At 44.6% G+C, this 238284-nt stretch overlaps 4 protein-coding genes across 19 annotated transcripts; 2 read left to right on the top strand and 2 right to left on the bottom strand.

Moving 5' to 3' along the window:
• Nucleotides 1–16745: 16745 nt before the first annotated feature.
• RIOK3 (RIO kinase 3) lies at nt 16746–47535 on the top strand. Of its 3 annotated transcripts, XM_033178133.1 has the most exons (14): nt 16752–17417; nt 24927–25021; nt 26969–27084; nt 27975–28120; nt 28214–28321; nt 28829–28938; nt 30431–30574; nt 31689–31816; nt 38219–38416; nt 39734–39893; nt 42119–42199; nt 42292–42381; nt 43894–44001; nt 45735–47535. In XM_033178133.1, the coding sequence occupies exons 2-14, from the start codon at nt 25019–25021 to the stop codon at nt 45840–45842; spliced, it is 1500 nt and encodes a 499-aa protein (XP_033034024.1). In that variant the 5' UTR covers nt 16752–17417; nt 24927–25018; the 3' UTR covers nt 45843–47535. The 3 variants fall into 3 exon arrangements, with proteins under 3 accessions (XP_033034023.1, XP_033034024.1, XP_033034026.1); XM_033178132.1 differs by lacking the exon at nt 24927–25021 and having other exon boundaries at nt 16746–17417; XM_033178135.1 differs by lacking the exons at nt 24927–25021; nt 38219–38416.
• An 18794-nt stretch (nt 47536–66329) lies between these two features.
• On the top strand, nt 66330–101082 carry RMC1 (regulator of MON1-CCZ1). Of its 8 annotated transcripts, none has more exons than XM_033178121.1 (20): nt 66330–66543; nt 67205–67281; nt 69774–69858; nt 70790–70846; nt 72000–72086; nt 80830–80970; nt 81292–81395; nt 83772–83861; nt 83951–84056; nt 85087–85198; nt 89871–89915; nt 90172–90225; nt 92069–92197; nt 93235–93341; nt 95137–95256; nt 95573–95650; nt 95969–96073; nt 96170–96238; nt 96328–96553; nt 100156–101082. In XM_033178121.1, the coding sequence occupies exons 1-20, from the start codon at nt 66442–66444 to the stop codon at nt 100221–100223; spliced, it is 1962 nt and encodes a 653-aa protein (XP_033034012.1). In that variant the 5' UTR covers nt 66330–66441; the 3' UTR covers nt 100224–101082. The 8 variants fall into 8 exon arrangements, with proteins under 8 accessions (XP_033034012.1, XP_033034011.1, XP_033034013.1 ...); XM_033178120.1 differs by lacking the exon at nt 100156–101082 and adding an exon at nt 97569–97727; XM_033178122.1 differs by lacking the exons at nt 72000–72086; nt 100156–101082 and adding an exon at nt 97569–97727.
• Nucleotides 93042–154141, bottom strand: NPC1 (NPC intracellular cholesterol transporter 1). 4 transcript variants are annotated; one of them, XM_033178117.1, is made up of 25 exons: nt 153486–154141; nt 141811–141933; nt 140111–140217; nt 136563–136738; nt 129068–129235; nt 127942–128191; nt 125108–125181; nt 124234–124655; nt 122438–122664; nt 119320–119420; nt 115056–115158; nt 111686–111875; nt 111072–111254; nt 110190–110304; nt 107742–107869; nt 107504–107644; nt 106875–106964; nt 106250–106440; nt 105473–105588; nt 104663–104792; nt 102538–102738; nt 101329–101560; nt 100316–100429; nt 99275–99437; nt 93042–93871 (listed from the first exon to the last, which is right to left on the bottom strand). In XM_033178117.1, the coding sequence occupies exons 1-25, from the start codon at nt 153540–153542 to the stop codon at nt 93852–93854; spliced, it is 3822 nt and encodes a 1273-aa protein (XP_033034008.1). In that variant the 5' UTR covers nt 153543–154141; the 3' UTR covers nt 93042–93851. The 4 variants fall into 4 exon arrangements, with proteins under 4 accessions (XP_033034008.1, XP_033034006.1, XP_033034007.1 ...); XM_033178115.1 differs by lacking the exon at nt 93042–93871 and adding an exon at nt 97443–98226; XM_033178116.1 differs by lacking the exon at nt 93042–93871 and adding an exon at nt 97443–98226 and having other exon boundaries at nt 124234–124604.
• Nucleotides 154142–154575: 434 nt separating this feature from the next.
• ANKRD29 (ankyrin repeat domain 29) lies at nt 154576–232648 on the bottom strand. 4 transcript variants are annotated; one of them, XM_033178129.1, is made up of 10 exons: nt 232447–232624; nt 216876–216986; nt 213977–214075; nt 206279–206377; nt 201077–201175; nt 196922–197020; nt 186971–187069; nt 185218–185313; nt 179954–180052; nt 154576–154941 (listed from the first exon to the last, which is right to left on the bottom strand). In XM_033178129.1, exons 1-10 carry the CDS (start codon nt 232465–232467, stop codon nt 154897–154899), a joined length of 867 nt encoding a protein of 288 aa, XP_033034020.1. In that variant the 5' UTR covers nt 232468–232624; the 3' UTR covers nt 154576–154896. The 4 variants fall into 4 exon arrangements, with proteins under 4 accessions (XP_033034020.1, XP_033034019.1, XP_033034021.1 ...); XM_033178128.1 differs by lacking the exon at nt 154576–154941 and adding an exon at nt 166151–168523 and having other exon boundaries at nt 232447–232648; XM_033178130.1 differs by lacking the exons at nt 154576–154941; nt 179954–180052 and adding an exon at nt 166151–168523 and having other exon boundaries at nt 232447–232648.
• Nucleotides 232649–238284: the final 5636 nt, after the last annotated feature.

Here is a 238284-nt window from a genome sequence, read left to right as displayed (position 1 = left end):
TATACCATAAGACCAAAATATTACCCGTGCTTCACTGAATTTTCCCAATTTTCTCCACTGAGTCTGTAGCGCTTTGGCAAATGACACAAAAAAGGTAACAACAACAAATGTTCATTTAAAAGAGGGAAGGTGAAGGAGGAAAGAACTGAAATTTAGTATAGGTTTTTAAAGTTTTGTTTGTAGTTAAGTCATTCCATTCCGTTGACATTTCTAGAAAATAAGAATCCTTTCCCAAAGTAGAGTTTCAAGCATAGCTCCTGTTGCTATTCCTATTCCTATTCCTAGTCTCTAGTGTGGAAAATTGGACTCATGAGGCTTCCGGCAAATATTAGTAAACCATGCAAGAAAATCTATTGATGGACTTAGACAATAGCAAGAAGTGCCACTGTTCTCTGCCTGTAGAAACACACAGATTTTCAGAAACACCCACACACAGAGAAACCATCACCTTAAGCCACAGCAAAAGTCCTCCTGGCCCTTGGTGCTGGAGCAGTGAATGGGAAAGGACACACCAACCTTGATGTAATTTTTCTGTTTTTCCGAGGCATGCCTTTTTTCTCTCTGCTCCCTCCAGCGTTGAGGGAGGGCTGACCTCGGCGTGTCCCCTTGAAGCCACTCCCCAGCCACCACTGTCTCATCGCAGTCCTTTGCCTCTGCTCACTTTTCCACAGGTCTCTTCCTGGGCCTACTGGTTGGTCTGCAGAGGGGATCAGCATATAGAGATGGAGGTGGACTGGTCACCCCTTCCCTCCCTTTGCTCCCACAGTCTCCTTCAAACCACTTGTACCGATGGATATAGCTTTCTCTACTGAGACTGGATGATATGGTTTGTCTGTACCCCCAAATCTCATCTTGAATTGTAGCTTCCATAATTCCCACATGTTATAGGAAGGACCTGGTGGCAGATAATTGAATCATGAGGGCAGTTTCCCCCTTACTCTTCTCGTGGTAGTGAATAAGTTTCACGAGATCTGATGGTTTTATAAGGGGAAACCTCTTTTGCTTGGCTTCCATTTTTTCTCTCTTGCTGCTGCCATGTAAGACGTGCCTTTTGCCTTCCACCATGATTACGAAGCCTCCCCAGCCCTGTGGAACTGTGAGTCCATTAAACCTCTTTTTCTTTATAAATTACCAAGTCTTGGGTAAGTCTTTATCAGCAGCGTGAAAACAGACTAGTACACGGGGTTATTAAAAAGGAAAAATAGCCGGGTGCGGTGGCTCACGCCTGTAATCCCAGCACTTTGGGAGGCCGAGACGGGCGGATCACGAGGTCAGGAGATCGAGACCATCCTGGCTAACACGGTGAAACCCCGTCTCTACTAAAAAATACAAAAAAACTAGCCGGGCATGGTGGTGGGCGCCTGTAGTCCCAGCTACTCGGGAGGCTGAGGCAGGAGAATGGCGTAAACTCCGGAGGCGGAGCTTGCAGTGAGCTGAGATCCGGCCACTTGCACTCCAGCCCGGGCGACAGAGCGAGACTCCGTCTCAAAAAAAAAAAAAGGAAAAATACAGAACAGGAAGAGAGGAGATGAAGCTTCAAAGGCACTAAATTTTCCTCTCCATAGAAATAAAATCATGTACGAAGTTAACACTTCACAAGGAGGCCCCTTCACAAGACTACACTCAGTTCTCACCCATCACTCTTGCCCCAGCGTTTGTGTCTCCTTCTCCAAAACACCAGTCTTTAATGACAATTTAAAAAGATCTGTGTGGCCGGGCTCGGTGGCTCATGCCTGTAATCCCAGCACTTTGGGAGGCCGAGACGGGCGGATCACGAGGTCAGGAGATCGAGACCATCCTGGCTAACACGGTGAAACCCCGTCTCTACTAAAAATACAAAAAAAAAAAAACTAGCCAGGCGTGGTGGCGGGCGCCTGTAGTCCCAGGTACTAGGGAGGCTGAGGCAGGAGAATGGCGTGAGCCCAGGAGGCGGAGCTTGCAGTGAGCCAAGATCACACCACTCACTGCACTCCTGCCTGGGAGACAGAGTGAGACTCCGTCTCAAAAAAAAAAAAAAAAAATCATTGTAACAAGACCAGTAGAGATTTATAAAAGAAAAATTAGCAAACGATTACCACACTCTTCACCACCACTACCCACATAACCAGTATTAACAGGTTGGTGTATCCTTCTACACTTTCCTCAGTATTCATAGATCAACATATACCCATTTATAAGTCGTTGCCTCACAAAAATGGATCTAGCTATTCACATTGCTAAACAACTTACTTTTACAACTACAGGTCAACACATAGAGATTTAATATTTTTAAAAAGCTGCAGGCATTCCATAGTATGGATATACCATAATGTATTCAAACATTCTGCTGTTGACATAATTATGTTGTTTCTAGTCATTTGCTACAACAAACAAGGCTATAATAAACATCTTTGGACATATGTCTTTACCTCCTGCTGGTTTAATTTCTGTACCATAAGACCAAAATATTACCCGTGCTTCACTGAATTTTCCCAATTTTCTCCACTGAGTCTGTAGTGCTTTGGCAAATGACTCAAAAAAGGTAACAACAACAAATGTTCTTTTAAAAGAGGGAAGGTGAAGGAGGAAAGAACTAGAATTTAGTATAGGTTTTTAGAATAGATTCCCAACAGGAGGATTGCAGAATCACAGCATGTGTGTATTTTCTTAAATCATTACTTTCCACTTCCCTTTACTTTCTGCCTGTAGGAATCCTACTTAGGTCTAGCTCTTCTCAAGCACTTCAGGCATAACTTATTCTCCTCTCTTTTCCAGTACTACTTTTTAATATGTGTTACAGTAATCAGCACCTTACATTTTTTCCATATTGTGGTTCATGAAGAAAATGATAGTATTTGTTCAGAGCCCCAGGCTAAATTGCTGACACTGCTTAGAGTCTGAAATGCTGTCCAGGCCTCCCTGAAGATGAGGAGGAACTCCTGTAACTCTTGCCCAGCCACACCAGTTAAGAAGCTGTATTAGGCCGAGGGTGGTGGCTCACACCTATAATCCCAGCACTTTGGGAGGCTGGGGTGGGTGGATCACCTGAGGTCAGGAGTCCGAGACCAATCTGGCCAACATGGTGAAACCCCATCTCTACTAAAAATACAAAAAATTAGCTGGGCATGGTGGTGTGTGCCTGTAATCCCAGCACTTTGGGATGCCAAGTTGGGCAGATCACCTGTGGTCAGGAGTTCAAGACCAGCCTGGCCAACATGGCAAAACCCCATCTCTATTAAAAATACAAAAGATGCCCGGTGCGGTGGCTCATGCCTGTAATCCCAACACTTTGGAAGTCCAAAGTGGGTAGATCACGAGATCAGGAGATCGAGACCATCCTGGCTAACATGGTGAAACCCTGTCTCTACTAAAAATACAAAAAATTAGCCAGGCGTGGTGACGGGCACCTGTAGTCCCAGCTACTCGGGAGGCTGAGGCAGGAAAATGGCATGAACCCAGGAGGCGGAGCTGGCAGTGAGCCGAGATCGCGCCACTGCACTCTAGCCTGGGTGACAGAGCGAGACTCCGTCTCAAAAAAAAAAAAAAGAAGAGCTGGGCATGGTCAGCAATCCCAGCTACTTGAGAGGCTGAAGCATGAGAATCACTTGAACCCGGGAGGTGGAGGTTGCAGTGAGCCAAGATCACACCACTGCACTCCAGGCTGGGTGACAGAGCAAGACCCTGTCCCCCCCAAAATTAAAACAATAGAAAGAAGCTGTATTAGAGTCAGGGTATTGCATACCCTCTCTCCTCTGCCACATGGCAGCTCTTGGAGAGCATAGGCGCCCCTCTGCTTAGCTCGGTGTCTTACACAAACTAGGTACACTGATAAATGCATGATGAAGGAATCTGTCAGCTGAATGACCGCAACAACGAAGTGATGTAGGAATGGGATTTTAAAATGGTAAACAACATGTAACACATGTAATACCAAAAAGGCCTGGAGTCCATAACCCAAAAGACACCTACAGTCACCAATTTGCCGCATGAGCATCAAACAACCTCACAGGAGATTGCCTTTAAAGGGATATTGCTATTAAGAGGATAACAACTACAGCAAATGAGTAACTTAAATTGCATTGGCAGAAACACTTTTGTTGGTAAACTTTTTTTTTTTTTTGAGACGGAGTCTGGCTCTGTCACCCAGGCTGGAGTGCAGTGGCTGGATCTCAGCTCACTGCAAGTTCCGCCTCCGGAGTTTATGCCATTCTCCTGCCTCAGCCTCCCGAGTAGCTGGGACTACAGGCGCCCGCCACCTCGCCCGGCTAGTTCTTTGTATTTTTTAGTAGAGACGGGGTTTCACCGTGTTAGCCAGGATGGTCTCGATCTCCTGACCTCGTGATCCGCCCGTCTCGGCCTCCCAAAGTGCTGGGATTACAGGCTTGAGCCACCGCGCCCGGCCTGTTGGTAAACTTCTTTGATAGTTGTTATTGCTTTGTTCCACTATTGTGCAGGCTTTGTACGGTGTTGCCTAAAAAGTAATGAGTATGCCAATTCAGTTCCTAATTAAAGTATTCATACTATATTAAGTTTAATCTCACTTCTGTTGTATAGTATTACCAAAGAAATCTAATCATTCTTTTTTTCTCTCTCTCATTTGAGGTGAGGTCTTGCTCTGTCACCCAGGCTGGAGTGCAGTGGTATAATCTTGGCTCACTGCAGTCTCTGCCTCCCGGGCTCAAGCTATCCTCCCATCTCAGCCTCCTGAGTAGCTGGACTACAGGTGCGTGCTGCCATGCCCAACTAATTTTTGTATTTTTTGTAGAGATGAAGTTTTGCCATGTTGCTTAGGCTGGTATCAAACTCCTGGACTCAAGCAGTCTGCCTGCCTTCGCCTCCCAAAGTGCTGCGATTACAGGCATAAGCCACTGTGCCCAGCTGAAATCTAATAGTTCTAATATAAGATTGTAATATTTTGTTATTTAATTTTATTTTAAAGTGTCAAAAAATAGGCAGAATGTGAAATTGGTTTCCAATCAAATGCAGAAATGCCAGTCGAGGGGTATGTATAAACGTATGTGATGGAAGATTATTAACATTGTTTCCAGACATGTCTGGAAATTCCAATGGTTTCAAAACAGAGAAGAAATTGGAAAGAAGTTGAGAGACTATATTAATTAGGATATTTTATAGTGTAAGTCAGAGAACTTCAAACACATATTGGCTTAAATAATAAGAATACATTGGTTTATGTAACTGAAAAGTCCAGATAGATAAGGTTTCAAGTATAGTTTGGTCCAGGTATTCAACAATACATGGGGTATCACCAAGAACTTGGGTGACTATGGATCCTGATTTGCCTAAAACACTTCTGATTTATGCTTTTGTCCTAGCATAATTATTAACAGCACCCCTTTCATTCCTACAAGGGTCTTGGTTTGGATGATAAATGGTCACCAACCAAGAACCTAGTTTCTTCCTACTCTTGGCTCTGCTTTCCAGGGCGCCTGGGTTCTCACATGATTACTGCTGCCAGAGTAACCAGGGTTACTTGTGACTCATTCAGCTTTAGAATAAGAGTGAATTTCTCTTACCTCATTCAACAAACAACAAGCCTGTGGTTCCTTAAAACTAGACTAGGCCGGGCGCGGTGGCTCAAGCCTGTAATCCCAGCACTTTGGGAGGCCGAGACGAGCGGATCACGAGGTCAAGAGATCAAGACCATCTTGGTTAACCCGGTGAAACCCCGTCTCTACTAAAAAATACAAAAAACTAGCCGGGCGAGGTGGCGGGCGCCTGTAGTCCCAGCTGCTCGGGAGGCTGAGGCAGGAGAATGGCGTAAACCCGGGAGGCGGAGCTTGCAGTGAGCTGAGATCCGGCCACTGCACTCCAGCCTGGGCGACAGAGCGAGACTCCGTCTCAAAAAAAAACAAAAACAAAAACAACAACAACAAAAAAAACTAGACCATCCCAGGACAAATGCCTACCCAGAAACAATCATGTGATACCCTACCTTGTTTTAATCTGAGTGACTCTCTCCTAGCAGAGAGAGAGCCGGACAGACTCCATTTTTAGTTTCTTCACTTGCAGCCCCTTTCACCTCCCTCCCTTAAGGCATACCTAGTGTAAAACTGACTCAAAGCACGTTCAGGAATGCATCTACTGATAAGATATTGAGGCAAGCTGCACCAGCAGCTCCTGGGGACGCGTTCGGTGGATGGCACCCAAAACCCCTGCATTTATCTCTTTGTGATAGTTTAAGCCCCTGCACCTGGAACTGTTTATTTTTTGTAACTGCATTTGTAACCAATTAGTTTTTTAACTTTTTGCCAGTTCTGCTTCTGTAAAAATTGCTTCAGCTAAAATCCCCTCTCCCCTATTTAGACCACGGTATGAAAACAAAACTAGCCCCTTCCTCGGGGCTGAGAGAATTTTGGGCATTAGCTGCCTTTCGGTCGCTGGCTAATAAAGGACTCTTTAATTTGTCTCAAAGTGTGGCATTTCTCTATAACTCGCTTGGTTATAGCAATCACTGTGTCTCAGATAATTTAGACTTTTTTAGTTACAGGATTAAAGTTTACAAAATTATTTAGAGATTGTATAGCCAGCAAATAAAGAACTAATTATTTGTTTTCCCTAAGTAAACTGCTTATCAAACTGTATTATCCAAGCAAACACCGGATGTATAGTCTCTACATCAAAGGTAAATAAACTTTTGGAAAAGATAAATACAGCTTAAATCAGATAAATAGCATAAAGCATAAATCAGATAAATAAAGAGTTATTTTTCCTTGAAGTTACTTTAGGAAACTTATTTCATAGCTAAATAGTCCTTAAAAAGAAAACTTTTGCCCAGTAGGATTTGCTTGAAATCAATGGTTGGTATTTACCTGAGATTTCTCTGAGCTCTTTCAGCAGAAGAGCAAAATTCAATTCAGGCCTTATTATTTCCTAATCATTGCTTAACTTGTTTTCTTTTACAAATTTTGCGTACCAAACGGGAACAGCCAGAACAGTGAGTCATGAAAATTGATATTGACATTAGCAGTAAAAGTGCTAAAAGATATTGCCAGAGGTATTGATTTTTCCAAAGCTGTATTATTCTGTTCCACAGAGACTGAGTTAAAACAAAATCAGCAGATTTTACATTGACAAACCATAGCTGTTAATGTAAGATTGAAGTAAACTTTCTATGCACATGAAAATATGTACTTGTATTATTAATTGAGATGTTTGAGACCAAAGGGGCATTATCTTTAATTAATTAATTAATTAATTAATTTTTTGAGACAAAGTCTCACTCTATCACCAGGCTGGAGTACAATGGCACGATCTTGGCTCACTGAAACCTCCATCTCCCTGGTTCAAGCGATTCTCCCGCCTCAGCCTCCCGAGTAGCTGGGACTACAGGCGCCTGCCACCACACCCAGCTAAATTTTTTTTGTATTTTTTGGGAGACGGGGTTTCACCATGTTGGCCAGGATGGTCTCCATCTCTTTTTTTTTTTTTTTTTTTTGAGATGGAGTCTCGCTCTGTGCCCAGGCTGGAGTGCAGTGGCGCGATCTCGGCTCACTGCAAGCTCCGCCTCCCGAGTTCATGCCATTCTCCTGCATCAGCCTCCCGAGTAGCTGGGACTACAGGCGCCCGCCATCAAGTCCAGCTAATTCTTTTGTATTTTTTTTAGTAGAGATGGGGTTTCACCGTGTTAGCCAGGATGGTCTCGATCTCCTAACCTCGTGATCCACCCGCCTTGGCCTCCCAAAGTGCTGGGATTACAGGCGTGAGCCACCGTGCCCCAGCCATTAATTTATTTTTTGATAATATATTCATAAATGCTCAATAAATGTTTATTGAATGAAAAAAGAGGGAAGCTTGGATGAAACAATGACTTGTGGGATTTTTCCCCCACAAATCTTTTTTTAATAATACATTTTTACAATAGCACACATGCAGAATTCTCAAAAGATGGCAGAAGCAATAGCATACATTTTGAAAGTCCTTAAATCACCCTTAAAAAACAGAGCAACTATAAATATCTCCTATGAATATAGATGCAAAAATCCCCAACCAAACACTAGCAGAAGGAATTCAGCAACATGGAAAAGAAATATACAGCTTGGCCAAATGGGACTTATCCCAGGAATGCAACGTTTGTTTAACCTACAAAAACCAATTAATACAATACACAATACCTAATAAAGGATAATTTATTATATTGATACCTAGACACAGATAAGACATTTGACAAAACTCAACACCCCTTTACAATAAAAACATTCAGAAGCTAGAAATAGGAGGTAACTTCCTCAATATCATACAAGGCTTCTATAAAAACCCACAGCTTAACATCATAGCTAATGATGAAAGACGGTTTTCCTCCCTCAGATCAGAAGCCAGACTAGAAATAACCACCTTGTCACTTCTATTCAACATTGTGTTGGAGGCTTTAGCCAGGACAATAAGGCAAGAAAAAATAAATAAAAGGCATCCAGATTCCAAAAGAAGAAATAAAACTATCTCTAATACAGAAGACAAAATTTCATGTATAGAAAACCATAAAGAATACACTAAAACACTGTTAGGACTAGTAGATGAATCCAGCAAGGTGTAGAATGCAAGATCAATATACAAAAATCGATTATATTTCTATACACTTGCAATGCACAATCTGAAAATAAAACTAAGGAATCAGTTTCATTTAAAATATGATACAAAACAATACTTAGGAAAAATTGGCAGAATGAATGCAAAATTTATTATCTGACAACTATTAAATATTTTCGAAGGGCATTAAAGAAGACCAATTGAATTAACTAATACATAAATAAAATTAAACAGAAAAATATCCCATGCTTATGGATTGGAAGACTGGATATTATTAAGATGACAATAATCCCCAAGTTGATCTACAGATTCAATACAGTCCCAATCAGAATTCTAGCTGGTTTATCTTTCTCTGCAGAAATTAACTGATCCTAAAATTCATACAGAAATTAAAGAGACCCTTTATAGCTAAAAATCTTGAAAGAGAAGAACAAAGTTAAGGGATTCACAATTCTTAATTTCAGAGATTATTACAAAGCTACACTCAAGACAGTATGGTGCTGGCAAAAGGATACACATATAGACCAACGGAATAGAATTGAAATCCCTCACATTTATGGTCAACTGATTTTTGACAAGACAATCCAATGGACAAAGAACAGCACTTTTAAGCAAATGATTCTAGAAGCCGGGCACAGTGCTTCACACCTGTAATCTCAGGACTTTGGGAGGCCAAGGCAGGAGGATCACTTGAGCCTAGGAGTTTGAGACCAGCCTTGGCAACATGGTGAAACCCCATTTCTACAAAATATAAAAATAAAAAAGTAGCCAGGTGTGGTGGCGCACACCTCCCAGTTACTCAGGAGGCTGAGGCAAGAGAATTGCTTGAGCCTAGGAGGTCAAGGCTCTTGTGAGCCATGATTGTGCCACTGCACTCCAACCTGGATGACACAAGCGAGACTCTGTCTTAAATAAATAAAAATGAATTCCCTTTTGTTTATCCCTTATAGTCAGATCATTATATATCAATTTTAAAAGATACTATGCAGTAAAGGGAGTAAAACAAAATCTTTGTTATTAAAAATGGCAATGGGTTAGATAGGCTTAAGAACTGCTGAGTCCCAGCTGACCCTAACTGACCCATATCTGTAACATTTCATCTAGTAATCTTATGAAACTACTCAGTAGTCACTAAATATACTATGGGCTTTCCTGCCCCTGTGCCTAGTCTTAGGCTGTTCTTCCACCCAAACTAGTGTTAAACAGCTTCTCCCCAACCTTCATGACCTACTTTGGTGCCATGCTGCCTTTCCAGATCTCACTACCCCACAATGAATCCTGAAATGTTTGTGTCTATAGCTGTCATTTGGAAATAAATCATGCACTCTTTGAGGCAGAAGTGTTGTATTGTGATTTAATGTTATTGTGTGACTATTGTTCTGTCTCCAAGTGCAATCTCACAGTTCTTTGTTTTTCCCAAAGGACTTTGGGGGCTCCTAGGTAGTTAATAGATAGTTGTTAATTGCCTAAAACAGCTATTTGCAGAATAGACTTATTTCAATATTAAAAACTAAAGAGCCTTATTTCTATTCTCTTTAGAGACCAAAGAATCTGCTGGTTCATATGTTTGGGCAGGGCAGATTCTCGAATAGTTTCATTCCTGCTGAGAACCAGTGAGTTTGGCCGGGCGCAGAGGCTCACGCCTATAATCCTGCACTTTGGGAGGCCAAGGTGGGTGGACCACGAGGTCAGGAGATTGGGACCATCCTGGCTAAACAGGGTTTAGTGAAACCCTGTCTGTACTAAAAAAAAATACACACAAAAAAAATTAGCCGGGCGTGGTGGTGGGTGCCTGTAGTCCCAGCTACTCCGGAGGCTGAGGCGCGAGAATGGCGTGAACCCGGGAGGCAGAGCTTGCAGTGAGCCGAGATCGTGCCACCACACTCCAGCCTGGGCTACAGAGCAAGACTCCATCTCAAAAAAAAAAAAAAAAAAAAAAAAGAGAGAACCAGTGAGTTCATCAGCAGAGAAGACAGGGAGTAGGAGCTGGAGCCAAAGCCTCTAAACATTGTGCTTACTCTGCCTGACAGCAAAATGGCCATTTCCCCATTGAAAGACTCACTATTAAATCACATAGGACTAAATGCTGTTATTGGTAAACCACATTTTTCCTGTTAGCAACATTTGTAAATGTAGAATTTGTAAATATTGTGCATGTCCTTCTACCTTTTTAAGGAGTACATAGTTGGTGGCATTAGGTATGTACCTTAACGGTCAACAAGCAACCATTAAAATTGTTAAACCACAAGACCCATGGGAACCCATTCCATAACAAGGGATTAATCAACTTCCCTTGTCGTTACAGCCTGCCCTCCCTACGTCCTTGCCTCATTTAAAACCTAAGTGTCAGGGCCGGGCGCGGTGGCTCAAGCCTGTAATCCCAGCACTTTGGGAGGCCGAGACGGGCGGATCACAAGGTCAGGAGATCGAGACCATCCTGGCTAACACGGTGAAACCCCGTCTCTACTAAAAACTACAAAAAACTAGCCGGGCGAGGTGGCGGCGCCTGTAGTCCCAGCTACTCGGGAGGCTGAGGCAGGAGAATGGCGTGAACCCGGGAGGCGGAGCTTGCAGTGAGCTGAGATCTGGCCACTGCACTCCAGCCTGGGTGACAGAGCGAGACTCCGTCTCAAAAAAAAAAAAAAACCTAAGTGTCTTCTGGAACCACTCATTTCCCTCCAGGGCAGGGCAGCATTCCTTACTCTCCCCATCGCAGCTCCCAAAATGTTATTCCTGGCCCCTCGGTTGTCAAGTCTCTCAAGTCTCTAACCATTCCATTATCATGACCTCTAAGTTTCCTTAACAGCATCATCTACCAATCTCTTGGGTACAATCTACACATTGTCTGAAGACTGTGGCACTGGTACATTCTCTTCCACTGTACCTCAAGTCCTGCCATCTTGCTGGGTAGTTTTAGGGTCCGCACATATCACCTGTCCAATACACTGACATGTTTATCCTGATCCGTTAAGCTTCCCAACCTTAACCTCACCACCTCTTCATTATGGCTTCCTCTGACCTCGGAATTGCCTGCATCTCCTCTACCTCTAAAATCCTTCAATAGCTCACTATCTCTGTCACTTTTTTAAAAAATTGAGGTGAAATTCACATAACATAAAATTAACATTTTAAAGTGTGAAATTCAGCATTTAGCAGATTCACAATGGTGTGCTGACACCACCTATATCACCCCTAAAGAAAACCCCATTACGCTTACCCTTGAAGCAGTCACTCCCCATTATCTCCTTCCCACTCATTCCCTAGCAACCCTCAGTCTGCTTTCTGTCATTATAAATTCACCTATTCTGGATTTTTCATATAAATGAGTTCATAGAATATGTGGCCTTTATGTCTGACTTCTTTCACTCAGCATCATGTTTTTTTCAATGCTCATCCACATTGTAGCACATATCAGTACTTCAGTCCTGTATTAGCTTGCTAGCACTGCCTTGACACAATACCGTAGACAGGGTGACTTATATAACAAGCATCTATTTTCTCATAGTTCTGGAGGTTGGAAGTTCAAGATCAAGGTACTGGCAGGGTTGGGTTCCTCTGAGGCCTCTCTTCTTGGCCCACACATGGTTGCCCTCTGGTTGCCTCTTCCCATGGTCATCTCTGTGTGTATGAGTATGGTGCTAGGGTTTCTTCCTCTTTTTATAAGGCCACTAATCATACTAGGTTAGGGTCCCATCCTGATGGCCTTATTTTAACATAATCACCTGTTCAAAGACCTTATCTCCAAGTACGGTTACATTCTGAGGTACTGGGAGTTAGGACTTCAAATATGAATTTTGTGGGGACACAAACTCAATCCATAACTTTTCCTTTTTATGACTGAATAATATTCCATTGTTTGTATATATCATATTTTGTCCATTTATCCACTAATGGACATTTGGTTTGTTTCTACCTTTTGGCTACCATGAATAATGGTTTTGTAAACATTCACATACAAGTGTTTGGTTATCTGTTTTCAGTTCTTTGGGGGTATATACCTATGAATAGGATTTCTCGGTTATATGATAATTCTATGTTTAACTTTTCGAGGAACTGCCAAACTGTTTTCCACAGCAGAGCACCATTTCACATTCCTACAAGCCATGTCTGAGGGTTCCCATTTCTCCATATCCACACCAACTTAATTCTTTAGCTCCATGTGTCCGTTCTCCCACTGAATTTCTTTACTCCAATGCATCAAAATCTCCTGTCCCTAACTCCCTACATTCCTCCTAATAACCAGCTCCTTTTAAAATTATGCCCAGCTGGGTGCAGTGGCTCACACCTGTAATCCCAGAATTTTGAGAGGCTGAGGCTGGCAGATCACCTGAGGTCAGGAGTTCAAGACAAGCCTGGCCAACATGGTGAAATCTCGCCTCTACTAAAAATACAAAAATTTGCAGGGCGTGGTGGCACGCACCTGTAATCCCAGCTACTCAGGAGGCTGAGGCAGATGAATCACATGAACCTGGGAGGCGGAGGTTGCAGTGAGCCAAGACTGCGCCATTGCACTCCAGCATGGGTGACAGAGTAAGACTCTCTCAAAAACAAACAAACAAACAACAGAAAAAATTACGTCCACAGCCATTATAAACCACATAATTCATTCTGTGTTACATCAGGCTCTCCAACTTTCAGCTATCTAATATAGGAATAACAATATCCACCATAATTGTTTTAAGAATTGGCCAAGAGTGGTGGCTCATACCTGTAATCCCAACACTTTGGAAGACCAAGATAGGAGGATCACTTCAGCCCAGGAGTTCAAGACCAGCCTGAGCAATGTAGCGAGACCCCATCTCTACCAAAAATTTAAAAGTCAGCCAGGCGTGGTGGCATGTGCCTTTACTTCCAGCTATTCAGGAGGCTGAGGTGGGACATAAGCCCATGAGTTCCAGGTTGCAGTGAGCTGTCACTCAGCTTGGGTGACAGATGGAGACCCTATCATGAAAACAAAGCAAAACAAAAAGTAGAACCTAATGAGCTAATGTATTTGAAATGTTTAAACACATACTAAGCATTTAATAAATGGTAGTTATGATGATGGCTACTAAGTTTTTGTTTTCAGCGCCTATTTTGTCTCATAAACTCTAGACTGACTATTGGCCACTTTCAAACAGCATCCATACAGTTTGTTCATTTGCAAATGTGTATTGAGTGCCTACTATATGCCAGCCACCATATGAGGCACTGGTTTACAATAGTGAACACAATTCCTCCTCTCCTGGGAGGGGGAAAAAAAACAGATAGGCAAATAAATGTGCATTTACAGTTTTTGATAGCTGCTGTGTTCCATAAACAACCTAATTGTGACATGTATAATACAAAATTAATTCTATCATCTTCCCTTCAAACCAGATCTCCAGGCACCGCCTTCCACCTAGTCAACCACTCAAAAAACGGAAGTTATCTCAGACTTCTTGACCTCCATTGAGATGCCTGCCTCCCATCCTGCCCTGCCCCCATCTGGCACTGCCAACATCGGCACCAAAACCCAACAATCAAATCTTGGAAATAAGAGGAATTGGATCAAAGTTGGAATAAAGAAAGAAAAGGTTTCTGAGACTTGAAATTAGACTGAAGGTATTAACACATTTAAAGACTGTGTCGGCCGGCGCGATGGCTCACATCTGTAATCCCAGAACTTTGAGAGGCCGAGGCAGGCGGGTCACCTAGGTCGCGAATTCGAGACTAGCCTGGTCAATGTGGCAAAACTCCGTCTCTCTTTTTTTTTTTCTTTTTTTTTTTTGAGGCGGAGTCTCGCTCTGTCGCCCGGACTGGAGTGCAGTGGCCAGATCTCAGCTCACTGCAAGCTCCGCCTCCTGGGTTTATGCCATTCTCCTGCCTCAGCCTTCCGAGTAGCTGGGACTACAGGCGCCCACCACCTCGCCCGGCTAGTTTTTGTGTGTGTGTGTGTGTGTGTGTATTTTTAGTAGAGACGGGGTTTCACCGTGTTAGCCAGGATGGTCTCGATCTCCTGACCTCGTGATCCGCTCGTCTCGGCCTCCCAAAGTGCTGGGATTACAGGCTTGAGCCACCGCGCCCGGCCAAAACTCCGTCTCTTAAAAAAAAAAAAAAAAATTAGCCGGGTGTGGTGGCGGGCACCTGTAATCCCAGCTACTCGGGAGGCTGAGGCCAGAGAATCGCTTGAACTTGGGAGTCGGAGGTTGCAGTGAGTCGAGATTGTGCCACTGCACTCCAACCTGGGCTACAGAGTGACACTCTGTGTCAAAAAAAAAAAAAAATTACTAGCTGGGTGTGGTGGCACATGTCTGTAGTCCCAGTTACTCAGAAGGCTGAGGCAGGAGAATTGCTGCTTGAACCTGGGAGGCGGATGTTGCAGTGAGCCGAGATTGTGCCACTGCACTCCAGCCTGGGTGACAGAGCAAGACTCTGTGTCAAAAACAAAACCAAAAGAGTCTTGGACCTGGACCTTTCCTGCATTCTCCAACCCATTCTTTCACTTTGTCCCTGTTGAGCCCTGCATCTGACCATGCCAAATCACCTGGTCTTTTCTGAGGTACCCTGAAGACTGCTCCCCTTGTACAGAAGGTCCCGCTCCACCTTACAGCCTGGTCATCTTGTGAGGCTGAGATCAAGTGTCATCTATTCTAAGGAATCCTTCCTGACATCTGCGCGGTGGCTCACGCCTGTAACCCCAGCACTTTGGGAGGCCAATGTGGGCGGATCAGGAGGTCAGAGCTGGAAACCAGTCTGTCCAACACGGTGAAACATCGTCTCTACTAAAAATACAACAATTAGCCAGGCTCAGTGGCACGCGCCTATAGTCCCAGCTACTTGAAAGGTTGAGGCGGAAGAATCGCTTGAACCCAGGAGGCGGAGGTTGCAGTGAGCCTAGATCACGCCACTGCACTCCAGCCTGACGACAGAGCGAGACTCCGTTTCAAAAAGAAAAGAAAAGAAAAAAGTTAAAAAAAAATCTGACCTCTTTCTCCTTTACATTCAAAACAAAACAAAATTCAGATTCCTAGTTTTATTTTCGACTTCCTGTCCTTTTCTGATATATCCCCCAAATAGTCTCTCACTGGTACATTTTTGTCATACACTGCATCTCAGCTTTTCTTTCCGGTCTGCTCTTTTCCTTTTAATCTTTTTTTTCTTTTCTTTTCTTTTTTTTTTTTTTTTGAGATGGAGTCTCGCTCTGTTGCTCAGGTTGGAGTGCAGTGGCACGGTCTCAGCTAATTGCAACCTTCACTTCCCAGGGTCAAGTGATTCTCCTGCCTCAGCCTTCTGAGTAGCTGGCATTACAAGTGTGTGCCACCACACCCGGCTGATTTTTGTATTTTTAGTAGAGACGGGGTTTCACCATGTTGGCCAGGCTGGTCTCAAACTCCTGACCTCAGGTGATCCACCCGCCTTGGTCTCCCAAAGTGCTGGGATTACAGGCATGAGCCACCACGCCCAGGCCTCTCCTATTTTTTCCTAACCAGAATTGAGAAGTCCATTTCTATTAATAGTTACACCTTTTTTCTTCAACTACTTATCCTCCAATTACAATCCTTTAAACACTAAGAAGGAACACAATTTCCACACACATTCACATATATAGGCAACACTTGCCAAGCACACGTCTGTACCCTATCATATGGCTAAAGTTTGCCTTACTGCAATAGGAGTGTTTGGAGGATTCAGAACGTTTTCACCTGGAATGGAAAGGAGGCAAAGATTGCATGCTAATGGAAATCATTAAGATCAGTAACCTAGAGCTCTCAAGTATGGACAGAGATACTGACTTGGAACTGAGATTTAGGGAAAAGAGTTATTCAGTACCTATTTCTAGTATGTTTGAACATACAACATATAGACAGTGTATTGTTCATAGTCGAAATATAATGTACAACTAGTCCAGTTCCCAAACCGATTGTCTGGGTTCACCCCTTATTAGCTTTGCCACTTGTTATCTGTGTGACGTCAACTAAATTACTTTACCTCTCTGTGCCTCAGTTTCAATATCAGTAAAATAGAGATAATGACAGAATTTAGCTCTCAGGGTAATTTTGAGGACTAAAAAGTTCATGAAAGATTTGAAGAGTGCATTGATATACCAAGTGAAATGCAATGCTTAGTTATCTTTTAAATGGTCATTTTATTAGAATCTCTGTACAAAATACAGAATCAAAACTTTCATTATGCAGTCTTATTTTTGTTCACTGTTACATAACACATTTTACACATTTTCCGCATTCCACGCCCCGCCCCCCAACAACCACCACCACAAACTCCGACCGTCCTCTCCAGGCCTTTTCCCTCTATAAACCTGCCATTTTCTGTCTCCCAAGTCATCCCAGTTTAGAACTGCTCCAGGAAATAATGAATGAACAGAGAAAGCCTAGTTTATTTATTTACAATCCACCAGTCTAATCTAGTTTAGATCCAGCTGCAGTCTCGGGGTGCCAAGGAGGAAAGGAGATGGCAGTGCGGGGACAGGGCAGAGCCTGGGCCAAAGGAAGCCACACCCAGTTCTTGCCATGCCCTGCCCGACATGGGCAACGTGACCCCAAGCGACAGCCAGCTGATCCTTGCTTCCCCGAGCCTGGCGGTCAGCGGCCGGAAGTAGCCCTCCCGGGGGCGGGGAAAGAAGCCTTAAGGAGGAGCTAGGGGCGTGTGGCCAATTGCAAGCGACTGTCCTAGCGAAGAGGGCGGAAGAGGAGAGATTCAGTTCCGGACGCGGCCGCCGCCGTCGCCGCCATCTGTCACCTCCTCTCCGGCATCAGCAGCCAGTTGTCCCTGCCCCGCCTGTCTCCTCGGCGGAGCCTGCTTCCCATCTTGCCACCTCTCTGCTCTGTTCTTGTCTCTGCCTTCATCCCCGAATGGATCTGGTAGGAGTGGCATCGCCTGAGCCCGGGCCGGCAGCGGCTTGGGGACCCAGCAAGGTAAGTGGCAGAGGAGGCTGGAGTACTTGCCTTGGTCACACGGGCTGGTTCTCTCGGAAGGCTCGGAAAGGGCGGCTTCGTGGGCGACTCGGGAAGTTCTGGGGCGGGAACCCGCCGACCTTGGCAAGGGGGCACTGGCCGCGGGGGTGCCGGGGTGGGGATGGAGGGAGCGGAAAGAGGGGCGGAGGGCGGCTGAATCTCCCAAATGCCACCTTGAGTGGTTAAGGCTCTCTATTTCTTCAGCGTACTTTCTGTGTCACCGTAGCATGTATTTGAGCAGTACTGGCTTACACACGCTGATAGTGGAGGGGAAACAAGCACGATCTTGTTTTTCACGGGCCAAGTGAGTCAGCCGAATACACAGCTAGCCAGACAGAAAGTTGGTTTAGGGAGCTGTTTACTTAATTTGTCAAGTGTGGTTATTCCAGTTCGGAAATTTCTTGTTTTTGAAGTAGTAAAAGATAAAACCCAGGCGCACCCTCCTCCCTCGACGCTAATATTCATGTGCACGCCACGGACTGTAAAGTGGTTATGAATTTCATGATATGCGTAAGTTTTGACGTTTAAACTTTTTCATAGAATGGCAAACTAAAGACCTTTATTTCACATTTGCTTTCTGGTTTCCAGGCAGGTCTTTTTCATGATACTTTGATTATATGGATGAAAATACTTTTCTGCCACTTTATGGAGGGTCTGCTTGAGAGCGGAGTGCTTCCATTGGGATTTTTTGTTCCACAAATTAAGGTCGTGAAGGAGTCTAGCTTTTTTAGCTTCATAATTGTTCTTTACATGCTAACACAAATATTTGTTCCCATTTAAAAGGTCACCTGTGAAACTTATTAGATCTTCAGGCTAGGTCTTAACAGGAAAAGGGGTCAATAATTAGCTGTTAAGTAAAGGAAAGTTAATTTTATAAAAGTTCTCATACAACTGTTGGAAGAATCTGAGATACTGCATTGACAAATGTGGTTACCATCTGCATGTTATTTTGTGTATTTTTCCTTAAAGCCTTGTTTACAAGGTCAAGATTAGTAGACATAAAAGGATGAAATCAGTAGATAGACTAGTATTGTAAATATATACTTTGTATGTTAAAGTCCTTCAGTTAAGCATTGGTAAAGGCTGATAAAAATGTCAAATGAGACAAACTGTATTCAGAATACATCCTAATCTCAGAACAAATTTCACTTACAAAACTAATTCAGTAATAAAATATTTAACAGTCATATTTTTATTTAAGTGTACATCGTCAGAACTATACAATTCCATTTTCATTGTGCAACAAAAATGCTTCTGGGATTTCTAGATGCTGTCTATTGGGAGGACAGTGTTTTGAAAGGCAAAACAATTAGAAACAGGCTGAAAGTACTATCATTAATCCTTTTTTTCTCTAACCTTTTGGAAAACCAAAGTGACAGAAGCCTACATGGAGGAGGTGAAGATTTGAGGAGGGTTTTGAAAAATGGAAGGATTCTCAAAACTTTTTAGTCAGTACTTTTTTCTTTCTTTCCTTCCTCCTTCTTTCCTTTCCTTCCTTTCTTTTTCTCTCCCCTCCTCTTCCCCCTCCCCGTTCCTCTCCCCTCCCCCCTCCCCTCCCCTCTCATTTGAGATGGAGAGGTGCTCTATCGCCCAGGCTGGAGTACTGTGGTTTGCTCCCAGCTCACTGCAACCTCTGCCTCCCGGGTTCAAGCAATTCTTGTGACTCAGCCTCCTGAGTAGGTGGAATTACAGGCACCCACCACCACGCCCAGCTAATTTTTGTATTTTTAGTAGAGACGGGATTTCACCGTATTGGCAAAGCTGGTCTCGAACTCCTGACCTCAAGTGATCCATGCGCCTCGGCCTCACAAACTGCTAGGATTACAGGCGTGAGCCACCGTGCCCAGCCTCTTCCTTTTTCTTTTCTTTTGTTTTTTTTTTTTGAGACAGAGTCTTACTCTGTCACCCAGGCTGGAGTGCAGTGTTGCAATCTTGGCTCACTGCAAGCTCCACCTCCCAAGTTCAAGCTATTCTCCTGCCTCAGCCTCCCGAGTAGCTGAGATTACAGGCGCCCGCCACCACGCCTAGCTAATTTTTTGTATTTTTAGTAGAGACGGGTTTCACTGTGTTAGCCAGGATGGTCTCGATCTCCTAACCTTGTGATATGCCTGCCTCGGCCTCTTTCTTTTTAAATTGAGACAGGGTCTCACTCTGTCACCCAGGCTGGAGTGCAGTGGCATAATCACAGTTCACACTGCACCTTGACCTGGCAGCCTCAAACAATCCTCCCACCTCGGCCTCCTGATTAGCTGGGACTACAGGCCAGTGCCACCACACTTAGCTAATTTTTGTTTTTTGTTTTTTTTGAGACAGAGTCTCGCTCTGTCACCAGGCTGGAGAGCAGTGGTGCGATCTTGGCTCACTGCAACCTCCATCTCCTGGGTTCAAGCGATTCTTCTGCCTCAGCCTCCCGAGTAGCTGGAACTACAGGTGCGTGCCACCATGCCCAATTAATTTTTGTATTTTTAGTAGAGATGGAGTTTCACCATGTTGGCCAGGATGGTCTCGATCTCTTGATCTTGTGATCTTCCTGCCTTGGCCTCCCAAAGTGCTGGGATTACAGGTGTGAGCCATTGTGCCCGGCCAATTTTTGTGTTTTTTTGTAGAGATCGGATTTCACCATGTTGCCTAGGCTGGTCTTGAACTCCTGGGCTCAAGTAGTACCCCACCCCCTTCCACCTGGCCTCTCAAAATGTTAGGATTACAGGTGTGAGCCACCATGCCTGGCCCGGGCTTCTTTATACTCTTAAAAATTGAGGACCCCAAATGTCTTTTGTTTACATTGATTATATCAATTGATATTTATCATATCTGAAATTAAAACTGAGAAATAGAAAAATTTTAAGTCATTTAAAAGTCATGCTAGTCTGATGGTAGTGGGTTATCAGAACTTATTCACTTTAGTGTCACTAAAGTTGATATACAACCTCCCCACTGCTAAATTTAGCTGGCTTAAAAAAAAAAAGTCATATGTTAACATAAATAACATTTTTATATTTAAAGAAAACTTAGAAAAATAGATTAGAACATATGAGAAAAGTAGAAAAAGAAAACAAACAAAAAAATAGAGTTGAGATCTTACTGTGTTGCTCAGGCTGGTCTGGAACTTGTGACCTCAAGCAATCTTCCCACTTTGGCTTCCCAAAGTGCTAGCATTACAGGTGTGAACCACCACACCTGGCCAAAAGAAAACTATATCTGAAAACAAAAATTAGTGAACAGTATTTTATATGTTTGCAAATCTCTAACATCTGACTTATTAGAAGACATCTGGATTCTTCTGTCTTCTTTTATCATTCAACCTGTTGTGAGGTTGAAGTATTTGAAGAAAATCCATCCTCACAGCTAAGTAGATTGTAGCAGATATAAGTGAAGAGGGGTAATAAGAGCATAGTAGAAATACTGAGAACAAACTGGGTTAATCTCTAAAAATGCATTTGTATCTTAAATCTACTCTTTAGAAAATTTTAGAAAACACCAGAATACCAAGCACACATTCCATTAGCCATCAGTGATGATGTCATCACATCTGATGTAGACTCTGGAAAACTCCGCACTCTTGGGGGAATGAGAGTTAAAAAGACAAATAATGTATTATTACTATTATGAAAATGTTGACATCATAGACCCTCTGAATGGGTCTTGGGGATCCTTCTCTCAGAGTACCAGGGTGCAAGTTACAAAATGCCTAACTACTATTGTGGACAAAGAATTTTAGGGGATATTCCAAGAAGGGAGGATTGGCAAACTGTAAGCAAAAGTGAGGAAGTGTGTAGCTCTGTTGATAGAGAGTTGTAAAAAAAAAAAAAAAAAAAAAAAAAATCGCAGTACACCTCAAAACTGTCAAAGTTATCAAAAACAAGGGAACTCTGAGAAACTCAACAGCCTAAGAGGCGCTTAAGGAGACGTGGCAACTAAATGTAATGTGGTATTCTGAATGGGATCCTGGAACAGAAAAAGGATGTTAGAGAAAAACTAAGGAAATCTGAGTAGAGTATGGACTTAGTTAATAATAAAATGTATCAATATTGGTTCACGAATTGTGACAAATGTAGAATACTAATAAGGTGTTAATAAGATAAACTACTGAGTATAGTATTTGGGAACTCTGTACTATCTTGGCAGTTTTTTTCTGTAAAAGTAAGACTGTTCTAAAACCAAAAAATTTTTTAAAAATGGATTAGTGTTGTTATGTAGTCCCACATTATTTTTTTCAAAGACACTTGTCTTGAGTTGAAAAATTACTTACTTAAATATTCTACTTAGATTATGTCTTCTGGCTGTATGATTAGAAAGGGCACCTTCCTGTAGGTTACATTTCTCTTGACTTGCTTCCAGTAGAGGACTGAATTTTTGTTACTGTGTGCCTGTTTCATGTTTGCTGGTTTTCTTTTATGTATTTATTTATTTTGGAGACAGAGTCTCACTCTGCCGCCCAGGCTGGAGTGCAGTGGCGCAATCTTGGCTCACTGCAACCTCCGCCCCTGGGCTCAGGCAATTCTCGTGCCTCGGTCTCCAGAGTAGCTGAGACTACAAGTGTGCATCACCATGCCTGGCTAATTTTTTTTTTTTTTGTATTTTAGTAGAAACGGGGTTTCACTATGTTGCCCAGGCTAGTCTCGGACTCCTGAGCTCAAGCAATCGGCCCGCCTCAGCCTCCCAAAGTTTTGTATTACAGGCGTGAACCACTGCGCCCAGCTGCCATTTTTAATTTTACTTGATTCTTTACCCATAATTGTCTGCAGGAAACCTTTAAAAAAAAAAAATGATACAAGCAGCGAAGGTCATATCTTTAGGAAGTGGAAAGAAAGAGAGATGATTCCCCACTAATGTGCAGCCAGCCAGGTGGGGGAGCATGTGGTAGTAGTGAAGAAGCCCAAGGAACAGAGTTCAGTGGTGGCGGTTTTGCAAAGGAGAGGAAAACAGGGTGGGTCTTAGGGTTATTTAGCAATAGGAAAAAGGAACCAAGAGGCTGGTGAAAAGCTTGATGGATGTCCTTTGAAGAAGAATTGCTGACTGGAAAGGATTGTATGAGGCATCCCATCAGATTGTGACACTATAGGGAGTTTGTGTTGATGAGTGGAAAAGTAGGAAATGACTTTGGATGGCTAGGACGGAGCAAGATTATGGAGGGCATTTCCCCCATCTCGTTAGCTTTTTTACAAAGAGCGGTTTACTGAAGAGTCACAGATGACAGAGGATTCCCTTACATACCACCTATGGTATCTGTTCATAGGAGGAGCCTGCAGTAAATTTTCTGAGCACTTGGGATAGCAAACTTCTTGTGCCTATAGGGAAAACCCAGGGGGTCTTCTCCCGACCCCAGAAGCTGTCCCTCTCACAGCCTGGAAAAAGTGGATGGAGGGCTTTTAATTGTTGGCTTGAAGAGTTTGGGTTTGATTTCAAAGTATGGGAGTGGCAGCCTTTCTGAAATCTTTACTTATTTACCTCACCCAAGGAAGTTGCCTCAGTGTGAGGTGGACCACTTGAGCTGGTACAGGGTAGTATAGTCTCTAGAGTCTAGGGTCAGTAGGAGTGGACAGCGAGGATGCTTTGGTGCAGTTTGAGGTCCCTACATGTTTCCCTTTCTGATTCAGTGTATCTGTGAGTAGGTCGATCTCTGCCTCAAAATAACAAAATTCCTGCCTGTCATTTTTGCCTCTTCTGACAGATTGTCAGCTAATACTTTAATACCTTAGCAGAATTAATTAACAGATGGCAACAGACTTGAAGCCTCTGAAGTGGGCAGGCAAAAGGGCAGCCTTTCCAAGATGGGGGAAAGGACATTAGATTAGTAAGGATGTAGAAAGACATCAGACTTCTGCAGCCAATCACTCCAGTGTTTTCTTTTGGCACATACTGCTCAGGAAATACTGGAGTGTCTCTTTATATCCAAAGCTCTATGCTGGGCTCTGAGGGTGGATAAGAAGTGTCTACCCTTCAAGACACTCATGCTCCATTGTGGCTAATGCATGAGCTCTAATACAGTGATGAGTTCTGCATTAACAGTGTTTGCAGACTGCTATGGGAACACAAAGGAAAGGGTCCAACTCTGGTAACACTGAGACAGCCTTATAGAGGAGGCGACATTTAATTGGTGTAAATAAAGAAGGAAGAAAAACCAATGGTAGAGAAAGGAATGTGTGAAGGCATGCAGTGGGGAAAGTATGCCATCTTTTTTGTTTGTTTTTGAGACAGGCTCGCTCTGTCGTCCAGGATGGAGTGAAGTGGCGGGATCTCAGCTTGCTGCAACCTCTGCCTCCTGGGTTCAAGCGATTTTCCTGCCTCAGCCTCCTGAGTAACTGGAACTATGGGCACCCGCCACCATGCCTGTAGTGTAAATTAGGATAAAAAATACTAATTTTTATATTTTTAGTAGAGACGGGATTTCTCCATGTTGACCAGACTTGTCTCGAACGCCTGACCTCAGGTGATTCGCCTGCCATGGCCTCTCAAAGTGCTGGGATTACAGGGGTGAGCCACTGCGCATGGCCTAAGTATGCCATCTTTGGCATACAATTAGTGTCACTAGAGTGTAGGATAGAAGAGGGTTGAGATTGGACAGATAAACCAGGGCAAGTTGGGCATCCCTTGCTGAGGAATTTGGATTTTATTTATTTAGAGACGGGGTCTTACTCTGTCACCCAGGCTGGAGTGCAGTGGCACAATCATAGGACTCAAATGATCCTCCTCCTACTTCAGCCTCCTGAGTAGCTGGGACTGCAGGCGTTTGCCACTGTGCCCGGCAGTTTGTACATTTGTTTGTAGAGGTGATATCTTGCCATGTTGCCTAGGGTGGGGAATTTGGATTGTGTATTGCAGACAGTAGGGCACTTTGCTTCACACATTCCAGGGTGCAGGGATAGGGAAGCTGTATAGCAAAATGCTAAGAGTGCAGCCTGGCATCGCCTTGGTTCAGAGCTTGGTACTTCCATGTATGATGTCATCTTGGGTTAAAAGAAAAGCCTTTATGTATCTCAGTTTTAAAATCCATAAAATGGGGATGGATTGAAGAGTTTGGGTTTGAGTTCAAAGTATGGGAGTGGCAGCCTTTCTGAAATCTTGACTTATTTACCTCACCCAAGGAAGTTGCCTCAGTGTGAGGTGGACATTGTTGTCCACTCAATTGTTGTGTGATTTAAGTAATCTATGTAAGTTATGTGTATTTAACCAAATTACTTAAATATAGTGAATATTCAGATATTGTCTGTTATGCAACTGTTAGTCATTGCCAAATGTGATTGAAAATTCTGAGTTAGACAGTCACCTGCCTTTTGGAGCCTGGACTTTGAAACTGATCAGATGAAACATTTCTAGGCTAAACAGCATTGTATCTTCTACCTAGAGGATACAGAAGGAACTCAGCAGAGTCATGAGGCCAAAAAATTAGCTATGTTCTCCAGATGATAGAAAGCTTCAAGATTCTAGACCTTAAAATCCTTACCAAGAGAGTTCTCCACTCAATTACAGAGTGAATGAAAGTCACACCAGACCTTCAGGAAGCCTCTTCTTCTCTCCCGAGTCTGGCCTTACGGAAGGCTGGAACAGTTCTGCGATAGTGTATGGTAGGTATGTGCTAGGTGCCAGGTGTATTTCCTCAATCTCAGGGTGAGACTAGATAAAACTTGATTCTCATTCACTCAGGCATAAATATAGTTATCATTTGTCACCCTTAGGTGCTCCACCCAAATAGCCTGAGCTAAGTAAATTCCTGAATGTCAGTACTGTGGAACCTGAACAAAGGTCACTTGCCCAGTTGTCTCTGAGTGTCATGCAGCAGGCCTTTAGACCAACTAGAGGGCCTATACTGGCTGAACTTGATCAAATAATTTTGTGGCTAAAACAGATATCATTTTATGCTATATTCTAAATTAGATACTCAGTAGTAGTTAAGGAATGGGTTTGGACTTTATCCTAAAAGCAATGGGAAATAATAAAAGAGATTTTGAGTGAGGAGATGGAACCCATCACATCTGCATTTTAGAACAATTACTGTATTACAGTATGGAGAATGGAAACTACCAAGACTGAGAGCAGAAAGATTCGTCAGGATGCTCTGAAAGTAACCCAGCGAATGGGATACCTTGGAGTAGAGTTATAGAAGAGGGATGGAAAGAGCTGGGCAAGTTCAGGAGATGCTTAGGCATCTTACTCAATATTGAAGGTCTTAATCAGTAGGCTATAAAATGTAATCATTTGCTGCTGCTAAGTAAAGCATCTTGCCCCCTCAAAAATTATGAATTTGAAATAAAACCTGCAGTTTGATTTCAAGAAGGCTGAGGCAGGAGTGTGTCACTGAGGAAGGTCAACTGGATCTGACAGAATATTACTGTGTGTATTGGTATTGTTTTAAGAGCCTGTTTCTCAGCTTCTAAAGTTCAGAAATAAAATTTTGGGGCTAGGCTTGGTGGCTCACACCTATAATCTCAGCACTTTGGGAGGCTGAGGCAGGCAGATCACCTGAGGTTAGGAGTTCGAGACCAGCCTGGACAACATGGCAAAACCCTATCTCTACTAAAAATACAAAAGTTAGCTGGGCATGGTAGCTCACGCCTATAAACCCAGCTACTCAGAAGGCTGAGGCAGGAGAATCGCTTGAACCCGGGGAGGTGGAGGTTGCAGTGAGCTGAGATCCTGCCACTGCACTCCAGCCTGGGCGACAGAGGAAACTGTCTCCAAAAAAAAAAAAAGAAATAAAATAAAAAATAAAATTTTTGTTGTTTGTTCTTGCTTTTTGTGTGTGTGTGTGTGGCAGGGGGTCTCATTCTGTTGCCCAGGATAGAGTGCAGTGGCATCATCTCTACTCACTACAACCTCAACCTCCCAGGTTCAAGTGATTCTCCTGCCTCAGCCTCCTGAATAGCTGGGACTACAGGCACGCACCACTACACCCACTAATTGTTCGTCTTTTTGGTAGAGATGGGGTTTCACCATGTTGGCCAGGCTGGTCTCAAACTCCTGACCTCAGGTTATCCACCCACACTTGGCCTGTTCTTGTTTTTGTCTTAGTATATCCTAAGATGTTTTGAGAGGGGCTGACTAATTTGTACACTTAGATGACTCAATGCTTAAATTAGAATGAGATATAACTTTCCATTAGGCTTCAAATTGTGCTAGTTGGTATAGTCTATTCCTATAGGAAAATCTACTTGAGAAATCAGATTATAAGCAGAAAGTAGCTTGGTGAGCAAGGATTGGAACAAGAGGAATTACATGAACTCATGAGCTAGTGGGGGGATGCCAGTGGGCCTGATGCTTCCCCTCAGCTTTAAGGATATACCTACTTAGCAGGCTAAAAAGTGCTTTTGGCTATTTTAGTTTACATATATCCTTGACTAAATTTGACTTGGGAGATATTTTTACTTTTGAGATGATATCTGCAAATAGCTAGTTATTCATTTCTGGTTTTTAACTGACATAGTTTAATTCTCAAAATATAACATTATTTGTAAAATGAGAGGTGCTTTATTTCATTATGATGAGTTGAGCTGTTCTTTTTTCTTTTTTGGTAGTGTCCATGGGCTGTCCCTCAGAATACGATATCTTGTTCGTTGGCTGATGTAATGAGTGAACAGCTGGCCAAAGAATTACAGTTAGAAGAGGAAGCTGCCGTTTTTCCTGAAGTTGCGTAAGTAAAATTCACAAAGTACTTTATCTAGCAACTTACAGCAGAGTTTTAGGATTTGATGAGTAATTGTCATGACAAGTGGTTTGGAAAAAGCAGGGCAGAAGAAAGCACCATGTTGAGAGTCCACTGATACTTGAATTTTAGTCCTGATGTTGCCTTGGTTTTCATTAGTATCTTGGACAAACCACTGGGTCTGTGAGTTTGAGTTATATCATGTGAATGCCGCAGTTGAACTAGATGAGGTACGGTTTTGATCAAGTGTTTTTAGTTTATCTTTTCATGAATATTTACCTGTTCTTTCATTATGGATGAATGAAACATCCAGACTTTCTTTTTTTTTTTTGGAGATGGAGTTTCGCTCTTGTTGCCCAGGCTGGAGTGCAGTGTCACAATCTTGGCTCACCGCAACCTCTGTCTCCCGGGTTCAAGCAATTCTCCTGCCTCTCGAGTAACTGGGATTACAGGCATGTGCCACCATGCCTGGCTAATTTTATATTTTTAGTAGAGACAGGGTTTCTCCATGTTGGTCAGGCTGGTCTCGAACTCCCAACCTCAGGTGATCCACCAGCCTCAGCCTCCCAAACTGCTGGGATTACAGGCATGAGCCACTGCTCCCGGCCTCAGATTTTCATTCAGAACAAATGAATTCTAGGTCTCAGTGTGGATTTTGTTATAGAACCTTTAGCTTTCTCTCCTAGCTCTCTTAACCCTAGTTGGTACTACCACAGGTGCATGCCATTGGTCTTAAGGCTAGCTGTGCAGGAGAAGGTGAATGGTTTGATAGAGTTCTTTGAATTTTAACATGGAAAAGGCACCTCCTACTCTGATAATTGGCAACCTCTGTTTACTTAAGCACATTATATTAGTTTATATTGCCTTATTTTGAATAGCGTTGCTGAAGGACCATTTATTACTGGAGAAAACATTGATACTTCCAGTGACCTTATGCTGGCTCAGATGCTACAGATGGAATATGACAGAGAATATGATGCACAGCTTAGGCGTGAAGAAAAAAAATTCAATGGAGATAGCAAAGGTACTATAACCTTATTGTGACAGCTCCATTGAGTGGTAGAAAACACTCATAATGTGCTCCTAAGTAAATCTTCAACTATTTTTGCTTTTTAAGTTTCCATTTCCTTTGAAAATTATCGAAAAGTGCATCCTTATGAAGACAGCGATAGCTCTGAAGATGAAGTTGACTGGCAGGATACTCGTGATGATCCCTACAGACCAGGTACCAAAGCTTTTACTTTCTGGAGGCAGCAGAATAGGGGTATAGGAAGACTAATCTTTTCTTTTTTTTTTTTTTGAGGCGGAGTCTCGCTCTGTCGACCTGGAGTGCAGTGGCCAGATCTCAGCTCACTGCAAACTCCGCCTCCCGGATTTACGCCATTCTCCTGCCTCAGCCTCCCGAGTAGCTGGGACTATAGGCGCCCGCCACCTCGCCCGGCTAGTTTTTGTATTTTTAGTAGAGACGGGGTTTCACCGTGTTAGCCAGGATGGTCTCCATCTCCTGACCTCGTGATCCGCCCATCTCGGCCTCCCAAAGTGCTGGGATTACAGGCTTGAGCCACCGCGCCCGGCCAGACTAATCTTTTCAATTAACTCTTACTTTTATATTTTTCTTTGAATTTCATTTGGTAATTTACTCTTAGATTCAAATGTCTTTTCAGACAATGGTGAATGCAGCAATGTAGTCTTTGCTATTTTTATATACCTGGCTTGTTTCAATTGCCTTTAGCAAAACCGGTTCCCACTCCTAAAAAGGGCTTTATTGGAAAAGGAAAAGATATCACCACCAAACATGATGAAGTAGTATGTGGGAGAAAGAACACAGCAAGAATGGAAAATGTAAGTTACAGAAAGTATCTATCTCTGAATTTAGAGTTTTGCTTGAATACCTTTTAAAATATAGTATCTTAGACTTCTAAAAATATCTTTCTTTCTAAAGATGTTTTTAGATAACAATATAGCAATATCATGAAAACTGAGACATTAATGAAAATATAAAGTACCTCAGAATAAAATTCCATAACAGTGTTGAAAAACTATTTTGACTCACATTGATTCTAAAATTAATAAGTAGTTATTAGGAAAATAACATTTATTCTTCATCATATTTGTATAAAATAGCATCCCTACCCAAAAAACAGATAATGGTGGTGATTGGGGAATATGAATGGGAGGGAGAAATACTTTTCATCATATACTTTTTTGTGCATTTTGAATTTGTTATCTTGTGCCTGAACTACCTGTGTAAAATCAGAAGTAAAGTGTAATTTTAAAAAATAGCATTCTAGGCTGGGCATGGAGGCTCACACCTGTAAGCCCAGCACTTTGGGATGCTGAGGTGGGCAGATCACCTAAGGTCGGGAGTTCGAGACCAGCCAGACCAACATGGAAAAACTCCATCTCTACTAAAAATACAAAATTAGCCGGGTGTGGTGGCACATACATGTAATCCTAGTTACTCGGGAGGCTGAGGCAGGAGAATCGCTTGAACCTGGGAGGCAGAGGTTGCAGTGAGCCGAGATCATGCCACTTCACTCCAGCTTGGGCAACAAGAGTGAAACTCCATCTCAAAAAAAAAAAAAAGACATTCTAAATCCTTCATAAATATTGTAGTTAATATAATATATTAAACATTTAGATTTTAAAGCACAAATGCTTGTTAAGTAAACATATTCAATTATATCATTTCTAGAAATAGTCCAGATCTGATTCTAGAAGAGTTCTGTCCAATAGAACTTTCTATGGTAATGAAAATGTTCTATATGTGTGCTGTTCAATATGGTAGCCACATTTGCTATTGAGCACTTGAAATTTGGGTGCCATAATAGAGGAACTGAATTTTTAATTTAATTTTAATTAACTTAAATATCCAAGTGTGGCTAGTGGTAACCTAACTGAATTGCACAGTTCTAGAGCATAATTGTCATGGTGTGATCATAGTCTGCTATAACAACCCACTCTCCACAAATAATTACAAAATTGTATTTCTTTGGTAAGATTTGGTGTAGCCTTCACAGTTCAATATTGTGTCCTTTGGCTAAAAGCAAAGTACAACGCACATGCTGAAAGACCTTAGTTTTGGATGTGATGAGATGTTTTCTATGCCTGGAATAAATGCCTTCCTTTGGGTTGTAATTTCTTAAATAGTATTGCTCCTCTTTCTGTGAGTTATTTAATTTTTTTCTCTATAGTAGCTATGAGTTCTGGTTTTCTAGTGTGATCATCTATTGAGTAAGACATTAAAGATTAATCTTCTTGTTGGTTTTTTTTGTTTGTTTTTTTAGCTGTCCCTATTTTAAAATATTTAGATGCTAATTCTTCTTTTTGGCAGTTTGCACCTGAATTTCAGGTAGGAGATGGAATTGGAATGGATTTAAAACTATCAAACCATGTTTTCAATGCTTTAAAACAACATGCCTACTCAGAAGAACGTCGAAGTGCCCGCCTGCATGAGAAGAAGGAACATTCTACAGCAGTAAGGATTTATAGAGTTTTTTTTCTTTTTTACTGGAAAGATTCATATTAGAAAACTTTGGGTGAATAAAAAAACTTCATGTTTGATATTTTTTCATGAGATTGGCTTTTCAAATCAAAGATGTAAATAGATCTAGCCACTGTGGTGCCCGCCTGTAATCCCACTACTTTGGGACAGGAGGATTACTTGACCTTAGGAGTGCAAGAACAGCCCGGGCAACATCATGACCCCCAGCTCTACAAAAATAATTAGCTGGACACTGTGGCACATGCCTGTGGTCCCATCTACCCCGGGGGGCTGAGGTGGGAGGATTGGTTGAGCCCAAGAAGTTGAGGCTGCAGTGAACCATGATTGCGCCACTGTACTGCAGCCTGGGTGACAGATTGAGACCCTGCCTTAAAAAAAAAAAAAAAAAGAGAGAGAGAGATGTAAATAAGCCAGGTGGGGTGGCTCCCAGCACCTTGGGAGGTCAAGGTGGAAGGATCGCTTGAGCCCAGGAGTTCGAGACCAGCCTAGGCAACATAGGGAGACCCTGTCTCAGTAAAAAGTTTTTAAAAATTAGCCGGACATGTTGGTGTGCACCTTTAGTTGCAGCTGCTCAGGAGGCTGAGGTGGAAGGATCACTTGAGCCCAGGAATTCGAGGCTGTAGTGAGCCATAATCATGTCATTGCATTCCAGCCTGGACAACAGAGTGAGACCCTGTCTCTCTGTCTCTCTCTGTCTCTCTAAAAAAAAAGATATTAGGCCAGGTGTGGTGGCTCAAGCCTATAATCCCAGCACTTTGGGAGGCCAAGGCGGGCGGATCATGAGGTCAGGAGTTTGAGACCAGCCTGGCCAACATGGTGAAACCCCATCTCTAGTAAAAATGCAAAAATTAGTTAGGTGTGGTGGCGGGCACCTGTAATCCCAACTACTCGGGAGGCTGAGGCAGGAGAATCACTTGAACCTGGGAGGTGGAGGTTGCAGTGATCAGAGATGGTGCCATTGCACTCTAGCCTGGGTGACAAAAGCAAGACTCCGTCTCAAAGAAAAAAAAAAAAGTTATTAGAAGTGGCTCAGAAAATATTTTATGATTAGCAGTCATTTTCACTTACAGTGCTTTATCTCTTGCAGGAAAAAGCAGTTGATCCTAAGACACGTTTACTTATGTATAAAATGGTCAACTCTGGAATGTTGGAGACAATCACTGGCTGTATTAGTACAGGAAAGGAATCTGTTGTCTTTCATGCATATGGAGGGAGGTAAATGAGCAAAATATGATACCATCATGTGAAAACTTAGTCTCTTCTCCCCAAGATTAATGGATTTACACAGAATGAAAGATAATGCTGCATGGCAAGCAGCGTAATTTTTTTTTTTTTTTTTTTTTTTTGAGACAGAGTCTCGCTCTGTCGCCCAGGCTGGAGTGCAGTGGCTGGATCTCAGCTCACTGCCAGCTCCGCCTCCTGGGTTTACGCCATTCTCCTGCCTCAGCCTCCCGAGTAGCTGGGATTACAGGCGCCCGCCACCTCACCCGGCTAGTTTTTTGTATTTTTTTAGTAGAGACGGGGTTTCACCGCGTTCGCCAGGATGGTCTCGATCTCCTGACCTCGTGATCCGCCCATCTCGGCCTCCCAAAGTGCTGGGATTACAGGCTTGAGCCACCGCGCCCGGCCGCAGCGTAATTTTTAAAGTGTTACTATAGAAAGTCCAGGCAGTATAGGAATGTATAAAAAACACAGTCATCCTAATACCACCACCCAGAGATAATCATTAATAATTTTGGGTAGACTCCTCCAGTTTTTTTCAGTGTGTATATTATTTTATTTTTTTTGAGATGGAGTTTCACTGTTGTTGCCCAGGTTGGAGTACAGTGGCGTGATCTCGGCTCACTGCAATCTCTGCCTCCTGGGTTCAAGTGGTTCTCCTGTCCCAGACTCCAGAGTAGCTGGGATTACGGGTGCATGCCACCACGCCTGGCTAATTTTTGTATTTTTAGTAGAGACTTTGTTTTGCCATATTGGCCAGGCTGGTCTTGAACTCCTGACCTCAGGTGATCCACCCGTCTCGGCCTCCCAAAATGCTGGAATTATAGGCGTGAGCCACTACTTCCGGCCTTCCTCGTCTTTATCAATGTTTAGTACTGTCAAATCTAATGTTTTTTTTGTCAGTGTGAAAGATGAAAAGTAGTATCTTGGTATTTTGGTGTGCATTTATTTAATTATGATTAAGTTGTACATTTTTTTCAAGTGCTTTACTGGCCATTTGTATTTCTTTTTCTTGTCTTCTCTCTTGTTTATCCTTTGTCCATTTTCTGCTATACTTAATATACTCTTTTTTTTTTTTTTTGAGATGGAGTTTTGCTCTTGTTGCCCAGGGTGGTGTACAATGGCACAATCTCCGCTCACTGCAACCTCCATCTCCTGGGTTCAAGCGATTTTCCTGTCTCAGCCTCCCAAGTAGCTGGAACTACAGGCACACACCACCACACCTGGCTAATTTGTGTGTTTTTAGTAGAGATGGGGTTTCACCATGTTGGCCAGGCTGGTCTCAAACTCCTGACATCAGGTGATCCACCCATCTTGGCCTCCCAAAGTGCCAAGATTACAGGCATGAGCCCCTGTGCCTGGCCTGTAATACTTAATATACTCTAATAAAATAAATGATCAGTCTTTCTGGTGGAATTGGTATCATAGTCTGTACTTTAACGTTTCTAAGTTAGCAAAACTAGAGAACATTCAGTTTTCTACAGCTAAAAATAAATGCTTTTAAAAGTTTGTTAGTTTTCTGTGGTACATAACAAATTGCCACAGACTTAGCAGCCTAAAACAGCATCCATTTATTGTCTCGTAGTTTGTGTTGACAGAATCCAGGCACGGCTTAACTAGGTTCTCTGTTCAGGGTTTCACAAGCTTGCAGTCTAGGTGTTGGCCAGGCTGTGTTCCTTTCTGGAGCTTGGTGTCCTCTTCCCTTGGCCACCTTTCAGTTCCTTGCAGCTGTAGGACTGAGGTCCCACTTTCTTGTTGGCTGTCAGCAGTGGGCCGCTGTCAACTCCTCGAGGCCCCTGCAGCCATGGGGCCGTCTCACGGGCCCCTTCACACACTAGCTCACACCTTCAAAGCCAGCAGGAGAATCTCTCCAGTCTGCTAAGACTGAGGCTTAGTGGGATGTTATCATGGGAATGACTAGACCATCACCTTTGCCACATGACCTAACCAGGGAGTGGCTATCCCACACATGCTCAAGGGAAGGAGATACTATACAGGGTGTGCACACCAAGGGGGCTGGGAGTTTTTGGAGTCATCTTAGAATTCTGCTTTCCACAAAGCTCTGGTTGATTGGTTTCTTCCCTCCCTCCCTCCCTCCCTCCCTCCCTTCCTTCCTTCCTTCCTTCCTTTTTTTTTTTTTTTGATGGAGTCTTGCTCTGTCACCCAGGCTGGAGTGCAGTGGCACAATCTTAGCTCACAGCAACCTCTACCTCCCGGGTTCAAGTGATTGTCCTGCTTCAGCCTCCCCAGTAGCTGGGATTACAGGTGCACACCACCACGCCAGGCTAATTTTTGTATTTTTAAGTAGAGATGGGGTTTCACCATGTTGGCCAGGCTGGTGTCAAATACCTGACCTTGTGATCCACCCACCTCAGCCTCCCAAAGTGTTGGGATTACAGGTGTGAGCCACTGTGCCTGGGTCAAAGCTCTGGTTTCTGTCACTCTCAGGTTGGTCAGGCAATCAACAATTATTCAAGCAGTAATTTGTCCTAGATTACTCAGGGAATAAAATATAAGACATATTTTTTACTCTCAAAGAGCTTAAGCTTTAGCTAAAAAGAGAACATTACAGTAAGAACCATTATGGTCAATGAAAGATAATTACATAATAGAGTACCCAGTTATGCAAATGAGACCTTATATGGGATAGGAATAGCAAATAGAACAAGATCATTGCCAGGCACATTCAGGGAAGATATAATGAAGTTGGATCTCAATCTGGATTTTAAAAATAGGTTAAAGAAAAATCCATTGGGAGGCTGAGGCAGGCAGATCATGAGGTCAGGAGATCGAGACCATCCTGGCTAACACAGTGAAACTCCGTCTCTACTAAAAAATACAAAAATGTTAGCCGGGCATGGTGGTGGGTGTCTGTACTCCCAGCTACTCGGGAGGCTGAGGCAGGAGAATGGTGTGAACCTGGGAGCGGAGCTTGCAGTGAGCCGAGATCACGCCACTGCACTCCAGCCTGGGCGACTGAGCGAGACTTCGTCTCAAAAAAAAAAAAAAAAAAAATCCAATGTTGAGTATAAAAGGTAGTTGCAGAATATATATACAGTATATCATCTATTTAAATTTTTTAAGTCATACAGAAAATTACAGAGATATTTATAGATGCTTGTGGATACTTATATATTATCTTTTAAAAGAGACTAGAAATACAGCATTTATGATAGTTATTGCCTCTGGTGAGTTAAGATGGGGAATAGTAATCAGAGGGCACTTAAGCATCATCTGTGATGTTTAATTCTTTAAGATAAAGGCTAAGGGTGGGAGGGTTGAAGTTTAGGTACTGAGAAGATTAGGAAGGTATGTGCTCAGAGGTAGTAGGAAGTAAAGTGGTGTAAGCAAATTGGAAATTGGTAAGGAGGACCTTAAAAGCTAGGCAGACGGATGTGTCATTTGCTAAGAAACAGAATCTTTTTGTAGTAGGACAATGACAAGGCAAATCTTATAAATTGGACTCGATCCTAGAGACCTTCCAAGTAAGGGATCTCTTGTATGGCATTTTTGCTAGGGCCTCACCTAGTGTGTGGTTAAACTAGTCCAATGAAAGGAGCTTCTTATCTCAAAATCTAGCCTATTCTGTCATAATGTCTTTTAAGTTATTAGAGATTTCTTCTCTGAATAGAGTCTCTAATCTGTCTCCCTGAAAATTGTGTCATCTGTTTACCAAATAGTTGAGCAGCTGTCATGTACTCTTCCAGGTACTAGGGATACGGCAATGAATGGTACAAGAAAGGTCTCTGATCTAATGGAATGTGCTTCCCCCGTCCTCAACCCCTCTCCATGACAATAATAAACAAAAAATATCAGATACGTGCTATGTGGATACTTAAAGTAGGATGATGTCATAGTGACAAGCTGACTAGCTTTATTAGTAGGACAGGGAACGCTTCTCCAGTGAAGTGACATGTGAGTGACACATCTAGGATATATCAAAGATCAGATGGATGGGCATTCTGGACTAGAGAATAGCTAGTGCTAATGCCTTAGGATAAGTACAAAGTTAGTATCTTTGAGGGAGCATAAGAAACCCAGAGTCCCTGGAGCATAGGATGTGAATGGGAGAGGGGGCTAGAGGAGTAAGCAGGGGCTGGACCAGGTAGGATTTTGTAGGCCAGGGTAAGGAGTCTGCTCTTTAGCTGCTCTGGGAACCAAAGCTATGACTTGATTCTTATTTTCAAAAGATTGCTGTGTGGAAAATGAATTATAGGAGGAGAAGAGAAGAGGCAGTAAGATCAGTTAAAAACATTGTAGTAGTTGAAGTGAGAAATGGTGAAGGGTTGGACTAAGGAGGGCAGTAGTGGAAGTGAAGAGTAGGAGAGTGTTGGCGTGTGTTTTGGAGGTAGAGTGAACAGCACATGCTATTGGATTGGATGTGGGTGTGGGAGGACAGATTCTGGGCTAGAGCAGCTGATGGTGGTGCCATTTGATGAGGTGAGAGCCTGGGGAAGGGTAGGGTGAGGACTCAGTTAGCATGAGTTTTGTTTTGGGCATGTTAAATTTGAGATGCCTGTTAGACTTCTAAGTGATGTGAGGTAGGAGTTGGATAAATGGGCCTGAAGTTCTAGGGAAAGTCAGGACTGGGATAGAAATGTGGGAGTTATCGGCCAGGCACGGTGGCTCACGCCTGTAATCTAGCACTTTCAGAGGCTGGGTTGGGTGGATCATCTGAGGTCAGGAGTTCGAGACCAGCCTGGCCAACATGGCGAAACCCCATCTCTACTAAAAATACAAAAATTAGCCGGGCGTGGTGGTGCGTGCCTTTAATCCCAGCTACTCAGGAGGCTGAGGCAGGAGAATAGCTTGAACCTGGGAGACGGAGGTTGCAGTGAGCCAGGATCATACCACTGTACTCCAGCCTGGGTGACAGAGTGAGACTATCTCAAAAAAAAAAAAAAAAAAAGAAATGTGGGAGTTATCTATATAGAGATGATATTTAGAGCCATGGGGCTAAGTGAAATTGCCCGGGAAGAGAAGGGAGGTTTCTTAGAACCAGGTGAAGGACTTTAACCTTTTGAGACTAGATGGAAGAGGAGTCAGCCGGGAAAATATGGTGCAGAAGGAGGTTTGATTCAGATTCTGTCCTTTGGAAATACAGTTCCTTTCTGTCCCAGATTAACATCCTATCAGATATTTAAAGGTAAATATTAATATTGTTTCTCATTCCATCCACCTTTTCAATCCCACTGCCACCATCATGACTGAAGCTCACTACTGGGGGACTATTGCAGTAGCATCCTGAGTCGCCTCACACCTCTAGCCTGTCCCTGTGCCCTCTCATGCTGATGGTATCGTTCACTAGATCTTCATGAAGGACGCATATGAGAGTGGCATACACAGAAACCCTCGCAGCTCCCCATCACCTCTAGGAATTTGTCCAGGCTCTTCACAGATGTGCCTCTGTCCTGTCCTTTAGCTTCAGTTTATTTTCATTATCTCTCCAGCCAAGTCTTAACTCTAGTGTTTGTTGTTCCTCAGACATGTCCTGTGGTTTCCTGCCTCTGCTTTTGTTCATGCTGTTCAAATCCTACCCATTGTCCTGTTTCTGTTTCAGATGGCGCTTGTGCCATTGAAGTCTTGCCTGATCTTTCCAACGAAAAGAGGCCTTTCCTATTCATGTACTTTTACTCTCTGCTACCACTTCTCGCAGACTTGCGGGGCAGGAACCATTTCATTCACCTTTATGTCTGCTGGGAGTGAAAGAGTTATGTTTTAGGCCGGGCGCGGTGGCTCAAGCCTGTAATCCTAGCACTTTGGGAGGCCGAGACGGGCGGATCACGAGGTCAGGAGATCGAGACCATCCTGGCTAACACGGTGAAACCCCGTCTCTACTAAAAAATACAAAAAACTAGCCGGGCGAGGTGGCGGGCGCCTGTAGTCCCAGCTACTCAGGAGGCTGAGGCAGGAGAATGGCAGGAACCCGGGAGGCGGAGCTTGCAGTGAGCTGAGATCCGGCCACTGCACTCCAGTCTGGGTGACAGAGCGAGACTCCGTCTCAAAAAAAAAAAAAAAGAGTTATGTTTTAAAAAGCTGTTTTATTTGTTGCTTTTATTGAATTTTGCTCCTGAACCATATCGGGAAGACTGTAGCCTATTTTCAAGTGCATATGTCTTCATTGTATTTCAAGCTTGATTCCATAGTCATTAAGTGAAGAACATTATGTGATGGATGGTTGAAAATTGGTTGACAATTTATTTGAAAGTATGTTTTATTTAAAAAATCAAACCAAAACCTAAGGCTTTATTAAGATCCAAAACCTAAAGGCTTAAAAAACAAGACTTGACACTGAGAGAGGGCAGATCTAATTTAGTGTTATAGAATCGTTGTGTTGAAATTGTTGTACTTGTGAGCCGGCAACTTGTACTGACTTGATTTTTTTCTTCCACTTAGCATGGAGGATGAAAAGGAAGATAGTAAAGTTATACCTACAGAATGTGCCATCAAGGTATTTAAAACAACCCTTAATGAGTTTAAGAATCGTGACAAATATATTAAAGATGATTTCAGGTTTAAAGATCGCTTCAGTAAACTAAATCCACGTAAGATCATCCGCATGTGGGCAGAAAAAGAAATGCACAATCTCGCAAGGTAAAGAAAATATTGTGCTAGATGTAATCTTGGGTAAATATCTTTTTGCGTTAGGATAAAAAAATCCATGCTTTCTTTTACATTCATTTATAGAAATAATGAAAGGCCAGGTGTATAACCTCAATTCATACTTTTAGGATGAAAAAGCCATTTTGTTTTTTCTTTCCTCAATGAAACTTGAGGGAAATCTGGTCTTTTTCTGCCTTGGACACTTTATCATATATCTAAATGCCATTTTTAAATTGCTTTTATCAAGAAGTAAAACTTCCAGCATCCAATTAGGCTTAGCATAAAAAAATGGTTTCTTTTTTGTTTCAGAAAATGTTTGTTACATTTAGTTTGTTAATTTTGTGGGAGTAAGTTCTTACCAATCAAATTACATTTTGTTTAAATTTTTATACTTGTATCTGAATTTTCTAAGCAATTTATTTTCTCTCAAGGAATTTGTTTTATCAACCAAGGAATTCAGTAATAATCCTTCTCATTAAAAACCTTTCCATTACCTTAATCTATTAAAAGCTTAATTTTAGTTTGTTATTTTCTAAAGATGTTTGCTTTCAGAAGTAATTATTCATATATCTCAGTTACAAAATTCTTCTACTGAGAGTTCCCCACCAAAATAAGCCGGGCATGGTGTGCACGTCTACTCCCAGCTACTTGGGAGGCTGAGATGGGAGGATTGCTTGAACCTAGGAGTTCAAAACCAACCCGGAAACATTAGACTCCCGAGACCTTGTCTCCAAAAAAAAAAATTTTTTTTCAATTAATTAATTCCAGGTAGAATAATTTTCTAGAAGGCCTTGCTGTCCTCCAGTCTCTTTTCTATACTCCTGAAATTCCTGCCTTTCTTATAAAACAGTGTTCAATAGTGGAGCTTGCCTGTCTCTGCAGCCTCAGCCCAAATTGCTCTTCCTCCTACTCACAGATCCAGCTATGTTGATTGATACACATTCCCCAAATGGACTGTGCTCTTGAACACCTCCCTGCATTCCCTTGCACTGTCTTCATCTGGCTAATTCCTGTTCCCTACCTCTTCTTCTAATAAGCCATCCTTGGTGCTGTGTGTTCCTATAGCTCCTACCCGTAACTCTGCCAGTGTGTACGTCATGCTGCATTGTAATTGTCTCTTGTCTGTCATTTCCATCGGTCCCTGAGCTCCCTACGAGTAGAGGCGGTGTTTTATTGTCTTTGTATTCCCACGTCACCAGGGTAGAACATAGTGCCAGCTCATTGTAGGCCCTTATTAATATTTATTGAATAAATGACATTTTTTTCTCCTTCTGATCTGTATATTCTGAATCATTTCTTTCTGTATAGAATGCAGAGAGCTGGAATTCCTTGTCCAACAGTTGTACTACTGAAGAAACACATTTTAGTTATGTCTTTTATTGGTCATGATCAAGTTCCAGCCCCTAAATTAAAAGAAGTAAAGCTCAATAGTGAAGAAATGAAAGAAGCCTACTATCAAACTCTTCATGTAAGTTGTGCTTTTAAAAGCATTCACATAATGCCTTTAAAATATATTTCCGGCCAGGTGCGGTGGCTCAAGCCTGTAATCCCAGCACTTTGGGAGGCCGAGATGGGCGGATCACGAGGTCAGGAGATCAAGACCATCCTGGCTAACACGGTGAAATCCTGTCTCTACTAAAAAAATACAAAAATCCAGCCAGGCGAGGTGGCGGGCGCCTGTAGTCCCAGCTACTCGGGAGGCTGAGGCAGGAGAATGGCATAAACCCGGGAGGCGGAGCTTGCAGTGAGCTGAGATCCGGCCACTGCACTCCAGCCTGGGTGACAGAGCGAGACTCCGTCTCAAAAAAAAAAAAAAAACAACATATTTCCTCTAAACTTTAAAAAAATGTCCTTAAAGAAGCCAGGCATGGTGGCTCACACTTAAACAATCTAGAGCTTTGGGAGGCTGAGGCAGGAGGATCACTTGAGCCCAGGAGTTTGAGACTAGCCTGGGCAGCATGGTGAAACCCTGTCTCTACTAAAAATACAAAAAAATTAGCTGGGCATGTGCCTGTAATCCCAGCTGCTCGGGAGGCTGAGGCAGGGGAATTGCTTGAACCAGGGAGGTGGAGGTTGCAGTGAACCGAGATTGCGCCACTGCACTCCAGCCTGGGTGACAGAGCGAGACTCTGTCTCAAATAAAAAATAAAAAAAATTAAAAATTAGCTGGCCATGGTGGCATACACCTGTAGTCTAGCTACTCAGGAGTCTAAGGTGGGAGGATCACTGGTGCCCAGGAACTTAAGGCAGCAGTGAGCTATGATTGTGCCACTGCACTCCAGCCTGGGCAAGAGATAGAGCAAGACCCTATCTCTTAAAAAACAAACACACAAAAAAAACCCAAGTTCCTTAAATAGTGCTATTTGAAGGTGCTAGAATAAAGACAAGTTGAAGTTTGTGAAAGAATGTTAACACGGAAGAGTTGTTTTTCTATCAATATGTGTGTGTCTTAAATAGTTTTAGAAAACTTACAGACTTAACCAGGGAAGTCTTCATTGCTAGGATTAGTGACGTATTACATGAAGCTATTTTTCACAAAACTTCATTAAATAAAATTTGCTGTTACTACATTTAGCAGATAAAGTGCCTCATTAGTTTGTGTGCTTTATTGAATGTTAGTTTTTGGGGGCTTTTTTTTTTTTTTTTTCCAAATAAGAGATGGGGTCTCACTATGTTGCCCAGGCTGGTCTTGAACTCCTGGGCTCAAGTGATCCTCTTGCCTCAGCGTCCCAAAGTGCTGGGATTACTGGTGTGAGCCACCACACCCAGCCATTGAATGTTACAACTTTAACAGTGAAGGAAAGGAAGCAGGTTTGGTCTCATCATAAGAGAGTGATGATGAAAATTGAAAATAGTAGGGAGTGCAGGTGTTAAGTTGGAAGGCACATGTCGGGAATCTCAAGGAAACTACGTGCTTTGAAATAGCAACTGAATTCAATCTAAGGGCCTTCTAGGTTGAGAAAATGCTCCTAATACTGCCATTATCCCTCTGTAGTTTTAATTGAACACTGGAGAAACATAATGTGCTACTTGATGCAATCTCTGCATGAAGCTGTCATGTAGTGCAGCCGTTGATCTAAATATGGAAATGTTAGTCCGAATTAATTTTTAAAGATACAGCTAGAAAGGTGATGCACCTTTCTCTGCTTCCAAAGGAAAACATTGAAAGGAAAATCAAATATGTTTTTCTGGCATCTTTGGGAGGTGGGGTGCCTAGGGAAGAGATTAAATAGTGATGAAACTTTTCTATTTAATTATATTAGGGCTGGCAAACAAATGCATTAATGTTGATTTCTACTATAAGACTTTAGGGGGGCTGGGCGCGGTGGCTCACGCCCGTAATCCCAGCACTTTGGGAGTCTGAGGCGAGCGGACCACGAGGTCAGGAGATCGAGACCATCCTGGCTGACACAGTGAAACCCCGTCTCTACTAAGAAAATACAATAAATTAGCCAGGCGTGGTGGCGGGTGCCTATAGTCTCAGCTACTCAGGAGGCTGAGGCAGGAGAATGGCGTGAACCCAGGACCGGAGTGAGCTGAGATCACACCACTGCATTCCAACCTGGGCAACAGAGCGAGACTCCGTCTCAAAAAAAAAAAAAAAAGACTTGGGGGGGTGTCATCATCAATAATACAACTATATAATCCCACTTAATTTATTCATTTCCTAATGTGTGCCTTCCCTCTTCACAGTTGATGCGGCAGTTATATCATGAATGTAGGCTTGTCCATGCTGACCTCAGTGAGTATAACATGCTGTGGCATGCTGGAAAGGTGAGGAGAACATTTTGTTAACATTCAGATTTAATTACTTTAAGTAAAATTTAAAATGTAAATACATCAGTCTGTGTTCTGTATTGAAATAGGTCTGGCTGATCGATGTCAGTCAGTCAGTAGAACCCACCCACCCTCATGGCCTGGAGTTCTTGTTCCGGGACTGCAGGAACGTCTCCCAGGTAGGCGTGTAAACCCATATACCTTTTTTGTTGGATGTAACAGCTGTAGGTATTTTTCTCACTCCCAAGTAAGAGGACCATATTCTTAGAAATTGAAGGAAGGGATACTGGCTGCTTTCAGGACAAGGATATAAAGATCAATTTGTCATATTTCATTTTGCAAGAATTTGATTCCATGTCTCATAGTTGGGTAAAATGTTCAAGGGGGTGCCAGGCGCGGTGGCTCACGCCTGTAATCCCAGCACTTTGGGAGGCCGAGGTGGGTGGATCACTTGATGTCAGAGGTTCAAGACCAGCCTGGCCAACAGGGTGAAACCCCATCTCTACTAAAAATACAAAATTAGCCGGGTGTGGTGGCAGGTGCCTGTAATCCCAGCTACTCAGGAGGCTGAGGCAGGAGACTCACTTGAACCTGGGAGGCAGAGGTTGCAGTGAGCCAAGAACGTGCCACTGAAATCCACCCAGCCTGGGCAACAGAGCGAGGCTCCATCTCAAAAAAAAAAAAAAAAGTTCAAGGGAATGAGTGTTTTGGCTCCTTGTATATAAGCAATTAAGTAGACATTTAATGTGTGCATAGTGCTTAAACAGAAGCTGGCATATGGTGTGCCTGCATGCTTGCTGCAATTATTACCATTAAAAGAGAGACAGTCTCCATTGTGGGACAGTGTCTGATCACTGTCACTGTGAAGCAGGGAAAAAAGATTAGGTGGCTGGGCATGGTGGTTCATGCCTATAATCTCAAAACTTTGGGAAGCCAGGGAGGGAGGATTGCTTGAACCCAGGAGTTTGAGACCAGCCCGGGCAATATAGTGAGACTCCTGTCTCTCCAAAAAAATTTAAAAAGTAGCTGGGTGTGGTGGAACATGTCTGTAGTCCTAGCTGCTTTAACTGGGAGGCTGTTTTACTAGGGAGGCTGAGGCAAGAGGATTGTTTGAGTCCAGAAGTTCAAGATTATAGTGAGCTGTGATTGTGCCACTGCACTCCAGCCTGGGTGACAGTGCTAGGCCTTGTCTCTTAAAAAAACAAAACATATATGTACATAAGGTAAAATTCAGTAAGCACAGGGTTGGGTCATACTTGTTTGGCATTTCTAAGGGAAATGAATTGTTGGCACTAGATTCAGATAGGAATGATGTTTCTAAAGGATAGAGTAACTTCATATTGGAAATAACCTCTGAGTCTGCTTGAAATTTTTAATTTCTGGGGTTTAGTGAAAGTATTTCCTTTACATATTCAAAGCAATGCCAAGTGGTTTTATATATAGCACTCATTTTTATAGCTATAGGAGGTGCAGTGGGATGAGCTAAATCCAGAAGGCAGAATGGATATGTGAGAGGATGAAAAGCAACTAGAACCTGAGCATAGTCCAGCTTGGAAGTAGGAAAATCGATGCTTGAGAAATGAGGGAAGGAATGTAGTGGTGTCTTTTTATAAATGTGCTGCTCCCTGTTCTTAGTTTATTAGAGAACCTTGCTAATTCTTCTTACTGACTTTCTTGTATTTCCTTTCTAGTTTTTCCAGAAAGGAGGAGTCAAGGAAGCCCTTAGTGAACGAGAACTCTTCAGTGCTGTTTCAGGCTTAAACATCTCAGCAGATAATGAAGCTGATTTTTTAGCTGAGGTATGTGATAAACAGCTGTTTTTCACCTTACTGGTCATGCAGAACTGCATAGAGGAGATAACTGAAACCCAGAGCTAGTTTTATCCTCCCTTTCCCCCAAAAACAAAATTAATTTGAGATTTTTCTTTTCTTCAGATGTTTTTGGTTTTTTCTTTTTCATTTCTTTTTTTTTTTTGAGATGGAGTCTTGGTTTGTCACTCAGCCTGCAATGCAGTGGCTTGATCTCGGCTCACTGCAACCTCTGCCTCTTGGGTTCAAGCGATTCTCCTGCCTCAGCCTCTCAAGTAGCTGGGATTACAGGTGTGTGCCACTATGCTTGTAATTTTTGTATTTTTGGTAGAGACGATATTTCGCCATGTTGGCCAGGCTGGTCTTGAACTCCTGGCCTCAAGTGATCCGCCCACCTTGGCCTCACCAAAGTGCTGAGATTACAAGCATGAGCCACTGTGCTTGGCCTGTTTTTTTCTATGCTTGAAATTCAGAATACACACACAGCAAAACATTTCTTCACGGAGGGCACCATTTGGTTAAGATGGGCAAACTGCACATTTTCAGTAGACTCATATTTCCCCTATTTAATGAATGCAGAAGTTGATGAACACTCTGAGTGATATAAAAAGCAGTAACGTGGTCCCTGCCCTTTACTAAACATAGAAAGTTAGAAGTGCCCATCTTTGGAAATACCCAGTTATTATAATATCAGATCTAGAGAACCATGAAAAAGCTTCCTCCAGAGAAAGTCTCTTACAATTGAACAAAATCTAAAAGGTGAAATAGCAGTTAATTATTCCCAATATTATACCAAAGCAGAGAGTGATTACTGAGTGTTCCAGAACTCCCCAGGATGACTTGAGTTTGGGTAAGCTGTGCCTAGCCTAAGGCTAGAGAGAAATAACAGAAAGAGTAAATTCAGCTTCCAGCACAATACAGTTGCTCAGTAAGTAAGTGATACTATTGTTTGATGAATGGTAGAATTCTCTTTTTCCTGTTTCTGGAATGTTTTATAGAATACATTTCAAAACATAGATGATTCCAATTGCTAGCTGGATAAAGTTAGTAAATATTGACCCTTGTAATCAAGTTAAAAAAAATACATGTATGTATGACTATCTGTGTACACTTGGATGCATGCACGCTGCACACACACACACACACACATAGTAATTTCAACTCAAAGGCAGAATCATTAGGAATAACGTAGTTTTTAAGAGAGTAAAAATTACTGACTCAGCCAGGCATGGCAGCTCACTCCTGTTATTCCTGTAATCCCAGCACTTTGGGAGGCCAAGGAGGGAGGATCTCTTGAGCGCAGGAGTTTGAGACCAGCCTGAGCAACATAAACTCCATTAAAAAATAAAAAAATTGGCCGGTCATGGTGGCTCACGCCTGTAATCCTAGCACTCTGAGAGGCCAAGGCGGGTGGAACACCTGAGGTCAGGAGTTCAAGACCAGCCTGGACAACATAGTGAAACCCCATCTTTACTAAAAATACAAAAATTAGCTGGGTGTGGTGGCACATGTGTCCCAGCTACTAGGGAGGCTAAGGCAGGAGAATTGCTTGAACCCAGGAGGCGGAGGTTGCAGTGAGCCGAGATTGCACCACTGTATTCCAGCCTGGGTGACAGAGTGAGACTCCATTTCAAAAAAAGAAAAAAATTACTAGCACAATCTAAAATATGGTTTCTGTGAAAAGTAGGATTTTGACAAATGGATTCAATGTATTATTTTTGTAGATAGAAGCTTTGGAGAAAATGAATGAAGATCACGTTCAGAAGAACGGAAGGAAAGCTGCTTCCTTTTTGAAAGATGATGGAGACCCACCAGCACTATATGATGAATAGCACTAATACCCACTGCTTCAGTGTTAACACAGCAGTGAGTGTCAGCTGCCAATAGCAAATGAAGTTATGGGCGACTTGAAATACCAGAACACGAGGAGTGGGCAATGGTGCTTCTCTGCTTTCCCCCCTTGTAACCCATGTGCCAGATGTGTGGAATTTTTAGCTCAGCATTGAGAGAATAAAATGTCACTACCTCTCATAATATAATTCTTTAACAGCTATAGGTTATCTGGCTGAAGTAGACCTAATTTTACATGACTTGTGGTGTAAAATGTCTTGATGATAATTTTTAAAACTTAGGCAACATTTCCAAATATGGGAGGAAAGGACAGATGTGTTTACAAGGGAGGGTTTCATTACGACATATTTGCTTTATTCACCTCCCTGTTTTGTGTTGCATCTTTCCTTGAATATTTTATTGGCCCAGAGTTAGCCTTTCTCCATTATGTTTCCAGACTGTGGCCGTGATTCTAAAGGAAAATGTGTGCTCTTTAATGGGTAGAACAAATGGAAATTTGGTTTCAGAACGGCTGACAGAAATAGATATAAGCCATGTAATTTTTGTTGATATATCATGTAAATGAACAGAATTCTTTTTCCATACTTATATCTAAGAAAAGGCATCATAGGTTTCTGAAAGAGAGAAATATATAACAGCTTTTTAACTATCCAGTCAACTTTCAGCTTTTCTACATTTAGGTAAAATGGTTAGGATATAACTCATAGTGTGGCTAATCTACATTTATCAATAAAATGTAAATTATCTGAGAGAACAGAATATAAGATTGAACCATGTTTGACGTATTTTAGTTTAGTTAATGAAGCAAAATTCCATTTACATTTCACTAAAACTGTGTACTTGATTGATTTTCAGAGAAATATCACAAATTAGAAATATTAAATCAAAGGATGAAAGGTATATATAAAACAATTTGGGGGCCAGGCGCGGTTCAAGCAATTCAAACAGGAGAATCGCTTGAACCCGGGAGGCGGAGGTTGCAGTGAGCTGAGATCATGCCACTGCACTCCAGCCTGGGCGACAGAGTGAGACTCTGTCTCCAGGAAAAAAAAAAAAAAAACAGCCCAATTTGGATACCAAATTAATCAACTAATTTGAGCTATCTGGCCTTACTCGTAGTAGTTTTTAGTACGTGCTGGACACCACTTTGAAAAAGCAATCACTGTGCTAGAAAAGTATATTGGCTTTGTTAGGATTGAAGTTCATTAACTTCAACGTAATCATTCCTCCTATTACTGAAGTCAGATTGGAACCACTAAGATCCAAACCTTCTGTCTGGTAATAGAAAGTAAAAATCTGGACATCATTTACATTTGAGAAAGCTGTTTTTAACATTATTTAAAAATGCCAAATATGTTCTTTCTAGAAAAATATTTATTTTTGTTTTTGTTGGATAGCTTTTAATTGCATTTCAGAGAAGTGTGATTTTGGGTAGATGCTCATTACGTTTTTGAAAGATTTACTGTTCCAAAGTAAAGATTTAGATGACTGGTGATACTGGCTTTACAGAAATTTCAGAGAACTAATTTTTAAAACATTTAGCATTTAAAACTTTTTTTGTTTTGTTTTCTGACATAGTCTGACAAAGAGCAGCAAACCGATGCTGTGTGGCATTCTTGGAGTGTGCTGTGAATGTGCTTTTTAAGAAATTAAAAAGAGATCATTTTAAAATTGGTTCTTTGTGTGGTATCTTCCAGTGCCTTATATTAACTTATGTCCAGGTACCAAGTTGCCATTTCTGTATAAAGTTAAGCGATACTGTTTTAAGTAGATTATTCCCCCTCAACTTCTCATTGTTAGATTTCAATCTCAAATGGCCTACTTCACATTACAAATAGGTTTTCACCCCCCACCCCTCCTTGTAGATTATAGATTTTTTCCTATAGTAGAAAAAAAAAGTGAAAAATACTGGTTTGCTACGTCAATAAAAAATCAAATACAGGCTGGGCGTGGTGGCTCACACCTGTAATCCCAATACTTTGGGATGCTGAGGCAGGGTGATCACTTGAGCCTAGGAGTTTGAGATCTGCCTGAGCAGCGGAGCAGACCTCATCTCTACAAAACATTAGGTGGGTGGCACGCATCTCTGGTCCCAGCTACTTGGGAAGCTGAGGCAGGAGGATTCTTTGAGCTCAGGAGATCAAGCCTGCAGTGAGCTATGATCACACGACTACACTCCAGCCTGGGTGACAGATAAATACTTGGTCTCAAAATAAATAAATTAATAAAATGAAAATATATAAAATATGGAAATAGGGATATTTTATCTCACATTAAGTTATCAAAATAAGGATGCTTAGATAACTTTTATTTCAATACGATAATTACCAGTTTCCTTTTCATAAAAATTAGTTTTTCTTGCTTACAAAAGTAAGTCATTTATTTGAATGTAAATATTGTAGGAATTTAGAAATGTTCAAGTAAAAGTCCCTCGGCCAGGCGCAGTGGCTCAGGCCTGTAATCCCAGCACTTTCGGAGGCTGAGGTGGGCAGCTCACCTGAGGTCAGGAGTTTGAGACCAGCCGGCCAACATGGTGAATCTCTGTCTCTACTAAAAATACAAAAATTAGCTGGGCGTGATGGCACATGCCTGTAATCCCAGCTACCTGGGAGGCTGAGGCAGGAGAATCACTTGAGCCCAGGAGGCAGAGGTTGCAGGGAGCTGAGATGGTGCCGCTGCACTCCAGCCTGGGCAACAGAGCGAGACTCTGTCTCAAAAAAAAAGTAAAAGTCCTTCATATTCCAGAGACCATTGTTTATAGTGTGGCATGCATCCCTGCAACTTTTCCCCTCAGCATGTGGTATTTTCTTTTTTAAAAAACCTTTGAACAAAAAGCAGGATGAAGTGAGGCAGCTGATGGGGAGATGTTGAGCATGGGAGACTAAGGAAGATGAAGACAGTAGACCCTAAGGTGTGTTAGGAGTACATTTGTTACTGCTCATGTGGGCTCTGGGCATCAGAAGAGATTGTTTTCTGCACCTTTTGAAATTCCAAGAACTATAGGGACAGAGAAAAGCTCATCTGATTATATTTTCAAACCTTGATCCTTAGGTTTTTGAAGATAATATTTTTCTATTTTTGTCAGGATTACATAAAAATAAGTTATCAAAGTGTGTGTTTTATACTTGGAGACATCAGTTTACTAATTTGAAAGCCTCTTGTTTTTATTCTTTTCCAATTTGTTTCCAGTATAAAAATAATACAAGGTTGCATTTGGAACAGCATTCCTTTTACCATCCTAAGCTTTCCAGCTTTCTCCCAGACTTGGCTAGCTTTTTGAGGAGTTAAGATCAAATTCGGTAGATAAGAAAGTGGCAGATGGAGGGGTGGGGAATGTGGGGTATTCATTACAGAATACATGAGTGAGCTACTACGGATAGCTCTATAAACTTGAGGGAAAAAAGTCTGCGCCACAGGTCTCGGCAGCTTGGGTGGTGGGAGGAGGAGCAGCAGCCGGTGAGCCCAGCTTCCAGAAGGCTCTGGTTTCGCCATTGCCCATAGGCACCCGGCAGGCCCCCTCTCCACCACCAACATGCCCAAGACAAAGGTCAGCTCAGCCAGGGGGGCCGTGAAGGAAAAGCCCAGGAGGAGATTGGCACAGTTGTCCACTAACCCTGCTCCTGCAAAAGCAGAAACGAAGCCAAAAAAAAAAAAAGGCAGCAGGAAAGGACAAACCTTCAGACCTAAAAGTGCACACAAAAGGGAAAGGGGGAGCAAAGGGAAAACAGGCTGAAGCTTGAGTCCCTGCCCACCTCCATTCCTATCTGGTCTAGAACGTTTAACTGGCAATGTTTTTTTGACTCAGTCTCTTGGCCATAGGGGCCCCACTAGTGTAAGACCCAGGGCCTGTAGCATGCCACCCTGGCCTCAATATGGGCCAGAATGAAAGCTTGGCCATCAACACTGCCTCTGGGATATATTGACAAAAAAAGAGAGAGAGAAAAAAAGAATAGAAGCCCCCATCAGAATGGATCTCCCTCTTGGCCAAAGGGAATTGAAACAACAATACCAGCCACAACAGCCTGAAAACCTAGGTCAGGCCATGACAGGAAGCTGGGAGTCAGCCACGCCTCACCACACCCTCCCTCGCTTTGGAATCCAGGCACAACTGACCAAGCAAAAGGGCTTCACACCTTTGGAAAGGAAAACCTTTTGGCTGATTCCGTAGGGAATGCGTTAAGGCTGCTCTACTTTCTATTACCTGGTTTTACCACTTTTAGGCCCATCAATGGGGATCTTATTGTTAGTATTTGATCCGTTGGGCCGAGCACAGTGGCTCATGTCTGTAATCCCAGCACGTTGGGAGGCCAAGGTGGGCAGATCATGAGGTTAAGAGATTGAGACCATCCTGGCCAACATGGTGAAACCCTGTCTCCACTAAAAATACAAAAATTGACTGGGGGTGGTGGCGCACGCCTGTAGTCCCAGGTACTCAGGAGGCTGAGGCAGGAGAATTGCTTGAGCCTGAGAGGCAGAGGTTGCGGTGAGCCGACATCACGCCACTGAACTCCAGCCTGGTGACACAGCGAGACTCTGTCTCAAAAAATAAATACAATAACAATAATAAAAATATTTGGCCCACACATATTCAACTTCCTTGTAAAGTTTGTATCTTCTAGGTTATAGCAGCTCCATGTAAAGATGATGGTGATGCAAGGATTCCAGCCAATTCCTGTCTCAACTTGGGACTCTCCTGCTAATGCACCCTGGGGACCCTTAGACCAGGCAGTCAGAGATTTCCAATCTTTTGGTAGGCAGGGCCAGCGCCCTGAAATCAGCAAGAAGACACAGAAGACTGGCCTCCTCCCTCATCAACCCTTAAGAATAAGAGATGGAAATCTCTGAAGGGGGAATGAGATAGGAAGATCAGTGGGTGCTCGCAGGAGGATGGAAGAATCCAAACAAGAACTAAAACAAGAGCTAGGCAAAGAAACTGTGGGATAACAGAAAACCCAAAATAAGGAGGAGAAGGCTGGGTTTGGTGGCTCACGACTGCAATCCCAGCACTGTGGGAGGCTGAGGAGGGCAGATCACCTGAGGTCAGGAGTTTGAGACCAGCCTGTGCAATATGGTGAAACCCCTTCTCTACCAAAAATATACACAAAAAAATAGCTGGGCAGGGTGGCATACGCCTGTAGTCCAGCTACTCGGGAGGATCATTTGAACCCAGGAGACAGAGGTTGCAGTGAGCCCAGATCACACCACTGCACCCCAGCCTGGGCAACAGAGACAGGCTGACATGTCCATGACTCTTCAGGGCAAACCCAAATCAGGGAGAAAGGGGGTGGTACCTGGGGGTACGGGACAGAGGGGGGGTCCCTGAAATCCCCCCTCTTCCAGAATACCTAATGATTATTTCACTCCCTAATTAAAGAAACACCCGTACAATGAGAAACCCAAACTCCCTGTGTGTCACTTATTCTTACAAACATGCCTGCACTTCTCTCTTCAGTGCATACTGTCACTTTGCAATAAAAGCTTTTTGCCTTTCCCTGCATTCTGACTTGACCCTGAATTCTTTCTCGAAAAGGTGTCAAGAACCTGGAAACCAACTGGGGCGGGGGTCTCACCAGCATCTGGAGACCCTCCGGAACCTTCTGGCAACAGTAGGGGAAAAAAAGCAGAAATGACCCACAGTACAAGGCAACCACCATATACATTACTCCTGACACTTGTTATATACATATGTACACGCAAATGTAGAGAGAAACATGCATTCAGGTCTGACACAGTGGCTCACGCCTGTAATCCCAGCACTTTGGGAGGCCAAGATGTGTGGATCGCCTGAGGTCAAAAGTTCAAGCCCCGCCTGGCCAACATGGCGAAACTCTGTCTCTACTAAAAATACAAAAATTAGCCGGGTGTGGTGGCAGGCTCCTGTAATCCCAGCTACTCGGGAGGCTGAGGCAGGTGAATCGCTTGAACCCGGGGGCCAGAGGTTGCAGTGAGCCGAGATCACGCCATGGCACCCCAGCCTGGGCCACAGAATGAAGTTCCGTCAAAAAAAAAAAAAAAGAAAGAGAGAAAGAGAGAGAGGAAGGAAGGAAGGAAAAGAAAGAAGAAAGAAAGAAAGAAGAAAGAAAAAGAAAGAAGAAAGTGAAGAAAGAAAGAGAAAGAAAAGAAAGAAAGAAAGAGAAAGAAAGAAAGAAAAGGGAGGAAAGGAGGGAGGGAGGGAGGGAGGAAGGAAGGAAGGAAGGAAGGAAGGAAGGGAGGAAGATACATTCAAATATAAAATACTTCTGAAATGAAAAAGCAGGTTCCAAACCAGTGATATACAGTCAAGATTTGCCAGCAAATACATACTTTAGAAATAGCTCCTGTTCGTAAATATTATTCACCCTCATTTTTAAACAAAAAGGACTTTAGAAAGTTTAAAGACAAAGGCAAAGACTTTGTTAAAGACAAAGTAAAAGTCACCTGAAAACATGCCAAGCAGTGAGAACCACTATACAAATTTTTCTACATGTGCCTTCAGACATCTGCCATAGAGTCTAACAAAGACTATAAAACAAAAATTCAAGCAAACAAAACTCAGCAAAACAGAAAAGCAGAACTTAAAATAAAAATGAGAATAAAAATAAACAGAAAAGCCTATGTGTTGTTTTAGGTTTTGGAAACTGTCAGACGCACATTTTAAGCTGCTATAAAAGGAAAACAAGCACGTCAAGTACTTATCTTAAACACCCGGAGTTCTATTGAGCTTTTGGTGGCTCCAGAAACAGTGGTTCATAGTAAACTAAGAAAGGAGAAGAAAAACAAACTAGTGAACTCAGTGCTGATTCAGTAACCCCAGCGGTGGGCAGGGCAGCCAAGCATCCATCAAGGGTAGAGCTGGCTCCGGGCTGTACTTCATTTTTACCCCTATTTTAGTTGATCTGTTCCTAGGTAGGAGTCCCCTCCAGGGCCCCAGGACTGCCCCAGCAGGCTCTGCACCCCAGATTTTACTGTCCCAGTCCTGAATGTGCCTTAAAAAAAGTTTTATCAGCTTTTCAGCTTCTTAGCTTTCCTTTTCTGCTCAGCATCTCAACCTCTCAGTCACCACTTTCAAAGCAGCAAGTTCATTGTGGAACAAAGTGGCAGCAAATGTCAGCCTCTGGCTGGCTGAAGTGGCTCACGCCTGTAATCCTAGCACTGTGGAAGGCCGAAGCAGGTGGATCACGAGGTCAGGAGTTCAAGACCAGCCTGGCCAACATGGTAAAACGCCAGCTCCACTGAAGATACAAAAAGTTAGCCGGGTGTGGTGTTACGCCCCTGTAATCCCAGCTACTTGGGAGGTTGAGTGAGGCAGGAGAATCGCTTGAACCCGGGAGGCGGTGGTTGCAGTGAGTCAAGACGGCACCATTGTACTCCAGCCTGGGCGACGGGGCGAGACACCGTCTCAAAAAAAAAAAAAAAAAAAAAGTGAGCCTCGCTTCTCCAGGCTTCCCTCTCTCTCAAGAATCACATTTCTCAGGTTCTAGCTGCCTTGTTCTCCAATGTCTTCACAAAAGGTAAAAGAACTGCCTTCACAATTAATGAAAACGAAGATCCTAATTAATTTGCCAATTGTTGTTTCATATTCTAATGTTTTCAGGTTCCACCTGAGCCAAAACGTGAGGATTCATGAGAAAATCTTTTGTTTTGATTTTATTTTGATTTAGTTTATTTATTTATTTATTTATTTATTATTTTTTGAGACGGAGTCTCGCTCTGTCGCCCAGACAGGAGTGCAGTGGCGCGATCTCGGCTCACTGCAACCTCCACTTTCCGGGTTCAAGCGATTCTCCTGCCTCAGCCTCCTGAGTAGCTGGGACTACAGGCACCCACCACCACACCTGGCTAATTTTTGTATTTTTAATAGAGACGGGGTTTTTCCATGTTGGCCAGGATGGTCTCAATCTCTTGACCACAGGTGATCCGCCCGTGTCGGCCTCTCAAAGTGCTGGGATTACAGGCGTGAGCCACCGCGCCTGGCCTTGATTTAGTTTATTAACAGTTCATATTCAGGTTTGAATTTCATAACTAACTAGTGGTCCCCATGCGTTTGTCTGTGAGTAGGTGTCAATTTGGCCGAAAATCATCGCTTGAGGGATTTGCTAAAAGCATACATTCCCAAGCAAGGATGTCACACTAGGACCCAGAAAGCTGAATTTTAAGAAATAGCACTTTTTTTTTCGTTTTTTTTTTTGAGATGGAGTCTTGCTCTCTTACCCAGGCTGGAGTGCAGTGGCGTGATCTCGGCTCACTGCAACTTCTGCCTCCTGAGTTCAAGTGATTCTCCTGCCCCAGCCTCCTGAGTAGCTGGGACTACGGGTGTATGCCACTACACCAGGCTAATTTTTGTATTTTTAGTAGAGATGGGGCTTCATATGTTGAACAGGCTGGTCTCAAACTCCTGACTGAAGGGGTGGCCTGCCCCTCCACACCTGTGAGTATATCTCGTCAGGTGGGATGAGAGACTGAGAAAAGAAATAAGACACGGAGACATAGTATAGAGAAACAACAGTGGGCCCAGGAGACCGGCACTCAGCAGACCAAGGACCTGCACCGGCACTGGTCTCCGAGTTTCTTCAGTTTTTATTGATTATTATTGTCAGTATCTCAGCAAGAGGAATGCATCAGAAGAGCAGGGTGATAGTGGGGAGAAGGTCAGCAAGAAAACATGTGAGCAAAAGAATCTGTGTCATAATTCAGTTCAAGGGGAGGTACTATGCCTGGATGTGCACGTAGGCCAGATTTATGTTGCTCTCCAGCTAAACATCTCAGTGGAGTAAAGAATAACAAAGCAGCATCACTGCCAACGTGTCTCGCCTTCCGCCATAGGGCGGTTTTTCTCCTATCTCAGAATTGAACAAATGTACAATTGGGTTGAATACCGAGACATTCAGTATTCTCCCTCATCAACCCTTAAGAAAGCAAACAAAACAAAACAAAACAAAACAAAACTGGGGGAATCACATTATCTGACTTCAAATTATACCACGGAGCTATAGTAACCAAAATGGCATGGTACTGGCATAAAAACAGACACACAGCCCAATGGAACAGAATAAGAGAGACAGGCAGGAGACAGTGGCCTTCCTCTATCTCAACTGCAAGAGGCTTTCCTCTTTTACTAATCCACCTCAGCACAGACCCTTACGGGTGTCAGGCTGGGGGACAGTCAGGTCTTTCTCATTCCACGAGGCCATATTTTAGACTATCACATGGCGAGAAACCTTGGACAATACCCAGCTTTCCAAGGCAGAGGTCCCTGCGGCTTTTCGCAGTGCATTGTGGTTTACTGAGACTAGAGAATGGCGATGACTTTTACCAAGCATACTGCTTGTAAACATTTTGTTAACAAGGCACATCCTGCACAGCCCTAGATCCCCTAAACCTTGATTTCATACAACAGATGTTTTTGTGAGCTCAAAGTTGGAGCAAAGTGGTTGGGGCAAAGTTACAAATTAACAACATCTCAACAAAGCAATTGTTCAAGGTACAGGTCAAAATGAAATTTCTTATGTCTTCCCTTTCTACATAGACACAGTAACCGTCTGGTCTCTCTTTCTTTTCCCTACACCTGACCTCAAGTGACGCACCCATCTTGGCCTCCCAAAGTGCTGGGATTACAGGCGTGAACCACCACGCCCAGCCAGAAATAACACTTCTGATGCTCACTGAAGTCTGAGGGGGGAAAAAAAAGGCATGACTAACACTGAAACGCAATGAAAAAAAAAAAAAAAAGGCCGAGTGCGGTGGCTCACGCCTGTAATCCCAGCACTTTGGGAGGCCGAGGTGGATGGATCACAAGGTCAGGAGATCAAGACTATCCTGGCTAACATGATGAAACTCCATCTCCACTAAAAATACAAAAAATTAGCCAGGTGTGGTGGTGGGTGCCTGTAGTCCCAGCTACTCGGGAGGCTGAGGTGGTTGGATCACGAGGTCGGGAGATCAAGACTATCCTGGCTAACGTGATGAAACCCCGTCTCTACTAAAAATACAAAAAATTAGCCAGGTGTGGTGGCAGGCACCTGTAATCCCAGCTACTCGGGAGGCTGAGGCAGCAGAATGGCATGAACCTGGGAGGCGGAGCTTGCAGTGAGCCAAGATAGCACCACTGCACTCCAGCCTGGGTGACAGAGTGAGACTCCATCTCTAAAAAACCAACAAACAAACAACAACAAAAAAAGCCCATTGCTAGTTGTTAACCCAATGTTCATTTCTACCCTCTTCCCTACTAAAACCTCCAGTTTTCTACAGGGCATGATATATTCAGCTACAAACTTCATTTCCCAAACTCCCTTGCAGCTAGGGTGGCTACTAGACACAATTTTGGCCAATAAGATGAAACAGAAGTCACTGAGTGAGAACCTCTTAGAAAGTTATTTTGCCCTTCACTGTTCCCCTTCTTCCTACCTGGGGACTGTGGGCCCCATCGGAGAAGCAAACATCCATTTTGCAATTATGATGTGATGAGCGTGAATGGAAGTCACACTATAGGGATGGATGGGTAAGCGGAGCGAAAGAATGAGTGTGAATCCCTGAGGCATCATGGAACCTCAGTAACAGGCCTGGATGGATTACCCACAGACTTCTTATTCCTAGAGAAAAAATAAAGTCCTGTTTGGTTGTTACTGTGAGCTGGCGTTTCTTGCGGTTACTTTCAGTGAATGTAATTCTAGCTGATACAATAGCTGGACAATCAAGACATGGAATAAGATAGAACCATAAAAGACCCAGAATAGCCAATGCCAGCCTAAGCAAACAAAACAAAACAAAACAAAACAAAACTGGGGGAATCACATTATCTGACTTCAAATTATACCACGGAGCTATAGTAACCAAAATGGCATGGTACTGGCATAAAAACAGACACACAGCCCAATGGAACAGAATAAGAACCCAGAAACAAATCCACACACCTCATTTGACCTTTGTCAAAAATGACTAGTGAACTCATTTTTTACAAAGGTGCCAAGAACATACACTGGGGAAAGAACAATCTCTTCAATAAATGTAATGGCAGGTAGGGAGGAGGGAGGAGAGAAGGGGAGGGCAGTATAAGTACCCACATCTCCCCATTTTATACAGTGGGGAGACACTAGAACTTCCTAACCCTGATGGATTAAAAAATGTAATTCAATGGATATTATAAAAAGTTACACAAGTAAATACTAGAAGAATGAAAAACATAACAAAAATTGAGAAGTATAGAGGAAAAGGAAGTGAGAGGCAGATCAATGCAATAAATTCCTCATCTTCCGCCGGGCGCGGTGGCTCAAGCCTGTAATCCCAGCACTTTGGGAGGCCGAGACGGGCGGATCACGAGGTCAGGAGATTGAGACCATCCTGGCTAACACCGTGAAACCCCGTCTCTACTAAAAATACAAAAAATTAGCCAGGTGTGGTGGCAGGCACCTGTAATCCCAGCTACTCGGGAGGCTGAGGCAGCAGAATGGCATGAACCTGGGAGGCGGAGCTTGCAGTGAGCCAAGATAGCACCACTGCACTCCAGCCTGGGTGACAGAGTGAGACTCCATCTCTAAAAAACCAACAAACAAACAACAACAAAAAAAGCCCATTGCTAGTTGTTAACCCAATGTTCATTTCTACCCTCTTCCCTACTAAAACCTCCAGTTTTCTACAGGGCATGATATATTCAGCTACAAACTTCATTTCCCAAACTCCCTTGCAGCTAGGGTGGCTACTAGACACAATTTTGGCCAATAAGATGAAACAGAAGTCACTGAGTGAGAACCTCTTAGAAAGTTATTTTGCCCTTCACTGTTCCCCTTCTTCCTACCTGGGGACTGTGGGCCCCATCGGAGAAGCAAACATCCATTTTGCAATTATGATGTGATGAGCGTGAATGGAAGTCACACTATAGGGATGGATGGGTAAGCGGAGCGAAAGAATGAGTGTGAATCCCTGAGGCATCATGGAACCTCAGTAACAGGCCTGGATGGATTACCCACAGACTTCTTATTCCTAGAGAAAAAATAAAGTCCTGTTTGGTTGTTACTGTGAGCTGGCGTTTCTTGCGGTTACTTTCAGTGAATGTAATTCTAGCTGATACAATAGCTGGACAATCAAGACATGGAATAAGATAGAACCATAAAAGACCCAGAATAGCCAATGCCAGCCTAAGCAAACAAAACAAAACAAAACAAAACAAAACTGGGGGAATCACATTATCTGACTTCAAATTATACCACGGAGCTATAGTAACCAAAATGGCATGGTACTGGCATAAAAACAGACACACAGCCCAATGGAACAGAATAAGAACCCAGAAACAAATCCACACACCTCATTTGACCTTTGTCAAAAATGACTAGTGAACTCATTTTTTACAAAGGTGCCAAGAACATACACTGGGGAAAGAACAATCTCTTCAATAAATGTAATGGCAGGTAGGGAGGAGGGAGGAGAGAAGGGGAGGGCAGTATAAGTACCCACATCTCCCCATTTTATACAGTGGGGAGACACTAGAACTTCCTAACCCTGATGGATTAAAAAATGTAATTCAATGGATATTATAAAAAGTTACACAAGTAAATACTAGAAGAATGAAAAACATAACAAAAATTGAGAAGTATAGAGGAAAAGGAAGTGAGAGGCAGATCAATGCAATAAATTCCTCATCTTCCGCCGGGCGCGGTGGCTCAAGCCTGTAATCCCAGCACTTTGGGAGGCCGAGACGGGCGGATCACGAGGTCAGGAGATTGAGACCATCCTGGCTAACACCGTGAAACCCCGTCTCTACTAAAAATACAAAAAACTAGCCGGGCGAGGTGGTGGCGCCTGTAGTCCCAGCTACTCGGGAGGCTGAGGCAGGAGAATGGTGTGAACCCAGGAGGCAGAGCTTGCAGTGAGCTGAGATCTGGCCACTGCACTCCAGCCTGGGTGACAGAGCAAGACTCCGTCTCAAAAAAATAAAATAAAATAAAATAAAATTCCTCACCTTCTTCTTCTTATTTTTATTATTTTTGAGACAGAGTCTTACTATGTCACCCAGGCTGGAATGCAGTGGCACGATGTTTACTCACTGCAATCTCCGCCTCCCGGGTTCAAGCAATTCTCCTGCATCAGCCTCCTGGGTAGCTGGGATTACAGGCGTGCACCACCACACCCAGATAATTTTTGTATTTTTAGTAGAGATGGGGTTTCACCATGTTGGCCAGGTTGGGCTTGAACTCCTGACCTCAGGTGATCCACCCACCTCAGCCTCCCAAATTGCTGGGCATACAGGCGTGAGCCACTGCGCCTGGCCATTTTTTTATAGCAGGTGTGTTAGTCCATTCTTGTGCTGCTATAAAGAAATCCCTGAGGCTGGATGATTTATAAATAAAAGAGGTTTAATAGGCTCGCAGTTCTGCAGGCTGTACAGGAAGCGTGGTGCCAGTGAAGGGGAGCTGATGTCTCACTCAGCAAGAGTTGGAGCAAAAAAGAGAGTGGGGAGGAGGTGCCACAAGCAGATCTCAGGAGAGCTCACTCACTACTGGGAGGACAGCACTCAGGGAATGGCTCTAAACCATTCATGAGAAATTTGCCTCCATGATCCACTCACCTCCAACCAGGCCCCACCTCCAGTATTGGGGATTACAAATCAGCATGAGATTTGGAGGGGATAACATCCAAACTACATCCTCAGGAAATAACAGATACTCCTGAAGCCGATGAAACAAGATAAGTATATGAGTTATGCCGTGACCATCAGGGCTAAAACCAAAAATTGGTAACAATGGTTTCTTCTGGGTCGTTCCACTGAGGATTGTTGGGGAAGAAGGAGAGATATTTTTTCACTTGCTATTTTTCCATACTATTGAAATTCTTTAACATGCATGCATTTCTTTCATAATTACAATATAGTGTGATTTCATTTTGTAATTTTGACTCAGAGCCTGATAACTAGTTGGTCTGGGGAGCCACTGAGCTAGACAGTTTCTGGAAATGTCTTGGAGTTTAAAACTCCTGTGACGCCAGCAGAGTCACAGGCAGGGGCGAAGTGCCTACTGGTAATTCCATGGGTTTTCATGTAAAAACAGGTCTTTAGGTTTTTATTTTTATTTTTGCTTCAGCGTTTGCTTAAATGGTCTTCCAAGACAGCTACATGCAATTAAAAGAACAACGTTGTGAGATTGTTTAATGAGTTTTTAAAAATACAATTTTGACTGGGCACAGTGGCTCATGCCTGTAATCCCAGCACTTTGGGAGGCTGAGGCGGGTGGATCACCTGAGATCGGGAGTTGGAGACCAGCCTGACCAACATGGTGAAACCTCATCTCTACTAAAAATACAAAATTAGCCAGGCGTGGTGGCGCCCGCCTGTAATCCCAGTTACTCAGGAGGCTGTGGCAGGAGAAATCACTTGAACCGGGGAGGCGGAGGTTGCAGTGAGCCGAGATGGTGCCATTGCACTCCAGCCTGGGCAACAAGAGCGAAACTCCATCTCAAAAACAACAACAACAACAACAAAAACAATACACACACAAAAACAAGTTTTTATTTCCAATAAAAGTGATTTTAACTTATTTAATTTTATTTACAAATTATTCCCAGGTCTAGCTTTGACTTTAAAAAGTGAATTTTAAAGGTTAAACATGTGAATTATTCTAATTTATATTACGAACTTTAATTGTCCTCTGAAAATCAAATCAAGAGCAGGGAACAGCATGCCGGTAATGAAAAGAAACCAAAACAGAGGTACAGCTTTGCATCCTTTCTTCAATTTAATGTTTAAAGATGTAACTGCCCAATGGGTTCACCTTGCCGCTACCTAGACAGAACCGATTTATCAAGACAGGGGAATTGCAATGGAGAAAGAGTAATTTCACACAGAGCTGGCTGTGAGGGAGACAGGAGTTTTATTATTACTTAAATCAGTCTCCTCAAGCATTTGGGGATCAGTTTTTAAAGATAATTTGATGCTGGACGTGGTTGCTCACGCCTGTAATCCCAGCACTTTGGGAGGCTGAGGCAGTGGGAGGCTGAGGCAGGCGGATCACCTGAGGTCAGGAGTTCAAGACCAGCCTGGCCAACATGGGCTCTATTAAACATACAAAAAATTAGCCGGGCGTGGTGGCACGTGCCTGTAATCCCAGCTACTTGGGAGACTGAGGCTGGAGAATCCCTTGAACCCGGGAGGCAGAGGTTGCAGTGAGCCGAGATTGTGCCACCGCACTCCGGCCTGGGCAAAAGAGTGAGACGCCATCTCAAACAAACAAACAAACAAACAAACAAAATTATTTGGCAGGTAGGGGCTCGGGAAGTGGAGAGTGCTGATTGGAGATGGAATCCTAGGGGGGTCAAAATGAGGTTTTCTTGCTGTTTTCTACTCCTAGATGGGATGGCAGAACTGATTGGGCCAGATTACTGGTCCAGATGGTGTCAGCTGATCCATTCAGTGTAGGGTCTACAAAATATCTCACGCACTGATCTGAGGTGTTACAATAGTGATGCTATCCCCAGAAGCAATTTGGGGAGGTTCAGACTCTTGGAGCCAGAGGCTGCATGACCCCTAAACCATAATTTCTAATCTTGTAGCTAACTTGTCTGCAAAGGCAGACTGGCCCCCAGGCAAGAAGGGAGTCTTTTTGGGAAAAGGCTATTATTAATTTTGTTTCAGAGTCAAACTATGAACTGAATTCTTTCCCAAATGCCCAGGAATGAACAAGGGCAGCTTAAAGGTTAGAAGCAAGATGGAATCGGTTAGGTCTGATCTCTTTCACTGTTATAATTTCCTCAGTTATAACTTTTGCAAAGGCAGTTTCAAAGACACAGCAGAAACATCTGTTACACAAACAACAGAAATGAGGAAGAAAGTATCTGACTCAGTAGCAAAGGAAATCCACAGAAAGAATGTTCTGAGACAGGAAGCAATGATCAGGCCAGGTAGGGATATGATAGAAAGAAAATTCTCATTTAATTCAAATTCTGGCCAGTCCTTTCGGTGATTTCCATACTGATACTAGACACTTTAATATGTGAGTTCTGGTAACATACGGAACCTCAAAGTAGAAATGTCTGTTGTCCAGTTTTAAAAGACTATTTGCAGAGTTTTGATGTTTATCAATGAAAAGGTAAGGTTTGTTTTTTTTTAATTTATGAAGAATAGGGAATCCTATATGGGCATGGGACAAATAATCGAACTGTTTTAATGCAGAAGAAATTTGCAACAGAAAGAGATAGCTCATGGAGGCATAAAGACTTTATTCAAGCCTGGCTCTTAGGACAAAAACATGTGCCGGAGTCAACTGCACCGAATTCTCTGGGGAGGACGAGATGCCCGGTGTCACAAAAAGACCATGGTCTTATTCTAAGTGTGAAGCATGCACACACAGGCACACATACACACACACACACACTGGATGGCTGCTCTGTCCTTGGCAAACATTCCTGTGGTGTCATGTTCGAAATACGCACTTCTGTGGAGTAGCTTTGGGTTTTCTTAGAAGTCTCTTTCTCTAAATTTCTACCTAAGCTGATGGCCTGTCCCTGCTTGGGCATGAAGGCTATGAGTGGGGATAGGCCAAGACTGACTCCTGTTCACCGTGAAGTAGAGGAAGGCAGTGATAGCCAGACAGGGACGTGTGTTTTAGGGAAGTCCTCTGTGTTTTCAGTTCTGTTTTTGTTTTGTTTTTATGATGGGAGAAATGAGCGAATATAAAGGCTGCTTCTAGGAGCAGGATTTGAGGAGAGGTTGCCTGTATGAGAGAAACACGGCATGGTCAATACCGTAGGCTTTTTTGAGAAGGTGAAAGATGGAATTCATTTTTTAAAATATTTTACTTTTTTTTTTTTTTTTTGAGACAGAGTCTTGCTCTGTTGCCCAGGTTGGAGCGCGGTGGTGCGATCTCTGCTCTTGCAACTTCTGCCTCCTGTTTATATAAACAGGCCAAATCCTGTATTTCTTTATTTATTATTTAATTTTGAGATGGAGTTTTGCTCTTGTTCCTCTTGTTGGCCAGGCTGGAATGCAATGGCATGATCCTGGCTCACTGCAACCTCCACCTCCCAGGTTCAAGCGATTCTCCTGCCTCAGCCTCTTGAGTAGCTGGGATTACAGGTACTTGCCACCACTCCTGGCTACTTTTTCTGTATTTTTAGTAGAGACGGGGTTTCACTATGTTGGCCAGGCTGGTCTCGAACTCTTGACCTCAGGTGATCCACCTGCCTCGGCTTCCCAAAGCGCTAGGATTACAGGGGTGAGCCACTGCACCAGGCCGAAAGATGGAATTCAAAGAAGTGCTGGTAAGTCACTGTGGTATTTGCGAAAATATAAAAACAAAGAGGGTTTGGGCTAGGCACGGTGGCTCACGCCTGTAATCCCAGCACTTTGGGAGGCCGAGGCGGGCGGATCACTTGAGGTCGGGAGTTCGAGACCAACCTGACCAACATGGAGAAACCCCGTCTCTACTGAAAATACAAAATTAGCTGGGCGTGGTGGTGCATGCCTGTAATCCCAGCTACTCGGGAGGCTGAGGCAGGAGAATCACTTGAACCTGGGATGTGGAGGTTGCAGTGAGCCAAGATCGTGCCATTGCACTCCAGCCTGAGCAACAAGAGGAACAAGAGCAAAACTCCATCTCAAAAGTAAATAAATAAACAACAAATAAATAAATAAACAGGGTTTGGCCTTGGGCAAGATGGACCGTTTTCTAGAGGGGCAGCCATGGTGGGCTGCGCAACTGGTATGAAACCCAGTTTCCATCTGAAGGCCTCGATGTTCATGGAAATAGGGGTTAGACAGTCTGAAGAGTGTGGAGAAGGCCTGAAAATGTCCTTGCAGAGAACAGGAGAGACAGTGACGGGGATAGCCAGGCAGGGCTGAAGACTCATTTGAATTTCCAGCAGTGCCCTCTGTCCTGTTGTGTGGCCCCTCCAGTAGTGGGTACTGGGAAAACAGGTGGCTGAGTTCATCCAGGGCGGAGGCTCTGCCAGATAAGTGTGACAAGAACAGCACAGCAAGGATGTTAAAGGCAATGGCAAAAACTGGCAAAAAAATGGCAAAAAACTGGAATGCAGAGAAATGAAACCAAAGCTGATGAAGAGGGAAGGGAAGAGAGGAGAGGGCGGATAGACTGGGGTAGAGAGGACAGAACAACGACAGGGCATCCTGATGATGTTGAGGAAAAGTCATAGGAAACAGCTAAACAAGCCAGCTGCACGGATGGCACAGTGTGGCTGGAGAGCAGGGTTCTGGAGTTATTGGGTTTTCTATGTGTGGCATGGGCCTGGGTGGGTGACGCTGAGTGGAGGAGTCTTACATTTCCAGTCTTGTCACTTCTCTGATGAGTTTCAGACCAACATATCCATCTGCCTAGATGTCATTTCTCCTTGGATTCACATGCTCCAAACCGAACTCTTGGACTCAGACTTCAAAACCACTCAAAAATGGCTCTCTGAGAAATAGAACTACCATATGATCCAGTAATCCAACTTTTGGGTATAGACCCAAAAGAATTAAAAACAGAATATTGAACATATATTTGCATAGCTTTATTTACAACAGCCAAAGGTGGAAACAACTCACATGCCCATGAACAGATGAATGGATAAACAAAATGTGCTATACACACAAAATGGAATATTATTCAGCCTTAATGAAGGAAGGAAATCCTGACACGTGCTACCTGGATGAACCTTGAGGATATTTTGCTAAGCAAAAGAAGCCAGACACTAATGGACAAATACTATAAAATCCACTTATATGAGATACTTAGATTAGTCAAATTTAGGGACAGAAATCAGATTTGCAAGATAAAAAATTTCTGGAAATGTATTTCACAATAATGTCAATATGCCTGATACTACTGAACACCTCAGAAAGGATTAACATGGGGCCGGACGCGGTGGCTCATGCCTGTGATCTCATCACTTTGGGAGGCCAAGGTGCGCAGATCACCTGAGGTTAGGAGTTGGAGACTGGCCTGGCCAACATGGTGAAACCTGGTCTATGCTAAAAATACACACAAAAAAATTAGCTGGGCATGGTGGCAGGTGCCTGTAATCCCAGCTACTTGGGAGGCTGAGGCAGGGGAATTGCTTGAACCTGGGAGGTGGAGGTTGCGGTGAACCGAGACAGGGCCATTGCACTCCAGCCTGGGCAACAAGAACGAAACTCTATCTCAAAATAAAAAAATAAAAAAAATAAAAAATAAAAAATAAAGGGTTAACATGGGGGCTGAGCACTGTCAGTGGCAGAATCACTTGAGGCCAGTAGTTTGAGACCAGCCTGGGCAACAGAGAACTCCGTCTCTACAAAACATAATAATAAAAAAACGAGCCAAGTGTGGTGGCATGCACCTGCGGTCCCAGCTACTTGGAAGGCTGAGATGGGAGACTGACGTTGCAGTGAGCTGTGATCGCAGCACTGCACTCCAACCTGGGCAGAGAGAGACTCTGCGTCTGAAACAAAAAAAGAGGGGCTAACGTGGTAAATTTCATGTTTCTTATCAAGGAAAAAGGCTTGCTGAGCCACAATCTAAATTAGGTTTCCCTGTTACTAGGAAGCAGTAAGGATGTGCTATCCTAAAATATGTCCAAAAATTGGTATATTATTTTGAGCTAAAAACACTGGAGAAATTGCAGTTTCAGAAAGGGCTAGATGACCTGTCATTTCCTACAGGCAACAAGCAGTAAAGATTCCTCTGGGAGTGGTACCCTCTCTGTACCCGGGCCAGAAAATAGCCCTTATCACTAGCGACTGGGAGTTGGGGGCTGCAATGGACCTGAATAAACGAATTTCCCAAGTAGTACTTATCTTTCACTAGTTTTACACCCCCCCAAAATTTTTCCTAGTGACTCCCTTAGAAATGTACCGCCCCTAACCAGATGCCTTTTGTGCTTTCTTCTCAAATGCATCATTCTTTGTCTAAAAAGTATAAAAGCATCTTGCTTTGGCCACTTCTTCAGACCTCACTCTCCTTTGAAGGTCCCCATGAAAAACTTAAAAAGTGTGTATGCTTTTCTTTTGTTTATCTGTCTCTTGTCAATTCGGTTTCTGGCTCCAGCGGAAGAGCCCGCAGAAGCGGTGAGGCGGTTGGAGACGGTCTCTGGCGCCCCTGCACCTGCTCAGCGAGTCTTCAGCCCCTTCTCCCTGACGAAGCTCCCAGAGGCTGGAACTCAGGCGCAGGAGGCGCTTGGGAAATCCTCCCAAAAGCAAGGAGGAGCCTTTCGTAGACCGGGAACGGTCCCACGCCGGGGGACAGGCCGGGGCAGGGCGACCGAGCCGCGCGCAGGAACCCACAGTGGGGTAGGGTTGGCGGCCCCGCCGCCCTCGGTTCGCGGGGAACCGCGCGGGCTTCCGGGTCATGCCGCCGCGTTCCTCCTGCCCCCGGGGAGAAGGGAGGAGCCTCCAGCACCGGGGTGGGGCGTGGTTACGGCCGGTGGGCCCCACCGCAGCCAGACGCTGCCCGCTTAAGCGCAGAGGACCGCGGGTCACGTGGTGGGCGGGGTGGGGGCGTGGCACCAGGAAGCGGCGTCCGCGCCGGGCCCAGAGCGGCAGCCGCAGCCGCAGCCACAGTCACAGTCCGGGCCGGGCTCGACCACCAGCCCCGCTCCACGCTGGCTGCCGCCCTCGGAGCCCCCACCGCGGTAGCGGCGCCCGCCATGGGCGAGGAGGACTACTACCTGGAGCTGTGCGAGCGGCCGGTGCAGTTCGAGAAGGCGAACCCTGTCAACTGCGTCTTCTTCGATGAGGCCAACAAGCAGGTCCGGCGGCCCGCGCCTTCCTCCCCCGCGCGGCCCTGCCGGAGTCGTGGGCGCACCAAGGCTGGTCCCGCGCGACCAGGCCCGAGCGTCCCCTCCTGTCCGGTCCTGTCCCGTCCCAGCGCGGGAGGTGGCGCACGCTCCTTCCCTGTTGGGTGGGCTCAGCCGCGGCCAGGTGTCCTCGCAGGTGACCCCGGGGCTGGACCCCCGAACCTGCTGCGCGGACGCCGTGGCCTCGTGCCTGGTATCTCAACTGTTGGCGCGCCCATCTTTTCTAGGCTTCTTTTGTTGTCTTTGTCATTAGTTAACACTCGCAGTCAAGGTTTTAGACGTCGAGATTTTCATTTTCCTTGGAATTTTGTAAAGGGGGAAGAGACTACTTCAAGCGCATCAGCGGCGCCGATGCGCGAACCGGCCTTAGAACTTGGAGCCTGGGGACCCGACCCGGTGTGGCACAGTGGGCCACACTTGGAGTGGCATCCTTTTCGCTCTCTGCTCTTGGTTTTTAAAATTCACATGAGCAGCCAAACATCTGTACCTTGATATGTGTTACTTTAGTTGAACCCAGGGTGGTGTATAACAGAGATAATCGCTTGCGGGTCGGCTTTTGAGTTTAGATCCTTTCAGAGTTCAGGCTATTAACTTTGCTGCTTTTGCCTCTCAGGTTTTTGCTGTTCGATCTGGTGGAGCTACTGGTGTGGTAGTTAAAGGCCCAGATGATAGGAATCCCATCTCATTTAGGTAATGGCATAGACACTTTAAGATCATTTTATCATGTAAACAGAATGGTGTTTTTCTAATTCAAAAGGTTTTTTTATAATTTTGTCATTTGGCCCGCCCTGGGGCCTGCAGTGTGTGTGGGTACATGGAAGCCCTGTCTGTAGGGAGGGTCTTAGTGGCACTTACTAGCACCTCTTGTCAGAGTGGAATATCTGGAGCATTTCATTTGGGAGCCAAATACTTCAAAAGTGGGGCACCCACTTCCTGGCACTGGAAATTAACAAGTCAGCGTGATGATGTGCCCATTTCCGGTTTGTTGACCGAGGAGGGCCTTCATTTCTTTAGCCCAGGTCTTTCCAGAGTGGCAGGTGAAGGAGATTCATTGTTTCTCATGTAATAATATAAGAAAATCATGACTGCCAGTTAAGGTGACTGCATGGTCACAGTTTGCACTGTTGAACAGGTGTAATGATCAATAGCAGCCCCTTTCACTTTCAGAAGTGGCTCGATTTGGATGATAAGCTATCTGGCCACGTTAACACTGGTGCTTACAGAAGGTGAAAGTTTAATGTAGGCCCTCAGTTCAGTAGTGACTTAATTTTACTGTTGGCCTGTGTTAATGAGAAACGGTCTTTTGTTTTGAGAGCGGGAGCCTCCCTCTGTGCCCAGCTGGAGTGCATTGGTGCGATCTTGGCTGACTGCAACCTCCATCTCCCAGGTTCAGGCGATTCTCCTGCTTCAGCCTCCCAAGTAGCTGGGATTACAGGCACCTGCCACTACGCCTGGCTAATTTTTTTGTATTTTTAGTAGAGATGGGGTTTCACCACGTTGGCCAGGCTGGTTTCAAACTCCTGACCTCAGGCGATCCATCTTGGCCTCCCACAGTGCTAGGATTACAGGCATGAGCTACTGCACCCGGCCTAAGCAAAGTTTTTTAAAGTATGGATGGGTTTTAAAGTGTGGATGGGGTTCGAGCATGGTGTTTTGGGGGAACTCCGGGTCTGTGTAACTGAAGGTTACACAGGGTGTGTCTACAGGTAAGGAAAATGGTGGTGGTGTGGCCACTGGCAGGGGTCAGCTTGAAACTTAGATATTCTCCTATGGAATTAGAGCTTTATCTTATTGAAACATGTCAGGTGGGGTGTGGCATGATCGTGTCAGTGTTTGGAAAGATCATGCTGTTCACAGCACGAGGCTGGCTTAGTTGGGAGCCTGTCAGAGTTAGGGATGCTGTGGAGAGTAGCAGTCAGCCGAGCCAGGTGTGGTGAAGAGCAGAGCTCTGGCAATGTAGAGTGGCACTGCATAGGCAGTCAAGGGATACTTAGGAAGATGGGTCTCTGGTAAGACTCAGGGGGTTGGTTGGGTGTGGAAAACAAGAGTGAGCCCATGATAATCTAGATTGGGGACTCTGAGACGTTTGTGGGGAGGAAGGTACTGAATTTAACTTAAAAAGAGTTTTTAGACTGGGCGCGGTGGCTCACATCTGTAATGCCAGCACTTTGGGAGGCCGAGGTGGGTGGATCACTTGAGATCAGGAGTTCGAGACCAGCCTGGCCAACATGGTGACACTCCATCTCTACTAAAAATACAAAAATTAGCCGGGTGTGGTGGTGCGAACCTGAAATCCCGGCTACTCAGGACGCTGAGGTAGGAGAATCACGTTAATCTGAGAGGCAGAGGTTGCAGTGAGCCGAGATCGCGCCACTGCATTGTAGCCTGGGTGACAGAGCAAGACTCCATCGCAAAAAAAAAAAAAAAAAGATATTTTAAAAGCAGCTTTATTGAGGCATAGTTGGCACACAATAAACTGTAAACACTTAATATTATACAATATGTGAGTTTTGACATGTATATACCCATGAAACCATCACCACAGTCAAGGCAATGAACATATTTAGACCCCGAAAAGTTTCCTTGAGCCCCTCTGTAATCCATCCCTTGAGTTTGCTTTTTTAAAATGAATTTTTAATTTAAAAAAGTATGTATTTGAATAGAGGCAGGTCTTGAACTCATGTGATCCTCCTCCATCCTCTCACAGTGCTGGGGTTACAGGTGTAGGCCACTGTGCCCAGCTGAGTTCACTTTTTAACTTCTGTCTGAGGCGGTCGTGAGACACTGTGGTGGAGCCATCTGGTGCATCGCAGGTTTGCATAATGAATGCGCTGTGTGATGCACAAGTAGATAGTTCTTTCCAGAAGCTTTGCTGTGAGAGAGAAACAGCAGTCATGGAGAAGGCTCCTGTGCGGGTCTACAGTTATTTATGTTGCGAACAATTCTCAGGTGATATGTGCGTGTGATCTCAATTCTTCAATCACTTGTTTTCCCAGCAAGTTGTTTCCAGTTAGATTTGGTAGTTTGAAAAGAGGTCCTCCCGATGGCTTCGGAAACATAACTTTAATTTTAGACTAGAGTTTGCTGCCTCCTGAATACAGGTTGTGTCTTTTGCCTTTTCAATAAATGATAGTAGCTAGAATTCGATTATTTAACTACTAACACATTCTTTCTTCTTAAAGAATGGATGACAAAGGAGAAGTGAAGTGCATTAAGTTTTCCTTAGAAAATAAGATATTGGCTGTTCAGAGGACGTCAAAGACTGTGGTAAGACTTATCTTTAAAATATAGCATTAAAGGGCATTAGAAATGCATTTGGAAGAGAAGGAATTGCAAATTTTCAGTGTTAAAGGAAACTTATTATCTTACTATTGTGAAAGGTATAGTTATGTTGCATTGTATTAGAGCCTTCAAAAACAAAAAAGACATTTGACCTTAGTTTGATTTTTAAATTAAATTAAAAAAATTTTTTTGAGCCAGTCTTCCTTTGTTGCCCAGGCTGGAGTGCAGTGATGTGATTTCGGCTCACTGCAGCCTCGATCTCTCAGGCTCAAGTGATTCTCCCACCTCAACCTCCCTTAAAAATTGTTAAAAAGTAATTTGGAACTTTGTGTGTCTTTTGTATTGCTTGATAGCTAGCAGCATAGACTGTGTGAGGTATCATTTTTGGCTACTTTATGAATTAGCCTTCTCATCTCTCATTTCTGAGTGCTAGATCTGATAGGAGCAGATATTCCAAGTCGAAACAGCCTGCAAGCACTTTAGCCCTTGTAAATGTTCACCATTGCCGTTTGTAGAGTAGAGGGAAGGCTGTTCCAAACAGGCAGGATCCTCTTGTGGTTTCTTCCATCAGTTTTAAGTGTTAAAGTCTTGGGGAAGCCTCTTAGTAAGTGCAGCAACACATTTCTCTGACATCAGCTGCTTGAGGAATGAATTTTGAAAGGAGTTACTAAACTGTAACTGAATATTTGTATTAACTTAAAAAAAATGGAATCGTAAGCCTGCTGCTGTTGAGACAGATGATCCGAATTGGTCTTTTTATCTTTCCTGTGTTTGGGTTGTCTTCAGTTATTTTCTGGTCACTTTTTAAGTTAATATTTATCTTTTTCTTGTAGTATGCCAACGTAGGCATACTACTACCCATTTAGCAGTATGCTGCCTAATCCAAATGTGTGTGTGTGTGTGTTTTTCCTTTCAGGATTTTTGTAATTTTATCCCTGATAATTCCCAGCTGGAATACACACAGGAGTGCAAGGTATGACCCCAGGCCCTTTCTCAGCTGCTGGCATCAGTGGTGTTGAGCTGGGTTATGTTGTGGAGAGCGGGGCATCAGGGTCACAGGGAGCACAGACTTGAAGTCAGACCGTCCCTCATGTTGATTCCAAAACTGGAGTCGGGCAGGGTGTTTGCTTTGTGACGTTGAACAGTTTTCTAAGCTTGAAAACTTGTTCCTTTGGAGCGGGGAGGGTTCAGTGGATGACGTGTGGTGAACACCCAGTGGTGCTAGCCCTTGGGGGCTGTCATCTGTCCTGCCCTTTTTCTCCTCACTGGGCCGACAGCACATCTGGGTCTGGGCCCTGCGATCCCTCACAGCCACATGGAGTGGGGGTTTCTGGTGAGGAGTTTCTTTTTCTCTTTCCTGAAGTTTCCTTTCCTCAATTTGTTGTCTTTGTCTTGTCCTTCCTTTCTTTCTTGCTTCCCCCAGGTGTTGATTCTAATCCACATTAATGAGATTTGCTGGGTGTCGTAAACTAGGCTAGAGGGAGCTGAGCTAAAAGTGGCAGTGTGGCACCCTGGGCGCTGACAGAGGCTGCTAGTGGTTGGGGTAGGGCTTTCTGCATCTTTGTGGCTGTTTTGCTCAGTGGAGTTCAGGGTGGACTATTCAATGAGGAGAGGTGCATCCCCACCACTGTCCCCCTGCCCTGCGGTGGCCCCGTGTGAGGAGGCCCTCAGCCCAGCCCTGCTCAGCCCTGTCTGCCCTCAAGCGAGTAGGGTGTGTGTCTCAGGGTCCTCAACCCATTTTGGTCAACACTCGCTAAAGACCCTTAGACCTTTGTACATTTGTAATAACAGTTTTTGTAATGTGGGTGACTGAGAATGTCGGCAGTACGGTGAATCCCGCAGGTAGAAGCTGTGTCTGTGAGCTCTGGTTGGTTACCTTTCTACAAAACATAGACTTCCCCCGTTCTGTTCAGTAGAAGGAATTAGGATTCAGGTTCTTGAATGAAGAGTTATGGGCAAAAATCAGGGAACATAGTATTTAACATAAAATTTGTTTTGTTAATTAGTAAACATTCTGGGGAACTTTCATTAAAGAATGACAAACTGCAGAGATTGTTAAGCTTTTGAAAAGAGTTATATATATTGTTTCTTATTAATTAAAAATATTTTTAAAAAATTTTTCTTAGACTAAGAATGCCAACATTCTAGGATTCTGCTGGACTAGTTCTACTGAAATTGTCTTCATAACAGATCAAGGAATCGAATTTTACCAGGTATTATGTTTATCATTTATGTTTGTTGGTAAAAGTTCAGTGATAGCATTCTGACAGCCTTTTGAATTCAGTACTGAAGAGAATTTTTTTTTTTTTTAACATTTTTTAGAGATGGAATCTTGCTCTGTTGCCCAGGCTGCAGTGCAGTGGCGACATCGTGGCTCACTGTAATGTCAAACTCCTGGGCTCAAGCAATCCTCCTGCCTCAGCCTCCTGAGTAGGTAGGACTACAGGCATGTACCATCATGCCTGGCTAATTTTTATTTATTTTATTTTATTTTTTTTATTTTTTTGAGATGGAGTTTTGCTCTTACTGCCCAGGCTGGAGTGTGATGGCATGATCTCAGCTCACCACAACCTCCACCTCCCAGGTTCAAGTGATTCTCCTGCCTCAGCCTCGTGAGTAGCTGGGATTACAGGCATGCATCACCATGCCTGGCTAATTTTGTATTTTTAGTAGAGACGGGGTTTCACCATGTTGAGGCTGGTCTCAAACTCCTGACCTCAGGTGATCCGCCCGCCTCGGCCTCCCAAAGTGCTGGGATTACAGGTGTGAGCCATCGCGCCCAACCCTGGCTAATTTTTAAATTTTTTTATAGAGACGGAAGTCTCGCTGTGTCGCCCAGGCTGGTGTCAAGCTCCTAACCTCGACTCCTGCCTTGGCCTCCCAAAGTGCCAGGATTACAGGAATGAGCCGCAGCACTCAGCTTTAGTCTCTTGCTGGGGATTTTATTCTTTTTTTTTTTCCTAATTGCAAGTAATACCTTTAAAAAAAAAAAAAAAGCGGGGGTGGGGGGCCTTGGTGTCCCATGCCTGTAATTCCAGCTCTTTGGAAGGCCAAGGTGGGCAGATGGCTTGAGTCCAGGAGTTTGAGACCAGCCAGGCCAACATGATGAAATCCCATCTCTATAAAAAATACAAATTGTTAATCAGGTGTGGTGGGGTGCGCCTGTAGTCCCAGCTACTTGGGAGGCTGAAGTGGGAGGACTGCTTGAGCCCAGGAGGCGGGAGGTTGCAGTGAGCCAAGATCACACCACTGCACTCCAGCCTGGATGATAGTGAGACCCCATCTCAAAAAAACAAACAAAAAAACTTCATTAAAAAGTGGGCAAAGGCCAGGCGCAGTGGCTCACACTTGTAATCCCAGCACTTTGGGAGGCCGAGGTGTGCAGATCACCCGAGGTCAGCAGTTCAAGACCAGCATGGCCAACATGATGAAACCCCATCTCTATTAAAAATACAAAAATTAGCCAGGTGTGGTGGCAGGTACCTGTAATCCCAGCTGCTAGGGAGGCTGAGGCTGGAGAATTGCTTGAACCTGGGAGGCGGAGGTTGCAGTGAGCTGAGATGGTGCCACTGCACTCCAGCCTGGGCAACAGGGCAAGACTATCTCAAAAAAAAGTGGGCAAAGGACATGAGCAGACACTTTTTTTTTTTTTTTTTTTTTTTTTTGAGGCGGAGTCTCGCTCTGTCGCCCGGACTGGAGTGCAGTGGCCAGATCTCAGCTCACTGCAAGCTCCGCCTCCCGGGTTTACGCCATTCTCCTGCCTCAGCCTCCCGAGTAGCTGGGACTACAGGCGCCCGCCACCTCGCCCGGCTAGTTTTTGTATTTTTAGTAGAGACGGGGTTTCACCGTGTTAGCCAGGATGGTCTTGATCTCCTGACCTCGTGATCCGCCCATCTCGGCCTCCCAAAGTGCTGGGATTACAGGCTTGAGCCACCGCGCCCGGCCCAGACACTTTTTATTTTATTTTATTTTATTTTATTATTATTTTTTTTTTTATTATACTTTAAGTTCTAGGGTACATGTGCATGACGTTTATATCATGTATAACTCCCCAATGCAATCCCTCCCTCCTCCCCCCTCCCCATGATAGGCCCCAGTGTGTGATGTTCCCCTTCCCGAGTCCAAGTGATCTCATTGTTCAGTTCCCACCTATGAGTGAGAACATGCGGTGTTTGGTTTTCTCTTCTTGTGATAGTTTGCTAAGAATGATGGTTTCCAGCTGCATCCATGTCCCTACAAAGGACGCAAACTCATCCTTTTTGATGGCTGCATAGTATTCCATGGTGTATATGTGCCACATTTTCTTAATCCAGTCTGTCACAGATGGACATTTGGGTTGATTCCAAGTCTTTGCTATTGTGAATAGTGCCGCAATAAACAAACGTGTGCATGTGTCTTTGTAGTAGAGTAATTTATAATCCTTTGGGTATATACCCAGTAGTGGGATGGCTGGGTCATATGGTACATCTAGTTCTAGATCCTTGAGGAATCGCCATACTGTTTTCCATAATGGTTGAACTAGTTTACAATCCCACCAACAGTGTAAAAGTGTTCCTATTTCTCCACATCCTCTCCAACACCTGTTGTTTCCTGACTTCTTAATGATTGCCATTCTAACTGGTGTGAGATGGTATCTCATTGTGGTTTTGATTTGCATTTCTCTGATGGCCAGTGATGATGAGCATTTTTTCATGTGTCTGTTGGCTGTATGGATGTCTTCTTTTGAGAAATGTCTGTTCATATCCTTTCCCCACTTTTTGATGGGGTTGTTTGCTTTTTTCTTGTATATTTGTTTGAGTTCTTGGTAGATTCTGGATATTAGCCCTTGTCAGATGAGTAGGTTGCAAAAATTTTTTCCCATTCTGTAGGTTGCCTGTTCACTCTGATGGTAGTTTCTTTGGCTGTGCAAAAGCTCTTTAGTTAATTAGATCCCATGTGTCAATTTTTGCTTTTGCTGCCGTTGCTTTTGGTGTTTTAGACATGAAGTCCTTGCCCATGCCTATGTCCTGAATGGTACTACCTAGATTTTCTTCTAGGGTTTTTATGGTATTAGGTCTAACATTTAAGTCTCTAATCCATCTTGAATTAATTTTCGTATAAGGGGTAAGGAAAGGATCCAGTTTCAGCTTTCTACTTATGGCTAGCCAATTTTCCCAGCACCATTTATTAAATAGGGAATCCTTACCCCATTTCTTGTTTCTCTCAGGTTTGTCAAAGATCAGATGGCTGTAGATGTGTGGTATTATTTCTGAGGACTCTGTTCTGTTCCATTGGTCTATATCTCTGTTGTGGTACCAGTACCATGCTGTTTTGGTTACTGTAGCCTTGTAGTATAGTTTGAAGTCAGGTAGCGTGACGCCTCCAGCTTTGTCCTTTTGACTTAGGATTGCCCAGACACTTTTTAAAAGAAGACATACATGTGACCAACAAACATAAAAAAGCTCAACATCACTGATCATTAGAGAAATGCAAATCAAAACCACAATGAGATACTATCTCACACTAGTCAGCATAGATATTATAAAAAAGTCAAAGAATAGCAGATGTTGGCAAGGTTGTGGAGAAAAGGGAACCCTTACGCACTGTTGCTGGGAGTGTAAATTAGTTGAACCTTTGTGGAAAACAGTATGGCGATTCCTCAAAGAACTAAAAGCAGAACTGCCATTGGGCCTAGCAGCCCCATTACTGGGTGTATATGCAGAGGAATGTAAATTCTACCGTAAAGGCACATGCACATGAATGTTCACTGAAGCACTGTTCACAATAGCAAACACATGGAATCAACCTAAATGCCCATCAGTGACAGACTGGATAAAGAAAATGTGGTACATATATACCATGGAATACTATGCAGCCATAAAAATGAACGAGATCATGTCTTTTGTGGGAACATGGGTGGAGATGGAGGCCATCATCCTTAGCAAATTAACACAGGAACAGAAAACCAAATACCACATGTTCTCACTTCTAAGTGGGAGCTAAATGATAAGTTATGAATGCAAAGAAAGAAACGGCAAACACAGGGATCTACTTGAGCGGGGGAGGGTGGGAGGAGGGAGAGGAACAGAAAAGATAACTATTGGGGACTGGACTTAATACCTCGGTGGTGAAATAATGTGTACCACAAACCCTCGTGACATGAATTTACCTGTGTAACAAACCTTCACATCTATCCCCGAACCTAAAAGTTAAAACAACATTCAAACAGTGCAAGATACATAATATGGAAAGCAAATGTTCCCTATAATCCCAATAAATCATTATTATGAACAGTTTGGTGCATATTCCTCCATTTTTTTTTTCTTTTTTTCTTTTTTTTTTTTTTTTTTGAGACGGAGTCTCGCTCTGTTGCCCAAGCTGGAGTGCAGTGGCCGGATCTCAGCTCACTGCAAGCTCCGCCTCCCGGGTTCACGCCATTCTCCTGCCTCAGCCTCCCGAGTAGCTGGGACTACAGGCGCCCGCCACCTCGCCCGGCTAGTTTTTTGTACTTTTTAGTAGAGACGGGGTTTCACTGTGTTAGCCAGGATGGTCTCTATCTCCTGACCTTGTGATCCGCCCGCCTCGGCCTCCCAAAGTGCTGGGATTACAGGCTTGAGCCACCGCGCCCGGCCCATTTTTTAAAATAAATACATACAAACTTCTTTTTAACAAAAAGGGGAATGTTATATATAAACTTTTGCAGCTAGCTTTTTTTTTTTTTTTTTCCCCAAAGTGTATGTATCTTGGACATCATTCTATATTTTATTCTGACTGGGTAGTATTCCACTGTATGGATGGACTGCAGCTTAACCAATTTTTTGTTATTGGACATTGGCTGGTTTTCCATTTTTTTGTGATTACAAATAACCCTTCAGTAACATTCTTGTACACACTTCTTTATGTTAGAGGGAGAGTTGCAGTATAGGTATGAACATCTGAAAAGCTGAACCGGTATCACCAAATCTCTTTTAGGCATTTTCACTAGCAATATAGGAACTTCTGCTTTTCATACCTTTAGGAGAACTGGATATTATCAGTCCATAGACATTTGTCAACCTGAGAGGCAGAAAGACTTTTCTTTTTTCTTTTCTCTTTTTTTGAGACAGTCTCACTCTGTCGCCCAGGCTGGAATGCAGTGGCACTATCTCGGCTCCTCCACCTCTTGGGTTCAAGCAAGTCTCCTGTCTCAGCCTCCCAAGTAGCTGGGTCTACAGGTGCCCACCACGCCTGGCTAATTTTTGTATTTTTAGTAGGGGTGGGGTTTCACCACGTTGGCCAGGCTGTTCTTGAACCCCTGGCCTTAAATAATCCACCTATCTTGGCCCCCTAAAGTGCTGGGATTATAGGCATGAGCCACCACGCCTGGCTGAAAGACATTTTAATTTGCATTTTACATTACTACGGAAGTAAGCATCTTTGTATATTGTCCATTTGTATTTTGCTAACTGCTTCTTAAAGTTTTTTTATTTTGTGATAATTATTTTGAGACAGGATCTCTGTCACCCAGGCTGGAGTACAGTGGCACAATCACGGCTCACTGCAGCCTTGAACTCCTAGCCTCACGTAGTCCTCCCACCTCAGCTTCCTGAGTAGCTGGAACTACAGGTGTGTGCCAGCACGCCCAACTAATTTTTTTTCCTTTTTTTTTTTTTTTTTTTGTAGAGATGAGGCCTTGCCATGTTGCCTAGACTGGTCTTGAACTCCTAGGCTCAAGCCTTTATCCTGCCTTGGCGTCCCAGGTGCTGGGATTTATGGGCACGAGCCACTGTGTATGGCCAAAAAAATTTTTTTTTACTGTGGTAAAAAACATATAACATTTATCATCTTAACTGTTTTTAAGTGTTCAGTTCAGTAGTGTTAAGTATATTCATTCACATTGTTATGAAATAGCTCCAGAACATTTTTCATCTTGTGAAACCAAAACTGTATCCAGTAAATAACTCCCCTTATCCCTTCCTTGCAGCCCCAACATTCTCTATTTTACTTTCTGTTTCTATGAATTTGACTCCTTTTTTTTTTTTTGAGATGGAGTCTCACTCTGTCGCCCAGGCTGGAGTGCAGTGGCGTGATCTCAGCTCACTGCAACTTCTGGCTCCTGGGTTCAGGCGATTCTCCCATCTCAGCCTCCCGAATAGCTGGGATTACAGGTGTGTGCTACCACGCTTGGCTAATTTTTGTATTTTTGGTAGAGATGGGATTTCACCCTGTTGGCCAAGCTGGTCTTGAACTCCTGACTTCAGGTGATCCACTCACCTCAGCCTTCCAAAGTGCTGGGATTACAGGCATGAGCCACTGTGTCCGGCCGAATTTGATTACCTTCTATGCTTCATATAAGTGAAATTATACAGTATTTGTCCCTTTGTGACTGGCTTATTTCATCTACCATAATGTCCTAAAGGTTCCCCCATGCTATAGCACATGATAGGGTTTCCTTTTTAAGACTGATAGTATCGCATTGAGTGTATACACCACATTTTGCTTATCCGTTCATCTGTTGAGGGACATTTGGGTTGCGTCCACCTCTTGGCCATTGTGAATAGTGCTGCTGTCAGTACAGGTATGCAGATACCTCTTCAAGATCCTGTTTTCAGTTCTTTTAGATTTATACCCAGAGTGAGATTGCTGGAGCAGATGGTAGTTCTGTTTCTTAATGTTTTAGGGAACTTGTATACTGTTTTCCATAGCAGTTACACCATTTTGCAATCCCTCCAAGTGTACAGGGGTCCCAATTTCTCCATATCCTCACCAACGCTTGCTGTTTTTTTTTTTTGATAAGAGCCATCTTTTTTTTTTTTTTTGGGGGGGGGAACGGAGATCTCGCTCTATCGCCCAGGCTGGAGTGCAGTGGCATGATGTCAGCTCACTGCAAACTCCGCCTCCCGGGTTCACGCCATTCTCCTGGCTCAATTTTTTGTATTTTTGGTGGAGACGGGGTTTCACCGTGTTAGCCAGGATGGTCTCGATCTCCCGACCTTGTGATCCGCCTGCCTCGGCCTCCCAAAGTGTTGGGATTACAGGCGTGAGCCACCGCGCCCGGCCGATAAGAGCCATCTTAATTGTGGTTTTGATTTGTGCTCTTTGTTGATTAGTGATGTTGAGCACTTGTGTGTGTGTTGGCCACTTTGTGTACCATCTTTGGAGAGATGACTAATTCGGGTCATTGTGCCTATTTTAAAAATCAAATTATTGTTATTTGTTGAATTGTAGTTCTTTATATATTCTGATATTAACACCTTCTTAGAGATACAACTTGCAAGTATTTTCTCTGAATCTGGAGGTTGCCTTTCCACTCTGGATCGTGTCCTTTGATGTACCTGCCTGTTTCTTTTCATCTGTTCCAGCTTCCTGACCTATTGAGCATGCTTCTGAGATCTCTAAGTGGAACTAATTCAGAGGGTGTTAAGAGTTCTTTCAGGTTTTGATTTTATTGACCTAATGAAAGCAATATAATTTGGAATGTATGGATAGAGAAAATACACCTGTGCTAAAGTTAATGCCATGGTGCTTTGCTGTAAGGCCGTCATCGAAATCTTAGTAATGACTGGCTGGGCGCGGTGGCTCATGCCTGTAATCCTAGCACTTTGGGAGGCCGGTCATGAGTTCGAGACCAGCCTGGCCACCATGGTGAAGCCCCGTCTCTATTAAACCCCATTTCTACTAAGCGTTGTCTCTACTGTCTCAAAATAAAAATACAAAAATTAGCTGGGTGTGGTGGCGGGCGCCTGTAATCCCAGGTACTTGGGAGGCTGAGGCAGGAGAATCCCTTGAACGTGGGAGGCGGAGGTTGCACTGAGCCAAGACTTTGCCATTGCACTCCAGCCTGGGCAGCAAGAACTAAACTCCATCCCCCCTGCCCCCCCCCCAAAAAAATTGCAATGACCAATAGGAGAACTTTAAACAAACTTTAGACAAATTCCATACACACAGAAATAGAATTTTGTACATGTGATTGCATGGGAAGGGTGGCTTGCTTTATGGAGGAGTTCCCTATGGTAATCATTTAAAAGTCTTTCTGTTCTCTGCAGTGGGAAAGTATACCTTAAGGTTACCTAGATGGCTTCAGATCTTCAAGAAAAAAGTTAAAAAGAAAGAAGACTCTAGCACATCCTAGTTATTACAGTTATTAAGAAGCTTCTGGCTCCTGCCTCTGACTTGCACAGCAGTTCTTCAGTGCAGTGTATCATGAGCATTTATGTCTTGGGGGCTCTATACAGTGTTCCGTAATAGCAGAATATTTACGGTACATTTAAAATGTGCCTGGATTATAAGGTATCGCATTTGTATGCAGTCTTATGAACACATCTGCTAGAAGAAGGGAGCTCCTCCCAGGCCCAGTGTAGACTGGAGTCGAGATGGAGGCCAAGTAGAAGGCAGATCTGCCATGGCCTGGGAGGTGGCTGAGTTAATACATGGGGCCCTGGAGGTGTCAGTTTCTTTTGGTCATTTCCTGGATGAGGAGAATTTTGTTGTAAATTGCTGTTAGGTGTATCCACGTGCTCCACCTGCCCAAGCATATAAAGCACCAAGCACAGGGCTGGTTAAGTAGTAGCTGTAATAAGCACAGGTAAGAATGTTCATTTCACTTAGTGGGTTTCTTCTGCTTTTTATTCTCAGAGTGCACTGTAAGAATCTTCTGACAGTTTGCTGTTATTGATGTATTTATTTATTGAGACTGAGTCTCGCTCTGTCATTCACGTTGGAGTGTGATGGTGTAATCTTGACTCACTGCAACCTCCGCCTCCCAGGTTCATTCAAGCAATTCTTGTGCCTCCGCCTCCCGAGTAGCTGGGATTACAGGCATGTGCCACCACATCCAGCTGATTTTTGTATTTTTAGTAGAGACGGGGTTTCACCATTTTGTCCAGGCTGGTCTCGAACTCCTGACCTCAGGTGATCTGCCCACCTCGGCCTCCCAAAGTGCTGGGATTAGTTTGCTGTTTTTTAAATGAAGATCCTGTTTCTTAAACTCTGCTTCAGGTATTACCAGAGAAACGGAGCCTGAAACTCTTGAAGAGCCACAATCTCAATGTGAATTGGTACATGTACTGCCCCGAGAGCGCCGTGATCTTGCTGTCTACCACGGTCCTGGAGAACGTCCTGCAGCCTTTTCACTTTAGGGTGAGAGGAAGCCTCCCCTGAAAACACAACATTTCCCCAGTTATCCCCTGTTGCTGTAGCATCCTAATGTGTCAGGCATGTTAGGGACAGGTTCCTTCAGCCGTAATGTCACCACTCTGACCACTAGAGGGCACTCTGTGTCCCCGTCAGCTTCATCCCGTCAGCTTCATTCTAGGCTGGGCAGACAGGCCGTGAGGGGACACGGGGGGCGGTGGAAAGGATCCAAAGTCTATGTTTATCCTTGTTGGTTTTACATAGGGAATGGTGAAACATCAAAAGGGTTTAATACGTTTTTCCTAAAACTTTTTTCCCCCTAAACAGGCTGGCACTATGTCAAAGCTGCCCAAGTTTGAGATTGAATTACCAGCTGCACCTAAGTCAACTAAACCCAGCCTTTCTGAAAGAGACATCGCAATGGCTACCGTGTATGTCTGTGTCAGAGAGAACTCCGTCCTGCGATTGCTTTCAGTAATATAAATAATAGAAGGAGTGTGGTACGAGCACCACATGATGCCCTGACCCCTAGAACACATGAGGAGGACTCCCCTTGTCCTGGGTATTCAGTGTCTAGATCCTCTGAACATAGAAAACCTGCCGTGTTTTTGGCATTCCTTTTTGATCTTTATCAGCTTTGTGATGCTAAGGAATTCCTTTACCTTTCTAGCCTGATAAGACAAGAACTTTGAACTAATTTATTTCTTAGTGTTTTTGTTTTATAATTTCTTCTTTTTTTTTCAAGATAGAATCTTGTTCTGTCACCCGGGCTGGAGTGCAGTGGTGCAGTGTCGGCTCGCTGCAGCCTCCGCCTCCCAGGCTCAAGTGATTCTTCTGCTTCAGCCTCCCAAGTAACTGGGATTACAAGTATGTGTCACCTCGCCTGGCTAATCTCTGTATTTTTGGTAGAGACAGGGTTTTCGCCATGTTGGCCAGGCTGGTCTTGAACTCCTGACCTCAAGTGATCCACCTGCCTTGGCCTCCCAAAGTGCTGGGATTACAGGTGTGAGCCACTGTGCCTGGCCAAGTTTTTTTTTTTTTTTTTTTTTAAAGCTAAGTTAATAATTGTTCTAAATAAGAAAATAGATGAAGATTTTTATGTAACAAACATGGAACTCAATTACTTATATATGGAGGTATATTTTCTTTTTCTTTTCTTTTTTTTTTAAGATGGAGTCTTGCTCTGTTGCCAGGCTGGAGTGCACTGGTACGATCTTGGCTCACTGCAACCTCTGCCTCCCAGGTTCAAGCAATTCTCCTGCTTCAGCCTCCCGAGTAGCTGGGATTACAGCCACGTGCCACCATGCCCAACTAATTTTTGTATTTTTAGTAGAGACAGGGTTTCACCATGTTGGCCAGGATGGTCTCAGTCTCTTGACCTTGTGATCTGCCTGCCTCGGCCTCCCAAAGTGTTGGGATTACAGGCGTGAGCCACCGTGCCCGGCAGTACAAAGGTATATTTTCATTTGAAAAAGTGGATATCTCAGTTTTTAAATTTGTAATGAAAATTTTAAACACAATAGAGATTAATAAAAAAGAACCCCAAACTTTCAAACTTTTGGGTAGTTAGTATAATGTTCTTTTCTTTATGTCTTCTTCCTTTTTTTTTTTTTTTTTGTTTTTTTGGTACTCTTCTGTGGCTTTCCTGTTTGTTTTTAAATTTTTTTTGGAGAGTATCGCTCTGTTGCCCAGGTTGGAGTGCAGTGTTACGATCTCGGCTCACTGCAACCTCCGCCTCCTAGGTTCAAGTGATTGTCCTGCCCCAGTCTCCTGAGTAGCTGGGACTACAGGTGCATGCCACCACATCTGGATAATTTTTATATTTTCTGAAGAGATGGAGTTTCACCATGTTGCCCAGGCTGACCTTGAACTCCTGGGCTCAGGTGATCCTCCCGCCTTGGCCTCCCAAAGTGCTGGGTTTATAGGCATGAGCCACCGTGCCCAACCAGCATTCCTGTTTGGACAATAGATAAAGCGAGAGCAGTCCTGGCTGAAGTGGAGGTGGGGACCTGTTCCCTCCCACTTCGGTCTCCTTGTCCCTGGGCAGGCCCAGCACAGAGTTTACCACTGGACTAGAGTATGCATTCAGGAACTGTTCACAGCAACACTTATTAGATGGCACTTAAATAGAAGAGGCTGAGCATGGTGGCATACGCCTGTAATACCAGTGACTGGGTGACTGGGGAGGCCAAGGCAGGAGGAGCGCCTTGAGGCCAGGAGTTCAAGACCAGCCTGGGCAACATAGTGAGACCCTGTTTCTACAAAAATATTTAAAAATTAGCCAGGCACGGTGGCATGTGCATGTAGTCCTAGCTACTGGGGAGGCTGAGGTGAGGGAAGATCACCGAAGCCTAGAAGTTGGAGGTTGCAGTGAGCTGTGGTTGCACGTGACAGAGGGAGACCCTGTCTCTGAAAAATGAAAAAAAAAAAAGTGATTATATTTTCTTGTTATGAAGGAATATACATTCATTATACAAAACTTGGAAAACAGAGAAGAAAATGAACTTAGCATATCACTCAAGTGTAACTATTAACATGTGTTTCTTTCTAAACATTTTAGACTCTATGCTTAGGTTTGGGGTTTTCTTTTAAAAGATTATGATCAAGCTGTATTTAGTGTGTGTTCTCTTTTCCACTTAACTTTATAATAGGCTTTGAGTAACTGCATGTTTCTTTGTAAACATTTTTGTTGGCAGCAGAATATCCATTAAATGAATATCTCATAATTTACTTAACGGTGATGCCATTTAGAACAAAGGAATTTTGAATGGCCAGATGTGATTTATGACTCTTTGTTCCCTAATTAGATACGGGCAGCTGTATGTTCTGTTCTTGAGACATCATTCTCGGACCTCCAACAGCACAGGAGCGGAGGTGGTCCTCTATCATCTGCCACGGTAGATCTCATGCTTTGTTTCCCCTCTTTCTGTGATTTTAAAATGTGAGCTGCAGCTTGTTGATCTATTTTTTGCTTTCTATCCTACAGAGAAGGTGCCTGTAAAAAGATGCACATATTGAAGTTAAATAGGACGGGAAAGTTTGCCCTGAACGTGGTGGACAACCTGGTAGTCGTGCATCATCAGGATACAGAGGTACAAGCTGTCTGCGTTTCTACCAAAGTTAAGGTTGCTTAAAAGCCTTGTGAAAATTGGCGGCTGGGTGCAGTGGATCACGCCTGTAATCCCAGCACTTTGGGAGGTCAAGGCAGACAGACTGGTTGAGCCCAGGAACTTGAGACCAGCCTGGGCAACATGGCAAAACCCCACCTATATAAAAAATAAAAAAATTAGCCGGGTGTGGTAGTGCACGCCTATAGTCCCAGCTACTTGTGGGGCTAAGGCTGGAGGATAGCTTGAGCCCGGGAGGTCGGGGCTTCAGTGAGTTGAGATTGTGCCACTGCACCCAGCCTGGGTGATGGAGCAAGATCCTGTCTCTGGGGGGGAAAAATAAAAAAGAAAAAGAAAATTGGCAAAATGTCTGAGTAAGATTAGAAAGTGCATTTTTATTTTTTATGCTAAGAGTTTTCATCTTCCAGATGGAAATGGGTTAAGTAGTTTAGAAAACAGTGATTGTGTCAGTTGATTAAAGATAATTGAAAACTGTTTCAGAAAGTAACACTTGAGATTTGACCTTGGAAGGAGGTTGGGATTCTGCTCCATTCCAGGAGTACATGAACCCTCTATTGCAATTGTGAGCATGGATGATAGTGCTAGGGGATAATGGTTTTGAGGCCGTGTGGACCAGGACAACTAGAATGGGTCCTGTGGGCTGGGCCTCTGGTATAAAGAAGCCACTTCCCTCCTCTACCCTCGCAGAGGGTGGTGACGCTGACTCTCTGACACGTGAAGATGTTTCCATTGGAAATGACAGAGATCTGCTTAGGTCACTTTGAGCTTGTCAAAGGAAGCATGTCATAAATGCAGGAAATACTTGTGAGAGGAGATAAAAATATTAAAAGAGAGTTGTAATGTTAATGACAAATTCCTCCTCAAGAACTAGCCTGTAGGGAAGAGATGCAAACACAGGCTTTTAAACTGATTTAAACAGCAAGATGGGATGGAATGAAAGGGACTAGGAAACTGTGATTCATTTTGGCCTCAGTCTTGTTTTCTCCCCCCGTAGACGTCGGTAATATTTGATATCAAGTTACGGGGAGAGTTTGATGGCTCCGTTACCTTCCACCACCCAGTGCTTCCTGCGCGATCGATCCAGCCCTATCAGATCCCCATCGCAGGTAACGGGTTCTGTAGAGGAGTCTGTGCTGCCGTTTTACCATGTGGCTGTGTTCTCACCATGATCTTTGGGACTCACATTAAAAGTGGAGTGAGGAGTAAACAGAGATTCCCAGATCTCTCTGATTTTGCCAGGGGCCATTTGTTCCAGTTTTGTTGTTTTAAGAGGGAGTCTCACTCAGTTGCTCAGGCTGGTATGTAGTGGCGTGATCTTGGCTCCCTACAACCTCCACCCGCTGGGTTCAAGTGATTATCCTGCCTCAGCCTCCCAGGTAGCTGGGATTACAGGTGTGCACCACCGTGCCCAGCTAATTTTTATATTTTTTTAAATTTATGTTTTTGACAGAGCCTCAATCTATTGCCCAGGCTGGAGTGCAGTGGCATGATCTTGGCTCACTGCAACCTCCGCCTCTTAGAAGATTCAAGGTTGTGAGGTATTCGAGCAATCGAACCAAGTATTCAGTTGCTTAAATACTTGTGAGAGGAGATAAGGTTCAAGTGATTCTCCTGCCTCAGCCTCCCAAGTAGCTGGGATTGTAGGCATGCGCCACCACGCCCAGCTAATTTTTTTGTATTTTTAGTAGAGATGGGGTTTCACCATGTTGGCCAGGCTGGTCTTGAACTTCTGGTCTCAAGTGATCTGCCCGCCTTGGCCTCTCAAAGTGCTGGGATTACAGGCATGAGCCACCACGCCCGGCCCAAATTTTTTTATTTTTGAGATAGATGGAGTTTCACCATGTTCTAGACTAGTTCTGAACTCCTGACCTCAGATGATCCGCCTGCCTCAGTCTCCCAAAGTGCTAGGATTACAAGTGTGAGCCACCGTGACCAGCCTGTTGTAGTTTTTTAAAAAATGCAACTAATGGCTGGGCGCGGTGGCTCAAGCCTGTAATCCCAGCACTTTGGGAGGCCGAGACGGGCGGATCACAAGGTCAGGAGATCGAGACCATCCTGGCTAACATGGTGAAACCCCGTCTCTACTAAAAAATACAAAAAAATAGCCGGGCGAGGTGGCGGGCGCCTGTAGTCCCAGCTACTCGGGAGGCTGAGGCAGGAGAATGGCCTGAATTCGGGAGGCGGAGCTTGCAGTGAGCTGAGATCCGGCCACTGCACTCCGGCCTGGGCGACAGAGCGAGACTCCGTCTCAAAAAAAAAAAAAAAAAAAAAACAAAAATGCAACTACTACTGTTATGTTGTGAAATACGTTGTGAAAAAAGCATTTTCTAAGATAGATGAATCTCCCATGGGAGGAAATAATTTATCTTACCTGAGCTGTAGAATGGATAGTTTTGATTACTCATTGATGGTGAAAGATGTTTTAATACTGAATACGTCCATGACGTTTTCTGTTTGCCTGAGCTCTGTAACGCTGAAATTAACTTTGGCTGTATGCTTGTTACTTTAACCTGGGATCACTTTTCTCTTCCTCACATTCCGTGTGACAGTGATGATGAATATTGCATTCTTTGGGACTGACAGTCACAGTAAGTGCTTTGGCTGTGACTCTTAGGCTTACCCAAATCAGTCCTCCTCCTGCCTGGAGAGGTGGGGTTGGGAAATCAGAAGAGTGGAGGCCAGGAATTCAGGAAAAAGGAAAGTCATTTGTTTGCTTCATTTTGCCTTTTCCCAGTGTAATTGATTTTAACATAGAACTGAAAGAATATTCAACACTCTCTCTTTTTTTTCCTTAAATAGAACTTTATTTTCTCACAGTTCTGGTGGCTAGAAGTTCAAGATTAAGATGTCTGCAGGTTTGCTTTCTTCTGGGGCCTCCCTGCTTGCAGGCCTCCTTGCAGATGGCCGCCTTCTCACTGTGTTCACACAGGGTCTGTCTGTCTTCTGTGCCTGTCCCTCCCAGCAGTCTCTCCCGGCTCTCTTTTGAAGGAGAGTGGAGTGCAGAGTTGGCTAGTCTGAGGTTTCAGTGTACAAGACATAGTCAGATGGCTCACACTTGGAACCCTGGTACTCATATTTTATTCTTTGTCAGGTAGCATTGGGCGGTTGACCCAGCCTGCAGTCAGGATTTCCTTGTACCTTTCACCCAGGAGATTCAGAGTCGGGCTCTGGCTGAAAGTTTAGCAAGAGCAGCATCGTCAGCCCGACTGCCCTGTCTTGCTGGACCAGCCAAAAGCTTAGTTACTTTCTGGCACAGTTGGAGGAAGGAGCTGGTTCTTAACAGACATTTGATTAGGTCTTTTGGTCTCCTGTGTTCTCTCGAGCTTCTTCCTTTTCCTTTGTAAATAATGTTAGCATTGAAATAATAGATTTTGCCAAGTGATTGTCTTGTGTCTGCTGCCCACTTGGCATGAACGTAACTGCTGGTGAATTGGGGGAAAAAAACTCAACATTTAGAACAAGCCTGTCCAACCCACGGCCTGTGGGCCACATGCGGCCCAGGACAGCTTTGAATGCAGCCCAACACAAATTCTTAAACTTTCTTAAAACATTATGAAGTTTTTTAAATGATTTTCTTTTAAGTTCATCAGCTATATTATGTTAGTGTATTTTATGTGTGGCCCAAGACCATTCTTCTTCTTCCTAATGTGGCCCAGGGAAGCCAAAACATTGGACACCCCTGGCTTAGAACCTTCAGCTCTGTTCCAGTGGTGCAGGACCAGTTAGGAGGCATCAGGTTCTAACCATCTGGTTATAATGGAACAGATGTGAGGCTGTCACAGTAGTAGCCAGTGCAGAGATCAATAGGAGGAAGTAAGGAATCCACCGAGGGTCTGGGGAGCTAGGTGGTTTGGGCTGCAAAGCATTTTCGGAGGTTAGTGACTTTCATTTCCTGCTGGGCTGTGAGCCCTGGCAGGTTGAAGCATCCATGTGTCTTGCCCACTGTGCTGCCACTGGGTGGGCGTGCTCAGGAATTGAATGGGCCTGTTTAGAAAGATATAACCAGCACTTTTGGGAAGAATCAGCCACCCTTTTTCTTTTTGTTTTGGGCCTGTTAGAACAGTGGGTCTCAATCTGACTACATATTAGGATCCTCTAGGGGGCCTGGAAAATGAAAGCTCTCACCTGACAGCGTGCAGGTCAGCCACACAAAGATGAGGGCTGTGCACTCGGTGCAGACCTTGACCCTTAGGTCCAAAGTGCGAGCGTTTTTCGCCAAAGCTTGTCTGCCTGGGCTCTTTCCTGGCTTTGGGCGGTCTGTTCACAATGACCCTTTCTCTGACCAGCTGATTGAAACCTGCCTTGATTGCACCTGGGTAATTGGAACAGAACCAGGAGTCATGGTTAGCTTGTGGGGCTGCCTAACTGGTTGCTAAGGGTCCCCGCCATGTGAGGTTTTGGGGGTCTGCTTCCCAGACGAGCTCACTGTGCCTGGACCTACTCTAAGCAATGGATAATCAAGCTAATTATTTAGATAATTAAGTGGCTGGGCGCAGTGGCTCATGCCTATAATCCCAGCACATTGGGAGGCTGAGGTGGCCAGATCACTTAAGCCCAGGACTTTGAGACCAGCCTGGGCAACATAGAGAGACCTTGTCTTTCCGAAAAAGAAAAAAGTTAGCAGCTCTGTTCCAGTGGTCACGTGCCTGTAGTCCTAGCTACTCTGAAGGCTGAGGCAGGAGGATCACTTGAGCCAAGGAGTTCGAGGTTATAGTGGGCTATGATCAACTACTGCACTCAAGCCTGGACAGCAGAGCAACACCCTGTCTGTCTTTAAAAAAAAAGGCCGGGCCCGGTGGCTCATGCCTATAATCCCAGGACTTTGGGAGGCCAAGGTGAATGGATCACTTGAGGTCAGGAATTCAAGACCAGCCTGGCCAACATGGTGAAACCCCATCTCTACTAAGAACACAAAAAAGTTAGCTGGGTGTGGTGGCACATGCCTGTAATCTCAGCTACTTGGGAGGCTGAGGAAGGAGAATCTCTTGAACCTGGGAGGTGGAGGTTGCAGTGAGCCAAGATCGCACCAGTACACTCCAACCTGGGCGATAGAACGAGTCTCCACCTCAAAAAAAAAGATAATTAAGCTGCGGTAAGCTACAAGCCACATTTATTTGAAACATTCTCTGGATGATCTGGGTATTTGATTTTGAATCCTCCAAGTAAATTTCTCAGTTCCTTAATGTGCATCTGTAAATGATCATGAGTCATCTTTGGTTATTTAAAAAAAAACCCAAACCACAGTGATTGAAGCCTTGACGTGCTTTCTTTTTCTTGGTGAGATTTTCCTGGATTGTTTTCAATTTCTTCCCCCTTCCTCCCCGTATGTGCTATCAGTGAGATGAACAGTTCATTTCTTCCTTAACTACAGCTGAATGAACATTTTGTCACGACATTAAAAAGTACTGGCCGGGCGTGGTGGCTCAAGCCTGTAATCCCAGCACTTTGGGAGGCCGAGACGGGTGGATCACGAGGTCGGGAGATCGAGACCATCCTGGCTAACACGGTGAAACCCCGTCTCTACTAAAAAATACAAAAAACGAGCCGGGTGAGGTGGCGGGCGCCTGTAGTCCCAGCTGCTCGGGAGGCTGAGGCAGGAGAATGGCGTGAAACCGCGAGGCGGAGATTGCAGTGAGCTGAGATCCGGCCACTGCACTCCAGCCTGGGCGACAGAGCGAGACTCCGTCTCAAAAAAAAAAAGTACTGACTTTTGCGTCGTACCAGCATTCGCAGTGTTTTCTGGCTGCAGCGTCGCACTTATGTTTTCTCAATTTGTAGGTCCTGCTGCCGTGACCAGCCAGTCTCCTGTTCCGTGTAAACTCTGTATCCTTTACTAAGGCGTTGGCACCGTGCACAGCAGGGCAAATGGTCACCCTTACAGAGTGGTCCTGAAGCCCTCCTCTGGGCAGCTGTGAATAACGCTCTGAGAGCCACCCCGCAGCCAGCTTCCCTGACCGTCCAAGGGGCCCTGTGTTTAGTGTGGACTCAGCACATGGGGGGCAGGGGCGTGTGCTAATGGAAACTGGTTTTGCCTTTTGTTTTCATCTTTTCCTGGTTTAGAATTTCCTATAACATGTGGATTCTTCATCCTGGATTGTCTTTCAACCTGACATCATTATCAGTGCAAGCCAAGGTAGGTCAGCGGGACAGTTGTCGTGTTAGAACATGGGGCTTGTTGACTTTGGATCCCAGTTGTAGCCAGGGACATTTTCAAGGTGAATCTCTGAGCAGTGACCCCTCCTTTCAACCTTGGGAATGGGATTTTTTTTTCACTTTATACTGTTTTCTACTGTATGTGCATTTTATCAAGAACATATACTACTTTTAATAAAGCAACAACTAAGAGTGCCGTTCTCCTGTAAGAACGCTGTTCTCCTGTAAGAGTGCCGTTCTCCTGTAAGAGTGCCGTTCTCCTGTAAGAGTGTCGTTCTCCTGTAAGAACGCCGTTCTCCTGTAAGAGTGCCGTTCTCCTGTAAGAACGCCGTTCTCCTGCTTAAGCCCATCCTGGAAAGCCAGACTCCAGCCCAGCCCGTCTCCCTTCGTTTCTCCCATCCACCTTCCCTCCGGTGTCCGTGCCCTTTTCTGTTCCACACGAGCCCAGGAGGTGTGCTCCTCTTTCTGGTCTTGCTGATGAAGCCTCCTCAGCCTATTAGTTGTCTCTTCCTGGGTAATCTGTTTATTAGAGAAATCTTATTTTTTTAAGGCAGGGTCTTGCTCTGTCACCCAGCCTGGGGCGCAGTAGTGCTATCTCAGATTACTGCAGCCTTGAGCTCCTGGGCTCAGGCGATCTTCCTACTTTAGCCTTCCGAGTAGCTGGGTCTACAGGCGCACACCACCACGCCCAGTTATTTTATTATAATAATAATTATTTTGAGACGGAAGCTCGCTTTGTCGCCAGGCTGGAGTGCAGTGGCACCGTCTTGGCTCACTGCAACCTCTGACTCCTGGGTTCAAGCGATTCTCCTGCTTCAGCCTCCCCAGTAGCTGGGACTACAGGCATGCACCACCACACCCAGCCAATTTTTGTATTTTTAGTAGGTACAGGGTTTCACCATGTTGGCTAGGATGGTATCAATCTCCTCAACTCGTGATCTGCCCACCTTGGCTTCCCAAAGTGCTGGGATTACAGGTGTGAGCCACTACGGCCGGCCTATAATTTTTTTTTTTTTTTTTTAGAGATAGGATCTTGCCGTGTTGCCCTAACCTGTCTAATACCTTGCCAGGCTGGTATTAGAGAATTTCCTATGTTACTCTTTAATCCTCTGTGTATTTTCCTGCCTTTCCTTTGGAATTCCTAAGAATTCTTGAGGAGAGAATTAGCCCTGATGCTGTAAGCATCCACTGTATGTAATGAAGTCATTTCTCTCCTGTGCATCTTGCTGGTGTTTTCCTGTACAGCTGCTCTGCACCTGCCTTGGGACAACTGAAAAAGGGATCACCCAGATGAGTTTTTATGTAGCACTTCATTCTGCAGAACTCCAACTGGGAAAGGCCACACCAGATGCTGGCAGTGTGGGTGATCAGTACATTTATGGGTTGATGAATGGATGAGTTATGATGTTCCATTGAGAGCCTCTGGAGTTACCTTTTAAACTAATGAGCCATTGTAGGAGAAACCAAAGCACAGGACTGAAGTTGATGCCACATGTTGACATCTTTTTCTATTTTAAACGTTAAAAGAGGGACTAGGTCTAGGGAAGGCCCCGTTTGGAATTAAGGACTAGGGAGCTACACCATTGTTGTGCCCCTGAATGCAGAGGTTACTTGGAAGGAGTCAGCCAAGTGTGCAGTAGTTCGGCCATCAGTCCTTCTGCTGTAGACATGTTGTTGAATGGCTTGGCTCTGCTTTGGTTAGGAAGAAAAAGCTACATTTATCACCACCCCCCACCCACCCTGCAGATGTTTAGGGGAACCACTTTTGGGCTTTTGTTATGGTTTGCATCATACTGTTATATTTGCTGCCTCTTAAAATCCAGGTTACCTCTGGAACCTCCAAGTGAAACTTGAGCCCATAGTAAATCTCTTACCAGACAAAGGAAGATTGATGGACTTTCTCCTCCAGAGAAAAGAATGCAAGATGGTCATCCTGTCTGTCTGTTCACAGAGTAAGTTGAATCCTTCCCCCTTGGTCTGGTTCCAGTATGAGGCCTGTACTGCCCAACACTTTTTATCGGGATGTGGGCCAGATTGTTGTGCCTTGTCTGTAATCCATAGCCTCATTCTTTGTGTGAGGGGTGGCTATGTGACCCCCTAGGAAAGGCTGCTAAATGGAAAGATGACTTGTAGAGATACTTGTAGAGAAAAGAACAATAAATGGGATGGTTCTGAATGAAAGTGGGCGCACAGGAGGGGAGTGGGCCACCGCCCCTGGCCTTCAACACACACACCTTTTTCAAAATCCAAGCCACTTCACGGCCTATGTGTCTTCTTTAAGAATCCCCTACTGAGGCCAGGCATGGTGGCTCATGCTTTTAATCCCAGCACTCTGGAAGCATGAGGCAGAAGGATTGCCTGAGCCTAGGAGTTCGAGACCAGCCTGGACAACATGGCAAAACCCTGTCTCTATAAAAAAAAAAAAAAAAAAATTAGCTGAATTTGGTGGTATACACCCGTGGCCCCAGCTACTCCAGAGGCTGCAGAGGGAGGATTGCTTGAGCCCGGGAGGACAAGGCTGCAGTGAGCCATTTGTGCCAGTATACCTCCAGCCTGGGCAACAGAGCAAGACCCTGTCTCAAAAAAAAAAAAAAAACTAAAGAAAAAAAGAAACCCCTACCAGTGTGTGCTATTGGTGTTTGTTTTGTTTGTTTTGGTAGAGATGGGGTCTTGCCTTGTTGCCCAGGCTGGTCTCAAACCCCCAGCATTAAGTGATCCTTCTGCCTCGGCCTCCCCAAAGTGCTGGGATTAGAGGCATGAGCCACTGAGCCTGGCCTGCTATAGCTTTTTTTTTTCAACTGTAACCAGAAAGGGGTTGCGAATGACGTCTAGGTATCAGGTCTTTAAAGTAATGCATTTCTTGGAGTGTCCTTTAAAGGTATTTTTGCGTTGGTAACCTTTTGAGATCAGTTTTTGTCATAGCAACGTGTGGAAATTCTGAGGCTGACATGAAGTTGGTTTGATCCGTGTGAACTTTGTGCCTTTCCAGTGTTAAGTGAGTCAGACAGAGCATCGCTGCCCGTGATAGCCACTGTTTTTGATAAACTCAACCATGAGTATAAAAAGTACTTGGATGCCGAGCAGAGTTATGCGATGGTGAGTTACATGGAGTATGACAAAGGGTCCCCCTCCCCCACCCCTCCCTGGTATTTTCTAAGTCATTATGGTGCAAAATTGTTTCCTATATATTAGAATAACGTCACTGAGATTTGCTGCCTGCCATAGGGCAGGGTGGTGATAGTGGGGGATAGTGGGGGAGTAGTAAATTCAGGGGCCCTGCATCCCATGAGCTGGAGGTACATCTCACTTCATACTTCACTGTTTTTGTTTTTCCCCATCTGTGTTGGATCTTGCCTGTAGATCCTTGGCCTGCTGTTATATAATTAGATGAGAAAAAGTCTCTGCTTTGCTATATTTTGTATATTTTTCTGTTTTGCCAGAGTGAGGACTTAGTAAATGAAATTCGAAATCTTTCTGTTTGCCACACCTTTCTTTCCTGTTGAGAGAGCGTCCTGTTGAGATAGTGATGATTCAGTGTTAGCACTTAGCAGGCATGTTTGTAGTGAAGGTAGTAAGCATGGCTTATCGCCACCAATTTCCACTGTATTACTCGTACATCGTATCTCCTGAAGCCAGAAAGAAGAAAAGTTTAGGACAAGGAGAATTAATTACTTCGCTTCCAGGGTATCATTAGTCCTAGGCTGAACATGGTGTTAAACCAACAAAAGCCCCAGAACTCCAGTCCCCTTGAGCTGTTCGTGGAAGGGTAAGAGGTCTGAGACAGGCACTGAAGAGGGCCGGTTGCCTGGACAGTGTCCATTTCCACCCTGTCAGATATGAGGAATGGCGGAGTCCTTTTGAACCCTATTGCTGTGGGTGTTCTGGGCTGTGGGAATCAGCAGGTCTGATCCCAAATGGCAGTTTCTGTGCTGTCCCGCACTGTCTACTGGGCTCCATAAACATCATGACTCAGCAGTGGGGGCCAATGACCAGCCATGTGAGCAGCATCTGAAGTTTCTTGGAAATGCAGGTTCTCAGGCTACACCCCACCGCATGGATCTGAACTGCTTTTTTTTTTTTTTTGAGATGGAGTTTTGCTCCTGTTGCCCAGGCTGGAGTGCAATGGCGAGATCTTGGCTCACCACCACCTCTGCCTCCTGGGTTCAAGCGATTCTTCTGCCTCAGCCTCCCCCGAGTAGCTGGGATTACAGGCATGTGCCACCACGCCCGGCTAATTTTGAATTTTTTTTTTTTTAAGTAGAGACAGGGTTTCTCCATATTAGGCTGGTCTGGAACTCCTGACCTCAGGTGATCCACCCGCCTTGGCCTCCCAAAGTGCAGGGATTACAGGCATGAGCCACCGTGCCCAGCCGGAACTGCTTTCACACGTCAGATGAGGTTGTCAAGGTCTCACAGAGCTTTCCTATTCAGAAGGACTTGTGGTGCTCTGGCTTCCCACTTCAAAATCCCTGGAGACTCTATGCAGGAGCTGCTCATTTATTGTAGGATCAGGACTTCGTAAAGCAGGGATGCAGCAGGCCATTTCATTTTTGCCAGATAACAAATACCCGTGGTCCAGGATTAAGAAGCTTAGACAGGAAGTTAAAAAATTGCAAGAGGCTAAGTATGATATATCTTACGAGAAAACTCTGACACATGCTTTTTCAGTTTCATCTACCATGAACATTGGAGTGTTTTCCAGATGACCAATTCTGACTTCCTAGACCCTCCCCAAGCCAGCACAGGAGAAATGTTATCTAAGTAGAGAAAGAAGCGTTTTCCGCTCATATCCTGGGGCCCACATGGAAGAATTCAGTCCTTGTGGGTGAACTGTGGACAGCACCCTTCCTCTAAGATGCTGAAGGTCATAGTTCGTGGCTTCTTCTTTCAGGCGGTGGAAGCAGGGCAGAGCCGAAGCAGCCCGCTCCTCAAGAGGCCGGTGCGGACCCAGGCGGTGCTGGACCAGTCGGATGTGTACACCCATGTCCTGTCAGCCTTCGTGGAAAAGAAGGTGGGCTGCAGCTTTCCGCCTCTTCTGGACTGAGAATGCTCAAAACAAGGCAGTTGAGGAAAACAGGAGACTTCATGTGATTAGAATCACTGGAGTTTCCTTGGGTGAGGACCTAGAGCTGGTAGTTTGGCTTCTAATACTCAGGCCTAAAGCATCATCAGTGACAAGTGGTTCTGGAGCGATTTATGCAAAACCAGTGAAAGATGAACAGTGGGCCATTTTAAGATGGAAACAAGGCGGGTGTTGGATAAAGTGTTATATGCAGCCCCTTCTGCACCTCGTTGGTATTTATAAAACCACATTTTTTTCTCCCTAGGAGATGCCTCATAAATTTGTGATAGCTGTGCTGATGGAATACATTCGTTCTCTTAACCAGTTTCAGATTGCAGTACAGGTACCTTCAAATCAGCTGGTCCCAAGTTAAAACAACAGGAATTAAAAAAAAAAAAGACACAGTCCCTCTTAGAAGATGACTCATATGCTAAGACAGGTCTGCCTCCCTGACTCAGAATGCCGAGTGACTCTCCCAACATTCTTATTAGTTGGAATGCAAGTGTAATGTCAAGTTGGGGTCTTTACCTGCATGATGAAACCACTTCTTGTAGTGACACTTTTGCCATGTTGGTTGGAACAGCCAGTCCTCGGGGAGCCTCTAGTCTGTTGTGGCTGAATGATTTGGAAGTGTTCTTTCACTTTTTACTTTTGTCCTCAGCATTACCTACATGAACTTGTTATCAAAACCCTTGTCCAGCACAACCTCTTTTACATGCTGCATCAGTTCCTGCAGTACCACGTCCTCAGTGACTCCAAACCTTTGGTATGCATTGCCAGATTTTTACTTCCATTGTGGTTAAAAACAGAAAATTTTCACTGTTAACCTTCCAACTGAAGCAGGTCTAAAAACGTCTTTCAGGCTTGTCTGCTGTTATCTCTAGAGAGTTTCTATCCTCCTGCTCATCAGCTGTCTCTGGACATGCTGAAGGTAAGTCTGCTGTGTGAGGTTTTAGACTATGGAAACTCACTCTGTTCCTGTTGTTTGCACTGACCTGGGCTTCTCTCCCTTATTCCTAGCGACTTTCAACAGCAAATGATGAAATAGTAGAAGTTCTTCTTTCCAAACACCAAGTGTTAGCTGCCTTAAGGTTTATCCGGGGCATTGGTGGCCATGACAACATTTCTGCACGGAAATTTTTAGATGCTGCAAAGCAGACTGAAGACAACATGCTTTTCTATACAATATTCCGGTTTTTTGAACAGCGAAACCAGCGTTTGCGAGGGAGCCCCAATTTCACACCAGGTGAGAATGCAATGAAAAGACTTGGGGTAACCATAGCCTCAAAGAGTAGCAGAGAGCACTGGCAGCTGGTGGGCGAGGACTCTTGGGTTAGCGTTTTTGTAAACAACACAGTTTGGTAACAGCCCACCTAGCCCTCGGCCCATTATTTGTAGCAGAGTGAATTCAGTCTGCTGACAGAATCTGAGTTATCCTCTGCAGCTCACCAAGGAAGGTGTGTTTTGAGTCAAGACACATTGAGGACCTATTAGGCACAGCCCATCTCTTATAGCAGACCTTGGAATATCTCCTGAAGCCAGGAATAAGACGGCAAATGGTGGCCAAGTGTTTTAAAGGGCCTGGGGCTTGTTAAGGTTTCAGTTTTATGAAGTATACATTGGTTGATCATTCTCATTTATTTTTTTCGTTGAGACGGAGTCTCGCTCTGTTGCCTAGGCTGGAGTGCAGTGGTGCAATCTCGGTTCACTGCAACCTCCGCCAGGTTCAAGCGATTCTTCTGCCTCAGCCTCCTGAGTAGCTGGGACTACAGGTGTGTGCCACCACACCTGGCTAATTTTTGTATTTTTAGTAGAGATGGGGTTTTACTATATTGTCCAGGCTGGTCTCGAACTCCTGACCTCGTGATCCACTTGCCTCGGCCTTCCAAAGTGCTGAGATTACAGGCATGAGCCACTGCACCTGGCCCTGGTTGATCATTCTCATCTCCAAATAGTTATACAACCTAAGACATCTTCTTTAGGATAGGGAAGGATCAGGACTCTAATGAAACATGTAGGTCTAACTCTTTCTAGCTCAATATAAGACGGCATTTAGTTACCGTAAGGACAGGATAGAATCTCTTCCATTTAACTTTTCTACTTGTCTCTCAAAGCAGATAGGGCAACCCCAAAACTTAGGAAAACAATGTATTTTATTAAAGAAAAATAAGTTAAAACCCAGTAGACACACCTACGAGATGCTTTCTTTGTACCTCATTTCATGCCACATCTAACTGGCGATTAAATCTCTTCCTTTCTAGGGGAACACTGTGAAGAACATGTTGCTTTTTTCAAACAGATTTTTGGAGACCAAGCTCTAATGAGGCCTACAACATTCTGAAATCACTTGCTGTTTTTTTTATATAAAAATGTGTACAAAGTTAATTTATTGCATTAATAAAGCTCTTTAAACTATAAAATGTTATAAAGTCTATCTACAACCTCAAATATCACTAAAAATGTGGTACAGAACTTGTGGGATGGCTTACTCCTAAAAGGAGAGACAGTGCATTGATTGGCCTTTACCGAGTGTCAGTGAGTGGATCACATTCACAGCCATCTAGTGTCACCTCCTGCTTGCTAAAGAATGAGGTTTCTTTCCTGAAGAAGCTGGGAGAAGTTTAGTGTCCTGTGGTTGCCTCCAGATTTAGTAATACTGCTTCCCAAGTCAACTGTGCATTCCTGAGTTCACGGGCACTATGTTCAAAGCTGCTGCCAAACAGCCTGATGGTTGGCACCATCCGGTGTTCAACTTGGCCTGGCCGATGCAGCACCCGTCCAGTGGTAAACCGACCGACCCTTAGACACAGTTCAGTCAGGATGCCCTGCAAGGGGGCTAGAAATTTAGAAGCCGTTCACGCTCTGTCCCTTTGTATCGCTCTTCAGTGGCACAACTTTTGGCTTTATTTACCGAAGGCCCTATGAGAGAGAAAAATAATTTTTCTTATTTCTGCAGGAGAAAGGGAACTGGTTGGCTGGGCATAGTGGCTCACGCCTGTAATTTCACTTTGGGAGACTGAGGCAGGAGAATTGCTTGAGACCAGCCTGGATGACAGAGTGAGACCACATCTCTCTCTCTCTCTCATTTGGAGAGGGGCTCTTTGCTTTCTTCCTCAGGCTGGAGTGCAGTGGTATGAACACGACTCACTGCATCCTGAGCCCATCCTTCTGGGCTCAAGCAAGCTTCCTGCCTTAGCCTAACAAGTAGGTGGGACTGCAGACGCACACCACTTCACCTGGCCAATTGTAGTTTTGTAGAGAGGGAGGCCTCGCTATGTTGCCTAGGCTGGTCTCAAATGATTCTCCCCTCTCAGCCTTCCAAAGTGCTCATCTCTCTCTTTTTTTTTTTTTGTCTTAAAGAAAAGGAGCTAGTATATTAGATTGTAATGGAACTACTTTCTGTCCCCCGGAGATGATAAAAAGCCCCTCATTTTCTTAATCTTTTACTTCAGTGCTCCAATTTAGTGACAAAGCTTCAAGTCAAGCAAATCAGTACTGTTCTTTCAGCCGTGGGTCATTTTTGTGCAAGGTGAAGTGGCCATAGAAGTAAAAGGATCAAGAATAGTCTCGAGATGAACAGAGGCAGCACGTTGCTGAGAACGGGAAATCCGTGAGGGACATAAAAGGCTGTTCTGCAGCGCTGCTGGTGTGAGAGCCGGCTGCCGGACGGACTCCTCCATCTCAGTGGCAGGGAGGAGCTGCCCCACCTGCTGACACTCATACCCATTCAAGGGCTGGCTCCAGGCCTCCAGAAAAAACATCAGCAACTTACTAATGAAACAGTCTGCACCATCATGAAGCCCCTGGATGGGTTTTTTTCTCTTAGAAGAATTTTTTTTTACTCAGTATCATTTATCAAATGACCATTAGTATGAGTTCAAATACTTGAAAAGAATGCCTCAGGACAGAATTCCCTTTCATTAATGTGCTTCCTCTTGTGCCACCCTTTTAAGACAAGAACTCTTACCTATGTAACTGAGTAAGACAGGGAGAAATATTAATCCGTGAGTGGCGCCCAGTAAGACCATAGCCAAATACATCCTGAAGTAGAATATCTGGAAAATTTGAGATTTGGCAAAAGCCAACACCACAATCCCTCCAAATTTTGTAAGCGTGATTCCACTGAACACCTAAAAGAAGAGATACTGTGTTAGAAACCACTTTTACCAACCTGTAATTGAAACACTTCCTTACAAGGATTTCTCCCAGGTTCAAGTGATTCTCCTGCCCCAGCCTCCCAAGTAGCTGGGATTATAGGTGTGCGCCACCATGCCCGGCTAATTTTTGTATTTTTAGTAGAGATGGGGTTTCACCATGTTGGCCAGCCTAGTCTCGAACCCCTGGCCTCAAGTGGTCTGCCCGCACTGGCCTCCCAAAGTGCTGGGATTACAGGCATGAGCCACCGTGCCCAGCCCTTATGAGGATTTCTTAATATTCAAGGTCCAAAGCAATGGGAACTGAACCCAGGTAGCATCATCTACTACCTAACACTATTTTATTTGCTGCCTTATGATCCCGGGGGAGAGGTATGACCAAGGTAAAAGCTGTGTATTCTGCATAAACGCAGCACTGTGTCTCTAAATTGAGTATCTTTATGTTCTCAAGTGAAAACTTAAATATTTAAAAGTGTTATGAAACAAAGTTTTAGTTTTTACTCTTTACCAAGTATTTTCTACAGTGGTAAAGAGATAGGCTAAGCCTGGGTGTAGAGCTGAACCAGGAAGACTCTCCAGGCACCAGCCGCACATCACACGCTGGGTTCTGGCCCGGGCTCCCCTGCCTGCATTTTAAATGGAAAAGACTGGCAGCTGTCTCACGTTTAACTTTTCTGTTATTTTCCTGCTTCAGCACACTGCCACCTAAAAAGGAACCGCACTGACAGGTACAGTGCTACAGAACATCTGTTCTGTTCATGATGTGGCAGCTAACAGGATCCAGACTCTTCAGTCACTAAGCAAGACACTTCATGGTGCAGTTCTGCTGGCGTGGCCCTGCTCAGGGTACTCACGGAGCTGCCCATGTGGGCGAGTGCCTCTTCTGCACGCTCCACGCGGCTGCCTTTCGTGCTCACCGTGAACGCTCTGGTTATGTGGCTGCAGAACTCCACGGAGATGCCACAGCTCTGAAATAAAGCACTTCCTTTAGGATGATGGCTCTCTTCCTGTTGAAGACCCTAGGCAGCCACCCCGTTCCCAGGATGGGGGCTAATTACCAGGGCACCCTGGGTGCTAGAGGAGGCCAAGCATCCCATTGGACTTACAAGGCCTCCATCACACCAATCTATACTGTACCAGGAACTTTTTGGGGCCCTCTCCACACACAGCCAAAAGCCTGGTTTTATGTGGCATGTTTGTTTTGATCAGGAGAAACTGCTGGAACCCCTTAAGGTCATCCCACGTGCACCGAGCTGGCACATTGTCACAACTTCTTTTCTTGGACCTCGCTGCTCCCCTGTCTGAAGCAGGGTTCCCATCTGAGAGTACAGATACCCTGTTCTATTTTCCATAAATACCTTCTCCAGTGCTCTCATCTTTAATGATGAAAAGCACGTGACAACCACATGGGAGGCAGAAGGCACTGGTCAGAGAGCTCCTGGGGCGGGGTGCCATTTTCTAAGCAAAAAGTGAACATGCTGCTGTCATTAGGCTATAGGTTTGTGCAATCTCTAAAGAACAACAAATGACAGGTGGAATAGCCCAGAACAAGGCCAGGAAATCACATTTCCATGGTCAGAGGCACCATCAGGTATACTAGTAACAGCCGCAAGGAATGGGACAAAAGAAAAAACTCAACAGAATTCCCTGTAATGTGCTTATGCTCCCAGATGTTCAACTCAGTGCTCGCTCCCTCTACGCCCTGTCCCACCACCATCCAGCCCTCATCCGGCCCCTCCACGTGCGCCAAGAGTGAGCACCAGACTTGGTATCTTCTTCCGTCTTCGGGTCTACATGGAATCCAAGACAGCAATCCCCCTAAGTGAAACGGGAGCTAGGGACAAATTGAGAGTGCACGAGGACTCACCATCACCAGGTTGACCAAGGACACAGCATTCAGACTGATGCCCCAGAGCCACATAACTCCAAACATGTTGACCAAGACCATGGCGATGGTGGCGCACATGATGACTGCAGACCACAGCTCACAGCCCAGGAGGACCATGGTCACCAGAAATATCGCGCCCAGGGACACACCGAGGTTGAAGATAGTGTCGTCAATGATGGTCAGGTACTGTTCGTAGAAGACATAAAACACACTGGAGGGGAGGGGGAGGCCTCGTTAAAGCTCGCTCTCGCTCCCAAACACTGCATGTTCATCCTGTCACCACTGCCAAGTAGTCAGACTCCTTCAGGAAACATCCCTTGCAGAAAACCTTGCTGGCTGTCTACAAGACTCATGTAAAGCAACTCACTTGACCTCTCATGGCCACTGACCACCCAGAGAAGGGCCCGGCAGTGATGCAAAATGTGTATTTTTGATACAGTTTTTGTTTATAAGCCCAATCTATGCTATTTTATAGATATTTACAGAGAGCCTTCCACAGCATTCTGGGGGACAAAAAAAAAAACCAGAACGAATCCTGGTCTATCCTGAGACACTCCCGCAGGCTCAGCGGGGTCCGTGCAAGGCCTGAGGAAAAAATGCTTTCATGTATTTTCTTGTGGAGCTAATCGGCTCTTAACTTCTTCCAAACAAATCCAGGCCTTCTTGCTTTAAGCGAGATCATGGGCAGGCAGGAAAAAGAAATCACTTGTTTCTCCTACCTTTCTACAGTTTTCAAATTCAGCATTTCATACATAATACTTTTCTTGCTGGGAAAAAAAAAACCCTAACAATATAAAAAGTCTACAAACAGGCAACATCCCAAATAACCAGCAGCTGGGGATTCTGGTCCATTGCTGGCCAAGGATGTGGGCCTGGCCCCGCTCTAAGCCACCTGCTCTCCAAACGCCCCCTTGCCTTGAGCCATTTTCCAGTGTGTGTCTCTTGCAGCTGTGTGGTAGCGCAGAGATCAAGTTCTGTGTCTCTAGCCCTCAGGCCTTCATAGAAGCTTTAGATTCTGAACCCCCCTGCCCAGCACTCATTTCCTTTGATATATTGCCCTGTGCTTGGAACGGGGCGGGGGCCAGAACCCAACCTGAAAATCAGCATCTTGCCAAGAGAACCCTCCCCATTCCCACCCAGTGTAGGCCCTTTGCTGGGCAAACCCCACTGAAAAAGGGCAGGCTTTACCTGTAGGGAAATACCCGGTAGGCACTGCCATTAATGCCCATGGTTTCGGTGACATTACTGGCTATAAGTCGGGCTTTCTTCAGAGCGTCAATAAAGTCAGCAGAGGTCTGCAGCACGGTGTGGTAGGTCATGAAGTACGTGGCTCCGACCCTGGTGCCATTGCCGAGGATGTTAACTGCGGAACTATAGGCAGCATGTCCCCTGAGGAAAGAGTCCTGGGTGTCAGAGAGTCCAGGTCTTGCAAAATATCAGCAGAATCTGAGCACTCGAGGCTAAGCAAAATCACCTGACCCTGGGTTCAGAGGTCAGACCCAGCTGTACATTACAGGGATGAGGAAGGCCCCCGAATAAGGGAACACCAAAGGTTTACCTTGTTCTCTCTCAGACTGGCTTTTTTTTTTTTTTTTCTTTTTTTTTGAGACAGAGTCTTGCTCTGTAGCCCAGGCTGGATTACAGTGGCATAATCTCGGCTCACTGCAACCTCCGCCTTCTGGTTCAAACAATTCTCCCTGCCTCAGCCTCCTAAACAGCTGGGATTACAGGCACCTGCCGCCATGCCCAACTAATTTTGTATTTTTTTTTGGTAGAGACAGGGTTTTGCCATGTTGGCCAGGCTAGTCTTGAACTCCTGACCTCAGGTGATCCGCCCACCTCAGCCTCCCAAAATGCTGGGATTACAGGCATAAGCTACTGTGCCCAGCCAGATGGGCTTTTCTTGATTGCTCTGGGTTCTCTGGTACATAGCTGCTGTTTCTCCACCTGGTTTCATGTATAATCAAATATACAGAGTTTACTCAGTCCTGTTGCGTAACAGGAGGCAGGAAAGGGCGAGGGCCCCGGGAACAACTTTGGCCCTGCCACTTACTGGTCATGTAACCCTGAGCAAAATGACCTCCTCTGAGCCCCAGTCTCCTCTTCTGTAAATGGGTATACCACCGCCTACGCAAGGCTGTGTGGTGATACATGGGATAATGTCAGGGAGTGCCTGGCATGACGCTGGCACCCTGGAGGCTCCCCAGGAACGCTGGCTACTGCCTTCAGAAAACGGAATCTACTTCAGCTTATTTTATGTAGGCCAAAGCATCAGTCAGTGAGTAAATCAATACGCAAGATTCATTTCTACTTTACTTCTAGGGGGAGTCATCCCATGGTACCTAGAATAGGTCTCAAAGCACATGCATGATAGAAATGATTCGCTGATGTGACTCTGGTCAGATGTATGTTCTTATGAAAAACCTATGTTCAGGGTTTACCTAACATACATGGGGATACTCATCTTCTGCTTCCCAAAGCTTCCAAACCCCAGAGACTTCTGGGCCATATATCTGGCTTCCATGGGTAACTGGCTGCCTGGCTGGATGGGGGAGTGAGATAGCACATAACCCCATACACGGATGGGCTGGCAAGGACCATGACAGGGCTACAAGAATCGCAACCTTAATGTGGGATAACGTTACCAAAGCTAAGATGACGCTGCAGCTGCCATCAGCACAAATGAACAGGCTGAGTTCCTCCAGGCCTGGATTACCAGCAGGCCGTCCTCCCCATCACCCCCGCTCGGAATGTGCACAGGGATCTGCGTTCATTCTCATGCCCGCGTGGGGGTAGGACGCAGAGAGAGCATGAGATGTGAGTGCCCATGCTAAGATATAATCAGTTGAACACTATGAGGCATTTTCTTTTTTTTTTTTTGAGATGGAGTCTTGTTCTGTCGCCCAGGCTGGAGTGCAGTGGTGCCACCTCTGCTCACTGCAAGCTCCGCCTCCCGGGTTCACGCCATTCTCCTGCCTCAGCGTCCCGAGTAGCTGGGACTACAGGCACCCGCCACCACGCCAGGCTGGTTTTTTGTATTTTTTTAATAGAGATGGGGTTTCACCATGTTAGCCAGGATGGTCTCGATCTCCTGACCTTGTGATCCGCCCGCCTCAGTGAGCCACCGTGCCCAGCCTGAGGCATTTTCTTAAAAAGGTGTTTTCGGTTTCCCTGCTTCCACCAAAGGACCAGGACAGGGTGGGGCAGAGAAGAGGACGTTCCCATGCAACTGTTTTAGCCCAGTCCTCTCCTAGTTTTCTATTGCAAATTGAAGTTGCAGTGGATGCTTATCTGCAATGGCAGTGGCACTTACCCTTTGCCACACTTGGGGTTAGGGTTATCCGAAAGGAACATGGGCAGGAATCTCATGAAGTCTCCACCCTGAGGCCTCTGTTTGCCCTCCGGAGTCAGAGGCCTGCAGCGGACGCAGGCAGGGTCAACCACTGGTGGAGACATGCAGGGAGGACTGTTAGAAGAATAGGTCTCCAGATTTTTTGTAACACATTTGAAAATACTGACAGTGAGGGGCATTACTTTCTCAACTACCCATTATTTTCCTTACTAGTGAGGGATAATCTTTCCCCTTATCTAAAAGCTTCAGCCATGTCAATTTCATAGTTTAATGATCCGAAATGCCATTTTCATCTTAGGCATACTTTGCATCGTTTTTTGCCCTGAAGTAGGTCTCCTCCTTCAAGAATGGCCTTGACTGGTCAGAGCCCAGGGCGTCCATGTTTTTATTAAGAAAATTCCAGGGCAACCTCGATGCTCCTATAAAACCATAGGGCAAAGTGATAAAGAAAAGCCCTCCTCTGAGAAGCTAAGGCCAGGTACCAATCCTGAGACACAATCGCTGGAGTCAGGACAGGATGAGAAACCTTATCTGGAAACCACACTCCCAAGATGTGGGCCTTGTTCAGCCCCGAGGGCGGCTGCCTGAGCCAGGAATGACGTGACAATTTCAGAATGAATGACTGAGGAAAGGAACGATGACACAGGGAGGGAGACCCAGCTTTGATATACAAATAGGCATAAATTGAGGCACGATGCAAATGATTTTTAAATGATAATTTGAAAATTTTTCAGCAAAAAAGGAAAGATTTGGTAAAGGAGATGAAAGTACCTGAAGCATTGCAGAACTGGTCAGTGATATTGTCCACTCGACAGCAAGACGACTGCGGCTTCACCCAGTCGAAATAATCGTCGATCCAGGATGAGGGGGCGAAGCCTATTCGGGTACTAGAGAGAGAGACAGGGTTGCTGACCTGCCCCATAGGGAGGAAGTCTTTAGTTTCAGTACTTTTCTTCAAACCTAACTTCCTTTTCTACACTTTATGCTGCTAACAGTCAAAAGAAAAACTACACGAGCACTTAATGAAAACAACCTTCCAAGTATTAGGTGGTAAATTAGTCCTTTCAAAGGTTTTGTTAAGGTAAAGCCAGATTTAACATACATTTTGCGTAAAAACAACTTTTCCAAGAAAGTCTATTTTCGGCCGGGCGCGGTGGCTCAAGCCTGTAATCCCAGCACTTTGGGAGGCCGAGACGGGCGGATCACGAGGTCAGGAGATCGAGACCATCCTGGCTAATACGGTGAAACCCCGTCTCTACTAAAAATACAAAAACTAGCCGGGCGAGGTGGCGGGCGCCTGTAGTCCCAGCTACTCGGGAGGCTGAGGCAGGAGAATGGCGGAAACCCGGGAGGCGGAGCTTGCAGTGAGCTGAGATCTGGCCACTGCACTCCAGTCCGGGCGACAGAGCGAGACTCCGCCTCAAAAAAAAAAAAAAAAAAAAAAAAAAAAAAGAAAGTCTATTTCAGTGAGGCATTTCAGGCCTGAGCTGATGGCCTGGCTGAGAGCCCCCCCACTGCTTCTGAAGCACAAGACGAGGCAGTACTGACTAGTTGTCCAGCTGCGCCGCATTAAATATCTGCTGCACCAGGGAATCGTTGTTGCAGCCCATGCCACCGCACACCATGTTCTGCCCCTTGGGAGAAGTGTAGTCGTGCCCTTCCTCCAGGACAAAGTACACAGGCGGACCCGCATGCAGGTACTGACTGATGGATTTGAAATAGTCCACTACATAGGAGTCCTGAAAGACAAAGAATAGGAGAGAGTGACAATACTCTGATAGTAACCAAGCAAGGTGAGGATCACGGAGAACAGGAGGGTGCCAGGAGGCTGCTGGCTGAGATGCCTCCAGCTGGACTCATGATTCCTAACACTGCCAGTCCTGCCCCCAGGGCCGCAGGCTGCCCCTCCTGCTAGCCCCACAGTCAGGAGAGCACCTCCTAAAGTAACCTCATAAGACTGGTTGTTCGTGTTCTGCAGCTGTGCCCAGAGGGGCTCAGTGAGAATGCCAAGCAGCCCACACCGGCAGTGCACTGGGCAGTTTTCCTAACCCTGGAAACCCTGTCACCATTTGCAGTTAGAAGCAGGCACTTGCTTGAAACACCCACATGCATGTTTTGAAAAATGTATTCATCATCAGCTAAAGAAGTTAAAAAAAAAAGGAAGTCATCTTACATCTGGCATCGAAAGAAACTGATCCAATCCAATATCTACTTTGTTCAGGACTGCGATGCTGAATGACAGAACACCCACAAATATTGCTATCTGGAACAACAAATGAATCACAAGACAGAGACTGCTTAGTATAATAAGCTTACGACCAGAAATAAAATCTTAAGCACACACAAAAAACAGGATTTTTTTAAAATGGAAAAGCTTAAATGACAGGTTAGTAGGGAGTACAGGTGGGTGAGACCACAGCACCCACAGTCCAAGTTCTCGGGTGCAAATCCTGACTCTGCCACTTATGGGCTTAGTGACTTGGGGCAAACCACTTCACCTGTCTTGGCTTCTATTTCCTCATCATTAAAGGAAAAATAAAAGTTTCTTTGCAACTTTCTGTGAATCTGAAACTATTTCAAAATAAAAAACTTAAAGAAAACTCTTGTTTATATGGACTGATAAAAGCTCATGGGCAAAACATTTTATCTACTGTTCCATATTTGCTTTGCTTTTTTTTTTTTTTTTTTAAGATATATTTAACAGCTGTAAGAATCTCCTTCCCAGGCTGTCTGACTTCTTAGAAGGCATGTGATAATCTGTTTCAGTGAGAGGAAAGAGAAAAGCCACAGAGAAGCACATACCACAATTGGTCTCATCCAGTCCCTTAGCAGAAGTGGAGCATAGGAGTTTTTGAAGAAGTGAAACAAACAGCTCTCTGAGGCCTGGACGCTCGTTCCATCTTCAGCACCTCTGACACAGCAGAAGATGTCTAGCCGATTTTTCTGAGGGCACAGAGGGGAACAGAGGTTACACCTGCTAGCTGCTTCCTCTAGATTGTAGACTCAAATTAAATAGACTATGATCCTGGCACCAACTTACCTCTTGACGATTAATGTCTAACCCCAAGAGACTCACGAAACAGGTAATCTGCAGAAGAAAGTCAATGAAGACTGCCAATCCCGCAAAGAGAGAGAAGGTGTGCACGGCTGGCATCACAGACATTGCTCCTGTCGGGAGAGAAGGGCTCTGCGTCACTTCTGTTTACAGCAGGGGCTCTCTGCAGGCCTTATGTTCATGTGCGTGTACAGACACAAGGAGCCAGCACAGGCCAAATGCATAAGAAGGCATGCTGTGGCTGGACATTACACCAGAACTGGGACAGGAGGCAATAAGCCAGTGCTTTGCAAAACGCACTCAGCACCAGACCATTTGGGGAGCCCCATCCTAGTTAAGTTATGACAGGAATTCAACCCCAATTCTACTATACTCAGGTTCACGGCAAATTCATGCACACTGAAATTTGAGAACCATTAATACAGGTCATTTCTTATAGTACCTTCTAGGCTTCACTGCACAAAAGGGACAGTATTTTCCATGTATTACATCAACACTATTAGCCTCCCAGTTTAGTTAAGAGGTAATCGACAATCGAGTGAGGATCAAAGGCATGAGGGTAAGACATGGAAAGTGCAAACTGGCAGCCCATGAATCAGATGGTTCCTGTTTAGTCCACACTGTATCAACCCATCTTAAGATTTAAAAACTTTTTTAAGTTGCCAATATTTAACAATGACATTTGACATAAAAATCTAGATTCACAGCTTTTCTTGGAAGAAAAACAACAACAACAACAACAACACAGACCTTGTAGCACTGGGTTGGCCACACAGAACTGTCTTTTCAGACAGGACACATGCACTTGGGCTGCCACAATCCCTACTCACTCCTACTGTCCCAAGGTCACTCCAACCTTGTGGCACAGTTTCTGCTGCTATTATCATCATACTTGCACTGGTTTTCTTATAATAGAAGTGAAAAAAAGAAAGTTTTTTTTTTTTTTTTTTTGAGGCGGAGTCTCGCTCTGTCACCCAGACTGGAGTGCAGTGGCGCAATCTCTGCTCACTGCAAGCTCCGCCTCCCGGGTTCACGCCATTCTCCTGCCTCAGCCTCCCGAGTAGCTGGGACTACAGGCGCCCGCCACCTCGCCCGGCTAGTTTTTTTTTTTTGTATTTTTAGTAGAGATGGGGTTTCACCATGTTAGCCAGGATGGTCTCGATCTCCTGACCTCGTGATCCGCCCATCTCGGCCTCCCAAAGTGCTGGGATTACAGGCTTGAGCCACCGCGCCCGGCCAGAAAGTTTTTTTTTTTTTCCCCTGCACCTGTTTGTCAAAAGGAACTACAGGGCTACAGGTTTCAAAAGCACATGGCTTTGTGGAAATGAAGAACAACAAGCTAGCATTGTATGTGTGTTGAGACTACCACCTACGATGACCTTACAATGGCCCTGATTAAGCTGACCTTGCAGCCACATAGGCACTGCAGTTTGTGGCCTGTGGATGGTCTTCTTTGGACTGAGTGCTTCCAGTCCAGCCTCCTCTATAGTGGACTTTGCTCTTACTACACTTCAGAGACGGGGCAGGCAGCCCCACTAGTGAGTCTATTTGATGATTCTCTATGTGAAAGAAACACAGAAGTGCTGACTTTGTTCCAGCTTATTCTGGCTCCTTGTAATGTGGTGAGTCAAGAGCTCCTGGTCATTAACAAGGCTGCTTCCCCAATGAGTTGTGTGCACAGAAGAGAAAGACTGCCTTCGAAAACAATGGCAAACATCTTGTAAGCGAGTGCCTGTGGATTTGGGAGCTGCTGCTTAGAGTGTCATGTGGAGAAGGATTCGGTGGCTACTCAAGGATGCTATTTTCAACTATCAACATTCCCAGTGGCTACCAAAAGGGGAAAGTGGCAAGATGAACTCTAGGTCTCTTTCACCCTGAACCCCAACATCAGTGCTGCCCTGACAGTTAAATGAGAAGGAAGCCACCTGCAAAATCACATCTAAGATACTGCTGCCAATTGTTCTGTGGTCCATTCAGTGACACTTTCCTAGTGCAGAACAAAGCTTTAAAAAGGAGACAACACAGGCTGAGCACAGGCACTCACGCCTATAATCTCAGCACTTTGGGAGGCCGAGGCACGTGGATCACCTGAGGTCAGGAGTTTGAGACCAGCCTGGCCAACAGGGGAAACCCTGTCTCTACTAAAAAATGCAAAAAATTAACTGGGTGTGGTGGTGCGTGCCTTTAATCTCAGCTATTTGGGAGGCTGAGGCAGGAAAATTACTTGAACCCGGGAGGCGGAAGCTGCAGTGAACCGAAATTGTACCACTGCACTCCAGCCTGGGTGGCAGAGTGAGACTCCATCTCGGAGAAGAGAAAAAAGGAAAAAAAAAAAAAAAGGAGGCAACACAAAGGGACATGTTCAGATACCCAGCTCCTTCTTTCTCCAGGCTCAGCAAACTACAGGACTGGTAGGATTGAAAGCATAATTACCTAAGAAAAATGCTACAGTCTCAGAAAAGGATGACAGGAACATACTGGGAGCCACTTCTCCTAGGACCCTGCCCAGTTGCTGATCCAGGGTTTCCCCTTGAAGACGTTCATCTCTCTTAAAAAAAAAAAAAAAATGCAACATTAAAATTTCTCAATAACAACGCCACTTCTTGCTGCTTTGTGTTAACTCAAGGGTAAAGATAAATGATTAGCAGATGGTTAGCAGTGTCTTCTAAGCATATAAACTTCGGTGGGGGACTCCAATGTTCTCATGTTAATTCACTCAGAGTATTTCTACACTACGCAGCTAGGTACCACGTGAGAAACTAAAGGGAAAGCTGAGCCACACTATCAGGAAAATACACAGGCCGCAGGGGACTGGACCGCTGACCATCACTCTCACGTGCACTGAGTCTCCGCCCAGGTCAGACCTACAGGATGACTGAGACCACCTTCTACAGCAGCGGGACATGTGTTGACCTTCTGCCTTTTTAGTGGCACCTTTGAGCAAAATGAATCTAACATTCTATACTATGCTGAAAATCATTTCAATAGCAGTCGTACCCAAAATACTTTCCAAAAGTGCGTTAGCCCTTCTTGTACACGATACTATTTAAAATGAAAAGATACTATTAAAAGACACTATTTAAAGATACAATTTAAAACAAAATTCTTACTTTATTTCTACTATTTCATCAACCAAAAAGGGGGTGAAATTCTTGGTCCTCAGATGTCCACAGCAAGTCAAGAAGAGCGATGAGCCACACAAGGAAAGGAAAGAAAACACCCTCACAGGCCACATTCACGAATGCGGAGCCCAGCAGCCATTCAGACCCTGAAACCTGGACAGATGCTGAGCCCCGTGAGAATACGGAAGGATACCTGGTAGGCCTGCACCAGAATGAAGATGTTGTCCACACCAACAGCCAGCACCAGGAACGGGATGACTTCAATCACAATGAGGGTCAAGGGCAACCCAATGTAGCTGAAGATGCCCAAGGAGCAAGCCACCGAGCTCAGCACGATCAGGATGCCCGCGATGCCCAATGAGATCTTCGAATCCACCTGAGAGGGGCGACAAAGACACAATCACCAGTTGGTTACAGGGCTGTCTGTCCCACTTGTTACTAAAAGGTCCTCCTTTTTACTTTACAGGGCTGTATCAAACCTAGAGTTAAAACTACAATTCTGTGTTTCAGAGAGGACTTGTAAACATTTCTAGGTTTGCCCAGGTAACACATGTTATGAGTTTGCATTCTTAGGTGATGGACTGGACAAATAAGAAAAAACTGGATTATGCGAAATAAACTTTAAGATAAACCAAAAAGCTGGAACTGAAGAAAACAGATGTAGGCAACAGAAATGTTACATACAATTAAAACAGGGGGGAATTTACGGCAGTTTTAAACACAATGGATTAAGAATAAAGAGGCAAAAATACGACGTTACACTGTGCACTGCTGTTAACCTCTAACATATACATATCCCCCGCTTACCAGAAGCCTGCGACAGCTTTTGATGTGCCCCAAGGCTAGGGAAATATATAGGAACATGATGGCATAACTAATTACAATGGTGAAGATATCACTGTCACTTTCACGATTTAGTTCATCTTCAATACTTCGTTCAGCACTGAAGGAAATGGTCAGATTGGGATTCTTGTAGTTTCTCACCAAATTAATAAACCTAAAAGGTAAGCAAAATGCTATATTTTTAGTTAAAACTTAGTGACAGCTAAGTAAGAAAAAACTTCTTCCCAACTTTCATGATACAAAGGCCACGTTTTCTCTTTTTTGTTTTGAGACCGAGTCTCGCTCTGTCGCCCAGGCTGAAGTGCAATGGTGCGATCTCGGCTCACTGCAAGCTCCACCTCCCGTGTTCCAGTGCTTCTCCTGCCTCAGCCTCCTGAGTAGCTGGGACTACAGGCGTGCGCCACTAGGCCCGGCTAATTTTTGTAGTTTTAGTAGAGACAGGGTTTCACCATGTTGGCCAGGCTGGTCTCAAACTCCTGACCTTAAGTGATCCACCTGCCTCAGCCTCCCCTAGTGATGGGATTACAGACGTGAGCCACTGTGCCCAGTTCAAAGGCCATGTTTTCTTAACCTTTAACCTGCATTAGGATCCTTCATTTGCTTTTGTTCTTGTTTTGAAATAGAGTTTCACTCTGTTGCCTCAGCTGGAGTACAGTGGCACAATTATAGCTCACTGCAGTCTCAAACTCCTGGGCTTAAGGGATCCTCCTGCCTCAGCCTCTTGAGTAGCTGGCACTATAGAGATGTATCCCCGTGCCTGGCTAATTTTAAAAATTTGTTGTGGCCGGGCGCGGTGGTTCAAGCCTGTAATCCCAGCACTTTGGGAGGCCGAGACGGGCGGATCACTGGGTCAGGAGATTGAGACTATCCTGGCTAACACGGTGAAACCCCATCTTTACTAAAAAATACAAAAAACTAGCCGGGCGAGGTGGCGGGCACCTATAGCTCCAGCTACTCGGGAGGTTGAGGCAGAAGAATGGCGTGAACCCGGGAGGCAGAGCTTGCAGTGAGCTGAGATCCAGCCACTGCACTCAGCCTGGGGGACAGAGCGAGACTCCGTCTCAAAAAAAAATTTTTTTTGTAGAGATGAGGTCTTTGTCATGTTGTGCAGGCTGGTCTCAAACTCTTGGCCTCAAGGCACTCCTCCTGCCTCCACCTCCCTAAGTGCTGGGATTACAGGCACCATGCCCAGCCACTGCATTAGGATCTTCTATACTGGAGACTATCAGATTACAGTTAAGGTTCCATACATGCTGAATTTAAGTTTAGGGTTGGGCACGGTGGCTCATGCCTGTAATTCCAGTACTTTGGGAGGCTGAGGCTGGCAGATCACCTGAGGTCAAGAGTTAGAGACTAGCCTGGCCAACATGGTGACTAGCCTGGCCAACCCGTCTCTACTAAAAAATCCAAAAATTAGCCGGGTGTGGTGGCAGGTGCCTGTAATCCCAGCTACTTGGGAGGCTGAGGCACAAGAATCACTTGAACCTGGGAGGCAGAGGCTGCAGTGAGCTGAGATCATGCCACTGCACTCCAGCCTGGGTGACAGAGCGAGACGCTATCTCAAAAAAAAAAAAAAAGCATTCAGTCTACTAAATCAAAACCACAATGAGATAGCACTTCACACCCAGGAAGACAGCTAGAATCACAAAGTCAGATAATAAAAAGTGTTGGCGAGGATGTGAAGAAACTGGAAGTTTCATGGACTGCTGGTGGTGATATAAAGCACTATAGCCACTTTGGAAAATGGTCTGGCAGTTCTTCAAACCATTCAAAGTGGACTTACCCTATGACTCAGCAATTCTACTACTAGGTATGTACCCAAAAGAAATGAAAACTCACATCCACAAGAACTTGTACTCAAGTGTTCATAGCAGCGTTATTCATGATAGCCAAATTGGAAACAGCCCAAATGTGCATCAGTTGATAAATGCACAAAATGTGGTATATCCATACAATGGAATGAAAAGGAATGGAGTACTGATACATGCTACAACATGAATGAACTTTGTGAATATTATGTCCACAACATGAATGAACCTTGAGAATTTTATGCTCAACAAAAGCCAGACAAAAAAGTCCACATATTATTCTATGCGCATAAAAGTCCAGAATAGGAAAATCTCCAGAGACAGACAGTATTTTAGTGGTTGCCTAGGGCTGTGGATAGGAGGATGAAAAGATGGAGGGTGTTAGTTAAAGGGTGCAGAGTTTTATTGTGGAGTAATGAAAACGTTCCTAAAATTGACTGTGGTGATGGTCGCACATATATGTGAATATAGTAAAGCTATTGAATTGAACGCTTCTTTTCTTTTTAAATTTTTCTTTTTACTCTTTTTTTTTTTTAGAGACATGCCTCACTACATTGCCTAGGCTGGTCTTGAACTCCTGGCCTCAAGTGAGCCTCCCAAAGTGCTGGGACTACAAGTGTGAGCCACCATTCCCAGCCTGAACTGTATATTTTAAGTGGGTGAACTGTATGATGCATGTACCATATCTCAGTAAAACATTTTTTAAAAAGTACTGGAGGGTATAAAGTGCAACCTGGTCTCCTAAGTCCTCTCTTCCCATTCTCCAGAGGTTACAAACACAGTTCATTTCTCAGGTCATTTGCTTGATATTTTTTTCTAAGCATGGACAGCAGCGTAAACAATATATATTTATATAAATATACATTGTGAATCATTTATTTACTTCACTGTCTTTTATGACAGCACAATATTCTATTGTATTCATTCCTTATTAAGTACATTCAACATGGTCCCAAGTTTTGCTGATAGAGAACAATGCAGGTGGCTGGGTGCAGTGGCTCACACCTGTAATCCCAGCACTATGGGAGGCCGAGGAGGTTGAATCACTTGAGGTTAGGAGGTCAAGACCAGCCTGGGCAACATGGCAAAACCCTGTTTCTACAAACAAATACAAAAATTAGCTGGGTGTGATGGCACGCACATGTAGTCTCAGCTACTTGGGAGGCTGACGTGGGAGGACCACTTGAGCTTAGGAGGTTGAGGCTGCAGTAAGCTGAGATTAGAGTCACCGCACCCCAGCTTGGGCAAGAGTGAACCCAGTCTCAAAAAATAAATAACTAAAAACAATACAAGGAACCTTTTTTTGCACACTTTTGCATTCCTGTGGAGGGAGAGATGTTTAAAGCGTCTGCTCAAAGGTAAACGTATTTACAGTTTCTACTTAGCATCATTAGCACCAAGTGAACAAAATTACATAACTCAGACCTGCCATTGGTTAATTTAGAAAATGAAGTTTAAGTGCTTGCTGCAAGTGTCTAGCTTCCCACAAAGCAAGGACAGTCTGCTCACACCCATGAGTGACTCACTCTTTTTCCCAGGCCTGGGCCCTCTGGAGCTTCTCTGTATCATTATAGTAGTTATTGACAGGGAAGGTAATCACAAGGGCAGTGGCGTTATTGTAGTTTTGATCTAGAAAGGAAAAATGTGACATCAAAAAGCAGATTACAAGCATGCAGAAAATTACACACATACCAGGGGAAAAAATCACAACACAGATTTCTCAGTGGAGCTATGGACTGTATCTCTGTGCTCTAAGGATTAAACAAGAGAGCTGAAGGCCGGGCGTGGTGGCTCACGCCTGTAATCCCAGCACTTTGAGGGGCCGAGACGGGCGGATCACGAGGTCAGGAGATCGAGACCATCCTGGCTAACACGGTGAAACCCCATCTCTACTAAAATACAAAAAAATTAGCCGGGCGTGGTGGCGGGCACCTGTAGTCCCAGCTACTTGGGAGGCTGAGGCAGGAGAATGGTGTGAACCCAGGAGGCGGAGCTTGCAGTGAGCCGAGATCGTGCCACTGCACTCCAGCCTGGGCGACAGAGTGAGACTCCGTCTCAAAAAAAAAAAAAAAAAAAAAGCGTTTGCTGAATAGTTTTTATGTACTTCAGTTAATGAATAAAAAGGATTTTTTTTTATCTGAGGTAGGCATGGTTATCATTCAGGAAGAGTAACTCTTTTTTTAAATTATTTTTAAAGGCTACAGTACATGCATGTTAACAATCTCACACAGAACAGAAAGGTGTTTACTGAAAATTCTCTCTCCTTCTCCAACATCTATTTCATTGTCTTAGTTCTCCTCCCCATACCATCTGCGAATCTTTCCAGAGCCACTCCACACACACAAGCAAACACACAGATTCTTCCCCTTTCCCTCTTAACCACACAAACAGTAAAATACTATTCTGCATATTACATTTTAAAATTCTGTATCTTGGAGACTGCTCCATAAAGAGTTTCCTTATTCTTTTCCCACAATATTTTATAGTATACTTTAGCCAATCCTCCCACTGATGAGTAGTTTTGCAATTTTTTTATATTACAAATGAAGTTACTATAAATAGCCTATAAATATTTTAATGTGTAAAACACATACTTGTAGAATCAATTCTTTTTTTAGGGGGGCAGGGGGCAGGAGAGGGGGACAGTGTCTTGTTCCGTTGCCCAGGCTGAAGCACAGTGGAGTGATCACGGCTTTCTGCGGCCTTGACCACCCCAACTCAATCAGTCCTCCTGCCTCAGCCTCCTAGTAGCTGGGACTAAAGGTGTGCACCACCATCGCTGGCTAATTTTTGTATTTTAGGTAGAGATGGGATTTTGTCAAGTTGCCCAGGCTGGACTTGAACTACTGGGCTCAAGCGATCCTCCTGCCTTGGCCTCCCAAAGTGCTGGGATTAGAGGCATGAGCCACTGCACCTGGCTAGAATCAATTCTTAAAGCATCATCACTGAATCAAAAACTATGTACATTTCTAATTTTGATAAATTCTCCCAAACTGCCTTCCAAAGAAGCTGAACTATTTTTCATTTCTTTTTTTTCTTCTTTTTTAGAGACAGGGTCTCACTCTGTTGCCCTGGCTGGAGTGCAGTGGCACAATCACGGTTTACTGAAGCCTTGACTTCCCGGCTCAAGCAATCCTCCTGCCTCAGCCTCCCTTTTCATTAGTCAAGAAAATATTGGCCGGGCGCGGTGGCTCAAGCCTGTAATCCCAGCACTCTGGGAGGCCGAGACGGGTGGATCACGAGGTCAGGAGATCGAGACCATCCTGGCTAACACGGTGAAACCCCGTTTCTACAAAAAATACAAAAAACTAGCCGGGCGAGGTGGCGGGCGCCTGTAGTCCCAGCTACTCCGGAGGCTGAGGCGGGAGAATGGCGTGAACCCGGGAGGCAGAGCTTGCAGTGAGCTGAGATCCGGCCACTGCACTCCAGCCTGGGTGACAGAGCAAGACTCCGTCTCAAAAAAAAAAAAAAAAAAAAAAAAGAAAATATTTACTGAGGCTGGGCGTGGTGGCTTATGCCTATGATCCCAGCACTTTGGGAGGCCAAGGTAGGTGGATCACCTTCGGTCAGGAGTTCAAGACCAGTCTGGGCAACAAGGCAAAACCCTGTCTCCACTAAAAATACAAAAAATTAGCTGGGTCTGGTGGTACATGCCTGTAATCCCATCTACTTAGGAGGTGGAGGCAGGAGAATTACTTGAACCCAGGAGGCAGGGGTTGTAGTGAGCCGAGATCACGCCACTGCACTCACCAGCCTAGGCAAGACAGCAAGATTCTGTCTCTGAAAAATAAAATAAAAACCATTCTTTTTTTTTGTATTTCTTGTTTTGTTAAATTTCACACGGCCTCACCCACTCTTCTTTCAGGTTATTGATCATTTTCATGAGGTTTTTTTTTTTTTTTTTCCTTTTAAGACAGAGTCTTGCTCTTGTCTCCCAGGCTGCAGTGCGATGGCATGATCTCGGCTCACTGCAAACTCCGCCTCCAGGATTCAAGCGATTCTTCTGCCTCGGCCTCCCGAGTAGCTGGGACTACAGGCACACACCACCACGTGTGGCTAATTTTTATGTATTTTTAGTAGAGATAGGGTTTCACATTTTGGCCAGGCTGGGATGAGATCTTTATTTATTATGAAAATGCCGTCTGCTATGCATACTAATATTTTTGTCCAGTTTTTTTTTTTTTTTTTTTTTTTTGGTAAGGTCTCCCTCTGTCACCCAGGCTGGAATGTAGTGCAATCTCAGCTTACTGGAGCCTCAACCTCCTGGGTTCAAGTGATCCTCCCACCTCAGCCTCCCAAGTAACTGGGAATACAAGCACGCACCACCACGCCCAGCTAATTTTTCTATTTTTTGCAGAGACAGGGTTTCTCCATGTTGCTCAGGCTGGTCTCAAACTCCTAGCTCAAGTGATCTGCCCGCCTCTGCCTCCCAAAGTGCTGGGATTACAGGCGTGAATAACTCTCGGCCCAATTTTGTTTTTTTAACTGTATGTTTATTCTCCACAAATGAAAATTCATGTACTCAAATTCATCAGTCTTTCCTTTTGGGGTTTCTGAGTTTTGTGTCTTGCTTAGAAATATCTTTTCTACTTAAAAATTATTTTTAAAAATGCCTCCTGTATTTTCTTCCAGTTCTTACCTTTTTTTTTTTTTTTTTTTGAGACGGAGTCTTGCTCTATTGCCCAGGCTGGAGTGTAGTGACTTGATTTTGGCTCACTGCAAGCTCCACCCCCTGGGTTCACACCATTCTCCTGCCTTAGCCTCCCCGAGTAGCTGGAACCAAAGGTGCCCACCACCACACCAGCTTAATTTTTAAAAATATTTTTAGTAGAGATAGGGTTTCACCATGTTAGCCAGGATGGTCTCGATCTCCTGACCTCATGATCTGCCCGCCTTGGCCTCCCAAAGTGCTGGGATTACAAGTGTGAGCCATCGCGCCCAGCCCAGTTCTTAACATTTCAATTTTTTTTCCATCTGGAATTTATTTTGGTGAAATGAACAAGGCAGAGATCAAAGTCAATTGTTTTCCCTATGGCTAGCCAGTTGCTGACACCACCCCTTTTCCACCAATTAGAAATGGCATTTTCCTCTATGACGCAGAGTAAACTTTAAATACAGATTGCAACTTCTCCCCTGCCACTGAGTGAGGAGAAGAAAACCTATCTGGGTTCTTCACTGGCTGGGCAAAACCTGTTGAGCCTGTAATTTGGCTTCAGATGCCAAAGGTGTCACATGAATCATCACCTCATTTTATCAAGTACAATTGGTTCTAAAGTGCTACAGGAACCAGCAAAGAGCAAACCACCTGCTCTTCACACTGTAAGATGTCCAAATACTCAACTGACGGTTTAGAAGGAAAAAAATCCATCAGCTTTGTTTCTTCTTCCACATACCTCACATACTAGCTTTTCTCCGTCATAGGGGTTCTTGTCTGAGGTCCGTGAGCTCCCTAGAGGGTCCATAAATGAGCTTCGAGGGCCCATGACCTCCTTGAAGCTGAACAACAATGCAGAGGTTTGCAATTGCATTACTCTGGGGAAAGGTACTTAGCCTTCGACAGCTTCTCAAAGGCATGTGTGATCTAAAGATGGCTAACACAATCCACTTCTTTTAAATCTGGAATGAAACCCAAACCCAAAGCCAAAGCCAAAGGAGATACTATTTTGGGATTCAAGAGGTAGGAAAATAAAACTGCCCAATTTATGAAATCTTCATAATTACCCCTTGACGCTAATGACAAAACCGAGACGACTTTACCTAAAAGGAAAAGTCAAAGCTTCTCTTACTTACCATCATAGCCTCCCAACACAAGCCATGGGAACACTGGTCCACCGAACGTACCCAGACAAGGATCATGGAGCAAACTTGTGTCATTCAGAGAGGCAGGAGCCCTGCCAAAAAGTTTAGAAAACACTTCCCAGTTAGAAGGGCCTCAAGACGTCCGAGACCTAAACATTTACACAATGAACATTTGATGAGGTTGGTGTATTCTAAGGACAACATGGGCCCCGAGGTTTCTCAGTTGAATAATACAGCTCAGCACTCACCTTTGGGAGCTCAGAATCACTGGGCAAGAGGCAGGCAAATACAGCCCAGTGCCATCAATGGCACATAGTGCATGCTACGCAGGCACAGAGAAGGGAGCAAACACTAAAAGGTGAAACTGCAGCCAACAGGAAGAGACTGGATAGACCCAGACCTCCGAGGATGAGGGGATTTCACCAAAGAGGAAGGACAAAAGGGTGTCTCACAATTACAACTGTGGGAGGAAAAAGGGAGGGAGAGAGAACAGTGAGAGGGAATGAGAGCAAGATGGTGGTTTAACAAGTCCTGTATGCCAGGTATGGCGGGACACCTAATCCCAGCTACTCAGGAAGCTGAGGCAGAAGGATGGCTATAACCCAGGAGTTTGAGTCCAGCCTGGACAACATAGCAAGACCCCATCTCTTAAAAAAAAAAAAAGAAAGAAAATAATTCAAAGAAAAGATGTCCTGTCCTAGAGCACGGGATGCCCACCAAGGGGGCTCCTGAAGGAGGGGGTCAGTCTGGGAAGAGTAATGGACAGACAAATGCAAAATAAAAGGACTCAGTGCCAGTTAAGTAGTTTGGATTTTTATTCTGGAGGCACCAGGGAACAATGAGAGATTTCTGGAAAAGAAATGTCATGAGCTGCTTTACAAAGCTAGCTCGTGTGGTCAAGTGGAAGAAGGTCTGGAAATGGCAAAGAAACAGGAAGCAGGTGGAACAGTAAGTGGAGATCTTAGTGCAATGGCCCAGGCGACGGGCAACTGGCAGTGCAGTGCAGACAGACAGTGGGCCAGTGGAGAGGGAGCCAGCATTTCCAGACAGACCATCAGCTAGAACTTGGCCAGGTGCTGAGAAGCTTCTGCATATGACCCACCCGTCAGAGCAGATGGGTGACGGCATAAGGGAGGTCAGGTGACCTGCAGCGAGCAGTTGAGTCCCTTCATCCACAGCAGAAATCTGAGAGACCATCCAGAGGCTCAGACCCGCAAGAACCCCATGAGGAAGGTGAGGGCGAGACAGTATTCAGGGATAAAGCCTCAAGTCTGAGTAACTGGTAACTGTCACTGCCTTTCAACGAAATGGGGAAAATAAGCAGGTCAGCGTATGGTTCTGGGCAGGCCACCTGCCATTCCTGCAGGACCCTCAGGTGAAAAAGTCCAGGAAAAGCTGGAGGGAGAGGAAAGGGGACAGCGCTAGAGGCGGGCCTGGGGTTATGAGGATGCGCACAAGCGTATTAATTAACTACAAACCAGTTCAGGTCCCTGCTGCCAGGAGCCTGCCACTCCCTGCACTGCTTCCACACTGGAGGGAACCACGCCCGCTTTGAGGAAGCACAAGGCTCATGCACCTCTGCCCCCCTCATTTTTGTTGACTTTTATCTGTGCAACTGAGAGTAAACTATAAAATTTACGTAACATTAAATGGTCGTCCAACTATCAATGTTGTTGTTGTTGTTTTTCAGGTAGCCTGTACCGTCTACCCTGTGGAGAACGCCGGTTTAGGGCATGGAGCATAAGCTATTGCGTTTTCACGAGTATAACTCATGTTGTTAGTGGTGATATTCTTGAAACAGTAAATATAGCCCAACTACATAAAAAGTCTTACTCTAGTAACAAACAAACAGAACTTAAGGTCAAAGTTCTTTAGAACCAGAAGTGAGAGTCCTTAGCTCTTGAGAAGTAGTTGGCTGAGCAGCGTCCTTAAAGGCGACAAGGAATAATTTCTCTGTTCTCATGCTGAAGAAATAGCCCCTGTGGTTTCTCAACTGGCTGAACAAATGTCCCTAGGCCAGGTCCCGAGCATTCAGGCAGAGTAGGCCCATCCGGCATCGTGCTGCTCTTCCTCTACCGGAAGAAGCCTTAAGATTCCCCTACAGGTCACCCAAGCACAGGTCCTGGAGTGACAATTCCCAATTATAAACGCCCCCTGCCCAGCTAGACACGCCTCCTAAGGGAATCAGCTGCAGGGCCCTCCAATCTAAAACTGTGGGCCTATCCTGCCCCAACTCCTCACAGGCAGGCTGCCTCCCAAACAGCTGGGGCACTACAGGGGACCGGGCTATATATCTGAGAGAGACGAAAAGGCATCAAAGGCTCTTCTATAAATCTTGGGGGGGGTGTGATACAGGACACTGTGTTAGCGACCCAGGCACGAGGTAAAGGGTAAGGGGCAGCTGCACTCACGTGCACCGCGAGGGTGCCCTGCCGGGGCTCTGCACTTGCTGTTGGTTCTGCCGGGAACGCGCATCCCTGTGATGTGCCCAGCTGTCCTCCTTTCCTCTCCCTTTGTGCACATCTCCATGTTGAAGCAGTACACCCCCACTCTGGCCAGCCTTAATTTTCTCCTCACAGCACTAATCTCTAGCTGGCATGATAGCATATGTTATGTGTTCATCATCCGTCTCCCTCCATTAAGATGTACGCTTCCGGCTAGGTGTGGCAGCTCACGCCTGTAATCCCAGCACTTTGGGAGGCCGAGGTGGGGGGATCACTTGAAGTCAGGCGTTCAAGACCAGCCTGGCCAACATGGCAAAACCCCATCTCTACTGAAAATACAAAAATTAGCTGGGCGTGGTGGCTCACACCTGTAGTCCTAGCTACTACTCAGGAGGCTGAGGTATGAGAATCGCTTGAACTCTGGAGGCGGAGGTTGCAGTGAGCCAAGACTGCGCCACTGCACTCCAGCCTGGGTGACACAGCAAGACCCTGTCTCAAAAAAAAAAAAAAAAAAGGAAAAAAGAAAAAAATATGTAAGCTTCACAGGGCAAGGACTTGCTCTGTTTGCTCACCTCTGGGTTATGCTCATAAAACAAGCTTATGCCCATATACCCTAAGTCAGACCCAAGAATGGTGTCTACCAATGACTGTCTCTTGCCACTTACCGTACGCAGTATAGAAAGTGCGTGTGGTAATCGGCATACACAAAGAAGTCGTCCCCTTTCTTGTGGTCCAGCACGGAATGGCTGTTCTGGAAGTAATTTAACACACTCAAAATGGTGCAGTTCGTGTTATATGGTGAGAGAGGGGCCAAGCAGATGTCTTGAAGTGTCACAGTCTCATTGTTATAAGAGGCAGTAATGTTTTCGATGGCTATTTGTAAGTCAAGAACCTGAAAGAAGATTTCAAAAATAAGCAAACCCAGAAACACATCACATTTGTCTCAGATCTTGACTAGTCAGTATTGCCCTGAGGGGTCAGAAGACAAAGAGTATTTGGGGAAAATACTTCCTAAGACGAAGGAGAGCATTAAGGCACAATACATTAAGAAAACGGGTCAGGCCACAGGCCCACTCTAACAGCAAACCGGTTAGAGGCGTCCACAGAGGCGGCAGGGGGTAGGGGGACACCATGACCAGAACAGCTATCAACATAGGACACACAACCATCTCCCTCCACCTTTCTCCAGAGGTGGCCAGCAGGCCAGAGGGGAGAGTGGAGGGGTCTCCTGGTCTCCCTGACCCTCCCCTCAATAATAACACAAAACCTCCTGCCTTGCTCTGCACTACAGCCATTTACATATGTCCCCTTATTTCCTAACATAGAAGATGATCTTGGAGGTAAATGACTATGCTGTTCACCTTCAGCAACAAGCTGGAAAAAGCAACAGACACTCACCGGGTAGAGAAAAGATTCTATCCAAGTCTTAGGACCATTTTAATGCTTTTCAAGATTTCAGATTTTCTTGTAGACATGAGCAATGTTTAAAGGAAAAACCATATGATTACACATTCATGAAAAAAGAAGTGGGGCCGGGCGCGGTGGCTCAAGCCTGTAATCCCAGCACTTTGGGAGGCCGAGACATGCAGATCACGAGGTCAGGAGATCGAGACCATCCTGGCTAACACAGTGAACCCCCGTATCTACTAAAAAATACAAAAAACTAGCCGGGCAAGGTGGCAGGTGCCTGTAGTTCCAGCTACTTGGGAGGCTGGGGCAGGAGAATGGCATAAACCCCGGAGGTGGAGCTTGCAGTGAGCTGAGATCCGGCCACTGCACTCCAGCCTGGGCGACAGAGCAAGACTCCATCTCAAAAAAAAAAAAAAAAAAAAAAAAAGAAGCGGGTACAGTTTATGCACAGGTACAGTTCTCCAAGGCAAGTGTGACAGGGACAATGGAAAGGTTTACACGCCTTTCTAGGAGCAACGGGATGGATCTTGCCCCAAATGTACCTCTCACCAAAAACAGGCTGGGTGCCCATGTTCAGGCAGTGATAAGTTCATTCTTACAGGCTGGATCGGGATGGTGATCTGGCAGCTCCTTCCTCGGCCCCCAGGACAGCAGTAAGGGCTTCATGCCTCTGGGTCCTTGCATATTACTTTCAGTTACCACCAGAAAACATTCGCAAATTCCTAAGGTGACTTCCTAATAAATACATCCTGCCTCAATAGACAAATGCCACTGAAGTCTTCTTTCTCTGCTCATCTCAATTTCAAGAAAAAGGCAAGATCTACTATCTGAAGTAAATACAAAAGTGAGCAACAATAAATATTTCATTAAGTTCTACATCATTCACTTTCTTTTAACCTAACTTAAAGGCAGCTTTGCCATTATATGCTAAGATTTTCAAGATATACCATGACATTCAGCCCCAAATCCCCATCCAGCAGTAGTCAACATGTAAAAGCTAGCAAACCACAAGGTCCTCTGGAATGACTTATTTCTTCAAACAGCAGGTTACCTGGTGCAATATCTGTATGTCAAGCGGAGGTCCAAAGGGTACATCAGCTCCCGAAGGGTACGGCTGGTAAGTGTGTTTGTCAGTGAGAGGGGCCCGGATGATGAGCTGCTCCGTCCGAAAGAAAGGCCCAAAGTGCTGGTCAAAGTACTCTTTCTCCCGGCGAGCCTGGCTGCTGGGGGCTGACCAGAGGTCAACTGGATTGGTTGTGACCCGGACAAACACCAGGCCCGACGAACTCACAGCAATGAAGACCAGCGAGAAGAAAATGACACAGCCAGGGTTTCGGACGCAGAAAGACCCCCAGCGTGTGAACAGCCGCCTCAAGCAGCCCTCAAATGCTGCACTGACAGGGTCGCAGCAGGACACCTCTCCTGGAAGAGCGGGAGAGGAAGGGAGGGTGGAGGTTAAGAGCCAAGCCATTCCTGAAAGTCGGAACAGGGAAAGCATTAGCTGCTGTCTCATGGCAGGAATCAAGCCCACCTGGGGACACTTATGAGACCCCTGCCCTCCGCTATCTATCTGCTCAGCAAAGCCACCTTTGTTGGCTGCCCTCAATGGGCGCTGTTCCCACCCCACAGAAGAGACACTGACACAGGAGCCTCTGAAGGGTGAGGTTCAACCCTGCCCTGCTATGCCCACTCTTGTCCTGCTGCTTTCGGGCCTCCCCAGCTATGATTAATCACTCGGTTCTGCTGTGCCACCCTGACTAGATGGTAGGGCCACAAAGGCAAGGACTACATCTGCCTTGGTCGCAGCCGTGTCCTCGGCACTAGCACTCCGCCTCACCCACTGCCGCAACCCTGCTGAGCAAACGGATACTCTCAGGACAGACAGCATCATCTGAACCCTTTCATTCATGGACAAATATGCCTACCTTTGTCACTTGCATTAACAGAAAAAGCTATATTGCTATCAATAGGAGTGTACTCGGAGACAAAGTACCGTTTTCTGAAAAACAGAAGCGAGGAAATAGTATTAGTGGACTTCATCACAATGAGGCTGTTGTTGGGACATTCCTGTAATCCCATGAAATGCTTTCTTCCTCCTCCTGGCCTCCTCCTCCCTAATTACTGCCTTCTTTCCCCCAAGTTCCCTTGCTCTGGGTGCCTCTGCTCACCAGTCTCAGGAGAAAATTTAGGAAGATATTAAAAGAACAGTTAATAAAGGATAATTTCACCTTGTGGCCCTCATTTTATTTAAAACTTTTAGGTCTTTTAAGAACACGCTACTGGGCCGGGCGCAGCGGCTCACGCCTGTAATCCCAGCACTTTGGGAGGCCAAGGTGGGCGGATCACGAGGTCAAGAGATCGAGACCAATCTGGCCAACAAGGTGAAGCCCTGTCTCTCCTAAAAATACAAAAAAGTTAGCTGGGTGTGGTGGTGTGTGCCTTGGGAGGCTGAGGCAGGAGAACTGCTTGAACCTGGGAGGCGGTGGTTGCAGTGAGCTGAGATGGCGCCACTGCATTCCAGCCTGGTGACAAAGACTCCATCCCAATAAAACAAACAGACAAACAAAAACCACGCTACCCTTTCCAGTAGCAATGAGCACACCTAGTGCCCAGATCTTCGTTTCTACATACCACTCTCGAACTAAAGGAACCAGAGCTCCTTGCAAGGCAGGGACAGGGAAAATATAAGATAAAGCTGGGGATGGGAGGTGTATGTAAGAAGAACACAGAAGGCCGGGCGCGGTGGCTCACGCCTGTAATCCCAGCACTTTGGGAGGCCGAGGCGGGCAGATCACGAGGTCAGGAGATCGAGACCATCCTGGCTAACACGGTGAAACCCCGTCTCTCTACTAAAAATACAAAAAACTAGCCGAGCAAGGTGGCGGGCGCCTGTGGTCCCAGCTACTTGGGAGGCTGAGGCAGGAGAATGGCGTGAACCCAGGAGGCGGAGCTTGCAGTGAGCTGAGATCGCGCCACTGCACTCCAGCCTGGGTGAGAGCGACACTCTGTCTCAAGAAGAAGAACACAGAAGTCAGCCAGGAGGCACTCCCAGTGGCCCAAACTGGAAAACTTTGAGTAACAAGATAAATGACAGAGTTGGATACAACCAACAAAATTAAAAGTCCATGATGTAAATAACTGAGTAAATAAAATGAGGGAGAGGGATAGCTTTCTGTACAGAAGTCCAGTTAGTAAATGCAGAGGAAGAGAGGGAAAGAGAAAAAATATCACTATTAGGTAAACACCTTAGTTATAATTGTTGCAGACAAGACCCAACAATGAATGCTAAAATCAGGGGTTGACAGTTTGAGGAGGAACAACGTATTAGCATAGTCTCAAACATCTTCCTCCAAGATATTTATCAATTACGAAGGGAAAAGCAGTAACTTCACAATGGAGATATACAGCAGACATCACCTTGAGCAAGTGTTCAAGGTTAACATCACCAGGAAAGAGACACATCAACATTAGTGACCCCGACATGATGCACCGAGAAAGACATGACGTGACTTCTGTGATGTACTTGTCAAAACACCTCATTTCAATCTCATCATGAGGAAATACCAGATAAAGCCAAACGGAAGGACATGCTACAAAATACCTGACCAGTATCATCAAGAGTGTCAAGGCCAGAAAAGGAAAGACTGAGGAACTTTCTGTCACAGATTGAGGGGACTCATAAAACACAAAAATGTAATACGGGACCCTGAAACAGGAAAGGGAATTGGAGGAAAAGCTGGTGAAATTGGATTAAGATCTGCGGTTTAGCTAATAATAATGTAATAATAATGGCATGTTCATGGTTTTGATCATTGTACTAGGAATTATGTAAGTTGTATCATCGGGGAAACTGGGTAAAGGATACACACAGATTCTACCATTTTCACAACTTTTTGGTTAAGTCTAAAATTATTTCAAAATAAAAAGTAAAAAAAGTACTGTCCTAAATTAAGATGCAAATATCTAAAAGGACTATAGTACTGCATTTAATTAGATTTGAATCTGATTTCCCTCATTTGACTCTGACATCTTTTTTTTTTTTTTTTTGAGACAGAGTCTTGCACTGTCACCAGGGCTGGAGTGCAATGGACTCCTGACCTCGTGATCCTCCTGCCTCAGCCTCCTAAAATGCTGGGATTACAGGCGTGAGCCCCCGCGCCCAGCCTTTACTCTGACTTTCTAAAGAATGAGTGGCTGGCTGGGTGCAGAGGCCCATGCCTGTAATCCCATCACTTTGGGAGGCTGAGGCGGGCAGATCACCTGAGGTCAGGGGTTGGAGATCAGCCTGGCCAACATGGTGAAACCCAGTCTCTACTAAAAATACAAAAATTAGCCAGGCATGGTGGTGGGTGCCTATAATCCCAGCTATCTCAGGAGGCTGAGGCAGAAGAATCGCTTGAACCTGGGAGGTGGTGGTTGCAGTGAGCTGAGATCGCGCCACTGCACTTCAGCCTGGGTGACAAGAGTGAGACTCAGTGTCCAAAAAAAAAAAAAAAAAAGAATGAGTGGCTAATGCACGGTGCTTTAAATCACACATCATTTTGAATAAATCAGTAAAATTCACTTCTGCTGTTGCAGTGTTAAACAGGACTTTGATGGTTTACTATATGATAGCTGTAGAACACAGTAATCCACGCAGTGGTATTCATGTAGGTATTTGATTCTTGTCCTAAGTAACCAAGGTCTGACAAGTGAAAACTCAAAGTGCCAGTGGGCAATTTTGTTCTTCTTGCCCTGGATGATAAACAAAACTGCTTACCTGTAGCACCACACTGCAAAAAATGCTCCAAAAAACACAAGCAAAAATGCCATGTAGGTGATCCACATGATGACATACATGGCGTCCAAGCCGAGGATTGTCCAGGGAGCAGGAGGAGGCGGGGGCTGGGGCTTGGGGCCACAGACAATAGAGCAGTCTTGGCAGCTACACGGTGCTGTGACCTCATCCACAGACTCATCACAGCCTTTGGTAGCATTATTCATGGGCTCCATCCCATGGACTGGAAAATCTACAGGAAGGAATTGTGTTGAGTACAAATCTCAATTAAAAACATCTAAAATTTTGTATTATACTTAAACCCAACGAAAAGCCCACTGAAATACATAAAACAACTGAAAGAATAAAAAGAATTGGAGGTTTTAGTTTAATTCAATTATGTTTTGCTGCTTTGTCCTGTAGAATTTTAAGTTGCCTCAATGAACTTGTGCATAGGGGTTTGTCACTGATAGAGCAATCCTCCAAGTGCACCACATACCAAGGTAATCCTCAGTCATGTCCTATCTCCATTCTCAGAAGCTAATACTACAGCAGAGCTCTGGAAAAGCTGCCTCCCACTCCCTTTTTAACTGCTTATTCTTTCAATTACCACAGCAATGCCTGAAGGCAATTCATTTCCTCCTCCATTCCCACTCCCAGCACCCACTAAATTAGCCAGAGCAGGATAAATGTACCAGTTACCTCTCTTACTGGGAGAAACTATGAACTAGTTACCTGAATGTGTTTATATTCCTATTGCAAATTATGATTCCTCAACTGAGATTCATTCATCCATTCATGGAGAGATAGGGCTTTGCCCTCACCAAGGCTGGAGTACCATGGGATGATCACAACTCACTGCAGCCTTGAATTCCTGGACCCAAGCAATCCTGCCTCAGCCTCCCAAGTATCTGGGACTACAGGTGCATGCCACCACACCTGGCTAATGTTTAATTCTTCTGTAGAGATGGGGCCTCACTACATTGCCCAGGCTAGGTCTGGAACTCTTGGTCTTAAGCAATTCTCTTGCCTCAGTCTCCCCAAGCACTGGTGAGCCACTGTGCCCAGCCAGTTCCTTGGCTTTAAAACAATATCATAAACACACCAAACTTGGAATCTTTATCCCTACCTGAAAACACAGGAGTGATGGTAAAAGGTGCCTGTCCGTTGTCCTTATTGAACATGTATTCAATCCAGTTGGTGGCATTACAGGCATCAGTGTCCTTCCCACACAGGAGTCCCAGGGCCTTGTCATTGCTTGAGGGGGCCTCCACGTCCCGGCAGGCATTGTACATTGCTAGAAGAGGAAACCAAAGGAAAAAGGAGAAAAGATGCTTGCTGTAATTCATGAGGAAAGATCTTACAAAGGCCTCTTGAAGGGAAACACGAACTTCATACGCACCACGCTGGAACGCTGGACAGCAAACACTAAGGGCACGAACAGAGATTCCCTTTAAATTGGCTTATCACCCTGCAAATAATATGGAGGCCCGATTCCGAGTAACTTAAAAGTAAAAACAGGAAAGGGAAAGGCACACAACAGCTTGGAGTTGCATCCCCACTGTATAGAAGAGCATACCAAGGCCCAGGAAGACGCAGCTAAGAGCCTTAGTACTTCTTCAGTTAACGAAGCTGATTCCAGAAAACCTCTGCCGCAGGAAGCTACACAGCCAGAGAATTATGGAACTTACTTGGAAAACTGGTTTCAGAGCAGAGGTCATATGTCAATAAACCTAATACTGTTGGCTGGGTGCAGGGGATCGTGCCCGTAATCCCAGCACTTTGGGAAGCCGAGGAGGGCGGATCACGCGGTCAGGAGATCGAGACCATCCTGGCTAACACAGTGAAACCCCATCTCTACTAAAAATACAAAAAAATTAGCAGGTGTGGTGGCGGGCGCCTGTAGTCCCAGCTACTCGGGAGGCTGGCATGAATCCGGGAGGCAGAGCTTGGAGTGAGCTGAAATTGCGCCACTGCACTCCAGCCTGGGCCCTGGGCGACAGAGCAAGACTCCATCTCAAAAAAATAAATTAAAAAAACCCCCCAAAACCTAATACTGTTATCTTTTTGGATTATATTTATTATACATAAAGACAACACATCATATAAGGATAGTATCAGTGTCTTACACCTAAGAAAATAGCTGGAATGGGTCTGTCGATTCTCATTTACCCATCCCTGCTTGCTAGAAACTTCCCAGGATCTTCTTTCCCTAATCTTCAAGGAGATGCTTACACATTCATTTTGTTTTACCCTTGCTCTGGAAAGACAGGTTAACTAGGGTGACAGTCACCTCCCTCAGAATTCTCAATCGATTATTCCATTGCCTTCTGTGCTGTATCACGGCTGGTAAGAAAATCTCCAATTATCATTGTCTCAAGGTGATTTGTGTCTTGTCTCTATTTGCTTTTAAGACATTTGTCTTTGGGCTGGGGGTGGTCATGCACACCTGTAATCCCAGTAATTTGGGAGGCCCTGGTGGGTGGACTGCCTGAGTTCAGGAGGTCCAGACCAGCCTGGGTAATATGGCAAAACCCCGTCTCTACAAAAAATTAAAAAAAAAAAAATTAGCCAGGTGTGGTGGTGCAATATAATTTACAATATAATTTCATGTAATTTACAATTTACCCCCTTAAACTATATAATTTAATGGAGTTTAGCGTATTCATAGATATATGCAACCATAACCATAGTCAATTTTAGAACATTTTCATCACCTCAAAAGAAATCCTGTATTCTAGCTATGCTCAACTACCTCCCCACCTCCCTAAGCCCTAAGCGACCACTGAACTGTCTCTATTTATTTGACTATTTCAGACATTTCACGTAAATCCAATCATATAATATGTGGTCTTTTATGACCGGCTTCTTTCATTTAGCATAATGATCTCAAGGTTCATGCATACTGTGGCATGTATCAATACTTCATTTCTTTTTATGGCCAAAATACATTTCATTGTATAGATACATGTTTTGTTTATACATATATCAGCTGATAAATATCTGAGTTGTTCCCACATTTTGGCTATTATCAGTAATGCTGCTAGAAGCATTTGTGTATAAGTTTCTGTGTTGACCTATGTTTTCATTCATCTTGTGAGTGGAACTGACGCATCATATGGTAATTCTATGTTTGTTTCAGGAACTGCCAAACTGTTTTCCAAAGTGGCTATACCACTTTACATCATCACCAGCAATGCTTTTTCTTTTTGAGATGGGGTCTCACTCTGTCACACAGATTGGAGTGCAGTGGTGTTATCTCAGCTCATTGGCAACCTCCGCCCCTCAGGCTCAAGTGATCCTCCCACCTCAGCCTCTCAAGTAGCTGGGACTATAGATGTGCACCACCATACTCAGCTAAGTTTTTGTAGAGATAGGGTTTCACCATGTTGCCCAGGCTGGTCTCAAACTCCTGACCTCAGGTGATCCACCTGCCTTGGCCTTCCAAAGTGCTAGATTATAGGCATGAGCCACTGTGTCCAGCTAATGTTTTTGGTTTTTGGATTTCTTTTTAATAAAGGTTCCTATTTCTCCACAGCCTTGTCAACACTTCTTGTTATCTGACTTTGATTCTAGCCATCCTGGTGGGTGTGAAGTGGTATCTCATTGTGGTTTTGATTCGTATTTCCCTGATGACTCATAGTGTTGAACATCTCTCATGTGCTTGTTGGCCATTTGTATATCTTCCCTGAAGAAATGTCTGCTCTATTCAGATCTTTTGCCATTTTAAATTGGGTTATTTATCTATTCATCATTGGGTAGTAAGAGTTTTTTTTGTTTTTTGAGATGAAGTCTAGCTCTATCACCCAGGCTGGAGGGCAATGGCGTGATCTCAGCTCACTGCAACCTCCACTTCCCAGGCTGATGCAATTCTCCTGCATCAGCCTCCCGAGTAGCTGGGATTACAGGCACATACCACCATGCCTGGCTAATTTTTCTATTTTAGTAGAGACAGGGTTTCACCATGTTGGCCAGGCTGGTCTTGAACTCCTGACCTCAGGTGATCCACCCGCCTCGGCCTCCCAAAGTGCTGGGATTACAGGCATGAGCCACCGCACCCGGCCAAGAGTTATTTATGTATTCTAGATACAAGTCCCTTTACCAAATACATAATTTGCAAATATTTTCTTGTCCTTTTGGTTTTTTGACTCAGGGTCTCACTCTGTCACCCAGGCTGGAGTGCGAGGTACTTAGTGCAGCCTCCTCCGGCTCAAGCAATCTTCCTGCCTCAGATACCCATGTGGCTGGGACCACAGGCACATGCCACCATGCCTGGCTAATTATTTTTTGTAGACACAGGGTCTCACTTTGTCACCCACGCTGGTCTTGAACTCGCAGGCTCAAGCAATCCTCCTGCCTCAGCCTCCCAAAATGCTGGGATAATAGGTGTGAGTCACTGTGCCTGGCCTTCTTGTCTTTTCTTGATGGCATCCTCTGAAATACAAACTTTTTTATTTTAATGAAGTCCAATTAATCTTTTTTGTTGTTGTTGCTCTTGTTTTTGGTGTCATATTTAAGAATCAAGTGCCAAATATGAGGCCATGCAAATTAATCCCTATGTTTTACTCTGTTTTATAGTTTTTAGCTCTTACATTTAGGTCTTTGATCCACTTTGAGTTAATTTCTTTAACATATGGTGTGAGGTAGGGCCCAATTTCATTATTATTTATTTTTTTGAATGTGTGTATCCAGTTATTGCAGCACCATTTGATGAAGAGTATTCTTTTCTCATTGAATGGCCCTGGCACCCTTGTCAAAAATCAGTTGATCATAGATATATTATTTATTCTCAGTTATATTCCATTGATCTACATGTCTATCTTTATTCTAGTACCACACTGTCTTGATTCCCATTGCTTAGTTTTGAAAATGAGAAGCGTGAGTCTTCCTATTTTTTTCAAGGTTGTTTTACTATTCTAAGTCCCTCAAACTACTATGTGAATTTCAGAATCAGCTTGACAATCAAAGAAGTCAGTTGGGATTACAACAGAGATTGCCCTGAATCTCAAAACAACTTGGAGAATACTGATATCTAAACAATATTAAGTCTTTTGATAGATAAACATGGAATGTCTTTCCATTTATTTAGATCCTCTTTAATTTCTCTGAATAATGTTCTTTAGCTTTAGTGGTTTGTTTTTTTTTTTGAGATGGAGTCTCACTCTGTCAGCTAGGCTGGAGTGCAGTGGCATGATTTCGGCTCCTGCAATCACCGCCTCCCAGGTTCAAGTGATTCTCATGCCTCAGCCTCCCAAGTAGCTGGGATTACAAGCGAGCATCACCATGCCCAGCTAATTTTTGTATTTTAGTAGAGATGGGGTTTCACCATGTTGGCCAGCATGGTCTCAATCTCTTGACCTTGTGATCTGCCCACCTCAGCCTTCCAAAGTGCTGGGATTACAGGTGTGAGCCCCCGCATCTGGCTGTTCTTTAGTTTTAAAGTGTTTTGCCTTCTGTTACAGTTACTACTAAGTATTTCCCATACTATAGTAAATGGAATTGTTTTATTTTCACTTTGAGATTGTCCACTGCAGTATTTCTGTACACTTGTACTGATTTTTGTATACTGAATTTTCTCAAAGTCTCAGGGTTCATCCCTTATCCATTCTGGAAAATCCTCATTATCCCTTTGATTGTCTCTCCCCAACTCTCTGGAGCTTCTCATGTTATCCTATATGTCATTTCTTTAATGATTTATAGATCTATCTCTATGCTGTTTTCTGGGTAATTCCCTCATATCTTCCAGCTCACCATTTGGTTTTCAGGTTTTATTTTATATTTCAAGCATACAAAAAAACACGGAGAATACTACAGTTCTCATTTCCTCATTACCCAGTTAATTATCAATCTTATCATTTTACAACATTTGCCTCAACATTAAAAAAAAATGGACTTGGCCAGGTGCAGTGACTCACACCTGTAATTCCAGCATTTTGGGAGGCTGAGTGGGAGGATCGCTTGAGGCCAAGAGTTTGAGGCCAGCCTGGGCAAAAAAGCAAGACCCTATCTCTACAAAAAAAATTTTTTTTAATTAGCCAGGTGTGGTAGCATATGCCTGTGGTTCCAACTACTCAGGAGGACTGCTTGAACCCAGGAGGTTGAGGCTGCAGTGAGCCACAATTGCGTCACTGTATTCCAGCCTAGGTGACAGCATGAAACCTTGACTCTGTTTTATAATAACGCACTATTCAGAACAACTGGCTATGGCATAATTTAAAAAATAAATACAAATAATAATGCACTATAGACCAGGTGTGGTGGCTCACACCTACAGTCCCAACACTTTGGGAGGCCGAGGTAGGAGGATCACTTAAGGCTAGGAGTTCCAAGATCAGCCTCAGCAACACAGTGAGGCCCGTCTCTTCAAAAAAATAAATACTTCAACACACACATACACTCTATAGATTCAGTTGAAGCTCCCCAATTGCCCCTCCCTGACAGTAGTCCCTTCCCTAAGGTAAAACAATCCTGAATTTGATGTTTATCCTTCCCATGCATGTTGTGTACTTGTAAGTTTTAAGTAGGTAGTACTTTTGTTTTAAAATGTCATATAAACATGTAACCACCATTATAGTATCATACAGTGTATTTTCACCATCTAAAAATCTTCTGCGCTCTACTTATGCCTTCCTCTTTCCTAACCCATGGCAATCACTGACTTTTTACTGTCTCCACGGTTTTGCCTTTTCTAGAATGTCATACAGTAAGTAGCCTTTTCAGATTGGCTTTCCTTAGTAATAGGATTTAAGGTTTGTCCATGTACTTTCATAGCTTGATAGCACCGAATTTTCATGGCTTTTTAGCACTGAATAATATTCCATTGTGTGGATGTGGCAGTTTATTTACCCATTCACCTACTGAGGGAAATCTTGGTGGCTTCCAAGTTTTGGCACTTACGGACAAAGTTGCTATAAACATCCATGTGCAGGTTTTGGGGTAGGCATATTTTAAACTCATTTGAGTAAATACCAAGGAGCATCATTAGTTTTGTAAGAAACTGCTAAACTATCTTCCAAGGTGGCCGTACCATTTTGTACTCCCACCATCAGTGAATGAGAGTTCACTGACAGCATTTGGTGTTACAAGTGTTTTGAATTTTGGCCATTCTAATAGATGTGTAGTGGTATCTGTTGTTTTGATTTGTAGTTCTCTAATGACGTCATGTTGGGCACCTCTTCTCATGTACTTATTTACCGCGTGGATGAGTTCTTCGGTGAGGTATCTGTCAGGTTGTTTTGTCCATCTTTCAGTTGGGCTGTCTGCTTTCTTCTTGTTGAGTTTTAGAAGTTATTTGTATAGTTTGAATAGTAGTCCTTACTAATATATGTCTTTTGCAAATACTTTCTTCCAGTCTGTGTCATGTCTTCTCTTTCTCTTGAGGTCTTCAATTTTTCACAATCACAATAATGTTACAGTGGGTGTTTTTATGTGGGTCTCCAGGTTTACATGCATTTAGAGTTTCTCTAAGGCAGGCATCTACACATGTAATTTCTGGGAGGAGGGTTATCTTCAACTTTACTACGTACCACAGTTGTTTTCCAAATAGTTTTCAAACAATTATACCAAATTATGGTTATAAGTGGCGGAGTATATTAGTATTCGTATTGCATCACATTTTCATCCATAGTTGAAATTGACCAACTTTTAAATTTGTGCCAAGCTGATGAGGTGTGAAATTGTAGTTTACTGTTTAAATTTGCATTTCGCTGACTGCTCCAGATAACAGTTGTTTATATTCATAAATATTTTCCTTATGGTTTCTGCTTTTCCTCTCCTGTCTAGAAATCTTTCCTTTATCTTAAAGTCATAAAGATATTCTATATTTACTTCTAAAACTTTCCAATTGGGATTTTTAATCTATATAATTGATTTTTTATCTGTAAAAATTAAAATTGGATAAATGTAATGTATTTTCTCATCCCATTTATCAACTAGTCCACCTTTTCTCTCAATGATTTGTAATGACACGTGTGTTACATATCCATTTTCCATACATGCAGGGTTCTGTTTCCGGACAAAATGACCTCTCTCCATTCAGTCAGGTTGCCTTGTATGTCACATCTTTTGGATTCCTAAGTGCCTTATTTTTTGCTGCTTTTGTGAATGAGACCTTTTTTCTAAGGAATTTTTTGTTACCTTTTTAACTGTCATTATAATTAAATGTTGTATGTTGGTCAATGCTGGAGGATCATTTCTGCTATCTGTTAGACCTGCTGACTTTCCTTTATGGTGATCTGATTCTTCCGAGTCATGACCTCTTCTCTGCCAACTATTAATAGTTCTATCTTCTCAGTCTTGCAGTAATTTATGACATTACACAACTCACGTCTGTTAGAATCAAAGGTCCAATGGTTACTGAAGTGTATGGATGCAAACTTGCACATACTAAAATTTTCCATGTGGGAAGTTCAAGTTAGGGGGAGTTAGAGCAAGCGCTTTAAGGAGATTGTTATATTCGTTGTAGTTCAAGTCCTAGGATACAAGTAAAGCAACAACTTTATTTCCTGGCCAATGGAACTGAAAATTGTGATTTTCCACAGAGCTGACAGGACAACTAAAAGGAACAATTTGCTCTGCTGTCCTGATGCCAGCTGTAAAAGAGGAATAATTAAAAGTTTACTTACCATTGGCAAAACTCTGTCCGACAAAGTACTGTAACTCTTTCACATTTGTTTTCGTCTGGTTTGTAACAGGATCAACATAATCTTCAGTTGCTGTAACATTCAAAAACTGACTCTGTCGAGGGCTACATGTCAACTCACAAAACAGGTTCAGTAGGTTATAAAAACAGGATGGACATCTAAAGGAAAAGTAAATTATATTCTGCATGATCTCACACGTAATAGGGCCAGCGAGAACGATTTTAAATAGACAAAGAATATTTTAAACTTACTGTAAAGTGACAAATTACCAAGAGAACATACTAAAAATCAGCAATACTAAACTTAAAACCTCATGTTAAAATAAAGACACACCTTTAAAAAATGCCCTAATTACTTTCTGCATTTATTGTGTCCAATTATAATTTCAAAAAGAGAGAGATGCTTCTCTGAATTCTGTACTTTATAATTTAGAGACATACATTCTCTGACCTAGAGTAAAGGGACTTTGGAGCATCAGGAATTATTATTATTATTATTTTTTGAGAAAGGGTCTTGCTTTGTCACCCAGGCTGAGTGCAGTGGCGTGATCACAGCTCACTGTAACCTTGAGCTCCCAGGCTCAAGCAATCCTCCCACCTCAGCCTCCCAAGTAGCTAGGACTACAGGTGTACGCCACCACACCTGGCTACTTTTTAAAGTTTTTTTGGGCCGGGCGCAGTGGCTCAAGCCTGTAATCCCAGCACTTTGGGAGGCCGAGATGGGCGGATCACGAGGTCAGGAGATCGAGACCATCCTGGCTAACACAGTGAAACCCGGTCTCTACTAAAAAATACAAAAACTAGCCGGGTGAGGTGGCGGGCGCCTGTAGTCCCAGCTACCGGGAGGCTGAGGCAGGAGAATGGCGTAAACCCGGGAGGCAGAGCTTGCAGTGAGCTGAGATCCGGCCACTGCACTCCAGTCCGGGCGACAGAGCGAGACTCCGTCTCAAAAAAAAAAAAAAAAAAAAAAAAAATTTTTTTTGTAGAGATGTGGGTCTCACTGTGTTGCCCAGGATGGTCTCAAACTCCTAAACTCAAGCAACCCTCCTGCCTTGGCCTCCCAAAGTGCTGGGATTATCGACATGAGCCACCGCACCAGCTGACAGTTTTGATTAAGAAGAAAAGAAAAGAAAAGAATGAGAATTATCATGAGAATCTTCATCTTACAACCTATTGAAGGTTTTCTTTCAAGCTCCAGAAAATCACGAGGCCCTCCTGAAACACAAGGAGAAATCCCCATGGTTTGTAAAGACTGAGAACAGCAATGTTGTTCTCTGGTTGCATGTGCTTCAGGAGCACACAACTGCACAAGAACCGTAAGCTGCCTGAGCTCTCTTTTCCCTTTGGTCCACTGTTACTTGCAAAAGCTGTTGTTTCATTAGACTTGCATTCTTGCAATCAAGATTACTTTATACTCTGATCCAGTCCCAGTGACCATGCAAGACCAAGAATGAAAAAAGTGTATCCTGGCCTTCAAGAGCCTCTGTTTTAGTGAAGGAGATAGGGAAACACAGAGTCTCTTTCTTTCAGGAGCCCCACTACTTTACTGCAACAAAGCCAGAAACCACAATTACATTATTCTAATAGGAATCACTCTCGGGGTACACAGTTTTCAAACTTTTTCCATGTTACCACATTTAATGCCCACAATCACTAATTTTGACAGCTGTATATTTTTCCAAATATCAGGTTGTTTCTCCTATTGTTATTATAAATAAAGCTTTGGTGCCTCTCATAATATGGAGAAAGGTTGGCTATCTTTTTATGTTTATGTCCCTATGTCCATAATGTCTCACCTAGGGTGGATCCTAAATAAATGTGTTTTGACTGACTGTACAAGGCTCCAATTTGGTTCCATCAATGTCCACAAGCCTTTCATAGGATATGCTGGCCCAACTATAGTCTCAACTTTTGTTGTTCTGAAAAAACAATTTAGTGGTGGTTTTCCATTCTCTATTGTCAACTTTTGGTAAGAAGCAGAACTTCTTCACTGGAAGCCAACCTGTGCCCTATCACCACCTGCAGTGATATTTGCACAGAGAAGCATTTTCCCTTTTTAATATTTGCTTCCCAAACATCTTTACCAGTGTGCTGAAGTCTGAAAAATTGAGAAAGATACCACAATCTGCTGTTCTAAAGACCACCACCAGCTTGCTCTTTTGCATATTTGAGAATTGCTGGCTAGGCCTAGAGAAGAACATCTATTACCAAGCCCCTTTTCACTGCTCAGGGCCATAGCCAACAGATCAGATGGAAAACTAAGTTTGACAAAACCAGCCAGCTACACCAGAACAAGCTTGTTAACAGTTCCCCAAGGCCAGTTCTACTGAGGCCCTGACTCTATCACATCCCTTCACCAGAGGGAGAGACAAGAATGATGTGCAAAGCAAGGCATGGGGGGAGAGGAAGGACTGCATGATGGGAGTCTCAGGCCAGGCACCTGAGCAGGACCCCTAGGAACCTCTCTTCCCCACAGTGCACAGCTCAAGTTTGAAAAGAGCCTGGCTGCAGTGCAGACATCCTGCAGAGTGAGAACATCACAGAGGAAACCAAGCATCAACTCTGAAAGCAACTGGGAAGTGAACCAAGTCTGATAATTATTGTTTTTCTCTTTATTTCTGACAAATTGTAAGAGTGCTTTCTTAAAACAAAACAAACACTGACTTAAAAAAAAAACAAACTGGCTGGCCACTGTGGTTCACACCTATAATCCAGCACTCTGGGAGGCTAAGGTGGGAGGATCATTTGAGACCAGGCCTGGCCAACATAGTGAGACACTCATCTCTAGAAAAAGAATAAAAATTAGGCTAGGTGCAGTGGCTCATGCCTGTAATCCCAGCACTCTGGGAGGCTGAGGTGGGTGGATGACTTAAGGTCAGGAGTTTGAGACCAGCCTGGCCAACATGGTGAAACCCCGCCTCTACTAAAAATATAAAACTTAGCTGGGTGTAGTGGCATGTGCCTGTAGTCCCAGCTACTCGGGAGGCTGAGGCAGGAGAATCACTTGAACCCAGGAGGAGGAGGTTGCAGCAAGCTGAGATCATGCCACTGTACTCCAGCCTCGGTGACAGAGCAAGAGTCTGTCTCAAGAAAAAAAAAAAAAATTAATAAAGAAAAATATAAAAAAAATTAGCTGGACAGGGTAGTGCATGCCTATAGTCCTAGCTACATAGGAGGCTAAGGCAGAACAATCACTGGAGCCTAGGAGGTTTAAGCTGCAGTGAGCTGTGATCACACCACAAACCACTGCACTCTAGCCTGGGCAGCACAGTGAGACTCTGTCTCTATTATACACACACGCGCGCATACATATTATACATATATGTATTTTTATATAAATATACATTTAAATATATATCCACCTATTTTAAATGTATACATACATGTATAAATGTATAATATATTCATATAACAGATGTTATTATAAATACAAATATGTAAACAAACAAACAAAGAATAAATGGGAAGTTGAGTATCACCAGTTCACAAGTATCTACAGCCCAGTTGTTCTGTTTCCCCAGCAGAACCTACCTGGACAAAAACTGTAGAGGCAGCTGCAAATTGTCTTTTAGTGTCTGAAGCTGCTGAACATCACAACAGAGACTGACATTGCCAAAGAAGAATCCCGGACAGAGTTCCTTTCAGGTGAAAGAGCACAGGCACAGGAGTGGGCAGTAGTTAAAATAAGGTCAACATTCCTTCATGCAATCCTTTTGAAGTACAAAAGGGTAAGACACATCCTATATTTGCAAAGTTCTTATAGAAATATTTTTTTTTTTTTTTTTTTTTTTTTGAGACGGAGTCTTGCTGTGCCGCCCAGGCTGGAGTGCAGTGGCCGGCTCTCAGCTCACTGCAAGCTCCGCCTCCCGGGTTCACGCCATTCTCCTGTCTCAGCCTCCCGAGTAGCTGGGACTACAGGCGCCCGCCTCGTCGCCCGGCTAGTTTTTTATATTTTTTAGTAGAGACGGGGTTTCACCGTATTAGCCAGGATCGTCTCGATCTCCTGATCTCGTGATCCGCCCGTCTCGGCCTCCCAAAGTGCTGGGATTACAGGCTTGAGCCACTGCGCCCGGCCTTATAGAAATATTTTAAAAGGCTACACATTTACTACTTATTCACAAGTAGAGGTAGTAGAGATGTTTCTAATTTTCTTTTTATTTGGAAGCTTTCTCTCCTCTCCTGACAATCATTTTATGTCTTCTTAGGGTTTTTTGTTTGTTTGATTCAATTCAACCAGAGTGCTACTTACTATTTCTATTAGTTGTTTCAGGGGAAGTTGAAACCTTTAATAATGATGATGAAAGCAGCAAGTGAGGACAGGTGCTGTGGCTCATGCCTGTAATCCCAGCACTTAGGAAGGCTGAGGAGGAAGGATTGCTTGAGCCTAGGAGTTCAAGACCAGCCTAGGCAACATGGTAAAATTCCATCACCACAAAAAAATTTTTAAAAATTAGCCAGGGGTTGTGGCACGTGCCTGTAGTCCCAGCTAGTTGGGACCCTGAGGTGAGAGATTGCTTGAGCTCAGGAGGTCAAGACTACGGTGAGCCGTGATTGCACCAATGCACTCTAGTCTCCAGCCAGGACAAAAGAGCAAGGCTCCTTCTGTCTCAAAAACAGAAAAGAAATGAACAAGTGAGCCTAGGAGCTCTGTTATCATGTCAACTTGACTTTTGATTACTTTAAGCCTCTAAAACCAGGCTTTTCACATGATTTTTCTAGTTCTAATATCCCTGTGTATCACAGCATGGTAAAAAAAAAAAAAAAAGAACAGAAATCAGAATCCTGGCAGCAGCCAAAATTCACAGGCTCTCAGTGGAACACAGAGAAAACACTAAGATGAACAGGGAACAAGGATGTCAAAGCCACTTAGCAACAGAGTCCATTCGAGTCCTGAAATCTAGGAATCAAAAACAGCTAACTTCTAATATTTTGTGAAGATGCTGCAAGGGCAACGTATGAAGTACCAAGGACAGTCTCTAAATAGTAACCTGCTATTGGGAAACTTTGTAAGAGGTATAAAGTCATCCCCTGAAAAATTAAGCCTTTGGAGTTATGGTGCTCGTTCTCTGCCACTGTATGCTACAGGTTACAGTTTCAGAGTTTGGGGTAAGACTTAAGCCTATTGGTCTCGCCTCTACCTCCATCCTGCAATAACATTTAAGGAATAATTAATTACAGAGAATCTTGTGATCAGCATTTTGTGTTCCCAATACCTAAGATAATGAACTTACCTGCACTAAGTCATATCCATCCTTTGGCAATGGTTTTGGTGGGCCAAAATATTCACAATTGTACCTCTTGTCCCCATATGCAATTCCACACTCTCCATACCAAACACAGGACTGTGAAAACACCTACAGAAAGTCAACACAAATTTCAGTGTTACTAGGGTCTCAATGGTAAATTTCAACAAAAAGTGCCCACTTGAGTACGATCACAGAAACTTCCAATGCTACCTGCAAAATGAAGTAACAGCAACAGGCACCTTAACATTTTGAAAAATATTAATTAAAGTAGACCAAATGCCTATTTGTCAAGTCAGTGAAGTAGGTAATGGTAATCGCTTATTTACGTAATTTCTATTTCCTGTTTATTTGTTGATAAGAGGAAGCTATAGTTCCATGTAAGAAACACCCAGAATCACAGTAAAGAGAAAAGCAAGATAGTGACTTAGCAATTACTAAAGCACCATTTTTGCACATCTGCACCAGGAACTATATAAGCTTGAAGTAATGAAAGAATATTTCCATATGTATTTAGGTTAATTAATATCAATAGATCATGAGTAACATGAAGAACAAAACAACAAAACCACAAACATCAGCCCCCCAATGTAAAGAACAAGAATGAACTTCCTGTCCTTGAGATTGAAGTAGAAAGCAAAGAATGTGCTAACTTTAAGGAAAAACACCAAAGCAATCTCAAAAGAAATTTTAAAATCTCTTATGTAAAGGTTTCTCAAAAGCCACTCACATTTCCCATGTGAGAGTCACAAGGTTGTCAGAAAATTCAGCAGAGGGGAGGAGTCAGTATGAATCATCAGGTCAGTGCCTTGCTCTGAAGGCTGCTGCCCAAAACACACCCGATCCTCTGCCTCACGATGGACTCAGAAAGCCACAGAGGGCCCAGCTCGCCAGGGCCCCGGGCTTGCAATCGTCTGTTCTACAGGGAAACAGAAGGTATCAAGCAGCAGCTACGGCTCCCAAAAACCCTGATGGAAAAGCCATTAAAAAAAAAAAAAAATCTGAGCAGAAGTCACAATATGAAATTCTCTTCAGTGACAGTGGCACATGACAGTGGCACAGGCAAGAAGCTAAGTCAGTCTGTGTTGGTTCCTCAGAATCAAAATACAAATCCCACGACAGTCCCTGAAGCCCTAAAACACGAGAGAAAAAGTCAGCAGGAGATTGGGATTTGTATGAGTGGGGAAATCCAAGGCATCAATATCACTTTTCTTTGAATTCACTTTTCAGATGTTCTAAAATAAAAATTACGACTTAACTCCTCTTGACTCTTTGAAAGTCGTGTTTAGGCCACAAAGGAGGGAAATTATACAAATGAGGAAGTGACAAGCCTTCAACAAAGCCACATATGAACCCGGTGCCAAGATTCCACCACTATTTTTATATAAAGAGAATCCCAATTGTTATTCCCATAAACCTGGCGATTCTAAGGAAAAAAGAAACAGTATTGCAACTCTGGGTTTCCAACTAATGGAAAAAAGTCCTAATGAGTAAAAGTCATTACCTATCTAGCTGAAGTTTGAAAAGGCAAAAGCTGACTACAGAGGCACAGGAAACTGCTGAGGTTTATATGAAAGTTCAAATACAAAGAACTCCTCCCTAGACCTCGCAGAACTCTCCAGGGATTGGCCTGTCTCTGCCTCAGGGGCACTCTGGCTGGTTACCCACAGGAGCAGGGGTGACAGACACAGACCTGCGGTCAACACACTGCAGCTCTGGCCTGACAAAAAGGACGGGTGTCTGGAGTCTAAGATCCCCTTACTCAGCACTTGGTACTATAGATGTGAATAAAGAGGACCCATTGCTGTTTAGGTTCCTTTTCACAAAGATCATTCTTTATTTATTTCAAAGCAAGTGCTATTTCCACCCACTTGGTGGAAGAGGGGTGGGTGAGAAGGCGGCACGGAGTGGGATCAGGAGTCCTGGGTTCTGATCCCAAGAGCTCATGAGGCTCTCAGTGTGCTTGTTGAGCTGGATCGCACCTGGGATCACACCTGGAGCAGGCTACCTAATCACGTAGGAGTCTTCCTACCTGGGAAATGAAGCTCATAAGCTCTGCCTACCTCACAGGTTCCTGTGAAGATCAAATAAGGGCCTATCTGTACATACACAGTAAGTACTCAGTCAACTACAGAGCACTGTGCAATCAAATATAAGGAATTATTATTAACGTCTTCTGCCTGCTTGGGACCTCGACAAAGAGGTTCCAAAGACCTAAAAAAATAACACATGAGCCAAGGAAATTTGGGCTTGAATCAACACTCAGGTTTGCTTCTCAAAAAGTTATCTTCTAGAGACACAGCAGGGAAGACCAAAAAAAAAAAGTCATCCTGGCCGGGAGTGGTGGCTCACGCCTATAATCCCAGCACTTTGGAAGGCCAAGGAAGGTGGGTCGCTTGAGCCCAGGAGTTTGAGACCAGCCTGGGCAACATGGTGAAACCCTGTCTCTTAACAATAACAAGCTAAGTGCAGTGGCTCACACCTGTAATCCCAGGACTTTGGGAGGCTGAGGCGGGCAGATCACCTGAGGTCAGGAGTTCGAGACCAGCCTGACCGACATGGAAAAACCCTATCTCTACTAAAAATACAAAATTAGCCAGGTGTGGGGGGTGCACGCCTGTAATCCCAGCTACTTGGGAGGCTGAGGCAGGAGAATTGCTTGAACCTGAGAAGCAGGGGTTGCGGTGAGCCAAGATTGTGCCATTGCACTCCAGCCTGGGCAACAAGAGCGGCTGTCTGAAAAAACAAAAACAAAACAAACAAAAACAACAGCCGAAAATTAGTGGAGCCTAGTGGCACATGCCCATAGTCCCAGCTACTCAGGAGGCTAAGATGGGAAGATCACCTGAACCAGGAGGTTGAGGCTGCAGTGGGCCGAAGAGATAGCACCACTGCACTCCAGCCTGGACAACAAAGTGAAACCCTGTCTCAAAAAAAAAAAGTCATCCTGCCTAAAGAAGCAACCTAAGCCGGCAGGACCCAGAGACTTACAAAGCACTGGCGGTGTCCTAGGCTTAGGCACTGTTTTAAACACTCTTCATAGGTTAACCCAATTAATCCTACAACAGTTTGATGAGGCAGGTGTTATTATACTCCTTTTACAGATGCAGAAACGAAGGCACTGAGGCTAAATAACTTGTCCAAGGTCATAGTGCAAAGCCAGGATTCAAAACAGAGCAGTTGACTCCAGAAAACAGGTTCTCAATAAAAGAGAATCAGCTGCATCATGAAAAGTCCTCCCTGCAGCATCACACCCTCCCAAAACCCCACTGTGTGCAAGAGCATGAGCACTGTGCACCCACTCAACAGCTGCATGATGGGAGAAGCTCGGCCGTCACTCCCTTCTCACCAACAGCTGAAAGTGGAGAGCCAGCTTCCTGGCCCCCAGGCCTGCCTCTGCAGCTGCTCCACCTCAGGGGCCTCCACATCTCCATCTCTCTTCTGTGTTTGTAACCTCACCTCTCTCTCGGTCCCTTCACCTGCACTTCCCTATAAACACTGCTCTAATTATATCCATAAACCCCTCTCTCAGCTTCAGTGATCTCCAGCTTCTCTCCAGCAGCACTTTCCACCAGCTGCCCGACAGCCTCAGTGCTTAAGAGGAAACCAATCTTTCCTCTATTTGTATTTCCTCTTCAACAGAGTTTCAAATGAAAACCTCAGGCACCTTTCGAACCCACCGCGTGTCCCATAGTGAACCTACGGCTCACTCCCAGGGAGGCTCCCTCGTGCAGCCTTCTGCTCTCAACCTGGACCCGGCAGTGTCTCCTGTGCACAGATGCCTGCCGCTTGCCTCTTCCAGAACAGCGCTCAAAGTTTTCTGGTGCTCAGAAACCTACAACCCACCCTTCCCACTGCCTGTGCGACAAGCTCCAGACACCTCACTCCGGCTCTACCCACTCTCCTTTCTACAGTATTCCAAACCTATCACTCTAATCGCCAACCCTTCCTTCCCTCTCTCCCACATGAAGTAGGACCTGCTTGCCTCTGCCTTGGTCATGCCCTAGGATCAAGCAAAATTTATAAGAATTGCAAAGTTGTGATGTTGGGAGAAGTTGCAAGAGTTATTTTCTTGCTTTTGTCTCAACTCCCTTGTAAGACGGTAAAATCCTAGAGGGCAGAGCCTAGGTGTGTAATCCTTCCTTTGAAATTCCCTACCGTATCACATCTGGTGTTCATGGATGCAGAACACGTCAAAACTCACCATAAGCTGAGGGAGTACAACTGGATTATCTAAATTCAGAAATAAGAAGTGCTGATTGTTTTGGCTTCTACCCAGAATTTTGTAGTTACACAGCTACAGAGTTTCTATTTTTAAAGGTTAGATCATATGGGTATTTCACAACATGCTCTAGAGTTTAATTATTATGAAAATGACTGCATATGGAAGCTTCTTTCAACAATGATAGGAACAGTTCAGGAAAGGTTAAAAAATGTCCCTTCTAGGCCGGGGGCGGTGGTTCACGCCTGTAATCCCAGCACTCTGGGAGGCCGAGGCGGGTGGATCACAAGGTCAAGAGATCGAGACCATCCTGCCTAACACGGTGAAACCCCGTCTCTACTAAAAATACAAAAATTAAGCTGGGTGTGGTGGCCGGTGCCTGTAGTCCCAGCTACTCAGGAGGCTGAGGCATGAGAACGGCGTGAACCCGGGAGGTGGAGCTTGCAGTGAGCTGAGATTGCGCCACTGCACTCCAGCCTGGGCAACAGAGACTCCGTGTCAAAAAAAAAAAAAAAAAATGCCCTTGTGTTATATGTCAGCAACTTTGGCAACTGCTAAACTGGACCCCATTCAGGAGCTCCACAAGCACACATTATCATACAGAAAAGCTCTGAACTCAGTGAGAATTCTATTCTGCTGCCTTCAGGAAATCCTAAAGCATTAACTAACATATTCAAATACTTACTGAACATCTACTGTTCTCTAGGCATGGTGGTAAAATAAATAAATAAAACAAAAATACTTACTGAACATCAACTGCATGCCTCATTTTCTCAGATACTCTATGCAGTAGCACGGCAGAATTTTACAGGTAAGTGAAGCAGGTTCAAAGATACTCTGCGGTCGCATGGCTCATAAGTAACATGATTTCGAACACCAAGTTAAGCATTCTCCACCCATCCACCTTGTCCTCCTGCCTCCCCCACACCCAGCTTCTGTACCATTTAAACTCTAGCACAGTTTGTGCAGTGATGTCTCCTCAGAATTGGAGAATGCACTGGAGATGAACTGTCCCATCCACGATGATCCTATACAAGTGCTCCTTCCATGTAAACTTGATCACTTGTAGAAATAATGCCTACCATTTCCTATCTTTTAAAGTATCTCTCTAGGCAGTTGTCAAGTAATGACTCACTTAGTACCACTGACAGTCCTCAACCCCAGGGTAGGACTTGCCCATCTACCAGAGCTGAGAGTGCAGGGCTTGGCACCAACATTTGTGCCCCTGTCCTGGATGGGTAAAGCTAATGGCAAAACATGGAGCGATACCCAGCTCAAGCTCCAGCGAGGGGATGGAGGAGAGGGGCTTGCTGGTTAACTTCCTTACCTCATTGCTTCTCCAGAGAGCAGAGGCTGGCCTGGCCAGACAGGACAACACAGGCTAGAGTGGAGGGAGTGGCATGGAGAATCCTGTTGAGATTAAGCTGCCTGCTATTTCTTTGGAGTCAGGGAGGCAGACCAAACAAATATGGCAGGACATTTAGGGTGGAGGCTGCTGGGCTGGTCTGACTTCTATTGACGGAAATCTCTGCAAGTGTTTTATAGCCAACCTGGCACGAACAAATCTACATAACAAAGGATAATTTGTGTGTGCACCAGGCCTGCCTGCATGTGGGTGTTTAAGTCAAATATTTTGAGCGTTAAGTGTGCTCAGCTAGTCCAACTCTTCGTTCTACAGATAACCCCTTTGGCTTCTGGTTTTTTATGTGACTCACCCAAGGTCATATTACTAGTCTTAGACATTTAGGAGCCACAAAACTAAAACAAAACTATGAAAGTGGGTGCCGGTATACACTGTCTGCAGTTTTTTCCTTATGGAATGTTCAGTGTGGTGACTGAACCACAGGTCAGGCCGGCAGGCTAAACCCATTCCTGATCTATTACAGACTACTAGAAGAGCCACACTGGGGATGGAACCAGGCCTTGAATCAGACTGCTCTACTAAACAAGTGGAATATCTGCTGAACACCCATTCAATTAAGCTTGCTAAACACCAATAATCTAGCCTTGAATTTCAAAAAACTAGGGCACAGAAGTCAGAAGATGGCAGTTCAAACACCCAATCTGCCATCTACTAGCTACGTGGCCTTGGGACAAATTTGACCCTTGATGTCTGCATCTATAAAACAGGAAAAACAGGCCGGGTGCGGTGGTTCAAGCCTCTAATCCCAGCACTTTGGGAGGCCGAGACGGGCGGATCACGAGGTCAGGAGATCGAGACCATCCTGGCAAACACGGTGAAACCCCGTCTCTACTAAAAAATACAAAAAACTAGCCGGGCAAGGTGGCGGGCACCTGTAGTCCCAGCTACTCGGGAGGCTGAGGCAGGAGAATGGCGTAAACCCTGGAGGTGGAGCTTGCAGTGAGCTGAGATCCAGCCACTGTACTTCAGCCTGGGCCACAGAGCGAGACTCTGTCTCAAAAAAAAAAAAAAAAAAAAAAAAAAAAACAGGAAAAACAGCATTACAGCCTCCTTAAAGGGGCTCTGTGAGGATAAAACAAGATCGGATGTGACAGCAATGGAGTACTATGCAAAATTTGGGTCGCTTTTGTCTCTAGTCTTATGTAATCTAGTATACAGCACCCTGCAAATTTTTTTAAGAGCTTTACTGATGTAATTTACATACCATAAAATCCATCCTTTTCAAGTGAACAGTTCAATAGTTTTGGGCAACCATTAGGCACCTCTCCCGGCTATTTTCTCTGTTTTCGTCTTCTCCACCTGATACATTCATTTGTCCTCCAAAGCTCAGCTCAAAAACGGACCCTCCATTAACACTTTATCTTCATTCTTACCTGAGCCCTTCTTACTGTATTACCATTTTTTTATGTATCCAGCCTTCCCCCCATCAACTATGAAGACAGCGATAGTAATTACGAACATTTACACAGCACTTTACAGTGTACAGATGGCCTTTTCTTCTTTACTATTTACTTATTGTTTTGGACTAGTCAAGTGCAGTAGTGAGAAGGGGGAAAGAGTAGAACAAGGAGTTCAATCTGTAACTGACTTTGATCAATTGATAACGCACTACCTAAGGACCAGCCTAGACTGATTTTTTTCATGGGTTCTTTTGATCTTGTCCTTTGTTGTGTCGAGGGCAGCCAATTCATATTTATGAAATTATTTTGAGTTCCTCTTGTGACCTAAGCAAGAACAGTAACAAGAAGTTAGTTTTAAAGCTCCTCTCAAATCCTCCAACAGAACATCTGCACCAGAGAGAGTTGGTTTTTAAAAAGTTTTGTTGCCAAAGCAAATATTCCAAAAAATTGAAAGTGAGAAGCATAGTCCAGATGAAGAAAAACCTGGCTGGCTGCGGCTGATCATTGCCATCACCTAGAAACCAACTGCAAACCCAATTTTGATTGCCACTAGTTTCTAAGTCTCTCCCCAAAAATCCATTTCAAGGCCCAAATATCTTATGATTGAAGAGTCCCACTGGGCCAGGCATGATGGCTCACACCTGTAATCCCAGCATTTTGGGAAGCTGAGGCAGATGGTATCACTTGAGCTCAGGAGTTCAAGACCAGCCTGGGCAACCTGACAAAACCCCTTCTCTACTAAAAATACAAAAAATTAGCTGGGCATGATGGCGCACACTTATAGTCCCAGCTACTCGGGAGGCTGATGTGGGAGAATCACCTGAGCTCAGGTGGTCAAGGCTGCAGTGAGCTGAGATTATGCCACTGCGCTCCAGCCTGGGCAACCAGAGTAAGACCTGGTCTCGGAAAAAAAAGAAGATTCCCGGGCCAGCATGGTGGCTCATGCTTGTAATCTCAGTACTTTGGGAGGCCAAGGTAGGAGGATCTCCAGCCCAGGAATTCAAGACCACCTTGGGCAACATAGCAAGACCCTGTGTCTACAAAAAATTTAAAAAGTAGGTGGGCATGGTGGCGTGCACCTGCAGTCCCAGCTACTTGGGAGGCTGAGGTAGAAGGATAGCTCCAGCCCAGGGTCGATGCTGCAGTGAGCCACAATCACACCACTGCACTTCAGCCTGGGTGACAGTGCAAGACCCCATTTCAAAAAAAAAAAAAAAAGAGTCCCAACTCAAGTGTCCTGGCCACATTTGTAGATGATACTGGAGAGCAATAGTTATTGTTCTTAAGAAGCCTGCAATTTGGTAGTTCAATTAGAAAATATTTGTCTTTCACAAGCATAGCTGGCATAGTTAATCCAATTTTACAGAGGAGGAAACTGAGGCTCCAGAGGATAACTGGCTTACCCAAGATCACTCTCGGGAACAGAGAAGAGTCGAGACCCACACCAAAGTCTTTTAACGAGGCAGCCAATGCTGCTGCAGCAGTTTAAACAAAGGTCCAGAACTTCAGAGGGAAGGGATTCTAGTTAGGGGAACAGGACAAGAATGTCATAGATAATGTAGCATGTGAAACGTAGATAATGAAGACAGCAGGATTTTGCTAGCAAGCAGTTCAATTTGACTGGAGAGCTGATGCCCTTCACAGAGCTGGAGGTCAAAGGGCAGAAAGAGGCACCCGAGATCAGAGACGACTGATCCAGGCTTCCGCTGTAGGTAATTTGCCATGCTTAGAATACTGCATCCCTTTTAGGAGTGGAGAGTGAGGGTTACCCAGGAAAGAGAGAGCACACTGTCTTCATGACCAGAGTGATTCTTTGTTCTGGGTAATATAACAAACACTGAAGGAATACAAAGGCCTATTCAGCAAGTCCTTTTCCCTCTGCCCACTGGCTCGAAAAAAAAAAAAAAAAAAAATCTCATTTTCCCCTTGATTACTTATGTTAGTAAAATTTCTGATCACAGCATCAGTCAAGGAGTAGGAAAGATGGGGAAAGATTTCCCATTGTCATTCCAATTTCAGATGGTTGTTCTCAACCACTCCCAGTCTTCTTAGGAAAAGCCATTTTAATGCTTAATTTCTACCCAGGCTTCTCTATGTTCCAAGTCCCTCAAGATAAAGCTTATCAAAATTACAGCCAGGAGAAATAAACGCTATGTCTCAAAACTGCATACTTTTTTTGAATGACTACAGGATTTAAAAACAAGGCAGTTTAGTAATGTTATTTCATCATCTGTACATACTGAACATTAAGAAAAAGCAACAATCCCCCCAACATGTATTTCAGACCTTACGCAGGACAACTAGTCTATAATTGCATGATAGAACTCTACTAGCGCTCAGACTGAAGCTAGATGAGCTGCTATCATTGGTGTGAATTCTAAAAGCAGACACTCTCTCCCAATCTGTTTGGCTTCAAGGCTCCACCCCAAACTGTTCAGGTGCACTGAAAGCTTTTAGACACGAGGAATTTCTAAAATAATAATAGGATTATTTCCAGTTGAGGTTTACAGACCTTGAAAAGGCTGCCAGGCATTTTTGCAAGAGACTTACAACAAACCTCTGACCTATCCCAAATGTCACAGAAGAAGCCCTCATTGGCCATCAGCCTTGGATACTTGAGATATAAAAAATATTTGAGAGAGAAAGCTACTTAATAATGTGAAGCCTGGCTGGGCAAGGTAGCTCACACCTGTAATCACCACACGAGGCGGGCAGATCGCTAGGTCAGGATTTCGAGACCAGCCTGGCCAACATGGCAGAACCCCATCTCTACGGAAAATACAAAAATTAGCTGGGCGTGGTGGTGGGCACCTGTAATCCTAGCTACTCAGGATTCACCAGAATTGCTTGAATCCAGGAGGCAGAGGTTGCAGTGAGCTGAGATTGTGCCACTACACTCCAGCCTGGGCAACAGAGACTCTGTCTCCAAAAAAAAAGGAATCTTGCCAATTTAAGGTCCTGATCTAAAACTCTAGGTGGCGCCAGGAGTGGTGCTCACAATAATCCCAGTGCTTTGGGAGGCCAAGGTGGAAGGACTGCTTGAGGCCAGGAGTTCAAGGCTGCAGTGAGCTATGATGGCAACACTGCCCCCACGCCTGGGCAACAGAGCAAGAACCTGTCTCTAAAATAAATAAATTTAAAAAAAAACATTTAAAAAAACTCCAGGGAAACAGAATAGCTATATTTTCTCTAAGGCACACAATTGCTATTATTTATTTCTCTCTCTCTTTTATTTTTTTTTTGTTTTGAGACAGAGTCTTGCTCTGTTACCCAGGCTGGAGTACACCGGTGTGATCACAGCTCACAGCAGCCTCAACCTCAACAATTAAAAGAAAAACAAAATGTTTTTAAGACAGGGTTTCACCCCCAGGGCGCAGTGGCTCATGCCTGTAATCCCAGAACTTTGGGAGGCTGAGGCGGGCGGATCACCTGAGGTCAGGAGTTCGAGACCAGCCTCAACAAGGAGAAACCCCCATCTCTACTAAAAATACAAAAATCAGCCGGACGTGGTGGTGCATGCCTGTAATCCCAGCTACTCGGGAGGCTGAAGCAGGAGAATTGCTTGAACCTGGGAGGCGGAGGTTGCAGTGAGTCGAGATGGCGCCACTGCACTCCAGCCTCGGCAACAAAAGCGAAACTCCGTCACAAAAATAAAAAATAAAAAAAAAGCTCTTAGCCCAACACTGGATCAACATCACCTATTCCCTTCTGAGAACTAAATAGAAGTCGAAGGAGAGTTTTTTCCTAGTCCACGGAACTCCCTCTCCCGATTCACTACTACCTATTGATGCCACACCTCTGTGAGGGGCGTTAACATGCACAAGGACACAATTCCCCGGAGGCACTCTCATCCTGATTTGGTTTAAGGAGAGCCGCAGCGTGACACTGCCCCCCTCCAGTTTCAAAAGAGGAAACTACAAGACACACAAATAGTGAGGTGCTCTTTCCCAAAGCTATTAAACGAAGCAGAAGGCCCCCCCCAGCCCCCGAAGGAGTCAGCAGGACACCGAGTTAGGCCCCACCCTGTCGCTGGCTAATAGTGACAAGGGGAAATTCAATACCGTCCTGTGAGCCTCAGTGTCCTGAGGTGTAAACAGGAGTTGATGAAAAGTAACCTGCCCTCTTTAGAAGACCAAGCTGACTTATGTCAAGTACTCAAGGCAGTTTCACTGGGTGCTTGAGGAAGTTTGTGTCTCTTCTCTACCTCTGCTTCCACCTCCATCCTCAGGTGATGAAAAGAGAAAAAAAGTGGTTAGAGCTCCTAAATTTTGGAGTTCGTGCGCATGTAGCAGAATTTTTAAAAAAACAAGTAGTGTCCCTAGCCCACTCTACCTACCCACTTTCCTCCCTTCTTCTGGTGCCACGTCCTACACAGAGAAATCAGGTGACCACAGATGGAACAGGCTCACAACAGGTCAACCAGCCCCCACTGCCATCTTCTTCCAGACCACAGGAAAGACAGCACGGCCGGAGACAGAAACAGGACAAGGGAGAGACCTCTGAGCTAGACCAACTTCCCCAGGACCCGGGCCTGAGCCGCCGCTGGGCCCGTCGCCCTCGCCGGCTCTCGGCCCCGCCACCTCCCCACAGGGCGTCCCGGTGGCCGGCGACCGCTCACCTGCGCCGGACACAGTAGCAGCAGGAGGAGGCCAAGGGCCAGGCCGCGAGCGCTCATGCTGTGGCCGCGCGAGGCTGCGGACACCGGCGGCCGCTCTACTTCCCCGGGCTGTTTCAGCACCCCGCGCAAGAAGAGCGGAGGAGCAGGAGCAGGCGCGGACGCCAGCAGCAGGCTGCGCGCGCAGGTCAGGAAGGAAGAAGGCGTCGTCGGCTCCGCCCCTTCTGGGAGGTGCCGTTGCCGGCGCTCCCTGGCCAGGACTGGGGCGGGGCCAGGGCCCCCGCGCCCTCGCTTCAAGGTTCCCTGCTTTGCCCTTCTCCTCAGCCCTTGCAATCCTCGGGGGCCAGGCGCGGGACTTATGGAGTCTGGCTGGGCCCAAGAGAGTTATCTGTATAGCTGTGCAAACAGTTTCTGGCCGTGATGTTTCCCCTTTTTGTCTCTGGGTTGGAGGGGGCGGACGAGGTTTCAGCGAAGGGTAGAGCTGTTCTGGGCGACTTCCGGGTAAGGTCCCGCCCGGCCGCGGAGTCTCTGTTTATTTCGGCTCCGACAATTACGATGAGCGACTTCTCCTCCCAACCCAGTCACCCGAAAGGAATCTTGGCCCTGGCGCTTTCTAGCAGAGCCAGGGGCGGTGACGCGCTGTGGCCTGACCTTGTGATGATCCGCGAGCGCGGCGGGCGGGGGGCGGACCGCGCAGTGGGCGGCGGCCCTGCGGTCAGTCCCGGGAAAAAAAAGTGCGGGAGCCGCGCCACCTGCTGGCCCAGCCGCGCTGCGTAAGCCCGTGGGCGCGAGGAAAACCAGAGGTGGGGACCAAGGTCTATTTTAAGTTCTCCTTGAAGGCAGATAAAGAAGACGCATTGTCATTTTTGAGCCATGCATTTAATATATGTATTTATCTTTAACTCCAGTTGTATGTGTTTCTGGCAACATTTTCCCTCAAATTTCAAGTATTCAGACCACTCAAAAGCATCTGTCATTTCCATTTTGAAGTTAAGAAAATGGAGGTAAAGATGTCTTTCCCAACAGTGGAAGCAAATTTACAATAAAAAGACTAAACCTTCATCTGGAGCAATGACCCAACCCCGCACCAAGGAGTCCCATGATACAGATGACCTTCCCATCCCTACTCTATAAAGTGCTGTTTCACTTTCTGTCTTGCCTCCTCACCTCCTCATCCCTGAGATGTCCACCTGGCTGGCCTGGCAGTGAAACTATGGAGATTTCTTCAGGACCTTCAGCCTAGGTCCTCCACGATAACCTCGTGGTCCTCATTCAGTTGTGTGCTGTCGCTTCCCACTCCCCAGGCTCCAGCTCCTGGTGCCCCCACTGAGGATCAAGTCGCGTGTATGCCTTCATGCAGGGAGCTTCAAACGGCCATCCCTAGACCAGCAGAGGAGCATCTCCTTGGAATTTATTAGAAATGTAAATTCTCAGCCCGGGCAATGTAGCAAGACTCCCTCTATTAAAAAAAAAAAAAAAATTTAAAGTTAGTTGGGCTTGGTGGCACACACCTGTAGTCTCAACTACTAGGGAGGCTGAGGCAGGAGGATTGCTTGAGCCCAGGAGGCTATGGTGAGCTATGATCATGCTGCTGCACTCCAGCCTGGGTGATAGAACAAGACCCTGTCTCAAAGAAAGAGAGACAGAGAAAGAGAGAAGAAAAAGAGTAATTATTTCCAAGTTTATGAATTACTTTGAAGGTTCTAAGTTTCCATAACCCTGCTTGGGGAAGAAGAATTCTGGTTCCTGTGACTTACTTCGGGGTGCAAGCGGGCTGGAGACAGGAGGGCAGGAGAAGGTCATGGGTAGACTTTGTTTCTGAGGCTGCTTCTGAGACCTTCCAGTCTCCTTTAGTTCAAAGTACTTAGCATGCCAAAGCCTCCTACTTTGGGGTATTGTTTTCTGAGCTCCAGTGGTTGAGATCTGGAGACTTTTTTGTTTGTTGAAAGAATATTAAATACCATCTTCATAAGGACTATTCAATGTTGACCTCAGAGCAATAAAGTAGAAAACAGGGAAAAATGAAATTATTAGACATGTACATCTTTATAAATGTGCAGAAATAGCTTCCAGAAGACTTCTATGTGGTGGAATACATACATATGTGAATACAATAGATAAACTTTTTAAACAAGTAGGAATATACAGTACACAGTTCTCATCTGGCTTCTTTACTTTTAGCAGTATGCTTTCCTACCTCACTCATTTTAATAGCTGTAAAGGATTTTATTATGCATATGTAACACTTCTGAAGCCATACTCAGAGCAGCGTGTAAATCAATGAAATATAAATCAGCAACCAACAAATATTTCAAAATAACTCAATTCCTCTACTTGCATTCCTGGTACATATGAAGGGTTTGTGTGGTCCCAGCAATACATGATAAATTTACTTTTCTTTTTTTTTTTTTTTTGAGACAGAGTCTTGCTCTGTCGCCCAGGCTGGAGTGCGGTGACATGATCTCAGCTCACTGCAACCTCCATATCCCACGCTCCAGCGATTCTCATGCCTCAGCTTCCCGAGTAGCTGGGATTGCAGATGTGTGATACCACGCCCAGCTAATTTTTTTGGATTTCATTAGAGATGGGGTTTCACCATGTTGACCAGGTGAAACTTGAACTTTTGGCCTCAAGCAATCCACCAGCCTCAGACTCGAAGCGCTGGGATTACAGGCGTGAGCCACTGCTCCCAGCCCCCCTTTCCGTTTCCGTATACTTTGTCACATTCCTGAGCTTGCCTGGAGACCACAAAGCCTGGCATCTTTCTGTGCCCTCTGCTTTCCCAATCATGCTGCATCACCAAAGTCTAAACCCTTGAACATTTCCCTTATAGAGGAAAAGGAGAAAGTTGACCCAAGACTGAATTACCTGTAACTGGCAGATGGTAGGGGAAGGCTGGAAATACTTCTTGATCCGCTACGTTAACTTATTTAATCTCTTCTTGGGCATTTAGTTTGTCACTTGTTATTGGAAATGATGCAATGAACATCCTTGTATCTTTTTTAAAAAATTATTTTTTTTTCTGAGACAGAGTCTCACTCTGTCCCCAAGTCTGGACTGCAGTGGTGTGATCATGGCTCGCTGCAGCCTCTACCTCCTGGTCTCAAGCGGTCCTCCCATCTGTGCACCACCACTCCTGGCTAATTTTTGTATTTTTTGTAGACAGGTTTTTGCCATGTTGCCCAGACTGGTCTTGAACTGCTGGGCTCAAGCAATCCGCCTGCCTCAGCCTCCTAAAGTGCTGGGATTACAAGCATGAGCCACCACTCCTGGCCCATTCTTGGATCTAAATCTTTGCAATCATGTACAAATAGAACTGTTGGAAGTACTTTTATATTGTTGGATCAAAGGAAATGCGCATTTAAGTTTTGATTGTTGTCAAATTGCCCTACAAAGAAATTGCAGCCAGCAATGTATGGAAGTGCCTAAATGGAATCTGTGATTTTATTTATTTTGTTTCTTATTTTAAAAAATATTGGGGCCGGGCACAGTGGCTCACACCTATAATTTCAGCAGTTTGGGAAGCCGAGGCGGGTGGATCACCTGAGGTCAGGAGTTCGAGACCAGCCTGGCCAACATGTTGAAACTCCATCTCAATTAAAGATACAAAAATTGGCCGGGCGCAGTGGTTCATGCCTGTAATTCCAGCACTCTGGGAGGCTGAGGCAGGTGGATCACCTGAGGTCAGGAGTTCAAGACCAGCCTGGCCAACATGGTGAAACACCATCTCTACTAAAAATAGAAAAAATTAGCCAGGCATGGTGGTGGATGCTTGTAATTCCAGCTATTCAGGAGGCTGAGGCAGGATAATCTCTTGAACCTGGGAGGTGGAGGTTGCAGGGAGCCGAGATTGCGCCATTGCACTCCAGTCTGGGCAACGAGAAATTAGGCCGGGCATGGTGGCTCATGCCTGTAATCTCAGTACTTTGGGAGGCTGAGGCGGGTGGATCATGAGAGATCGAGACCATCCTAGCCAACATGGTGAAACCCGTCTACTAAAAATACAAAAATTAGCCAGGCGTGGTGGTGCATGCCTGTAATCCCAGCTAGTCAGGAGGCTGAGGCGAGATAATCGTTTGAACCAGGGAGTTGGAGGTTGCAGTGAGCTGAGATCGCCCCACTGCACTGTAGTCTGGCTACAGAGCGAGGCGAGGTCTAAAAAAAAAAAAAAAAAAAAAAATTAGCTGGGCGTGGTAGCACACACCTGTAATCCCAGCTACTCAGGAGGCTGAGGCAGGAGAATTGTTTGAACCCAGGAGGTGGAGGTTGCAGTGGCTGAGATCACGCCATTGCACTCCAGCCTGGGTGACAGAGAAAGACTCCATCTAAAAAAAAATAAAAAATAAAAAATAAAAAATTGGGATGCTTTGATTTATATTTCTTTAATTATGTGAGATTAAGAATCTTTTCACACATTTGTAAGTAATTTTATTTCTTTTTCTGTGCTTTTTTCTTTTGAGACAGAGTCTCACTCTGTCACCCAGGTTGTAATCTAGTGGCATGACCACAGCTCACTGCAGCCTTGACCTCCCTGGCTGAAGTGATCCTCCTGCCTCAGCCTCCAAAGTGCTGGGATAATAGGTATGAACCACTGTGCCAAGCCAATAAAATTTTATTACAAAAAAAAAAAACAACAAACTTTGATTTCTTCTAAAATTAAAAAAAAAAGCTTTTTAAAATTGTTTTTCTGCTGCTGATCTGCAACTGTCAAAGTAGGTAGTGCTTCAAATAGGCAGAGGAAAAAAAGAATGCCTACCTACCTAACAAACTGCAAGCTTGCCTAGTTCCCAGCCTGAAGCCTAAAGTTCAATAACAGAAAATGAAGATAGAACTAGGGTTTTGGGGTAATAGAATGTAATCAATGTCATTTAGTGACGTCTGAGGCCATTGCACAAAATACCAAAGACTGATGTGACTTAAACGATAGGAATTTATCTGTTACAGTTCTAGAGGTTAGAGAGTTCAAGATCAGCATGGGGAGCTTATTTGGTTCCTGGTGAGGGCTCTCTTCCTGGCTTGCAGACAATGCCTTCTCCCTGTGTCCCCAAATGGTGTTGCCTTCAAGTGTGTGCTTTCAGGGAGAAAGATTTCTCTTTCTCTTCCTCTTCTTCCAACAATCCTATTGAATTAATGCCCCTCCCTTATGACTTTATTTAACCTTAATTACCTCCTAAAAGCCTTATCTTCAAATACAGTCACCTTGGGGGGTTAGGGCTTCAGCACGAGAAATTTGGGGGAGCATAATTCAGTCCCTAGCACCCCTCCTTTTACTCAGGGCTGCATGGCACCTTTGCCTCTGAAGACCCCTTTTTCCTTCAAAAAAAAAAATTTTTAATTAGAGTTTCCAATTGCATTGATGTAATGACACATATAACCCTGGCTGAATTCATTATGATATGCTCATTATTACAATGTTTTTATTTTTCTTCTGATTTCAAAAGAAATTAAAATTAAAACATTTTCATGGGACAGTAAAAGTATCACTGTGTCTACTGTGCCTAATAAGTTGATCCTGTTTTTGCAGCCGGTATCGTAGACCTATTCCCTGTAGTAGTCAAGGACATTGTAAATTTTTCTGATTGCCTTCCCCAAAAAACCTCCAGGACCAGCAGTGGAGCTGGCTCTAAAAGAAGCACCTATAGAGAGTGGGAGGCTGTCCAGTTGAACACAGGGAACAGCTCACACCTCCCTTCCTCCAGCAGGCTACGAATTGCCAATACATTTTGGTGAAATATAGGAGAGCTTTAGTTAATGCTTCTGCCATCCCCCTAAGGAGGTTCAGGTTGAGCATTTTTGAGAACTCTTTTTGTTAATAGGCTTTTCCTTTTAATTAAGATATAATATTCATGTATGAGGTGTACAGAACTTACATGTACAGCTTGATGAGTTTTCTACTTTTTTTTTTGTGACTGAGTCTCACTCTGTCACCCAGGGTAAAGTACAGTGGCGTGATCTTGGCTCACTGTAAACTCTGCCTCCCAGATTCAAGCAATTCTTGTGCTTCAGCATCCCAAGTAGCTGGGATTACAGGTGCACTCCACCATGCCTGGCTAATTTGTGTATTTTTAGTAAAGACGGGGTTTCGCCATGTTTCCCAGGGTGGTCTCAAACTCCTGGACTCAAGTGATCCACCTGCCTCAGCCTCCCAAAGATCTGGGGTTACAGGAATGAGCCACTGCGCCCAGCCAAGTTTCTTTTATGTATTAAACACTTTTATTAGTTGTCTATTACTGAATAACAAACTACCCCAAAACAGTATATTAAATGAACAAACATTTATTTTATCCCAGTTTCTGCCAGTCAGGGATTTGGGTGGTTCTAGGTGGTTCTGGCTCAGGGTCTCTCCTGATGTTATGGTCAAGAAGTTGGCCCAGGCTACCATCATCTGAAGGCTTGACTGGGGCTGGAGGATCTGCTGTTGAAGATGCTGTGGGAGGCTGTACTCAGTGGCTCACACCTGTAATCCCAGCACTTTGGGAGGCCAAGGTTGGTGGATCACTTGAGGTCAGGAGTTCGAGACCAGCCTGGCCAACATGGTGAAACTCTGTCTCCACTAAGAATACAAAAATTAGTCGGACATGGTTGCACATGCCTGTAATCTCAGCTACTCGGGAGGCTGAGGCAGGTGAATTGCTTGAACCCAGGAGGCAGAGGTTTCAGTGAGCTGAGATCATGCCACTGCACTCCAGACTGGGTGACTGAGCAAGACTCTGTCTCAAAAAAAAAAAAAAAAAAAAAAAGATGTTGTGGGAAGGAGGCCTCAGTTCCTCCTTTCTCTCCGCAGGCTGCTGAGTGTCCTCAGGACTTGGCAGCTGGCTTCCTCTAGAAGGAGTGATCCAAAAGGGATTGAGAGCAAGGCAGAGCCATAATGTCTGTTTTGAGTTAGCCTCAAAAGTGATAGGCCATCACTTCTGCCATGTAATACTGGGCATGCAGACCAGTCCTGATGCAGTGTGGGAAAGGGACTAGACAGGGGCAAGAGGAGGGGAGCACTGGGGCCATCTTGGAGGCTGGCAACCACAACATCCATGTAGCCAACACCCAGAGGAAGGATATGGAAACTTTAGCACTTCAGAAGGCTCCTTTGTGCCCCCTTCCCAGTCAATATCATCACCCCTCCTTTATCCAGGAGGCAACCACTCTTCAGATTTCTCTCACTGTAAGTTGGTTTTGCCTGTCCTTGAACTTCATATAAAGGGAATCATACTCCTCTGCGTCTGGTTTCTTTCACTGAACACTATGTGTGGGGCTTATTCACATTACTTGTGGTGGTAGCATCTTTTAAAAGAATTACTGTGTGGTATTCCATGGCTTAAACATATCATGGCAGACATCTGGGTTGTTTCTTCTTCCAGTTTGGGCTGTTACAAATAAAGGTGCTGTGAACACTCTTGTACGTATCATATGTTCAATATACACACTCAATTACTTTGGGTTCTGTGATAGACTTTTTAAACTCCGTACTTACGCAAGCCAAATTTTATAGACATCTTCATTTAAAATAACTTACAGCTACAACTCATGACTTTAGTGTCAATGGTTATGACCGACTCGGAAATGGGGCATTGTTGCTCAGAATTCTGGTAAAATGTTATTCATCCCAGTGAGGATGTTTGAGTTGGTGATTAATCCAGTCATGGGTTGTGGTGTAACTTCCACTCAGCTAGGATGCTACCAGACGGGAATGACTTGCGGTTTAGCAGTCAGGGTTTCAAACTGGCGTTGCCTTCCCTGCAGAATTTGGTCACAGGACATAGTTTCCTTTGTCTGGGGTGGTTTTTGATCAAATCTATCCTAAAATGGAGAGTCCAACTCCTGTAAACTGAAGACTTTCTCTGTAACACTATTCTTAAAACTCGAAATGTAGGAATAACAACAGCATTTCACTCATTAAAGATTGGAGGATTCAATCCTAGTGAGGGAGGGAAGAAGAACCAAAAATAGGGGAAGGAATTTTTTCTGTTGACAGAGACAAAGCTGACACATCACCTAAGAACTGAAGATCTTTAATTAACTTCCTTTTTATTTTTATTTTACTTTATTTTATTTTGTTTTTATTTTTTGATATGGAGTCGCACTGTGTCACCCAGACTGGAGTGCAGTGGTGCGATCTCGGCTCACTGCAACCTCCACCTCCTGGGTTCAAGTGATTCTCCTGCCTCAACCTACTGAGTAGCTGGGATTACGGGCGCCCGCCACCACACCTGGCTAATTTTTAAATTTTCAGTAGGGACAGCTGCCTTAGTTTTGGTACAGTGCAGAGGCAACGCGTACTGATAGTTCCCATGTTGGCCAGGCTGGTCTCGACCTCCTGGCCTCAAGTGATCTGCCCTCCTTGGCCTCCCAAAGTGCTGGGATTATAGATGTGAGCCACTGTGCCTAGCTGAATTCCTTTAATTGTTGAAACATAAGCTCATTCATATTAATAAATTAATAATTTTTTTTTTTTTTTGAGAGAGGGAATTGCTCTGTTATCCAGGCTGGAGTGCAGTCGTGAGATCACAGCTCACTGTAGCCTCGACCTCCCAAGGCTCAAGTGATCCTCCCACCTTAGCCTCCTGAGTAGCTGGGACTACTGGCACACACCACCATGCCAGGCTAATTTTTTGTATATTTTTGTAGAGACGGGGTCTAACTTTGTTGCCCAGACTAGTCTCGAACTCTTGGGCTCAAGTGCTTTTCCCACCCCAGACTCCCAAAGTGCTGGGATTAGAAGCATGAGCCACCATGCCCAGCCTCACTCGTATTTTAAAATTATCTGAAAGTGTTGCTAAAAATAAGGATTAGGTCACCAGGAAAACAATAGAAGACTTTCCAGACCTACTGATACATGGGTTATTTAACTCAGGGCTAAGTATAGTCAGAGGCCCAGCGAAAACACCTCTGTGTGACTGGTTTACCCTCTGTGTTCATTACGTTAAGCAGAAGAATTATTTTCACATTCCTCGACTAGAATGTCTAATGCTAATTTTGCCTGTCATTTTTTGTTTTTGTTTTTCTCCATGCTTTGAAGTGCAAGTCCTAGGGTGTGAGCTGCTATGGCTCAATGGCATGAAATATAACCCAGCGTGGCTTTGTTCACAGCCAGGCATGTTCTAAACACTTTAGCATCTTTTTACAGTGAGATAAAATTCACCAATTTGGCTGGGTGAGGTGGCTCATGCCTGTAATCCCAACACTTTGAGAGACCAAGGCAGGCAGATCGCTTGTGTCCAAGATTTTGAGACCAGCCTGGGCATCATGGCAAAACCCCAGCTCTACCAAAATACAAAAGTTAGCCAGGCATGGCGGTGCATGCTTGTAGTCCCAACTACTTGGTACGCTGAAGCAGGAGGATCGTTCGAGTCCAGGATGTGGAGATTGCAGTGAGTTGAGATCGTGCCATTGCACTCCAGCTTGGGTGACAGACCAGGACCCTGTATCAAAAAAAAAAAAAAAAAAAATCACCATTAAAACCAATCAGCCATCATAGGTATAGGTACGCAGCCATAAATCATCTCATTTGACCAGGCCTGTTTGCTGCACCACACCTATGTGCATCTCTATAGGCTGGTACCAAGGCTGTTGTTTTCATGCTGCCTTAGTTTTGGTACAGTGCAGAGGCAATGCGTACTGATAGTTGCCAGTGATCCCTAGAAAGCATCAGGAGTATCTTCACAAATACAATTCTATCCAGTGAGGAGTAGAATCATTTCGAGGGAATAATTTTATTTAATTTAACGTTAGCTCCAGGTCCACTCACCAATCCTTATCCATAATCTCCATTACAAGGCCAGAATTTTTTTTTTTTTTTTTTGAGATGGAATCTCACTCTGTAGCCCAGGCTGGAGTGCAGTGGCACAATCTCGGCTCACGGCAACCTCTGCCTCCCGGGTTCAAGTGATTCTCCTGCCTCAGCCTCCTTAGTAGCTGGGATTACAGGCACCTGCCCCTGCGCCCAGCTAATTTTTGTAGTTTTAGTAGGGATGGGGTATCACCATCTTGACCAGGTTAGTCTTGAACTCCTGACCTCGTGATCCACCCCCCCCGCTCAGCCGCCCAAAGTGCTGGGATTACAGGCATGAGCCACCATGCCCAGCCACAAGGCCAGAATTCTTTGGTGACTGAACAAGTTAATCAAAGACAGAGCTGCAAAAGCAGCCTCGAGTTTCCCAGCCTTTGTGTCATATGGCCACACTTCTTCACGTGGTTCGCTGCCTGCTCTCCTCTCCTGGAGACCTTCTCCTTCCTCATTGTGTTTCACTTCCTGCTCTTGTTCATTGTTTCATTCTCTTTACTGAGTTCCCTTCTTTCAAAGTTTATTTTCAGTTTGCCATCTGTTTAAAAAAAACAATGTATTGAATTTAGAGGCAGGGTCTTGCTATGTTGCCCAGGCTGGTCTTTAATTCCTGGGCTCAAGCAATCCTCCTGCCTCAGCCTCCCTTCAGACAGGAGCCACTATGCCCAGCCATTTTGCCATCTCTTTTACTCTCAGTAGACTCCCCGTGGGGACCTCATTCATCCCATGACTTTGTCCATCATCTCTATGCAGATGATGCCTAAATCAGTAACAACAGCCTTGTCCTAAACATTAATTTGTTATTTCCAACTGCCTTCTAGAATCTATTTCACAGATCCTTCGAAGTGAACATATCCAAACTCTCTCTCTCTCTTTACCCCAAATCTGCTGTTCTTCCCTATTTCCTAAAAAAGTTACTGGCTCATCCACCTTGTAAACTTTGTGGGCCAAGAAGAATTAACAAAGCCAGCCCAAGACTTCCTATCCTTAGGGAGTCCTGCTTATGAGGTTGGCCCTCAGCTGGCAAACAGTTCCCTACGCTGATATCAAACTTTCCCTAAATGATAAGAAGTGTTCACTTTGCCTAAACTGCTGTGCAAACAATGTGGTTTATACTGAATGCTTGTTTTCCTTCTGGAGGTCTTGATTTTTGGTAAACGCTAGGCAGAAGGGACCTATGTGACCAGCTCCCAGTTGAAACTCTGAGCCCTAAGTCTTCAATGAGTTTCCTTGGTAGACAGCACTTGCTGCCACAACTTGGTTGCTGGAGGAATTAAGCTCATCCTGCGGGAGAGGTTTCTCAGAAGCTTGCACCTGGTGTCTTCTATCTTTGCTCTATTTTCCTTCTCTCTTTGCTGATTTTGCTATGTGTCTTTTTGCTGTAATCTTAACCATCTATATGAATATACATGTATATGTAACCACGTATACGAGTATATATATGAGTAAACTAGATATGTGAGTCCTATGTCTTCCTAGCAAGTCACTAAACCTGGGGATGATCTTGGGAATGCCTAACGCACTTTAGCATAATTCTTAGCTCTGTTTTCTTTTCTTCATCCTCTATATTTAATTGTCAGTTATCATTAATTCTACCTGCAAGTTATTTTCAAAAACATGTCCCATATTCTCCACCTTCACTGCTCTGATGCTACAATTGTGACTCTATCTGGGCACCACTGCCTCCTCCACCTTCCCTCAAAAAGCAAAAGTAAAATGCCCAAGATTGGAGGACAGCACCAAGACACCACTACAAGGTAAACTGCCTTTCAAAGCCAGTTCCCTCAGCTGTACGATGGAGATGGTAATACTGTTTATTTCATAAGGTTGTTGTGAGGTGTAAATGAAAAAAATGTGTAACACTTTACAAGATTCTCTATCTAAAGTGCTTAGCACATAACAATCCCTTAACAAATGTTAGTTGTTGCTTTTATTTTTATTTATTTATTTATTTATTTTGAGACAGGGTCTCACTCTATCACCCAGGCTGGAGTGTAGTGGTGCCATTGCAGCCTCGACCTCCTGGCCTCAAACCATCCTCCCACCTCAGTCTCCCAAGTAGCTGGGACTGTAGGTGTGAATCACCACCACGTCTGGCTTTTTTATCTTTAGAGAGATGGAGTCTCACTATGTTGCCCAGGCTGGTCTTGATCTCCTGAACTCAAGTGATCCACCCCGCCTTGGCCTCCGAAAGTGCTGGGTTTACAGGCGTGAGCCACCAGGACTGCTCACCTGGTCACTACCTCTGAAACATCCAGTTCTAGCACCAAAAGCACTTTGTTAGGAAATAGGAACTCAGCTTCTCACCCCTATAATCTGTAACCCCCCACCAAAACACAGGCATCTCTGTCTGGTTCTAAGTAGCCTAGGATTTGGGGGCACTTTTTTCCTCTGCGTAGGTGTCTCACTATGGGATTTATGAAGAGATGTAGCTTTCTTGTGGTGGTAGAGGGTGGATGGAGCAGATGGAAGCCAGGATGTCCCTGTAAATTTCCATATTCCTGATGTTACTGCTGCAAATTATTGTCTCCTACACCAGTAGTTCTGCAAAACCACCAGCTACTTCACAAGAGAAAGTTATTGCAAAGGACTGAAGAGCCAGGAGCACCATAAATAATACAAATCAGAAAATTTTCTATTTTCAGTGTCTTCAATAACTGTGCCAAAAATTCTTTTCTGAATGAAAACTTTTTGGAATCATTACATTCTCTACAGCAGAAATAATGAAATCATAGGTCTATTACTAAAATAAAGTTTAAATATCTATTTAGGGTCCCAAATATCAATGTATTTGCAGAGTTGAATTATTCACCCTAAAATTCCATGCTACTAAAAATCACATAGCGATAACTTGTGATTAAAAACAAAAAGAAAAAAGCAGCAAGGCAAATGGGGTAGTATACTAACTTTATTTTGAATTATTATATAACATGGAATATGTCATCAGAGAAATGAATTAATGAAAAACATTTGTAGTTCAGTTAAGCAGACGATTTGCATAGGAGTTGCTAGTTTTAAGTCTTAGGATGCGGAGCTAACTGAATTATCAATTAGATTAACATAGAATAATCATTTACACGTGTGCAAATTTTTAAACTAAAAGACCTTTCCGTACAGTCTTTGGCAGGTGATTAATCATCTTCCCTGCTATGAGTAATCTCATCTAGATCAAATGTGATCCTTTTAAGCTAGACACCTCTTACTTACAGTAAGCAGGTCTCCATATTGTTAAAGCTACTGGGTTCAGTTTTATGGCTCTAATATTGTTCAAGAACATTTCCCACTTAAAACTATTGAAGTAATAGGCCAATGACATGTTTCAGTGAGAAGCAGTAAGTTTGTGATGCATCCCATTTTGTCTTTTGGAACTCTGTGACCAGTACCATAATGTTTTGCTTTGTATCAGTGATTAGCAACTATTTTTTGCCATAAGGGCTAACTAAGGGGAAAATATAAAGCATTTAAGGCCATCTTATTTTCCTCTTCAAAATGAATATAGCTTTTTGAAATTCCCACAGGAGAAAATGTATATTTGTACAAATTTGCTGAATGAAAGAATGTCAGTGAGGAAATTAGCACTGCTTTTCAGCCATCAAAATGTTTATACCTGGGTGTTTTAGCAACAGAGAGCTTTCTAATATTTTATCCTAGAATCAGGCTGCAGGCTTTTTGTATAGCTGGTCAGGCTGTAGGCACCTCTGGGGCCTGTGAGTTGCTCATTTGCTTGAGACATTTATCAAAATATGCTGATTGTTGTTGCATTAATTGTAACAAATTTTAAGAGAATACCTTCTAATTTTGAAGATTATATTCTATTATTTACTGAATTAAAGATAATCCTTTTGGTAACACTGAAAGTTGGTTAAACAAAAATTCTTTTGGGATTAGAACATTTTCCTCTAAACATGTCTTTACACAGACACTGACTGAAAACCAGAGCAGAACATGAAGAAATAAACTAAACATGTGTTTAAATAGCAGAAATACCATTGTGTTTATTTTGGTAAATTACAGAAAGAAGGTTTTATTTTCGTATGTGCAGTTAGGCACTGACTGAGGCATTTAGACACCATTAATTATAAAGTGCATTATTCAATAAGTTTTGATCCTCTTCAAAGGAATAATTCAATAAAACTCAGATTTCATTCTTGCAATCAGTCAACTCAAAAACATGCATAGATGAAGACTTAGTAAGTGCTAATAACAGTCTTTTATTATTTATACTCCTGCAACAGTAATAGCAACATATTGTACTTGCATATATCACATTTTATCCAAGGACCTCAAAGTCATTCTATGAAGCAACACGGTGTTGGAAACTGAAGATTCCACAGCATGTTAGGTATACTTACTTATGGCATAGGAAATAGATTCCCAACAATAAAGCCAAAATAAAAGACCAAAGAGACAAGCCTATATATTTCTCGTGGTTTATAATTTTCTGAATTTCCAAATTTGCCACTGGTATCGTAACCTACCTACAATGTTGACTCTATGTAAAATTGATTTTTACACATCAGGAATAAGATGAGGATCAACGAACAAATGCACAGGCTGTCTTTTCTATAGTTCAATAGTCCATCTTTGAATAGCACACAATGGAATGTCAGAAGTGGTTTTTTAATAACATATGTTGACACCTCATTGATTTGTAACAGTCATGGCTATGGTTCTTGGGTAGAGGAGAACATTTTATACTGGAATGACATATATATGTAGGTAAAATATGATAGCTCTATATATTTTAGCACACCTACATTTAACACAAAAGCAAAAGTGCATCAATCCATTGAAGGTCAGCTTTTCAGTCTTTTAAAGGAACAAAGCATTCTGTCTCCTTGCTTAGTACTGAGAACCCTGTCCACCTTAGAGTTTAACTGAGAGGCCCAAGTTAGCATCGTTGAAAATGAGTTTCTGTGGAATCTGCGAACACGCCAGGCAGCCCCAGAGCTGAGTTACAGGACACCGCGAGAAGCCCATGGGGAGGGGGCAAGAGGGCCCCTGAGCCGTTTGGTTCTTGACTTGGCGCACAGAGTGTAGCTCTTCTTTGTCAGGGACCCACAGGGTGGGCATTCTGGGCATTTTTTTCATAAAAGAATTTCCAACACTGCTTGAAATGCAATTTCTTTTTGGACGATGTGGTTAAACTTTCTATCTTTCTGTCAGATATGGAGCTAAGTTAGCTCTTCCTAGGACCTTCTTTACTTCTCAGGAGACGCAGTATGCGTTCATTTTTGGTTAGTTCTGCCGGAAGTTCATTGGCCTGAACGAAGAGAAGATGGGCATTAGCGAATCCCCGCGGCTGGCGTGGTTTTAGGGACTCCAGGGAGGGGCATTTGACCCACTCTTTCTCCTCCACTAATGAAAAAAATCCACACTGGACTCACGCTTTTATATAAAGGTATTAAAAAATCTTTAAATGTATAAATATTACTTTTATTTCCTTATCTCATTTTTAGAGACATTTTCCAGCCAGATCCCTTACTAGACTGTAATCTCTTAGGGAAAGGGTCCAGAGCGAATTAATCATTGTATCCTTATCTCCACCACAATGCCAGCACATCTAGAATGTGCTAAGTACCGGTCAAATCAAATTTTATACCTTATATGTATTTTATTATTTTATTATTATTTTTTGAGACAGGGTCTTGCTCTGTCACCCAGACTGGAGTGCAGTGGTGCAATCATGGCTCACTGCAGCCTTGACCTCCCCAGCTCAAATGATCCTCCCTCCTCAGCCTCCCAAGTAGCTGGGACCACAGATGTGCACCACCATGCTCGGCTAATTTCCAGAGATGAGGTTTGCCATGTTGCCCCAGCTGGTCTTGAACTCCTTGGTTCAAGTGATCCTTCTGCCTCAGCTTCCCAAAGCGTTTGGATTACAGGCATCAGCCGCTGTGCCCAGCCTACCTTATATTTATTAATGTATGACATGAGGTAGTCTGTCCACCAAGGACTTGGGACTGAGTCAGGACTCAGCACAGGTATCTTTTTTTTTTGTTTTTTGAGATGGAGTCTTGATTTGTCACCTAGGCTGGAGTGCAGTTGTGTGATCTCGCCTCACTGCAACCTCTGCCTCCTGGGTTCGAGCAATTCTCCTGCCTCAGCCTTCCGAGTAGCTGGGACTACAGGCATGCGCCACCATGCCCGGCTAATGTTTCTGTATTTTTAGTAGAGATGGGGTTTCGCCATTTAGCCAGGCTGGTCTTGAACTCCTGACCTCAAGTGATCTGCCTGCCGCAGCCTCCCAAAATGCTGGGATTACAGGTGTGAGCCACTGCACTGGGCCAGGTATGTTTTGATGAGAAGGCAGAGTGAGGAATCCTCCAGAGCATAAGAGACACCTGGGAAAGAACAGCATTGGTGGCTAACACCTTCAACCTGACCCAGTATCACTCGAAGTCCTTTCTTTTCACATTGCTGCTGAGATACATCCATTAGGCATCTAGTGAACCAGTCCCTACCATTGACAACAGGTGTGATGTGGAAGTGGTTCTCAAACCTGTTGGTTTCAGGACCCTTTATACTCTCAAAAATTATTGAAGAGTCTAACAAATTTTGTTTTGAACTTATTAAAAATGAAACCCAAGGGCTATGTGCAGTGGCTCACACCTGTAATGCTAGCACTTTGGGAGGCCGAGGTGAGAGGACCACTTGAGCTCAGGAATTGGAGACCAGCCTGGGCAACATAGTGAAACCTCATCTCTATTATTTAAAAAGAAAATATTTTCAAAAAGAAAAAAAAAATTAAAACTGAGAAAAATTAAAAAATATATTAATTCACTAAAAATAAATCCAATACAAGTTAATATATTTATGAAAAATTAAATTTTCAAAAACAAATAAAAATTCTGAGAAGAGTAGCACTGCTTAACAGCTTTACATATTTCTTTCATGTGTAGCTTAACAGAATACAATTGGATTCTCATATCTGCATCTGTATCCTGTTGTGATATGTTGTTTTGGTAGAAGGATATAAAGAAAATTAAGCTCCACACAGGTATGTAGTTGGAAAAGGAAGGAGTATTTTAACAGTCTTTTCAGATCGTTGTAGATACTATTCTCTGATGCCACATCAATATTCAACAAGTGGCAGTTTCTTAAAGGTTAAATGCAATGTGGGATTTGAAACCATATCAGTGAACTTTAAAACCCACAGGTTTAGGCCGGGCGCGGTGGCTCAAGCCTGTAATCCCAGCACTTTGGGAGGCCGAGACGGGCGGATCACGAGGTCAGGAGATCGAGACCATCCTGGCTAACATGGTGAAACCCCGTCTCTACTAAAAAAAATACAAAAAACTAGCTGGGCGAGGTGGCGGGCGCCTGTAGTCCCAGCTACTCGGGAGGCTGAGGCAGGAGAATGGCGTAAACCCGGGAGGCGGAGCTTGCAGTGAGCTGAGATCCGGCCACTGCACTCCAGCCTGGGCAACAGAGCGAGACTCCGTCTCAAAAAAAAAAAAAAAACAAAACCCCACAGGTTTATCTATTTATAGTTGGATCTTTTGCCTATGCATGGTTTGTAACGTGCACTGCTCATTTGGAAAATATCAGTTCACTGAGTTTGCAGAATGTTGGCACATTTCATTGTGCAATATCAAAAACTCACATTCTGGCTGGGTGTGGTGGCTCACGCCTATAATCCCAGCACTTTGGTAGGCAGAGGCAAGTGGATCACGTGGGGTCATGAGTTTAAGACCAGCCTGGCTAATATGGCGAAAACCTGTCTCTACTTAAAATACAAAAATTAGCTGGGCGTGGTGGCGCATGCCTGTAATTCCAGCTGAGGCAGAATTCCTTGAACCTGGGAGGCGGAGGTTGCAGTGAGCTGAGATCGTGCCACTGCACTCCAGCCCGAGTGATAGTGAGACTCCATCTCACAAACAAACAAACAAACAAACAAACAAAACTGATCCATCAGAAAAGCTTTTAAGTTTTGGGAAGCTGTTAAAATCATAGTGGTAGACACCTTGTTCTTTCAAGTAAAACTAGTGTTCTATGAAAAAAGTGGCAGGTTCACTTTGCAGTTCAAACAACTGCACAGGGGCCAATGCAGCTCCATCTTGGATGCTAATCTACCATGTTTACTTCTTTTTTTTTCTTTTTTAGACGGAGTCTCGCTCTGTCACCCAGGCTGGAGTGCAGTGGTGCCATATCGGCTCACTGCAACCTCTACCTCCCGGGTTCAAGCAATTCTCCTGCCTCAGCCTCCCCAGTAGCTGGGATTATAGGCGTGCACTACCGTGCCCAGCTAATTTTTGTATTTTAGTAGAGATGAAGTTTCATCATGTTGACCAGGTTGGTCTCAAACTCCTGACCTCAAGTGATGCGCCTGCCTCGGCCTCCCAAAGGGCTGGGATTACAGGCATGAGCCACCACACTCAGCCTGCCATGGGATTAACCCTAGTTTGGGGAATGCCTCTAAGATTTCTATTTTATCTACTTTTTTGTTGTGGTTCCTACTGAAAATCCTGCCCATAGGTCAAAATGACCTTGCCCATAAGTCCTGCCCTTAGGCAGTCACATAGTGTTCTTGCCTTTCCCTGAGAGGTTGACTTCACTTGTCCTATATATTCCTTCCCTTAGGCCCTGGGTCTTGGGGGTGATGTCCCAAGACTGTGACTCCTGTCCCTGTTACTTTCTGAGAAACTGGACATGTTAGCCTCTTTTTATTTTTTTCTTCTTATCTGCTGTGATCATCTGGATGTCAGCTGCTTTCTTGGCTTCTCAGCTTCCTCAGATTTTTGGGGGCAGGTTTGCCTGCTCACTGCCCAACAGGTGCGCTTTTTTTTTTTTTCTTTTGGAGATGGAGTCTCATTCTGTTGCCATGTTGGAGTGCAGTGGCACAGTCTCGGCTCACTGCAACCTCTGCCTCCTGGGTTCAAGCCATTCTCTTGCCTCAGCCTCCCGAGTAGCTGGGACTACAGGCGCATGCCACCAGGCCTGGCTAATTTTTGTATTTTTAGTAGAGATGGGGTTTCACCACGTTGGCCAGGATGGTCTTGATCTCTTGACCTCATGATCCACCCGCCTTAGCCTCCCAAAGTGTTGGGATTACAGGCGTGAGCCACCATTCCTGGCCAGGTGCTTTTTCTTGAGGTAATCATCATACTTCAGTACACAGCAGAAGCGCCGTAGGCATGCTTTCCATTTCGCCATACAGAATTTTATTTTATTTATTTATTTATTTTGAAACAGAGTCTTATTCTGTCGCCCAGGCTGGAGTGCAATGGCACAATCTCTGCTCACTGCAGCCTCCATCTCCCGAGTTCAAGTGATTCTCCTGCCTCAGCCTCCTGAGTAGCTGGGATTACAGGTGCCCACCACTGCTCCTGGCTAATTTTTATATTTTTAGTAGAGATGGGGTTTCGCCATGTTGGCCAGTCTGGTTCTGAACTCCTGACCTCAAAGTGCTGGGATTACAGGTGTGAGCCACCATGCCCAAAGTGCTGGGATTACAGGTGTGAGCCACCATGCCTAGCCCAGAATTTTATTTATTTTTTTCGACAGATGGTCTCACTGTGTCATCCAGGCTGGCATGTACCGGTGCAATCATAGCTCACAACAGCCTCAAACTCCTTCGGCTCAAGCTGGGACTATAGGTGTGTGCCACTATCCCTGGCTTTTTTTTTTTTTTTTTTTTCAGTAGAGATGGGGTCTTGCTATGTTACCCTGGCTGGTCTTGAATTCCTGGTCTCAAGCAATCTTCCCACCTAGGTCTCCTGAAGTGCTGAGATTATAGGTGCTGGCCACTTTGCCCCACCATCACACAGAATTTTATTATTATTATTATTATTATTGTCATTATTATTTTTTGAGACAGCGTCTTGTTCCTTTGCTCAGGCTGGAGTGCAGCAGTGCGATCTTGGCTCACTGCAACCTCTACCTCCCAAGATCAAGCAATTCTCCTGCCTCACTCTCCTGAGTAGCTGGGATTACAGGCATGTGCGACCACGCCTGGCTAATTTTTGTATTTTTAGTAGAGACAGGGTTTCACCATGTTGGCCAGGCTGGTCTCGAACTGCTGACCTCACGTGGTCTGCCTGCCTTGGCCTCCCAAAGTGCTGAGACTACAGGTGTGAGCCACTACACCCAGCCAATCACACAGAATTTTGAAAAGATGTATAGGAAGAGTCAAAATTTAATAAAATTGACATTTTTTAAAAACTGCTTTATCAGAGACATTCTTAAATACAACTGGTATTTTTGTAAAATAATTTACAAAATTTATAAAATAATTTATAAAGGTTTGTCAAATATTTTGCCAGTACAGTTTAGTGTTCCTTCTTTGGTGTGTACTAAGGCCCCAATAGCTTCTCCCACCATTGCTTTTGCTTCTGTACCATTAGAGCAAATGTCAGCACAGTGAAAAAGGCACATAACATCTTGTTTGTTTTTCTAGGAGACAGGTTTTCTCTCTCTAAGACTGGAGTGCAATGGCACAATCATGTAGCTCACTGCAGCCTTGAACTCCTGGCTGGGCTCAAGCGATCTTTCTATCTCTGCCACCCTAGTAGTTAGGACTACAGGCACACACCACCATGCCCAGCTATGTTTTTTGTTTTTTTAATTTCTTAAAGAGATGAGGTCTTGCTATATTGCCCATGGTGGTCTTGAACTTCTGGCTTCAAGCGATCCTGCTGTCTCAACCTCCCAAATTGCTGGGATTACAGGCACAAACCACCTAAACTACCATCTTTTTATTATTAAGAATATGGTTTTGAATTCTTTTTTAAAATTGTAAATAGATTTTTCTTTAATAGAGATGGGGTCTTGCTATATTGCCCAGGTTGGTCTTGAACTTTCAGGCTCAAGTGATCCTTGCACCTCTGCCTCCCAAAGTACTGGGATTACAGGCATGAGCCACTACACCCAACCTTGTTTTGACTCCTTAGACCTCCTGTATGGGTCATTAAGATCTTCAAGGGTCCAAGGATCCCACTTTGAGAACTGTTTGTATAGAGGAATCAGAAGGATGTTCTCGTGGCCGGGCATAGTGGCTTATGCTTATAGTTCAGCTACTCGGGAGGCTGTGGCAGGAGTATCACTTAAGCACAGGAGTTCGAGGTTACAGTTAGCTTTGATGGCACCACTGCACTCCAGCCTGGGTGACAGAGTGAGACTCTGTCTCTAAAAAGTAAGAAGGATGTTCTGGGAATTTCAGGGGAGGCCATTAAAGGGTAAGTGGCATGCAGAATGAGGGAGGGAGGCCTGGTTGTAGATGTTACCTGTCTCACCATATTTTTTTCTCCTGCAGCCAACCCTGGAACCCCAGTTGCTTTATCTGGAAACTTGATCCTAGGTGAAGCTTCTGCAGTCCCCATCTTCTAGCTGGATCCTGCTCCCTGACCCCTGTCTGCTGGCTGGGACCTCACTTGTTAGGAAATGTAAGTTTGCCACAAGTAGTCTGCTGTGCAGCTGTCCTGTGGCTGCACCCCTTCCCACCACACGGGACCCTTGACACCAACGCTGGATTCAATCACAGAGGAAATTATTATGCTCTGCTACTACAGACCAGAGGCTTCTCTATGGGGTCAAGTTCTGTTAGCTTAGTTCCTGCAGGAACAGACATTGTACAGGCCTAACACCTGGGCCTGCAGAGAAATGCTCCTGGTAAACAGACCTAAGCTTCATCCAGTCTCAGAGCAAATACTCAGGAATAACTGAGCTGTCTACATCAGTGGCTGGTCCATGGTGAGCAGACTGGTGGGTAGTTAGAGGAACCTCTACAGTCAAGGAGAAGGGAACTTAAGAAGCTCTACCTCTGTCTACCAGCCTGCCAGCGTGTTGCCTTGTGTGACCATCTCCATGAATGTCCATATCCTCTGCCATTAAAAAAAGCTTTATACTTTCAAATCGTGTTGTCAAGTTTTGGTCATTCACATCACCATTCTGTCTTCCATGTCGTTCTAAAATCCTGGTTTAGTTCCTCTTCTCTCCCAGTTAGTCCCCACTAGATTCTCAGGTTGCTCAGACTGTACAGATTGATGTGATGGCGAGTGCCCCAGGCTAGCCCCTAAAGGCTATCTCGTTCATTATGGAGCAGGACCATCGGCCCATATTCATGATACTACAGTATCAAACCACTAAATCTCCCCACTGCTCCTGGGAGAAGATGTGCTCAGTCAAGGGTGTTGGGAACATAAGACCCCTGCACCCAGGGGTATGGTTTTAGTGTGAGGAATGGCTATAGCGTGAGGAGTGGCTATAGCGTGAGGAATGGCTATAACGTGAGGAATGGCTATTGGGGCCACTGGTTGGCCTTCTCCTCACGCATCTGTCTCGAAGGCCCAGAGCAGAAGTCTTGGAACGCCTGGAGCAGAAGAGTGTTCTATACTAGCCGAGAAGTCACTTTCTCCCGGAAGCCTCCAAACCATTCTTTCCTTCCCTGCTTACAGCTCTTGTCCCGCCGTATTGCAATTGCTTTGTTTAGTTGTCTTTATTCCCCACTAAACTCTGAGCTTCATGAAAGCAGCAACTGTGAATCTTTTTCACTACTGCATTCCCAGCACTTAGCACAGTGCATGGTATCTAGTGTTTGTTGAACGAATGAATGAGAGCCAAGAATGCTCCTTCTGCAGGAATCCCAACACCCTTGCCTACGGAGCTGCTATTAACAAGACTGGCTTCTATGGAGTGGCTGGGAGGAAGCTGGGGGCTTCCCTCGCAGCTCCTCCCAGGTGTCTAAGGGCTTCTGCAGTGTGAGGCTCCAACAGGAGTGACCCCACATGTTTTCAAGTCATTTTTAAGGGAGGGTCCAAAGTCTAGCATTTTGCCCACTGGAAAATACTTATAACCATTATTGCTGGTGATTATTCCATTATTCTAGGAGATGCACAAGGAATTGCATTTTTCAGTTTCTATATACAGGTACTAATATTTCCTCCCTGTGAAACCGCCTTTGCAAAGTTATAACTGAGGAAATTATGACAGTGAAATCAGACCTAACCACCTCCATCTTGCTTCTAACCTTTAAGCTGTGCTTGTTCATTCCCGGGCATAGGTCAGACTAACTGTGGGAAGGAATTCAGCCTGTGGTTTGACCGTGAAACAAAATTGATAACAGCCCTTTCCCGAAAAGACCCCCTTCCTGCCTGGGGACCAGTCTGCCTTTGTAGGACTAACAAACTAGCTACAAGATTACAAATTACAATTTAGGGCCAGGCACAGTGGCTCATGCCTGTAATCACTTTTGGGAAACGTTTCCCAAAGTGAAAGTTGGTGAAACCCCATTTCTACTAAAAATACAAAAAATTAGCCTGGCATAGTGGCGCGCACCTGTAATCCCAGCTACTCAGAAGGCTGAGGCAGGAGAGTCCCTTGAACCCGGGAGGCGGAGGTTGCAGTGAGCTGAGATGGCGCCATTGCACTCCAGCTTGGGTAACAAGAGAGAAACTCTGTCTCAAAAAAAAAAAAAAAAAAAATTACAATTTAGGGGTCATGCAACTTCTGGCTCCAAGAGTCTGAACCTCCCCGATTTGCTCCCAGGGGTGATGTCACTACAGTGAGACCTAAGGTCAGTGCTTGAGATATTTTGCAGACCTTGCACTTGATGGATCAGCTGACACCACCCAGACCAGTAATCTGGCCCAATCAGTTCTGCCATCACACCTAGAAACAGAAAACATTAAGAAAACCTAACTTTGACCCCCTATGATTCCCTCTCCAGTCTGACCAATCAGCACTCCCTACTTCCCAAGCCCCTACCCGCCAAATTATCTTTAAAAACTCTAATCCCTGAATGCTCGGAGATACTGATTTGAGTAATAATAAAACTCCTGTGTCCTGCACAGCTGGCTCTGCGTGAATTACTCGTTCTCCATTGCAAGTCTCCTGTCTTGATAAATCGGTTCTGTCTAGGCAGCAGGCAAGGTGAACCCACTGGGCGGTTACACTTGCTTGGATTCAGGAGGGTCCAAAGTCCAGCATTTTGCCCACTTGAAATTACTCATAATCATTATTGTTGGTAGTTATTCCATTATTCTAGGAGACACACAAGGAATTGCATTTTTCAGTTTCTATCTAACGGGTCTTATGTTTCCTCCTTGCCTTAATTCAGTACTGGATAGCTCACCAATCAAGACTGGTCTCTTTAGGAAGTTTGTGCACAAGGTCTAAAGATAAGATCTAAAGAAAGGCAATTGTGATTTCAACTGGCTTATCACACAGCCAGGCCAGCTAATGGAAAACAAATCCAAGTATCTAAGGAGAGATAAGCAGAAATGCCACAGACAAGCAATTCAATGGGAACGGGAAAGTAAATACTTCTACATGCTGAGTCAGATGAAAAAAGTGATCCTTGGCATGTTGTTTAACTGGCACTTTTTAAGGTTTCTTTTCAAAATGTCATGAAACGTTACATGTTTTTGTTTTTATTATAAAAAAACTTTAACACAGTAATATATGCTTAGAAAAATTCAGAGTATGTTAAGTATAAAGTATAAAGTGAAGGTTGCTTTTCATATCCTCCTCTATTCGTAAACACCAATACCACCTCCTCCTTCAAAAGTCTGTAGTTATGGCTCACGCCTGTAATCCCAGCACTTCGGGAGGCCAAGGCAGGCAGATCACAAGGTCAAGAGATGGAGACCATCCTGGTCAACATGGCAAAACCTTGTCTCTACGAAAAATACAAAAAAATTAGCTAGGCGTGATGGTGCGCACCTGGAGTCCCAGCTACTCGGGAGGCTGATTGCTTGAACCTGGAGGTGGAGGCTGCCACTGCATTCCAGCCTGGCTACAGAGCGAGACTCAAAACAAAACAACAACAAACAAACAAACAACAGTTTGTAGTTTAGGCCAGGTGTTGTCGTTCATGCCTATAATACTAGTACTTTGGTAGGCCAAGGTGGGAGGATTGCTTGAATCCAGGAGTTCAAGACCAGCCTGGGCAACATAGTAAAAACACATCTCTATAAAAAGAAAAAAATTTACATTTAAATAATAAATAAATCAATAAATAAAGTTTGCAGTTTAGTGCATTTTCTCTCCACTCTGTCAGTCAGGGTGGAGTGCAGTGGTGTGACCATGGCTCACTGCAGCCTTGACCACCTTGGCTAGGTTCAGGTAATCCTCCCACCTCAGCCTCTCCAATAGCTGGGACTATAGGCACACACCACCACACCTGGCTAATTTTTGTATTTTTTGTGGAGACAGGGTTTCGCCATATTGCCCAGGACGGTCTTGAACTCCTGGGCTCAAGCGATCCACCTGCCTCAGCCTGCCAAAGTGCTGGGTTTACAGGAGTGAGCCTCTGCGCCTTGCCCATGCATTCTCTCAAGACCTTTCCTAGGCTACTCTCCTCTGCTGCAATCTATACATGTGCCAGCTTAAGCAGATGTTGAAGAGGGGGAAGCAAAATGACAATCATTTAAAAAAATTCTTATTGTGTACCCTCCCACTTCAAAGTTTGGCCTAATTGTATTTTTTATTTTATTTTTTGAGACGGAGTCTTGCTCTGCCGCCCAGGCTGGAGTGCAGTGGCCGGCTCTCAGCTCACTGCAAGCTCCGCCTCCTGGGTTCAAGCCATTCTCCTGCCTCAGCCTCCCGAGTAGCTGGGACTACAGGCGCCCGCCTCGTCGCCCGGCTAGTTTTTTGTATTTTTTTGTAGAGACGGGGTTTCACCATATTAGCCAGGATGGTCTCGATCTCCTGACCTCGTGATCCGCCCGTCTCGGCCTCCCAAAGTGCTGGGATTACAGGCTTGAGCCACCGCGCCCGGCCAAAGTTTGGCCTAATTGTAAATGAACAATTTAGGACTAGAAAAAAGTGGGTTTGTTTTGTATCAGTGGCATGTACTCCTGTTAACAATACAAAAGCAACCAAATATAGCACAAGCAATTCTCAAGATATGAACATCGAACTTATGGGAATGGTGATAAACTACCAGAATTTTGGCATTTTTAGGGCACATCTTGGATGACAGAACAATACTTACTCCTATAGTAACCGCTCTACCTTTCTTCCTCACCTCCACCAGGAGGGTGCACCACTGTTAACTGAAAACCACTGGCCAGGTGCAGTGCCTCGTGTATAATCCCAGCACTTTGGGAAGTGGAGGCGGGTGGATCACTTGAGGTCAGGAGTTCAAGACCAGCCTGGCCAACATGGTGAAACCCCATCTCTACTAAAATACAAAAATTAGCTGGGCATGGTGGCACACACCTGTAATCCCAGCTACTCGGGAGGCTGAGGCAGGAGAATTGCTTGAACCTGGGAGGTGGAGGTTGCAGTGAGGCGAGATCGCGCCACTGTACTCCAGCCTGGGTGACAGAGCGAGACTCTGTCTCAAAAAAAAAGAAAACCATTGCTAGCCCCTCACCCATCACACAATGCACGTCTATGGGGAGCCTGGCGCTAAACCATCTGGAGATGACCTGCTTCTGGGTCAGGGTTTAGGACACAGCAGAGAGCTCCCTCGCTGTGATCTATTGAAAGTCAGCCCTCAACACAAGGGTTTGTTAAAAAAAAAAAGAAAGAAAGAAAATCATTGCTATGAGTCAGGGTTTTTATTAATAGTAGAATTTCCTGGGTCCAACTGTACTGCTCACTAATCACCTACTAATAGCAACCTGGAATGCCCTTACTATGCAAAGAATGAAGATGGTGACTGGAGCCAGGGAGATGTTTATCCTTCCTGGCCTAGGAGGACACTTCAAGGGGTCCAATGGAGTTAAAAGATTGCTTAAGTGGGTACCTTGTTTCTCAGGGATGGGTCTGCCCCTGCTTCTAGGAGCAGCGCAACTGTTTTAATGTTCCCGCTGAGCACTGCTGCATGGAGCGCTGATGTCCCGTTCTAAGAGAAAATGACAGTGTGTGTCAGGAGTGAGCTCACAGCCATTGGCATTCAGCATGTCTTTCATCATAAACCATCTGGGTGATAAGACTGTAACCTCATACCCTTAAGCTTCCTTATCTTGCCTTGTACTTTTCAAAGTCCCATCAGCCTCTAGTATAGTGTCCTTGGATACACAACTGATGGTCGGTACAAATACTGCTAATGTTCTTACACGTGAACTAAGGAATCGGGCTGAGGGGCACATGACTTCATGGTCACTCAGTCTGTTTTACACACTTTGGAACTTGTTGCCAAAGAAACAACAATGCCGTGCCCAACATTTTTGTTCTTCAAGGACAATACATACAGTCTTTGTAGTTTTGCTGAGCCACTTCCAGCAAGGCTAGAGGAGCAACTGTTTAGCCAACGAGCTGACCTGTCAGCCCAGCTACAGATACTCTGAGCACTCAGGTGGGCAGGACTGTGATTGTGGAGCTACAGGGCTTAAGAGGAAGAGTATGTGGGGTGAGGCAATGCCCCAGAGCTTTGAGTTGGAGCATTTTTGAGCACAGAAGGGCCTCACAGATGAGCTGTTAATGTTTTATGACATTTATTGCAAATATTTATCAAAATAAGAAACCAGCTAAATGCAGCATGTAGCTGGACCAGGGAGAGGAGGGGAGGAGACTATAACAAAACTAATAACGGTGGGCAGCCATAGGACATGGTTCTAGAGGGTACATATGTCTATAAATAGCACCTAAATGCAAACTTAGTTTCCTAATTAATTACTCATAATAGAAACCACTCTGATTTTGTAAAAAAGTAAAATCTCATACCCAGAGAAAAATTCCAGCAAAGCATTTTTCTATGGTTGCTTTTAAATACCTATGATAATTCACTACTCTTGTAACAATGTACTTGTCTAAATTTTAGCCAATCTATCAGCTTCACCTGTGTGCAACATGGGTCAGAATTTTTTTTTTTTTTTTTTTTTTGGAGACAGGGTCTCACTCTGTCTCCCAGGCTGGAGTGCAATGGTGCAATCTCAGCTTCCTGCAACCTCCGTCTCCAGGGCTCAAACGATTCTCATGCCTCAGCCTCCTGAGTAGCTGGGACTACAAGTGCGTAACAGCCGCCCTGCTAATTTTTGTATTTTTTGTAGAGACAGGGTTTCCCATGTTGCCTGGGCTGGTCTCCGACTCCTGAGCTCAGGTGTTCTGCCTGCCTTGGCCTCCCAAAGTGCTGGGATTACAGGTGTGAGCCACCATGCCTGACCAGGAGTTTTTAAAAAGCCAAAGAAGAGCTATTTGAAACAAGACTAGATTTTGCAAAGTTCAAGCTTTCTAAAGCTTGTTCCTTGTATTCATAGAATTCACTTTCATAGATGGTTTATTCTTACTTTACAAGGTTTTTTTTTTTTTTGAGATGGAGTCTCGCTTTGTTACCCATGCTGGAGTGCAGTGGCGTGATCGCAACTCACTGCAAGCTCCGCCTCCCAGGTTCGTGGCATTCTCCTGCCTCAGCCTCCCAAGTAACTGGGACTACAGGTGCCCGCCACTACGCCTGGCTAATTTTTTGTATTTTTAGTAGAGACGGGGTTTCACTGTGTTAGCCAGGATGGTCTCGATCTCCTGACCTTGTGATCCACCCACCTCGGCCTCCTAAAGTGCTGGGATTACAGGCGCGAGCTACCGTGCCCAGCTAATTTTTGTGTTTTTGTAGAGACGGGGGTTTCACCATGTTGGCCAGGCTGGTCTTGAACTCCTGACCTCAGGTGATCTACCCACCTTGGCCTCCCAAAGTGCTGGGATTACAAGCGTGAGCCACCGCGCCCGGCCTTTACAAACAATTTTAACAAGTGCAGCTTTCTGGCTTCTGCTTTTTTTTTTTTTCTCCTAGCGATGGAGTTTCACTCTTGCCACCTGGGCTGGAGTGCAGCAGCACGATCTCGGCTCACTGCAACCTCTGCCTTCCGGGTTCAAGCAATTCTCCTGCCTCAAACTCCTGAGTAGCTGGGATTACAGGTGCACACCACCACTCCTGGGTTATTTTTGTATTTTCAGTAGAGACGAGGTTTCACCACATTGGCCAGCTGGTCTTGAACTCCTGACCCCAGGTGATTCACCCCCCTCGGCCTCCCAAGGAGCTAGGATTACAGGTGTGAGCCACCATACCAGACCAGGAGTTTTTTAAAAGCCAAAAAAGAGCTGTTTGAAACAAGACTAGATTTTGCAAAGTCCAAGGTTTCTAAAGCTTGTTCCTTTTGGTCATAGAATTCATTTTCATAGATGGTTTATTCTTACTTGACAAACAATTTTAACAAGCGCAGCTTTCTAGCTTCTAAAGCTCATGGCAGGCCAGGTGCAGTGGCTCACACCTGTAATCCCAGCACTTTAGGAGGCTGAGGCAGGACGATGAGAGACTCACTTGAGCCCAGGAGTTCAAAGGTCAAGACCAGCCTGGGCAACATAGTGAGACCCTGTCTCCAAAAAAAAAAAAAAAAAAAAGCTCGTGGCAGATGAAGTAGCGCTTGAGCCCATTAGCATAGGGGAGAGAGGCCAACACACTGACAACAGCAGTTCTGTATTAACTGTCAGCAAGAGTGGAATCTAAAAATATAAAGAGCAGACACAAAATATCCAAAAAGCGTCTGGGGTCATTCAAGGGCAAGTAGATTTTATATACATTGATAGACCCTGAAAGGACAGCCCCAAAGCTAAGCCACTGTGTCAATTTAGAACAGATTTGGTGTCCTGTATTTAATAAAACAGGAGCATTATATCTCAGGGGTCAGCAAACCACAGCCTGCAAATCAAATCCTGCAAGCTGAGAACTGTTTCTACTTTTACAAATTTTTGCAGAGGCAGGGTTTCACTCTGTTGCCCTGGCAGAAGTGCAATGATACAATCATAGCTCACAGTAACCTTGAACTCCTGGGCTCAAGCAATCCTCCTGCCTCAGCTGGGACTACAGCCACACACCTCTGCATCCATCTAATTTTTAAATGTGTTGTAGAGATAGGGTCTCACTATATTGTCCAGGCTGGTCTCTAACTCCTGGCCTCAAGCAGTCCTCCTGCCTCAGCCTCCCAAAGTGCTGGATTATAGGGATAAATCACTGCGCCCAGCCTGTTTTTACATTTTTAAATGATTTTAAAAAGAAGAAAAAATATTTCATAATACGTGAAAATATGAAATTCCATAAATACAATGTTCAAAAATAAATAAAGTTTTATAGGAATTTTTTTTTTTGAGACAGGGTCTCCTCTGTCCCCTAGGCTGGAGTGCAGTGGCTCGATCACAGCTTCATTTCCCAGGCTCAAGCCATCCTCCCACCTCAGCCTCCCAAGTAGCTGCGACTACAGGTGCATGCCATCATGACCAGTTAATTTTAAAAACTTTTTTCGTGGAGAGGGAGTCTAGCTATGTTGCCAAGGCTGGTTTGGAACTCTTGGATTCAAGTGATGCACCCGCCTCAGCCTTCCAAAGTGCTGGGATTACAGGTATGAGCCACCGCACTGGGCCTTTTTGTTGTATTTTCTATGGTTACTTTTGGATTACCACAGCAGAGCTGGGGCAGTTGGGAGAGATTTGTATGGCCTGCAAAGCCGAAAATATTTGCTATCTGGTGACAGTAATATTTACTAATATTTCAGTAAATATTACTAGACATAAATATTTACTCTATAGTATATACAGCATATATTTATATTATATAGTATGTATTTACAGTATATAGTATATATTGTATAGTACATACTATATATAATAAATATATGCCATATACTAATATGACTCCTGGCTGAGGCAGGAGGATTGCTTAAGACCAGGAGTTTGAGACCAGCCTGGATAATATAGTGAGACCCTATCTCTACAACACATTTAAAAATTAGATGGGTGCAGTGGTGTGTGGCTGTAGGCCCAGCTGAGGCGGAAGGATTACTTGAGGCAGGAATTCAAGGTTACTGTGAGCTATGATTGCATCATTGTACTCAAGCTTGGGCAACAGAGTGAAACCCTATCTCTGAAAAAATTTAAATGTATACTATATATATACTATATATAGTGTATAGTAAATACATTCTGTAGTATATATTTGCTATAGTAATATTTATATATTAATATAGCTTTACTGTAGTAAATATATTAGTAATTAGTAATATTTATTACCATTTACTATTTAGTAATATTTGCTAAAATATTAGTAAGCATTACTATTAATATAATGAATAACATAATAATTAATAATAAAATTAATATAACCAATACTATAATTAATATTATATTAGTAAATAGAAATACTAATATTTATTAAGCCTTTATAGAAAGTTTGCTGACTCCTTATATATACTATAGGTTATAAATATTTTAATCAAAAACGATCAAAATTTAGGCCAGGTGGGATGGCTCACGCCAGTAATCCCAGCACTTCGGGAGGCTGAGGCAAGCGGATCACTTGAGGTCAGGAGTTCGAGACCAGCCTGGTCAATATGGTGGAACTCCATCTCTACTAAAAATACAGAAAGCTGGGCGTGGTGGTGGCACGCCTGCAATCCCAGCTACTTGGGAGGCTGCAGCAGGCGAAGCACTTGAACCTGGGAGGCAGAGGTTTCAGTACGCCGAGATCGCACCATTGCACTCCAGCCTGGGCTACAAAGGGAGACTCCATCTCAAAAAGCAAAACAAAACAAAACAAAAAGATCAAAACTTAAAAAAAAAAGGGTTTTGGCTCTGTTTTTTAGGGGACCCAGGTCTCCAAACTGACATATTTTCTGAGGCTTCCAGGTGTTTGAGGCTTATTTTATTTCACTTAAGGGAACAAAACAGAGTGGTTCTTCGCTCATGAAAATGAAGAGAACGAACCTAAGTGTCTGTTCTTCTTCCTTGATTTCACGAATCCTCCAAATGGTGTCAATATGGTATACTTTCCAATTTAGCTATTTCATTACTACTGTCGATTTTTATTTCTGGAAAACAAGGTAGTGACAGACTGTGGTCCACACTTTCTAACACCTCCCCACTTCTACCAGTGCCCCTGGGATCTCCAGCATCAAGAAGCTGCAGGTGTGTTCTTTCAAGACTCCAACTAACCAGGCACCCAAGTTCAACACAGTCCCCAAGTGAGGACTTACTTTCCAACCTCTCTCTTACAGATTAGTAAAAGTTCTCTTTAGGTCTTACCTTCAAAATACCAAGAGTGGGTGAGAATTTAAGCAACTCTTCTATGACATCATTATACCCTTTGTTGGCTGCTTTCAATAATGCCGTTGTGCCGTCCTTAACACAAAGAGGAAAATAAAAGTTGATTATTAACATATGTCTGTGTTGCTTAAGCGCTGTCAGCTGGGAACTGGAAAGTACCATTGTCAGAAATGAATGAAATGTGTAAATTAAGCACAGATCAGCAATGTCTCTTAATCTAGGAGCATTTTAGAGAATATTAAGCAGTTAATTCTGCATGCAAGAGTATCAGATAAACAGTGACTTAGATTATGTTAGAACTCTGCCATTTGGGAATTCATACTCCTATAGTTCCTGAGAACACTGGGCAGGGACAAGGGGAATTTCAAGAGCATATTTGTAGGCCATGGATGGATCAAAGAGGCATTCTCTGCTGTTCATAACTTAGCAGAAATGGTTAACTGTCTTTAATAATTTAGATCACTGTTGAGCTGTATTTACTGTTTCTAAAAAAATTTATACGACCTTGCCCTAGTCTGCTCTAGGTATCCGCCTGTGTGTGGGCAGTAGGGGTTGGGGCATGGGTGATAGATTAAAATCTGCTAAAAGGCCAGGTGCAGTGGCTCACGTCTGTAATTCTGGCACTTTGGAAAGCCAAGGCAGGAGGGTCACTTGAAACCCCATCTCTACCAAAAATACAATAGCCGGGTGTGGTGGCCCAGTGCCTGTAATCCCAGCTACTCGAGAGGCTGAGGCAGGAGAATCACTTGGACCCAGAGGCGGAAGTTACAGTGAGTTGAGATAGTGCCACTGCACTCCAGCCTGGGTGACAGAGTGAGACTCTGTCTCAGAAAAAAATAAAATCTGCTAAAAAAGAATGAAAAGCCAAATTCAAAAATTAATATTTAGCTTATGTTATTATTTTCTGGCTCAAGAACACAGTTTCGAAATTCCTTTTTGTCCCGTTTTCACATATCAATCGCTGTGTTTGGAGGATTTAGTTCACAATTCTCCTGTAGCCAAGAAACTACTTCGGCCTGCCATTAGGGTTTATCTGTAATCAGAAAGAAGGAAGATGGAATTGGGGGGCGGGGGGGTTCTTTTCTGGCTTCAGAGATTGTGGGAAGAAGAGTGGGAGAGAGGGCAGTGAAATGGCGGCGAAAGCGTCTGGTGATTTCCCTTTTTTGGAGCTTAGACTTGGAGAGGGGAAGGTGGGTTATGTAAGCAAGGGTTATACAAAGGCCACAGCAAAACACAAAAAGCAAACAGCATAGGTGGTCAGGCTCTCTTCAAGCCTTCCTTGTGGGGAAAAGGGCCTGCTGTGGGGCACACAAAGGCAGTATGAGGTGACACCAGCAGAGGCCAGTGGAGACTGCGGGCCGACAGGGGACGGGGTGCAGGGGGGTCTGCAGCCCCAAAGAGCAGGGGCGAGAGGCAGGGCCTGCAGGAGGCGCAGCACCAGCCAGGGGATCCCCCTACCCCAGCCCCCAGGACAGCCGGGAGGCCCGGTCTCTACCACCCCCAGGCCTGAGGCTAAGATTCCACCCTGTCTAGTGCGTCCCAAGGTCATCTAGGGTGGAGCAGGAGAGAGACCGAGCAGCACCGAATCGGACCTTGACTTTGTTTTCCTGCTCAAGAGCAGGTGGAGGTTGGGAGGAAGCCCTTGTGGGCTGCAGACTCAGTCAAGACCCGTTTTCTCCGCACAGGCGCGCTGGGAGGCTTCGCTCTGTGGCCGCGCGACCCGGGCACTCACGTTCCGCGCAGCGTCGCGGTCGGCTCCGCGCAGCAGCATCACCCGCACCACCTCGCTGTGGCCCATCTGGGACGCGATCCACAGGGGCGCTGTCCCGTCCTGCGGGAAGAGGAGGCGGCGGCCGCCGTGAGTGGGGCGCCCGGCCCCACCCGCTCACAGAATGTCTTGAACTCCAGGGGTCTGAAAGCGAATAGGCACTCCCTGACCGCAGATCATACTCTCCAGCTGATCCACACCGCCCAGGAGGCACTAAGAAAAGAGGGGGTGTGTGTAGACCACGCACGCAGACGGCACATGGATGAGCCTGCGCTACTTGAATAATTGCCAGTATTGAAATTTTGGCTTATAAAATCATCCATTTTGTGGCTGGATCTTTTACCAAAAAGTGTGGTACAGCCTTCATGGAAGGATGCATGGGAATCTTGCTTTGAAGGCTTGGGGGAGCAGTTGAGCTGTATACATACACCACAGCAGAACCAAATTCCACAAACCCAGAGAGAAGCCGGTCTATTCCTCCAGACTGTCCATTTCTTTGCTTTCCCAGTGGGTCACACCTTAATGTTCACACAATACACACCCTTCATTCCCATAGAAAAGCAGGCAGTTTCCTTTGAGGTGGGGTCTGCGGGTCAGAGAACTCAAGTCATTTCTCCTACTCTTCTAGTCTGGTGTCCAGAACCCTGCACAGCCACTTCATTTCTTAGGGGGCTTAATTTTATGTGGAATGTGTTGTTGTGTCTTCTAGGAAGCACATAAACTAGTTACGGCAGAACAGCATTTTGGGGAATATTTCCTCCGCTTATATCTGGGAGTATTTCCCCAATACCGCTTTCTCTGTGCACACCAGGCCATGAAGTGGAGATATATTGCTCCAGAGGAGAAAAAAGTAAAACGTGCAAGGGATGGAGAAGGATTTGACAGTAGGGTGGTTCCCACCAGACGGGATGGAAACTGGGAAAGCCTTCCAATGTGTGAAGGAGCTAGAGAGGGAGGGGGAAGGCGGAGGTCAGATGAGCGTGTCCATGTTTTCCTCCCCCACTGCGTTGAATCTCGGGTGTGTTGTGGGGGAGTGGTAACCTAGGGGTGGTAGAAACATCAGGTCAGTTATGGGGAATTCCAGATGGGAAAGGATTTTCTCTTCTTGTGAGAAACCGGGAAAGTTACAAGCCCTTTAGAGAAGTTCTGCTCTCTGCTGGTGCCCGGGAGATAGGAGAGAAATGGCCATGAGAGTTTCAGAGTTAATGGTCCCCCAGTCCCCATGGCCCACATGGGCCTAGCACCTAGGCATCCAGGAGTCCTGTCTGCCTGTGGGAAATCAGAAGCGATAGAGAAACAGTGGGCTGGAGTGAGCCTGGGGTTGGGAAGATAAGGCCATAGCGCCCTGACTTCCTGAGTAGAGGCAATGGCCAGGTCAGCAGACAATGGCGAGACCAGCTGCATCCCTGGGGTGTACCAGTGCAGGATGCTTGCGGACCAGCACAAGGGCGACGCATGAGTCTCCCCATGCTCATCTCAATGCCAGGATGACAGTCTCACTCTTAGGTCCCTTCGGAGAGAAGGGCAGAAGGGAGCAGGATCCAGAATTGGCTAAAGGTAACCTCTGATGTAATTATGGTAATGTGCCCCAAGAGACTGTTTTAGCCGGATAAGACTGAATTGCTCATCGGGGGAAGGGGGGCTGATGAGCAAAATGATTCAGTTATAGAATATAAAGTTACATTTTCTGCTGCAATGTGTAATTTCAATCTTAGCCTACTAGCAGAAGTAGGTACAAGATTGTTGCCCATTGCTGAACCGGGAAAGGAGGGAGGATGAAGACATCTGAGCTGGGTGGGGGAAGCTGGTGACTTGGGAGCCCAGGAGGATCTGGGGGTGCTGAAGAGCAGTCACAGGATGTTGGGACCTGTCTTGGGAGAGACAGTGGAAGAGGTGCTGAAACAAAGGATAGACGGAAGCGGAAGACACTTTAACCTACTTCATAATTGTTCCAGTGTCCTCTTGGTGGAAATATTCTTGAACCTAAATATTATCATGAGCTATTTGTACTTTAATTTGTACTTTGGTTTAAAAGCACTTCCATATTCTTTATTTGATTTTCCCAATTCAGGATTTAATTAATCAATCATTCAAGAAACCAGTAACGATAATTATTATTCGAGACAGGACTCTGTTACCTAGACTGGAGTACAGTGATATGATCAAGGCTCACTGTAGTCTCAACATCCTGGGCTCAAATGATCCTCCTGTCTCAGCCTTCCTGGTAGCTGAGACTACAGGTGTGCACCACCATGCCCAGCTATGTTTTTTTTTTTCTTTTTCCCTTTTTGTAGAGATGGGACCTTGTTTTGTTGCCTAGGTTGTTCTTGAACTCTTGGCCTCCAGCGATCTTTCCACCAAAGTGCTGAGATTAGAGGTATGAGCCCAGCCTTCTAAGTCTCAAGCAGAGTGCTAAAAATAAGTCCTGGAGAAGAGACATGGAGGTTTCCATATGACTGCAGTGCCATCATAAAGTATGGACAAAAATGCACAAAATGAAACAGGAGGGAGGGCTGCTGCATGGGGAATGTGGGCTCAGTGTCCTGGATAGAGTGCTATGTGAGCTGGGTCTTGAAGAAGGACCAGGATTTTGCTAGGTGGGAGAGCGGGGAAGGGTCGTTTGAGGAAGAAGGAAAAGCAGCTACAGTCACGGTGGCTTGGACAGGCATGGCTCCTTCACGCAGGGTGGGAAATCCAGCTGCTATAGCCAGAGCGGGGTGGGTGGGACCCTGGGAGGCAGGAGGGGATTGTGGGTCCAAGCCAGTGCTAATAATAATGTGCTTCTCCCTCGGTGCCTGCTCTGGGTCTGTTTTGTTCTTTGTCGCTCTCTCCACCAGAGGGCGGGCAGGGAGAGGCAGCCAGCAAAAAATGGCCCGCAGCTGTCTATTCGATATACTTTTCAATGGCTTGGTCATTATTAGTAAACTTGTATTAACAACTGAAACTCATATATGGGAAAGTGCTAAGAGGTGCTATATCGTGAAAAATCTATCTATCTATCTATCTATCTATCTATCTATCTATCTATCTATCTTGCAGTCTTGCTCTCTTGCCCAGGCTGGAGTGCAGTAGTGCCATCTCAGATCACTGCAACCTTTGCCACCCAGATTCAAGAGATCCTCCTGCCTCAGCCTCCCGAGAGGCTGAGACTACAGGCATGCACCACCACACCCAGCTAATTTTTGTATTTTAAGTAGATATGGGGTTTCACCATGTTGGCCAGGCTGGTCTCAAACTCCTGACCTCAAGTGATCCACCCGCCTTGGTCTCCCACAGTGCTGGGATTACAGGCATAAGCCACCGTGCCTGGCCAAAAAATTATTATGATCAATTTAGAACATCAATGATAACACTCATCAAATATGTCATCTTAATTGGAATAGTCATGGGAGGTGGAAAAAGCAATCAGTTCTTCCTGGCTAGAAGACCTTAGGCAAATCACTCTCAGTCTGAGTGTCCTCTAATGAAAAATTATTAGCTTCACAGAGATAAGTGAGAAAACATATAGAAAGGTGGTGAGCACGAGCACTGGCTCACAGATGCTCAGGAAATGTTAACTGCATCTGAGTAGTATTTATCATGAGAAACAATAAGCCCCTTAATTTGTACTTTTGTTCACAAAATACTTCCATATGCTTTTTAATTTGATTCTTCCATAGACCCTGTGAGATAACTGACTGTGAGCAGGTAGGAATGACTGGTAAAATGAGATTTGGGGGCCGCCTGTGTATTTCATTACTGGTAATTACATCTCCAAATCTGATTTTGGAACCCAGGGAGTTGCATGTGAGTTACAGTATTATTGTCAAATCAGATTATTTATCAGCTGATTATTTAGTTTATGAATTAGGAGAGGTTTTCCTCTTTTGTATACCTTAATTTCTGTTTTCTCTTATTTTTTCCTTCTGGTATAATGGTTAGAGCCTTCATTTTCATCATGAAAATGATGGGGTGCAGTGGCTCACACCTGTAATCCCAGCACTTTGCGGGGCCAAGGAAGGAAGATGGCTTGAGCCCAGGAGTTCGAGACCAGCCTCAGCAACACAGTGAGGCCCCCATCTCTATAAAAAAGAACAATGATTTTTTAATGTTTTTTTAATTAAAGATATAAAAATAATTTTGAAAATAATGAAAAGTAAGTCAATTTAGCTCCTTTTTGTAGGGCTTTGCAATGTATCAAAATGTGACAAAACATTTAAAAATATTCAAATAGGTTTTTGAATACTTCCATATACTTTGATATTTTTAATACTTTGATATTAAATCAAATAAATCATTGTGAAGTTATAACCTCTACAGCACTTTTTTTAAAAAGGTAATGGTCAGGCATAGTGGTTCACACCTGTAATCCCAGCACTTTGGGAGGCTGAGGTGGGTGAATCGCTTGAGGCCTGGAGTTTGAGACTAGCCTGGCCAACATGGCAAAATCCCGTCTCTACTAAAAATATAGAAGCTAGCTGGGTGTGGTGGCGCACGCCTGTAGTTCCAGCAACTCAGGATTCTGAGGCAGGAGAATCGCTTGAGCCTGGGAGGTGGAGGTTGCAGTGAGCCAAGATCATGCCTCTGCACTCCAGCCTGGGCGACAAAGCGAGACTCCATCAAAAAAAAAAAGTAATAGAACGTTTACCTTGAAGAAGGATGAGATTCATGTCTTTTACTATTTGTGTGTATATCAAGTAGAAAAGGATTTAGACCAATTTTTCAGACCAAGTGATAGAAAGAAGACAGATGGGTAAAAGCTACATGGAGACTTGGGGTCAATGTATAAAAGTTTAATGAGGGTTGGCTAAGACCAAAGAAACTGAGCAGATAGGGGTGAGTCCCCCACGCCTAGAGGTGTTCAACAGTAGCTGATTATCATAGAAAGGATTCGAGTAATAGAATGAGTTTTGTAGTTTCCTCCAACTGTGTTATTCCCTCATTTGATTCGAGATCGTTTTTACAGCCAGATCACAGCATGAGATGGAGTATATGACACGACCTGTATTAGAGACTAACCTTGGATGGTCTTATTTAGGCTTGGATGGTCTTATTTAGGCTCCTGAGAGTATCTGGGAAAAAGAACTAAAACCATCCTCCTCTGTGGGAATGAGTATCTGAAGCGGCACTAGCTCTTTGCTCTCCCGATTTCGTCTTCACACTCGGGTTACTTCTACCTATGGGGTTAGGCCAGTCAGAAAGTCTTGGGGACCAATTCTATTCTAAGCTGGCAGTCCAAGAGCTGTGAGGAACCTTGCCTGTGGCAGAGGGAGTTCAATATTGAGATAATTTTCTTACCCACCCTACCCTGACCTGGACCCTATTTCTTATGATTATCCCTTGCATCGTGTGCCTGGCCCAGCAAATGGGTCTGTAAGAGATGTTACCAGATGCTGCATTGCCCATGGTCTGACTCTATCCTCCCCAGTCAAGGGTGATGGGATTGAGGACAGGCAGGCCAGCCAGTCACTGTGGCCTGGTGCACAAAGATGAGCTGTGACAATGACATGGCTATCCCCAGAGTTTGGCAGTCTGATCCATAAACCTGGGGACCACATACAAGTAAGCAGACAAAACTGGTAAAAAAAAAAAGAAAGGAGTAGGGAGAGAAAGACATATGAAGGGACTTTGAGATGACAGAGAACACACGGCTCACTAGAGAAAGTACAGCCTTGATTTCTGATGGGTTTTCTGTTCCAATGAGGCCTCGTTGGAGTAGAAATGATAATAACACCAATACCTAACATTGCACTGGGTGTGTGTCAGACACTGCATTAAGAGTTTTGCAGGGATTATTTCATTTAATTCTCGCAGTAGTCCTAACAATACTGAATACTGAATAAATTCAGGGAGAGTAGGCAACTTGCTAAGGTCACACAGTTAATAAGCAAAATGGGAACTGTGTTTCATTTTAAGATATCTATATCCCCATCATTTCCAAGCTGCTCTCCACCCAAAAAATCTGGGTCTGCTCCCTAGCTGCCTCTTACAGTCTTCCTGGGGCTGATGTCCTGCTTATGAGTCTGGGCCCTATATCTGGAGCCTTCTTCTAACTCTCAGGGCACTGATCACTAAATGCTGCAGGCTTCCAGACCTTCTTGGTGCTCTGCACCAGCCATGGGGATCTTCTGGCAGTCAACACACTTTTTCTGAGTGTGTACCATGTGCAAAGGGCACAAGACAGAGTCCCTGCCCTTGACAAGCAGCAGGGCCTTCCTATGGCTGTCTGCTCTCATTTCCAAACCCTCAGGATTCTATGTCAATCTTTTGACTTCTTCTCCCACTGCCATTGATGGGTTCACCCCTCCAAGCTTCTGACGTGGGAGAACATTTACTTTCTGGCCCCAGCTACTCTGTGTACAAGTCAAGGCTTCTGTTAGGAGAAGGCACTTTATCAGACTGCTTTTCCTCCAGGCTTCAGAGAAATACTGTTTAGCACATGAAAAAGACTAGACAGAGATGAGTTATGACTGACTAACCTCAGCTCTGGGTTAACAGGATCAGACCTTTGCATTCTATAAAAGTATTGTTTTAATAAGGTGGGTAAGTTGAGTTGGGAAAATATATGTCAAGGCATTTGCTTAATAGAAAAATAGAAATAGGCACCTCAGCTAGTGATTAAAAAGGTTTGACTCATATTAACTCAAGTTGGTGAGGATACATGGAAAGAAATGAAAATGAATTTTTAGAGTGAAATCTATATTTCAAGGATCTCTGTGACTCTTGACCTCTTGGCTTAGGACAATATGGAAGGAAAATATTTTTTCAAGTTTCAAATCAAGAACATAGTCTTCCTTATTGTCTGGCTATGACTAGCTTTGGGATTATGATTCCTCATCCCAAAGTACTAAAAAGGTCTTCATTTAGTTCTCAGTGATAGAGTTACAAAGAAAAGTCATTCCCACTACAGTTCAGATTCCCTGAAGCTCATATCAAATGTCAGCTGAGTAATTTCAATGTAACTTTGTCAACATCCTGTTACAGGATTTTCCAACAATGACTCAATGTGTCAGCTGAGATTTCAGAATAAAATGCTGGTTTCCAAATACTCTACCTATAGTATATTTTACCATGTGCAGGCCATTTTAATAGAAACTTTTAGTTAGACTTTTTTTTTTAAACCTCCTTATAACTTGTGACAAAGTCAGCCAGGACTGGTATCACTTTTATCATATGCATGGCACTGTTTTCTTGGAACAGAATAAATATGCAGAGTTTACACTTTCAGAGAAGACGGAACTTGAGCTAGTCTGACCTGGATAGATAACAACCTCTAATTATAAGCTCACAGTAGGTAATACAAATTATTATGATTTGAGGGCACAAAGAGGTATACTCTATAAAAAGGAAAAATTCCATTGCCTTTTTTTCCCCAAAGCAATTCTTATTTTATAAGACACCCTTTTCCTGAATAACAATTCTTTCAGGGCTGAACTCAAAATAATTCAAAACAATTGCATTAGATGCAGTCTTTAGAAGGTGTAGCACTTGCTCCTTGACCAGAGGGAGGATCCCTGCACGCAAAGACTAGGTCATCCACTTTGACCAGGTTATCTTAACTCTTGAGGAAGAAAAAACAGCTGTGGTGTGTTGTGGCTACTGCTGCAATGTTGGTTTACTCTTTAACTTCTTGGCTTCAACATCGCTGCATGACTCATTTTAGATTTAAAAGTGGGCAGGACTCATGCAACATTTGAAATACAATCTCTTATATCAGCTTGGTTTTTTACAAACAGTACTTTAGGCATATAAAGAATAAAATTCAAAGTGCCAGAAATTATTTCGGAAGGATGTACTAATAGAGAGACTTGATAATCTTGATAACCTCACATTCTCAATTCACAGTGGTATCTTCAATAATGGCCCCAAAATCAAACTTATGCAATCTAAAAATAACCAATTCCTCTTACTAATTTTAGTAAAATGAAGCCTCTGATTTAGAATCAATCAACAATAACAAAATAAGAAGGACCAATATGAAAATATTAAACTCCAATCCTCAAAAGTCAACTCCAGCCGGTACAGAAGTAAAACTTTTTTTGAAACTGCTTCCTTTCCCAGGAGTATTCCTGGGGCCTCCTAAGAAAAACTTTACAATTCTAAAAATATAACCTTACATTGATAGCACTGTCTGGCACATGATAAGTACTCAAGAAATATTGATTGCGTGTTGAATAAAACAATTATTTAAAATGTGGGCATTTGAAGAGATCATCAGGCTCATCCTGCTCAGTCTCCTAATTTTCAGTGATGCAAGTCAGGCCCAGAGAGGTTGACTCACTTGTTCAAAGCCACACAGCTCAAATTATTGGCAGAGATGGATCGAGAACTCGGGATTCCTGACCTCAAAACCACTTCGCCTTCCTAACCTCAAACCACTCTGCCCAAAGGCTCTTTCTTTTTCTCAGGCTCCTTATGTGCTTGGGCTTCTAAAGACTGAAGAAACCTGTGTCCAAGAGCTCAGACCAGCCTTAAAGTCCTCATAGCTGTTCATTATGTGAGCACAGAGAGGCGCTCCTGTATCAGGTCATATTATAGCGGAGATGTGCCTGGGCACAAAATCAGCTTGACTTTTCCCTAGGAAACTACCTTCATAGTAATGTGTCCTTAATTTGAAATGTTTTGTTAAAAATAAATTAACCTGGGGCCAGGCATGGTGGCTCACACCGGTAACCCCAGCACTCTGGGAGCCCAAGGGGTGCGGATCACTTGAGGCCAGGAGTTCGAGACCAGCCTGGGAAACATGGCTGTCTACCAAAATGTATCTCTACTAAAAATACAAAAATAAGCTGGGCGTGGTGGTGCGCACCTATAATCCTAGCTATTTGGGAGGCTGAGGCACAAGAATCGCTTGAACCCAGGAGGCGAAGGTTGCAATGGGTCAAGATTGTGCTACCACACTCCATCCTAGACAACAGAGCAAGACTCTGTCTCAAAAAAAAAAAAAAAAAGTTAATCTGGACAAAAATAGTACCTACACAAGAGAAGCTAATTATAATACTGTACATTTGGAAGGTTCTTCATTGTTTATAAAGTGCTGCCTGTATAATCCTGCATTTCTGTTCTTTTTTAAAATTATTACTCTTTTTTTTTTGAGACAGAGTCTTGTTCTAGTGCCAAGACTGGAATGCAGTGCTGTGATCTCAGCTCATTGCAACCTCTGCCTCCCAGGTTCAAGTGATTCTCCTGCCTCATCCTCCCAAGTAATTGGGATTACAGGTATGTGCCACCACGCCTGGCTAATTTTTGCATTTTTAGTAGAGACAGGGTTTCATCATGTCGGCCAGGCTGGCTTGAAACTCCTGGCCTCAAGTGATCCTCCTGCCTCGGCCTCCCAGAGTGCTGGGATTATAGGCATGAGCCACAGCTCCCAGCCTACACTTATGTTCTTTTAATATCAGTTAATTGACTCGCTAGATGTTAGCTTGCTGTTGGTAAATGAAGTCTCAACAGTGTAATAATTGTGAGAGATGAAGGTGCAGAACCTCCTAATGATTCCAATGGCATGGGCTCCTCTTTGGCTTGGTGGAAGAACTGGTGGGCAGGTAGCAAGGCAGCATTATCAGCAGGGGCCAGGCTACCTGACCCACATCTGTTTACCTATGTCCCAGGCCAGCCTGCACTCATTAGATCAGCACAGCCATAATTTGTTTGCACAGGAGGTGGCAGAGTGTGTACTTGACCTCAGACACCAAACACTTAAGTTTTGAAAGTACTGAACTGTGATGTCAGGTTGGTTTCATAGGCTTTCAGGTCAGCTCAGAGCATAGAACAGGAGATACCCTACTCAGAGATTCACTTTTCATCACAGAAGCAGAAAGGTTTAAAGGATGTCTTGAGCTTACTGGTTATCTCAGATATGTGCTGCCAGGGGACACCCAGCCCTCCCTGCCCCATGCTCCATGTGCTTGGACAAATGTCAACAGTGGACATTACCTGCCTTGGCTGGTTGACTTTTGCTCCTGAAGCCAGCAGTAATCGAATAACATCCAAGTAACCACCTTGGGCAGCTAGGAAGAGGGCAGTGGCTCCATCCTGAGAGAGAACAAATTAAAAGCATTAAAAACATTATCACACTTATTTTAAAAGAAATTAGGGTGGGCGCTGTGGCTCATGCCTGTAATCCCAGCACTTTGGGAGGCCGAGGTAGGTGAATCCAGGAGATGGAGACCAGCCTGGCCAACATGGTGAAATCCCATCTCTGCTAAAAACACAAAAATTAGACTGGGCACGGCGGCGCACGTCTATAATCCTATAATCCCAGCACTTTGGGAGGCCGAGGCAGGTGGATCATCTGATGTCAGGAGTTTGAGACCAGCCTGGCCAACAGGGAGAAACCCCATCTCTACTAAAAATACAAAAAATTAGCCGGGCATGGTGGCAGGCACCTATAATCCCAGCTACTCTGAAGGCTGAGGCAGGAGAATCGCTTGAACCCAGAGGCACAGGTTGTAGTGAGCTGAGATTGCACCACTTCACGCCAGCCTGGACCAAAGAGCAAAACTCCTCCTCAAAAAACAAAAAATCAAAAAACAAATAAAAATACAAAAATTAGCCAGGTGTAGTGCCGCATACCTGTAATCCAAGATACTCGGGAGGCTGAGGCAGAAGAATCTCTTGAACCCAGGAGGTGGAGGTTACAGTGAGCCAAGATTGTGTCACTGCATTCCAGCCTGGGCAACAGAGTGAGACTCTGTCTCAAAATAAATAAAATAAAATAATTAGATTTAAAATATACACATTTAATATAAGTTTCCATCTCCATCTCTTTGTAGGTTTCCACCTTTTTGTCAATGAAGAGCCAAATGATAGATATACAAATCCCCCAAACCTTATTTTTAAAAAATTTCTTCTTAATGTATTTTTGAATTTCTACAAAAAAATTGTTTTAATTAGCTGGGCAAGGTGGCATGTGCTTATAGTCGCAGCTACTTGGGGGCACTGAGGCAGGAGGATCACTTGAGCCTGGGAAGTTGAAGTTACAGTAAGCCATGTTTGTGCCATTGCACTCCAAGCCTAGGGAACAAAGTGAGACCCTGTCTCAAAAAAAAGAAAAAAGAAAAAAGAATTGAGAGTAAAAGGTGTCCTTCTAATTAGATCTTTCCTACCCTTTTCTCTTTCTTGTCCCCTTATCCTTGTTCCCCAACATGAGAGTTCTGCAAGAATTGAGATACAATATGCAGCTGGGTACGGTGGCATGCACCTGTGGTCCCAACTACTCAAAAGGCTGAGGCAGGGGGACTGCTTGAGCCCAGGAGTTCAAGACCAGCCCTGGAAACATAGCAAGACCTTCTCTCTCTCTCTCTGTCTCTCTTTTTTTTTTCTGAGACAGAGTCTCCCTTTGTCACCCAGACCTGGAGTGTAGTGGTGCGACCACAGCTCAATGCAGCATCAACCTCCTCAGCTCAAGTGATCCTTCTACCTCAGCCTCCTGAGTTGTTGGGACTACAGGCGTGCATCGCCACATCCAGTTAAATTTTTTAAAAAAATTCTAGTAGAGACAGGGTCTTGCTCTGTTGCCCAGGCTGATCTCGAACTCTTGGGCTCAAGCAATCCTCCTGGCCTCAAAGCACTAGGATTACAGGCATGAGCCACCACACTCAGATGCCCTGTCTCTAAAACAAAACAAGACAAAAGAAAACAAAACAAAACACAAAAGAACTCCAGAAGATGTTTTCAATGAAACTGCCCTAGAAACCTTCTCCACAAAGTGTTTCTCTGCCAGCCCGACAGACACCAACAACACCTATAAACACAAAAAAGCACTCCTGCATAAAGCCCCGAGCAAGTGTCCCTTTTCCAGTGCTCTTCAGTTTTCTTCTTAACTGAGTATCTGTGCCTTCTGGGCATTTCTGTTTTCTTGGACATATATCACTGGTGCTTTCGGCAGATGTGCGGAGCAGCTGAGAGCATGCATTTTCCCTGGATGCTCCCTTCGCCTGATAACATTCACAGCACAAGGTGAGCCTCATTGTTTTCAGACCACAGTGGAAAACCAGAGCACACCCTAGAGGAAAACACCTAGAACCCAGCTAATTACCACACCTCCCGTTGAGAACACTAACCTCAAGCAAAAATATAAGACATATTTCCCTGCAAGTCCAGCCACGTGTGTCACGTGGAGGGTCCTGGATTTCCAGTGGGTGTCAGCTGAGCTGCCAAACTGCCCTCCAGGCAATCATTAAGAAATTAATCAGCCTGTACAGATTTTCAAGCAGATGTTTTATATGGGGATAAAATTTTCAGAAAGTCTGCTGAAAACTCAGGAATTTTCTTTCTCTTTTTTTGTTTTTTTAGTTTTTTTTTTTTTAAACTCTCAGGAATTTTCCAAGATGAACTACCCATGCATTGAATTTTTCACTATGCATTCCAAGTTTCAGTTCTGCAAAACATTTAGATTGTTTGGGTAAAGGTAAAAGTCTTAACATAAAATGGAAGTTATAATGCATGAAATTTCTTGAGTCACCTTAAAACAGAGATAAAATTACTATGGAAAGGGGCTTTTCTTTTCCAAACACTTTGGCTTTTCCTATTCAATGTGTGTGTGTGTGTGTGTGTGTGTGTGTGTGTGTATATATATATATATACACACTACACATTCTCACATATACTTTACCTATATATAGCCAAAGACATATCTAACCTTTGGACCTGTGCTTCTTAGAATTGGCTAAATGTGAGAAATACCTGTTGCCCAAGCTGTGACTTCAGAGACTCCAGTTTTGTTGGTCTAGGGTGGGCCTCAAAATTGGTATTTTTTTAAACCTCCCCAGATAATTCTAATGTGCAGCCAGAGTTGAGAATTGCTTCTTTAGATCATTATCAAGTAATTCAATCATTCTACTGGTAATGTTGCAGGCTCAAAGAGTGTTACAGATTTTGAAGTGCAGAGGGTGTGGCTAGCTGCTATGAATTTCAAAGAGGCCTGTGATTTGTCAGGGTTAACCATGTCAACTCTGGAAAGGGTGTTCAAATGGAAAAGTTCACACCTACACAGCTCATTACACATCTATGAAAGTACAGTGCCCCAGGCATAAGGGTTAAATGCCTGGCTGTAGGACAGCCTAAAATACAGTTCCTAGATCACTGGAAGTAGGAATTTTTCCACGCTTCACCACGAGACTGTCAAGTCTATTTGTCTCCCTGTATTCTGGTTTTTCCTACAAAACTGGAGTAATGTTTGCCATAAATCCTATGGCATTATAGTAACAATCAATTGAAAGGCCCTTGGGTGATGTACTAATTGACAGTTAGCTGCAAACAGACCCGCACTAGCAGTGGGTGCCTTTCACAGGTCAATGGCATGCATATATTTCACAGAGGTCTTCATCCATCCAACCTCACTTTTCTTCCAAATACCTTAGATTTCTCCCCTTTGTGCCCTTCCTCACAAAGACTACAACAGTATATTCTTTATATCCAATGAGCACATTTAGAAAAATTTTGTATATTTTGGTTTTCAGCAAGTCCATATGCTGGGCTTTGTGGTTTGTCATGGTACAAATAAGTATCACATGATTTTTGAAGGTCTTAATTGCATAGGTACATGAAATGTTTCATCTGCACAACAAACAGATTTAAAAGGGAAAACAAAGATGGGTATAGATAAATGTTTCTTTTTTTGTGGCGGGAGACAGAGTCTTGCTATGTCGCCTAGGCTGGAGTGCAGTAGTGTGATCTCAGCTCACTGCAACCTTCATCTCCTGGGTCAAGCAATTCTCCTGCCTCAGCCTCCTGAGTAGCTGGGATTACAGGCACCTGCCACCATCCCCAGCTAATTTTTGTATTTTTAGTAGAGCTGGGGTTTCACCACGTTGGCCAAGCTGGTCTCGAACTTCTGACCTTGTGATTCACCCACCTTGGCCTCCCAAAATGCTGGGATTACAGGCGTGAGCCACCGTGCCTGGCCAATACATGATTTCTATATTTAAAAAAGCCCATCTGGTCCGCTACATATTTTTCTCTTGACTCAGACCAAAGTCCCACTGTCCACTACAATATTTTTGAAGTTGGCATTTCTGGCATCTGAATTTAGACTGCAATTTTGTGTGTGATGAGAAATGTCCTAATGTCCCCCTGAAATGCACTCACATAAAGTTGGTCATGGATGTTTGCTCCGTGCTTCAGCAAGGTCTCCACCACCTGCATGTGCCCGTACTGACTGGCAGCCAACAGGGCGGTGCCCCCGTCCTATGGACATGGAAAACATAAACACATTAGAGGTGGCGCAGGCACACATTTCACCAAGCAGATGCTTCTCACATACATAGAATTTAGGAAGAGAGTTTTCCCAAAGATAATAACAAACTCACTTTCCCTCTCTTTTTTTTTTTTTTTTTTTTTGAGAAGGAGTTGCTCTGTCATCCAGGCTGGAGTGCAATGGTGCGATCTCAGTTTACTGCAATCTCTGCCTCCCGGGTTCAAGCGATTCACTTGCCTCAGCCTCCCGAGTAGCTGGGACTACTGTCCCAGGAGTTCAAGACCAGCCCTGGAAACATAGCAAGACCTTGTCTGTCTGTCTCTCTCTCTCTCTCTTTTTTTTTTTTTTCTGAGACAGGGTCTCCCTCTGTTACCCAGACCTGCAGTGTAGTGGTGCAACCACAGCTCAACGCAGCGTCAACCTCCTCAGCTCAAGCGATCCTTCCACCTCAGCCTCCTGAGTTGTTGGGACTACAGAGGTAAATCACCACATCCAGTTATTTTTTTAAAAAATTTATAGTAGAGACAGGGTCTTGCTATGTTGCCTAGGCTGGTCTCGAACTCTTGGGCTCAAGCAATCCTCCTGCCTATGCACCACCACGCCCAGCTAATTTTTGTATTTTTAGTAGAGATGGGGTTTCACTATGTTGGCCAGGCTAGTCTTGAACTCCTGACCTCAAATGATCTGCCTGCCTCAGCCTCCCAAAGTGCTGGGATTATAGGCATGAGCCACTGCGTCTGGCCTACTTTCCCTCTTTTATCCCTTTTACTTTTTCTTTATAATTATGGCAGAGTTCATCCTAAGGACGTGATTATGTTGTATATGTGGGTGGCTTGCTAGAGATGTATTACAGTTATTTGACCAAGTTATTTATTATGAATTAACTTAGAGAATTCCTATGCCAAATGCAGAATCATCTATTTGCTTCTCAATATGAGAAACACAGAACAGAAAGTCTGTAGCAAGTCTTGTCAGTTCTTGGAATCATCAGGAAAGCCTCCCAGGGCTTCTGGCCAGAGACTTTCCGGGCAAACACCATCTTCTCCCTGTGACGTAACCCAGTGGCAGACCACTGAGATTAAGGAGTTTTTATGGGGTAACCCTCTGGGGCCATTGCCCTCATGGGACAAGACCTGAGTCCATTAAAAGAGTGGATAGCTATGGCACATTCTGCGTGTCTCTCACTATCCTACTTAGTGTTTTCCTTTTAACATGTGCCAATTTGTCCAGGTCTCTTTAAAAGTGAGGCCCTAAAAACAAAGCAGAAGCCTGAGCAACATGGCAAAACTCCATCTCCACAAATAATACAAAAATTAGCCAGGGCGTGATGGTGTGCACCTGTAGTCCCAGCAACTTGGGAGGCTGAGGTCCGAGGATCGATTGAGCCCGGGAAGTGGAGGTTGCAGTGAGTCAAGATCACACCACTGCACCCCAACCTGGGTGACAGGGCGAGACACTGTGTCAAAACAAACAAACAAACAAAGTAAAAAAAAAAAAAGAAACCAACTAAGCGGAGCACTATAAAGTACACGTGCTCTAATGTGGAATGGGATATTCCTGTGTTCCCTCTACTCTACTTTTATCTCTGCAGCCTAAATTAGAAAGAGCTTTTCTACCAACCACATCATACTGCTGACTCATTGAGTTTGCGGTCAAGTAAAACCCTTAATGGTTTTCGTCAGGTGCTACAGCTAAGGCATTCTCTTTTCCCATCTAGTGTTGTTGAGTTGTCTGGCTCTTTGAACTGGACATCTGAGCTAATTATAAGTAATTCAAAAACACATAATCTGGTTCTAAAATATGAATCATAAATACAAGATATTGTAGTTTCTAAATTTGGGAATAAGGTGTTTGTTCAAAATATCTACTCATAGAGCCCCACCCTCAGCTCCGCCTTCAGTAGGTCTGGGGTGAGATCCAGAAATCTGCCTTTTGACCAGTCATGTGGGTTGATTATGTAGGCAGGTGGCAGGGGGGCCTCATGTGGAGAAACACTGCTATAAAAGGCCTGGAGTTCATAGGCAGGTAACATCCTACGGGGCTGCAGGCTGCGTGTGGCTGGGTAGGGCCTCCCCAGAGGCAGGCTCTGTGGTGGGGGAGGGTGCTTGAGATGGGCTTTGAAGAGTGGGGAATGGCGAGGAGGGAGACTGAGGGCTGAGGCTAGGGGTAGATGATGGTGGTGAGGAGGCATCACAAAATTACGTAACAGAAGGAATAAGCACCATTTCTAAGTTTTGTCCTGTCAATTTTCCTAGCTGATAAAGTAATACATTTTCCTGCCTAATAAAGTAATAGAAAAGATAAAATATGATGATTCTTATAGATGAACTGCTGTTATTTTTGTATGTATGTATGTATGTCAGGGTCCTGCTCTGTCGCCCAGGCTGGCTGCAGTGGTACAATCATGGCTACAGTGGTACAATCATGGCTCACTGCAGCCTTGAACTTTTGGGCTCAAGCGATCTTCCTGCCCTAGCCTCTTGAGTAGCTGGGATTACAGGTGTATGTCACTGTGCCAGCTTTTAAAATACTTTTTACTTTTTACAGATGGGGTCTTGCTATGTGGCCCAAGCTGATCTGGAACTCCTGGGCTAAAGCAATCCTCCCACCTCAGCCTCCTGAGTAGCTGGCATCACAATACCTGACTAATTTTTTAAAAAATGTTTTATAGAGATAGGATCTTGCTACACTGTCCAGGCTGGACTCCAACCCCTGGTCCCAAGCAATCCTTTCACCTTGGTCTTCCAAAGTGCTGGGATTACAGGTGTGAGCCATCACACCTGGCATCTTTTATTTAATTAAAAAAAAATTTTTTTGAGACAGGGTTTCACGCTGTCACCCAGGCTGGAGTACAGTGGCGCAATCATGACTCACTGCAGCCCTGACCTTCCAGGCTCAAGTGATCCTCTCATCTCAGCCTCCCAAGTAGCTGGGACTACAGGCACATGCCACCATGCCTAACTAATTTTTGTATTTTTGGTAAAGATGGGGTTTCATCATGTTGCCCAGGCTGGTCTTGAACTCCTGGGCTCAAGCGATCTGCCTGCCTCAGCCTCCCAAAGTGCTAGGTGTGAGCCACCATGCCCAGCCTCCTATATTTTATAAAACACAGTTTTGGGGCATATAGATTTAGTAACAGTGAGAACAATTGTTGAAGCAAAGTTTTGATGACAGGATCATTTAAAACTGAAAGCCTCTCAGCCCTCCCTTCTTCCCATGGAAAGCTCTTGATTCCTGCAGCTGACCTAATGGAAACCTGTGGAATTGCTCATCCTGAGTTCCATGTTCCATGGATTTCTGAGATAGTACAAACTGGCTCATGCACAAAGGCTTTAAGCCAGTATTCGCTCGTTAACCAAGAAGACTGAAGCAGCCATATGGTCACTCATGATCATTTTGACCTTAGTTCAAACAGTTGATATTTAGGTTTATAGAACTTTACTTTCTATTTTTAGTTACATCACTTTTATAATAGAAAATAAAATAATAATGTGTATATATATATATATAGTATTACTGTATGTTATACTCAGTAAGTTTGGAGGCATATACATAGTACAACAGAAGGTTTCAGAAAAGACAAAGCCTTATATGAACTTACATCTACTTAATGGTTAGAATTTTATTATTTGATTTATTTTCAATTTTTTTGAGACAGGGTCTTCCTCTGCGACCTAGGCTGGAGTGCAATGGCATGATCACGGCTCATTGCCGCCTTGACCCCTTGGGCTCAAGTGATCTGCCTGCCTCAGTCTCCCAAATAGCTGGGACTATAGGCATGTGCCACCACGCCCAGTGAATTCTTTTTTTTTTTTTTTTTTTTTTTAAATAGAGATGAGGGCTAGCTTTGTTGCCCAGGCTGGTCTTGAACACCTGAGCTCAAACTATCCTCCTGCCTCAGTTTCCCAAAGTGCTGGGATTACAGGCGTGAGCCACCTTGGCCAGCTCCAGTAGTTACCATTTTAACAGAAAAAAAATCTCACTGGAAACTCCCTTGATATCTAAATAGTCCACAAAAAAGGATTAACTAAGAAAATCTAAAAGTTTCCAACTTGTGCACATTTTCAGGAATTTAAAAATTATAATTAGGCTAGAAATGAGCTGACAATTACAAAAATCTTATGGAAGTTCAAATTCTGCTACTACAAAATATTATCATGTAAAATCATACTGTGAACATGAAATTAATCTTTCTACATTCTCAGCTTTCTTATATATATGTCAAAAATGAAAATCAATTACTTTTTTTTTTTTTTTTTTTGAGACGGAGTCTCACTCTGTTGCCCAGGCCGGAGTGCAGTGGTGTGATCTTGGCTCACTGCAACCTCTGCCTCCCGAGTTCAAGTGATTCTCCTGCCTCAGCCTCCTGAGTAGCTGGGATTACGGGCGTGAGCCACGGTGACTGGCTAATTTTTTTTTTTGTATTTTTAGTAGAGACAGGGTTTCTACTAAAACTGAATGTTGGTCAGGCTGGTCTCGAACTCCTGACCTCGTGATCCCCCTGCCTCGGCCTCCCAAATTGTTGGGATTACAGATGTGAGCCACCGTGCCTGGCCAATTACTTCTTTAAAGGAAGAACCACTATATAGTTTCCCAACTATATAAACTGTAGCTATGTATTATGTATTTCAGTGAGGATAGCTCATGAAAGTAAGCTGCCTGCTAAACCACTCTCTTTAGAAATGTCTCAGATCTAGTAGGATCAGATTAATACTCCAACAATTCCTATCACAGTATCAGAATTAATCTTAAGTGGGAAAAAGAACACGGAAACAGGGAAAGTTAGAAAGCCACTGCTCCTGGTTACAAAATTTAGTGTTCTAGAGCAGAAAGGTATCAGTTCAGGAAAGGATAGAAGTTATTCCCCACACAATTTTCCAATTGTGAGCCCAGAGTAAAAATGGAATATTTTGAATGGAACCCTTAGAGCTACCCCTGAACCATTACAAGGAACCTTGAGGAAATCCACTTACTTAGGTTTGAGAATCTTGTAAAAAGGGAAACACAAATTCGTACCATAGATGAGGAGAAAAGCAATACTCATGGCTGCTGAAATTCTTCAACAGAATATAAAATCGAGAAGGTTATCTTACTTTGGTCCTAAATTCAGTGGATGCTCCAAATCCAAAGAGAAATCTCACGACATCATTATGGCCTTGCTGGGCGGCAAAGAATAGGGCAGTTGTACCTGACTGGGAGAGAGCGAGAGGCTAGTTTTGAAAGACATTTGGTCATATTACATTTGATTTGAACATCTGCAAAGAAAACAAAACAACATCCTTGCATAGAAACCTTCTAGCCTAGGAAGGGGCTAAATTTGAATAGATTCTTATTTTTTGGTCAGAGAAGTGACAGAAGGAAAGCAAAACTTTATTCTTAGTGAAATGGGATGAATGGTGGCTCCTCAAAAGATCTGTCCCCATCCTAAAACTTGTGAATATTATTTTCTATGGCAAAAGACGTGATTAAGTTATGGATTTGAGATGAGCTTGTCCTGGGTTATCTGGGTGGGTCCTAAATCTAATGACAAGTGTCCTAAGAGTGAGGCAGAGGCACTACTCACAATAGCTAAAATGTGGAAGCCACCAAAGTGTCCATCTATGGATGAGCGGACAAGCAAAATGTGATGTATCCATACAATGGACTATTATTTAGCTAAAAAGAAAGGAAATTCTGACATGCTACAACATCAATGAGTCTTGATGACATTATGCTAAGTGAAATAAACTAGTCACAAAAGGCCAACAACTATATGATTCTACTGTGATATCTTTTTTTTTTTTTTTTTTTTTTGTTTTGAGACAGAGTCTTGCTCTGTCACCCAGGTTGGAGTGCAGTGGCGCCATCTTGGCTCACTGCAACCTCTACCTCCCAGGTTCAAGTGATTCTCATGCCTCAGCCTCCCAAGCAGCTGGGATTACAGGCATGCACCCCCACACCTGGCTGGGTTTTTTTTGGTATTTTTAGTAGAAACAGGGTTTCACTATGTTGATCAGGCTGGTCTCAACGTCCTGACTTCAAGTGAGCTGCCCACCTTGGCCTCCCAAAGTGCTGGGATTACAGGCATGAGCCACTGCACTCAGCCTACTGTGATATCTAAAGTTGTCAGTCATAGAACCAGAAAGTAGGATGCTGGTTGCCAGGGGCTGGGGGAAGGGGAGTATAGGAAGTTATTATTAATGGATACAGAGTTGTGTAGTTCTACAAAATGAAAAGAGTTATAGAGATAGATGGATGGTGATGCTGGTTGTACAACATTATGAATGCATTTAATAAGACTGAACTGTACACTTAAAAATGGCTAAGGGTTTAAGTTTACATTATGTGTATTTTACCACAACAGAAAACAATAACATTTTTTTTTCAAGTGAGGCAGAGGGATATTTGACCCAGAGAGAAGGCAATGTGACCACATAGGCAGAGACTGGGAGCTGTGGCCACGAGGAGAGAGTGCTGACCGCCACCAGGGGCTGGAAGAGGCAAGGAAAGGAATCCCCGCAGGAGCCTCCGGGGCAGTGTGGCACAGCCCACACCTTGATTTTGGACTTCTGGCCTCCAGATCTGAGAGAATAAATTCCTGATAGTCGAAGCCACCCAGTTTGTGTTAATTTGTCACAGAAGCCCTTGGAAACTCGAGATATTTGGTATAGTGTTTGGTAAACACTAGCATTCATTAATACAGGGAAGAATTCAAATTACAACGTTTAGTGCCCCAGAGTGGAAGACTACTTGTACAAGAAGGAAAACAAGTAATTCACCCACAAACTTCTCCAATTGCAAGCCCAGAGTCAAAATGAGCTCAAAACATTTCTCAAAATGGGACATAATAACAAGAAACAGCTTGATTCTAAAATGTAAACTGATCATGATATTCTGAGACGGTTTTTAGCATCCTCCCTTCCTATCTACTTTTACAAGCCTACTCAAAGATTGGTACCCAAACCACTGTGTAATATGAGCAAAATCATGAACCATTCTTGTGGGCAACATACATTTTTCCTATAAAGGTACTCTTCACTTCTGAGCTTGGAGCTTGGGACAAAGATAATACTACACCTTACCAGACACAGTGAAAAGAAACCCCTTTTTCCATAGTTTACCCAAAGCTGTTAAGGTGGTAGGTCTGGCTCACGTGTGAAAAGCTGAGGACAGCCTGGCCTATAAGCTAGTGATCATGCTTCAGACTTGTTCCTAAGGGCCTGGGTGTCTCTGTGAATATGTGTGTGTGTGCATGCATGTGTGGGATGGGAGTGGGGACAATAAGACCCACTGAGACAGGCAGGATCCACCCACTTGTTTGCCTGTTTTTAAATGTGGTCTAGAAAAAAAAAAAAAGCCCCTTACTCAAGCTGTAGCTTGCCTAACATCTCACTGATCGCAGCGGCGGCCTGTCTGGAGCAGCAGCTGCGAAGATGCAGGCTGCCACGGGGGAGGTACGGCTGGGGCTGCACGCTCCTCAGGTCCAGTGGGAGCTGGAAGCAGGTGGGAGCCCTATCCCCTACTGAGTTGATGGGTGGGAGAGCCATGCCCAGCTGCAGCTCCAGTTCTGGACATCCCTGTGCTCTCTGGGCCTGGGAAGCCCCCATTCCCCCCACAGGCTTGGAAGTGCCTGCTCCTGCTCCCTGGCCTCTCCCCACTCCCAGCACCTGCTCCAGTGTGGAGCAAAGTTGTAGCCGAGCCTGGGTGCTGTCTGTCATGACCTGGCTAGGCAAGTACGTGCTTGAGGTGTGTGTGCTTGAGGTGGTGCTGACATGCCAGCCTTGCCCCCGACCTTGGCCCCCTCCAGACTTCGGGTGCTGACAAGCACAGGAGGGAGGCCGGAGGCTGAGGGCAGCTAGGTGTGGGCCTGTAGGCGCCCCTTGGCAGGAACAGCCTGGGTGCTGTGGATGGCATGTTGATGGTGGAAGGCAGACACGTTCCTACCCATGGTCTCCCATGGACCAATTAGCACACACTCCCTCCTTTCTGAGCCCATAAAAATCTCTGACTCAGCCAGATTCAAAAAGATGTCCAGACTACCAGCTGCTGGAAGGATCTACCCACTGTGAGTCTCCTGTCCACTGAGAGCTGGACACATAGGTCAGGACTACCAGCTACGGGAAGGAGCTACACACTGTGGGTCTCCTCTCTGCTGAGAGCTGGACACAGATGTCGGGACTACCAGCTGTGGGAGGAGCTATCAATTTTGGGTCTCCTCAAATCGTCAGGATGACCTGCCTGTGGAAAGGAGCTACCCCCTATGGGTCTCCTCCCCACTGAGAGCTGAACACTTGTTAGAATAACCTGGCTGCAGAAAGGAGTCACCCACTTCGGGTCTCCTGGGAGCTGTTCTGTCACTCAATGAAGCTCCTCTCCACTTTGTTCACCCTCCAGTTGTTTGCATACCTCATTCTTCTTGGACGTGGGACAAGAATTTGGGACCTGCTGAATGACCCTGTTTATAACACAAACAGGGCTGAAACATGCCTTCTGCTTGCCACACTGCAGGTGATGAGGAGAGAAGAGCTGTGGCCCTTCGGGGAGCCCAGACCTAGGGGCTCCCTGAGACAGGGCTATGATACCCTCTTTGGGGTTCTGCAGTTTCTGGCATCTCCAAGCTTCCAGGCACCACTACATTCCCTGGTGCCTGCAGTGGAAGCCACTTGCAGTACACCTGGTCCAGCCGCAGCCTCACACAGAGCTGGTGCCTGTGCCAGTTCCTGGAGCTGCCTGCCTCACCACAGCTGGCATGCCTGGTTGTGTGCAGTGGCTGGACCCCATGCTTGCTCGTACACCTGGCTTGCCTTTGGCAGGTGTGGGATCTGGGTTGGTAGGGTGAACTGAGTGCAGCTTGCTAGGCCAAGTGGGCAGAATGAGCCCAACGGGCCTGAGCAACACTCGGGCAGAAGGCGCTGCCAGCCATGGAGATTTCCTGCTGGCAAAGTGACACCCTAAGGATCCTGTGACAGCCAATCAGCAACAAAAGACCAACCACAATTCTCACTTTAGGTGGGTAGGGACTTCCTGGAGCCCTGCATGCACAGTTAGACTTAAACTTCAACTTATAGTCACCTCTTCCTTATCTTAATGCTAAAAATCACATCTGAAGGTAGAGATTTAAAATGCTAATCTTACATGCGATACATAAAAAAGCATATTGAGCTACTGTGCAAGTGCTACAGAAACCCCTCCTATACATGCCCCAACTAAACCCTTCCCTTTAAAAAGGCCCCATAAAACAAACCCACATACTTCTCTTGGGGAGCAGCCAACCCTTTTCCTTTCCATAAGGGAACCTGGTTCCCTTATGCACAAGCTAAATAAACTTTCTCTTTGCTATCTGACAATCTCTCTTGACTTCTATCCTGGGAGATTACAAGAATCTAGGGTGCTGATAACACCACCACTGAGGGAGAACATGTAACACCTTCCCAGATAGATATAACCCACGTCAGGCTGTGCCCTCAGCCAGACTCTGTCCCAGGAAGGCACAGGCATTGCGACCATTCACAGGGCTTTTCTGCCTGCAATGCAGGTGTGATTTTCTCCTTGGTTCCCACAGAAGTAAGTGGGAAGCATCCTCCCACTGCTTTGTTACAGTTGAGGATGCTGGGTTCCAGAAACCTTAGGGAATCAATAGTTCTAGAGGAAGAAACTTGGCTAGAATAGGAAAACTCTCACTTTCTCAACAGACATTAAATTGTAGAGACTACCAAAGGTCTTTTCTAGAAGTTGTTTCCTTAGTAAGAGAATTTGTTTTTCAATAAGCTTTCTTGACACATTAATTACAGAAATCATTATTAGAGCAGTTTGAGTTGATTTTAGAACATACACACTACTATCAATCATTCGGTACCTCAATGCAGCCATCCATAGACAACAGGACCTAGACCTTAGTCTGGAATGTGAATAAAAGTTTTAAATATGCGTGCCTTACTTCAGGCTTCATGCCAACTGCATTTGCAGCTCCTATGCCTGAGCGGTATCATCAGCCAATTGTGGATTCTTTAAAGCAATAGTGTTTCAGGAACATTAGCTTCCAGTTTGTCTCTCTAGCAAGCTCTGTGTATCTAGAGACCTGACCTAAGAAGAGTGGCAGGTAGTTTTTCAGGAGACAAATATTCTGATATTGCAAAGTGGATTAACAATGGATGAAGGCAGAAGTCTGCCATAGGAGTAAGTTTCAAAGCACTGCAAGGCACTCTTTCAGCTTCCAAAACTGGTACAGGAGGCTGGGGTCTGCCTTTGGCTTGGCAGCCCTCTTGCTCCAGACTGACACAGTCTCAGGAAGTTCAGGGACTGCCAGGAACTTACACAGCACCATCATTTGAGCCACACAAGTTACCATTAAGCTGAGTACACTTTGGTAAATCTTCAAAGGCTTTTGTTCTCAGTGCTACCAGAGTTTTCATCTCCAAGATTAGTTGAGCAACTGGAACCAAATGGATAAATATAAAACCACAGAAACCATAGACTGGCTAGAAATCAAATACTTCTCTCTTCTTCTAGCTGCTTTTTTCAGTTATTTCAGAGAGATTTTTGTGCATGTTGAATTTGTTCTTCAGGATAAAGTTTTTAACGTAAACCAGATCTGGACCATCTTGTTTTTATTAGAGAAAATCTGTCTTTAAAGTTGTAATAAACAAAGACCATAAAGCAGAGAGGAAAAATAAAAAGATTAAAGTAATTTTAAACTATAATTCTAAAGGGGTCCAGATACTTTCATCCCACAGGAAAATTAAGTGCTGAAGTGAAAATGGCCTAAAACAACGATCTAGTGTTACGGAAATTGCACCAAAGAATCTGTTTGTGAGAAGACTGCATTTACTGTAGTCTCTTTATACTATTCCTCTCAATAGACCAGGCCTGTTGATCCAGGGCTACAGAGACCCAGACCCAGATTCTGCACGTCACTCTTTCTTTTTTCTTTCTTTTTTTTTTTTTGAGACGAAGTCTCGCTCTGTCTCCTGGGCTGGAGTGCAGTGGCAGGATCTCAGCTCACTACAAGCTCCGCCTCCCAGGTTTACGCCATTCTCCTGCCTCAGCCTCCCGAGTAGCTGGGACTACAGGTGCCCGCCACCTCACCCAGCTAGTTTTTTGTATTTTTTAGTAGAGATGGGGTTTCACTGTGTTAGCCAGGATGGTCTCGATCTCCTGACCTCGTGATCCACCCGTCTCGGCCTCCCAAAGTGCTGGGATTACAGGCTTGAGCCACCGTGCCCAGCCACGTCACTCTTTCATGGTCCAAAGCCAAGGCCTCCAACACCCAGACGGGCGGTGGGAAAGACATCCGGATGTGCCTTGGAACTCTATTTTTGAGTCAGGGTCTCGCTGCATCGCCCATGCTGGAATGCAGTAATGCAATCATGGCTCACTGCAGCCTGTAACTTCTGGGCTTAAATGAGCCTCTAACCTCTGCATCTCAAGTAACTGGTACTATAGGTGTGGACCACCATGTCTGGCTAAATTTTTAAATTTTTTTGTAGAGATGGGGTCTTGCTATGTTGCCCAGGTGTATGTTACACCTGGAACTCTTGAGACAGTCCTGAGACCTAACGTGTCTTAATTTGCTCCACTCAGAGGTGACGGTCCAGGCTGGAAGAATGAGATATACGATATACTGGCTTGATGGAAGTTTGGCTGGTGAATTGTCTTTCTAAAATGTTGCAAGACAGGACCTAGGATAAAATAAGGCTGGACTGAGGAAAACCAAGTGGTTCAGTCTGGACTTGCCTAGGAAGCCCATCTCAGGTCTGAGTCAGTGTGAACTGAGAGGTCAGATGCACTCTAGGGACGACCTGAGCGTGTGTCTCCACAAAGATTAGTTAACAGGTCCTACGTCAGCTTGGAAATACATGGATGGAGCCTTCTCAGAAATGAGCCCCAAAGTATGTTAAAATGTCCTGGCCTAGGCAATCCCAGCACTTTGGGAGGCTGAGGTGGGTGGATCATGAGGTCAGGAGATCGAGACTGTCTTGGCCACCATGGTGAAACCCCATCTCTACTAAGAATACAGAAAATTAGCCTGGTGTGGTGGCACACACCTGTAGTCTCAGCTACTCGGGAGGCTGAGGCAGGAGAATCGCTTGAACTCGGGAGGCGGAGGTTGCATGAGCCGAGATTGCACCATTGCACTCCAGCTTGGGCCACAGAGTGAGACTCCATCTTTAAAAAAAAAAAAAAAAAGAAGAAAGAAAAAAAGTCCAGCCTCTCTTCTGCTTCTCTAGATTAGACCAAGAATGGATCCTTAAGCAAGATCAAACTCCCAAGACTGTCTTCGAATGAAGTGTGGGAACAGGCTCACATTTTTGTCCAGTGTTGACCTATATGGCTTTTTTCAGGAGAGCTTATTTAATTCATGGCCAGTTACAGAGCAGTCCTTTGAAAACATGGTTTGGGGAGGATGATTGAGACATCCTAGCAAGTGAGCCTCATTACAAATACGCTGGTGACTCAACTCTTCTAAAAATATAATGATCTATATGAAAATGCTATAAATCCTACAGTATCTGATCCCAAGGGAAGAATAAAGAACTGATTTAAGCTTGACAAAAAGAAAAAAAAAGTGTGAGTGTTTATAGGCAGGTGGTAAGAGGTTTGGTTACCTCAGATGTGCCCGACAAGCTACGCTCAAATGCATTATAACTGCTAGTATATTGCTGGACCTCATTGTAGGCACAATAAACTCTTCAATGGGCTTTAATGTGGGAGAAAAGCAATGATGGCTCTTGTCCCCCATACCAGTTCACTGTTATGAAAACTTCAGATCTCTGAGCCTGGTCATTTTTCTTCAAGTACAAAGCCTGACCTACCTCTCTCTGGAGATTGATGTCTGCTCCTTGCAGAACCAGTTCCCTCACACAGTCTATGTGGCCAGCGTAGGCAGCAACCATCAGGAGTGTGGTGCCGTGCTGGATGGAGGAGAGACAGATGAACAGTTAGGCCACTGCTATGTCAGAGAGAAGGGTCCCAGAAAAGATGCTGCAGAGATGTCAGCTCCACTCAGAACACACCCAAGGGCAAAATTCCCTGCAGTGATCAAAGTGCTCATGAATAATCTCATCATGCAGCCTAGATGGGAAAAAGCAAAGTGACAAATTGCTGAGGTTGGAATTTTCAATCTAAAAATTCACTTACTTCCATTACCTTCAGAAGCACAGTCCAAACGAACCATAGTTATTGCATTTTAAGGCAGCGATGATATAATGCTCTCATTTTATGATTCCTGTTAAATGATTCCTGAGCCAAAACATTGCTATTAATGCAAAAGAAAAATTAAATGGTACCATCTGATTTTCTGTATTTAAAAGTCTTCATCTTCAAAATGATTCAGGTAAAGATGTATGGCACCAGGTGAAATGAGAGACTAGAGAACTGAGAGTCAGGAGCTGTGGGGGCTAAACCCAGGTGGCTGTCACTGACCAACAGTGTAACCTGGGCAATTTGCTTACAATTACTTGGACTCATTTATTTCATTTTTTTAAATGAGAGGTTGGATGGGACGATCACCAAAGTCTGTCCCAGCTTTAAGATTCAAGGACTTGAGGTGTACCATGTGATTTGGACCCTTCTAATTGAAGTGGGCATTTGCAGTTTGACTTACAGTTGTTTTCAAGCGCTTGAAATTCTTAGCTACCACCTCTGCATATTCAGCAACCTGCCGCTCAGAAGTGGACGATGAGAGAGACAGATGGCTCTGCACACAGGGGAGGCTTATTAGATATAGGGTAATTAAGTGAATTTTGGAGGCTTCATGTTATTTTCATCTATGGGATTTTGTAGGAAGGCAGTATTGCTGAGTAGTCACTGACAGTATGATCTTGGGCACATTATGTAACCCTTCAGTCTCATTCTCTTCTTCTGAAATATGGGGGAATAATAAAAGTATCCGCCTGATTAAATTAGTGAATGAGATAAGTCAGGCAATATGGTTAACATAGTAATGGTAGATATTAGTTCAGTAAGTGTCAGATATTAAAATAACATTATGATAATTCAATGTTAGGCTATCATCTGGCTTTTGTTGACTTCTGCCAATGGCCATGCTAGTTTTGTGAAAGTCTTGTTGGCTTTATGTAAAAAGTACAGGTAAAGTAACGAAGTAATGAAAAGCTAATGGCTTCTTAGTGGTGCTCTACGGTATTTCTTTTTTTTGAGACGAAGTCTCGCTCTTGTCTCCTAGGCTGGAGTGCGATGGCATGATCTTGGCTCACTATAACCTCCGCCTCCCAGGTTCAAGCGATTCTCTTGCGTCAGCCTCCTGAGTAGCTGGGATTACAGGCGCCTGCCACCACACCCGGCTAATTTTTGTATTTTTAGTAGAGGCAGGGTTTTGCCACGTTGGCCACAGTGACAACTGGTGTTTCTGCCCTGTGGTTTTCCCACTGTGGTGTAGGAACCAACCCCGCAAAACCCAAATAAGACTGAGATGGCCAGTTCACAGATGCCCAAGACCTGACAACAGCCTGAGTTCTGGCAAGGAACAGATGGTACATTCAAATTGGGATAATTGGAAGAAAGTGGAATAAAGAGACTAGTAAGCTGAGGCTTGGGCATAGGGCATCTAGAAAGAACAGCATAGTACTGGGATTTAGGAACTGTGGGAGTCCATGACCAGCCGAAGCCTGAAGGTGCCAGGGCAAGGGAGCGGCTCCCAGGATGCAGAGAACAGCGGGGCGCTGCTGCCAGACAGAAATAGGGAGGGCACTGGGCTCCCTGACATCCCTCTCCTCCCACTCTCTGACTCCTGCAGATGCTCCTACGGGCCAAACACCACTGGAGGCCAGAGGGAAGTGAGTCTGCTGAAGCAGTACATACAGTTCAGACTGTGGGACTAAGAGCGAAAAGGGTGTGGAGTGGGTCTGGAGGTGTAACCAAAGATATTCCGTAAACCGAAGATATCCTGCCCTGATGCCCCAACGGGGCCAACTGGGGCAAACTGCTATTTCACTTTTGGGCTGGTGGTGGATTTCACTGAACCAAATTTGTACAATAAAAGCTGGAAATGGCACACCCTGTTTTCAGGAAAACAAAACTCCTTTGAAACATTTTTATTCAAATCCTAAAATCAAAACATCACTGCTTGCTCCCTTTCCTCACTGGAGGTCCTCTTGGTCCCCAGAGATGAGAAGTCTTGCTGAGGATAGGAAAATGATTGCCTCTAGCTGGGGATGGAAAGGCTCTCTAAGTGGTATCTGCCGGTGGGCGGTAGTATCTATTTTTGTTTCCCCTTTTAAATTGCCAATTAGTTTATTTATGTTTGCAAGAGGTAATGAAAGGATAAAAGCCCGGGGAGGGGGGAAGGCTTCAATTTTTGTTTTCTCATCCTTGTAGAAGAAACAGAACGCCCACATCCATGGCAGCCCACTTGTGCTCTAAATTATCTCCATCTTTTCATGAAAGTGGTTGGCTTGAATTCGTTCACTAAACAGGCTTTTCTTCTTGTAATCTGCCAATTCCGATTCCCCGTGAAGTGCCTCTTTCCCTATTGTGGTTGCCTTCTGTTTTATGCCTTTGTTTCCTTTTCTTTCTGACTGCCCTCAGCATGTTTTTAAGTTCACCACAGTACCTTGGATGCTTTAAAAAGGATAAAGCAAGCAAACACATGAACAAGCAAATCAGCATCGTAAAGGGGAATGTATTCCTGAGGTGCTCCTCTGCCCACCGAGGGCAATGGTACATGCTGGGCATGCATCTACCGAACCATCGTACGCTGTCTCTGCAGTCCACGTCCACCCGGCCGCTGTTCAACAGCAGCTTCAGCAGCGCCAGGTTTCCTCTCCTGGCTGCCCAGAATGCAGCGTTGGCAAGTGGAGTTTCCTTCTGCAAGAACAAAATGAAACAGGATCTTAAAATTGATGTCAGTTAACATGACTGCTTCTAAGCACATAGATAATAACGTTCAGAAAGGAGAACATCCAGATGTGTAGCATCATTTGAAAGATGGCTCCTCCAGCAATAGACGACTGTAATACCAGAATGAACTCTGTTGGATTCCAGACACCTGAGCCACCATATGGATATGAAGAGCAGTGTTGTTGATAATCCAGCACTATTAATAACCTATTTCCCACTAATGTTCTCACTTTCCTGCCTCTGTTGTGCTTTTGTTCACCCAGTTTCCTTTTTGCTCGAAATGAATTTTCCTCCATCCTTCAAGGCCACGGCTCTGCTCAAATGCTATTTTCTCCCAGAAACATTCCAAATCTTTCTTCACCTCTAAGTGGGGCAACATTTCTCCCAATTCTGACTTCTCAAAGGAGTTTACCTGCCCTTTTCCTAAGCCCTCAATGCTTTCTATCTGATTCCATCTACCTCTGTGAATGTTTCACTTTGCCTCCACCTAATTTTGTTTTTTTGTTTGTTTTGTTTTTGAGACACAGTCTCGCTCCGTTGCCAGGCTGGAGTGTCGTGGCGCAATCTTGGCTCACTGCAACCTCCCCTTCCTGGGTTCAGGCGATTCTCCTGCCTCAGTCTCCTGAGTAGCTGGGACTACAGGCATGTGCCACCATGCCCAGCTAATTTTTGTATTTTTAGTAGAGACAGGGTTTCACTATGTTGGCCAGGATGGTCTTGATCTCTTGACATCGTGATCCTCCTGCCTCGGCCTCCCAAAGTGCTGGGATTACAGGCATGAGCCACCGCGCCCGACCCTCCATCTAATTTTCTTTGCTCCAGCTGGAACTTGCCAGAGGTTTGTGTTGAGAACAAGGAATTTGGGGCAAATAATGCCATTACATGTCCTCATATGGATCCTTCATTCCACTGTTGGATCACTTTGTTTGTTTGAGACAGGGACTCACTCTGTTGCCCAGGCTGGAGTGCAGTGGCATAGTTATGACTCACTGTAGCCTTGACCTCTCAGGCTCAAGCTATCCTCTCACCTCAGAATCCTGAGTAGCTGAGACCACAGGCACATGCCACCACGACCAGCTAATTATTTTATCTTTTGTAGACAGGTTCTCGCTATGTTGCCCAGGCTGGTCTCGAACTCCTGGGCTCAAGCAATCTACCCGCCTCGGCCTCCCAAAGTGCTGGGATTATAGGCATGAGTCACCCCACTGGGCCTGCTGGGTTATTTTAAAGCTACAAAGTTAATTTTGGAGCCATACCAATGGAAAGCATGGAAGTAGAAACAGGTCTTCCAAATGGGTAGCAGAGCTGACTGCAGTACATTCTTCTTCTCTAAAATAATTGATACGAGTTTGTAGAGAACAGTCCATGAAAGGGAGGAACTGGCTTTGGGACCAGACAGCTCACCCCAGCCCTGAAAAAGTAAGTTGGCCCTTGGGAGTCTCGGTTTCCTCTTGCTTAGATGGAGATCACAGTACCTGCCTTGAAGTTGACAGTATTAAATGATGCTGATTTTTGCCTGATATTATACCCAACACACCATAAATGCTGATTAAGTGCTAGTTTCCTTTCCTCCATTTACTTTTCTTTACAAAGTCAGAATCAATAGGCAAAACTAAATCCAGAGTATTGGTACTAATAAAGAATTTTGATGGTCTTAGGAAATTTTATAAAAGTATTCACATTGTTTAATATAAGCACTTTTTTTGCGAGTGGGTTTAAAACATCTACCTGACTCAAAAGGCCTTTTGCACAGTATGTCTTTTAAATATGTTGATATTGCATTAAATACAATGCTTCTCTAAGCTCAAAAGAAAATACCAACAATTTCAGCTACTCAACAAAGCCCTCTAAAACGAAAGGAGAGCGGCAGCAGTATTTGTGGGTGTGAGGATTTCATTTCAGAAGTCCTTCAGCACATACACAGGTGTATGCCCTTGTGCATACTTGAATGAGAGAACGGCAAGGTGGGGAGTGATAAGCTAATAGCAAACATACTTTGAATAGTTTCCTGGCTCATTTAGGAGAAAAAAAAAAACACCTCCAATTTCAGGTTAACAATTTGCCTTTCCTAAAGGTGTAAATTTTGCTGTCCTGGAGTTTTCAAGGCTAACTGCAACCATGGTGTTCACACCAGCATTGCAGCTTAGGAACCAGGCTAGGTCTAATTTGTTCCAGCTGTCAGTAACTAGGCAAAGCAATGGCAAGGGAGGTTTGACCTGTATAATGAATCATGAAACAAAGTCTTTTAACAAAGAGATTGCACAAGGCCAAAATGAAGTCTGGGAGGGTGAATCAGGCAGACAATGTAATATGCACCAGGGAACAGCTCTGCTAGCTTTTCCTGAAAGGTAAACACACAAGAATGATAAACTGTAATTCATTTGCAGGAACTCTGTCATTTCACTTTAACCCCAAATACCTTCAAAAGCCCATCTGCAAACAGCAAGCGTCTATTGTCATGACAAGATCTCTAGCCCGGGGCCTCTCCTCCCTTTAGGATGGCCTTGGGGATTCCTCTCCGGCCGGGCTGGACATCTTGGTTTCCTATAAGGTTCTAGAAACTGAGCTTTGTGAAAAGCTATAAATATTTCATGTTCCGTCAAGGGCTTAATTTACTAAGAGGCAGCAACAGTGGGAATGGGAAGACTGGACGGACTGGAGACATTTTAAGGAGCAAAACTGCACAGCCTTGGTCTGTGATTGTGTGTGCAGGACAGGAGGGAATAGGGGAGTGGATTGACTCCTGTTTCTGCTTCCAGCGCCTGGCTGATCTTGGTGCCAATTCATGAAGGTTGGAAACACCGTATGAAGGCCAGACTTTGGAAAAAAATGATGAGTTCAGGGTTGGACATGCTGGGTTTCAAGTGCCTATGGGGCATCTAGGTGGCAATGTCTAGCAAAGAAATGGACAGGTGCTCCTGTCACCCTATGGCCGGCACATTTCCTGGAGGTCAGAAATCATGAGCTCACTCAGTACAAAGTGCTTACTCTGGACCACGTGGCGTATCTTCTGCACACACTAGCTTATTTCATCCTCATCCTTGCTCAGTGAAGTGGGCACTGGGACGATCCCATTTTACAGATGAGGTAAGTGAGAAATGGCAAGTCAGGCTTCAGCAACAGGCAGTCTCTTGCTTGAGGCTGCCCTTTAACTCCCCATCACACTGTTCTGTCTCCTGTGGAATTCTTCTGTGGATAGCAAGAAGTAAGGCAGCAGTGACCCTAGTGACCTCCTTCCTATCCTCCATCCCAAGCTCCTCTCCAGCTAAGATGGAAAGTCCCCAACCTTCCTTCTGTTTGGGGTCTATAGACATCACATTCCCTGGATAACTTCCAAATCTCCACTGGGTATGATATGCACATAATCATAAATGATGTGGAGAGAGACAGGGCCAGTCCTCTAGCCTTCAAAGGAGACGGTGCACGTGAAAATACGTCACAGAAGCTGTAAAGCTCTCTACCAAGCATGCTATTACTATTTCATCTCTTTCTCGATTTTTCTGATCACTGCAATAAAACCAAGGAGCTTCTCTCAGGCTGGCTGGTTGCAACTTTCTAAGTAACAACAAGGACAACTAGGTTGAGATCTTGCTCTGTATCAGGCAGTGTGCTAAACAATTTACTGCTTTAACTCATTTAATTCCAGGAGCAGCCCCATGAGGTAGTATAGTCATGTAATATATAATGATAGGCTGCATATATGATGGTGGCCCCCTAAGATCATAATACTATATTTTTACTGTACCTTTTCTTCATTTACATGTGTTTAGATATGCAAATGCTCACCACTGTGTAACAACTGCCTACAGTATTCCATTCAGGAGCATGCTGTACAGTTTTGTCACCTAGGAGCAATAGGCTACACCATAGAGCCTAGGTGTGCAGTCAGCTACACTCTCTACGTCTGTAGTAAGTGCACTCTCTGATGTCTGCACAGTGAAGGAATAACCTAGCGTGCATTTCTCAGAATGTGTCCTTGTTGTTAATGTATAACTAATATAATTATTCCCATTTTTTCTTTTTTTTTTAAGACGGAGTCTCATTCTGTCACCCAGGCTGGAGTGGAGTGGCACGATCTCGGCTCACTGCAACCTCTCCCTCCTGGGTTCAAGCGATTCTTCTGTCTCAGCTTCCCAAGTAGCTGGGATTACAGGCACCTGCCACCATGCCTGCTAATTTTTGTATTATTGGTAGAGATGGGTTTCACCATACTGGCCAGGCTGGTCTCAAACTCCTGAGCTCAAGTGATCCGCCTGCCTTGGCCCCCCAAAGCGCTAGGAGTACAGGCATGAGCCACTGCACCCAGCCTAGTCCCATGTTTTCTTTTATTTTTTACTTTTTAAAGGAAGGCCCCTCCCCTCCCCTACCTTCCCTCCCCTCCTCTCCCTTCCCCTCCCCTCTTTTAGATGGAGTCTCAATTTGTTGCCCAGGTTGGAGTGCAGTGGTGCAATCTTGGCTCACTGCAACCATGCCTGACACTAACCATGCCTGACACTAACCATGCCTGGCACTAACCATGCCTGACACTAACCATGCCTGGCACTAACCATGCCTGGCTAATTTTTGTACTTTTGGTAGAGCTAGCGTTTCGCCAGGTTAGCCAGACCGATCTCATACTCCTGGCCTCAAGTAATCTACCTGCCTCAGTCTCCCAAAGTGCTGGGATTACAGGCATGAGCCACCATGCCTGGCCTACTATTCTCATTTTTAAGATGAAGAAATTGAGCATAGGAATGAGTTAGTCAAGGTCACGCAGTAGGGATCTTGGCTCATCCAAATAACAGAGCCGAGATTTATATCCAAGTTTGGGCTGGGCGCAGTGTCTCACGCCTGTAATCTCAGCACTTTGGGAGGCCAAGGCGGGCAGATCATGAGGTCAAGAGATCGAGACCATCTCGGCCAACATGGTGAAACTCCGTCTCTACTAAAAATACAAAAATTGGCTCGGCATCGTGGCGCGCAACTGCAGTCCCAGCTACTCAGGAGGCTGAGGCAGGAGAATTGCTTGAATCCAGGAGGCGGAGGTTGTAGTGAGCCAAGATCATGTCACTGCACTCCAGTCTGGTGACAGAAAGAGACTCTGTACCCCACCCACCAATAAATAAATAAATAAATAAATAAATAAATGCAAGTCTGGACTGGACACGGTGGCTCACGCCTATAATCCCAAGCATTTTGGGAGGCTGAGGCAGGCGGATCACTTGAGCTCAGGAGTTTGAGACCAGTCTGGCTGACAACGCGAAACCCTGTTTCTACTAAAAACACAAAAATTAGCTGGGTGTGACGGGGCACATATGTAATCCCTGCTACTCGGGAGGCTGAAGCAAGGAATTGCTTGAATCTGGGAGGTGGAGGTTGCAGTGAGCCAAGATGGCACCACTGCACTCCAACCTGGGTGACAGAGCAAGACCCTGTCTCAAAAAAAAAAAAAAAAGAAAAAGTCTGATAGTCTGTTTGGGTCCAGAGTCTGAGATTGTACATTTGACACCTTGTAGAAAATTGAGTGTAAGCTTCCACATTTCTCATATTCCACATTTGTCATATTTTCTTCTCTCCCTACCTGCCCCCTTCCATTTACTGTCAGAATTTTGGCTAATACACTGCTTATCTGTACACTTCCAGAAATTGTACAGGAAGGAAGGGGAGAGGAAACACAGAGGAAAATTTATTTGTACAGAACTAGAATTCTAATTAAAAGCAAAGAGGGGGTAGAGATTTAAACTATTAGTTTTAAAAGGTTTAGAGTAATGTGGACTTCAATCGTACACTTATTAATTCAATCAAGATAATATTAGCTCTACTCAATAATGAATTTCTATGATATTAGAGGTGACATAAAATACAGATGTAGTGATGGATTGCAAAGCTATATGCAGAAAGATGTTTTTGAGACATTACTGGTTATTCTAATCCACTATCCCACTTTGTGCTAAGTATTTACAATTTTCAGAATGCTTAATAAACATTAAGCCTGTAAATCAAAAATAAAATTTTAAGCCCTCCAACTGACTGAGTGGACCCCCCTCTTGGCCCAGGGGATCCCAAAGAAAACCTGAAAAGTTCAGGCCATGATAGGAAGGGAGGTCTGATATACCTCATTACACCCTCCTCCCTTTGGAACTTAGGCGCAACAATTAACCTGCATTACCATTAAAATATAGTTCATAAGATTCATAAAACAGACTCTTTGTAGAATAAGATACCCAGCTCCAACCTGGCTGGGGTATAGCATCATATGACAGATAGCGGACCCTAAAGGAAATATGAAATTTTTTTTTTTTGAGACAGTCTCGCTCTGTCGCCCAGGCTGGAGTGCAGTGGCGCGATCTCAACTCACTGCAAGCTCCGCCTCCCGGGTTCAAGTGATTCTCCTGCCTCAGCCTCCTGAGTAGCTGGAATTACAGGCACATGCCACCACGCCTGGCTAATTTTTGTGCTTTTTAGTAGAGACAGAGTTTCACCGTATTGGCCATATTGGCCAGGCTGGTCTCAGACTCCTGACCTCAGGTGATTCACCGGCCTCGGTCTCCCAAAGTGCTGGGATTACAGGTGTGAGCCACCACGCCTGGCCTCCTTTTAAAAAATAATTCTCTGAGTTTCCTTTTACTTTAAAAGATACTTCTAACCAACATGTGTCTGTGTTCTCAAGCAGAAGAGATTAGGCGTTGCCAGTTGTTAAAGGAAGTTTGCTGGAGGCAAAGTGGTACCAGTGAGAAGTCACTGATAACAGCATGATGGAAAAGCCATCAAAAGTAGATGCAGGCCGGGCGCGGTGGCTCAAGCCTGTAATCCCAGCACTTTGGGAGGCCGAGACGGGCGGATCACAAGGTCAGGAGATCGAGACCATCCTGGCGAACACAGTGAAACCCCGTCTCTACTAAAAATACAAAAAACTAGCCGGGCGAGGTGGCGGGCGCCTGTAGTCCCAGCTACTCAGGAGGCTGAGGCAGGAGAATGGCGAGAACCCGGGAGGCGGAGCTTGCCGTGAGCTGAGATCCGGCCACTGCACTCCAGCCTGGGCGACAGAGCAAGACTCAGCCTCAAAAAAAAAAAAAAAAGTAGATGCAAAGGGGTCATGTTGTTCAGATGCAAGCAGCCCTACATACATTGATTGATTCTGAATCATCAAGCAGAGCCTAAATTGTGACTTATATTATAATGCTCTGTTTATTCTTCCACAGACTCGTCTAACAAAGCGGAGCCTTTTTACATGTAGGCTTTGGAGACCCAGAGCCTAGGGCCTATGAGTCTTTCAGGAGCCTATGAAAACGAAAAAGTTAATCTGTGGTTCCCAAATCAAAGTTAATACATATTCAATTAAATAGCTGCAAAACATAACACCCTGTCAACTTTATTAATTGCTAAATTTGGTATTCATAAAATACTGATGACACATGAAAATCATTTGTAGGTCTGATCTGCTCACTGCGTGAGAGTTACTAACCAACTATGACAACTGCAGAAAAATGGGCAAAAGGTCAATTAAATGAGTAACTTACAGCTAAATCACTTAAAAAGTAGTATCACAAAATCCTTCTAAAAATTTTACAATGAAAAGTCTCTTTTATTATTGTGGCTGTGGGTGCATTTTATTTTTTATTTTTTTATTTTTTATTTATTTATTTTTTTTGAGACGGAGTCTCACTCTGTCGCCCGGGCTGGAGTGCCGTGGCCAGATCTCAGCTCACTGCAAGCTCCGCCTCCCGGGTGCCCACCATTCTCCTGCCTCAGCCTCCCGAGTAGCTGGGACTACAGGCGCCCACCACCACGCCCAGCTAGTTTTTTTGTATTTTTTTTAGTAGAGATGAGGTTTCACCATGTTAGCCAGGATGGTCTCGATCTCCTGACCTCGCGATCCGCCCGTCTTGGCCTCCCAAAGTGCTGGGATTACAGGCTTGAGCCACCACGCCCGGCTTGTGGGTGCATTTTAATATGTTTGATTGGATGGGCGGTGGATGAAAGAATGTTGCTAATGCAAATCTCAGACTGGCCTGGGACTCTGCTCTGGACAGACCTTCCCTCTGTGCCTTCTGGAAGTCCATTTCATAGTAATCAACTCCTCTTCATCCTTAGCCTAGTGCAGAGCACTCCCTCTCTCCCTGCCTCAACCTCCCCAGTGCCTACTCCTGGTGGAGCCAAGGCCTTCTCCCACATCAGCACTGCAGTGAATAGGCCCACTTGGCTTCCAGGCCACTGCCCCTCCATTCAGGGCTATACATCTCTGCTCCTTCAAGACTCAGGTCATCCCATCTTCCCATCCTCTACCTCACCTCACCTAGCAGTTGTCACCTCCTGATCGTTCTTCCTTATTCACGGATAATGTTGGCACCTGGTTTAGCAGCTTCCTTTCTACCTACCCCAAATCCTGACTTCATCCTGGGCTTCACTTTACAAAACATCAACCCTCAACTTCACCTCCTTTCCCTTTACCCCAGTGGGAGAGGTTTTCTTCTGCCATTCTAGTTAATTCCACAGCAAATGGAACCCAGCTCAGGCTCACTGCCCCCAACTCCCTGAGAAATTCACTCAGCAAAATTGTCCCCAAGCCTTCTCCACATTCCCTATTATGATTGAAAAATACCTTGAGATATAATCTACATACATAAAATTCATCCTCTCAAAGCATACAATCCAGTGGGTTTTGGTGCAATCATAAGGTTACACAACCATCACCACTATCTATTCCAGATTATCTACCCATCAACAATCACTTCCCATCCCCTCCTCTTCCCCAGCCCCTGGCAACCACTAGTCTACTTTCTGTCTCTATGGATTTGCTGATTTTGGACATTTTATATCAATGGAATCATCCAATATATGGCGTTGTGTGTCTGGCTTCCTTCACTGAATATGTTTCCAAGTTTCATCTACGTTGTAGCAAGTATTAGTGCTTCATTCCTTTTTATGGCTGAAGGATAGTCCATTGTACAGATTACCACGTTATGGACTAAATGCTTGTGTTCCTCCCCAAATTCATATGTTGAAGGCCTAACCACCAATGTCTTGTGAGCCCAATCCCCTGCCCCAGTTGGTCCAGAAAGCAGGACCCACCACTCCGTGAGTTCAGAAGGCAAAGCATGAGCTGAAGAGGATTATTCTCAAACTTTAAGTTCTAATAATATTTGCCTTGCTAGGTATTGGACTTGCTTGTGACCTGTCATTCCTTTCTTCCAATTTCTTCTCCCTTTTGGGGTGGAAACATGTATCCTATGCCTGTCCTACCGTCGTATTTTAGAACCACAAAACTTGTTTGAGGTAGGCGTGGTGGCTCACGCCTGTGATCCCAACACTTTGGGAGGCCAAAGCAGGATTGCTTGAGTCCAGGAGTCTGAGATCAGCCTGGGCAACACAGGGAGACCCTCATCTCTACAAAACATAAAAAATATTAGCCAGGCATGGTGGTGCAAGCCTGTAGTCCCAGCTACTTGGGAGACTGACGCAGGAGGATCGCTTGGGCCCCGGAGGTCAAGGCTGCAGTGAGTCATGATTATACCAGCCTGGGCAGGCAACAGAGTGAGACCTTGTCTGAAAACAAAAGCAAAAACACAAAAAAACTTGTCTGATTTCACAGGCTCACAGCTAGAGAAGAATTTCACTTGGGATGAATCATACCTTGAGTCTTACCCAATAGCTGATTTAGATATTTAGATGAGACTGTGGATTTTACAATTGATACTGGAACAAGCTAAGACTTTGGGGACTGTTGGGATGGAATGAATACATTTTGCACACAAGACAGATGTGCCAGGAGGACAGGGGCTGAGGACCGAATGTTTGCATCCCCCCAAAATTCACGTGTTCAAGTTCTAATGCCCAGTGTGATGATTTTAGGAGGAGTAGTCTTCGGGAGTTAATTAAGTGCAAAAGAGGTTGTGAAGGTATAGCCCCCACAATGGAATTAATGCCCTTGAAAGAGTTAGAGACACCAGGGCTTTCTCTCTCGGTCATGTGAGGAAACGGGGCACGCACAGGTGGCCACCTGTAAGTCAGGAAAAGAGCCCTCACCAGCCACCTTGATCTCAAGATTTCCTAGCTCTAGAACTGTGAGAAATAAATGTTTGTTGTTTAAGCCTCCCAATCTATGGTATTTATAATGCATAACACTTTTTTTTGTTTGTTTGTTTTGAGACAGAGTCTCACTCTGTCACCCAGGCTGGAATGTAGTGGTACGACCTTGGCTCACTGCAACCTCTGTCTCTAGGGTTCAAGTGATTCTCCTGCCTCAGCCTCCCCAGTAACTGGGATTACAGGCACCCGCAATGACGTCCAGCTAATCTTTTTATTTTTAGTAGAGACAGGGTTTCACCATGTTGGCCAGGCTGGTCTTAAACTCCTGACTTCAGGTGATCCACCACAGCCTCCCAAAGTGCTGGGATTACAGGGATGAGCCACTGTGCCTGGCCAACATTTTGTTTTTATCATCAGTTTATGGACATTTGGATTGTTTCCACTTTCTGACTATTATGAATACTATTGCTATGAATCTTTATGTTCAAGTTTCTGTGTGAACATGTTTTCATTTCTCTTGGGTATATTCCTAGTAGTGAAATTGCTGGATCATGTGGTAACTGTATATTTAACTTTTTGAGGCTGGGTGCGGTGGCTCACGCCTGTAATCCCAGCATTTTGGGAGGCTGAGGCAGGCGAATCACGAGGTCAAGAGATGGAGACCATCTTGGCCAACATGGTGAAACCTGTTCTCTACTAAAAATACAAAAATTAGCTGGGCATGGTGGCATGCGCCTGTAGTCTCAGCAACTCAGGAGGCTCAGGCAAGAGAATTGCTGGAACCCAGGAGGCGGAGGTTGCGATGAGCTGAGATCACGCCACTGTACTCCAGCGTGAGGACAGAGCGAGACTTCATCTCAAAAAAGACAAAAAACAAAAAACAGGCCAGGCGCGGTGGCTCAAGCCTGTAATCCCAGCACTTTGGGAGGCCGAGACGGGCGGATCACGAGGTCAGGATATGGAGACCATCCTGGCTAACACGGTGAAATCCTGTTTCTACTAAAAAATACAAAAATCTAGCCGGGCGAGGTGGCGGGCGCCTGTAGTCCCAGCTACTCGGGAGGCTGAGGCAGGAGAATGGCGTGAACCCGGGAGGTGGAGCTTGTAGTGAGCTGAGATCCGGCCACTGCACTCCAGCCTGGGCGACACAGCGAGACTCTGTCTCAAAAAAAAAAAAACAAAAAAACAAAAAAACAAAAAACCAAAAAACAAACAAAAAAATTTTTTTGAAGAAAGACAAGCATGGTTTTAAAAATGACTGCATCAGCCGGGCGTGGTGGCTCACGCCTATAATCCTAGCACTTTGGGAGGCCGAGGCAGGCGGATTACCTGAGGTCAGGAGTTCGAGACCAGCCTAGTCAACATGGTGAAACCTCGTCTCTACTAAAAATGCAAAAATTAGCCGGGTGTGTGGTGGCACATGCCTGTAATCCCAGCTACTTGGGAGGCTGAGGCAGGAGAATTGCTTGAGCCCGGGAGGCAGAGGTTGCAGTGAGCCGAGATCGTGCCACTGTACTCCAGCCTGGCTGATAGAGCGAGACTATGTCTTAAAAAAAATAACTAGGTCGGGCGCGGTGGCCTAAGCCTGTAATCCCAGCACTTTGGGAGGCGGAGATGGGCGGATCACGAGGTCAGGAGATTGAGACCATCCTGGCTAACATGGTGAAACACCGTCTCTACTAAAAAAATACAAAAAAACTAGCCAGGCGAGGTGGCGGGTGCCTGCAGTCTCAGCTACTCGGGAGTAGTCTCAGCTACTCGGGAGGCTGAGGCAGGAGAATGGCGTAAACCCGGGAGGCGGAGCTTGCAGTGAGCCGAGATCCAGCCACTGCATTCCAGCCTGGACGACACAGCGAGACTCCGTCTCAAAAAAACAAAAAATAAATACATTAAATAAATAAAAATAAAAATGACTGCATTATTTTATATTCCTACCAGCAATGCATGCAGATTCAATTTCTCCACATCCTTGCCAACATTCGTCATTGTCTTGCTGATTAAAGCCATCCTAGCGGGTATGAAGTGGTATCTCATTACAGTTTTGTATTTGCATTTCCAAGACCATGGCTAATAATGTTAAGCATCTTTTCAGGTGCTTACTGGCCATTTGTAAGCTTCTTGGAAGAAATGTCTATTCACATGTCCACTTTAAAATTAGGCTTTCTTTGTCTTTTTATTGTTGAAGTGCCTATTGTCATTTAAAGATGCTCAAGTCTCTACTATTTTAAAGCAAACAAACCCTTGGTCAATTCCAGATCCTTGCTGCAGCCACTGCCTTTTAAAAAGAATCTCTGGGTCAGGTGCGGTGGCTCATGCCTCTAATCCCAGCACTTTGGGAGGCCGAGGTGGGCAGATTACCTGAGGTCAGGAGTTCGAGACCAGGCTGGCCAACATGGCGAAACCCCGTCTCTACTAAAAATACAAAAAATTAGCTGGGCGTGGTGGCAGGCACCTGTAATCCCAGCTACTGAGGAGGCTGAGCCAGGAGAATTGCTTGAACCCGAGAGGCGGAGGTTACAGTGAGCCAAGATTGTGCCACTGCACTCCAGCCTGGGTGACAATGGCAACACTTTGTCTCAAAAAAAGAAAAAAAAGAAAAAGAAAAATCTCTGTTTCTTGCAGAATTTCTTGAAAGAGTTCTCCACACTTGTGGATTCTACCCACTCTCTTTCAAGCTATTGCAATCCGGCTCCTGATCCTAACACCACTGAAAGTGCTCTCCGCAAGGTCACCAGGGCCTATTCTGTTACTAAATCCAATGGACTTTTCAATTCTTTGTTTGATTTCCCCATGGCACTAATAAACATCAAGGCCCTCTTCATCTTTGTTGAAAGATTAGAGATCCTTGGCGTAAGTGACAGCGCATGCTTCTGAGTTTTCTCATTTGTCTCTGGCTGCTCTTTCTCAAATCTTCTTCAAGATTTTGTCCTCGGCCGGGCACGGTGGCTCAAGCCTGTAATCCCAGCACTTTGGGAGGCCGAGACGGGCGGATCACGAGGTCAGGAGATCGAGACCATCCTGGCGAACACAGTGAAACCCCGTCTCTACTAAAAAATACAAAAAACTAGCCGGGCGAGGTGGCGGGCGCCTGTAGTCCCAGCTACTCGGGAGGCTGAGGCAAGAGAATGGCGTGAACCCGGGAGGCAGAGCTTGCCGTGAGCTGAGATCCGGCCACTGCACTCCAGCCTGGGCGACACAGCGAGACTCCGTCTCAAAAAAAAAAAAAAAAAAAAAAAAAAAAGATTTTGTCCTCAGTCCTCTTGTTTTCCACCTTTATATGGTTCCACTGGGCAATCATGTTCATTCCCATGGGTGCCTACTTAACACTGCTGACTCCTAAATCTCATCTCTAGCTGCTGCCCAGACTTGCCTCCTGGGATCGAGGAGTGTATATTTGTCTAATCAACATCTCTGCTTGGATTTCCATCCATCCTCAAACTTTATCCCAAACCAAATGTTTTATCTTTATCTCTCTTGCCTTCCCTACTGAATTATGTCGATTTAAAACTTTTAAAGTCGGCCGGGCATAGTGGCTCATGCCTTTAACCCCAGCACTTTGGGAGGCCAAGGCGGGTGGATCACCTGAGGTCAGGAGTGCGAGACCAGCCTGGACAACATGGTGGGATCCAGTCTCTACTAAAAATACAAAAAACTAGCTGGACATGGTGGCGCACGCCTGTAATCCTAGCTACTCTGGAGGGTGAGGAAGGAGAAATCGCTTGAACCCGGAGGCGGAGGTTGTAGTGAGCCGAGATCACACCATTGCACTCAGCCTGGGGAACAGGAACGAAACTCCGTCTCAGGAAAACAAACAAACAAACAAATCTTTTTTTTTTTTTTTTTGAGACGGAGTCTCGCTCTGTCACCCAGGCTGGAGTGCAGTGGCCGGATCTCAGCTCACTGCAAGCTCCGCCTCCCGAGTTTACGCCATTCTCCTGCCTCAGCCTCCCGAGTAGCTGGGACTAAAGGCGCCCGCCACCTCGCCCGGCTAGTTTTTTTTGTATTTTTTTTAGTAGAGACGGGGTTTCACTCTGTTAGCCAGGAAGGTCTCGATCTCCTGATCTCGTGATCCGCCCGTCTCGGCCTCCCAAAGTGCTGGGATTACAGGCTTGAGCCACCGCGCCCGGCCAAACAAATCTTTTAAAGTCATTCACATTCATCTACTTTGTTCCATTCTCACCACCTATGCACTTGTCCAGCACCATTTCTTAAAAAGATGACAACATCTCCCAGCTCCAACCCTATTCTCCAAACCCAGCCAGAGATCTTTGTAACATGCACATCTCCCTGCTTACATGAGCTGTTGTCGGCAACGGGATTACAGTGGCTTCAGAGTCAGACACACTTGGGTTTCAGTCTTAACACCTTAACTTATTGGCTGCAAAACCGTGGGTGAGTTAATTTCTCTGTATCTTAGTTTTCTCATTAAAAAAATAAAAAAGCGGCCGGGCGCGGTGGCTCAAGCCTGTAATCCCAGCACTTTGGGAGGCCGAGACGGGCGGATCACGAGGTCAGGAGATCGAGACCATCCTGGCTAATACGGTGAAACCCTGTCTCTACTTAAAAATACAAAAAACTAGCCGGGCGACGAGGCGGGCGCCTGTAGTCCCAGCTACTCGGGAGGCTGAGGCAGGAGAATGGCGTAAACCCAGGAGGCGGAGCTTGCAGTGAGCTGAGATCCGGCCACTGCACTCCAGCCTGGGTGGCAGAGCAAGACTCCGTCTCAAAAAAAATAAAAATAAAAAAAAATAAAAAAGCTACGAAGAGCACCTCCCATAGGTTTCCCCCAGGATTGAGACCATACACATTTTGTCCTTGGTTCAGAGTCAGGCACATTTGAACTGTTTAATGCATTTTAACTACTATTTTTATTAAAATCTTTCAGTCGAGGCAGATGAACCTCTTTCATCCTAAAATGTGGGGATTAGATGGAATGACTTTAATCAACTCTTTTGAGACAAGACACCTTTGGACCCTGAAGCCTCCCTGGGTGCTGGCTACCCCTCCGGGGAGGAAGCAGCCGTGGGCGCAGCTGGTACTCCTGCATGAGGACGCAGAGGGTCAGGTTCGGGGACTCCTTCTGCTGCAGGACAGCGCTGACCCCAGCTTCTTCACCGCCCCCGACCTGTTACCCGGCGACAGTCCCCGCCGCCCCGTCGCCGGGCACAGACTCAGCCGATCCACAGCCATGAGTGCGAAGCCTCTCAGGCAGGGCAGGCAGGCAAACCGCAAACCCACAGGACGCACCCAGCCCCGCCGCTTCCTCCCGGGCCTCGCCCCCAGCGGGAGGAGAGAGGAAGGAGGAGGCGGCGGGCGGCGGGCAGCGGGCGGTGCCCACCCCACCCCACCCCACCCGACCCCGCAGGCCAGGCCGCCAGAGCCCGGCCCCAGCCCCGGCCCCGAAGCCCGCGGCGCTCACCTTGAAGGACATCCTGCACATGTCCGCGGCGGTCCCAGCGGGAGCCCGCGCGCTTCGGGCCCGGGACGCCCGGTCCTCCCCGGCCCGTCACTCTCCCGCGGCGCTCGGCGTTCCGCAGAGGGGCGGCCTCCGACGCCGCGCGCTCCCGCCGCCCGGCCCGGCAGCAGCCGCCGCACCCAGGGCCCGGCCGGACGGGCGGCGCGGGGGCGCGCTCCGCTCTCGCGCGCGCACACTGCACATGGGGTGCCGCGTGGACGCGCTCCAGGACCTGCCACACACGCGCGTGCACAAACACCCCAAACTTCGCACGCACTGTGCACTCTCCACACACGTCCACACTCCAACACTCACCCATCCACACACACACACTCCAAACTCCACACACATTGTGCATACGCTCCACATTCCACACACACAGAGGTTCCACACACATTTTCCACCCTCACGCCCACTCACCCGCATGTACTCACGCACAAACTCCATATATACCCTCCCAAATAGACTGGTCTGCCCCAGAGGACTCCCAGCCTTTATCACAGCACAAATATGATAATGATGTAAAAATGAAGCTTGAGGAAAAAATTCATACAATAGCTATTTTCTTTATAATTTCTTTCTCGGTTTCCTGAGAAACTTTTTTTCTCCTGGGGAAAATATCTAGGAAACAAACCTTTTGATTGCACAAACAATAAGTGGTCTTTTCCTTTCCGAAGGAGAAAGGCCAATTTTGGAATAGACTCATACCCCTCCTCCTTCTCCTCATTGTTAATCCAGCAGTTCCCTCCTCCTCTGGGTCTGATGCTGCAGCCCTGGGGTATTGCAGTATGTGTGTTTACTCCTGTTGCCTGCCCAGGATGGCTTTCAGGGAAGTAAAACTGGAAATTTTAAGTATAAAAGGTAATAACAGCTCTTCGGGAGCATTTTAGAAAAGTTAAAGTAAAAAAGTAGCCCAGGCGCAGTGGCTCACGCCTATAATCCCAGCTCTTTGGGAGGCCAAGGCGGGCAGATCACTTGCGTCTAGGAGTTTGAGACCAACCTGGACAACATGGCAAAACCTGTCTCTACTAAAAATACAAAAATTAGCCAGGCATGGTGTTGCGGGAAGTCAGGGACCCCAAACGGAGGGACTGGCTGGAGTCGCGGCAGAGGAACATAAATTGTGAAGATTTCATGGACATTTATCACTTCCCTAATAGTACTCTTATAATTTCTTATGCCTGTCTTTACTGCAATCAATCTCTGAACATAAATTGTGAAGATTTCATTTTAATATGGACATTTATCAGTTACCAAAAGTAGTACTGTTATAATTTCTTACACCTGTCTTACTTTAACCTCTTAATCCTGTTATCTTCATCAGCTGTGATCAGGACTCTGTGATGATTGCGTTAACTGTACAAATTGATTGTAAAACATGTGTGTTTGAACAATATGAAATCAGTGCACCCTGAAAATGAACAGAATAACAGCGATTTTAGGGAACAAGGGAAGACAACCATAAGGTCTGACACTGCCTGCGGGGTTGGGCAGAATAGAGCCATATTTTATGTCTTGCAGAGGGCCTATAAACTGACATGCAAGTAGGAGAGATATCGCTAAATTCTTTTCCTAGCAAGGAATATAATATTAAGACCCTAGGAAAAGAATTGCATTCCTGAGGGGAGGTCTATAAACGGCCGCTCTGGGAGTGTCTGTCTTATGTGGTTGAGATAAGGACTGAAATACACCCTGGTCTTCTGTGGTACTCTCAGACTCACTAGGGTGGGGAAAAACCTCACCCTGGTGAATTTGAGGTCAGACCAGTTCTCTGCTCCCAAACCCTGTTTTCTGTTGTTTAAGACGTTTATCAAGACAATATGTGCACAGCTGAACATAGATCCTCATCAGTAATTCTAATTTTGCCCTTTGCCTTGGGATCTTTGCTTTGCCTTTTGCCATTGTGATCTTTAATGGCCTCAGAAGCATGTGATCTTTGTGACCTACTTCCTGTTCATACACCCCCTCCCCTTTTGAAGTCCTTAATAAAAACTTGCTGGTTTTGTGGCTCAGGTGGGCATCATGGATCTACCGATATGTGATGTCACCCCCAGCAGCCCAGCTGTAAAATTCCTCTCTTTGTACTCTTTCTCTTTATTTCTCAGACCAGCCAACACTTAGGGAAAATAGAAAGAACCTATGTTGAAATATTGGGTGCTGGTTCCCCTGATACATGGTGGTGCACACCTGTAGTCCCAGCTACTCAGGAGGCTGAGGTGGGAGGATCACTTGAACCTGGGAGGTTTAGACTGCAGTAAGCCAAGACTGGGTCACAGCCCTCCAGCCTGGGCAACAGAGCAAGACCCTGTCTCAAAAATAGAAAATAAAAACAAAACAAAAAAATAGTATAAAAGTGGATGTCTTACCCCCTCTAACTATAAGAATCCACTCATTCACTCTCCCCCCTTCTCAATTAAATTTGTAACGAATACAAATAAAAATCAGTAACAAAAATTTAAATGTTTAACCTTTATGGATAAATTGTATTACTTTGTGCTTAAAACAGCTTTAAATAGAAAACATTCCAAACTTGTATAGAAAATTCCAATTTTAAAAATAAGGACTCAAAACTTTGTCCTTGCGTTGAGTGTCTATAAATGACACAGTTTTTAAGTTGCCACACAACATTATTATATAAAATCAAGCATCAGAGGTTTTGCTTTAATAGTTTTTGTTTGTTTGTTTTTTCTTCTTAGATGGAGTTTCGCTCTTTTGCCCAGGCTGGAGTGAAGTGTCACTATCCTGGCTTACTGCAACCTCCAGTCCCAAGGTTCAAATGATTCTCCTGCCTCAGCCTCCTGAGTAGCTGGGTTTATAGGTGCCTGCCACTATGCCCAGCTAATTTTTGTATCTTTAGTAGAGACAGGGTTTCACCATGTTGGCCAGGCTGGTCTCGAACTACTGACCTCAAGTGGTCCACCTGGTTCGGCCTCCCAGGGTGCTAGGATTATAGGCATGAACCACTGCGCCTGGCCTGCTTTAATAGTTTTGATAAACAGCAGGGAGAAAGGAAAGAACTAATATTTTGAGTGTTTTCTAGGTACAAGGCACTTTCCTTATAAACATTTTATGGGGTGAATATTATACCCATTCCACAGATGAAAAAACTAAGGTTCTGAGAGATTGGAGTAATTTACTAATAAGTGATAGGGCTAAGCATTTGTCTAGCTCCAAAGCCTGTTTCCTTTCCGTTACACTTGAGCTCAAAGCTGCTTTTCTCTGGCCAGGGTGCTGATGGGATTCTTGTCAGTCTCTGGAAAGAATGTGCCTAACACTGTCTCACGCACATGGTTAAACTCATCTTCATATAAGCAGCTCTGAAATGGAACAAAGCCCTCATGGTCACAACAGGCAATTCTTTCTAAAATGGTCTACTCCAAACTTTAATAGTGACCCACTGGACCTAATATGATATTTAATCTGCACAGCCCAGCTTTCTTATCCAAACAACTTCTCACTACCCAAATCAAGAGCCTCTCCATCCTTGTCATCCTGTCAAATAAAAGGGAGAAAGGAAATAACTAATATTTTGAGTGTTTTCTAGGTACAAGGTGCTTTCCTTATAAACACTTTATGAGGTGAGTATTATATATATTCCATAGATGAAAAAACTAAAGTTCTGAGAAAATGGAATAATTTGCTAATAAGTGATAGAGGTAGGTGTTTGTCTAGCTCCAAAATCTTACCACTGTTCTCTTCCCTCTATGACTCTCTTTTATCTCCTCTCTTTTGTCTGCCAAATCCCAACCTGCCCAGGGTGTTACCCCCAGCTCTTCCTACACCCTGGTCATCAGTCATCTTCCTCCCAACTTTGCTAAGCTCTTGCCATGGTTCTGCTCTACACCACATCCCTCAACCCTAATTCCACAGGGTCTGGTATTGCTCTCAATTCTAATTCTGTTGCTTTTGACTTCTTCAGCAGAGTTGAAATTCTTCAAGGCCAGGCCCTGTGTCTTACATATCTTTTATTTTCCCCAGGGGCTAGTTTACGACTGAAGGCATGGTAGCTGGTCAAAACTTATTCATCATTGAATTAGTAAAAGAGTCAGGGGGTTGTGTTATCCACATCTACCAAGTCAGAAGGTCCACTCTTATCCACAGACATGCATTACTCAGATGCAGAGACATCTGTGTTGGTCTGAAATTAGGCCATAGTCATTCTCACCTTCTGTTCACACCAGCACAGACCTTGATGTGTTTGGCCTCTATTTTGCACTGTCCCAGTTGATGGTCCAACAGGATTTGCCCTCGACAGAATTGAGAAGTAGGTCAATCTGGTCTACTGTGCTTTCTTTTTTTTGCTTTTTTTTTCTTTTTTCTTCAAGACGGAGTCTTGCTCTGTCACCCAGGCTGAAATGCAGCGGTGTGATCTTGGCTCACTGCAACCTCCGCCTCCCGGGTTCAAGCGATTTTCCTGCCTCAGCCTCCTGAGTAGCTGGGATTATAGGCACGGGCCACCAAACCCAGCTAATTTTTGTGTTCTTAGTAGAGACAGGGTTTCACCATGTTGTCCAGGCTGGTCTCAAACTCTTAACTTTGTGATCTGCCAGCCTCTGCCTCCCAAAGTGCTGGGATTACAGGCATGAGCCACTGCGCCCGGCCTACTGAGCTTTCTAACTCCCTTTTTGTAATCAGGCTCCTTTATCCAACTAAGAGTTCATCCTGGACATCTTGTCTGTCTTCATTCTCTGTCTGCTTACCCATCCCACATCTTTTAAAATTTTTGTATTTATTTTTTATAAGGATAGGGTCTCTGTCACCTAGGCTGGAGTCCAGTGGGTCATAGCTCACTGCAGCCTGGAATTCCTGGGCTCAAGCAATCCTATTGCCTCTGCCTCCTGAGTAACTAGCACTACAGGCACATGCCACTATACCAGCTAATTTTTAAAAACATTTTTTTACAGATCGGATCTCGCTATGTTGCTCAAGCTGATTTTGAACTTCTGTCCTCAAGCCATCTTCCCACCTCAGCCTCCCAAAGTGCTGGGATTACAGACTTGAGCCACCACGCCCAGCCCTTGTTTAGTTTTTAATTTTTTTAATGTTATTTTTTAGAGATGGGGGCATCACTATATTGCCCAAGCTGGTCATTAAGTCACAGGCTCAAGTGATCCTGCCTGTCAGCTTCCCAAAGTGCTGGGATTACAGGTGCATGCCACCATGCCCAGCTTCCACCTCACATCTCTCGGCTAGTTAGCTTATTGGAATTTACCTTAAATGAGGCTTCTGCAGTAAGGACTGTAGCAGACACAGCTTTTTTTTTTTTTTTTTTTTGAGGTGGAGTCTCGCTCTGTCGCCCGGACTGGAGTGCAGTGGCCGGATCTCAGCTCACTGCAAGCTCCGCCTCCCGGGTTCATGCCATTCTCCTGCCTCAGCCTCCCGAGTAGCTGGGACTACAGGCGCCCGCCACCTCGCCCGGCTAGTTTTTGTATTTTTTTTTAGTAGAGACAGGGTTTCACCGTGTTAGCCAGGATGGTCTCGATCTCCTGACCTCGTGATCCGCCCGTCTCGGCCTCCCAAAGTGCTGGGATTACAGGCTTGAGCCACCGCGCCCAGCCGACACAGCTTTAAGTAATCTACCCAACACCCATTGCTCCCTTCCTTTCCCTATCAGAAGAATGTCAGTTTTGCTCAGTTTTGTCCATCATACTCCCCTTGGAGATTTGCTTAAGGTGTACATAGCCCTTTGTTCCATCCAAAGTCCTCCTGTTTAGGCTGATGATAATGCTTGAATTAGGTGTGGGAAGGTGACAAATTCTGATCTTTGAGATGTTAGAGGAGGTCTGTTGGGGGCTTTTGAGA

This window comes from Trachypithecus francoisi, unplaced genomic scaffold (genome assembly GCF_009764315.1).
Source record: "Trachypithecus francoisi isolate TF-2019V2 unplaced genomic scaffold, Tfra_2.0 Lachesis_group19, whole genome shotgun sequence".
NCBI lineage: Eukaryota > Metazoa > Chordata > Mammalia > Primates > Cercopithecidae > Trachypithecus > Trachypithecus francoisi.
This window is presented reverse-complemented; position numbering and strand designations above follow the sequence as displayed.

Coding starts and splice junctions, on each gene's coding strand:
- RIOK3 (XM_033178132.1), top strand. CDS start 17,355: ATGGATCTGGTAGGAGTGGCATCGCCTGAGCCCGGGCCGGCAGCGGCT. Junction 28,322..28,828: donor TGATGATCCCTACAGACCAG/GTACCAAAGCTT, acceptor AATTGCCTTTAG/CAAAACCGGTTCCCACTCCT. Junction 30,575..31,688: donor AGAAGGAACATTCTACAGCA/GTAAGGATTTAT, acceptor TATCTCTTGCAG/GAAAAAGCAGTTGATCCTAA.
- RMC1 (XM_033178120.1), top strand. CDS start 66,442: ATGGGCGAGGAGGACTACTACCTGGAGCTGTGCGAGCGGCCGGTGCAG. Junction 72,087..80,829: donor AAGGAATCGAATTTTACCAG/GTATTATGTTTA, acceptor ACTCTGCTTCAG/GTATTACCAGAGAAACGGAG. Junction 80,971..81,291: donor TGCAGCCTTTTCACTTTAGG/GTGAGAGGAAGC, acceptor CCCCCTAAACAG/GCTGGCACTATGTCAAAGCT.
- ANKRD29 (XM_033178128.1), bottom strand. CDS start 232,467: ATGTGCAGGATGTCCTTCAAG. Junction 180,053..185,217: donor CCACTCTTGGTATTTTGAAG/GTAAGACCTAAA, acceptor ATTTTCTCTTAG/AACGGGACATCAGCGCTCCA. Junction 168,524..179,953: donor ACCCATCCCTGAGAAACAAG/GTACCCACTTAA, acceptor CTCTTCGTTCAG/GCCAATGAACTTCCGGCAGA.
- NPC1 (XM_033178115.1), bottom strand. CDS start 153,542: ATGAGCGCTCGCGGCCTGGCCCTTGGCCTCCTCCTGCTGCTACTGTGT. Junction 141,934..153,485: donor TGCTACTGTGTCCGGCGCAG/GTGAGCGGTCGC, acceptor GACTTTCTGTAG/GTGTTTTCACAGTCCTGTGT. Junction 107,870..110,189: donor GACTGTAGCATTTTTCTTAG/GTAATTATGCTT, acceptor CTCTCCCGACAG/GAGCAATGTCTGTGATGCCA.